Source organism: Macaca thibetana, chromosome 18 (genome assembly GCF_024542745.1).
Source record: "Macaca thibetana thibetana isolate TM-01 chromosome 18, ASM2454274v1, whole genome shotgun sequence".
Lineage (NCBI taxonomy): Eukaryota > Metazoa > Chordata > Mammalia > Primates > Cercopithecidae > Macaca > Macaca thibetana.
Window position 1 is genome coordinate 54,224,353 of NC_065595.1, and position 209,102 is coordinate 54,433,454.

Consider the following 209,102-nt stretch of genomic DNA (forward strand, 5'->3'; position numbering starts at 1 on the left):
CACCACTCCAGCGGCTGGGCCTTTTTGGTTTTTATTCCATTCGGCTTTTTTTTTTAAGTTTCTAATCAGCAAGAATCAGCGAAGCAGCCTTTATGGTGCAATAATTCTGCATGTCTTGTTATAAATATCCCCAAGCAAAGTTAGGGTTATTTCATATGACTATCAAAGTAACACGCCCGCTTCGGTTGCAACAAGGAATCTGTGAGGACTAGCAAGCAGGAAGCTTACCAGCTGCATTGTAAGAGGCCTTTCTTTTAATAAAATGGGCACATATGTACCTATAAAAGAGAATGACCAGCTGGGCACATTCAGAGCCCATGTGACATAAAGATACAGAGAGAGAAGCCACGTTATTTATGGAATTTTAAAAAGAAAAAGAAAAATTCACCCATCCACTCACTTCCCAGGAACAGCCCTCAGTTGTGGGTTTTGGCGACACTGATGTTTACAATAAACTCCCAGAGCTCAAAGCCTCCAGGTCCAGTACCAGAGGCCTTGGATCTCAAGAAGACGCTGTGGTCTGGTTTTCTTAAATGGAGAATGAAGACCCTCCTCCCTTTCCTCCGAACAAACCTCTGCTGAAAGCTTGAAATTGTTAAATCCAGGATGAAACGATACTCCTATGGTTCTGCTTCATTGACTGCATTCGATCTTGGTTATTCAGACCCTGATGAGGTTCAGCAGGGACACGAGTGAGCTCACAGAGAGGCAGGACAGAGGCAACGAACCCCCGCACTCTGTTCTTTCCTGTGCAAACTTGCTGCTTGGCCTCTTAAGATTTCCAAACTGCAGGCTCCCTACCAGGGAGGACGACACAACTTTTTTTTCTCCTCAAACTTCCCGGAAGCTGCAAGTTTGTTCTGGCTAAGAGGGAAATGTCTGCGAGGGGTCTGATTTGGTAAGAAGCTTATTGGTTCACTTATGTCTTTAGTTTACTAAGCACTTCACCTGCGTTAGCCTCTGTGAGTACATTTGCATATTGAATCATCCCAATTTTGCATATACAGCAGGCACCTTTCCTCTTCGGACAGATCACCCTGCTGTGGCTGGACAGGGGAGTAACTGCCCAAGAGCACATGCTGCCGAGTTACTAGGGGCTTAGGAAGTTGCCTGCGCCTGTCCCTAATCTTTCCCACCAGAGTCCTTCCTGCTCCCCTTCCTCAGGACTCTCCACCATCCAGGTGGGGGAGAAACACGTGCGCCCTTGAGCTGTGAGGTGGACACACCTGGAGGCGGCTCCGCAGGCTCTTGGTCTATGGATATAGCAGCTGTGGGTCCTCCAGTCAAATCACAGATCTGGATTTTGAGTAGGGAAATATGGGCCCTGGCTGTAGGGCCACAGGGACCCTCCCTCTGCCCCTTTTTACCTCCAACCCTCTGCCTCTAACTGGAGCCCCAAGTTTTATACCCCCCAGGCACTAATTAAAGGCCTCCCTTGGAGACCTTCCTGGAGTGCATTTCAGGGCAGCTCCTCCACCCCCATCCCACGCTGAGATGGAAAATGAATGTATTTATCCTCCTGATCTCCATGGTCACATTTCTGAGCTGTGAGGAGACGTGGCCTGACACGTGGTCTGTGCGCCAGGGCGGAAAAGGAGAGGTGGTATGGGGAGGGGGGCCCCCAGGCAGCTGCTCCTCTCCTGGGCTCTGCCCTGCATCTGCCCCCTGAGTGTTGTCCATGGACCAGGTGAAACCCAGACCTCCTCTTCTAGCCTGGACCGTGACTGCCACACCAGCAGCCCTGTGCAGGCCTGGGGAGAGAGAACTAATTTCCTTCGTACCCAAAGTGCACACCCAGTGACAGCATAACCTCCTCGGGGCTCAACCAGGCACCCACAGTGATACTTGGAAGGGATTTCTTCTCTCAAACCCCTTCCTACAACAGACAGACTAGCCTAGTAGATAACAAACTAGTTCTCCTAGCAAAATGACTAGAGAGCCAGTTGCTGGTTAATGGGCCTTCAGTTGGTGCCGGGGTATAAAACTTGGGGCTCCAGTTAGAGGCAGAGGGTTGGAGGTAAAACAAGTCTATCTGTCTTGATTGTAGAGCCGGAGGCTTCATCCCCCGGACACTAGGATAATGAAAGGGGAGACACCGATCTTCCTCGAGTTTCTAGCTTGAGAGACCACAGGGAATCGTTCTGGAGAGTGATGGCTGGGTTACCAGACTTCCATCGACCTGCGGGAGGAGAAGGGTCTCAGCAGGTGAGGAGATGCAGGGAGCTTTCTGGTCAGAACTGCATGTGAATAAGAAGGGCTTTCAGGAGGCCCATTGACAGATGCCTAGAAAGCTTGGGGCAGGATGCATTTGAAAATGCTTAACCCGGGTTTAAGGCTGAAACAGCACAAGCAAACCTGCTGCCTGTGGCTTTCACAAAGCCAGTTTAAAGGGTCTCCTGTGCTCAGTTTCCACCTGACCCCTCTGGGGAAGCCCAGAGGAACATGCCTGTGACTCAAAGCGTGGCCTGTGCTGCCACCAGCTGTCAGGAGGACACTGCCAGCCTCTGCCAAGCTGCTTGGGGTTCCACTGACTTCCAGACTTTCTGCTCCAGAGGAGCTAAAACAAGATGATAAAATCCCCAGTTATGGCCTCTGTAGGTACTCCTACCCTAGGCCCATGCTAGCCGCCAGGTTGCTGAGAGACTCCCTGGGTGCTGAGTGCCCAGGGAGGAGGCCCTGCTGGCTGAGACCTCTGATCCAGCCCAGGCCCATGACCCTCCATCTCCAAACCTCTCACCAGCCATGAGTTTTCCCCCAAGTGAGGCTGCAGTCACTTGTTACCCATTACCAAAAACACAATCCCCAAAGTGGGACCTTAGTGGATACGTGTGAGGATGTCTGTAGATAACCCAGAGCTGTCCCTGCCCTCACCCAGCCCCACCAACCCTACCAAGGAGGAGGAGAGGATGGGGTTGGGGTGGAGGAGCAGCAAGGATTCTCTTCAAATACTGACTTGGCAGCAAGGCAGTTACCCCTCACTGGCTGTTCCCTCGGTGGTGGTACCTGGCAGGTAGGCAGGGCCACCCCGAGATGCTTTATCATGAGATCTGTGACCTGGGAAAGACCAGATGCGATGGATGAAGGTGGGTGTGTATGTGCATGAACGGGAGACCAGGTGGAAACTACATGAAATCCGGGACCACCCATACTTACATTTGAATAGGCACTATCTTTCAGGAGCACCAATATATCATGATTTAAAGAGTTCCCGAGTCAAGGGAGTTTGAGATACGTGTTCTGTGCAGAACCACCAGCGGGGTCTGGCAAGACAGTCTAGTTAACTCCTGTACTCCTTAGCTTAGCTCACAAAAGCTGTCACGCTACACTCTGCATCAGACATGCCCCAGCCTTAGTTAACAAACAATTCTCCAAATAAGACATGGCATGACACCTTCAGTCTTTGCCTAGAAAACTTTCCTGCTCAGCCTGTCACTCCTATTTATTCTCGAGGTCTCATGTAAAAGCGTCCCTGTCTCTTCCAGAGTAGGCCCTCCTCCTGCATGGCCCACAGGACCTGGCACATGCCATCACAGCACCCAGCATGCCCCATGTCATTATTTAGTGATAGATGTGTCTCCCTGATTTGGCTCATCTCTGTGTACCCATCACAGTGCTGGGGGTACAATGGACATGTGACAAAATAAAGCTATCACTAACTGGAAGCTATTCGATAAACACTCTTTTCAAGAAGACAAGGAAGCAGGCAGAATGTGAAAGAAAGAGAAGTTGAGGCAAACAACACATCTCCCACAGCTCTCGGGCCCTACACTCCCTGCACCGTCACCTGCTGTGGGTGCCTCACAAAGCCATTCTGATGTGAATCAAAACGGAAATTCAGAATATAAAAGATGTGTGAAGCTGGGCATGGTGGTGCACACTTGCAGTCCCAGCTACTTGGAAGCCTGAAGTTGGGGGATCACTTGAGCCTAGGAGTTCAAGACCAGCCTGGGCAACATAGCCAGATCCTGCATCTTAAAAAAAAAAAAAAAAAAAAAAAGGATGAGAATTTGCTTAGAAATGTTAGAGACAGGACAGACTCTAATAATCTCTCCTCTGAGAGTCAGACCAGATGGAGCGAACTGTGGGGAGTTAGCCCCTCCAACTGGAAGAACGGCGGTGTTTCTGTCTAGCAGACTATTTGGATTTCTTCCAACCCCTCATGGCACTACCCTCTTTAAATGCAGTTAATGTATGTAGTCAGCTAATTTGTCCATTGCTTTAAGTTCAGACCCAGTTCTTACATTTATCTGGCTCAAAAACTGACTGACATTGCCAGGTTGCATGTGAATTTTTTTTTAATACTACCAGTGTTCCTAGAAATTGTGCATAAATCAAAATGAATTCTAGTGCTGTGTCCTCAGGCAAACTACCTCATCTCTCTGGGCTTCAAGTCCTCGTCCTGAAATCTGACTCTATGGCTAGAGTTCAACCCAGTTTTAAAATTCCTAAGCCTGGATTGGATCTGATCCTTAGGGAATGCAGTTTTAAGCAAATCTAATATACAGAAAAGCCCAGGTTTACTAAGAAATCAACGAAGGGGTTTGGGAGTACAGCACTTCTCGAAGTTATAATGCCAGTCACCTAGGGATCTTGTTAAAATGCAGATTCTCACTGAGTGGCTCTGAGGTGGGGCCGGGGTTAGCATTTCTAATAAGCTCCCAGGTGATGCCTAGGCTGCTGGTCCGTGGACCATACTTTGAGTAACATGCCTCCTATGCTAAAACCTCAGATTATCTTGCCAAGACCAGGATGACCAATTTCACCAAAAAGCAATAGTGGAAGAGAGGAAGGGATGGTGTATTCATTTGTTAGGGCTGCCATAACAAAGCACCACAGACTGGGTGGCTTAAACAACAGAAATTAATCTTCTCACTGTTCTGAAGGGCCAAAAATCCAAGATCAAGGTGTTGGCAGGGGTCAGTTGCTTCTGAGGGCTGTGAGGGAAGACTGTTCCGTCCAGGCCGTTCTCCTTGACTTGGAGATGGCCAACTTCTCCCTCTTTCTTCACATGAAGTAAGGACACACACACCCTATGTGTGTGTGTGTGTCAGTATCTTCTCCTCCTACAAGGACACCAGTCATTGGATTATGGCCCATCCTGATTCTGTCACTGTGACTTACCTCTTTAAAGGCCTTACCTCGGAATGCAGTCACCTTCTGAGGTGCTGGGGGTTGGGGCTTCAATGCATAAATTTGGGGAGGTCACAGTTCAGCCCATCACAGACGGGGATCTTCCACCCATTGTCCTGTCCTTCTTTGAGACAGCTGCTAGATGGGTTAACCACATGCCAGGTAGTGCTTAGAACCAAGCAACTTGTCCTTCAGAATTGCTCATAAACCCTGTGGACTCTGCAATAGTACCGGCAGTTAGATACAGTCACAGCTGACCGTAGAGTGATATCAGTGCTAATTAATAGGTTGATGTTGCAGGGCAGCAACATGCTTCATGGTTTTATTGCTGGCCCTGTCTTGCTCAACACGTTTATGCACAAGTTGAATGAACACAGAAAGCATGCTTATGAAATTTGTGGATGACACAAGGTTGAGAGGGAAAACCAATTGTATAGTTGATTGAAGAACTTGAATTCCAATGTTCTCAGTAAGTGACAGAATCAAAATGATTGTGACCAGCTAAGAATAACAGGCCTAAACAAACAAAATGAAGTATAACCAGATCTAGTTAAACTTTCCTCTTTAGGTTGATCAAGGCAACTATCAGAAAGGCGCATCCCAAACTTCAGTGCTCATCACAATCCCCGAGGTATCTTGCTAGAAAGAAGCATCTGATTCAAAAGGTCTGGGGTGGGGGCTGGGCATGGTGGCTCACGCCTGTAATTCCAACACTTTGGGAAGCCGAAGCAGGAGGATTGCTTCATCTCAGGAGTTTAAGACCAGCCTGGGAAACATGGCGAAACCCCATCTCTACAAAAAACCCAAAAATTAGCTGGATGTGGCCAGGCGCAGTGACTCACGCCTGTAATCCTAGCACTTTGGGAGGCTGAGGTGGGAGGATTGCCTGAGCTCAGGAGTTCGAGACCAGCCTTAGAAACATGGTGAAACCCCATCTCTACTAAAATACAAAAAATTAGCTGGGCAAGGTGGTATGCGCCTGTAATCCCAGCTACTCAGGAGGCTGAGGCAGGAGAATCGCTTGAACCCAGGAGGCAGAGGTTGCAGTGAGCCGGGATTGCATCACTGCATTCCAGCCTGGACAACACAGCAAAACTCTGTCTCAAAAATAAATACATTTTAAAAAAATAAAAATAAATTAGCAGGATGTGGTGGTGCATACCTGTGGTCCCAGCTACTCGGGAGGCTGAGACAAGGAGATCACTTGAGGTCAGGAGTTCGAGACCAGCCTGGGCAACATGGTGAATATATATATACACAAAAATTAGCCGGGTATGGTGGCACACACTGGTAGTCCCAGCTACTCCAGAGGCTGAGGTAGGAGAATCACCTGAACCTGGGAGGCAGAGGTTCAGATTGAGCTGAGATTGCACTATTGCACTCCAGCCTGGGTGACAGAGCAAGACCCCATCTCAAAAACAAAACAAAATAAAGTCAGGGGCGGGGCTTGAATCCTGCATTTCTTGCAAGTTCCCAGGTGATACCAATGCTGCTGGTCCATGGGCCACACTGAATAGTGAGAGTGAAAAGCACTAGGATGATTAATCAGTCTTACTTTGTACCTACAGAATTATGGAATTCTAAGTAGTTAATGGGCACTGTCTTTCCTACTCCTGAAGCCCCACCTGCTGTGCTGCATTTACCGTGAAGAGCCATATTTGAACGTGGCCTTTATGATATTAGAATACAACCAAGACAACAAAAAAATACTGAGAAATCTAGAATCTCCGCTGTGAGAACCGAAAGAGCTGGGGTCCATCAGCCTGCAGAAGGGAATAATAAGTGCAGGAAAGAAAACAGGTAGCTTTCCTTAGATTTTTAAAATACTGTCAAGTGAGAGAGAGTAGCCCTAAGCATTTAAAGAAAATCTCAGTGTAGCGTGTAGGGATCAAGAGTCCAGGCTCTGGGGTTGGACAGATCACCTTCAAATCTCAACAGCACTGCTTTCTCTGTGACTTCCAGTAAATTACCTAGTCTCTTGACATACCAGTGTCCTTATCATATAACAAAAATATTAATAGCAGTAGCCATCTGTATTAGTTAATTCAGCTATGCTAACTGCCATCACAGAAATATTGTGTTAGTGGCTCACACATCAGAGGCTTCTCGTCTGTGTGTAGTCCAAAATGTGCATTCTGGATTAGCAGGTAGCTTTGCACTAAACAAAGATTCAGTGACACAAGGCTCCTTCCATCTGGTGGCTCTGCCATTTTCATCTCCAACCTTCCAAGGTCACCATGAAAGGGAAAGAGCATGAAAGATCATGCATGGAGGCCGGGAGCAGTGGCTCGTGCCTGTAATCCCAGCACTTTGGGAGGCTGAGGGGGTAAGATCACTTGAGCTTAGAGTTCGAGGCCAGCCTGGGAAACATAGTGAAACCTCGTCTCTACTAAAAATACAAAAATTCGCTGGACATGGTGCTATGTGCCTGTGATCTCAGTGACTCGGGAGCCTGAGGTGGGAGAATAACTTGAGCCTGGGAAGTCAAGGCTGCAGTGAGCCAAGATCGTGTCACTGCATTCCAGACTAAGTGAGAGGGCAAGACCCTGTCTCAAATAAATAAATAAAAAGTTCATGCATGGCAGGTTTTCATGAGCCATATCTGAAAGTGTCATACATCCCTTCTGCCTACATGTCATTGGCTGGACCTCAGGCACCAGGCCACATTTAACTATGATGAGGCTTAAAAATGTGGTCTAGCTGTACAGCCAGGGGAAAACGAGTTCAGTAAACAGCTAGCTCCTCTCTGCCACTCTCTATCACAAGACTGTTGTGAGGATTAAGTTAGATAATGCAGGTAAGATGCTTAGTTTGACATGGTATCTGATACATAGGGGTCAGCAAGTTGCTACCGGTATGTGCTTTTGGAGGAAAAAAGGTAAGTCCCAAATATTAAATTATAGGAAGGCAGATTTCAAAATCAAACCAAGACAGAACATAAAGTATAACAGTACAGTTCAATTGTGAATTCTAGGATACGGTAGAACTATTCTAGTAGAAAGTTTGTTTCAGGGATACTGAAGGGAATTCCTTTAGTAGATGAAACACTGAACTGGGTAACCTTTAGATATGCTCAGGAATATCAAGAACCTTGGGATTCACATATGTAGCTTGATTCTAAGGGGATTTATGTTTAAATGTGGTAGAGTAGACCACATCAGCATTGTCATTCTTTGTAACCTAGTCTGCATCTTAATAATCAATATCACTCAGTAACCCTGAAACAGACTTAAGCAGATAGAGGTTACAAAATCCTATCTTTTGCTTGGTTTGAAATCTTTCTCTCCTTATCTCCACGCCTACCTCTGTATATTTCCAAAAGATGAATTAAAACGTAATCTTGGGAACCTCAGACCTGAGTCCTCCCTAGAGATAACTGAAGAGACTGGGTCATGAAAGAAATGTGAGTATCTAGTAGCTGATCGTTCCTATGTTAACATCTTAGGCCAAGCCTGCTGTTTTCAGATCTTTACAGACTGCATTAGATAGATTTTTCTGCAAGATTCTCCCTAGAGTATATGGAAACTTCTTCTAAGGGCCTTTTCCCCAAACCCCTGCCAACTATTGGTCTAGTTATTCAATACATTCATGCGTAGTAGACAGAGGATGGCTTTTTAAAATTACAGTAGGCAAAACACATATTCTTTTTAAAATGAGTTAAGATCCGTTTAATATTCTAGGCACAAAAGAAATCTGACAAAAATCTGCACTGCCTGTAAAGATCTTCAATTCACAATTTGCCACCAACTCCCAGTTCCAGAGGCTAATGCCCAATCGTGGCATCTGCGGTTAAGTCAATAAAGCTACTCTTGATATTTCTCTAATTTCCAAGTCTGCCTGGTGATGCATCTCTCCCCAGTCATTCTGAGTTTTGCTCCCTCCTTTCCTTCTCCAATAACACAGATCTCCACCTGAAAAGCAAGCCTGCCAGCGTTAGATCAATTAACTTGTTTGGTTTAGTGGTACCAGACCCCTAGCTGCTTTTGGAAGCAAACAGAGAACAGTTACTGACATTTTCCAAATATTAGCATATTCTCATTTTAGGAGAACTAGAGTCTCCTGAAGTTCTTGGAGACAGAACCTTGGTATATTTCTATTTAAAATGTTCTATTACTTGTTATCTGTTAGAATCAACACTTCCACATGAAATAAATTTATGATTTGCTCATAGTGTGGAGAGTTTCCTTAAGAACTGTTGGCCGGGCGCGGTGGCTCAAGCCTGTAATCCCAGCACTTTGGGAGGCCGAGACGGGTGTATCACAAGGTCAGGAGATCGAGACCATCCTGGCTAACACAGTGAAACCCCATCTCTACTAAAAAATACAAAAAACTAGCCAGGCGAGCTGGCGGGCGGGGCGCCTGTGGTCCCAGCTAATGAGGCGGAGAATGGCATGAACCCGGGAGGCGGAGCTTGCAGTGAGCTGAGATCAGGCCACTGCACTCCAGCCTGGGCGACAGAGCGAGACTCCGTCTCAAAAAAAACAAACAAACAAAAAAAAAAAGAACTGTTAACATGTAAATAGCGTGAAAATCTCAAGTCTTCTGAATACATTCACTTGACTATATGGTACTTCTCTGAACACCAGGACGACACTGTCTTAACCACACCAAAGGCATTTCTCAGGACAGTCACCTACTAGGAACTTCCCGACCTTGCCTGAAGTGGAAGAGAAGTGAAAAAAGGTGAAAACCAGTCTCTGGACAGACCTCAAGATTCTATGTTTCCAGTGTAAAGAGACACAAAATCAACCCCTACACATCTTAGCCATAAGATTTTCGCTATTATTAAAGCCAGGGATAGAAAGTAGAAGAGCTATCAGGACTATAAAGTCACAAGGCATATGCTCCTGTGGTGGGTTGAACAGTAACCTCCCAAAATTCACACTGACCTGGAACTTCAAAGGGGACCTTATTTGGAAACAGGGTCTTTGCAGATGTAACTAGTTAAAGGTGAAGATGAGATTATACACTTGTGTGTAGTCCAAGTGAGGGCCCTCAGGGAGGAGGGCCCTCCAACTGGTGTTCTTGTAAGAGGAGGAGAGGACACAGAAAGACAGAGAGAAGACCATGTGAAGACAGATGCAGACACTGGCATTTTGTTCCCACAGGCAGCAGCTTCCAGAGGCTGGAAGAGGCAAGGAAAGATTCTCCCCTAGAGCCTTTAGAGTGAGGGCGGCCCTGCTGACCTTGGATTTGGGCTTCTAGCCTCCAGAACTGTGAGAATAAATTTCTGTTGCCTTAAGTCACCCAGTTTGTGTCATTTGTTACAGCAGCCCTAGAAAACGGATGCAGCCAATATAGGTCAATGGCAATGCTTGTGTTATTTTTTAATTGGGGTCTGGCCCAGCAGTACACACACACTTTTCGATAATGGCAGAAAGCACAGAAGACACAAAGCACTATTTGTTCAATTTTCTTCCTTCCCTTAGCATTAAAGGCAACCACTATCACTTTCATAAGAATTAAGATTGCTAAGAAGTACCCAGTGAGATTAAACTACCAAGAATCGAAAGTGTAAAGGACCCGTGGAGATCCCTAGCACAACTTCCCACTTGTATTTAGGGAATTGGAGGCCTCAGCCATATGATGTTGTCAAGAAGCCAACCATCAAGTCCTGACCTTTCCTTCATTCTCAGGCAAAGCCTCCATTAATATCACAAATAGGAAAAGTTATCAGTCCTATAGCCTAAACCTGAAAAGTTACATTTCTATACTAGCTTTGAATCTAAATAATTTGCATAGAGTTATGGCATTTTTTCTTCCACAATACCTTAACATGTAGAGAACCGTGCAAGCAATGACAAGACGAAATGGGTACTTTCATTTCACCCGTAACAACAGCAAATTGAAATCACCTTCAACAAATCCATATGCTATTTGAGGAAATGAGAAACATGGCCTCAACATCACTTTAAGGGACAGAATGCAAAAGCGATGCTTCATTCTCCTACGTGTTTTTCTTCTCATTTCCCCCAGCATTTCCAAAAGTACATGAGTAAGACACAACGCTGGCTCAACAATGTGATCTAAAACATCTACAGAGTTAGCACAGGAAAAAGGGCTAGAAAGAAATGCATCAAAATATTAACAGTGCTACATGTGTTTTCATTTTCCTTATATTTTTATTTTCCACATTTTCTGCAATGAGAATATATCACTCTTATAATCAAGGGGAAGTCTTTGAGGAAGATGAAAGGTTTTCAGGCAACCCTTTAACTCCTTTTCTAAAATTTCTTTGAAACTGTGAACAATTTACCTAGACAACAAAGGTGGGGGACTCTACCGTATCTTCTTTTGTACCGTCTGAATGTGGACAGTGTATATATATGTATTAATTGTCCCCATCTTACATTTCCAGAATTTGCCTTTTCTCCCCTACATGACCGTCATAACTAGTCAAAGTAAATATTTTCTTTACTAAACATATTTTCTCGTTTTGGGCCTCTCAATCTTTTGCCTTAGAAGGCCCTAGAATATAAGACTTAAGAGTATTTTGGGTATCAGGCATCCCATCAGGGATCACTCCCAGGAATCTCAGATTTAGATCACCCCTATTCTGATCTAGTCATTAATTTTTAATCAGAAATATAAATCTTACAGAAAAGAGGTTGGAGCAATCCTAAATTCAGGTTGGTTTCCAGGATACCAGTGGTTTGTGGTGGGAGGATGCTGTCAGAGAAACTTTATAATTACAACTGGAACACTCAATCCTTCCCTTAAATGACTTTTTGTCTTTCCCTCTCCCCACCTCCTCATCTTAGGAAATCTCTACTCCCCTTATGTTGCATGCCTCTTTGGTAAAGAAACACTGTGATTTACAAAATAGTAAGAAAACTTGTGACTAAACCCCTTGAGGAAACAGTCATGTGTTGTTTTCCCAAAGACTACAGCAAGATTCTACCAAGACTCCTGACCTGGAACACAGTATAAATTGAATGAAGAATAACAGGGTTTTGAAAATGGCAAAGGGGCCGGGCGCGGTGGCTCAAGCCTGTAATCCCAGCACTTTGGGAGGCCGAGATGGGCGGATCACGAGGTCAGGAGATCGAGACCATCCTGGCTAACACGGTGAAACCCCGTCTCTACTAAAAATACAAAAAATTAGCCGGGCGAGGTGGCGGGCGCCTGTAGTCCCAGCTACACGGGAGGCTGAGGCAGGAGAATGGCGTAAACCCGGGAGGCGGAGCTTGCAGTGAGCTGAGATCCGGCCACTGCACTCCAGCCCGGGCGACAGAGCGAGACTCCGTCTCAACAAAAAAAAAAAAAAAAAAAAAAAGAAAATGGCAAAGGACAGATCAGTATGCTGTCATATGCAAATAAAGGAGGAATATACAACTATGGGCTTATATATATTGACTATGCTGGAAAGATATGTTGAAATTGGCAAAAGTGGGTGAATCTAGGGAGGGAAGCAGGGGACCTGGGAAGGTCTGAGTAAGATAGTTATTTTGCTATGCTTTTTTATACTGTTTGAATATTCACCATGTATCTATAGTGTTTTCAAGTAATGACATGGCTTCTTCACTGCTTCCAATTCCACAGGAAACTTACTAGGCAAAGCCACAGACATAAGAATTATTCTGACAAATGGCTCCACTGTATTATCGTACCTTTCTCCTCCTAGCCTCCCCATTACCCAATCCCCAGTGCAATATATAACAATCTCACATGATCTTAGACACTGTCTATAAATAAGACACTAAGGTGCATGCATTCAGTCAGTGACTTTCATCAATATAATATGGTACTGGAGGCCAGGCATGGTGGCTCACATCTATAATCCCAGCACTTTGGGAGGCCAAGGCGGGAGGATCACCTGAGGTCAGGAGTTCGAGACCAGCCTGGCCAACATGGAGAAACCCCATCTCTGCTAAAAATACAAAAATTAGCTGGGTATGGTGGCACGTGCCTGTAAACCCAGCTACTCAGGAGGCTAAGGCAGGAGAATTGCTTGAACTTGGGAGGCGGAGGTTGCAGTGAGCCAAGATGGTGCCACTGAACTCCAGCCTGGGCAACAGAGTGAGACTCTGTCTCAAAAAAAAAAAAAAGGTACTACAGGCCGACAGGAAGTTGAACTATGCCATTCAAAAATCTATAAAACAATAATAACCAACATACATGGCCATGTGCCACATAATTATAATACTGTATTTTTATAGTACCTTGTCTATGTTTAGGTATGTTTAGAAACACAAATAGTTACCATTGTGTTACAATTGCTGTATTCAGTACAGTAACAGGCTGTACAGGTTTGTAACCTATGAGAAACAGGCTACACCATATAGCCTAGGTGTGTAGTAGGCTACACCATTTAGGTTAAGTATAATCTATGATATTTGCACGACAAAATTGCCTGATGCATTTCTTAGAACATATCCCCATCGTCTCTGTCATTAAGTGATGCAGGACTGTATACTGTTCACTATATGTTCTAGCACTGTTCACACATAAAGCACTTAGAACAGTGCTTTACATATGACAATGTAATAAAGTCCCCCAACCACCTCACAGGTGGTCCCTATTATATACACGCAAGAAAACAAAGGCACAGAAAAGTTGAATAATTTGCCAAGGTCACACACTGGAAAGAGGCAGAACTAAGATGGGAAGCCAGGGTATGCTCTCGCCCATAGCAATACTGCTTCACCACCATCCATGGTAAAAGAACTTGGAGAGATGGCAACCTAACATTATTTTAAGAGTTGCCATTAAAATTGCTCTCACTGTGGTTTACCAACAAAGCCAAAAGTCTTTAAATGTGTTCCTCAGGAATATTTTCTTCCTACAAATATTCAGTGTGGCAAGGTCTACATAGCCTGTGATGCTCCTACTTTATATATCTGTAGTACTTTCTGTATCTATATACCGTGTATAGTAATGTACTCTATTACTTTATATTTCTATATCTCACCGAATCAGCCAGTGTTCAGCTATATGATGATCAACGCTTTCGGTTTCTTGTTTGGTACAGCACAGTCTCTCAATTGTTTACCAGAAGAAAAATAACAAAAATATCTACTGAAGACCAACTTCCAACTGGTGAAACAACTTCGGCAAAAAAGCAAATGCACCAATGTGATACAGCTGAAATGCATATGAAAATATTAAGCAGTATTAAAAAGTCAGAAAAGATGCTGATATCAGCTATAAATCATGTCCACATGTAAAAAAAAAAATAGTTCAGAGAGGCATATGAAAGTGTTTAAAAAGACAGAAATGTTAAAAACAAAATAAAAACTGACGACTAGGTCATGTGTAAACATGTGACACATTATAGTTTTATCTCTGCACAATCACTGAGTCTTGTTGAGGAAAAAGTTTTATAAACAGTTGGTTGACAGTACAACTAGGCAAAGAGATAAAGTCCAAACTAATCAACTTGAGAACTTGGTTCCGTATTTTTCTAAAGAATATGCCTTAACACGGCTTGTGTTCTCTGTTTTAACCATGACTAGTATAACTATTCTTAATTCTAAATAAAATTTTTCCATAATTCTTACAAAATTTACCTCAGATGCAGGTCTTAAGAAATATTAAAGTTTACTTTTTTATTGTGAATCAAAAATGTTCAGCAGGAGACCATTTAAAAGATCGTTCAGTCTTATTAAAAGTAAATGCGGGCTGGGCACAGTGGCTCACACCTGTAATCCCAGCACTTTGGGAGGCAAAGGCGGGTGGATCACTTGGGGTCAGGAGTTCAAGACCAGCCTGACCAATGCAGTGAAACCCCGCCTATGCTAAAAATACAAAATTAGACAGATGTGGTGGCACAACCCTGTAATTCCAGCTACTTGGGAGGCTGAGGTGGGAGGACCGCCTGAGCCCAAGAATTCAAGGTTACAGTGAGCCATCATTACACAACTGCACTCCAGCCTCAGGTGACAGAGTAAGACCCTGGGTCTAAAATATAGAAACAAATAAAAGTAAATATATGAAATGGGTAGTTTTTTAATGTAAAATACACCTCAGTAGAGTTGCTTTAAAAAAGTAAACAGATGGAGAATTTCTGGTACTTTTTAGCTGTTCATCACCCAAGACAAATACATGTATATGTGTATATAAACACACACACACACACACTTTTGAGATGGAGTCTCACTCTGTCACCCAGGCTGGAATGCAATGGCATGATCTCAGCTCACTGCAACCTCTCCCTCCTGGGTTCAAATGATTCTCCTGCCTCAGCCTCCCCAGTAGATGGGATTACAGGCACCTAACACCCCATCTGGCTAATTTTTGTATTTTTAGTAGAGATGGGGTTTCACCACGTTGGCCAGGCTGGTCTTGAACTGCTGACCTCAAGTGATCCACCCACCTTGGCCTCCCAAAGTGCTGGGATTACAGGCGTGAGCCACCGTGCCAGGCCACATTTTGTTTTGAGATGGGATCTTGTTCTGTCACCCAGGCTGGCGTGCAGTGGTGTGATCATAGCTCACTGCAGCTTCAATCTCCTGGGCTCAAGCAATTCTCCTGCTTCGCCCTCCTGAGTTGCTGGGACTACAGGTGCACATAACCACACCCAGCTAATTCTTTCATTTTTTGTAGAGGTGGGTCTTGCTGTGTTGCCCAGGCTGTCTCAAACTTAGCCTCAAGCAATCCTCCCACCTCGGTCTCCCTAAGTGCTGGGGATTACAGGTGTGAGGCCCAGCTGCAAAATAAATATTGAAGGCAAAGGGTCATGAACTCCAATGCCTAAATGAATCAGGCAAGGGAAGGTAAACTTATGCCTGTGTATCTAAAGTAGACAGCTGCTGGTTAGCTCTGATGGATTGTTGCCACCAGGGTACAGCTAGGGATTCCCGATCTTCTAATTTCTCAAAAGAAATGGAAATATAGATTCTTATGAATTAAAACATTGGCAATACTGTCTGAGTCAAGGAGAATGCATTTGTAGATCAAATCTACTCCAAGGCCACCATTCTGCAAACTGCACAGAGGAATACCTTGGATGCACTTATTTGTTCTTTCTTAAGATATATTTCACAAGACAAAGTTTAAAAATGAATATTAAAAATAAATTTTGAAAAATACCTTAGTAAAAAACCCTGATGGGCAAGAAAAGCTTTTGTAATGAGTATGCTTAGCTTTCTTTGTGAATCAAATAGCCTGCAAATTTACAACGATGTCAAATAAAGTGATACAACAATTTGGATCTGAAGTGACTTTCTGGAACCAAAAATGCCCATACTCCAAAGTAACTCACAGTCCGAGCTAGGAAAAATTCACAGCCCAGCAATGTGAGCACATCGGGGGCTAACTACTAAGGACAATGGTTTTCAAAGTCAGTGACTAAGCAGTTATTCTTATAATAAAATAATTATTTTAATGAAGTATTTGAAATAATTTTAAACATCTGATCAGTAAGATTATACATAAATGAGTAGGCTGCACTTTACAAAAAATAAAGGTAAGCATTTAAATATACAAAAACAACTTTGGATAAAGATCTCTTCTTAAAGTACTCCTTTAACATTCACATAATTTATAGCATTTTACATAACTTGCTGAAACAAAAAAAAAAAGTGGCCAATTTAAAATTTACTATAGTGTAGAATGTGGCCATAACAGTCCCAATAGGAAGAACAGGATGAAGAATAACATACGTGAGGTGGTTTTTTTTCCTCTGAATTCTTATAAGTATAGCATTTCCCATTTCCGAAATACCTTCTTGGAGGATTCAATCATTTTTTTCTGTATGTGATTCTAACTACTGTGATTATTTTTCACCAGCTGTATTCCACACACATGGAATTTTCTTTTTTTTAAAGAGGGTTTGCTTTGTCCATCAGCTTCTTCCTCAGGTGAACACATATAACTTGCTTCTCATATTTAGAGCTCATATTCCGAAGAGTGAGATACTGACAGTACCTTTTAAGTACAGAATCCAACATAAAGTCCTATTGTTAAAAATTTCTCATCATCAGTTAGGATTTTTTAAATGTGCCAACACGCTTAAAACTTAGGATAACTAAAATACATTATGACAGAAGGAACTACAAAAACTATCCTTCTTGGGATTTAAAACAATACAAAACAAAAAATAACATTTTCCTTTCAAAATACTATAATTTGAAAACATCTGGTACATTCTCCTTTTTGGTTGTGCTGTGATTTTTTTTCCCGATCAACAAAACATGTACCAATTGTTTTGGAGTTCCGATTCTACCTCTTCCCCTCTTGGGCGTATGAAGCACATTTCCTGTTTTATGATATCATTTTCACATTCCCCTCATCAGTTTGAAAGCAATGCCTTAACGTTCCTTCTAATACTTTGCACCTTTTCCGTTTTTTCAACAAGATACATTGGTAGATTTAATTTTAAGGTTTTCCTGATAAGGACGTCCCCTCACTTGGTACCAGAAACGGCATATGGTGATATGAAGCAGAGAATTAGCAATCCCAGGCACAATCTATCCCCATTTGTCTCGTTTTGACAACATTGGAACTCAGCCGACCAAAGTCACCACAGGCCCTACTCTGTGGCCTGTCATGTACAGAAGGTGACTGTCATAGTTAGCTAAGCAACTTCTGATTCCTGCCCAGAAAACCTACCACTTTGGGACAGGTTCAATATAGAATGAAATAGTCATTCTTGTATTTTCTTACACCTCTTCCTTTCTCCTGCATCTCAATGCATGCTGTATTAGGGAAGGACACCTCACCTGCTACAATTCGGCAGATGAGGCAGGTAGTAACAAACAGGGCCTTAACTTGCTTTAATTTAATGCACAGATGGGCAGATGCCGAATTCTGTGCAAAGTGTATTTCATAACTGATTTTATGAAGAAGACAAAGATGAATTTGAGTCTGTAAGAGCCCCATGGGATGGACAGGTAAGAGTTAATATAGTTTCTAACTGTAAACAATGCTCTTTCAATGTTGGTGATTATTTTCCAGAAATTGAAATTTCAGGACAGTGCAACAATGCTCTTTGTGTCTTCTTTGGCAGTAAATAGCAAGGATCTGGATGGAGAGTGGAGTGGTCACTTCAGAAGGGCCAGGTATAGAGCTCGAGAATACTTCATCTCCCGTTCCTGTTCCATACAAAATATCAAGTCCCTGAGGCAGACTCTCGTGATTCTTGGACGATGCAATTGTTTGGTGGCTGTCAGGCTGGATGTCCCAGAAGCAAGAAGGTTGTCTTTTAAGCCCTAAAAATAATAAAAGGAAAAGCAATTTGAAATAAAAATCTTTCATAGAGGGAAAGCCTGTCAATTCTAGCATGTAAGAGCCCACTACCTCCTGGTCACTGGGTTAGGTACTGGAGATAATGGAATGATGGAGACCTAACCCTGTCCTCCAGCAGTCAGCCTCAAATGGCCACTAAACCTATCACCTGAGCTCATTCATTCCTTCCTTCTCACCTGCAGCATGGCAATAGCCTCTGAAGTGGTTTCTCCATTTCCAGGCTCTACTTGGCTCCATTCTTTCCAGCGCATTGCAGGCCAGCCTTTCCCTCTTTAAAGGCCTTACACAAATCTTTTGAGAGTAACAGATGTGTTTATCACTTCGATTGTGGTGATGATTTCATAGCTGTATGCATACATAAAAATCTATCAAATGTATACTTTAAATGTATGCAGTCTTGGCCGGGCGCGGTGGCTCAAACCTGTAATCCCAGCACTTTGGGAGGCCGAGACAGGCGGATCACGAGGTCAGGAGATCGAGACCATCGTGGCTAAAACGGTGAAACCCTGTCTCTACTAAAAAAAATACAAAAAACTAGCCGGGCGAGGTGGCGGACGCCTGTAGTCACAGCTACTCAGGAGGCTGAGGCAGGAGAATGGCGTGAACCCGGGAGGCGGAGCTTGCGGTGAGCTGAGATCCGGCCACTGTACTCCAGCCTGGGCGATAGAGCGAGACTCCGTCTCAAAAAAAAAAAAAAAATGTATGCAGTCTTTTGTATGTCAATAATAGAAAATAACAATGAAGGCCTTTCATTGTTCAGATCCCACAAGGCCATGGTTCCAAAATCTTCAATGGCTCCCCACTGCCCAGAGCAGCTTCTTGAGAACCACACTGAGCACTTTTCATATATTATCTCTTTTCTATTATACAAAATTGCAGCCAGTTTTAAATGAGCGCTGCCCCCATTTATCAAATGAGGAAACTGAGCTTAGACAGGTTAAGCAATCTGTTCAAGGTCACATAGCAAAGTTGAGCTGTGACTCAGTTTCTAATTTGATTTAAAGTAAATGCTCTGGTTGGGCACGGTAGCTCACGTCTGTAATCCCAGCACTTTGGGAGGTCGAGGTGGGCAGCTCACCTGAAGTCAGGAGTTCGAGACCAGCCTGGCCAACATGGTGAAACCCCGTCTCTACTAAAAATAAAAAAATTAGCCGGGTGTGGTGGCATGTGCCTGTAATCCCAGCTACTAGGGAGGCTGAGGCAGGAAAGTTGAACCTGGGAGGCGGAGGCTGCAGTGAGCTGAGATCGCGCTACTGCATTCCCGCCTGGACAACAGAGCAAGACTCTGTCTCAAAAAAATAAAAATAATAAAAATAAAAATAAAGTAAATGATCTTAACCACTGTGCTGTATCATCCACCATATCACATATAAACCCATCACCCTGGCTTCCTTCTCTCCAGCCTCACTTCCCATTGCTCCTTTACAAGGCATCTTAACTGCAGCCACAATAGACAGAGATTCGCAAAGAGGCCATTCTAGGCCAATCTACCCATCTTTTAAGACCCATTTCAAATGGGTCTACCTGTCCTTCATCCAAGGAAATCTCACCGTGGCAATGACCTTACATCGTATTACAGTAATTTGTATATGCTCCCACCACCACCACATACCCACTAGACCGTAAGCTTTCTGAGAACAAGGACTATGGTTTCTGTCTCCTCTAGGGCTTAGCAGAGTTCACAGAGCAACACATATCAAACAAAATATCCACAATATTTTCTAAATTGAATGTACCGGTTTAAAACAGAACAAGAATTCTAAATGTCATTTTAAAATGATGAAAACACAACACTCCTGTAATTAAGACAGTTTTCCGAATGTGTTTACCAATATGAATTACCAGTACGTCTATATGCTATTACTTTTAATTGGAAGAAAAGAAAAACATAGAACTCTCAAAGGGTAATTTTGTACAAATGAAATCCTTTGATTCTTTTTACCTTTGTTTCAAAAAACATCTCAATAAGACTGGCAAATGTCTTTTATCCACCCAAAAGACATACATAGGCCGGGCGCGGTGGCTCAAGCCTGTAATCCCAGCACTTTGGGAGGCCGAGACGGGTGGATCACAAGGTCAGGAGATCGAGACCATCCTGGCTAACACGGTGAAACCCCGTCTCTACTAAAAATACAAAAAAACTAGCCGGGCGAGGTAGCGGGCGCCTGTAGTCCCAGCTACTCGGGAGGCTGAGGCAGGAGAATGGCATAAACCTGGGAGACAGAGCTTGCAGTGAGCTGAGATCCGGCCACTGTACTCCAGCCTGGGTGACAGAGCGAGACTCCGTCTCAAAAAAAAAAAAAAAAAAAAAGACATACATAAGAAAAGATATTTACCTAACATAGGAAGAAAATCTGGTTCTGTTACTGTCCTTTTATAACCATTAAATTTTAATTACTCCTTCCACCTTTTTGGGTTTCTTGTTTTGTTTTGATGGAGAGGAAGGAAATCCCTTAAGGTCTCCAAAACACCATGGTCAAAATCAGTCAAACTTAATTCCATGCATGTTCACAGCATGACTTAGGGGTACTTTATCTGATGGACAAATAAAACTTGTTTAAGAGATACTACCCAGTTTTTGAGGGACATGATATCGCAGTCATATTTTTATACTCATTAAGTTAAACTTGTTATAAGTATCCATGGAAAAAATTCTGGAAAGTCCACATTCTAAAAGAGGAAAAAAAGATCGGTCTCAGCTGCACAATTGTTTGGCTACTTATCCCGGAGCCCATCCATAGCATACAGCCAGTCTCTCGCTACTTCTGCAGGGTTCTTGGTAATGAATGCAATTTGTACAAGTGTAAGCCTCCGGAACTTCAGCTAAGCCTGGCAGTGAAGCACTAGCGTGTCACTCTGCTAGCACCAACACTCAGAGATGGTGTAACTCAGATGTAATTTTAACTACTGTAAATTATTACCATCAAAATATCTTCATAAGATTTTTGCAGAATGGCACCAAAAGTTCAGTTTTGTTTAGAAAATTGAATAAAAAGTACATATTAGGAAGAAAGTTACTAAAACACATAATTGGCAGTGAGTGGCAGTTTTGTTGTTTACAGGAGCAACCCGTTTAAAACTACAATATATTTAGGCCAAGGCAAGCAAATCACTTGAGGTCAAGAGTTCAAGACCAGCCTGGCTAACATGGTGAAACCCCATCTCTACCAAAAAAATTAAAAAATGAGCCGGGCGTGGTGGTGTGTGTCTGTAAGCTCACTTACTCGGGAGGCTGAGGTGGAAGAACTGCTTGAACCCAGGAGGCAGAGGGTGAAGTGAGCCAAGATCATGCCACTGCACTACAGCCTGGATGACAGAGTGAGACTCTGTCTCAAAAAAACAAAAAACTTCAATACATTTAACTAGAGGCAATTTCTTTAGCCATAAGTTAGATATATTACACTAAAACTGTATCTATATGTTTATAAATCTTCTAAGAGTTTACCTAAAATCAGTACTTTGGTGTTTTATATGAAATTGTAAAATAACTGGCTAGACAGACACAATGTCTCGGCAATTCCACATCTATGTAAATACCCAGAAATATGCCATGGGTTCATCAAAAGATATTGTATAAGGATGACAACTATCCACAAGAGCCCTAAGCTCTTGGAAACAATCCAAGTGAGTACATTAAGAGTACAATAAATTGTGGAATAATCATACCATGGAATGATACACAGCAATAATGACTGGGTAACATGAAAAAGTATCACAAAAATGTTCAATGAAACGAACCAGACACAAAGGAATTCATACTGTATGATTCAATTTCTACCAAGTCCCCAAACAGACAAAGCTAAAAAAAAGTCAGGAGAGTGAGTTCTCATGGGGGAGATGAGAAGTGATTAGAAGAGTGAGGTTGTCTGGAGTTCTGATGATGTTTCCTTCTTGATCTAACTACTGCCTACATGAATGTGTTCATGCTGTGAAAATTGTGGTGAGCTTATGACTTGTGTACTTTTTATATTGATGCTATATTTCAATAAAAAATTAAATCGCTACCCCAAAAACCCTGCCTCAGGAAGAAATTAACATGGAAGCAAAGAGAGGGGGGAAAGGAAAGACAATAAGGCAAAATTGTCAAACAGAAAAAAAAAATAAAGAGACCTAATCATCTGAGTAAGGAACAAAGGGGTCACAGTTCATGTTTGTCATGTGACAAGCCTGAAGGATTCAGGGGAAAGAGCCATATTACAGCTGCCAGCACAGAGTTGAAAAGAAGGTCATTCCAACAGGATGCAGCAGAGGGCCTGAGGCAATGTTATAAATGAAAAAAACCCCAAGGGATTTTCAGTAACCCAACAGAAATGTCTTTCATGATTCACAACTTTACAAAGGTGATAGCATTCTCTTTCCCCAAATAGCAGCTAACTAGAAAGTCAATCTTTCTTGAATCTGAATACAAAATATGTAGCATTTTTATTCCTGAGCTTATGATTTGGCGAAGTCCGCAATTGTAACTTGTCAATCACAATGACCTGGCCAAAATAACCATCTACTCTCAATTATCCACAGTTAAGAGGGTAGAGAGTACACAGATAACTTACAGCCATAAAAACCAAACCTACTTTTTCACCATCAGTTTTAATTTTCCTCTGCCTCACCAAGTCCTTTCCCCAGAGTTGACTAGGACTGATTTCTGGTCACATTAGAAATCACAAAGAATAGTAACGTGATTAAGGGCCCAGAGTTTTTAAGAAGGAAAAAAAAAAAAGGGCTGTTTATTCTTCTCACTGTTAGCATACTGTTCATTTTGGAAATAGAAGGTTTTCCCATGTAACTTTCTACATGAGGATATTCCTTAATCTGGATTCTTCTCCTGGATGAAAATGAAAGATGAAACAAACAATTCATTTCCCAGGTGCACAACAGATGTCCTAGGAAGCCGACTCAAACCTAAATGTTAACATCTTCTAAAATTGCCAGATAATTGTTACCCATTAATGTTACCCAGCCCACTAACAACTTATCTCACCTAATTTGTTTTGTTATACCACTAAACTAAGTTTCTTGTTTTTATAATGAAACTTTTGAGGAACTCCATTGCTCTAACAAGAAAAAATGCAAAATCATCAGTTACCAATTTTAGATAAGTAGCACCATTTTAATAATGATATTAAATAACTAAAAATAACTAGTAATCCAATTTTTATCCCTTCAACTTAATACAGCAGGTGTTGTGAAATATAACCTTTAAAGGGTTTTCTACTTCTTTTTCCATATTTCCTTAAATTAGATGACTGCTCTACCACATTAGAAGCAGAAAGGACATCTTTATGAACCCAGGGTCTTCAGGAATCATGTTGGGGTTTATAGTGACTCCATACAAGCCTCTCCTCCCAAGAGCCACCATCCATGGTAATGTAGCTTCATGCTAGTCCATGTTCTGATTCCATTCAAAATTATCTGGGTTACTGGTAACCTACTATGGGCAAGGAACTGTACTAGGCAGCATAAGACATACATAACCGAACGGTGGTAAACACTCATTGTCTCCTCCATAGGCAATCTCAAATTACTTAATTTCTCTGTGCCTCAGTTTCCCAATCTGCAAACTAGGGACAGTAATACTAATTATCTCATATGGCTGGTGTGAAGATTAAATGAGAATGGTATATGCTCTAAAAATGTTCGCCCTATTCTCATAATGAAGTCCCTAGTTAGTAGGAAGGCACTGAAGGTTTACAAACAGAAAACAGTGTAATTCTAGCTCCAGAGCTTTTTTCCCATCCCCCTCCTATCCAGGTCCTATTCTCTCAAGTCTTCACTAAATCACTGGTTACTGAACTCAAGAGAAATAATTTGTGCTGCCATACTTACCTTGTCCCTCTCAGTGAAATTTCTGAATTTTAAGGGAGCCTTGAATGCCTAAAGCTCCAAAGTAGACTGATGGGCATTTCAGACATGTGACAGGTGGATAGTTTTTGTGACAAGTTTTTCTTACACTCCTCAAATTAAATAGTGGAGGAGCCTGCTGCTGTACAGAATCAACTAAGCTTATCAATATTGTCTCTAGAAACTAAAAGTCAATCTCTTTCATTCAATTCCCTGAATCCTAAGACTAATAAAAGCAAAATTTGTGTCCCAGAATGTGAATAGTTAACCAAACACAAAAACTGAGAATTTCTTAATACAGGAATCAAGAGGCGAAGATTCATGACATTCTCAGATTCTACCTGATTTACACTAAGTCACAACCTCATGTCACCATGGCAGCTCTTAAGGGATGGCTCAAGTCTTTTCAGCGTTAAGGAGGAAACAAGGTCCAATGAAGAATAGGGAGTAGAAAGAAGACCCAGCTCCAGGAAAAAAAAAAAAAAAAAACAACTGAACATCTTCTAAGTTTCAGAAGCAAAAATAAATAAAAGTGCCCTGGATACCTGACCCAGTGTAACAAGAACACTGAAAATTTATATTCAAAATACCCAAGCTTCTAGGCCTTAAAGGGGAACACAGGACAGAAAAATACTGAGCTTCAAATGTGACTGCCCTCTGCTGGTCAACAAGCAAAATTTCTGAAGCAACAGCTCTCTCATCTTTATCACCTTCATTTTATTCTTTATATATATATATATATGTGTGTGTGTGTGTGTGTATATATATATTATACTTTATGTTCTAGGGTACATGTGCACAACGTGCAGGTTACATATGTATACATGTGCCATGTTGGTGTGCTGCACCCATTAACTCGTCATTTACATTAGGTATGTGTCCTAATGCTATCCCTTCCCCCTCCCCCAACCCATAACAGGCCCAGTGGGTGATGTTCCCCTTCCTGTGTCTAAGTGTTCTCATTGTTCAATTCCCACCTATGAGTGAGAACAAGTGGTGTTTGGTCTTCTGTTCCTGCAATAGTTTGCTGAGAATGATGGTTTCCAGCTGCATCCACGTCCCTACAAAGGACATGAACTCATCCTTTTTTATGGCTGCATAGTATTCTATGGTGTATATATGCCACATTTTCCTAATCCAGTCTATCATTGATGGACATGTGAGTTGATTCCAAGTCTTTGCTATTGTGAATAGTGCCGCAATAAACATACGTGTGCATATGTCTTTATAGCAGCATGATTTATAATCCTTTGGGTATACACCCAGTAGTGGGATGGCTGGGTCAAATGGTATTTCTCTAGTTTTAGATCCTTGAGGAATCGCCACACTGTCTTCTACAATGGTTGAACTAGTTTACAGTCCCACCAACAGTGTAAAAGTGTTCCTATTTCTCCACATCCTCTCCAGCACCTGTTGTTTCCTGACTTTTTAATGATCACCATTCTAACTGGTATGAGATGGTATCTCATTGTGGTTCTGATTTGCATTTCTCCGACAGCTAGTGATGATGAGTATTTTTTCATGTGTCTGTTGGCTGCATAAATGTCTTCTTTTCAGAAGTATCTGGTCATACCCTTTGCCCACTTTTTGATGGGGCTGGGTTTTTTTTCTTGTAAATTTGAGTTCTTTGTAGGTTCTGGATATTAGCCCTTTGTCAGATGAGTAGATTGCAAAAATTTTCTCCCATTCTGTAGGTTGCCTGTTCACTCTGATGGTAGTTTCTTTTGTTGTACAGAAGTTCTTCAGTTTAATCAGATCCCATTTGTCAACTCTGGCCCTTGGTGCCATCCCTTTTGGTGTTTTAGACATGAAGTCCTTGCCCATGCCTGTGTCCTGAATGGTATTACCTAGGTTTTCTTCTAGGGTTTTTATGGTTTTAGATCTAAAATTTAAGTCTGTAATCCATCTTGAATTAATTTTTATATAAGGTATAAGGAAGGCATCCAGTTTCAGCTTTCTACTTATGGCTAGCCAGTTCTCCCAGCACCATCTATTAAATAGGGAATCCTTTCCCCATTTCTTGTTTTTGTCAGGTTTGTCAAAGATCAGATGGTTGTAGATGTGTGGTATTATTTCTGAGGGCTCTGTTCTGTTCCATTGTTCTATATCTCTGTTTTGGAACCAGTACCATGCTGTTTTGGTTACTGTAGCCTTGTAGTATAGTTTGAAGTCAGGTAGTGTGATGCCTCCAGCTTTGTTCTTTTGGCTTAGGATTGTCTTGGCAATGCGGGCTCTTTTTTGGTTCCATATGAACTTGAAAGTAGTTTTTTCCAATTCTGTGAAGAAAGTAACTGGTAGCTTGATGGGGATGGAATTGAATCTACAAATTACCTTGGGCAGTATGACCATTTTCACAATATTGATTGTTCCTATCCATAGGCATGGAATGTTCTTCCATTTGTTTGTGTCCTCTTTTATTTCACTGAGCAGTGGTTTGTAGTTCTCCTTGAAGAGGTCCTTCGCATCCCTTGTAAGTTGGATTCCTAGGTATTTTATTCTCTTTAAAGCAATTGTGAATGGGAGTTCATTCATGATTTGGCTGTTTGTCTGTTATTGGTGTATAAGAATGCTTGTGGTTTTTGCACATTATGACTTTGCATCCTAAGACTTTGCTGAAGTTGCTTATCAGCTTAAGGAGATTTGGGGCTGAGACAATCGGGTTTTCTAAATAACAATCATGTCATCTGCAAACAGGGACAATTTGACTTCTTCTTTTCCTAATTGAATACCCTTTATTTCTTTCTCTTGCCTGACTGCCCTGACCAGAACTTCCAACACTATATTCAATAGGAGTGGTGAGAGAGGGCATATCCCTGTCTTATGCCAGTTTTCAAGGGGAATGCTTCCAGTTTTTGCCCATTCAGTATGATATTGGCTGTGGGTTTGTCATAAATAGCTCTTATTATTTTGAGATACGTTCCATCAATACCAAATTTATTGAGAGTTTTTAGCATGAAGGGCTGGTGAATTTTGTCAAAGGCCTTTTCTGCATCTATTGAGATAATCATGTGGCTTTTGTCTTTGGTTCTGTTTATATGCTGGATTACGTTTATTGATTTGCGTATGTTGAACCAGCCTTGCATCCCAAGGATGAAGCCCACTTGATCATGGTGGATAAGCTTTTTGATGTGCTGGATTCGGTTTGCCAGTATTTTACTGAGGATTTTTGCATTGATGTTCCTCAGGGATATTGGTCTAAAAATCTCTTTTTTTGTTGTGTCTCTGCCAGGCTTTGGTATCAGGATGATGTTGGCCTCATAAAATGAGTTAGGGAGGATTCTCTCTTTTTCTATTGATTGGAATAGTTTCAGAAGGAATGGTACCAGCTCCTCCTCGTACCTCTGGTAGAATTAGGCTGTGAATCCATCTAGTCCTGGACTTTTTTTGGTTGGTAGGCTATTAATTATTGCCTCAATTTCAGAGCCTGTTATTGGTCTATTCAGGGATTCAACTTCTTCCTGGTTTAGTCTTGGGAGAGTGTATGTGTCCAGGAATTTATCCATTTCTTCTAGATTTTCTAGTTTATTTATGTAGAGGTGTTTATAGTATTTTCTGATGGTAGTTTGTATTTCTGTGGGATCGGTGGTGATATCCCCTTTATCATTTTTTATTGCATCTATTTGATTCTTCTTTCTTTTCTTCTTTATTAGTCTTGCTAGAGGTCTCTCAATTTTGTTGATCTTTTCAAAAAACCAGCTCCTGGATACACTGATTTTTTGAAGGGTTTTTTGTGTCTCTATCTCCTTCAGTTCTGCTCTGATCTTAGTGATTTCTTGCCTTCTGCTGGCTTTTGAATGTGTTTGCTCTTGCTTCTCTAGTTCTTTTAATTGTGATGTTAGGGTGTCAATTTTAGATCTTTCCTGCTTTCTCTTGTGGGAATTTAGTGCTATAAATTTCCCTCTACACACTGCTTTAAATGTGCCCCAGAGATTCTGGTATGTTGTATCTTTGTTCTCACTGGTTTCAAAGAACATCTTTATTTTTGCCTTCATTTCGTTATGCACCCAGTAGTCATTCAGGAGCAGGCTGTTCAGTTTCCATGTAGTTGAGTGGTTTTGATTGAGTTTCTTAGTCCTGTGTTCTAGTTTGATTGCACTGTGGTCTGACAGTTTGTTATAATTTCTGTTCTTTTACATTTGCTGAGGAGTGCTTTACTTCCAACTATGTGGTCAATTCTGGAATAAGTGTGATGTATATATTCTGTTGATTTGGGGTGGAGAGTTCTGTAGATGTCTATCAGGTCCACTTGGTACAGAGTTGAGTTCAATTCTTGGATATCCTTGTTAACTGTCTGTCTTGTTGATCTGTCTAATGTTGACACTGGGGTGTTAAAGTCTCCCATTATTATTGTGTGGGGGTCTAAGTCTCTTTGTAAGTCTCTAAGGACTTGCTTTATGAATCTGGATGTTCCTGTATTGGGTGCATATATATTTAGGATAGTTAGCTCTTCTTGTCGAATTGATCCCTTTAGCTTATGTAATGGCCTTCTTTGTCTCTTTTGATCTTTTTTGGTTTAAAGTCTGTTTTATCAGAGACTAGGATTGCAACTCCTGCCTTTTTTTGTTTTCCATTTGCTTGGTAGATCGTCCTCCATCCCTTTATTTTGAGCCTATGTGTGTCTCTGCACATGAGATGCATCTCCTGAATACAGCAAACGGATGGGTCTTGATTCTTTATCCAATTTGCCAGTCTCTGTCTTCTAATTGGAGCATTTAGCCCATTTACATTTAAGGTTAATACTGTTATGTGTGAACTTGATCCTGTCATTATGATATCAGCTGGTTATTTTGCTCGTTAGTTGATGCAGTTTCTTCCTAGCATCGATGGCCTTTACATTTTGGGATGTTTTTGCAGTGGCTGGTATTGGTTTTTCCTCTCCACATTTAGTGCTTCCTTCAGGAGCTCTTGTAGGGCAGGCCTGGTGGTGACAGAATCTCTCAGCATTTGCTTGTCTGTAAAGGATTTTATTTCTCCTTCACTTAGGAAGCTTAGTTTAGCTGGATATGAAATTCTGGGTTGAAAATTATTTTCTTTAAGAATGTCGAATATCGGCCCCCACTCTCTTCTGGCTTGTAGAGTTTCTGCCGAGAGATCCGCTGTTAGTCTCATGGGCTTACCTTTGTGGGTAACCCCACCTTTCTCTCTGGCTACCCTTAACATTTTTTCCTTCATTTCAACTTTGGTGAATCTGGCAATTATGTGTCTTGGAGTTGCTCTTCTCGAGGAGTATCTTGGTGGCATTCTCTGTATTTCCTGAATTTGAATGTTGGCCTGCCTTGCTAGGTTGGAGAAGTTCCTTGGATAATATCCTGCAGAGTGTTTTCCAACTTGGTTCCATTCTCCCCATCACTTTCAGGTACACAAATCAGACATAGATTTGGTCTTTTCACATAGTCCCATATTTCTTGGAGGCTTTGTTCATTTCTTTTTATTCTTTTTTCTCTAAACTTCTCTTCTTGCTTCATTTCATTCATTTGATCTTTAATCATTGATACCCCTTCTTCCAGTTGATCGAGTCGGTTACTGAACCTTAGGCATTTGTCACGTAGTTTTCATGTCATGGTTTTCATCTCTATCAGGTCATTTAAGGACTTTTCTACATTGGTTATTCTAGTTAGCCATTTGTCAAATCTTTTTTCAAGGTTTTAATTTATTTGCACTGGGTTCATACTTCCTCCTTTAGCTCAGACAATTTTGATCGTCTGAAGCCTTCTTCTCTCAACTCATCAAAGTCATTCTCTGTCCAGCTTTGTTCCGTTGCTGGCAAGGAGCTGCATTCCTTTGGAAGGGGAGAGACATTCTGATGTTTAGAATTTTCAGCTTTTCTGCACTGCTTTTTCCCCATCTTTGTGGTTCTATCTACCTTTGGTCTTTGATGATGGTGATGTACAGATGGGGTTTTGGTGTGGATGTCCTTTCTGTTTGTTAGTTTTCCTTCTAACAGTCAGGACCCTCAGCTGCAGGTCTGTTGGAGTTTGCTCAAGGTCTACTCCAGACCCTGTTTGCCTGGGTATCAGCAGCAGAGGCTGCACAAGAGTGAATATTACTGAACAGCAAATGTTGATCGTTCCTCTGGAAGTTTCATCTCAGAGGTGTACCTGGTCTTGTGAGGTATGAGGTATCAGTCTGCCCCTGGTCGGGGCTGTCTCCCAGTTAGGCTACTCAGGGGTCAGGGACCCACTTGAGCAGGCAGTCTGTCCGTTCTCAGATCTCAAACTCCATTCTGGGAGAACCACTACTCTCTTCAAAGCTGTCAGACAGGGACATTTACATCTGCAGAGGTTTCTGCTGCCTTTTGTTTGGCTATGCCCTGTCCCCAGAGGTGGAGTCCACAGAGGCAGGTAGGCCTCCTTGAGCTGTGGTGGGCTCCAACCAGTTTGAGCTTCCCGGCTGCTTTGTTTACCTACTAGGCCTCAGTAACAGCAGGCGCCCCTCCCCCAGCCTCGCTGCCACCTTGCAGTTAGATCTCAGATCTGCTGTGCTAGCAATGAGGGAGGCTCCATGGGCGTGGGACCCTCCGAGCCGGGCGCGGGATATAATCTTCTGATGTGCCGTTTGCTAAGACCCTTGGTAAAGCGCAGTATTAGGGTGGGAGTGACCCGATTTTCCAGGTTTTGTGTGTCACAGTTTCCCTTGGCTGGGAAAGGGAATTCCCTTCCCCCTTGCACTTCCTCCTGCTTTGGCTCTTGCTCATTGGGCTGCACCCACTGTCCAACATGCCCCAGTGAGATGAAACCAGTACCTCAGTTGGAAATGCAAAAATCACCCGTCTTCTGTGTTGCTCATGCTGGGAGCTGGAGGCTGGAGCTTTTCCTATTCGGCCATCTTGGTGCCACTGGTTATTTTCTTTAAACTTTTATTAAGACACTTGCAAAGCCCTCTGAAAACTCACATAAACTATGTCCGGAGATAAGTTTTACCTATTATTTTCTTAAAATTTCTTCAAAGGACTGCTAGGTAACATTTTTTAAGAACTAGCTTTGATTTTTCTTTGGAGAATTGTGAATATAAATAAAAGCTACAATATAAGGGTTGTTGTGCCTCAAAACTAAAGTTGAATTTATCAATATCTTTAAATGTATTAATAATAGTTTTGTTTAAAACTCTAGTAATTCTAGAGTTGATGAGTTGCATACAGGCTGATAGAAAAATGACTCTAGAATAAAATATGAATTTATACAAAAAAAGCATTAGAAATTGGAAATATAAAAAACATTTTCTTTTCATAAATTATTTAAAAGATATATGACCATTAATAATAACATACTAGGAAGGTTACAACATACATAGCAGTAAAGTAGGTGACAACAATAGCACAAAGGATGGAGGGTGTGTATAATTAACGACTTGGTTTCGTTTTTTATTTATTTATTTATTTATTTATTTATTTATTTATTTATTTAGAGGCAGAGTTTCGCTCTTGTTGCCCAGGCTGGAATACAATGGTGTGATCTCAGCTCACTGCAACCTTTGCCTCCCAGGTTCAAGTGATTCTCCTGCCTCAGTCTCCCAAGTAGCTGGGACCCACAGGCATGTGTGACCACGCCCAGCTAATTTTGTACTTTTAGTAGAGACAGGGTTTCTCCATGTTGGTCAGGCTGGTCTCCAACTCCCGATCTCAGGTGATCCGCCTGCCTAGGACTCGCAAAGTGCTGGGATTACAGGAGTGAGCCGCCACGCTCAGCCAAATTACTTGGTTTCAAAAGACTCTTCCATTCTGTGTGAAGTGGTATTACTCCAAAGCCGAGTGCAGTCAGTTAAGGGTGCACATTGTACCTTTGAACAGAGTCACAGCAACCATTAAACAAAATAAAAGGGCTGGACACAGTGGCTCACGCCTGTTACCCCAGCACTTTGGGAGGCCGATGCAGGCAGCTCACTTGAGCCCAGGAGCTCAAGACCAGCCTGGGCAACATGGTGAAACCCCACCTCTACTAAAAATACTAAAATCAGCCAGGCGTGGTGGCATGCACCTGTGGTCCCAGTTACTCCAGAGGCTGAGATGGGAGGATCGCTTGAACCTGGGAGGTTGAGGCTATAATGAGCAATCATTGTGCCACTGCACTCCAGCCTGGGCAACAGAGCAAGACTCTGTCTCAAGAAATAAGTAAGTATATAAATAAGACTATTAACTAAAAAGGAAACAGACATCGGAGCACAGAATACTAAAATACTGCTTGATTAACTCAAAAGATGGCAGAAAAGGAGAAAAAACTGGGAAATTTAAAAACGAATAGCAAGACAATGGACTTAAATCCAGTCACAGCAGTATTTACATTAAACATTGAACCAAACACTCCAAATGAATTTTCATTCTGGTAAAAAAATCAAAACTCAATTATATGTTATTTATAAGAGACCTGCTTTAAATAAAGACACAGATAAGGTGGAAGTAAACCAAAGGAGAAAAGATAAACTATGTAAATACTAAGGGTGAGAAAGCTGACATGGCTATAACAGTATCAAGCAAAGCACTAAAATAAAACTTTAAAAAAACAAAGCAGACTTCAAGACAAGGAATATTACTAGAAAGGAAGATCAATTCGCAAGGACAAAAGGAGGCAATTCACAAGAAAGACATTCAGTATTCATCAAGATAAACCATGCAAGCCCTTAGTAAACGTAAAGGACTAAAATCAGGCTATGTTCTCTGACCACAATGAAAACACCAAACATTTGGAAATTAAACACCACACTTTTAAATAATCTGTAGGTCAAAAAAGAAACCAGGATGGAAGTAAGGGAATATTTTCAAAGTTGATAATAAAAACACAACATATCTAAATCTGTAGGGGTAAGGCTAAAGTAGAAAACTAATGGAATTGTATAGCTTTAAACGTAGAAATGTGTAAGGTCAATTACAGGCTTCCACCTTAAGAGGCTGGAAAAAGAACTCAATATAAATAGAAGAAAGGAAAATAATAGAAATAATAGGAGTAGAAATCAATACAATAGAAAACAGACAAATTTTTTGAAAAAATGAAAGCTGTAAGTTAGTATTTGGAAAGGATTAATACAATTTGTAAACCCTTATCTAGACTGATCAGGAAAAAGTGAAAAAACACAAATTATCAATATCAGAAATGAAAGAAAGGATAACATCACTACAGACATTAAAAGAAGACATGGTTAATCATTTCATGTAAACAATTCCAGCAACTTAGATGAGTGTAAAAATTATCTGAAAAACACAATTTTCAAAAGCTAATACCAAAAGAAAGAAAATCCAACACTGAGTTTTCCCAGCCTAGAAAATTCCTGGTCCAGATGGCTTCACTGATAAATTCTATCACACATTTAAAGAGAAAGTAACTCCATTTCTACACAAACTTTTTCGAACAAAAATGGCAGGAAGAAGGGATACTTCCCAGCACATTACATGAGCACAATTCAAAGCAAGTTAACAAGGACGTTACGACAAAAGAAAATTACAGATCAGTATTATTCATGAACATAGATGCAAAAATCCTCAACAGACTAAATGAATAACAAATTGAATCTAGTAACATGTAAAATCAATTGTATATTATGACCAAGTGGGATTTATCCCAGGATTAAAAGGTTAGTTAAAAAATTGTCTGGGTACAGTGACTCAGGCCTGTAATTCCAGCACTTTGGGAGGCTGAAGTGGGTGGATCACCTGAGGTCAGAAGTTCAAGACCAGCCTGGCCAACATGGTGAAATCCCATCTCTACTAAAAATACAAAAATTAGCTGGGTGTGGTAGTGCATGCCTGTAATCCCAACTACTCAAGTGGCTAAAGCATGAGAATTGCTTGAACCCGTGAGGCGGAGGCTGCAGTGAGCTGAGATTGCACCACTGCACTCCAGCCTGGGCGACAAGAGTGAAACTCCATCTCAAAAAAAAAAAAGTTAGTTAAAATTAAGATATCAACGTAAGAGAATAAATTGAAAGAAAGAGAAAACCAAATTAAGATAATTTAAATTTAATTTAAAACCAAATTGAGAGACTAAGAGAAAACTCATATGAAAATTAAATAATCAAATAAATTTGTATGAGCCTTGACAATATTCAATACCCACTATAGTAAAAGCTTCCAGTCAGCCAGGAAGAAAAGAAATTTCCTCTATGTAAAACCTACAGCTAATATCATATTGAGAGTGAAATACTGGATGCTTTCCCTCTAAGATCAGGAATAAGGAAAGGATGTCTACTCTCACCACTTCTATTAAACATAGTAATGGGGATGTTAGCCAGTGCTCTAAGGCAAGAAAAGAAAATAAAAAGCATAAACATTGGAAAGGAAGACGTACTCTTAATTTTACTTGTGGACAGCATGATTTGCTTAGCAAATCTTAAGACATTTATTCCAAAAAACCTCTAGAACAATTAACTGAATTTAGTAGAATGGAGGATACAAGATCTATGTCAATATCAACTTTACTTTGATATGTTAGCAACAAACAATTGGAACATATATAATTTTGAAAATACAATAGCATAAAAAAATTATACTTATGTATAAATGGATAAAAGATGTCAAAGACTTGTGCATGGAAAACTAAAACATTGCAGATAAAGGTGACAGAATTAAGTGGAACAATATTGGAAGCCTCAATATTGTTAAGATGTAAATTCTCTGCAAATTGATCTATGGATTCAATGCCATCCTAATAAAGAATACCTAGACATTTTTGTAAGAATGACAAAATGATTCTAAAAATTCATATGAAGATACAAAGGATACAGAATAGCCCCAAATAACCTTGTTTTTAAAAAGGACAAAGCTGCAGCACTCACACTATCTGATTTCTAAACTGTTACAAGAGAGATTGTAGTATGGCATAAATAGAGAAAAATAAACAGAATAGTGTATGTGTATAGATATGTCCACATACATAGTTAATTGGTTTTCAACATAAGCTATAAAGTGATGCAATGGGGAAAGCCTTTTTTAATAAATGGGGTAGAGTAACAGGATACCTGTATGTGAAAAAATAAACTTCAACCCCCGACTTCACACCAGACACAAATATTAAATCAAGATAGATCAAAGACCTATAACATAAAAGTTAAAGTTATAAAGCTTCCAGGAAAACACAGGGTAAATCTTCATAACATGGGGTACACAAAGATTTTTTTAGGATACAGCAAGTACTAATTATAAAAGAAAATGATGATAAATTGGACTTTGTCAAAATTAAAACCTTCTGCTCCTCCAAAAGGCACCATTATAAAAATAAAAGTACATTGCTAAAGGGAGTGTGAAATGGTACAACCATCTGAAAAACAGTTTAGAGTTTCTTAAGATTAAATATATACCTATCCTATGATCCAACAGTAGTACTCCTAAGTATTTATCAAAGAGGAATGAAAACATAGGCCACAAAATGACTTTTACAAGAATGCAGCTTTGTATGGATAAAGCAGCTTTACCCATCCAGCCAAATATTGAAAACAGCCCAGTAACACTGAATAAACAAATTATGGAGCATTTATAAAACAGAAGACAACTCAGCACTAAAAAGCATGTACTACTGATATGTATAATGTGAATCAATCTCAAAAACATTATGAGTGAAATAATTCAGAAACAAGACTACATTATCGTATGGTTTCGAATTCTACAAAGTTCTGAAACAGGAAAGATTAAGCCATGGTAACAGAAATTAGATCAGTAATTGCAGAGGGGATTGGAGGTGGTAAAAGGCATAATAGAACTTTCTGGGGATCATACAAATGTTTTATATCTTGATCTGGGATAGTGGTTACAATTAAAATCAATACAGTCTATTGTATATAAATTATACCTCAATCTGAAAAGCAAATGCAAAGTTAATTTAAATTTATAACTTAAAATTGAGATGTCAAAGTCAACCCTTCCTGAAGACTTCCCCAAAGGAACATGGTTACTCTTTCCTATGATCTGGTGTACTTTGGTATAGACGTATGAGAAGTTTGTCAAGCTGGAATTCTACATCACAAACATTATAATAGCTACAGAGAAAGTAGACAAAGAAATGTTTACTCCAACACTTATGTGAAAAGATGTTTGTAAATTTCAAAAGTTACCTGAAAGATACTATAAGATCCTAGAGCATGGTAACTCAATATTACAAATATTACTGAAATGCTTGAGAAATTTATGTATCAGTGTTTCTTAATGGGGATATTATTAGAATTCTGGGTAAGCTAAATTAAGTGAATTTGCCCTCTCACGCTGTGAAATGTTTAGTATCACTGGCCCCAAGCCACAAAATGCCAGTAGCACACAACCCACCCCACCCTTCACTGAATCACTGTGTCAAAACACCACCACTTCACACATTTCCAAACACCCCATAGGAGTACAGTTGAGAACAGTCTATAAGCTAATGGTCAAAAACACATATAAGCAGCATTTTTTTTTTTTTTTTTGAGACAGAGTCTCGCTCTGTCGCCCAGGCTGGAGTGCAGTGGCGCAATCTCGGCTCACTGCAAGCTCCGCCTCCCGGGTTCACGCCATTCTCCTGCCTCAGCCTCCTGAGTAGCTGGGACTACAGGCGCCCGCCACCGCGCCCGGCTAATTTTTTGTATTTTTAGTAGAAACGGGGTTTCACCATGGTCTTGATCTCCTGACCTTGTGATCCGCCCACCTCGGCCTCCCAAAGTGCTGGGATTACAGGCGTGAGCCACCGCGCCCGGCATATAAGCAGCATTTTTTAAAAAATCTAATTACTAGACTTAATCTACCTTGCCATTTTATTTCCTAAACTAACAATTTAACTAACAATTACCTTTACCTACTTAATTTCCAAGGACAAATGTACATGCTTTTGTTTGCTATACGTAATACCAGTTTGGGACGATGAAGAATAACTGATTTTGTTGAAATCCCTAATGAGGGAAGCCAAATACAATCACTGAAAGCACTGTCAACAGCAACAAACTATAACACACAAGAAATAACATTAGCAAACTACTGAGAGGAGTAATAAATCTAGAACATGACCTGTCATGAACAGACCCTGTGAATGGCCCATTTACGTATAATACTGGGTTAAAACAACAAAACAACAACCAAACACCTGGGTATTCCCATGGTGTTGTTTGTGCCAGAAGAGTAGTAGCAAACAACTAAATCTCCTTGAATAACACAAAGTTAAAGCCAGCAGATGGTTTTACTATTTAAACTTGTTGCAATAAAAACACAACATGACCATTTAATGACAAGGTTTGTTAGGCTTCTAGCATCTACTCATACATGCAGAATTAAGAAAGAACACTGAGGAGAAGAACAAATAATAAAAATGGATACAGGACCACATACATGCCTAGTGCTAAGAAGCAGAAGATGAATTAAACTGGCATATGATCCTAGAAGAAGAGATTGAATTCGTAATTAATAAAGTTTTCCCAAAGAAGAGCACAGGGCCAGATGGCTTCACTATTGAAATCTATCAAACATTTAAAGAAGAATTAACACCAATACTTCACAAACTCTTCTACAAAAAATGAGAGGAGGAAACACTTTCTAATCCATTCTCCAAGGATGGTATTACCCTGATACCTAAACAAGCTAAAGACATCATGAAAAAACCACTGCAGACTATTATTCCTTATGAATATGGATGCAAAACTCTTCAATGAAATACTGGCAAGCAGAAACTAATAGTATATAAAAAGTGCTATACACCAATAACCAAGTGGGATTTATCCCAGGAATACAAGGTGCGTTCAATACATAAAAATCAATCAATGTAATATACCTTCTATAGATAAAGAAAAAAAAGCACAATCATCTCAAAAGAGGCAGAAAAAGCATTTGAAAAAACTTAACGTTCTTTCATGATAAAAAGACTAAACAAACCATAAATATAGAAGGCAAACTTCCTCAACCTTAAAAAAAAAAAAAGCATCTGTGAGAAACCCACAGCTAACATCACACTTACTGGTCAAAGACTGAACTCTTTTCCCCTAAATTCTGAAATAAAAAAGGATGTCTGCTCCACCATTTCTATTCAACTAGTACTGGAGGTTCTAGCCAAGACAATTAGGCAAGAAAATGAAATAACAAGGCATCCAGAAGTGAAAGAAATACAACTACCACTATTTGCATATGACATGATCTTGTATATAGAAAATCCCAAGAAACTCACAAAAAATTATTAGAACTAATAAACGAATTCAGCAAGGCTGCAGGATAAAAAAAAAAATCAATGTACAAAACTACATAGTAATTCTATACACTGACAATGCACAATCCAAAAATAAAATTAAGAAACCAATGCTATGTACAACAGCATCAAAAAGAATAAAATATTTAGGAAAAAAATTTTAACTAGTGGTACAAGACTTGTTCACTGAAAACTATAAACACTGTCAAAAGAAACTGAAGAATATCAATGAAAAGACTATTTAATATTGCTGAGTTGGCAATACTACCCAAATTTGTCTATATATATTCAATGCAATTCATATCAAAATACTGTCTACCTTTTTTTCTGGTTGAAGCTAACAAGCTGATCCTAAAATACACATGAAAATATAAAGGACCCATAATAGTCAAAATGATCTTGAAAACAAATAGACTCACACTTCCCAATTTCAAAATTAACTACAAAGTTATAGTAATCAAGACAGTGTGGTACTGGTGTAAGGACAGATACATAGATGGATCAAATAGAATTGAGAACCTAGAAATAATTCTACATATCTACTATCAACTGAGTTTTGACAAGGCTGTTGAGATCATGCAATGGGGAAAGAATAATGTTTTCAAAAAATGATGCCTGGACAGCTGGATAGCCACACACAAAAGAATGAATTTGGGCCCCGACCTCATGCCATATACAAATATTAACTCAAAGTGGATCAAATACGTAAATGTAAGAACTAAAACTATAAAACTCCTAGAAGAAAATATAGATATAAATTATTGTGACACTGGATTAAATAATGGTGTTTTTGGATATGACAACTAAATACAAGTAACCAAAGAAAAAAATGATAAATTGAACTTATTTTTTGAAAGTCGATGTACAAACAGTCTAAAGCACATGAAAAGATGCTCAACATCATTAGTCTTCAGGAAAATGCAAAGCAAAACCACAAGGAGATACTACTTCTACACACATTAGAATGACAATAATAAAAATTTTAAAAAGACAATAACAAGTGTTGGCAAGGATGTGGAGAAAGTAGAACCCTTGTGCATTGTGGATAGAAAAGTCAAATCATGTAGTTGCTATGGAAAGCAGTTTGGCAGTTCCCAAAAACATCAAACATAGTCACCATATGACACAGACGTTCTACTCTTAGGGACATACCCAAGATAAATGAAAATATATGACCACCTAAGAAGTTGTATATGAATGTACATAGCAGCATTACTCATAATAGCAAAAAGTATAAACAACCAAATGTCCATCAGCTGATGAATAGATAAACAAAATGCATATTCATACAATGGAATATTATTCAATCAAAAACAAGAATGAAGTATTGATACATGCTACAATACAGGCAGACCATGAAAACATTATGCTAAGTGAAAGAAGCCAGATACAAAAGGCCACATGTTATATGATTCCGTTTATATGAATGCCTACAATAGGTGAATCCTCACAGACAGAAAAGTAGATTAGTGGTTGTCAGGAACTGACAGGATGACTGCTAATGGCTAAAGAAACAAGCTATGTCTTTGCAGGGTAATGAAAATGTTCTGGGATTAAATAGTGGGGATGATTACGCAGTCTTCTGAATATACTAAAAAGAGCTGGATTGGGCACTTTACAAAAGTGAATTTATTGAACATAAATTATATCTCGATGAAAAAAGAAGTTGGCACACACCTGACAAGCCAAAACACGTTCAAATAAACACTTCAAAATCAACCTATGTTTACTTTTCCTTCAATATTTCATGGAATTCTTGAGAAAAATGCATATGTAAACAGAAGCCAAATAGGGTACACTAAATATCATTATAAGGTATACTTAAACAATTCATTGTTTTTCATGTAAACTCAGTATTGTGGGTAACGTTCATTGAAAATCTGAACATCTAACTGGGACAAATTTCACAGAGAAATTAACCATCATTTAAACTACGGAAAGGTAATAGAGTTACCAACCACTTTTCCCATAAACATTGGTTTGTTGTTAATCAGCACTCATTGATCACTTTGGAAAACCCTCTAGGACCTGACTGATACTTATTATAGGCAATCCTATATAACAGGCAATTCATGCTTCTCATAGTCACTGAAGTGTAAACCAAAGAGCTGCATAAAGGCAGAAAGAGACAGGTACAACATTATAGAATAATAACAATATAACTGGACCTGTGAGAACACTACAACGTAAGGAGAGTAACGGTACTCTAAATTACAGAAGAAGCAGGCAGACGGAGTGTTTCAAAAACTCATAGAAATTATCTTAAAGCTGGACAGTCTTTAAAAAAAAACAACTTTCTTAGCATAAGCTCATGATTAGGCTAACTATAATTAAAGTGATTTGAAGAAAAAATACCATGTAAAGCCTCAAATATTACATATAAAACACCATCAACACACAATTTGCCCTGGGAAGAATAGTAACTGGAATACTTAATAGGACAGTGGAATGCAACACTAAAAATACTTGAGGAAGACATGGGAATCTTAAATTCTGTGAGCTCAGTATTTTGCTAATAATAAACATAATTTTCAGTTTAACAACAAGTATCTATGGCTGGCTATCATGGCCACCATGCTAACAAGGTGCATTATGGACTGCCCTCATACATTCCTAATCATGCTTTGTGTTAAGGTGGAAAAGTCCATAGTGGCATAAATCGAGCACTGCTATGATAAAGAAAGCTAACTGTTTGGACTACTAAATTCCAAGGAAGCTGAGACCTAGCCATCGCACTTAGTAACGCTAGTTGAACAAAGGGAGGGAGGAATGAATAAATGAATAAATGAATGAATGAATGAATACAAATGCCATCTCAACAAGTATATTACAACTCCTAAATAAAGGATGGAAAGATTACCAATGCAATTCAAAAGACTGAGAGATGACAAATGCCATCATGGATTATTTTTTTAAAATAATAATATCCAGTATTGAGATCCTAATAAACACTTTCATACAACACTGGTAGGAATGTAAACTAGTTCACTTTAAGACGAAAGCAATTGGCAATACATTTTTTTTAGATAACATTTAATTTCTTTTCATATTTTCTACAATATACATACATTGATTTTAATATAAACATTTTAAATTTAAAAATTTACATTAAAGAGGAAGGCAGGAGCTAAGAGAAATCACCAATCTGAGGAATCAAAAGGCATGCGTGACAATAACAGGAAGGGGACCTGGGAAGAGCTGACAGTGAAAAGCCCACTGGAGACAAAACACTAAGAGAAAGTGGGAGGACAGATTCCACACACTAAATGTAAGAGAAGAGGGGAAGCTTTGGAGCTCCTGACTAGGGCAATAAGGCGGAGCAAGGCTCACAGAAAGGGGGTCAATCCCCACTTCAGATTAAATGAGGTGCATGTTGCCTTTAAAATCCAAACGTGTCTCTCTCTTTGTGAAGGGAGAGGGGCTGACACAAGTTGTCTTTCCTTGGAAAGCGTTTCTCAACAAGCTCCAAACTACTGAAGCCCTAGAAAGTTCACCAAGATAGTAGGCCCCTACATTTCTGTGGGACTCATTGCTCACCCTCTGGTATGCACATACCTTACTAAACTGTCAAGAGGTGTTGTTACTTTTTGATCACCAGGTCAATCAGCATGGTACTAATATAACGGATAGGCAAAATATGTGGAAGGAAGAAGCTATCCAGGTCCTTTGCATACGACTTAATACGTCATAAGGCTTAATACAGCCTTGAGGTAGGTTACTAAGAGTGTAATGCAAACCTTGCCAGTCAAAAGTAAACTGATTCTGATGGTCTTTACTAATAGGTATACAGAAAAGAAGTGTATGCCAGATCAATATCTGCATACCAAAAGTCAGGATTTGTATAGATTTGCTCTAGCAACAAAAGCACATCTGGAAAAAATACCTGCAATTGAAATCACCTTGATTAAGTTTATGGTAATCCACTGTCATTCTCCGAAGACAAACAGGCAAGGGGAATGGGAATGTAATAAGAATCACCACTCTTGCGTTTTTCAAATCCTTTATGGTAGCTCTGCAACTCCTCCAGGAAACAGTTTACTATTTTGGTAGGTAGACACCATTCTAGTGGCTTCCATTTTACTTTCTCTCACTCCCATGGGTCAGGAAACCAGTGTGGGAACTCTGTTAGTTGCTGAGTATGTCTATTCCAATTCCCCATTCCAGGAATGTGGAAATAACCATGCTGTGGGTTCAGGGTCCATTGTGAGGTAAACCTATGCCAAAACTCCATTAACTAATGGAAAACAATGGTGTTTTGGGTCTCCTAGATTTCCTATACACTGAGCTCCAGTGTCTACCAATCCCTAAAGTGTCTAATTATTTCCCCTTCCCCAGTGCACAATCACCTGGCAAATGGCTGCAGGCCCTCTGAGGAAAGGCTAGAAAGAAATTCACAGTAGAATTTCTCACTGTGAGGCAGGGTCTTTTTCCTCAAGAGGACCTGGCTTTTCCTTCATTCAAAGGTCTTGGTGTCTGTAAACTGGCTTAAATCTGGGGACTGGTTGTGGGTGTATAATTCTTTATTGAGATCATCGAAGTCACGTATCTGTTTATCAGACCTAGAGCTTATATGTTTATACAAATCAAGGAAGACTAAATAGATTCCCATCTATTTCCGTTCCAGGGATACCATGATCACCTAGCCAATATCAAAGATCTCTGCAGCTCAGACTATTCTGATTACTGCACTGACTTTGTGGACTATTACAGTAACCACACTCACCTTGTCTTCAGCAATTAAATGACACTACTTGCCACTGCCACCTGGGATCCTATCATTCCCAATGAATTCCAGGAGCCTAGTTTGAGGTCAGCAGTTCCCCTGTCATTACTAACTTAAAGCGAATAGCCAACAGAGCTCCTCAAGGGTGGTGAGGCTCCCCTCATGAATAGAGAAATAAGGAAACTGTAAGAATTAGGGGCACAGGTCTTTACCTCCATTCTCTTCCACCGGGCTACAGGGGACCACAGTTTTTTGAAGAGTTCCTTATTTACTTATTATAGCTGACTTGTTAAATGTTTAAACAGATTTATTGTCATCTAACACTTTTTATAAATATGATGTCAATTCAGTAGAATTTAGAGCATGCTGTTACTTTAGACAAAGCAGCTCCTTACATTTTAAGATTTTTTTTTTAACATTCTGTTTTGTTCAAGCTTCATGAACAAATCTGCCTCACTTATTCATATAATGACCTAAACATAAATCTGAATTTTAATTGGGTCTTTTTTTGAGAATTCCTAATTTCTCATAGCTTTGATAAAATGAATATCCTCTGGACCCACATGTGTGATCAGGACCTACATGATAAATCCACTCTAGCATCCCAATTTCTCCAAGCCTTTGGATACAAATATTTATAATATATAAATAAAGTTCTATCATCTATCTCAATTTCACTTTCAGGCCACCTTCTGATCTAGCTCTAAGTCAACCAACTGAATAAACTGTTAAAGCCACTCCTAGCCTTCTCTCTCATCTAATATCTTCTGTCTAGTATCTCTATTGGTGAGTCCATATCAATAACTTCAGCCTGATCCAACTTTACATTCCTTCTACTCTGAACCTACACCCTTAGGATCCATTCCCACACCATCCCCTCAGGTAACTGCAGGCAAAATCAGGTGCTTCACTCAGTGTGCATCGCATCCTGTCTTATTATGGGTGACACTTAGTACCTCATTCTCTGGGGGCTGCTGGAACTTGAGGCTAATTCTAGGTATAGAAGCAATGAGAGGTGGTGAGGATAGGTCCTGAGGAAGACCAGTAGTCCCATGTTAAGGCAATTTCCTTAAGGGAAGCCAATACGGGTGCTACAGGAGACTAACCTCCTTCAGACAGACAGGGGTAGAAGGACTGGAAAGGGAGGTTCAATAGAATTAGAACTGAGGAGTTCAAGGTACCCAGTTTCATCGGAATCTGCTCATATCTCTCATCCCAATTTTCCACTCTTTCCCAACAAATGTACACTTTAACCCAAGAGATCTTACAAGATTGGAAGTTCAGTTTGCACTGTAATTCAGCCACCTGCAGGAAAAGACTTTGGATTTGGTGTCTAGAAATCTCTGCCTTTGGCTACAAGAAATAAGGATTTCTTTTAGGGCAATCACAGATTATTTCACTCCCTTATGTGGACTCTGAGCTCAGAATTTACAGCCCTTTTCTTCCTTAAGTTCTCCAGTATATTTTGAAGGAACCAATCTATCTCATTATTATTGTCACTAAAATGTTATGTGGTAATAAATACTTCTTCTCCCAAAGCCTTGCCTTCCAAGGGCGTTTAATTTCTACTGTCTACAAGTGATAATTAACTGTTTTGCCACTGCATGCCACAGACCACCAGTGTCCCTTTTGCCACTAGAGACAGGATCATTATTGCTGTTAGATCTGATTAGACCAGAGAACCATCTTTTAAGGTGCTAGTCCTCTGCAGCTACCAATGGTACAAAGCCCTGTATTAGTTAGCATTTGACCAGAGAAGACTAGAAATGATACAAAATATGGCATTACCAGAGATTTGGCCAGGTGTAATTGTTAACCTAGTTAAACAGTTCATGTTCAGCTGTAACTCTGCATCTGGTGCTAAGTCTGGCCCAGGGTTCAGAGGAGCCAAAAGAGAAGAGGAGCTAAGGAGCCCAGCTGCTGGGCAATGCCTATGCCAGCCCATGCCAGCAACGCCTTTGAGCTGCAACAGCATCTGTTGTCCTCTCCCTGATCTTCTAAGCATAAGAATATGTCTGCAATTTCACATTTACCTTTCAAAGTCAAAATGCTTCACGGCCCTTGCTAACAATGCAAAAGAAAAAAGAAATCTGGGAAACAGTTCCAGCTTAGCTAGTATGACACAATACAAGTCCGGCACACCATCTTTGTCTTAAAAACAAACAACTTTCTTGGAGCAGTCCCGAGTTTTAACTTCTAACTCTTCTATCATTGCTTATTTCTTTCACTATACCTTACATTTCCAACAGGGTATTTCATTTTCCCCAACTGCTTTTCTTTCAAATAGCCTTCTAGTCTAGTGTAATGGTTGCAAAATATTCCATTTCCTTTCTTTTCCCTTTTTCAGTTTCCTTCTGCTTCATGCCTTTTCTTCCATATTCTCCCTTTTATCTTTCACATAAAGGTTTTTCCTCAAATATCAGGTGATCCTTGCCAATCTGCTGCTATTTAGAAGTCATGCACCTGACTATTAGTATTTCAGGCTTCCTCTCTCCTCTCTTAGGCTAGTTATTTTTCTCAGAATGAATGCCTCTAGTCACTAGTTTGAATCAACTTTCAAATTCTACTGAATACCCTTACTGCCATTTTTCTCCTTTCTTCATTATTTTTGTTAATATATGTTTTCAACCTCTCATTTATGTGGGACTTGTGAAGAAACAATAAGCCAATAATATGCAGTTTAACATATTTCACAGTAAGTCCATAAAGATAGCAGACAAACAGTCAACTTTTAAGTCTTTGGAAAATTTTAAAGACCCAACTAAAATTCAGATTTATGTTTAGGTCATTTATGAATAGCAAGGCAGATTTGTTCATGAAGTGTGAAAAAAACAGAATGTAAAAAAAAAAAAAATCTTAAAATATAAGGAGCTGCTTTGTCTAAGGTAACAGCACGTTCTAAATTCTGCTGAATCTATGTATTTATCAAAAGAGTTAGATGATAATAAATCTGTTTAAACGTCTAATAAGTCAGCTATAAATAAATAAGGAACCCTTCAGAAAACTAAGGTCCCCTGTAACCTAGTGGAAGGGAATGGAGGTGAAGAGTGATTGCTACCTGTGCCCCTTAAGGAAATGCAAATTAAAGCTGGGCCTTTCATGTGAATAGACTTTTAGTTAAATTACTTATGTACCTTTTCAGAGGGAAGAATCACCTGTGACAACAACAAGAAACAGACAATTATCTTTAAGAAATACTGTTTGTCCCCAAAAGGTTTTAAGCCTTTGGGTTTTCCAAAATAATTTCTGGCTTAGTATTTCAATTATAATCTAACCCTATCCTCAAATGATGAAAACTAGCAAATATGGTAAAGAAAATGACACCTACTTAAGATCATTTAAATATCCATAAGAATTCAACCTGGTTCTCTATTTGAAAATGTACATATTTCTAAGTTATAAAAAAAAACTATCCCTAAATGATTTTAATACTTAAATAAATGTTTTAAAATCTAAGTATTTCTCATATAGGTTATTTTAGAGGTTGTTCAACACTTCTACACCATGTTTCCATGTAAAAACATAACTTTGACCTTTGAAGAGAGCACAAAGGAATAGTAGAGATGCAATAAATAAAAAATTGCAGTGACAAACATTCTTAAATGATTGATCATATCTATCACTAGCAAGAAAATGGAGAAACAGGCACTCAATCAGCAGTGGAAACTTTTGGAATGCTTTTGGTAAGCATTATGAGTGTCTATTAAATTTTGTGCATATCCATGGACCTAGAAGTTCCACTTCTAGAAATCAATCCTGTAAAACAAATGATTACATGAAGATAAAACAGGATGCTCATTATTTATAATAAACAAATGAAAATATTCTAAATGTCTATCAATGGATATGTACCAGTATGGGAAAATGTCTATGATGGTTAATTTTATGTGCCAACTTGACTGGGCTAAGGGTTACCCAGATAGCTGGCAAAACATTGTTTCTGTGTGTCTATAAGAGTGTTTTGGGAAGAGATTAGCATTTGAATCAGTAGACTGAATAAAGAACCACCCTTACCAATATAAGGATGCATGACCCAATCAGTTGAGGACTTGGATAGAACGAAAAGGTAAAGAAAGGGCAAACTCACTCTCTCTTCTAGAGCTCGTACATGCATCTTCTGCCTTCAGACATCAGAACTCCAGGTTCTCATTCCAGTATTTACACCAGTGACCCACCTCCAGTTAATTCCCCATCCCCATTCTCAGGCCTTCCGCCTTGGACTGAGAGTTACACCATACCACTGGCTCCCCTGTTTCTCAGGACTTCACATTCAGACAGAATTATACCAACAACTTACCTGGGTCTCCAGGTTGTAGACAGCATAGCGTGAGACTTCTCAGCTTCCATAATCATGTAAGCCAATTCTCATTTTTAATATCCCTGTACATACATGTATATATGTATATCCTACTGTTATGCTCCTTCTGGAGAATCCTATTAATGTCCAAGACACATTGTCCCACAAATTATAGAATAGTGCTTTTAGGATGATCCCATTATAGTACTTAAAAGTACACATTTCTTTGGACATGTACTTGGGTTCTTCTACTTACTAATTATAGAACTTCGGGTAAGCAACTAATCCTCTCTATATCACAATTTTTTCATTTGAGGAAAACAATAGTATGATCTTACAGAGGAATTATGAGGACTAATGAAGATAATACATTCTAATTGCAATAAAGGTAAACTGTGATTATTACATATATATTTTAAAAGCACATATATAAAATGATTGTATTAGGTTGAACTATCTGAAACTGCCAATACTTAATTAACAACTGTTCACCTAAAAAAAAGGCAAGTTCATATGGTTTAACCTAATATATGCATGGAAATTTTCAGAAAGAATATCCAAGGAAAAGCTGTTTTAAATATTCTTCTATTGTTTCCTTACAAGGGACAAATACTCTTCTATACCACTTGGACATTTTAAATGTGAAAATAGTTAAACATTCCCTCCTCTCAAATAAAAAGCTATCTATATCCCTTGCTTTAAGCAGTACTATCTTAAAAGCATGGGAGACATAGGAGATCCCCCTTCCTTTCCCCCTAAATCAATAATCATTTGTTGATTGAGCAATCTACCTTCTTTTATTACTCTTCTAGGGAGATTCCACATCATTTTAGAGAAACTTAAAGAATGCTGGTGTGCTCACTTTGGCAGCACATATACTAAAACTGGAATGATACAGAGAAGATTAGCATGGCCCCTGCACAAGATAACAAGCAAATTCATGAAGCATTCCACATTTTTACATATATTTCATAAAATGTTGGCGTTGGAAAACATGTTGGAGATTGTACACTTAGGTAAATTCATGCTAGTTTAAACACTGTCAGGAAGTTATTCCTCAAATCTACTCGAAATATTACAATCCAAAGAGATCTGGTTTTAATAATTCTATAACTCTTCCTTTATAAAATGAGTGGAAATAAAGAAGTTAAGAAATAAAAATAAAATAATAGGCCAGGCGCAGTGGCTCACAGCTGTAATCCAAGTACTTTAGGAGGCCGAGGCAGCAGATCATCTGAGTTCAGGAATTTGAGACCAGCCTGGGTAACATGGTGAAACTTGGTCGCAACTAAAAATACAAAAAATTCTGTAATTTTTTGATGATCATCAAAAATGATGATCATATATCATTTTTGTGTTATTTGTGAAGAAACAAAGCAAGTGAATAAAGGGTTGTTAACAATTGTGACTAATGCAAATCAGCAGTGGCATCAGGTGAGGTGGCATGTGCCTGTGGTTCCAGTAACTCAGGAGGTTGAGGTGGGAGGATGGTGTGAGCCTGGGAGGTGGAGGTTGCAGTGAGTGGAGATTGCACCACTGCTCTCCAGCCTGGGTGATAAAGCAAGACCCCATCTCAAAAAAGACAAAACCAAAAACATTCTATCAGGTACAGTCAAAGAACTATGTACAGCACTGAGTTCGAGAAGACCACCACAAGACTGATGCTTTGGAAGCCCTATCTTACTACATACTGAAGGATTCATGGAAAGAAAATAGTGTAGAAAATAATTAAGTCCACAAATCGCTATTACCACGTTCTCTGAAGATGACAAAGCTATGGACTCCGTCTCACTCTGCCTCCTGCTTTTTCACTCTTACCATAACACACGTCAACCATCAGAGTTCCTACTGTTCATGGACAGACCCCTCTCCAGTACCATCCCTCCTCTACAAGACACTCCCTTCTAGCTTCCCAGACTTACTTTTTGGTTACAAGCAGGAAGCTTCTGCTGCCTGCTGAAAATCAGATTCATTTAGTATACTTTCATAGCTCCAAAAATTGATTTTGTACAATTTTTTAGACATGGTATTATGTACGGTTAAAGTACAACTTATCTTTGAAAAAAAAATTAGCCAGGCGTGGTGGCAGGTGCCTGTAGTCCCAGCTACTCAGGAGGCTGAGGCAGGAGAATGGCATGAACCTGGGAGGCGGAGCTTGCAGTGAGCGAGATCGCGCCACTGCCCTCCAGCCTGGGCGACAGGGCGAGACTCCGTCTCAAAAAAAAATAAATAAATAAATAAACATTGTTATTCTTGTTGGATCATTAATAAGGCATGCAAAATATTTGAAAGTATAGCTAATGGGGGAAAAGAGATCCTTTCTAATCCAAGGACCTCTAATTAACACAGGAAGTAAATTGATTAATGTTTTAAAATTCCAAAGAACCCCAAACACATCACCGATGTAATACACATACACAACACACACATACAAATACTCTAAAAATCTTAAAGTAGGTTTTATTTTACTGTATCAATATCTGTATGGCCTACATTAATTTAAAAACTAATCTCATACATATAACTTCAAGCCACAGAAGTAAAAGAAAAGGACACATTTCAAAGCACTCCCAAATAGTACATTTTAACTATTTCTCCACCCCCCTGTGACCCACTAGCCAATAAGCTTATGGTATAAATATCTTTATTCAAAATTGTAATTGATACTTGCTGCTCTTTTGTCAGGATAACATGAGGAGATAGTGGCAGATGCTATTCAATTTTACCAAGACTTCAGAGAATATCAAGTGTAAATTTCCAAAGGCTAGGTTAATATATAAATTATACAAATAGATCATGTTTAATGAGAAAAGTTTTGCTTTATCATAACAAAAAATACTCAAGGACAAAGGTCTAAAACTAATTTCTCCAATCTCTTAGCAACAATAAAGGTAATCTTCAAATGCTAAAGCGCTATGTTTTTAAATGTTACATTTTTAAAAAAACTACCATCATTCCATTCAGTCTTCCCAACTGAGAGTGCTCCCTTTTAGTAGGAAAAAACCTGCATTAAAACTAAAGAGTTACCCTCTGAAGAACTAGATTCTACTCCCACTTCCCTCTGGGATTATATGCTGATTCTAAAGAATTTAACTCAAACATGTTAAGATTTCAGGTTCCCATTGATAAAGAAAGAAGCAAACAAAAAGCAAAGCCTTTGTTTCCAGAGTACAGAATATTGAAAGTAAAAATGGTTTCATACATCATTTTTGTGTTATTTGTGAAGAAATAAAGCAAGTGAATAAAGGGTTTTTAACAATTGTAACTAATGCAAATCAGCAGTTTACCTAAACGTTGAAAGAGCATGCAATAGGGCTCTCTCCTCTCTCTCCTTTTTTCTTTTATTTTTTTCTTAGGCAGGGTCTTGCTGTGTCACCCAGGCTGGAGTGCAGTGGCCTGATCACAGCTCATTGCAGCCTTGACCTTCTGGGCCAAGCTATCCTCCCTCCTAAACCCCCCAAATAGCTGGAACTACAGGCACACACCACCAGGCACTGTGTTTTTTTTTTTCTTTTCTTTTCTTTTTTTTTGTAGAGACAGGGTTTTGTGACCCACCCTCCTCAGTCTCTCAAAATGCTGGGATTACAGGCATGAGCCACTGCACACAGCCTGTCTCTCATTTTGAAAAGAAAAATGCCTTTAAAGTTAAAACACATGAATAAAAAATCAACAACAAGGAAACTAGTGTTCAGCTAATTTCAAAATAAGAATTGTACTAAAAATGTCACCAGCTGATTAAAGAAACATATATTTTCAATTCAAGTTGACATTATAGTCATCCCTTGGTATCCTTGGGGGACTGGCACCAAGATATAGATACCAAAAACCAAAGACACTCAAGTCCCTGATATAAAATGGCATAATATTTGCATGTAACCTACGCACATCTTACCGTAAACTTGAAATCACTTCTGGATTACTTATACTAAATAATACAACGTAAATGCTATATAAATAGTGTAAGACTGTATTTTTAAACTTAGTCTAGTTTTTAATTGTTGTAGTGTTATTTTTTATTATGTGGTGTTTTTTCCTCCGAATAATTTTGATCTGCAGTTGGTTGAATACACAGATGTGGATAGAACCCACAAAGGACTGATTATACTTAAAAGTATCTGACCAGTATCTCAGCTTAAAGTCCAGGAAGTACAGGCGAAAATATGCATGCCTGAGTTCTCAAAACTAAAGAAGCACCAAGTGACAGACAATTCAATATATCCATATCCAAGTTAGTAAACATCTGATTTGAAACTAAAAATTAAATAATTTTGCATTTTATTGTAGAGAAATCACATAATGGTTTTTATCATTGTTTTGAACACAAATAGCACATTCAGTTTTCTCCCTAACCAATGGATTTTCTCAGATTAAAACACATAATAAATAAAAACACCTAAAAATCTCTGTTTACTTTAAATTAGAAAGTATTCTCTAAAATTTGTGACAAATTCAAATGAGAATAAGAATTGATGCTCAGAAGAGATTAATGATTAACATTTCAAATTCACTATGGGCCATTAATGCTACTGATAAAATACTATTAAAAGCTGAAATAATGGCATTATTACTACGATTACAAATATGACAATTCATTAAGCACTTATTTGAGGCCAGGCACTAATTAAGTGCTTCACATAAACCAATCCTTAAGACAGGCAATATGCCCATTTTACAGGTGGGGATAAGAGAGGTATGGGGTTTAAAGAATTCATCCAAGGTTACAAAGCTTAACAGAGTCAAGAAGCAAACCCAGATTTTTCTGAGTTCAAAGCACATGTACTTATCCCATGTGCTCTGATGATTCTTCACAAAGCAGACATTTAACAGAATGTGTTGTATAACGTTACTATGGTAGACAAGTAAGTCAGGAACTTAGACATGCCTATAATTCACTCTCAAAGGAATTATAATATTATAAATATATGGAGGAAAAAAAAGTTACAAATAACTATTCCTGCCACAAAAGAAAATGTATGCTAACAAGGCATATTTATAGGAATATACTTAATGATGAAATAGCACACCCCAATTTAAATAAAATATTTATACACATCATATACAAATGGACCAAAAACAAAGGGCAGTGAGTTTTTCTGTACTAGAACAACTCAGTAGAGTTGTTTCTAGTAGAAAGATAAGTTCTGTGCTGAACTAGTTTTTCCATGCTTTTTTTTTTTTTTTTTGAGATAGAGTCTCACTCTGTCGCCCAGGCTAGAATGGAGTGATATGATCTCAGCTCACAGCAACCTCCGCCTCCCAGGTTCAAGTGATTCTCCTGCCTCAACCCCCCAAGTAGCTGGGACTACAGGCATGTGCCACCATGCCCAGCTACTTTTTGTATTTTTAGTAGAGACACGGTTTCACCATGTTGGGCAGGCTGGTCTCAAACTCCTGACCTCAAGTAATCTGTCCACCTCAGCCTCCCAATGTGCTGGGATTACAGGTGTGAACCATCATGCCTGGTCAGTTTTTCCATACTTTTAAACATATTACATTAAGATTTGGGGCCAACAGTATGGTTCATGCCTATAATTCCAGCACTTTGGGAGGCAGAAGTGGGAGGACTGTTTGAGGCCAGGAGTTCAAGGCCAGCCTGGGCAACATAGAGAGACCCTTGTCTCTACAAAAAAAAAAAAAAAAAAAAAAAAAAATTAAAATTAATCTCAAGTACTTAAGTAATCAAACTCATAGAAACAGAAAGTAGAATGGTGGTTACCAGAGGCTGGTGGAGAAATGTGGAATTGTTTACCGGGTACAGAATTTTAGTTTTACAAGATGAGAAGGTTTTGGAGGTCTTTTCAACAATGTGAATGTGTTTAACACTACTTAATTATACACATAAAAATAAGATGGTTAAAAACATGTTTGATACTAATATATAAATAGTCATAAACAGAACTATACAGGGCTACTATATTGGGCAGTCCTGCAGTGCTGCCCAATATAGTGGCCACTAGCAGCATATGACTATTAAAATTTATATTAAACTAAAAAATTAAAAATTTACTCTACTCTCACTAGCCACATTTCAAGATCTCAACAGCCATATCTGGCTACTCAGGACACTGCAGACACAAACATTTTCAAAATCATACAAAGTTCTATTAGATAACTCTGGTTCAGAGTATACAGAAACAGACCCAAATACATATGAGAACCTGTATTTTTCATATACAATTGTGTGTGATAAAGGTAGCATTTCAAATTAGCAGGGAAAGAATTATTGAATAAATGGTGTTGGGACAATTAGCTAGCCTAAGGGAAAATGAGAGAGGACTGAGGGACTAAAGCTAAATCCACACGTCAACTCTTACTTGAGTTCATTATGAATCAAAGATTTATGCTTACTAAAAATACAAAAAAAACACAAAAATTAGCCAGGTGTGGTGGTGGGCACCTGTAGTCCCAGCTACTCGGGAGGCTGAGGCAGGAGAATGGCGTGAACCCGGGAGGCAGAGCTTGCAGTGAGCCGAGATCGCGCCACTGCACTCCAGCCTAGGCAACAGAGCGAGACTCCATCTCAAAAAAAAAAAAAGTGAAATGATAAAAGTAGTAGCACATAATTCTAATTAAGAAAGGGCCTTCTAAATAGAATATAAACGCAAAAGACAAAATTAAAAAATGAAAGACTGTGGCATTCTTTAAAGAAAAAATAAAACTTTCAGATGAATGAAGTCCAGACAAACTGAAAGAAAATAGGGCTAGGTACCAAAATCTCCTTAAGCTGATAAGCAACTTCTGCAAAGTCTCAGGATACAAAATCAATGTGCAAAAATCAGAAGCATTCTTATACACCAATAACAGACAAACAGAGAGCCAAATCATAAATGAACTCCCATTCACAATATCTTCAAAGAGAATAACATAACCAGGAATCCAACTTACAGGGGATGTGAAGGACCTCTTTCAAGGAGAACTACAAACCACTGCTCAATGAAATAAAAGAGGACACAAATGGAAGAACATTCCATGCTCATGGATAGGAAGAATCAATATTGTGAAAATGGCCATACTGCCCAAGGTAATTTATAGATTCAATGTCGTCCCCATTAAGCTACCAATGACTTTCTTCACAGAATTGGAAAAAACTACTTTAAAGGTCATATGGAACCAAAAAAGAGGCCGCATTGCCAAGACAATAATCTAAGTCAAAAGAACAAAGCTGGAGGCATCACACTACCTGACTTCAAACTATACTACAAGGCTACAGTAACCAAAACAGCATGGTACTGGTACCAAAACAGAGATATAGACCAATGGAACAGAACAGAGCCCTCAGAAATAATACCACACATCTACAGCCATCTGATCTTTGACAAACCTGACAAAAACAAGAAATGGGGAAAGGGTTCTCTATTTAATAAACGGTGCTGGGAAAACTGGCTAGCCGTAAGTAGAAAGCTGAAACTGGATCCCCTCCTTACTCCTTATACAAAAATTAATTCGAGATGGATTAGAGACTTAAATGTTAGACCTAAAACCATAAAAACCCTAGAAGAAAACCTAGGCAATACCATTCAGGACATAGGAATGGGCAAGGACTTCATGTCTAAAACACCAAAAGCAATGGCAACAAAAGCCAAAATTGACAAATGGGATCTAATTAAACTAAAGAGCTTCTGCACAGCAAAAGAAACTACCATCAGAGTGAACAGGCAACCTACAGAATGGGAGAAAATTTTTGTAATCTACTCATCTGACAAAGGGCTAATATCCAGAATCTACAAAGAACTCAAACAAATTTACAAGAAAAAAACAAGCAACCCCATCGAAAAGTGGGCCAAGTATATGAACACTTCTCAAAAGAAGAAATTTATGCAGTCAACAGACACATGAATAAATGCTCATTATCACTAGCCATCAGAGAAATGCAAATCAAAACCACAGTGAGATACCATCTCACACCAGTTAGAATGGCGATCATTAAAATGTCAGGAAACAACAGGTGCTGGAGAGGATGTGGAGAACTAGGAACACTTTTACGCTGTTGGTGGGACTGTAAACTAGTTCAACCATTGTAGAAGACAGTGTGGCGATTCCTCAAGGATCTAGAACTAGAAATACCATGTGACCCAGTCATCCCACTACTGGGTATATACCCAAAGGATTATAAATCATGCTGCTATAAAGACACATGCACACGTATGTGTACTGCGGCACTATTCACAATAGCAAAGACTTGGAACCAACCCAAATGTCCATCAATGACAGACTGGATTAAGAAAATGTGGCACATATACACCATGGAATACTATGCAGCCATAAAAAAGGATGAGTTCATGTTCTTTGTAGGGACATGGATGCAGCTGGAAAGCATCATTCTCAGCAAACTATCGCAAGAACAGAAAACCAAACACTGCATATTTTCACTCATAGGTGGGAACTGAACAATGAGATCACTTGGACACAGGAAGGGGAACATCACACACTGGGGCCTGTTGTGGGGTGGGGGAAGGGGGGAGGGATAGCATTAGGAGATATACCTAATGTAAATGACGAGTTAATGGATGCAGCACACCAACATGGCACATGTATACATATGTAACAAACCTGCATGTTGTGCACATGTACCCTAGAACATAAAGTATAATAAAAAATAAAAATAAAGTAAGTAAATAAATAAATAAATAGAAAAAAAAGAAAATGGGGCTAGGGAAAATGAGTTGTTCTATTTCCTTAATAGACTGAAAAATACAACTCCATGGGAAAAAGAAAAATTGAAAATGCCTATTTATACATGAAAAGTTGCTCAACTTACTCATAACTTAACACTCTATAAAAACTTACATTTTCAGTCATGAGATGGCAAAGATAGTTCCCAGTGTTAATGGGAGTGTGGTGAGATAGGCACATTAATGAATATAAAAACTGATTCAACTTAGAGGGTAATTTTTAAATAGTTAATAAAAATCATGAGCAACAAATAATATTTATGCATTAAATAATGCTGAGTGTGGGAATGACTTTAAAATAATCCAAGGGATGAAAATTTTAATCTAAGAAAGTTGGTGCACATAAAATGAAACAAGATTAAGCATATATTGATGGTCCTATCCAGGTGAGGTGGCTCACACCTGCAATCCTAGCACTTTGGGAGGCCAGGGCGGGTGAATTGCTTGAGCTCAGGAGTTCGAGACCAAGCTGGGCAACATGGCAAAACTCCGTCTCTACCAAAAAAAAAGAAAAAAAAATTAGCCAGGCATGGTGGTGTGTGCCTGTAGCTCAGCTACGTGGGTGGGTGAGAGGTGACATGATTGCTTGAGCCCGGAAAGTTAAGGCTGCAGTGAGTCAAGATTGTGCCACTCCATCATGGGTGACAGAACAAGACCTATCTCTACATACATACATACATACATACATACATAAAAAAAATAATTGATGGTCGCTGGAGCAGGGTAGTGCTATATATAACAGTATAAGCACAGATAAGAAATACTTGAAGAATAAGTTGAATAGTATGAGAGAGATTGGTCAAGCTACAGTCAACCATTTCAGATATAAAGAAAATTACTTTAAAATAGAGGCAGTAAGACACAGTTCTACTATGTTATATAATTTACAAAGTCCTTTTTTAACTTTCACAACCATATGAGGGTTCATTATACTGCTTTCTCTACCTTTGTATATATTTGAATTTTTTCCCAAAGAGTTTTTCCTAATGTTCATACCCTTTAAGTCAGGAATTCCATTTCTACGAATTTTGCCTGTACTTACATTGTACAAGCACACAACAATGTAAGTACAAAAATGTTATCTGAGGCAATAAAGGCAAAAACCTGGAAACAACCTAAATGTCCACTGGAGGGTTGGTTGAATAAATTATGGTTTAAATACAGTAATGTCATACACCCTTAAGAAGTATGGAAGTAAATTACATGAGGTAGACTGTGGAAAGGGGGAAAATATTAAGGGCATAATAATAGGTACAGTTTGATCACATTTAACTAAAAACAAAACCACACATGTAGATTTGTGAATGCATGTCATATATGTGCCCATATTCATAACAAATTCCTGGAAGGATATGCGAAAAGCTTAACAGTGGTTACATCCGGTGAGGCAGGAGAGGGGGAGAATATTTCACGTTACATTTAAAATGAAAAAGAACTAGAATTTTAAAATCTTTCATCTATTAAGGTGAGTGGCGTTCATTTAGAAACTACCAATGTTCAGGATCAACACTGGTAGGAAGTTTGCCTCAAAGAAGATTTAAATTCTATAGAGAAGTATAAGATGAGCTATGGCTCTTTTATTGCTGACCTTATCTCAGAGCCCTTAGTATACCTCTATCTCAGCCCTAATGATTGCTCCTAAAGCCAAAAGGCTAATATTATCTTTTTTTTTTTTTTTTTTTTTTTTTTGAGATGGAGTCTCACTCTGTTGCTCAGGCTGGAGTGCAGTGGTGCAATCTCGGCTCATTGCAAGCTCCGCCTCCTGGGTTCACACCATTCTCCTGCCTCAGCCTCCTGAGTAGCTCGGACCACAGATGCCCGCCACCACGCCCGGCTAATTTTTTATGTTTTTAGTAGAGACGGGGATTCACTGTGTTAGCCAGGATGGTCTCGATCTCCTGACCTCATGATCCGCCCTGCCTTGGCCTCCCAAAGTGCTGGGATTACAGGCGTCAGCCACCACGCCCGTCCCTAATATTATCTTAAATAATTACTCTGAAGATGTAAGTAAGATCCTTTCTTGGTGTTAACCAAATAATTAAGGTTATTTATTGAATAGACATGGGCCTATTCTATGGGGAATACAAAAGACTAATATTATAGTCCTTGCTCAAAAAGTTTATAATCTAACAGAAGAGAAAATGTTCATACAAGGAAACAATTAATGCCATGCAAACACATGTACTCAGAAAAAGAGAAGCTGGTATGGGAATGAAGAGTCAGGGTTTATGGAAGAAATAAGGGGGCAGATTCAGTCTCACAAGATTAGCCAGATTTAGACAGAGGGAACATGATTGCATAAAAACACTAGAAACAATGTACAGAAATAAAAAAAATTAAATACTGGAAGACTCAATATGACTGGAGATGGGGGAAGAAAAAGTATGAAATAAGTAACAAGTTCAAGGTTATACACATCTTTAAAACCTGGCAAAAATTAAGATTTTATAAAATTGGAAAAGATGAATTTTAAGAAGTGTCTGGCAGCAACAACGTGCATAACAGGGTAAACTATTTTTAAGTCTTTGCTTCTTTTTGGCTTGCTTTCTTGACATTAAAAATAAAATAATGAACATTATTTCAATACCTCAATTCCAGATTCTAGTGGTCTCTTCTTCCTTGGTCCAATAGCTGCAAGAGCTGTGAGATTAGCATCTCTATGCTGTATCTGTGCAAGTTCCAATTGCTGTAACTAGAAGACAGAAGAAAAACAAATCAATGTTTATACACATTCATGCTCAGAGGGAAAAAGAAACTGATTACTAAGCCTATTTCTGCATTCACCAAATAAAGTTACAATATAAAATAAACATTAGATTCCCATAACAGCCAAGGGCACATTTTCTGATTCTTTTACTCCAACAAACTCTTTAGTTCTTAATCTCTATATGGAAGAGGCAGACCTCAGGTAAAGGAGAAGTACAGAAAAGAAGAAAGGCATCTAAAGCTTAATTTCTCCCAGTATAACCACAGATGAGAAATGCCTGAAGAGTAAGTTGAACAGTAAGAGAGAGATTGGTCAAACTATAGTCAACTATTTCAGACTAAATTTACTTTACTTTAAAATAAAGACAGTTTTTGTACATTATAGCACATAGTTCTACTATGCTATATAATTTACAAGGCACTTTCTTAACTCTCACAATCATATTGAAAGGTGATTACTATAATATAAAAATTATACATCATCCTATTTTTATTAATGGAGACAGTAAGGCTCTAAGAGGTTAGTGCAACTTCATAAAAGGCACCACACAAGTAGTAAGTGGTGGAAACAGCACGTGGAGCAAAATGCTCTCATTAAAAACCTCTTTAGTACATCACACTTTCTCATTTGCAAACAAAAGTCTTCAATTTACTCTATAATCTTCATGGCAAAATTCTAAAGTGATTTAGTACTGTTTTGTTGTACACCTTTCGTCATACTTAATCAAGAATGCCCAACTCTATAGGGTATAATGTTTTCGTATGTGGGTAACACTATACAGGGGTGTGCATGAAAGATGTCCTATTAAAAGGCAGAAACTGCATTATTTCATTGAGGCAACTGAGTGTCAAATTAGGTATTCTATTTAAAAAATAATAATAATAATAACACCAAGGTGAGAAAGTCAAAATAGAACACCACTAGATAAATCCCTAAGCTTTTTCAGAAGAGAGGAATAATGTTCAGTTCCCATCAAAATGTTATTATTAATACTATGGAGGGAAAAGAGGAAAGAATCTGGGGCCGGCTGACAGTCACATATTCAAACAAGATCAAGACAGTCAACTGAAAGTAACCTGTTGAGAAACCCTATACATATATTGAGAATATTCTTTCAAAAGAGTACTAACCAAAATTTTTTAGCACGTGTTTAAAAATAGAGCAGGTTGAAAACAAAAAGTAGTTTGTGGTGAAATGGTCAGTCTTAAGGAGATGCCAAGTACATAAATTCCACTTTAAGATTACTTCAAATTGTTTTAGTATTAGGGGAAAGAATGAATAACTGAAAAGGTAACTGAATCTTTAGTAAAGCAGAAAATAATTGCTACGTTCTGAACGTCTGTATCCCTCCAAACTTCTAATGTTGAAATCCTAACACCCAGGGTGACTGCTATTAAGAGATGGGGCCTCAGCCGGGCGCGGTGGCTCAAGCCTGTAATCCCAGCACTTTGGGAGGCTGAGACGGGCGGATCACAAGGTCAGGAGATCGAGACCATCCTGGCTAACACGGTGAAACCCCGTCTCTACTAAAAAAAAAAAAATACGAAAAGCTAGCCGGGCGAGGTGGCAGGCGCCTGTAGTCCCAGCTACTCGGGAGGCTGAGGCAGGAGAATGGCGTGAACCCGGGAGGCGGAGCGGAGCTTGCAGTGAGCTGAGATCCGGCCACTGCACTCCAGCCCGGGTGACAGAGCGAGACTCCGTCTCAAAAAAAAAAAAAAAAAAAAAAAAAAGAGATGGGGCCTCTGGAAGGTGATTAAATTATGAGGATGGAGACTTAGTATCCTTATAAAAGAGACTTAAGAGAAACCCCTCGCCCCTTCCACCAGGTGAGAACATAGTCAAGTAAAAGTAGGCTCTAACCAGACACCGAATCTGCTGGCACCTTGATCTTGGACTTCCTAGCCTCTAGAACTGTGAGAAACAAAATTCTGTTGTTTATAAGCTATCCAGTCTAAGATATTTCATTATAACAGCCCGAATGAACTAAGACAACCATTAATCAAAGAAAATGAACTAAGAACCATTTTCCACTTGCTCCACAAATTACAGGACAGAAATCCTTTTAAACTTTGTGTTTACTTATAAATAAACTGTTAGAAAAGTGTTTTCATAAGTTCTAAAATATCTTTTGTTGCTGCTGGCCTTTTTACTAAAAAATACAGTTTTAGAGTCTAATGCTGCCACAATTCAGAACTTCTAGGTGACAAAATAATGATTTTAGTTAATCTACCCTGCAGTACAAATCAAACAGGCTATATTTTAAAGTCCTTCCCTGTAGAGAAATGGCATCTAAAAGATAGCCACACCAAATAAAAGATTTTTAAACTGACCACTGTCTTCAAATTCCCCTATGTGTAGTGTAACATTTTCTCCCATTCTGCAAATTATATTTTGGTTTTCTGAAGTCTCTCACACAAAATTTCAGAAAATTTTGCAAAAATCTAACAAAAAGGCCGGGCGCGGTGGCTCACGCCTGTAATCCCTGCACTTTGGGAGGCCGAGGCGGGTGGATCACGAGGTCAGTAGATCGAGACCATCCTGGCTAACACGGTGAAACCCCGTCTCTACTAAAAAAAAAACACAAAAAATTAGCCGGGCGCGGTGGCGGGCGCCTGTAGTCCCAGCTACTCCGGAGGCTGAGGCAGGAGAATGGCGTGAACCCGGGAGGCGGAGCTTGCAGTGAGCCGAGATGGTGCCACTGCACTCCAGCCTGGGGGACAGAGTGAAGACTCCGCCTCAAAAAAAAAAAAAAAAAAAAAAAAAAAAAAAATCTAACAAAAATGGAAACTGACCATAGTTTTCATTGGCCCTGTATTTATAACAAGCTTTCTCAAAACTAATGTATCTTGGCAAGCACAAAAGAGTAAAACCAGGTACTTTTAACCAGAAAAGGAGGAAGTTCTGAGCATTAATGCAAAACTGGCATTTATCGAGAATAAAGACTACAATAGTAACCTCAGTTCAATAAAAATAGCCATTGAGTTAGAGGCTTGCCTGTGGAAACAGGATTGCAAATGATATGATTATGTATCCAGAAAACCCTAAGTTATCTATATATAAAAAAATCCTCCTAAGACTGATAAGTGAGTTTAGCAATATTACAAGATGCAAGGTTGACACATGCAATAAGTAAGTTCTAAACACCATTAAGGTACAATTGGAAACTTAAATTTTTAAATGTCATTTATAATTGCTCTCTCCCAAATGAAATACTGAGATATAAATCTAACACATACAGGTATTTCTACGCTATAAATCACGAAATGCCTATGAAAGAAATAATAAATAAATAAATAAATAAATAAATAGAGAGACATGCGGTGTCCAGGCTTGTAAGACTCAACAAAGATTTCAATTCTCTCCAAATTTATCCACAGACTTAACACAATTCTAATAAAATTTTGTTGTAGATATGGATAAGTTGATTCTAAAGTTTATATGGAAAGAAAAACGAACTAGAATAGCTAAAATCATTTTTTTAAGAAGGACAAAATTGGAAGAATAACCCCATGCAATTTTAAGACTTCTTGTAATGCTACAGTAATCAAAATAATGTAATACTGGCAAAGGGACAGACAAATAGGTTAACAGAATCCACAAATAAGATGTATATAAATATGGCCAATTGATTTTTAGCCAGGTGGGAAAGGAATGCAGTTGAGAAATGACAAAAATTCTCTCCTTGACTAAACTGAATCCTCTTTTAAAGTAGGCCTGAACCTTGGCCTAAAAAACATTAACACAGTTTCTAACAGCTCAAGGCCACCATTGTAGGATGGCCTTAACTTCCTTACAGAGCCTAACTGAAAAAACTCAAGATTGCCAGAAGAATTTACTATTTGTTCCATCCAACATCTGACGGTAAGGCCCCATCTTCCAGCCTCTATGGAAAGGCAGCAGCTGATTAAAGTCTATCTTACCACTTTGGTGTCTGGCATAGTCTTTTACACAGAAGTTGTGGGGCTGGGCGCTGCGGCTCATGCCTGTAATCCCAATATTTTGAGAGTTCAAGGTGAGCGGATCACTTGAGGTCAGGAGTTCGACACCAGCCTGGCCAACATGGTTAAAACCCCGTCTCTACTAAAAATACAAAAAGTAGCTGGGCATGGTGGGCACGCCTGTAATCCCAGCTACTTGGGAGGCTGAGGCAGGAGAATTGCTTGAACCCAAGAAGTGGAGGCTGTAGTCAGACGAGATCGTGCCAGTGCACTCCAACTTGGGCAACAGAGTCCGACTCCATCTCAAACAAACGTCAAATGTTGTTGGAACAATTGAATATTCACGCGCAAAAAAAATTTTTAAAAATCAGTCTGGATCCAAACCTCACACCTTATACAAAAAAATAACTTAAAATACAAATGTAAAACTATAAAAGTGTACAGGAAAAAACCATAGGAGAACATGACTTGGGGTCCAGCAAAGAGTCCTTGAACATGACACCCAATGTATATCTATAAGAGAAAAAACTGGCAAATTGGACTGCATCAAAATTTAAAACTTTTGCTCTATGGAAAACACACTTAAAAGAATTAAAGGACAAGCTACTTTATTTCCATGTCTCCAATCTATTTGTCTTTCTTGCCTCGTTGTACTGATAAGGACTTAAACTATAATGCTGAATAGTAGTGGTAAAAGCAAGTATCTTTGCCTTTTTCCTAATCACTGGAAGAAAGCATTCAGTCACCATTAAGAACGATATTAGCAGGGTTTTTAAAGCTATCCTTTATCAGCCTGAGGAAACCTCTTCCTTTTTAAAATTTCTTACTTTAATAGAGACAGGAATCTTGCTATGTTGCCCAGGCTGGTCTTGAACTCCCAGTCTCAAGCTATCCACCGGCCTTGGCCTCCCAAAGTGCCGGGATTACAGGCATGAGCCATCATGTCCAGCCAAGGAAGTCTCTTCTATTCTTAGATTCCCGAGAGTTTTCAGTCATTAATGGATTTTAAATTTTATCAAACATATTTCTAAATTAATTGATAGGATCACATGGTGTTTCTTAGACTATTAATATGATAGATTATATTGACTGATTTTCAAATATTAAAGCAGCTTTTCATTTCTGGAATATAATATACATAGTCATGGTATATTATTCTTTTATATGTCAAATATCAATACATTCTTTTTATATCAAATCTAAACTAGATGTGATTTGCTAACATTTTGTTTGGGATGTTTATATCTATGTTCATAAGAGATATTAGCCTGCAGTTTTCTTGTTTTGTAACATCTTTGTGGGTTTAACTGTTAGGGCAACAATGACCTCATAAAATGAACTGGAAGTGTTTCTGTCTCTTCCATTTTCTGGAAGAGGCTGTGTAGAAGTGGTATTAATTCTTCTGTAAATGTTTGGTAGAATTTACTAAAAATCTGTGCCGGTATCTCTCTTAGAAGGTTTTAATTACAAATTCAATTTGTTTAATAATTACAGAACTAAAAAAATAAAAAAGATTACAGAACCATATCATCTTGGCTAAGTTTTGATAGTTTGTGCTTTTCGAGGTATTGGTCATTTAATCTATCTAAGTTGCCAAACTTCTGCAAAGTTATGTGCTATATTTGCTTTTGGGGAGAGGGGTGCGGCGGGGGGACAGGGTCTCACTCTGTTGTCTAGGCTGGAGTGCAGTGATGCGATCTCATCTTACTGCAACCTTTACCTCCTGGGCTTATGGGATCTCAACTCTGGAGGATGGGAGTTGCAGTGAGCTGACATCTCACCACTGCATTACAGCCTGGGCAACAGAGCAATATTAGAGATTTCTCTTCTTTGTTTTTTCCTTTCTCAGTCTTACGAAAAGTTGTCGATATTGTTGATCGAAGAAGCAGTTTTTGGGAACTTTTTTCTAAAGTCATTGATGAGTACTCAAAGATATGTGCTTCCTTCTGCTTGGTTTGGGTCTATATTGCTCTTCCTATTCCAGTTTCTCAAGGAAGTTTAAATTATTGATTTGAGGTCTTTCTTCTTTTCTAATGTAAGCATTTTCTCCCATCTTGTTACTTTAGCTTACCTATATCATTACCTGTGATTTGAGTTGCTTAAAGTTCCATTACAGATTTTTAATCCACCCTGAGAGTCTCTACCTTTTAATTGGTATATTTGAATCATTTACACTTCATGTAACAATTAATTATTAGATTTAGGTCTATCATTTTGTTTTCTGTATGTGCCCTCTGTTTTTCATTTCTCTGTTTCCCTTTTTCTATTTGGAATTATTTCAAACTTTTTAACATTTTAATTTATCTACTGTATTTTATATTAACTCTAAGTGTTTTATATCAATTTTAGTGGTGGCTCTAGGGATTACAATATACATATTTAAATTTTCAGTCTGCTCAGCATCAATATTTTACCACTTCAAGTGGAATATAAAAGCCTTGGCCATATATATGGCTCTTTATCCTCCATATTTTGCTGTAGTTGTCTTATATATTACATGTACATACATTGAAAATCTCTGGTGTTAATTTTTCTAATCCATACATATGGTGAATCTCAATTTATCTTTAATGAATTTCACCAATCATCATTTTTTACATCAATCATATATATTTCATTAAACCTTTATTTGCATATGTTAGATTTATGATCCTTTAATATCTTATTTATTTTGTTTGTTGCTGGTGTTTAAAACTATAGCTGATTACTGAATATTAATTTAATTTTTACTAAGTCTGACACATAATTGTACATATTTATGGGTACTTAGTGATATTGCAATAAATATACAGTGATCAGATGAGGGTAATTAGTATATCCGTCACCTCAAATATTTCTATTTTTATGTTAAGAACATTTATTAGCCTCCTTGTAGCTACTTGAAACTATGTATTATTAACTATAGTCATCCTACAGTGCTGTAGAACTTATTTCTCCTATCTAGCTGTAATTTTGTAGCCTTTAACAAATCTTTCCTTATCCCCTTTTCCATCCTCTACTATTCTCTGTTCTCCTTTTTACTTCTATGAGACCAACTTTTAATTTTCACATATCAGCGAAAACATACAGTGTTTAATTTTTCCTGGAATACTTAACATATGTCCTCCAGGTTCCATCCATGTTGTCATAAATGACAAGATATCATTCTTTTTTATAGCTGAATAGTATTCTACTGTGTATATATGGCACATTTTCTTTATCCATTCATCTGGTGTTGAGCACCTGGGTTGATTCTATATATTGGCAATTATTAATATGTATAGTGCTGAAATGAACATGGGAGTACAGATGTCTCTGTGACATACTGATTTCTTTTCCTTTCTCAGTACTGGGATTGCTGGATCATACGGTAGTTCTATTTGTAGTTTTAAGAGGAACCTCCATGCCATTCTCCACAGTGGCTATACTAGTTTACATTCTCACCGAATTCCCTTTTCCCTGGATCCTCGATAGCATTTCTCATTTTTTGTCTTTTTGGTAACAGCCATCTTCACTGGGGTCGAATGATATCTAGTTGTGGTTTTAATTTTCATTTCTCTGATGATTAGTGGCATAGAACATTTCTTCCTATACCTGTTGGCTGTTTGCATGTCTTCTTCTGAGAAATGTCTATTCTGATCATTTGCTCATTTGTTTGTTTTTAATTTTTTTTTTTCTAGAGACAGGGTCTCACTCTATTACCCAGGATAGAATGTAGTACCATGATCATGGCTCACAGCAGCCTCAACCTCCTAGGCTCAAGTGATCACACTACTTACGCCTTCCAAGTAGCTAGGACAACAGGCCTATGCCACCACACATGGCTAACCTTCAGTTTTAAATTTTCTGTAGAGATGGGGTCTCGCTAGGTTGCCCAGGCTGATCTCAAACTCCTGGCTCCAAGTGATCCTCCTACCTCTTCCTTCCGAAGTGTTGAGAGTACAGGCATAATCCATTGCACCTGGCTCATTTGCCAATCTGTTAATCAGACTGATTTTTTTTGCTGTTGAGATGCTTGAGTTCTTTGTATATTCTGGATATTAATCCACTATCAGATAAATAGTTTGTAAATATTTCTCCCCATTCTGTAGTCTATTTTTTTTACTCTGTGGATTGTTTCCTTTGCTATGCAAAAGTTTTTCATTTAACATAATCCATTTTTGCTTTTGTTACGTGCACTTTTGAGGTCTTAGTCATAAAATATTTTCCTGACATAAAATATGTCCTGAAGCATTTCCTCTGTTTTCTTCTAGTAGCTTTATAGTTTCAGGTTTTACACTTAGATCTCTGAACCATTTTGACTTGATTTTTTAATAGGGTAAGAGGCGGAGGTCTACATTTACTCTTCTGCATATGGATATCCGTTTTCCCAGCACCATATTTTTGAGGAGAATATGCTTTCCCCAGTGTATGTTCCTGGCACCTTTGTCAAAAATATGTTGGCTGTAGACACCTTGATTAACTTTTGGATTCCCTATTCTGTTCCATTGGTCTATGTTTATGTTTTTGTTTTTAAGCCAGTCGCATGCTATTTTGGTGGCTACAGTTTTGCAGTATATTTTGAAGTCTGGTAGTGTCATGCCTCCAGCTTTGTTCTTTTTGCTCATGATGGCTTTGGCTATTTGAGGTCTTTTGCAGTTCCATATGAATTTTCAAATTTATTTTTCCTATTTCTGTGAAGAATGCCCTTGGTATTTTGATAGAGATTGCACTGAATCTGTTGATTGCCTTGGGTAGTATGGTCGTTTTAACAATATTAATTTGGCCGGGCACAGTGGCTCACGCCTGTAATCCCAGCACTTTGGGAGGCCAAGGCAGGGGGATCACAAGGTCAGGAGATCAAGACCATCCTGGCTAACACGGTGAAACCCTGTCTCTACTAAAAATACAAAAAATTAGCTGGACATGGTGCCTGTAGTCCCAGCTACTCGGGAGGCTGAGGCAGGAGAATGGCGTGAACCCGGGAGACGGAGCTTGCAGTGAGCCGAGATCACGCCACTGCACTCCAGCCTAGATGACAAAGCGAGACTCGTCTCAAAAAAAAAAAAAAAAAAAAAAAGAAAAAGAAGAAGAAAAAAACAGTATTAATTCTTCTGATCCATGAGCATGAGATGTTTGTACATTTGCTTGTATCTTCTTCAGTTTCTTTCATTAGTGCTTTATAATTTTCCTTGCAGAGTTCTTTCATCTCCTGGGTTAAATTATTTCAAGGTGGTTTTGTTTGTTTGTTTGGCAGGGATTGCCTTCTTGATTTTGTTTTTTCAGCTAGTTCATTGTGTAAGGAACACTACTGATTTTTTTTTTTTTTTTTAAACAAAGAGCTGTATGCATTTATTGCATTGGTAGTCAATAAGAATCCTTTGAGATGGCAACAATAGACACTGGGGACTTTTGGAATGGGAAAGAAGGAACAGAGGAAAAAGTGTTGAAAAACTAACTACTGGGTACTATTCTCACTACGCGGGAGCTGGGATCAATCGTACCCCAAACTTCAGCATCATGCAATATAATCATGTTACAAACCTGTAAAAATCCTTTGTTATTGAACAGTTTTGATCCTTGGGTCAAGGTCTTAGCATGCACATTGTTTATCTGGTTAACTCAAAGACATATATATAGGTGCCTAGAGTTTTGAGGCCTGGAAGAAGCCACTGCCACATATATTACAGTTACGGGGTTTCTCTTTAGTATGGCCGCTCTGAGGTAGATTAATGCTTAAACAAATGATAAAGGATTTGCCACACTCATTACATTTGGAAGCTTTCTCTCAAGTGTAAGTTCTCTGATGCTGTGCATGGTGTAAATTTCGACTGAAGATCTTGCCACATTCATTGCAGTTGTAAGGTTTCTCTTCAGTATGGATTATCTGATGTCTGCTGAAGTTTGGTTGCCAAGACAAGGACTTATCACTTTCATTATATTTGTATGGTTTTTCTCCCCTATGGATTACCTGATATTTAGTAATGCTTGAATGCTCACTAAAGGCACTGACACACTTATTACATTTGTAAGGTGTCTCTCCAGTATGGATGGACTAATATCTAGTGAGGTATGACTACAGTAGACAAAATTTCCCACAGCCACATTTGTAAGGTTTATCTCCAGATGGATTACATGATGTTTAGTATGGCTTGCACACTCAGTAAAGACTTTTCCACAGTTATTACATCTGTAAGGCTTCTCTCCAGTATGACTTCTCAGATGCCTTTCAAATATATGACATAACTAGAGACCTTGTTACATTCATTCCATTCATAAGGTTTCTCTCCAGTATGAATTACCTGATGGTTAGTAAGGCCTGGAAATTTCTCCCTTCACTCATTGGTTGTCCAGGAGACTGTTGCTTAATTGTACAGTTTTGAATATTCCTCTTATTTCTACTTTTATTCCATAGTGGTCAGGTAAGATACTTAGGATATGATTTTGACATTGAGGCTTGTTTTGTGTCCTAACATATGGTCAATACTGAAGAATATTCCATGTACTTCTGGAAAGAATATGTATTCTGCAGCTGTTGGGTGAAATGTTCCATAAATGCCTGCTAAGTCCAGTTGGTCTATGGTACAGTTTAAATCCAATGTTTCTTCGTTGATTTTCTGTCTACATGATCTGTCCAATGCTAAGAATGGAATGTTGAAGTCTCCAACTATTATTGTATTGGAGTCCATCTTTCCCTTTAGATCTAATAATATTTACTTTATATATCTCAGTGGTCCAGTGTGGGGTACACATATGTATTCACAATTGTTATATGTTCTTGCCAAATTAATCCCTTATTGTATAATGTCTTTGTCTCTTTACCATTTTGACTTTAAGTCTGTTTTGTCTCATGTAAGTATAGCTACTCCTGCTAGCTTTTCGTTTCTGTTTGTGGAAATGTCTTTTTCTGTTCTTCACTTTCAGTCTATGTATGACTTTACAGCTGAAGTGAATTTATCGTCGGCACCTTACAGTTGAGTGTTGTTTATTTAACCATTTGACTAGTCTGTATCTTTTAAATGGGGAACTTAATCTGTTTACACACAGGATTATTACTGATAGGTGTAGACTTATTGCTGTCATTTTATTGATTGTTTTCTGGTTGTTTTGTATATCCATTGTTCCTTTCTTCATCTTTTAGTGTTTATTTGTGTAGGTGGATCTTTTTCTGTAGTGATAAGGTTTGATTCCTCTCTCTTTCTCTTTTCTGTATTGGTTCTACCAGTGAGTTTTATAGCTTCACATGCTTTCATGATGGTGGTTGTCATTTCTTCACTTTCAAATGTAAAACTCCTGAGTATCTCTTGTCGGGCTGGTCTAATGGTGATGAATTCCCTTATTTTTTGATTATCTGTGAGACATTTTATTTCTCCTTCATTTCTGAAGGATAGTTTTGCTGGGTATAATATTCTTGGCTGGGCCAGGCGTGATGGCTCATGCCTGTAATCCCAGCACTTTGGGAGGCAGAGGCGGGCAGATCACAAGGTCAGGAGATAGAGACCATCCTGGCTAACACGGTGAAACCCCATCTCTACTGAAAATACAAAAAATTAGCCGGGCATGGTAGTGGGCGCCTCTAGTCCCAGCTACTTGGGAGGCTGAGGCAGGAGAACGGCATGAACCTGGGAGGTGGAGGTTGCAGTGAGCTGAGATTATGCCACTGCACTTCAGCCTGGGCGACAGAGCGAGACTCCATCTCAAAAAAAACCAAAAAGTATATATATAAAGTTATATATAAAATATATATATATACACACACACACACACACATATATATATTCTTGGTTGGCAGTTTTTTAAAATTTTCCCTTTCAGTACTTTGAATATAGTATCCCATTCTCTCCTAGCCTGTATAGTTTCTGCTGAGAAATCTACTATTAATCTGATAAGAGTACCTTTATTTGTGAATAGACATTTTTCCTTTACTGCTTTTAGAATTGACTTTGACTTGACAATTTGACTATAATGCACCTAGGAGAGGACTTGTTTGGGATGAATCCACCTGGGGTTCTTCCAGCTTCCTGAACCTGGATGTCTCTCTCCAAATACTTGAGAAATTTTCAGCTATTATTTCATTAAATATGTTTTCTATATCTTTTCACTTCTTTTCTCCTTCCGGAATGCCCATAATGTGAATATTTGTTTGCTTCATGGTGTCCCATAAATCCTGTAGCTTTCTTCTTCTTTTCTTTTCTTTTGTTTTTTTGGTTTTTTTTTTTTTTTTTTTTTTTTTTTTTTTGGTCTGCCTGTGTAGATTCAATCTCTTCAAGTTCAAAAATTCTTTTTTCTGCTTGGTGTAGTGTATTGTTGAAGGTCTCAACTGTATTTTTTATTTCATTCATTGAATTCTACAGCTGTAGGATTTCTGTTTGGTTCTCTATTATGATATCTATCTTGTTATTAAATTTCTCATTCACTTAGCTGGAGCATGGTGGCACATGCTTCTAGTCTCAGATACTCAGGAAGCTGAGGTGGGAGGATGGCTTGAGCCCAGAACTTCAAAGTTACAGTAAGCTATGCTCAAAACACTGCACTCCAGCCTGGGTAAATAAAACCTTGTCTCTAAAAAAGACACAAATAAAAATAAAATTTTCTCTATTCAAATTGTGAATCGTTTTCCTGATTTCACTGAATATTCATCAGTATTCTGTATCTCACAGAGTTTACTTAAGATTATTATTCTGAATTCTTTTTCTAGCATTTTATATACTTCCCTATGATTAGCCTCTGTTGTTGGAAAATTATTGTGTTCCTTTTCATGGATATTTATCTGTGGTTTTTCACGTTTGATGTATCCCTACACTGATTTCCATTCATGTGGTAGAAAAGTCGCCTCTTCCAATTTTATAGAGTAGGTTTCACAGAGAAAGACTTACTCGTATGAATGGGTGTTGGGGTGTCCGTTTGTTGAGTTCTAGGTAGACACAGTAGTGTAGTTTCTTCGGCTGTAATCCATACTAGTGACATATGCAAATGTCTCAGTGGCCTGGGCTGAGTTTGTGGTGGAGGTGGTGCAGTTTTGCTGGGTGTGGGCTCACTGGGCTGTTTCTCAGGTCAGAGGCATATACATACAAATGGTGGGTCCACCAACTCGGTGCTTGGATTTGGGCTACAGGGCTCTTATTCTGGGCAGGAGGACATACACATGGTTGCTCAGCTGGCCCGAGGACATGCCTGCAAGAAGCAGCCCACAGGGCTGTTACTCTTGCTGAAAACACAGGTGCACAGCTGCCTGACTGGCCTAAAGGCATGTCTGGTGAGGATGGCTCGGTCTCTCAGGCCCAAGATGTGGGCTCACGGTTGTTCAGCAGGCCTTTGAGTGTGGCTGCCAGTGGAGCAGCTTTGCAGACCCTGATTGTGGGCGCAGGGCTGTTGGGCAGACCAGATGCTTATCTGTGGACGGTAGGACACTGCAGGGCTGTTTCTCAAGCTCTGAGCACAGGAAGGTAGCTACACCACTAACATAGACGCCTGTCAGCTGCTCAGAGGCTTTGAAGGCCTCTCCCACTAAGGGGCGGGCATGCAGCAGTTTGGCCAGCTCAAGAACAGATTTGCCTTGGGTGGGACTGCCGGACTATTCCTCTAGCTGGAAGTGAGGGCAGCATGAGTTGGCTTCTCTTCTGTGCAGGACCAGTGACAGCCAATCCTGGGCCCAGGCTCCACGCTGCTGGGGTTTTGGCACTCAGAGTCATGAGTGTGGGCTTGGTGCAATGAAGATGGAGCCCCAGTGCTGGAGAGGTGCAGTGCCTACTGACTCCTTGTGGAGGCAACACTCCATAAGTGGCCCTGTTCTCAAGATGGTGCTGTGCTGCAGCACATTGGCTCACAGTGGCTGGATGGAAGCTTGGGAGTGCTGACCTTGGTGTTCCTAATTCAGGGCAATGCGGCTGTGTGAATTCACGGTAGCTCTCCAAACTGGGTTCACGGCTTTTGAGGACTGTGGGATTCTCCTGTAGTAAGGACTGTATGTGTTTGTGGTAGCAACAGGGACTGGCTAGGTTATTCTGATTGCCTTTTCCCTGCAATGGGAAGTCTCTCTTGACTCCAGATCCAACCCAAGTGGGGAAGACAGGACTGCAGATGCTAGGTACACTCATGCTGCCCTCCTGGATTTCCAATCATTTACAGGTGTGTCTCCATTCACCCACTGCACTCCAGCGCTCTCTCTGACATTCTAGTCAATACCTATCTGTTTATTCATTGCCTCAGTCCTTTTTTGTAGAAGAGACAAGCACCAGGCATCTCTAGTCAGTCATCTCGCCAATGTCAGTCCTCAAATCTGCTTTTACTTAAACATACTTTAATTCAAAAGCAGTATAGTCTATTATGCTTTCCATTTCTGTTGTGCTTTCTTCATTCCTGAAGTTCAGTTTCCCTTTGGTATCATCTGACTTCATTGTGAATAATATCCTTAATTGTCTTATAGCAACTCTGTTGGCAGTGAATTTTCTTCCTTTTCCTTCACCAGAAAATTTCTTTATTTCACCTTCATTCCTGCAGGAGATTTTCATGATATATAAGATTTTAAGTTTACAGTTCCTTTTTCTCTACTTTCTTCTGATCTCATTTTTTCCTCCCTTTTTCTTTAAAAAAAAAAAAAGTTTTTCTATTTGCTTTCTAATGAGAAATCTAGTTATTGCAATTATTGTTCTTTTATTGACATGTGTCCTTTTCTTTGGTTATTTTCAAATTTTTTATTTTCTACATCTATATAGTTTTCAGAGATTGATTATGATGTGAGTTGAACCTGGGTTTATTGACTGGGTTAATTGACTCTTGTCATTTCTATCCTGCTATTCAGCTCATTCAGCTGAATGTGTTTTATTTTGGTTATTGTCATTTTCAGTTCCTAAATTTCCATTTTATAACTTTATTATTTATATTTTCTAGCCCTTTGCTAGGAGTTTCTATTTCTCCAATCATTTCAAGAGTGTTTATAATTTGCTTCTTGGAACATTTTTATAGTAGTTTAAGTGTTTGTCAGATAATTCCAACATCTATGTTATCTTGGGGCTGGTACCTGTTGATTGTCCCTTCCTATGGGAGTTGAGATATTCTTGGTTCTTCATGTCAAGTGATTTTGTATTGTATCCTGAATATTTTGAATACAGTCGTCCCTTGGTATACATGGAGGACTGATTCCAGGATGCCAAAGTACACCAAAATCCATGTATATTCAGTTCTCAGTTGGCCCTGCAGAACTTGTGTATATGAAAAGTCAGCCCCTCCACATACATGGGTTTTGCATCCTGCAAATAGTGTATTTTCCATCCACAAGTGGTTGAAAAAAATCCACATAAGTGGACTTGTACACTTCAAACCTATGTCAACTGTATTATGTTATGAAGCTCTGGGTATTCTAGATATCCTTTGGAGAATGTTAATACCTTTGTTTTAGCATGCAATCAACACAGGTTCAAGCCACAGGTTCCAATGTGACTTCTGTGGTCTGTGGCTACAACGTCAGCTCAGTTTTCAAAGCTTTCGCAATGTTATCTGGATCTGCCCTGTGCATCCCCCAGTGGTCAATCTGGGATCTGGTGGTGGTTTGTTGGTCCAGTTCTTACAGGCTTTGGTATGCTCATTAGAATAAGATCCACATATGGCAAATGTGTAGTTCAGGAGTACGTCTAGGAGTTTAACACAATCCATGGGGTTGCTTTCCTGAGCTCTTCCCTCTCTGTCATCTTCCCAGTAATTTCGGGTTCCCTGGAGCCCCTCCTGGCCAGACAGCTGGGGATTCAGCCCACTTTCCCACTCACTTCTGTGACTGTATCCAGGTCTAGAATCAAGCAGTAGGAAGAATGGGGGTAAGGGATGGAGGGTGGCAACCTCACCACCAGTTCAAATAGTATTTTGAATTCTTATCTTCTTCCCCAATCTGTTTACTATTTAACTTTCAATGTCCTCAAATAGCTGCTCCAAGCATTCTGTCCAGATTTTATAGCTGTATTCAGTGGGAGAGAAAATATGAAGTGTTTTTACTCCATCTTAACTGGAACTCTTTAAAGACTGTTTAGCCAGAATTCTGACAATTGGTTTCTGTTATATTACATACCAACTAGCCTTTGTTTAATAAAATGTAAGCTTGCTTGCTCACCAATACCAGCAACAAACACCTTGTTCCAAAGAGACCAAACAGGTTTGGGAGGTTCTCTTTTAAGAATATGCTCACTATTTCCTTTATGGGTAATGAAAAAGGCAGAAGCCTTCATTTCTCTTTTCACAGTCTCTATGATAGGAAGTAGCAGTCTCTAAAATTCAAGATAGTGCCCTAGAAGGCAACTAAGCAACAGTAATTGAAGATTATTTTATTTCTGGTGTTAAGTACTCATCTCTTCATTTATAAGTACAACTCATGTTAGTACAGCCTTTAATCAAGACCCAAAAAACATTAAGAAATTACTTTGAAGATCACACAAGTTCTCAGAGGTAAAGTTCAATAGAGGTACTTCTTGATGCTAAGCACATAATTTTCAAGAACAAAAGGAAAATTAAAAACTATTGAAAACAGAAACCAAAAGATTAAGCAGAATCAGAGGCCCTAGCTGAAGAATGAATAAACCAAGTTTCATATCAGCTGACAGGCTGGACAGGAACAGGGACACATTTAACAGGAAGAACCAAATTTATCTAGATAGTCATGACATAGACAATATGGGAAATCAAAAAATGTGTTTCTTTCTCTGCTTAAGGAAAGTGTTAGTAGCAATGAAAATAATCACATCACCGAATAGGAATGTATGAAAAAATCTAAACAAATAAGAGAAACAAAGTATATCACACCAGGTTTTGAACTCAGGATACAAAGAACTAAGAAAAATGTCTTGCTTAGATTTCACAATGAAAGTTAAGTACACACAGAGGTAACAATAAAACCCTAACACCAAACAGTGGAAACGTTTTAAATAGTAAAACTTTAAATTGAATTAGATACACTTTGGAAAATTTCATGGATCAAACTCTAAAATTCTTAACAAAGATTATAATTACATCTGAATCATTACTTAAAAGAACAAGTTTACCAGGGAATGTAAGGTTAAATGCTAAAATAAACAAAACAAACAGGAAAAAAAAAAAAAAAAAAAAAAAAACTCCTAAACATTAACAGCTGAATCTTAAGTCAAGGGAACCAAAAAGCAAGTTGCAAATTTTTAAAAAATCACCATTCCACCTTAACTTCAAGGATACCACAACCGAAATACAAGATCTTTTTTAAGCCCTCAAAGACAATTATTAGCAGTCATTACACCAAATCAAACAGTTTAGAATCTTTTTTTTTTTCTCCCAACCACTAAGGCTGGTTATTACAATACCAGGGCACTGTCCAGAACATCTGAGATTCCTGGAATTTGATATGTAAACTCTGGTGCCTTGTTGGTCAACACTACTCATTCATCCCTACCTTCCTGGAAAAAAAAAAAAAGTATATTCCTCATAATCTCAATTAGCCACCTTCTCTCTTTAACTTAAACCAATAACATTTGATTTATAAATTGTGTAAAATATTAATCTGCTACAGTTATTCTGTATTACAAAAAATTTTTTTTCAGTTGTCACCCTTACACTCTTTTTTCTTCTCATTTTCTTTTTAGTCCTCTGGAAAGAAAGAAATAACATATTCATGGTCTATCTCAAACTTAAGTCTAAGAGCTCAATGACATCTACCTTAAATGTTCCTACAGTTAATGTTTATAAGCTACTGTTTTTTTCTTTTATGCCTCGCCTTCCCCTAAATTATGACAATCTTGTAATATAAGCAGAGCGGGAATTGTTAAATTCATTTTAAATACAAGGAAACAGAGGTAAGTTCAAAGAATTAAAGTAACTTTCCCCAAAGCAAGCTCTCGATAATGGCAGGCTGAATCTAGAATCCAAGATACTTTACTCCCAGTTCAATGCTATATTTTTTCAAATAGGCATCTTTCTACTAAGAGAGTAGTTAAGTCTCTCAAAACACACAGATCCTACACATCAAAAAAAAAGTATGCATGCAATCTTTTTCTGGATCTCTGATATTTTCTTTTCCATTTAAGGTATACCAGTAAAGAAATACTACCATTAATGTTATCTTGTAAAAATATCCATGAAGGAAACCTAGTGAGGCTTTCATGGTTCCAAGAGAACCTAATGAATGATAACTGGATGATAAATGAACTATGACAGTTCAAGAGGCCAAATCTCAGATTCCCAAATCACAGTATTTTGACCATTTAGTTAGTGGGAAAATAAAAGTGACAAATTTTAAAGACCCCCTTCTTTCTCACCCTAGATTAATGGTTCTCAGTGCAGAGCAGCAGCAGCAAAAGCAGCAACATCTGGTAATTTATTGGAAATCCCATTTTCAGGTCCTACCCTAGACCTACTACAGTATTATAAACTCTGGTTGTGGGACCTAGCAATCTGTATTTTAACAAGCTCTCCAGATAATTTTATGCATGTCAACGTTTGAGAACCACTGTCCTACACTATCAGTGCTGTGAAACCTTTCAATCTGTTTCTCTGCTGTCATACGCAAGTTCTTTATAACTTGTCATTTTAAGAATGTCGTCCTCTTGCTGTATTAATTTGACTGCTAGAATGTACTTTTTGTGACAAGTTTCATTTGTCCCTGTCCAGTACTCTATGAGTTCTGGCCAAGTAGAACTTGCATGAAGTCTAAATACAAACTGATATAATTTAATAGTTTGCCTAACTATCACCTTTCATTGACTTCATATATTTTCAAATTTCATTTTAAAAATATACTGTGCTGTTCTCACGCCTAAATATTTTCTAATCAGTAATGAGCCTTATGATTCAGTATTTTATTTATTGTACAATGTTTTATGATGAATTGTACCAACAGTTTGTATAACCTATATTTTCTATAAACAAAAATCCCAAAAACTTTAGGATACAAGGCTTCTAATCTGGTCTACATTTTAGTCATTTAGTATTCTTTTTCCCAGTTCCTACAGGTTACATTGTGAAGCAAATATACCATTAGGTCTTGATTTCCTTTTTTCTCCCTCACCATCTGATAACAAATCAAAGTGGAATGCTAGGAATTGGTAAAAAGAAAATAAATGAATTCTTTGTCTCACTCTGCACAGATGCATTGAACCTCACATTTCCCAAAGGAGAAAGAAGAAATTCAAAAGGAAATAAGGGTCACAAAATATACAACAATCAAATCAAAATGTTTGAACTGCAAATTCAGACAAATAGCTCTACAAAATTCTGTATGATGTGCTAAGAAAAGAAAAAAGTGAGGGCTAGATTTTAACCTAGGACACATAACACACATATCATACAAGTTTGCGGCTGCATTAAATAAAAATATGCCTGCTTGTCTGAAGTTAGAGTTTAGCAATTAGTAATCCATGTATTAAAAAAAAAATTCAGCAAGGCACAGTCGCTCACGCCTGTAATCCCAGAACTTACGGAGGCTGAGGCAGAAGGAAACTAGTGAGGCTTTCATGGTTCCAAGAGAACCTAATGAATGATAATTGGATGATAAATGAACTATGGCAGTCCAAGAGGCCAAATCTTCAGGTCACAAGATCGAGATCAGCCTAGACAACACTGGGAGACCCCGACTCTCCAAAAAATTTTAAAAATTAGCCAGGTGTGGTGGCATGTGCCTGTGGTCTCAAATACTTGGTAGGCTGAGGTAGGAGGAGCGCTTGAGCCCGGGAGGTCAAAGCTGCAGTGAGCTCAGATTGTGTCACTGCACTCCAGCCTGGGTGACAGAGTGAGACCCTTCTCAAAAACAAAAACAAAAAAAAAACAACTAAAAAAACCTTCACGAAGAGATGGCAAAATGGAAGAATGCCAGTACTTGTATTTTAGGAAAAGTATCTAGAAAAATCATAAAAATTTCAGAATTTGAAAGGGCTAGTATAGAAAATATAAAGTTATAATAGCGAGAAAAAGAGAAAGGATGCTTATGTTTTTTCAGGCAACAGAGAAAGGGAAAGAAGACAGTCTCTAAGTTGAAAATAAAACGTTTGAATTACAGGAATATCCACAGACATATCAGCTGGTTTTCAAATAGACAGAAAACCTGTCAGGTCAATAGGAGCACCATGCAGCAGGAACTTCTTCAATGGAATAAGACTGGGTTGGAGGCCAATCCAAAGGCAGTCTGTTTTTAAGTGCCAAATAAGAATGACAAAATCAGAAGAAGTCGATAGGAAGAATGAAAAGAAATTATTTGATACTTTTTAAAAACCTGTCCAGTTTAACACAATTTGTCCTTACATCTGGAATGCAAAGATGAAGAGCCTCTAAAACTTTACCAGAGGAAAGAAAAACTGCAGGAGAAATGATCCGGGTGCAGTAGCTCATGCCTGTAATCCCAGCACTTTGGGAGGCTGAGGCAGGAGGATCACCTGAAGTTGGGAGTTCAAAACCAGCCCGACCAACATGGAGAAACCCTATCTCTACCAAAAATACAAAATTAGTCAGGCGTGGTGGCACATGCCTGTAATCTCAGCTACTCGGGAGGCTGAGGCAGGAGACTCTCTTGAACCTGGGAGGCAGAGGTTGCAGTGAGCCAAGATCGTGCCCTTGCACTCTAGCCTGGGCAACAAGAGTGAAATTCCGTCTCACAAAAAAAAAAAAAGAAAAAAAAAAATTCTAGTTACTTTTTTCTGAGACAGAGTCTCACTCTGTCACCCAGGCTGGAGTCAGTTCAGTGGCACCATGTCAGCTCACTGCAACCTCTGCTACCCAGATTCAAGCGATTCTTATGTCTCAGACTCCCAAGTAACTGGGATTACAGGTGTGCGCCACCAAGTCCAGCTAATTTTTCGTATTTTTAGTAAAGACAGGGTTTCATCATGTTGCCCAGGCTGGTCTTGAACTCCTAAGCTCAGGTGATCCGCCCACGTCAGCCTCCCAAAGTGATAGGATTACAGGTGTAAGCCACTACACATGGCTTAAGAATTCTAGTCAGTTGAAAGCAAATATGGATAAGATTATGAATGAAGGGGATTCAGATTGTGATTTTTAATATTTATATGAGAAATATCATTGCTGAAACATTTCTCAGCATAAAGAAAACCTACAGCTTCTGTAAACAGTTCTTCGAAGTTCTGCATTTATAAGATAGCCAGTAATCTTTTTTCTATGACAAGCCTGGTAGGTAGGTTTGAAAGGGAAAACAAATCAGTTCTAAATCAAGCAAGCATAAGGCTGTTGTGCTAAAAAAAAAAAAATTCATGAGTGAACAAAGAAAACTTCTCAGATAGCCAAATACCAAAAATTCATACACCAAAGCATCATAGTTTATACCAGCATGATAGTGATTAATGCATCCTAAATGCTAACCTCACAAATTACCATACAAGCAAGCACTCCAACTCTCTATTAAGATATGGTCAGCCAGGCACGGTGGCTCACTCCTGTAATTCCAGCCCTTTGGGAGGCTGAGGCAGGTAGATCAACTGAGTTCAGGAGTTTCAGACCAGCCTGGCCAACATGGTGAAACCCCACCTCTACTAAAAATACAAAAATTAGCTGGATGCAGCGGTACGTGCCTCTAATCCCAGCTACTCAGGAGGCTGAGGCCAGAGAATCACCTAAACCTGGGAGGCAGAGGTTGCCTGAGCTGAGATCATGCCACTGCACTCCAGCCTGGGTGACAAAGCAAGACTCCATCTCATAAAAAAAAAAAAAAAAAAAGGTCAATATTTATGCAATCAAACAAAATACACTGTCACTGTGTATTTGATTCTGAACTAGAGCCCCTTAGAACACTCAAGTTATTAAGAACTCGAGGGGTCAGAAGGATGACAAAAATGACAATATTTGACTTTCACCAAACATTTGCAATACAGAGTGGCTCTGTTCTTGGAAGGGGGCCAATGTATTTGATTCCTTTTTTTGATCAAAGAGGATTTATGATAGGAAGCAACTAGAAAACTTTCAAAATATTTTGGAAAGAAGTTACATTGAGTTCCTTTAATCTTGCTTGGAAAAAGAAATAAATGGAGGTGCAAAGGAAGAGAAAAACACAGGTTTGCTACCACCTGTTCTCATTAAGAGAGGCATTTTTTTGGTACATTTCCTCTCACAGTTTTCTTTGAAAAATGTTGTCCACCTATTCATCCCTTAGGGAATTATTAAACAACATACTAAAATAAAACGCAAACAAAAACAAAACCATCCCATACAAAGTCGAAGGAAAAATTAATCTAAGATTCAGATGCTTATGAAGGTTTACGAAGGAGGGACAGACAGGGTAAGGTTAAAAGGGTAAGCTTTCTGTTGCATATTTTCCAAAAAGGGAATGCAATTAGAAGATAAGCATCTAGTCAGTCCTTAATTAAAACAAGGTGGGATACCCATGATTCAGAGCAACGTTAGGTTGCCCATCCCTAATATCTGCATGCCAGGTTTGCTTAAAGAGAATTATCGGTACAGTTCTCATACTAATATTTTTAGATATATTTTCCACTGGAAAGACATCAGTATGAGGAATATTTTGTTGCTGAAAATAAAATGTTTCTCCTTTCAACTTTTTAAAGCCTTCTCCCTTTCCAGCATTCCCTGTCCCAATCCTGAAATCCCTCCACCCAGAGTTCAAGTATTTTCCTTCTCTCTGTTAATGAAAACACACCACATTGATTGTAAGAATCTTACTAGATTTCCACTTGTTTTGCCTCAATTCCTACATCAATCCAAACAATAAGGGCCTTTAAAACATTCATAAATAACCTGCTGCTGCTGGCACCTAGGAGCCAACTGCAGCAATGTTAAGCAACAACAGATTTCATAGTTCAAGAGGCACAGTTAAGGGAAAAGGTTGCTCAGAAAAATCACTCTTATTTAGCACAAAGATCCTTAAAAATTGCATGAAATCAGTGAAGTAACTATAGAAACCAATTTCTTCAGCTCCATATCACACGTCTCACACCTCAATTGTCTTTATTATCGTCTGCTGTCAGATCCTTAATCAGAAATGTGAACAGGCTTGATGATTTATTCAGGAGGGAAAAGAATCTGTAGGTCAAGTGAAAAATTTCACACACACACCCATACACACACCGCATCTTCAACCTTAGGTACTTTCATTTCATTCTGTTCTCAGCAGCTCTGGGGGCAACTCCAGTGAGATCCAATATTAAGGCTCAATTAAAATAAGCTCCAATTAGTGGAGCTTTTTTCTCTGGGGCTAGAAAAGTCAGGAAATGGATATTGGGAAATGTAAAAAGTCAGCTACTGAGAGGAGGCTGCAGACATAAATGAACTTATTTGTTGATTTCTACAGTTGCTATGCAGAGGCCTCTGGGAGTAAAAGCTTAACCAGTCTAAGCTATAAACTAAAACCCCTGCAGCTAAACATGAACTGTGTGAAACAAGGGCTCCATTCCAGAACAGAAAACTGCTGGGCCTAGAAAATTAAAAGCCAGAGGCATTTTCCATTTAAAACTAAATCCCAGTACCGCCTCCCAGCCAAAGAATTATAAGCAGTATCAGATTTACAAAACGAACAATTACCCTGGAAAAATGTAGCCTATTGTACAATCCCAGATGCTAAATCTCAAAAGTTTCTTTTTTTTTTAAATCTCACATTATATTCCTCTAAGTATACTGCTGTAGTTTACAAAGACCCATTTCGAGACAGGCCTAAGCCTTGAAAATAAATTTTAAAAAGAGAGCACATAACTCATTGACCTCATTTGAAGTACTGCCCTTGCCTTTAGCAGTTCCTGTCCTTCCCCAAGGCTTCTGCAAATGGTATGCAACAGCAAAATAAACCCTGACCTAATTGCCAGGAGAGAGCTGCCAACCTTCCCTCAAACACAAAGACAAGCATGGTAACTTGAAAGTCCTACCTCTTTGGCTTTCTGCTTTAATCTCAGCTGTTCTGGATCTTCTTTATTAGAACGACTCTATCAAAGGAAAAGAAAATTTTAGTAGAAATTACTAGTATCTAAACACCAAAGCTGCCATTAAATATTTAATAAACGACAATTTTCTCTTGTGATTGAATATCTTAGCTCCAGGGGAAAATGCCTCAATCCAGTCTAGCTGCACTCCCACCCTGGTTTCCCCCGCCCCCTCATCATCTGGGCTGGCTGCTGCAGTTCTAGCCTGGAGGAAGCTTATACTGAAAATGATGCTAACAATGTCAGTCAGGTCCAGTTGAGGCATGACGTTGTTCTTGTAGGAACACTGAAAACTAAAAAATTGGTGGTACAGATGAAGGAAAAGAAAAAAAGAAAAATTGTTGGTTTAAATGAATAAAAACAATCAATACTGGCTGATCTTCAGGTGAAGCCATTTGGGAAAACACACGGTATTTCAAGGACTACTAAAATCAAGAACCTGACTAACCTTGAACGAAATCTCTCTCTTTAAAGGTATAATTTCTAAAATTATAAGTAGAAAATACATCTCAGTAATTTAATTAAAATATCTTATCATCTTTGGGTCCTCTATAGCACTTAATAGAATGCTGTGCACCATGTTCAATAATTGTTTATTGGATGTCGCCTTCCATAGTACAGGACTGGCATAAAAAGAGAGTTGCTTTCTATATATCAAGCTATGATGGAACAAAGGGTAAGGAACTTTATTTCTGACACCATGAACATCAGTCTACTGGAAAACATGTTTAGGATATGCATATTCTTTTTTCTCATCATGACAAAGTTATTTACTGCTTATAAATCTGAATATTTGTTCCATAAAATGCAACCTTAGCTAACTAACCTATTAACTAGATAGCTAACTAAATAAAAGCTAAAAGTATTTTCATATTTACTAAGTTTACCTGATACATTTATTGATTTACCAGAACCTTTGGTTAAAGGAAAATATAAGAGACAATCTTTGAGTGCCTACTAATTTCAAAAATCTTAAATATCTACACAAAATTCAACCCATTCTTCATTTTAGTTCCCAATCTACTCAGAAAATTTCATATCAAGCCAACGATAAACCCTTTTATTATTCTAGTTATAGTCTCACCAGAGAATGAGTCTGTGTATATATGTATTTATATTAAAATATGCATTATGTATATACATATATGTGGGTGTGTATATAATATTTTGCCCCAACATAAAATGGGCACATTTCGGTATCAAGCCTTTGTCAGTCATCCAATATTTATACTGGTCATCCATAGTACAGATTCTACTCTGTGTGCCACTGTTCTAGCCCTTGGAGACAGATGATAAAGGAACTGTAGTAACTCAAGTAACTTACATTTTAAGAAGAGAAAAATAAATAATTTTATAAAAATGAAACACATTATGATATGCAAAATATTAGTGATGGGCAAAAATACAAAACAAATAATTGCTGACACTGTTAAGTGCTGTAAAGGAAATTAAATAGGCCAGAGGCAGTGGCTCACATCTGTAATCCCAGTACTTTGGGAGGCCAAGGTGGGAGAACTGTTTGAGCTCAAGTTCAAGACCAGCCTGTGTAATGCAGCAAGACCCCATTTCTACTAAAAATTAAAAAAATTAGCCAGGCGTAGTGACTCGTGCCTACAGTCCCAGCTACTCGGCAGGCTGAGGTGGGTGGGTAGACTGCTTGAGCCTGGGAGATCAAGGCCTGCAGAGAACTATTATCATGCCACTGCATTCCAGCCTGGGCAACTGAATGAGACCCTGTTTCAAAATAAAATAAATTTAATTTGGGCATGGTGGCATGCATCTGTAGTCCCAGCTACTTGGGAGGCTGAGACCCAAGAATCGTTTGAACCCAGGAGGCAGAGGTTGCAGTGAGCTGAGATGGGGCCATTGCACTCCAGCCTGGGTAACAGAGCGAGACCCTATCTCCAAAAAAAAAAAAAGATAATAATAATAACAATTTAAAAATAAAATATATATAATTTAAAAATCAAATTAAAAACAAAAATAAAGAAAATAGAATAATGTGATGGAAAGAGAAGTGTGGTGTGTACTTCTTTAGCTAGGATGGTAAGGAAGACATCTATGAGAAGTGATATTTGAGTAGAGATCTAAATGACAAAAAAGATGTAGTCATGCAAAGATCTGGAGGAAAACATTCCAAGCAGAAGGGACAGTAATTGCTAAAGCCTTAAAATGAGAACATACTCGAGGAAAGAAAGATGGCCCATGTGGTTGAAGCATAGAAAAAAGTTGAAAGAGAAAGGCTGGAGATCATGTGTTGCCTTGTAGGCCATGATAAGGAATTGGGGGTTTAATTCTAGCTATAAAAACAATCCACTGGGCTGGGCACGGTGGCTCATGCCTGTAATCCCAGCACTTTGGGAGGCTGAGGCAGGCAGATCACCAAAGGTCAGGAGTTCGAGACCACCCTGGCCAACATGGTGAAACCCCGTCTCTACTAAAAATACAAAAAGTAGCCAGGCATGGTGGCGGGTGCCTGTAATCCCAGCTACTCGGGAAGCTGAGGCAGGAGAAATGCTTGAACTTGGGAGGCGGAGGTCGGAGTGAGCCAAGACCACGCCATTGCACTCTAGCCTGGGCTGGGCAACAACAGCAAAACTCCATCTCGAAAACAACAACAACAACAAAAATCCACTGGCGTGTTAGGAGCACAGGGGTGAGATGCCACTGATGTAACACTTTAAAAAAAAAAAAAAAAGGCTCTGGCCACTCTGTAGAGAATGCACTGTAGGGATCCAAGATTGAACGCAAAGGCACACAGAGCAATTTGTAGACTGCCCTAAAACAACTGTTGTGAAGAAGAGGCTGACTGGAAAGATAAGGGCAGCGTGGACTAGCATCAAAGCACAGAAGATAATAAATGGTTGCATTCTAAACATATCTTTGCAGGTAAAACTGATCAGATTTGTTGACAGGATGGATGTCGGTGATGAAGTAAAGAGAGGAATCAAGGATGACTCCTGGGATTTTGGCCCAAGCATCTTGGAGGATGGTAACTGCAACTTTCTAAGAGTGTAGAGATCTAAGAAAAAGCAGATTTAGGGGAAGAGAACTCAATGGTCAATTCAACATGCCTAGTTAGAAGTCTAATATCCTAAGTTGGGCACAAGTTTGGCACATTCAAGGATCAGAAAGGTCAGTGTGCCTGGAGCAGAGTAGGTGACAAGGCAAGCTCAGAGAGGCAGGTGGGTGCCAAATAACATAAGGCCTTTTAAAATTTGGTAGGAAGTTTACATTTTAAGTGCAACAGGAAGCCACTGAAAGCTTTTAAGCAAAAGAGACACACATGATTTGTTATAAAAACATTCTGACCATAGTAGGAGAAATAGAAGAATGGATTGTAGAAGGAAAAGAAGGTTACTTAGAAGATAGTATAAAAGTCCAAGTGAAAGATGAATTAGACTAGAGTAATGACAATAGTGATGAAGAAAAGTTGGATACATTTTAGAAATAATATAGGTGGTGGTTTGGATGTGGGGAGAGAGGAGACACAGAATAGAGTTAAAGATGATGCCTATGTTTTTCAGCTTGAATGTCTGGGAAGACGGTGGTGTCATTTATTGAGTCAAGAAAATCTATAAGAGTAAAAGGTATTTAGGGGGGAGGAATAACAGGAGCTGTTTTGGACATATTAATTTTGAAGTAACTATTAGCCAATGAAGTCATGTCAAGTAGGGAGTTAATGGTATGAGTCCAGATTTTCGTAATGCACGCTGAAATGGAGATACAAACTTAAGAGGGAATGAAGACAGAGAAGGTGGCATAGGATTGAAGGCTACTAAATCCAACATTTAGACGTCTGGTAAAGAAGGAAAAGCCAAAGGAGATAAAGAGCAAGTATAATACATTATTATAGCCAATAATAACTAAACTAGTATTTAATAGTTTATGACCTTGTTTACAACACAGTAAGTGGAAATAAAATACCAATAATCCACCTCATTACAATGACTAAGTGCTTACTTATAACACTTGAAGGCTCAAGAAAGAGCATCTTTCTGTCCCATCTTGCTGCTCTTCCCAGTGCAGTGGGTGTCAATGTGGGGACTGAGTATGTGGGACAGCAGGAAGTAGCACAGTGACAAGGCTGTGGTGCCCCATATCCTTACGGGGAGCTGGGGCATGTGAAAGTATAGGCCAGTGGTGAAGAATACAAGGTGGTGAGGGAGTGGAGGTCTCATCAAGGAATGGGTCTGTAGCGTGGTGGCCAATTACACAGACAATGAAATGGGGTGGGGAATTTAGTAGTAGCAGACAGAGGAGTCAGCCAGCATGGCTAGTTGAGAGATTAGTCACATCGATTAAATAACTGATAGAGAACATAAGTTAAATATATCAAGGATAATGGGAGCCAAGTTTCTCAAGACTGGAGAACATTTTTACAAACAGGGAGAGATTAAGGGTAGAAAGAACTCTGAGGCACTGGATTGGAGTTGCAGGTATCCATATGAACTCACGGTTTTATAATACATACACAGATATAGAAATAGTTACAGATGGACATTTGTGTGTATATATAAATATGTGTACATATACACATACCATATATACATTTCCTAGATCTGTCCACTGAGAAGGGCCTACATGTAATGACACCCTTTTAGCAATGAGTATACTGTATGACCTAAGGTTGGTTTCTGAATGTTATCCTCAACTGAAAAGAAGGCAGACTTCTTAGAGAAATGGCTGATTTCAGGGCTAAAGCATGAAAAGTATAAGCTGGGCCCGGAGTGCCTTGTGCCTGAAAGTGAGGACATGCTCAGTGAGTGATGGATGGAGGGACAGAAGATGGATGACTAAGGGATAGAAGGGCCAGCTGGAAGGGTCTCCCACTCAGGGGCAATTTGAGCAACAAAATAAATGACAGTAATGAATTACAACCTAGTAAGACAAAGAGAAATCATGAGCCCATACTAATATGAATAAAGAAAGAAAGCTCTTCCACATGGTAGGGTGCTAATAAAAGGAGGAGAGTTGATGGGAATAAAGATTTGACATTTTACAACCATGACAGAGGTAGCTGATTTAGGCAGACATCACAACAGATGCTATGGTTAACAAATAGAGGTTTGATGAGGAACTGGATATTGGCATGATCTTAGAACGCCTTCCTAGGAAAAACTAATTGATTACAAAGGGAAAAATGAGGCTGGGCAATATAGTGAGACTCTATCTCTAAAAAACTAAAAAATTTATCCAGGTGTGGTGGCATGTGCCTGTAGTCCCAACTACTTGGGGGGCTAAGATGGGAGGATTGCTTAAGCCCAAGAGGTCAAGGCTGCAGTGAGCAGTGATCACACCACTGCACTCTAGTCTGGGCAACAAAGCGAGACCCTGTCTCAAAAAAATAAAAATAAAAAACGAGAAGTGTGGGAGACGGCAAGTTTAAAATGGAGAGAACTAGTAGGTACCAATATGACCATTTTGATATGATCAGCTTGGAAGAGTGTAGCATTTCTGTGCATTCCTGCCAAGCATGCTTGACCTAAGTCAAATCATAAGGAAATATCAAACGAGCCCTGATTGAAGGTCATCTTACAGAAAGTTAGGCTTATACTATTGACAACTGTCAAGGGCATAAAAGAGAAAGACTGAGAAACCCTAAAAGAATCTGAAACGAGATGACAACTATATGAAACACAAATTCCTGAATGGGAAAACGGACCATGAAAGAGAGACATGGTTGAGCCAGCTAGTGAAATCAGAATGGGTGCTGTGCATTAGATGACAGTGTTACATATGAAAATGTTCAGGAGTGGGGGTACATGATGTCTGAAGACTACTTTCAAAAAACTTAAGAAAAGAAAAATGGCTGGGCACAGTGTCTCATGCCTGTAATTCCAGCACCTTGGGAGGCTGAGGCAGGAGGACTGCTTGAGTCTAGGAATTTGAGACCAGCTTGAGCACTGTAGGGAGATTCTGTCTCTACAAAAAAATCAAAATTTAGCCAGGCATGGTGGTGTGCCTGTAGTCCCAGCTACTTAAGAAGCTGAGGTGGGAGGATTGCTTGAGCTTGAGAGGTGAACGCTGCAGCAAGCCACTGTACTCCAGCCTAGTGACAGAGTGAGACTGTCTCAAAAAGAAAAAGAAAAACAAAAGGAAAGAGAAAGAGGAAAGAAAGGTAGGAGGGGAGAGGAAGAAAGAAAGGGAGGAAGAGAGAAAGTGGGGAAGGGAAGAAGAGAGGAACAGAGGGAGAGGATTAATGATTGTGTGTATAGAAAGGGTAATGAAAAGGGTAGAGATAAGGCCGGATGCAGTGGCTCATTCCTGTAATCTCAGCACTTTGGGAGGCTGAGGCAGGCAGATCAAGCTCAGGAGTTGGAGACCACCCTGGGCAACATGCTGAAACCCCGTCTCTACTAATATACAAAAAAATTCGCTGGGCATGGTGGTGAGCGCCTATAGTCCTAGCTACTCAGGAGGCTTAGGTAGGAGAATTGCTGGAGGCTGGGAGGCAAAGGTTGCAGTGAGCCGAGATCGTGCCACTGCACTCTAGCTTGAGCTACAGAATGAGACTGTCTCAAAAAACAAAAAATAAAACAAAAAGGGTAGAGATGAAGCAAATGCAGTAAAATGTTAAAATTGGGGGAATCTGGAAAAGGGGGCTGAGAGTACTTTGTACAGTTTTGGCAACTTTTTCTGTATTAAATAATTTCAAAATAAATCAGGTATTTTTTTTGGTTTGATTTATTTATTTATTTATTGGAGATGGAGTCTTGCTCTGTCACCAGGCTGTAGTGTAGTGGCGCAATCTCAGCTCACTGCAATCTCCGCCTTCCGGGGTTCAAGCGATTCCCCTGCCTCAGCCTCCCGAGTAGCTGAGACTACAGGCATGCACCATCACACCCGGCTAATATTTATATTTTTAGTAGAGATGGGGTTTCACCATGTTGGCCAGGATGGTCTCAATCTCCTGACCTCGTGATCCACCCACCTCAGCCTCCCAAAGTGCTGGGATTACAGACATGAGCCACTGTGCCCGGCCTCAAAATGAATTAGTTTTTAAAAAAGCAATTGCTGTGTGATTAGGAACAAATACTCTAAAAAGGGAAGCTATCAGCAACACTAGAAATTAAAACAAATGTGCTTAAAACAAAAATTAAGACGCCAGTGCTCAGCCTTTAAGATTTCTCATAATGGCCCCAAGCCTATGAAGAAATGTGGAGCTTCAAAATGGAAACTGTAGTGGAATTAGCTTTTACCTCATCTGACACTAACAGCCCAGGTAAACGTTTAAATAAGGGAGAAGGGAAATAAATAGCCTCGGCCAGGCGGTGGCTCACGCCTGTAATCCCAGCACTTTGGGAGGCCGAGGAAGGCGGATCACCCGAGGTCAGGAGTTCTAAGACCAACCTGGCCAACATGGTGAAACCCTGTCTCTACTAAAACACACACACACACACACACACACACACACAATTAGCCAGGCATGGTTGCAGGTACCTGTAGTCCCAGCTACTCAGGAGGTTGAGGCAGAGAACTGCTTAAACCCAGGAGGCAGAGGTTGCAGTAAGCCGAGATCATGCCACTGCATTTCAGCCTGGGTAACAGCGCAAGACTCTGTCTCCAAAAATAAAATAAAGTAAATAAGCCTCACCACTCTTTTACTCTATTTCCACCCAGCCTGTATTTTGTTCCAAATTACTAATTTTACCCATCACCTTCCTGTCTACTTTCCAAATTTTCCTCTCTTAACTTCAACTTGGCATGTATTCAGTTGGATTCCTAAAAAGACCCTGAAATTTTACAAAACATTTCACCTGGGGTTGAGGATAGGGAGAGCACATAGGAAATGTGAGAAGACAAAAGATTATGATTCATTAAACTAAATGAACTGAAAGCCACCACACCATCCTGGCTGTGAGACATCCTATTAGTAATTTCATTTTAGGAAATCCTCTAGAGAAATCTAAAGGCCTAATAAAACCAAGACAGTCAACCAATGATAAAGCCACCTCTGACCACATTGCCAGGCCACGTTCACTCATAAATCACACTGGCCCTTACCTTGGCTGCCTTAAGTAACATTTCTCTTTCTTCTAAATCCTTTCTCTGCTTCTCCAATTGATCCAGCTTTTCAAGAAATTTGAGCTGTGACCTGGTATCACTACACAGGATGTAATTTTCACTTGCCTGGGAAAAAAAAAGAAAACAGAAAGTCTTGATCGTGGGCCGCACATTCTACATTAGGTACTGCATAAACCTGCTAAAGACAGGAATACCAACATAAATAGGAAGCTACAGAAGGTAATGATTTTGTTTCTATTAAGCAAACATCCCCCCATACCCACTCCACCAGAAAAGAAACTTTAATCATCCTTAAAATTTGAGAGATGATTAACCAGTTATGTTTCAAAGAACTTTGCTAGTAAACATCATTGCAGGGTGCAGGGGGAGGAATTAAGCCAAGCAGATCCTTCCAACAATAGGAAGTAGAAACTAAAGAGTGTTCTATTCACCAGTAACCTAAATCTTTAAGATTATTATCTACCTCAGCAGAAATTAATATAAGTAATTAAATCTTAGTTTTGTGAAAGACAAAAAGCAAGAAACAATCACCTCACTGAAAAATACACCAAAGATGAAAGTTATCACCTTGGTTACCATGGTTAGATTGGTTTAACCTTGACAACCGAATATAACTTCTATCAAAATACAACCCAAGTGAAGATGGCAAACATTAAAATCTTGAAATGCTATTTTGAGGATTACTCAGAGGTGTGAATTTGGACAGAAGCTGTGGTCAAAGAAATTTAGTATACAATTTATAAATGAGAGCCATAACAGACATGTAAATTGTCTTAATTATTCCACAAAATGATAAAATGCAAATTGCTCAATTTATTCTGTGTGTGTAAAACAGTGCTTTCCCACCTAAATATTTTCTAATTTTCTTCACCTATATAGCTGCCTCTTTCTCCTCTATGAGTGTGTATAGGCAGGAGTGGGGGATGGGGTTAGGGGAGGTGATGGGACAGGGAGAACTTTCTAATCAATGTTTAAGACATCTTGCCATCTACTCATCTCAATAATTCAGATATTCAAGAGAAACTGTATAGTAGAAAAATTGAAGGTCTTTAAACAACAGTCAGTGCCTGGCCTGAAAATCATGAGTACCACACCATTCCTATCTTTGTTTTATCCCCCTGCTTATGGCTGATTCAATTAACTGGGACTGAGGGATTTCATATGCCCAAGATTCTTTTTAAATTAAATTTTTATTGTTAGTATTTAACTAGATCAAAAGAGTATTACATAGTTTAAGGAACAAGGATATATTAGTGCTACTTATTTTACTTCATGTTTAATACAAAAAGCATTCTCAACTGTTTTTTAAGTTAAATAACACAAGATAGAATATGGAATACATTATAAGCTAACCATAGAGGTTAAATATAATAACCAGTGGTTTCTTAAATACTTAATCTTTACCATTTTTGTGTTTAGACACTCTGGAAATAGTTTAATGATGGGATTTAATTTAAAAGGGACAGCAAATACTAAATTAAAAAGGGGCACAGACTTTTTAAATTTTAGCCCAATCATATTCCCATGCTAAGATTCCTTCCTCTCTCTCCCCCAACTCATATACAACGACCTCTGACGTTCGCATCCTTTTCTCTTCCATATCAAAATGAGTGCCTTCCCTATTCATATTAAGTGCCTTCCCTATTCACATTAAGTCTATAAACAAATGAGTGCCTTCCCTATTCATATTAAGTCTATAACCTTATTTAAACAACAGTAACCCCAATCTTATGTTGCTTCCTGTATACCTAGCTGGCCTACCTGAAGACTTCACACACCAACAGAGTAGGGCTTTACAATGTTAAGGTCACTGCCTATTAAATGGTTTAGCCATGAAAATGTAATGACCCAGACCAAATGATATCAGCACCATCAAATGAATCCCATCTAAAGCAACCAGTATATACCTTTCAACTGGAAAACTCTGAATGAAGCTTCTCCAGTGGCCACAGGCATACAGGCGACTATAATATATCTTCAGTGGGAAAACACCTGGTACCCAGATCAAAAGCTCTGTACTACAAGTCACTTTCTACTTATTTACTTAGATCTCAGTTTATGACTAATGATTAATTAAAGAATTATATCAAACCAGGTGAAAGATTATCAAAAGTAAATGGATGTTCCAGAGTGGAAAGAGATGGGGGGATTTCACTTTTTTAATAACAGTAACTCACTTTTATAAAATCTATGGGGTAGAATTTCCTACACTGTACAGATAAAAATAAATCCTATCAGGGATGAACTGAAATACAAGGACAGGGATAAAGCTGGGACATAAAGATTATTACAAACAAAGATTAAAAAATAACAGTTATTTCAAACTGAATCCAAATATAACCAAATGATAATTATTTTGACTTAAAAGGGCTGATAATATTTTGTTATTTTCTATATATGCAAAGGTAGACGGTGGCATCAGCTGTATTAACGAATGAGTGTAGGAAAAGGAAAGCTCAGGAAAATCAGTCAGAATAGGTAGTATACAAGACAGCAAGTTAAGGAGGTGTTAGCTTTAAGCTAACTTAGTGAGGTCTTCTAGGTGGGGGAGATACTATCCATTTTGCCTACAACTAAATGTTTGGAAATATGCTACTGATACACAACAAAAGAATTCCAGCTGAAAGCTATACACAATAGAGCTTTGAATGCCATTCAATAAATATTACTTTAAAAAATTCTATTCCATTGTAAATTATACTTATTATGTTTTATATAGAAACTGCCTACTATAAATCAAGATGTACTCATGTGGCCAGGCACGGTGACTCACACTTGTAATCCCAACACTTTGGGAGGTCAAGGCGGGTGGATTGCTTGAGGCCAGGAGTTTGAGACCAGCCTGGCCAACATGGCGAAACCCCATCCCTACTGAAAAAGGTATTCATGTATCTCTGAAACAGCAATGTGATTAAGGCAGAAGTAGGGAGAATACAAGTTTGAAAAACTGTAAGATAGTTTAAAAAGTTAAAGTAATAAGTCAAAAATATGTCTATAATTTTCCCACAGCACAAAATTAAAGCTAAGCTGATAACAATCCAAACTAGATTGTAGATTTAGGATGTTAATTGTAATCTCTATGGTAATGGCTAAGAAGATATCTAAATACATCCAAAACGAAATGAGAAGGGGATCAAGATGGAACAAAACAAAAACAGTCAATTAAACATAAGAAGCAGAGGAAGTGAGGAACACAAAACTTATAAGGCATACAGAAAACAAATAGCAAAATAGAAGTTACTTCTTATCAGTAATTACATTTTAAATGTAAATAGATTAAGCTCTTCAAAGAGACTAGCAGAATGAATTTTTAAAAATGATCAAACTATATGCTGTCTACAGTTTAGTTGAAACCATATCAGTATGTTGAAAGTGAAAGGATGGAAAAAGATATTCCATGCAAGTAACAAAAGAAAGTAATATCAGACAGTATAGACTTTAAGTACAAAACTGTTAAAAGAGACAAAGAAATTATTATATACTGATAAAAAGGTCAATTCATCAAGAAGATACACACATCAAACCAGAGTTCTCAAATATACGAAGCAAACATTGACAGAATTTTGTTTTAAAAACAGTTCCACAGCATGGGCAACATAGTGAGTCCCAGTTTCAAAAAAAAAAAAACAGTTGGGAAGGTGGCACATGCCTGTTAGTCTTAGCTACTGGAGAAGCTGAGGTGGGAGGGTGGCCTGCGGTGGGAGGGTGGCTTGAGCCCAGGAGTTCGAGGTTGCAATGACCTATGATTGCACCACTGCACTCCAGCCTGGGTGACAGAGTGAGACCCTGTCTCTAAAACAAAAAGAAAAAAAGAGTTCCACAATAGTTGAAGATTTTAATACCGCACTTTCAATAATGAATAGAACATCCAGATGGATGGTCAATAAGGAAACAGAGGACTTAAGGAAACAGTTGGATAAACCAACTATATCTATCAGACATCTATGAAACAAGAGCAGAATACACATTCTTCTCAAGTGCACATGAAACATTCTCCAGGATACAATGTATGTTAAGTCATAAAACAAGCCTTAATAAATTTTAAATGAATGATTCATACCAAGTATCTTCTCTGACCACAACTGAATGCAGCTAGAAACCAACAACAAAGGAAAACTGGAAAATTCCCAAATATTTGGACATTAAACAACATACTCTTAAACAGTCACAAAGCATCAATAAATCTCAAAAGAAATGAGAAAATATTTAAAGATAAATGAAAACGACAACACAACATACCAAAATTTATGGAATGCAGTGAAAGCAGTACTCAGAGGGAAATGTATAGCAGTAAATGCCTACATTATAAAAGAAAGATCTCAAATAAAAGACCTAACTTTACATCTTATGAAACTAAAAAAAAAAGGAGCAAACTAAGCCTGAAGCTTAGAAAGAACAAAATGATATAAAAACTAGAGTGGAGCTAAATGAAATTGAAAATAGATAAACGAAAGAGAAAATTAATAAAACCAAAAGTTGCTTCTTTGAAAAGCTCAACAAAATCAACACATCATTCACTTTACTAGCAAAGAAGAAAAAGAGAGAAGATGCAAATAACAAAAATCAGTAATGTAAGGGAGATCATTACTATTGACCTTACAGAAATAAAAGGTTACAAGAAAGTATTATTAACAGTCCTATGCCAACAAATTAGATAACCTAGGCGAAATGAAAAAATTCCTAGAAACACAAAATTAATATCTTTATTTTTATGTGTTTCTAGGAATTACAAAATACTGATATTAATGTTTTGTTTTTGTCATAGCTTTTTATCCTGTTGATCACATATTCCTAAGTCAGTCCAGCAAATTTTCACAAAGATTTATGCAAGTGAGGACCTCAGCAATCATATGTAGTTTTTCCAACATTCTAAATGAAGCAGAAAGGAAAAAAAAAATAATATGATTCCTCCAGGGAAATTACTGGTGGTGTAGTAGCTGACAATTTCCTAGTTTCCCTTAACCTTTGACTAGGATATCATGGCAATGACTATTCTTTCAGATTCAAAATCTCTTAAGGTTACCATCTTGTTCAAAATCTAGCTATAAACATTTCTTGAAAAAAGAGAAACAGTTATCTTATTTATTTATTTATTTATTTTCATCTCCCGTTACCTTCTCTTTTCATCCCTAATCACCCAATATATTCGCTCTCCTCCAACACTACATGAAGTGCTTTTACCTTGATAACAGCAAGTCATTTGGTTCCTACCACTAGGGATACAAGCTATTCCTGCATTTAGTTTTTTTAATAAAAGTAACCAATAACACTAAGTAGCATCAATATGAGCACTCAATGCAATCATTTAACTTATTAAAAGGAACAGAGGATGAACAAGTGGAAACATCTAACGTAGAACATAAGGACTATAGTTAGTAATATATTGTTTTCAGGATTTCTGCTAAATGAGTAGATTATAGCTGCTCTTGCCACAGGGGAGAAAATGGGTATATTTGAGATAATGAAAATGTTAATTTGTTCAACTAAATAGTAATAATTTTACTATATATGTGTATCTTATAACACGTTGTACACCTTAAATATTAATATATACAATAAGATTTATTTTAAAATAAATAAATCTCTGCAAAACTGAAAGGCAAAAAAAAAAAAAAAAAAAGGAACATGAACGCTAGGAGAGTGCGGAACACTGAAGAGGACACAGCAGCCGATATTCCATTCTAACGTAGCTTTCCTTCCCCACCAAACGCTTAAGAAAGAGAAGCCTTGGGCAGAACAGATACATATTTCAATCTACAGTGACATAGAAGCTTTTAATATCATTCTGAATTCCATTTTGATTGTATTTGTCATGTAAGCATATCTAAATAAGACAAGAATGAGACTTTGATTTTTCTACTAATACGAAATACAAGTCTCAACCATTCCTTTAAAAATGTGTTTAGAATATCAATCCACACCCAAAAGACTACCTATAACACTCGAGAGTTTATACTTCTTTAACGATTTCCTTTACCTTGTAAGTAGTCATTCGATGCTGAGCAATTGCAGTCAGTTTTTCTAGAAGGCCTCGTAGTCGTTCCTGTGTTGCATGGGAGATCAAGTTCACAGCATCAGAGTTAAGTTCTGTAATGTCATGCTTTTTACCTGCGGAAGCAGAGAAAATCCATTACGTGTTTTAGTAGTGGCTGATAATTGAAATAATTAGCACAGCAGGTATTCTGTTCCCCCTGGAAGTCATACCCATTATGAATAAAGGTTTGGAGATTATGATTTTCCTAGTAAAGTCACAACTTCAAAGATCTTAGACATTACATTAATAAAACCTAGCCTGAAGCCTTAGAAAATATAGACATTGTTTCACTTAGCCTCTAGAATCATTCTCCTTGCAAGGTCATTTATAGGACAAAGTTAATAAGAACACAAATCAAGTCTACTGTTCAGGGAGGAAAACGGTAACTGCAGAAATTAGTACCATATTCTGTTAATTTTAGTAATTAAAAAAATAGAAAATTACATTTCGCCCTGTTTGACACTGTTAACAATTTATGACATTTATTTAAATGAATTCAGATTGTGAGTCTCTGTTAATGCCTTGTCTACAAGACATACCTATATTCCTTTTGTCTATTACCAATCATGCTTACTTTGCACTAACTGATGTTCTGATATATCCACTTAGTAGTCAATTTACAAGTTCAAATGGGTTCAAAACCTCATCGTTTCACCTACCTAGCTGAATAACTTCTCTCTCACTAGATTTCCTTTCCATGAATAAACCAAACTTCTTCCTTCTGCTAACTAGCAAGAAAGTTTCAGGAAAACAATTTGGACCACATACTCAGAGTCAGAAGTTCATTTATAAATCAACCTTATCAGTATTTAAATAGTACTTCTCAGCCCAGTGAAACCACTTACATCAACAAAGGCCTAAATATAAAGATACAGGCAATTAGGTAATCTATTTTAAATGGGCTTTTTAAAAAGCACTGCTGTGATTGTTTTCAACATATACACATGAATTTTTAAAATATTATAGTTTGATTTTATATTTTAATTTATCTGAAATATACTCATATTCTCATCAAAGGGTGAACTACAGAAAAAAATATGCTTGAATTAAAAGTCAACAACTCAAATACATTCTTTGATATTATATAATGAAAGCAAATAGGAAGATACAAAATTAATCAACTTCTCCTAAACCAGCCCTTCAAAATGTAAGTCATTACTTGTAACAAAGCTGAATTCCTCTCTAATCTCAGATTCAGGCAGGGAAAAAAATTCTACAAAGTCAACTCTACTTTAATAAAACCCTCAGCAATAGGCCAGGCATGGTGGCACACGCCTATAACCCCAGCACTTTGGGAGGGCAAGGCAGGTGGATCACCTGAGGTCAGGAGTTCAAGACCAGCCTGACTAACATGGTGAAACCCTGTCTCTACTAAATACAAAAAAAATAGCTGGACGTGGTGGTGCATGCCTGAAATCCGAGCTACATGGGAGGCTGAGACAGGAGAATCGCTTGTACCTGGGAGGCAGAAGTTGAAGTGAGCCAAGATCACACCATTGCACTCCAGCCTGGGCAACATGAGCAAAACTACGTCTCGAAAAAAATAAAAATTAAAATAAAACCCTCAGCATAAACAAATAGTGGGGTCTTCTATAAAAGAAAAAGTACAATCTTATTTTTTATATTATTTTTATTTTTTTTTTTTTTATTTTTTGAGATGGAGTCTTGCTCTGTCATCCAGGCTGGAGTGCAGCGGTGCAATCTCCGCTCACTGCAACCTCTGCCTCCCAGGTTCAAGCAACTCTCCTTCCTCAGCCTCCCAAGTAGCTGGGATTACTTACAGGCGTGCGCCATCACACCTGGCTGATTTTTTTTTTTTTTTTGTATTTTTAGTAGAGTTGGGGTTTCACCATGTTGGCCAGGCTAGTCTCAAACTCCTGATCTCAAGTGATCTGCCCACCTCAGCTTCCCAAAGTGCTGGGATTACAGGTGTAAGCCACCACACCCAGCCTATTATTATTATTTTTGAGACAGGGTCTCACTCTGTCAACCAGGCTGGAATGCAGTGGAACAATCACAGCCCACTGCAACTTCGACCTTCCAGGCTCAAGCAATCCTCCCACCTCAGCCTGCTGAGTAGCTAGAAGCACAGGCATGTGCCAACAGGCCTAGCTAATTTCTTTAGGTTTTTGAAGAGATTGGGTCTCACTATGTTGCCCAGGCTGGTCTCTAGCTTCTGGGCTCAAGCAATCCACCTGCCTCAGCCTCCCAAAGTGCTGGGATTACAGGTACAAGGCACCTTAGTGTTTGAAGAGGAACCTCTGAAAATAATTTCATATGTACTCATAAAACAGAGGTAATTCATCCAACATAAAAATATACGTATCTTTTAAATATTAGAAATAAACAAGTGCTGAGATTAAACAATTCTAGGGTTTAGGGAACAAGCAAATGTTGTAATGTCTTCATTAAACTGGTAATAAAATACAACTTAAAAATTACAAAGTAAAATACTGTAGAAAAATTCCCATTTTAAAACAAAACACCCTTTTTAACAAAATCAACAAAACTGATTAAGATCTAGTTGGTGCTTGCACACCGGTTATGTGATTTTACTGAATGTCTGTGCAATTTAAGTAATTAGGAAAAAAAAAAAAAAAAAAAAACACTGCCATTTTATCTGTTAACACTATTCAAGTAGAAAAATCCTTTTTCCAAAAACAAAATCTTTGGGTAAATTTGTAATTTCTATTTTTAAGAAATAGCCTTGGTTCTGAACCATTCTACAAGGACGGAATTTTATTATAAATGGAAAACATCCCTAAAAATATGTAACTGCATTCACTCTATGACCTTACTTTAAAAAAAAAAAAAAAAAAAGGCTTAGATAATTCAGAAGTAAGAATTCTTGAAGTTTTCCATATTATTTGACAAGTTTGTACTTCATCACTAAGAACTGAAAATGATTTAAGCCCAGGAGTTCAAGATCAACCTGGGCAACATAGTGAGACCCTGTCTCTACAGAAAAATACAAAAATTAGCCAGATTTAGTAGTGCGCGCCTGTAGTCCCAGCTACTTCAAAAGGTTGAGGCAGGAGGATCATTTGAGCCTGGGAAGTTGGGGCTGCAGTGAGTTGTGATAGCACCACTGCACTCCAGCCTGGGCAACAGAGCAAGACCACATCCCAAAAATAATTTAAAAAAAAAAAAAAAAAAAGTAAAAATGCAAATAGTTATTCCCTTGTTGTGTTAAATTAGAGGTCACCAAACTATGACTAACAGGCCAAATCTGTTCACTCTTTGTAAGTGAAGTTTTATGGGGATACAGTTGCATGGACTAAATGTTTGCATCTCCCCAAAAGTCATTCATGTTGAAGCTCTAATGCCAGTGAGATGGTATTTGGAATTGGCGCCTTTGGGAGACAATTAGGTCATAAAGGTACTGCCTTCACCCTAAGAAGAGACCAGAGAGCTAGCTAGTTTTCCTTCTGCCATGTGAAAACAAGCAAGATGGCTGTCTGAATACCAGAAAGAAGGCCTTCACCAAGAATCCAACCGTGCTAGCACCCTGATCTCAAATGGCCAACCTCCAGAACTGAGAAATAAACATTTGCTGTTTAAGCCATCCAATTTATGGTATTTTGTTACAGCAATCCAACATGACTAAGACGATAACTGTGTCCATTTGTTTACATATTGTCTATGGCTGCTTTTGTACTATGACAGCCTAATTGAGCAATTGTGACAGAAACCATATAACCTACAAAAGTGGCAAATATTATCTGCCCTTTGAAGGAAAAAGTTGCTTATCCCTGTCCTAAGTGATCAAAAATGCTTTTAATGCCAAAAAATTTTCTATTTTATAATCAAGGTTTAAACCAAACTGGAAATAAAATTTGGAAGGAGGCTGGGCACAGTGGCTCATGACTGTAACTCCAGCATTTTGGGAGGCCAGCATTTTGGATGACCTGATGTCAGGAGTTCGAGACCAGCCTGGCCAAAATGGTGAAACCCCATCTCTACTAAAAATACAAAAAATTAGCCAGGCATGGTAGTGGGCGCCTGTAATCCCAGCTACTCGGGAGGTTGAGGCAGGAGAATCGCTTGAACCCAGGAGGCGGAGGTTACAGTGAGCCAAGATTGCGCCACTGCACTGCAGCCTGGGCGACAAGAATGAAACTCAGTCTCCAAAAAAAAAAAAAAAAAAAATGTTGGAAGGGAGGGTAACTGATAAAACTAAGTATCTATTTATATTTCACCAAAGCACTAGATAATTATATGGCAATAAGGAGTTAAGCTACCAATAGATTTCCCAAGCCATCACAGGAAGGTTTAGAGATGAGTCTTGTTCCCAAATAAAGGAACTGGTTTCTATGTAATACAAAATACATATGCAAAGAAGAAAATGGAAGAAGTGAAGGAATGAAGGAAGACAGGGAGGGAGGGAAACACGAGCAAAGAGAAAACAAACACATTTTACAATCAGCTCTTCTGGGCTTGAAAGCTCTAGTTTTTCATAATAATGTATTCGCGATTTAAATTAGAAATGTAGGCCAGGCATGGTGGCTCACACCTGTAATCCCAGCACTTTGGGAGATGGGTGGATCACCTGAAGTGAGGAGCTCAAGACCAGCCTGGCTAACATGGCATAACCCCGTCTCTACTAAAAATTCCAAAATTAGCTGGGCATGGTGGTGGGCACCTGTAATCCCAGCTACTCAAGAGGCTGAGGCAGGAGAATCACTTGAACCTGGGAAGCAGAGGTTGCAGTAAGCCAAGATGGCACCACTGCACTCCAGCCTGGGTGACAAGAATGAGACTCCATCTTGAGGGAAAAAAAAAAAAAGAAAACCCTGGTCATTTATATAGCATACAATAGCTAAAGTATTTATTTACTGAGTACCTGTGAAGTAGACCTAAAAATTGTAATAATAACGAACTTCGTAGTTCTTATACCATAGGTCTATAAAAATCAGAAACCTTCACATTTTTGTATCAAGCCTTCATTATAAAATATAAAGGTCTTACTTAAGTATATTTGAAGTTCATTAGTACTGGCCCCCAAAATTTGACACAGATGAAGACGCCTCCTGGGTTCAAGTGATTCTCGTGCCTCAGCCTCCTGAGTAGCTGAGACTACAGGGGCACCCCACCACACCGGGCTAATTTTCTGTATTTTTAGTAGAGACAAGGTTTCACCATGTTGGCCAGGCTAGTCTCAAACTCCTGACCTCAGGTGATCCGCCCAGCTTGGCCTCCGAAAGTGCTAGGATTACAGGCATGAGACACTGTGTCTGGCCGTGTTTTCTTACATTTTCTTTCATACTGCAGCCATCTAACAACTAGTCCTGGACCTAGAGAGGACCCTAAGACTCTAATCTAGTTCTTTTAAAGTAAGAATGGGTTTAAATTTCAAGGTTAAGAAAAGGGAAAGGGAGTTACTTTCTTTGGATGTCCCTGTATTTCATAAACACAAACATGTAACGTAAGTGTGCATTAGTACACATATATGCCAAAAGTCCAACTATGGAAGGAATAGGATGGAAAAAAATAGTATACTATATTACACATTCATGCAAAAATACATTCAACTATTCCTCCATTAAGAAATATGAGTAAAATATTAACCAAACCCAAAACCATGTTATATTAATAATTTTTAAAATAAACTACTTCTTTCTGTAAAGCCCATGAAATCTTGATTTCTAGAATCTTATTTAAGTCTCAGAGTTCCAGGAAAACCAACCCAGATTGTCTCTTTTGATAATATTTTCCCTCAAACAGACATGTCTATCAGGTCAATAATCATAACTCTACACTTACCGATGTCTAAAATTCTCTTTTGTAGAGCTCCAATAAAAAGAAATGGTTCATCTTTACATGACTGAATGAGTGTGCCAACCAATTCAGAGTTTGTTGCTAAGATGCAGGCATTTTCTTCATTAAGGTTGACCCCTGCCATAGAAGTCACATCATTGATGTCATCTTCATCTCTAATAGAAAAAAGAAGTTAGAGGTTTTAGGTGTTTTGTGTGTGTGTGTGTGTGTGTGTGTGTGTGTGTGTGTGTGTGTGTGTGTGTGTGTGTGTGTGTGTGTGTGTGTGTGTTTGAGGCGGGGGAGGGGGAAAAGAGAGGTTTCAGAGAGCAAAAGAATTAGAGGTCTCTCCTTGTAACTAACAGCATTACTTTACTTAATTCATCCAATCAAGAGAAGTGAAGAATGGCTATCTTTCCCTGTAAGCTTTTGAAAGTAATTATAGTGTCTCTAACCACCAATGTATATTTAATAACAGAAGGATGAATCAGAAGTAACTTTGTCTTCTAGGTCCCAACTTTCCCTCTCTCATTCTGGCAAATGAGAAACACCAAGAGGCATTTGGAGTTACACCAAGTCGTCCATAAATCCTCTGCAATGAAAGACAAAGAAATGAAAACAGACATCTTTCTTTTCATCCAAGATGGTTAAAAGTCCATCAGCTGTCCCCAGAGTACTCTACTATTCATTCCACTTATGAAATGATGGAAACAACCTAAATGTCCATCATTATGGAACTTTGTTAAAAATATCAAAATCACAGTGAATATGTACTGATGAGACAGTCTCCGAGATTACTATTAAGTGGTTTAAAAAAAAAAAAGCAAAACATTATGTATGTATTATATATTACCATCTGTGTTGAATACTATATCTGGGGGGCTCCATCTTCTCCTGTACCACCAATAAAGTACACTGGACCCAAGAAAAAAAAATACTATACTTAGAACAATACATAAGAAACTAAAAAAAAGTGGTAACTGGTTGGCTCTAGGCTGGGAACCTGGGTAACAGGGGGATAAAGAAGTGAGGGGAACCCTCACTTTTCCCATTGCATACCTTTTTGTACCTTATGAATTTTGTGTAAAATGTTCACATTACCTAGTCAAATAAATGAGTTTTTAAAATATAAACAAAATGGCAGGGCGTTGTGGCTCACGTCTGTAATCCCACCACTTTGGGAGGCCAAGGAGGGCGGATCACAAGGTCAGGAGATTGAGACCATTCTGGATCACGTGGTGAAACCCCATCTCTACTAAAAATACAAAAAATTAGTTGGGCATGGTGGCAGGCGCCTGTAGTCCCAGCTACTCGGGAGGCTGAGGCAGGAGAATGGCATGAACTTGGGAGGCGGAGCTTGCAGTGAGCTGAGATCACGCCACTGCACTCCAGCCTGGGCGACAGAGCAAGACTCTGTCTCGAAGAAAAAAAAAAAAAATATATATATATATATATATATATATTTATACACACACACACACACAAAAAAATTTATTTTAAGATCTAGTTATTTCCTTAGATTACTAAATCTGTAATAAAATAAGTTCGCCTTCGATATTCTTTTTTCACCTCTCTCAAGCACAGCCTCTCTACCAGTGAGTCAGTAAATTCACACAATATCCTGCTTATTCCTTCTTCTATGCTTTAAAGTTGTTTTTCTCATGGGAATTTCCCTCTCTTCTTATTAACTCAAATGTAGCGTAGCATACTGCGGTACTTCTCAAACAACAGTGTTTTTAGGAAACACCTAGAAAGTATATTTAAGATGCAGGTCTCAATGTCAAACACACATCCAAACAGTACACATGATTCTCATTTGGTAGGCCTATGATGGAGACCAGGGATTTGGAGTTTTCTATCAGGCACACTTAGATGATCATGATACAAATGGTCTAAGGACCACACTAAGAAAAATACTGCTTTATAAAAATTAATACTGATTCTAAAGAGGTCAAGGTTTCAGTACCTGTTCTGACCATTAATAATAGGATGGCTGGGTGCAGTGGTTCACACCTGTAATCCCAGCACTTTAGGAGCCCGAGGTGGGCGGGTCTCCTGAGGTCAGGGGTTCAGCAACAACCTGGCCAATATGGTGAAACCCCGTCTCTACTAAAACTACAAAAATGAGCTGGGCGTGGTTGCATGCCTCTAGTCCCAGCTACTCGGGAGGCTGAGGCAGGAGAATTGCTTGAACCCGGGAGGCAGAGGTTGCAGTGCACTGAGATCATGCCACTCCACTCCAGCCTGGGCTACAGAGTGAGACTTCATCTCAAATAAATAAATAAATAAATAAATAAATATTATTAATAGGATGACCATGGACAAGTTTCTTCCCACTTCTATTCATCAATCCCCTTTTATCTGTAAAATGGGAGTGAAAATGACCCTCTCATGTAATTTTGTATGAAAACTGTATTAGAAACTAAAACTGCATCAGAAACTAAAAATTGGTATTATTTATTCATTTAAAAAATAACAAATATATATCACCATAAATAACATACTTTAATGAAAATTAACATACCAAAATTTTAAAATAGAACAAGAGTGGTACTACCTTCTATTTTTACAAATCTTTTTAAAATCCACTGGTCCTCCTGCATTTTGAATGGGATCTGTTACTCAGGCATGGCTGTGCAACATCATTCATTGGTAATATGGAAAATACTGGTTCACAGAGTTATACAGTTCTTCCAAATTTAGATTCTAATACATAATCCAAAATTACATGTATCTCAACCAATCAGATCAGAAAATACAACTACGGGAAAGCTGTCAAACTCATGGTAATAGATACACGTTTTGTTCAACAACCTCATTTCTTTTTTTCTCTCCTTTTTATTAAGACACCCAGGATGGACTCCAGTGGTGCAATCTCAGCTTTCTGTAGCCTTCACTCCCAGAGCTGAGGTGATTCTCCTGCCTCAGCCTCCCAAGTAGCTGGCATTACAGGCATGCGCCACCATGCCCAGCTAATTTGGGGGTTTTTTGTTTGTTTGTTTTGTTTGTTTTTGGCTGGAGTGCAATGGCTCCATCTCGGCTCACTGCAACCTCTGCCACCCGAGTTCTCCCTGCCTCAGCCTCCCAAGTAGCTGGGACCACAGGCGCACCACCACACCTGGCTCATTTTTGTATTTGCAGTAGAGATGGAGTTTCGCCATGTTGGTCAGGCTGGTCACCTGACCTCAGGTGATCTTCCCACCTCAGCTTCCCAAAGTGCTGGGATTACAGGCGTGAGCACACACAAGGACAAACAGACTCGTAACACATGAAACAATGAATTATATATGATGAAAGTTAAAATAAGCTAATATACACTAGAGAATCTAATTCCTGTAGTAGGGAAAAAATGGACATTAAAATTGGTAGAGTAATATCATCTATGCAAATAGCACATAATCTGGTCCTATATTATTTTCCAAGAGTGTCTTTCTAAAGTAGTAAAAATCACACTAAAGCCCCTAGTTGTTAGAACACCTTCACTACCAGATATAATATATACATATTATCCATAAACATTTTATTATGTATCTCTAAAATATAAGGACTTAAAATAAATTATCACATAAAAATATTGATATTAATTCCTTATTATCATCACATCTTCAGTTGAAATACAGTTATGCAAACATGCAGAGGTACTATCCTGTTTGCCACTTCTGATTCTGAAGTATGATGGAAACGACATGAATCTCTGGCACCCTCTGGTGTTTAAGCACAATACAGCTTCCCATATTCGCCCCAGCTATACTGACAAGCAGAATAGAAAACAGAATCTTCTTAGCAGAAAAAGTCACAAATGAATCCCCCCAAAAAGTATAAGTTAACAAAATAGTTTTGAAAAACTATGAAAATATCATTCTGTATTATTAAATGTCATACAGTTTGGTCAAGATAAGAGCTAATACTATTCACTACTATTTCTTCTTCTTTAACAAAAGAGCCAACATCGAGGGTCTATTAACAGTTTCATTTAAAAAGTAACTGAAGTAGGGCCAGGCACAGTGGCTCACGCCTGTAATCCCAGCACTTTGGGAGGCCGAGGCAAGTGGATCACGAGGTCAGGAGATCAAGACCATCCTGGTTAACACTGTGAAACTCCGTCTCTACTAAAAAAATATATAAAAAACTAGCCGGGCGTGGTGACAGGCGCCTGTAGTCCCAGCTATTTAGGAGGCTGAGGCAGGAGAATGGCCTGAACCCAGGAGGCGGAGCTTGTAGTGAGCCGAGATCATGCCACTGCACTCCAGCCTGGGAGACAGAGTGAGACTCCGTCTCAAAAACAATAAATAAATAACTGAAGTGATAGTAAGTATCCATGGAAGCAAAATTAAATTTTAAAAAAATCACTATGAAAAGATATATATAAAGCCATGTGTGATTGTGAATTACTAGAAAGTACTGTACAAAAATGAAAAGTGCATCTTTGTACAAAAATATCTAAGAAATAGCTGAGATTATAAATACTCCTTTTTCAAAATTCACCATTTCAACAAATATTTGAGTGATTATTATGAAACAGGCATTGTTCCAAACACTCGGTATACATACAGTGGTAAACAACCATTATTATAAGCTTTCATAGACAATTAAGAAGTGGGAAATACACGGAGGCAAGGGTAAACAAATGAATGAACAAAATAATTTTAGATAAGTACCTCAAGACAGCAGATATGACTGTGGAAGCTACTTTATATTGGTTGGTCAAGCAAAATTTACCTCTCTAAGGAGGTAGATTTGAAATATGAAAGTCCATGTCATATGAAGACCGAGGGACAGCTTTCAGTGCATACCACACAGAAAACTGTACAGTGGGTTTTATCAAAATCTCATGTACCCCATTAATATACACCTATGTACCCCCAAAAATTAAACATTAAAAACATTAAAGAAAATAATATATAAATAAAACTGTACAGTGGGACCATGACTAGTGTGTCTGTAGAACAGAAAGGAGGTAAACAAGGAGCACGGATCCCCAACACCACAGACTGTGATCCTTGCAATTCAGTTTTTCTGAATATGAAAGATAACTTGCTTATGCAATGGCTTTTCAGTTTTTCTGTTACCTACAACCTTACCAAATTCTAACAAATATTAAATTTTTAAATAATTTCAGATGGGAATCTTCTATATCATAAAAAGAAAAATGTTTAAGCCAATTCTCGGCCCCCACGACCCAAATTAACCTAATCACACAATTCGATTCAAACTTCATGGAACTGCCATGCTGACTCTAAAATTCATGCTAATTCTAAAATTCATGCACAAGAGAAAAATAATGAGTAAAATTAAAATACCTTCGATAAAAAGGAATATACAAAAAGGACTTATTTTAACTATGGGCTAGAAAAATAAATAAAGATGTTATAACAATCGAAAACACCAAAATAGTAACATCAAAATAAAACAAATATTTGGGAGGCCAAGGCAGGTGGATCACCTGAGGTCGGGAGTTTGAAACCGGCCTGGCCAATATGGCAAAACCCCTTCTCTACTAAAAATACAAAAATAAGCTGAGTGTGGTGGCGCGCACCTGTAGTTCCAGCTACTCGAGAAGCTGAGGCACGAGAATCGCTTGAACCCGGCAAGGTGTAGGTTGTGGTGAGCCGAGATCGTGCCACAGCCTGGGCAACAGAGTGAAACTGTATCTCAAAAAATAAAACGGAGTTGAAACTGTATCTCAAAAAATTTCTCAAAAAATAAAATAAAATAAAACAAAAACATATTACTAAAATGAAATTTGCCCTTTTATAAATGGGAATTCACTATAAGATAAAGGTGGCATTACAAATAAGAAAGGTAAAGATGATGAACTCTTTACTATTGCTGAGACAATTCATTTGAGGAAAATTTAATCTCTGCCTCACACATTTACAAAAACAAAATCAAGAATTATTGAAGATGTAAAGGTAAATATCTATATTTGAGGTAAGTGCATACAGATATCTTAGAAGAAGATACAGAAGCACATCATTCTGGGCTCATAATACGAAAGGATACATTAGAATTCAAAAGCCATAAAGAGACTGCTAAACTTTATACTGTAATTTAAAATTTCCATATATGAAACACTAAAAACAAATTTCCAAGTTAAACAAAAAACTAGGAGAAAAATACTTACAATATATACATCAAAGAATTACTACTGTCCAGCATATGTACATAAGCCTGGAAAGCAATAAGTAGTCAACAGATAAATAAGCGAAAGTAACAAGTCAGAAATTTCCCAAAGAAAATACTAACAGTGACATTTTTGCTTCAGGCAGTAAGTGGACTAGATTTACTGAGGAGCAATTACACAGCATAAGACATTTTCATTCCATTGTTTGGTTCACAGGACCTGTCAAAAAAAGGTGTCAGTATAAACAAGCAATGAGGCTGGGCGCGGTGGCTCACGCCTGTAATCCTAGCACTTTTGGAGGCCTAGGCGGGCGGATCATGAGGTCAGGAGATCAAAACCATCCTTGCCAACACGGTGAAACCCCATCTCTACTAAAAATACAAAAAATTAGCCAGGCGTGGTGGCGGGCACCTGTAGTCCCAGCTACTCGGGAGGCTGAGGCAGGAGAATGGCATGAACCCGGGAGGCGGAGCTTGCAGTGAGCCGAGATCGCGCCACTGCACTCCAGCCTGGACAACAAAGCAAGACTCCGTCTCAAAAAATAAAAAATAAAAAAAAGTAAGCAATGAGCATAGCCTAAAGGAAGAATTGCCTCAAGGGCATATGACTGTGGCTAGCACTAGTTCTTGATTACAGCGGGAAAATCTGAGGCTCCTGGGTAAGTCAGGTTCCCTGGAACAAGACTAAAGTGGTTCCAAGTCAATAGCAATCCCTGAGTCTACTAGAAACAGTCACAAATCCTCTCTGGAAGAAAGCAAACTCAGTTTAGACCCTCAGGTTTAATCTGATTTACCTGTACAACAAAGTTTTAGATTTATTGACTACGTTTTTTACCCCTAAAAGTCCTATTTGGTTCTTTTTCAAGTATTTGCAGTTATTTTTTAAAATAAATTGCTTCTTGCGCCATTTTGAGATTCCGTATTTTATTATTAAATACTTTATACTAGTTTTTAACACTTACTATTTCATCATCCTATGTTTGAAGTCACTGGAATTCCAAATGTATTAATGTTTCCCTGTAGCTTGACTCAAGGATACTTCCTTGCATCCGTATCTTTAATTGTGAACATATATTTTATATGGACACCCAAAAACAATGGACTAACTAACATCTTCAAAGCCAAAAGACAAAACAGTCAACCTATAATTCTAATCTCAATCTTGACATTGTCTATAAAATAATCTAAAATCATCTAGAAATTATTAGAAATAGTAACAAGGCTGTTGGGTATATGATTTTTTTTAAGTCCTGAATTTCTCTATGCTAATAAAAGAAAAGGCAGTTACCAAAATACAATACCAACAAAAAAGATAAGGTATCTAGGAATAAACCTAACAGATAAATGCAACAAATCGTGCAGAATCTGTATAAATAAAATTATACTACTTTATTGAAAGATATTTAAAAGGGTATATATAATGAAGATATAAATCATGTTCATAGAAGGATCCAAATTATAATAAATCAGCTGGAAGACAGTGTGCCTATGGACTCAGGCCATGCCAATTCAAATTCTAACAGATTACTGGTGGAATTTAACAAGTTGATTGTTAAATTTATAGGGAAGAGCAAAAGCTCAAGTAGAGCCAAGGAAATCAAGAGAGGGGAAAGGGAGTACGAAAGTGGAGGAAGAAAAGGAAATAAAAGAGAAGGAGAAGTAGGTAGAAAATATGCATTACCAAATATAAAACTTCTTTTGAAATTATAGTAAACTAACTGTATGCTATCGGAAATTTTAAAATTAGCCAATAAAAGAAAATAGAGATAAAAAATAACTTGATTAGAGGCATTTACAAAAAAGAAAGATAAAGATAAGACCCATATGTATATGACATAGGAGACATTACAGATCACTGAGGAAGGACAAATTGTTCAATAATGCTGCTGGAACGAGTGGTTTCCTATATGGGGAAAAGTGAATTAGGATCCCTAAACCTCCAAACCATAGGAAAAAACAAAAACCAAATTTTAACTCCTGAAGACAAAAAGATATTCAAATAGGCTGAGCATGATGGCTCACACCTGTAATCCCAGCACTCTGGGAGGATGAGGCAGGAGGATCACTTGAGACTACCAGTTCGAGACCAGCCTGGACAACAAAGCAAGACCCCCATCTCTACAAAAAAATTTTAAAACTAGCCGACTGTTGTGGCATGTACCTGTTGTCTTAGCTACTCTGGAGGCTTGTTTGAGCCCAGGAAATTGAGGTTGCAGTGAGGCACAATAGTGCCACTCAATGTACACCAGCCTAGGTGACAGAGATCATTTCTCAAAAAAAAAAAAAATTTAATATGAAACTTCAAACCTTTTAGAAGACAATATAGGAGACTATCTTTGTGATCTCCAGAAGGATCTCTTAAAGAAGGCATAAGTATTAATCATAAAAGAAACTGCCAAATTCAACAACTCTAAAATTAAGAATTTCTGCTCATCAAAATAAACCGTAAAAGAAAGTAAATTGCAAAACACTAACTCTAGTAGATATTTGTAACATAAAAAAGTATAAAGAATTACAAAAGGACTTCTGCTTCTGTTACAGACCATTACTCATATCAGACAATTGTTTTGAGGACAAGAAACTAATAAAGCCAGAACAATTTTAAGTTTATTTGAAGGCATCAGAGAGCTGCCAAGGGAGCCAGGTCTTGAGGGACGACAGCCCTGAGAGAAGAGAACCTCACTGAAGTAACCCCAATTTTCTCCATGTTGTTTTTCCTCTGGGCACATGCTGATTCTTGATGTGGAACAAGAAACTAAGAAGCCAGAGACAGCAGCTGCTAAGAGGCAGAAAAGCCAACAGAGCATTAGGCAATCTCATGAGGAGAGAGAGACAGGAAGTTGAGGTCCAAGGCTTCCAGAACTTGAGGGATGAATGCACCATGATCCTACAAATAAGTGAGGCATTTACCAATTTTTTTCATACAGATCTGACACTTAATTAAATATTACCAAGTGCAGCAAAGAAACAGGATTAAAAAGGCAGATAACAGAAACAGAGTCACAGGTAACCCGGACATTGGAAATATTAAGCATTTGACTTTAAAATAACCACAAGTGGCAGGGTGTGGCGGCTCATGTCTATAATCCCAGTGCTTTGGAAGGCTGAGTCAGGAGGATCACTCAAGACCTGGAGTTCAAGACCGGCCTGGGAGACATAGCAAGACCCTACCTCTATGAAAACTAAAAAAAAAAAAAAGTTAGCTAGGCATGGTAGCATGTGCCTGTAGTCCCAGCTACTTGGGAGGCTGAGGCAGGAGCATCACTGGCGCCTAGGAGTTCAAGGCTGCAGTGAGCTATGATTGTGCCACTGTACTTCAACCTGGGCAAAAGAGCAAGACTGTCTCAAAAAAAAAAAAAAAAAGCGGAAAACAGAGAAACGACAACAACCAAAGAAAACCACACATGCACACAATAAAATAACTACAATTAACTGTTCAAGAACATAGAGGCAAAAATAGATAATTATACCATAGGACAATAATCCATTAAAAAAGAAATAATGGTCATGGATTCTAGTAATACCACAATAGCTTGATCAATAACAATTACAAAATAACAGTTTTTAAAAGACAATCATTTGGAGACTTAATAAAAGCAGGCAGAAAACAGAGGTCAGTCAACCCTTGGATGCTGGGAACAATAATGGGTAAAATTTGTGAGTTTATGTCTTTTGGTCTAAAAGTACTCCCTAGTCTATGCAGCCACATGACTAGTGGCTTGAGATGTCCCGATAACAGAGCTTCAAATACATAATATAAAAATCGACAGAACTAAAGGAAAAACAAACAAAGAAAAAAAAAGTCAGAATTGGAGATTTTAATACCCACTCTAAATAAGTGATAGAAACAGTCTGAAAAATAAAACCAAAAAATAAAAGCCCAGGATATAGAAGATGTGAACACTGTCACCCACCTTCACCAAACTGATGTAGACAACAAAAAACTACTTCCCCAAACTGAATAATATATATTTTCTCCCAAGTGTTCACGAGATAGTAATCAAAATTAGACACACTGAGGAGTCTCAATAAATTTAATAAAATTGAAATTATATGTTCAAGAATATGTTCTCTGATCACAAAACTACATTAGAAAACAAACAAAATATTCCAGAAAAGCACCAAATATTTGTACCAGTAAATTAAAAAAAGAAAACTATCTTGACATGAATGGAACGCCAAAAAAAAAAAAAAAAAAATCCTGTTATCAGTTGGGTGCTAAATCAGTATTTAGGGAGAAATTGATAGGATTTTTTGTTGTTGTTGTTGTTTTTATCTTGTAGCCTCAGCTCAAATGAAGAAATGTATAATTTTAAATGCTTACATTAATAATAATAATAATAATGATAAATGTTTACATTAGAAAACAAGCCAGGCTTGGTGACTCATGCCTATAATCCCAGCACTTTGGGAGGCCAAGGCGGGAGGACTGCTTGGGCCCAAGAGTTCAAGACCAGCATGGGCAACATAGTGAAACCTCATCGTTACAAAAAAATAAAAATTAAAAAAATTAGCTGGGCATGGTGATGCGCACCTGTAGTCCCAGCTGTTCATGTGGCTGAGCCGGGAAGATGGCTTGAGCCCAGGAGTTTGAGGTGACAGTAGCCATGATTGTGCTACTGCAGTCTAATCTGGGCAACAGAGTGAGACTCCGTCTCAACAACAAGAAAATTAACAAAACTGATAAAAGCCTACTAATGAAAAGAGGGAGACTACATATTTTATAGACATTAAAAGGATAAAGAAATAAAATTAACAATTTCATGCCTGAAAAAGTCAACTACAAAAATAAAATCCTTGAAAAATGCATACACTAGACTACCATTAAAGCATCTATACACATTCCTAAGAAAAGTATTAGGAACAATTTCTTGCTGATAAATCTGAAAATCAAGATGAAATGTACAAAAACTTTAAAAAAAATACAACTTCATGAAACTGGCATTAAGATGAAATAGAAAATCTAAATACCTCTCTATCTATCAATGAAAATGACTTTGTCGAAAAACATTCTCCCAAAGAAAACAACAGGCCTATCCAGTTTCAATGGTAAATTCATTCATACATTCAAGGAAGAAATCATGTCAATTCTACACAAAAGCTCAAAACAAAGGAGGGGGAAGGACTTTATTACTCATTTTTTTTAAGCTAATATAATCACAGATACCAAATCCTGGCAAACACACTGTAAGAACAAAAAACTATAGACCAAATCCCTCATGAATATCAACACAAAACCCTTACAAAACATTAATCAATGCAGCAATAAAAGAAAAGGCTAATACCCCAGGAATGCAAGAACATTCAAAAATTTAAAAATCAGTGTAATTCACAATCCTAGAATAATAAGAAAAATCAATGACCACCTTAAATAGATGCAGAAAAAGCTCACGACAAAAGCACTCAGTTTAAAAACAGGCAATAGGGAAGACTATACTTTCGGGGATCATTTCTATAGTTCTTTACCAGAGAAGTTTCTCTGAACATGTAGAGCGCTGTGTCTTAAAAAAAAAAAAAAAAAAGGCTGGGCACAGTGGCTCAGGCCTATAATCCCAGCACTTTGGGAGGACGAGGCAGGCAGATCACCTGAGGTCAGGAGTTCGAGACCAGCCTGACCAACATGGAGAAACCCCGTTGTCTCTACTAAAAATACAAAATTAGCTGCGCATGGTGGCACATACCTGTAATCCTAGCTACTCGGGGGGCTGAGACAGGAGAATCGCTTGAACCCAGGAGGTGGAGGTTGCGGTGAGCCCAAGATCATGCCATTGCACTCCGGCCTGGGCAACAAGAGGAAAACTTCGTCTCAAAAAAAAAAAAAAAGGCAATAGGCTGGGCATGGTGGCTCATGCCTGTAATCCCAGCAGTTTGGGAGGCTGAGGTGGGAGGATCTCATGAGGCCAGGAGTTCAAGAACAGCCTGAGAAACATAGTGAAATCCCTTGTCTCTACAAAACATGGAAATAAAAAAAAAAAAATTACTTGGGCATGGTAATGTACACCTGTAGTCCTAGCTACTTGAGAGCCTGAGGCAGGTGGGTCACTTAAGCTCAGGAGTCTGAGGATGCAGTGAGCTAGGATTGCACCTCTGCACCCCAGCCTAGGCAACAGAGCAAGACCTTGTTTCTTAAAATAAAACAAAAACAGGCCAGGCACAGTGGCTCACGCCTGTAATCCCAACACTTTGGGAGGCCAAGAAGGGCGGATCACGAGGTCAGGAGATCGAGACCATCCTGGCTAACATGGTGAAAACCCGTCTCTACTAAAAATACAAAAACAAAATTAGCCGAGTGTGGTGGCGGGTGCCTGTAGTTCCAGCTGCTCGGGAGGCTGAGGCGGCAGAATGGCGTGAACCCGGGAGGCAGAGCTTGCAGTGAGCCAAGATCCTGCCACTGAACTCCAGCCTGGCAGCCTGGGCAACAGAGCGAGACTCCGTTTCCAAATAAATAAATAAATACATAAACAAATAAAACAACAGTCAAAATATTTGAACAGATATTTCACAAAAGAAGTTGCATAAATGGGCAGTGAGGACATGCAACATGCAACATCATTAGTCACTAAGGAAATGCAAATTAAAGTCACAATGAGCTACAACTACATACCAAACCAGAATGGCTAAAATTGAGGGGGGCAGAGACAAAGTAAAACTGCAGTATGAATTGTTAGCAAGGATGTGAAGCAACTAGAACAAAATCTCATACTTTGTTGGTGGGAATGGAAAAATGGTATAACCATTTAGGAAAATAGTGTAGTGGCTTCTCATAGAGTTAAACATATGCTTATATACCTACCATATGACTCAGCAATTCTGTTCCTATGTATTTATACCAAAGAAAATCTATGTCCATACAAAGATACAGACAAGTGTTCCCAGCAAGCTTGATCATTACCAAAAACTGTAAAAAACCCAAATATCCATCCACAGATAAAGTGAAAATTCAGTGCAAACAAAAGCAATATACCTCTATAATATTACTCAGCAATAAAAAATGCAACTATTGATACATACAACATGTTGTATATCTAACACATTATGCTAGCAAAAGAAGCCAGACACAAGAATATGAACTGTATGATGTGTGAAAATTGATGATATGAATTGGGTCACCCATGTCATACCCAACTAAAACAGAGTAGAGAAGCAGGGGGGGAAAGCAAGCAGGGCACAAAACATTGCTCTAGAAATGTAATTCTCTGTGAGTCCAGCTGCTGAAACTGCCTGTTGTAACCTGAGACCAGTTTAATCTACAACTGCTGAGACAACTTGTTGCAACCCAGAACTATTTTTCCTGCCACCTTCACATGTCAATCAGAGCTGACCAGCTTCCCAGAACCTTAACAGTGCCAATGAATTTTCTCAAAGAGCAATTCATGTCATGTCTCTTTTTTAACCTCCAGCCTTCTCTTTGTTCTTCGGACATACCAGAGACTATCTGGTCTGTGTGTATGCTTTGAACTGCAATTCTTTCTTCCCAAATAAAATGTTAAATTTAGAGATTCACTTCTACATTTTTTTAAAAAAATGAGACAAGAGACTCGCTCTGTCTCCCAGGCTGGAGTGCAGTGGCACAATCTCAGCTCACTGCAATCTCCCAGGGTTCAACTGATTCTCCTGTCTCAGCATCCCAAGTAGCTGAGACTACAGACGTGCACCACCATACCCTGCTAATTTTTGTATTGTTAGTAGAGACAGAGTTTCCCCATGTTAGCCAGGCTGGTCTCGAACTCCTGACATCAAGTGATCCACCTGCCTCGGCCTCCCAAAGTGCTGGGATTACAGGCATGAGCCACTGTGCCCAGCCTACCTCTACATTTTTAATTTGACTTTGACAGATGCCACTTATGCAAAACTCTAGAAGGACAAATCCAAATCCAATCTACAATGATAGAAAGCAGATCAACGGTTGTCCAGAATCTGAGGTGTAATGTGGGGACCGGGTGATAAGGAATGCAAAGGAACCTTTTTGGGGTACTGAAAATATTCCATGTATCCTGACAGTGATAGTTGGTACATGGGTTTAGCTTTATGTCGCGTCATTAAACTGGAATATGATGATGACTGCCTAGATTACTGTCTTCCAGAATACCCAAACTTCAAACTATAAAGGGAAAAAAACAACAAATCCCATGCAAACTTTTTCGTTTTCTCAATCTCATCTCCCCCTCCCCACCCCACCCCACCCCGTGCCTCAAGGCTTGCTATAGGCAAAAAGAGATGGGGAAAAAAAAAAAAAACCTGCAGAAAACAGAGACAGGGCAGACCCAGTGGTGGGCATAAGACTAAATACATCCCAAGTCAGGAAATGCTAAAAAGGTGTTCCCATAAATCAAAGATTTAACAAGACAATGATGGGGCAACATTTTAAAAAAGTGTAATACAGAAAGTGTTGATTTCACAGCCAGCCAAGCTGTCCTTCAAGTATCAAAGACACTGAAAAATAGTTTTAACATACAACAATTTAGGACAGGGGTCCCCAGAAACTGGACTGCACAGGAAGAGGTGAGAGGTGCACAAGCGAGCATAACTGCCTGAGCTCCACCTCCTGTCAGATCAGCGGTAGCATTAGATTCTCATAGGAGCACAAACCCTACTGTGAACTGCACATTTGAGAGATCTAGGTTGTGCACTCCTTATGAGAATCTAATGCCTGATGATCTGAAGTGGAATAGTTTCATCTTGAAACTATCCCCTCCCCCTCAATCCTGGTCTGTGGAAAAATTGACTTCCATGAAATCAGTCCCTGGTGCCAAAAACGTTAGGGACTAACGACTTAGGGAATTCTACACCCATGAGCCTTTTCTGAGGAATTTACCAGCAGATAAACTTCATTCAAGTTCAACCAAGAGATGACAGAACATGTCAGAAAAAAAGACTGAAGGTGAACATTTTAATATATGTATATAAAAGTAGACCTACAAATAAAATGTACACAGGGATGAGGAAGGAAGATTAAGGTACAAATTTTATACAAATGTTATATTAAAATATATATAAATTATGTAATTAAAAAATATATATTTAATATACACATATATATAATATATATTATATATATTTAAGATCCAAGTGTTTGCCAGATAAACAATTTGGAAATATTTTCCTTGTGGCATGTTTATTCATTTCCTTGACAGTGTCTTTCACAGAACAAAAGTTTTTTAATTTTCTGAATTCCAGTTCATTAATTTTTCCTCTTGTAGATCGCTCTTTTCATGTGTTATCTAAGAAATGTGTGTAACCCAAGGTTACAAAGATTTTCTCCTATGCTTTGTTTCAGAAGATCTCCAGTTTCAGGCTTGCCCTTTCTCTTAATCGTCATCCTTTAATTCCCATCTATTACCTGTATAAAAACTATTGTGTACATGTTCTATTTTCTCTGCTTTCCCCCACTTTAACTGCATAATTTCTATATATACAAATGTTATATTTGTGTATATATAAATATATTTTTAATATAAATATTCATATAAAAATATATTATACAAATATATATACACATGTTATGTTTGTATATATTTTTTTCATATATTTGTATATATAAAAATGCAAAAAGGAATGTATATAAAAATTTGCTTTATATATTTGTATATATAAAATATATATACAATATATATTTTTATTGTATAAAATTGTATATATTATATATAAATATATATACAAATATAACATTTGTATAACATTTGTTTATACATATATAAACTCTTAAAAACTCTTGATCATAAGAAACCAACACAAGAAACAAAAACGGGCCAAAAATTTAAACACACACTTCACCAAAGATATATAAATAACAAATAAGCACAAAAACAGATGATCAACATCTTTAGCCATTAGAAAAATGCAAACTAAAACCACAATAATAACCACTTATACACCTATTAAAATGGATTTTAAAAAATCAAAAGAACTGAGAATTACCAAATGCTCACAAAGTTGGACAGGAACTGCAACACTCATCATCAATGACAGAAATGCAAAATGACACAGTCATTTTGATAAAGAATTTGGTAATTTCCTTACCAAAGTTTACACTTATCTAATGACTCATCAGTCATATTTCTAGATAGCAAAAGCATATGTTCACGCAAAATTCTGTACGTGAAGCTTTATTATATTATCATCAGAAAAACTGGAAACCACCCAAATGTCCATCAATAGCAAAAAAGATCAAATTTAATTTCATAAAATAAAATGCTTCTCGGCAATGCAAAAAAACCATCGTCTAATATTCAAAATGACACAGATGATCTAAAAAAACATGCTGAGTTAAAAAGTCTGATGCAAAAGGGTACATGATAACATAAAACTCCATTTATGTGAAGTTCAAGAATAGACAAAAATGATCTATCATGATGGACATAAGAACAGTAGCTGCCAGAGGCAAGGGATAAGGGTAATTGATTTCAAAGGTGCATAAAGGTGATGAATATGTTCAGTATCTTGATCGGCATGATGATTACACAGGTATATATATTTGACAAAATTCACTGAGCTATACATTTAATAGTTGTGCACTTTATTGTTTATAAATTATACACAATAAAATGCTGTTAGCTTTGTAAAAAGGCATCAGTATATCTATTTTATTAAGGTATTATCCTGTCATCTCTCCTTTTTTAAAAAATATTACTTCCTTAAACCAAATTTAACTATTTATTTTCTTACCGGAAGCATGATGTTCCATTCTCTTTTATTTTATTTTTCTGAGTAGGAGATGCTTGAAGCGACAGAATTTTATTTCCAGGCAGAGTAATTTGCTTTAGAATGGAAGCTATAAAAACAAAACAAGAAAAAAATAGAATACAAAAAAAGCAATCATGTCATATTAGGAAAAATCCAGGACAACAGTTTTTAATATATATAGAATAATCAAAGAAAATTCCAAGTTTCCCTAGAACTATGCTTAAATTCAAACATGACAATGAATTTATTCCCTGAATAAGAAATAATCGTATAAAATAAGAATCTTTCCATTTCTTTTTAGATAGTCTATGGAATTAGCAGTATTACAAAAATATCATGAAGTAAAAGGCACCTGAAACATGTTAATAATACACTGCTTCTATTGGTGTATTTTAAAAATACATAAAGCTCTACCTGACATTGGTAAGACTGATTTCCCAGTCTACCTGACTTGGGTAAGACTGATTTCCACACATATGTATGGATGTACATGCATACAAGTATGTATGTAGAGAAAGAACTACATTTTAAGAAGAAATATTCTATAGCAAATTTTATAAGTTAAATAAGTCCTTATTTACTAATAGATTGTTTTATCAAATTACAGAATACCATGAATAGTTGTTTTTTTTAATTCCAAAACAACAGATAACCCTAAAAAGTTTACATGTGTGTAAAAAGAAATGTAATCATAGCTGGGCGCAGTGGCTCACGCCTGTAATTCCAGCACTTTGGGAGGCCAAGGTTGGTGGATCGACCACTTGAGATCAGGAGTTTGAGACCAGCTTGGCCAACCTGGTAAAACCCAGTCTCTACTAAAACTACAAAAATTAGCCAGCTGTGGTGGTGCACGCATGTAATCCCAGCTACTCAGGAGGCTGAGAACACGAGAACTGATTAAACCTGGGAGGTGGAGGTTCACTGAGCTGAGATTGTGCCACTGTACTCCAGCCTGGGCAACAGAGCAAGACTCTGTCTGGGGAGAGAAATCTAATCATTATCTTTCTGTTTTCTTTCAATAGGTGCCAACTTTAAAAGACCAAGCCTGTCTTCACTTAACATAGCAACAAAAAAGTTATACAAAACCCCTCTACGTTCTAACCCAGCGTGATGGGACTAAGATGGACCAGCATCTACCTGGAGGAAACTGACTGGTAGGTATTACGGTATTCACTGGCATCGTCTTCTGTCCACATTTCTGAATGGTCAATGTTGAGGAATGTGAAAGTGTGGTCACTTGCTTTTCATTGCCTCCTGAAGGCTGCTGAACTACCTGAAACAATGAGAACTATCAATATAGTCGTTCAACTTAAGGCTTTAGAAAATGATAAGATTTCAGGTTTAAACAACAGACTGTGTTCACCCAGCCATAAATATACCTTTATCTTAACATACCAAGAATGCCTACTTTAAATTTGTACGAAGCAAAATTATCCTGTTCAAAAGTAAAAAACATTACTATTTCACATACATTATTTTTAAAATGGAATTTAAAATTTTATTTCACCATGCTCAATTTAAATCTCCCTATAAATCTATTTCCAATTGTTAATTACAGTGAAAAATTTAAAGCACATATAAAAATAGACAGGATAAAACAAAACCACCTATATCATTACCCAGCTTCAACAATGATTAATTCTTGATCAATCTTGTTTCCATCTACACCCCTACCCACTTCCCTGCCACTCTCAATTATTTTAAGGCAAATCTCAGATATATCGCTTTATCCATAAATATTTCCAAATATATCTTTAAAAGATAAGGACTTTTTATGTGCCATTTTAACAAAGTATTTTCTTTTCTTTTCTTTTTTTTTTTTTTTTTTTTAGAGAGAATATTGCTCTGTCACCCAGGCTGCAGTGCAGTGGCACCATCTTGGCTCACTGCAAACCTCTGCCTCCCAGGTTCAAGTGATTCTCATGCCTCAGCCTCCTGAGTAGCTGGGATTACAGGCATGCGCCACCATGCCTGGCTAATTTTTGTATTTTTAGTAGAGACTAGGTTTCACTATGTTAGCCAGGCTGGTCTCGAACTCCTGACCTCAAGTGATCCGCCCACCTCAGCCTCCCAAAGTGCTGGGATTACACCTGTAATCCCAGCGGGGATCACACAGGGCGTGTGAGCCAGCGCACCCAGACTAAATTATTTTCTTAAACCATCGCTTGAAAGCAGGAGGCGGAGGCTGCAGTGAGCCGAGATTGCACCACTGCACTCCAGCCTGGGTGACAGAGTGAGACCCTGTTTTTTTTAGACAAAACAAAACAGGTAGGAAAACAGTCATCATGTATTTGAGCCAGCTATTGATAGTGAATTTAGACTCATATATGGCAAATATAAATGTGCCATGGTCTTGCCAAAAGAGTTCTAAACAGAATTTTTGAAGTTCAATTTATTCAACTTATGTGTATTACTTTAAAAAAGTAACAAGAAACACAACATGTCCTGGTAAGTAATCATACAGTAACTAATGTCCCTAGAGAAGAAATATTAGTCAGAATAATTCAATTGCCTTTATTCTTTGAGAACAGACAAGAACTCTTTTAAAAATGATACATTTCAATGAAGCTGAGATCATATTCATGTACTGTAGTTCTAAGGATCAGGCTTAAATTATACAAAGTAATATACAGGTACCATTTTATGCATTCAGACTGAAACTCAAGAGAAACACTCCCAGCTTATTTTCTGGTTATCTGCTCTGTCCTTCTTGATGCTCCTTATTAGGTATTCCAGTCAGTATTTTAATTATGAAAGACAGTAATATTCAAAAATTGTTTAGCAGTGTGAAAGTTGTCAGAATCAAAATGAAGTCACTTGTATTTGAAAGAAAACAAAAAACAAAACTCTAACAAATAGAGCTAGGGAAGGAAGACTAAAAAGAGAGGGTTCTCATGCTTGTATGCCTAATCACAAAAACTATCCCAATAGACCGCCAAAACCACAACCTTGCACAAAGGCCATAGCAACAGTACACAAAAAATACTTCTGCAAGGACATCATCTGCTCAGCAACTGCCTATTTAAACCTGGACTGGTGTCACCCTTGTTACTGAGCTTTGTAGTCAAGGATAATAATTTCAAAACAACTATGTAATTCTTCTCATTTTTCCTTTTAAAATCTGTCCTCCTTTACTCAGGAAGACTGCTTGAGGCCAGGATTTTGAGACTTGACTGGGCAATATAGCAAGACCCTGTCTCTAACCAAAATAAAAAGTTTTTAATTAGCCAGGCATGATGGCATGCACCTGTAGTCCTAGCTACCCAGGAGGCTGAGGAAGGAGGATTGCTTGAGCCCAGGAGATGGAGGCTGCAGTGAGCCACGATGGCACCACTGCACTTCAGGCTAGGCAACAAAATGAAACCCTGAGTCTTTAAAAATTAAAAATAAAAAAAAACCTTTGTCTTCCTTTATCTCCCTGAATACACACAATTTACTTACGGTACCTGTATTCCAACTGCAATGCTCCATTTCCAATTACATATCCTATTCTTTTAAAGAATCTCTTTGTTATTTAGGCTGACACCAGTTAGTCTTCATATCATTGTTGATGGGGACACAAAAATATAACACAAAGTTTTGAGTTGGGACTTAACAACCTTCTATCCCCATCACTTCTCATCTTAATGACTCTAACACCTGGGACAATATATGTGTCTAGTCTAACAAAAATATGGGAGGCATACTCCTGAACATCTGCTAGGAAAAACAAAATGAGTGATAATGTAAGAGAATTCATTAATGTTCTTTCAAAGAAAGTACCACATAAAACCACGGTACTAAGCAGATCATTTCAGCTCAGGAGTTCGAGACCAGCCTGGGCAACATGGCGAAACCCTGTCTCTACTAAAAACACAAGAAAATTAGCTGGGTGTGATGGCCTGCTCCTGCAGTCCCAGCTAGTCAGGAGGCTGAGGTGGCAAGATCATCTGAGCCCGGAAAGTCAAGACTGCAGTGAGCCATGATCATGCACTCTAACCTGGGTGACAGAAGTGAGACATTGTCTCAAACACACACACACACACACACACACACACACACACACAAATGAGGAACATTAAAAAGGAATTTTTAAATCTATGATTATTAAAAGAAATGTATGTATTCTTCAGACCATATGGAGTTAGATTAACCCCAGATTTCATCCAGTGCAGCAATTCTTATATTTTAAATGATTATTTGCTATATTTCTTATAAGCTGCATGGAATATGTTATTTTATAGCAACATGAGTGTTTTTCTCCTCACTTAGAACTAGGATTAAATTGGACTATGGTTTATAATGGATTCAATGATGATATTCCTTAATTAACTTTCAAACTCGAGTAATATTAATTTTCTAACTTAGTTTGTTTGAAAGAATGCCCTAGTTCAATCCTCTCTATGGCATTACCATATAGAATGGTTTATGTTGTTTTGCTCCAGGTAAATCTGTTGTGAAATAAATTACAATCCATCTTCAGTGTCTGGCCACTTGGGCTCTTGCCACTTTAAATAGGTAGGTGTAAATACTAACATCAAATTTACTGGCTAAACTTGAAACAAAGGACAAACAAGAAAGTAGAATTCACAGGGAAAATTAAATTATTAAAAATGAAGGTAGGGTAGGAAGTAAAAAATACCCTAAAATTTACCATCAGATTTTTTTGCATTATTTCTTTATTGAAATGATTTATAATGTATAACAAGTCAAACCTACAAACAAAAATGCTATCAAGATACTATCATGAGACAGCTCCTGCTTCAGGACATTCCAGAAACCGAGAAGTTCTAAGAGCACCATACCGTAATGGAGAGATCATCTGGGTTCTAGTCTGAGATCCATTACTTGACTGTTTTTTGTTTTGTTTTGCTTTTGTTTTTTTGAGACGGAGTTTTGCTATTGTCACCCAGGCTGGAGTGCTGTGGCACGATCTCGGTTCACTGCAACCTCTGCCTCCCGGGTTCAAGTTGTTCTCCTGCCTCAGCCTCCCAAGTAGCTGGGATTACAGGTGCCCGCCACCACACTCGGCTAATTTTTGTATTTTTAGTAGAGATGGGGCTTCACCGTGTTGGGCAGGCTGGTCTCAAACTCCTGACCTCAGGTGATCTGCCCACCTTGGCCTCCCAAAGTGCTGAGATTATAGGCATGAGCTGCCATGCCCGGCCACTTGACTGTTACTGGATGAGTCGGCTCAGAATTTCTGGATTCTTAGTTTTCTCCCAACCTTTTTATCATAAAATTATTTTAAAATCCATAGCACATAATGACATGATTTTAAAACTATGTAGCTATAAAGTATTATTTCACCCTAGGGACCTATATGCTATAGATGCTCAATAAAGATTAGCATTGATTCAAGAATCAATTATGACACATAAAGAGGATTTCAATTCTGTTCAGTACTACCAAAAAGAGGCCTTTCCTTGGGGCAACTCCTCTATTCCAGTGGTTCTCCAACCTGGCTGCCCAGAACAATGTTTAAGAATCATTGCTTCTAAAAATGTTGTTTCATCTCTGAGATTAAATTCAGGCACCCAAGAGAAATCCTGCAAGGCAGTTACATTTCTCCATTCGAAAATGAGATGCAGAGTGGGAAGGGATGAGAAAAGATTAGTGCCCAGAAAATGACCATCACCCTGTCTGCTCAAGAGTTCAACTACTCTCCAATTCTGGTCACTGATCAACCCCTTTCGTTCTATGTCCAAGGCTGCCCTGTTGCCTCAGATGGCAATCACTCAGATACTTCTTATTCTGATAACACAAACAAGGCTGGAAAGGCTACACAAGAAGCAGAATGAACCAGAACAGAGATTTAAAACACAGCCTCTAATGCAAAGCATTACAAAAGAGAAAAAGGACATTCACCAAAAGAAGAGCAAGCTCTGTTATCATAGAAGATAGGGAAGAACTTTACTAAAAACATTATGATTTTAATTAATGCACCATGTAGTATCCCCCATGAGTTAACAATACTTTCATAGTTTTTTGGTAAAACTTATCTTTTCTTAAATTAAGAAGAACATTCTAAACACTAATCGACAAACAGCTAAAATTTCCTTCTTTCACCCAAGAACCTCCCAACCTACTAAGTTGAGGGAAAAAAACACAACAATCAGACAAAACAAAGGAATATTCTGCAGATATTCTGGGCACTTAAAACACTACAATATAATGAACAACCACAAAAAGCTAGAAAAGTATTCTAGATTAAATGAGCCGGGTACAGTGGCTCCTGCCTATAATCCCAACACTTTAGGAGGTCGAAGTCGAGAGGATCACTTGAGGCCAAGAGCCTGGGCAACATGGCAAGACCCTCTCTCTACAAAAAAATAAAAGTTAAAAGACGTTATTGGGACAATTACAGAAATACTGTACCAATATTAATTTCCTGTGTGTGACAATAGGTATGTTGCGGTTATGTTTTACAAAAAAAAAAAACCTTTTAGGAGATACATACACTGTGCATTGTCATAATTTTTGCAACCACTCTCAGATGGTTCAGTAAAGACTTATGTGTTGGCCGGGCGCGGTGGCTCAAGCCTGTAATCCCAGCACTTTGGGAGGCCGAGACGGGCGGATCACGAGGTCAGCAGATCGAGACCATCCTGGCTAACCCGGTGAAACCCCGTCTCTACTAAAAAATACAAAAAACTAGCCGGGCGAGGTGGCGGGCGCCTGTAGTCCCAGCTACTCGGGAGGCTGAGGCAGGAGAATGGCGTAAACCCGGGAGGCGGAGCTTGCAGTGAGCTGAGATCCGGCCACTGCATTCCAGCCTGGGCGACAGAGCGAGACTCCGTCTCAAAAAAAAAAAAGACTTATGTGTTTGCTGCTGGGTGTGGTGGCTCATGCCTGTTTGTAATCCCAGTGCTTTGGAAAGCCAAGGCGGGTGGATCACTTAAGGCCAGGAGTTCAAGACTAGCCTGGCCAACATGGAGAAACTCCATCTCTAACAAAAATATAAAAATTAGCCAGCACGGTGGTGCACACCGGTAATCCCAGCTACTCAGGAGGATGAGGCATGAGAATTGCCTGAACCTGGGAGGCGGAGGTTACAGTGAGCCAAGATTGTGCCACTGCCACTGCACTCCAGCCTGGGCGACAGAGTGAGACTCTATCTTAAACAAAACAAAACAAAAAAAAGACTTACATGTGTGTTTATAGGTGTGAGTAGAAAGAGGAAAACAAAGCAAATGAGGTAAAAAAAAAAAAAAAAAAAAAAAATTTTAATTGGTCAAACCCGTAAACAGTATACAGCCTTCCCAGTTTTTTTACTAGTCTTACCAGTTTTCTGAATGTTCAAAATTTTCAAAATAAATAACTGAGGAAGAAACAAAATGTTACTCACTAGTTGCTTGACTTGAACTGCCTGTGGAATCCCAGCTGGTTGTGAAAGGACAGGGCCTGGCTGGGCAAGTTTGATTTGAATTGGAGTCCCAATAACAGGCTTGTCAGATGTGGTCCCAGCAGAAGTAACAACAGGTTTCACAGATGGAAGACAAATAGCTGCACCTGAAGTTTCTCCAAAAGTTACTGCTGGAAGGGACAGTGTTACTGCTGTTCCAGAGACAACTGGCTTTTCAGGTTGCAGTGAGACCGTGGTCACTGTGTTTGGTACAGATGTCACAAGTGGTTTTGAAGTCTGAAGCAAAACAGTTCCAGCTGTTGTTCCTCCTGTTGCAGCAGCTGGGCCCACAGAATGAAGTGTCACAATTCCAGCTTTTGCTCCCACTGGACCAGCAAGTGGGTTCAAAGCTTGCACTGACACAGTTCTGGGTGCTGTTGCTCCAGAAACAATAAAGGACTTTTCAGACTGGCTTGAGGACACTGTTGTTGTCACCACAGGAGAAGTTGTTACTGTTGTAGTACAGGTAGCAATGACGATCTCACTAGAGGTCTGCTGAACACATTGCTGGATGAAGCTCTGGGAGTTAGGCAGAAGTTGTCGTAAGGCAACCACGCTTTTCTGGAAACGTAGAGGAATGGAAAAAAACACTGCTAACAAATCAGCTACGTGTAAAACAAAATGTGGTATTTCACACCTTTACAACTTAAAACCAATCAAAAGTGTATCAAGTATTTCAGTTGAAGACAGCTGGTATCACTTACTTATATCCTGTCAATATCCAGGATACAATCAATTTGAAGCTCAAAAGTGCTTGTTTTCCAATATGAAATTACTATATCTCAGTATTAAACTTATTTGTATTCCCTCAATATCAATTTGGTACAACATGTATGATACTTTTCTATAATCATCTAAACCCTATAATAGATCATTAACAACTTCAGCATTTGTAAGTTTATTTAAACCACAGCAGAATCTAGGTCTCTTCATTAAGTAACTTTCAAACTTTGGATAGAAATAGGTGCAGTGGCTCATGCCTGTAATCCCAGCACTCTGGGAGTCCAAAGCAAGCAATCACTTGAGGCCAGGAGTTTGAGATCAGCCTAGGCAACATGGCAAAACCCCATCTATACAAAATAAACAAAAATTAGTCAGGCATGGTGGGCACACACCTGTAGTCCCAGCTACTAGGGAGGTAGAGGTTGCAGTAAGCTGAGATCATGCCACTGCACTCCAGCCTGCGTGGCAGAGTAAAACCCATCTCAAAAAAAAAAAAAAAAAAAAAAAAAAAAAAAAAAAGGAAAGGAAGAAATAGTCTTTAAAAGCCTGGGCAACATGGTAAAACCCTGTCCCTACAAAAAATACAAAAACTAGCAGGGCATAGTGGTGCATGCCTGTAGTCCCAGCTGCTGCAGGGGCTGAGGTGGGAGGATCACTTGGGCCCGGGAGGTTGAAGTTGCAGAGAGCTGTGATCACATGACTACACCCCAGCCTGGGTGACAGAGCAAAACCTCATCTCAAAAAAAAATTTTTTTTTAATAAAAACAAAGAAATATCTTTAAATCAAAACAAAATTAAATACAAAGTGAATTTTATGATCTGAAAGAATCGAGCTAGCATATTTTCTTTTTTTTTTTTTTTTTATTGAGATGGAGTCTCACTCTGTTGCCCAGGCTGGAGTGCAGTGGTGCGATCTCAGCTCTCTGCAACCTCTGCCTCCCAATTTCAAGTGATTCTCCAGCCTCCAGAGTAGCGGGGACTACAGGCACATGCCACCACTGGCTAATTTTTGTATTTTTTAGTAGAGACAACCGTGTTGGTCAGGCTGGTCTCCATCTCCTTGCCTCAGGTGATTCGCCAACCTCAGCCTCCCAAAGTGCTGGGATTACAGGTGTGAGCCACCACACCCACCCAAGCACACTTTCAGACTGTCAGCATCCATCTCTGTATCCTACTTAAAGAGTAAAGGCAGTTCAAACTAAAAACTAGTAGGCTCTGCCTTTTCATCCCTGGAGTTTTCATTTGTTTAGCCAGCAGAGATGGAAAGCTAGGGCTCTTGTATCAAACAGCCAAGTTGTGAATGCAAAGGAAAAGTTCTTAAAGGAACTTCAAAGAGCTACTCCATGTGACACATAAATGGTAAGAAAACGAAACAGCCTTATTGGTGACATGGAAAGTTTGAGTGGTGTGGACAGAAGATCAAACCAGCCACAACATTCCCTTAAGCAAAAGTCTAAACCAGAGTATAGCACTAACTCTTCAATTCTATAAAGGCTGAAAAATGAGGAAGCTACAGAAGAAAAGTATGAAGTTAGGAGAGGCTGGCTCATGAGGTTTAAGGAAAGAAGCTCTCTTGATAACTAACATGAAAGTGCAAGGTAAAGCTGCAAGTACTGATGCAGAAACTGCAGCAAATCATACAGAAGATCTAGCTTTTTTTTTTTTTTTTTTTTTTTTTGAGACGGAGTCTCGCTCTTGTCACCCAGGCTACAGTGCAATGGCACGATCTTGGCTCACTGCAACCTCTGTCTTCCGGGTTCAAGCAATTATCCTGCCTCGGCCTCCCAAGTAGCTGGGACAACAGGCGTGCGCTACCATGCCCAGCTAATTTTTTTAACTTTTTTCAGTAGAGTTAGGGTTTCTCCATGTTGGCCAGGCTGGTCTCAAACTCCTAACCTCAGGTGATCTGCCCACCTCAGCCTCCCAAAGTGCTGGGATTACAGGCATGAGCCACCACGCCTGGCCAACAACAGATTTCCAATGGAGACAAAAACAACCTTCTATTGAAGGAAGCTAGGTCTTTCATAGCTTTTTGCTGAGGAAAGGTCAACGCATGGCTTCAAGGCTTCAAAGGACAGGCTGACTTACTTGTTAGGGGCTAATGTAGCTGGTGACTTCAAGTGGAAGCCAATGCTCATTTACTATTCCATAAATCCTAGGACTCTTAAGAATTATGCTATATCTACTCTGCCTGTGCTCTATCAATGAACAAAGTATGGATGACAGCACATCTATCCACAGCATGGTTTACTGAATATTTAAGCCCACTGTTGAGAACTACTGCTCAGGCGGGGGGGGGGGGGGGGGGGGGGCAATTCTTTTCAAAATATTACCACTCAATGACAATACACCTCGTCACCCGAAAATTCTGATGGAGATGTACAAGGAGATCAATATTGGTTTCCTGTCTGCTAACACATCCATTCTGCAGTCCACATACATCAAGGAGTAATTTTTACTTTCAAGTATTATTTAAGAAATAAATTTTGTAAGACTACAGCTGTCACAGACAGTGATTCCTCTGATCAATTTGGGGGCAAAGTCAACTGAAAACTTTCTGGAAAAGATTCACCATTCTAGATGCCATTAAGTATATTTGTGAGTCATGGCAGGAGATCAAAATATCAACACTAACAGGAGTTTGTAAGAAGTGGATCCCCATCCTCATGGATGACTTTGAGGGGTTCAGAACTTCAGTGGAGGAAGTCACTGCAGATATGGCAGAAACAGCAAGAGAACCACAGTTAGAAGTGGAACCTGAAGATGTGACTGAATTGCTGCAATCTCATGATAAAACTGGAAGAGATGAGGAGTTGCTTCTTACAGATGAGCAAAGAAAGTGGTTTCTTGAAATGGAAGCTACCCCTGGCCAAATGTTATAAATGTTGTTAGGATGGTAACAAAGAATTTAGAATATGACAACAACTTAGTTAATAAAGCAATGGCAGGGTATCAGAGAATTGACTCTAATTTTGAAAGAAGTTCTGCTGTGTGTGAAATGCTATCAGACAGCACTGCATGCTACAGAGAAATCTTTTGTGAAGGGAAGGATCAACTGATGACACAAATTGCACTGTTGTCTTAATTTAAGACATTGCCACAGCTGGGTGTGACCACCTTCAGTGACCACCACCTTGACCAGACAAAAGCCATCAACATTGAGGTAAGACTCTTCACCATCAAAATATTATAACTTGCTGAAGGTTCAGATGATTGTCAGCACTTTTTAGCAATAAAGTATTTTTTAATTCACCTGTGTAATTGTTTTTTCAAATATAATGCTATTATAAACCTAATAAAGCATACCATAAAAAGTTTTATATGCATTTGGAAACCAAAAATTTTATATGACTCACTTTATTGTGATACTAGCTCTCTTATGGTGGTCTGAAACCAAACCCGCAATATCTCTGTGGTATGTCTGTATATTCTTATACAAGCATTAAACAATATAATCATGAACTTATGTTCATGAATAAAATGTTCCTTCTCTTTTTTCAAAGTGTTCAAATTAAAAGAATACTATGAATATGCTTTACAGCTTACAAAAACACTTACAAAAAAAAACAAACTCAGGTTTCTCCCACACTGTCAGTATCTTCATATTCAACTGCTGTCATATTGAAATAGTCCAGTTTTTAATTATTTTAGAGTAATCTAATCCAAATTATTTCTTCTAAGTGAAACATAACTCTACCTTAAGAAAAGGAACCAGGTGAGGCTGAGGTGAAGACTTGAGTTCAACATACAGTTTCCTAGTAAATTCTTCTGCTTCAATTTTTGCATCCTGAGGGATGGGAGAAACACAAACAATTTTAAATCTACAAATATTTTAAAAGAGACAAAGTATATAATTCATGATTGTAGATATAGCAAACTTTTCACAAATGATAAAGTCAATTAAATACAGGCTTTTTTTCATGCCAGCTATGAAATGTGTAAGCACAAATAATAGAGATGTTTATTCATACAGAATACAATGAAGGGGTGATTTTTTTTTTCTTTTAAAGATCCCAGGAAGCAAAGAGAAGAGCTGACAGGCCGAGTAATACTACATTATTACAATCTGTTAAGAACAATTAAGAGGCCGGGCGCGGTGGCTCAAGCCTGTAATCCCAGCACTTTGGGAGGCCGAGACGGGCGGATCACGAGGTCAGGAGATCGAGACCATCCTGGCTAACACAATGAAACCCCGTCTCCACTAAAAATACAAAAAAAAAAAAATTAGCCGGGCGTGGTGGCGGCGCCTGTAGTCCCAGCTACTCGGGAGGCTGAGGCAGGAGAATGGCGTGAACCCGGGAGGCGGAGCTTGCAGTGAGCCGAGATCGCGCCACTGCACTCCAGCCTGGGCGACAGAGCGAGACTCCGCCTCAAAAAAAAAAAAAAAAAAAAAAAAAAACAATTAAGAATTAAGAAGTGAAGGCACAGGTGTCTTAAATTTCTTAGGGTAGGGAACAGGAAGTTATTCAGTTTGGAGACCTTGATGTTTAAGTTCTCTAAAACAATTTGGAAATTAATCTGCTAGCTCACTGCTGTTCTTTGTACACAAGAGTCAGGGACAACATTTCCAGAATTAGAAGTATTTCCAAAATACCCTGACGCCAGTGATAATGTGTAAGATGTAGCTGATTGAATTATCTTATTCTTTTCAAAGGTATAAAATATAGTTTTTAAAATTTTGCCTACTAGGACATATTTTATACTTAATAAAGATTGTAATTGTGTGGTGACAGAGAACATCTGGTTTGTTCTTCATGAAGTCATGGAAGGAGCATTCAAGTAAAGGTAACTATGACCTTAGATTTAAAAAAAAAAATTCAGCTTTTATTTTAGAATCAGGAGGTGCAAGTTTGGGGTACAGGTAGTGTACCAGGTACACTCGTCACCCAGGTAGTGAGCACAGTTATCTGGGAGGTAGTTTTTCAGCCCTCACGCCCCCTCACTCCCACTTTCTAGTAGTTCTCAGTGTCTATTGTTCCCATCTTTATGTCCATGTGTACTTAATGTTTAGCTCCCACTTATAAATGAGAACATGTAGTATCTGGTTTTCTATTCCTGCATTAATTTGCTTAGGATAATGGCCATTTATGCTGCTACAAAAGACATGATCTTGATCTTTTTTATGGCTGTGTAGTATTCCATGGTGTATATGTACCACTTTTTATTTATCCATCCCACTGTCAATGAACACCTCTGCTGATTCCATGTCTTGGCTGTTCTGAGTAGTGCTGCAATAAACATACAAGAGCGTATTTTTTTTTTAGAATGATTTATTTTCCCTTGGATATATACCCAGTGATGGCATTGCTGGGTCAAATGGTAGTTCTATTTTTAGTTCTTTAAGAAATCTTCAAACTGTTTTCCACAATGGCCAAATTAATTTACATTCCCACCAACAGCATATAAGTGTTCGCTTTTCTCCACAGCCCCACCACCATCTGTTTTTCCACTTCTTAATAACAGCCATTTTGACTAGCATGAGATGGTATCTCACTGTGGTTCTGATTTGCATTTCTCTGATGATTAGTGATGATGAGCATCTTTTCATGTTTGTTGGCTGCTTGTATGTCTTCTTTTCAGAAGTGTCTGTTCATGTCCTTTACCCATTTTTTAATGGGGTTGTTTTTTTCTTGTTGATTTTTGTTTAAGTTTCTGATTTTTTCTGTATATTAGACCTTTGTCAGATATATAGTTCGCAAATATTTTCTTCCATTCTGTAGGTGGTCTGTTTACTATGTTGACAGTATCTTCTGCTGTGCAGAAACTCTTAGTTTAGTTAGGTTCCACTTGTCATTTTTTGTTTTCGTTGCAACTTCTTTTGGAGAGTTAGCCACAAATCCTTTGCCAAGGCCAATGTCAGGAAGGGTATTTCCTGGGTTTTCTTCTAGGACTTTTACAATTTGAGGTCTTACATTTAAATCTTTAATCCATCTCAGGCCAGGCGCGGTGGCTCAAGCCTGTAATCCCAGCACTTTGGGAGGCCGAGACGGGCGGATCACGAGGTCAGGAGATCGAGACCATCCTGGCTAACACGGTGAAACCCCGTCTCTACTAAAAATACAAAAAATTAGCCAGGCGAGGTGGCGGGCGCCTGTAGTCCCAACTACTCGGGAGGCTGAGGCAGGAGAATGGCGTGAACCCGGGAGGCGGAGCTTGCAGTGAGCTGAGATCCGGCCATTGCACTCCAGCCTGGGCGGCAGAGCGAGACTCCGTCTCAAAAAAAAAAAAAAAAAAAAAAAAAAAAAAAAAAAAAAAAAAAATCTTTAATCCATCTCAAGTTAATTTTTATATATGGTGAAAAGTAGGGGTCCAGTTTCATTCTTCTGCACATAGATAACCAGTTATCCCAGCACCATTTGAAGAATCAGTCCTTTTCCCACTACTTTTTTTTTTTAGATGGAGTCTCACTGTGTCACCTAGGCTGTAGTGCAGTGGCAAGATCTTGGCCCACTGCAACCTCCCCCTCCTGGGTTCAGGCAATTCCCCTGCCTCGGCCTCCTGAGTAGCTGGGACTATAGGCATATGCCACCACACCCAGCTTATTTTTATATTTTTTTAGTAGAGATGGGGTTTCGCCACGTTGGCCATACTGGTCTCAACCTCCTGACCGCAAGTGATCTGCCTGCCTTAGCCTCCCAAAGTGCTGGGATTATAACAGGCATGAGCCACTGTGGCCAGGCCCCATTACTTATTTTTGTCGACACTATCAAAGATTAGATAGTTGTAGGTGTGCAGCTTTATTTCTGGGTTCTCTATTCTGTTCAATTGTTCTATGTGTCTATTTTTGTATCAGTGCCATGCTGTTTGGGTCACTGTAGCCTTATAGCATAGTTTGAAGTCAGGTAATGTGATGCCACTTGGCTTTGTTCTTTTTGCTTAGAATTATTTTGGCTATTCAGGCTCTTTTTCGGTCCTATATGAATTTTAAAATAGTTTTCTCTAATTCTGTGAAAAATGACATTTATAGTTTGACAGGAATAACACTGAATCTGTAAATTGCTTTGGGCAGTATGGCTATTTTAATGATATCAATTCTTTCAATCCATAAGCATGAATTTTCAGCAGTGTTTTGTATTTCTCCTTGTAGAGATCTTTCACCTCCTTGGTTAGCTATATTCCCAGGTACTTCATTTTTGTGTGTGTGGCTATTGTAAATGGGACTGTGCTCTTGATTTGGCTCTTAGCTAGAACGTTTTTGATGTATAGAAATGCTACTGATTTTTGAACACTGATTTTATACCCTGAAACTTTACTAAAGTCGTTTATCAGTTCTAGAATCCTTTTGGCAGAGTCTTTAGGATTTTCTAGGCATAGAATCATATCATCAGTGAAGACAGAGTTTTACTCCTTTTTTTCCTATCTGGAGGCCTTTTATTTCTTTCTCTTGCCTGACTGCTCTCGCTAGAACTTCCAGTATTATGTTAAATAGGAATGGTGAGACCTTGTCTTGTTCCAATTCTCAAGGGAAATGGTTCAAGCTTTTGCTCATTCAGTATGATATTGGCTATGGATCTGCAAGACTATTTTCAGAATGACACTGTAAATCCGTAACAGCAGTTCCAAAGAACTGAGGAACTTTACACGTTGCTTACACTATTAAGCATTTCAGGAGTATGTGTGGTCTACATTATTTTCCATTAATACTAATATCTTGGAGAGAAAGCCTTTTTCACTAAGCTAATATTTGCACAGATGGTGCAAAGGCAACAATGGGTTAAACTACTGGTAAGAAAGGCAATGGCAAAGTGAAACAGCTGACATCACATTCTACAGTGCTATGTGCTTGGAGGGAAAAAAAAAAAAAAAGAAGAAGAAGAAGGCCAAGCACAGTGGCTCACATCTGTAATCCCAGTACTTTGGAGGGCCAAGGGTGCAGGATCACTTGAGGCCAGGAGTTGGGAGACTAGCCTGGGCAACACAGTGAGACCCTATCACTACAAAAAAAATATTTTAAAATTAGCTGGGCATGATGGCACACACCTCTAGTCCTAGCTTTTGGAGGGTGAAGTGGAAGGAGCCCTTGAGCCCTAAGTTTGAGGCTGCAGTGAGCTAGTCTCATACCACTGCACTCCAGCCTGAGCAACAGAGCAAGACTCTTACTCTAAAAAATAAAAATTAAAAAAATAGAGCCAATTTCACTTTGAAACATCCTTGGATGAAGCAGTAAAAATTAACTTTACTAAATCTCAACTCTGCAGTAGAAACCTCTTTAATTGTGTATAACAAAATAGAAACCATACATAAGGCATTTCTGTTGCAGATCAAAGTAAGAGAATCTAGGAAAAGTACTGTAATTGAGTCGCTAGCTAAACTAGCCACTTTTTCCCATTTTTACTGAAAAGAATGGCAAAGCAATTGTGGTTATTCAGACTTGGGTATTTGTTAGATATTTTCTCAAGAACAAACTAAACCTCTAATAGTGAGGAAAATAATTGATACCATTTGTTGCTAATGATAAAAATTAAAGCTCTCAAGCCAAAATTACAATTTTGAAAAATGTATAACAACTATTCTGAGCTTGATAGCTTCCTGGTATAAGAATTTTCTAATAAGGTTGGTGAATTTAATGAGCATGTTATTTTGATATCTTAAATAATAAAACTGGAAACATTTGAAAGATCTGCATAACTCAGTGAACCAGTATTTTTCCCAATGAACGATGAATGTCATTACAAAAATCATACGTGGGTAAAAGATCCATTCAGGGTGCAAGATAAACCAGTAGACTCTAAAGACTATCCACCATGATCCGGAGAAAAGCTATTTTAATAAGATAATCACTATTCCAACCACCTCTCTTCACAAGACCAGATATTCTTCAAATACTTCCAAAAAAATAACACATCACAAAACAGACGAAATGCAGAAGAACATATGAGAATCCAGCTGTTTTCCATTAGGTCAGCCACTAAGGAGATTTGCAAAATTGGTACAGCAATGCCACTCTTTCATTCAATTTTGTTGTTGTTTTGGAAACTCGGTTTTCACTTAAATGCTAGTTATGTTAACGCTTAATGGGTTTACTGTTTTTTTTTTTTAATAAACAAGCTGGGCACGGTGGCTCTGTAATCCTAGCACTGTGCCAGGTCTGTAATCCTACGGTCTGTAATCCTAGCACTTTGCCAGGCCGAGGTGAGACGATTACTTGAGCTCAGGAGTTTGAGATCAGCCTGGGCAACATAGCAAGACCCTGTCTCTACAAAAAAGTTTAAAAAATGAGCCAGGAGTGGTGGCACATGTCAGTGGTCCCAGTTACCTGGGAGGTTGAGGTGGTAGGACTGCTTGATCCCAGGAGGGTCAGGACAGCAGGGAGCCTTGTTCATGCCACTGCACTCCAGCCTGGGTGACAGAGTAAGACCCTACCTCAAAAAAAATTTTTTTAATACAAAAATGTTGAACATTTTTCAGTTTTAATGTTAACCCCACAAAAACAAAATGCCTTGGGGAGTCCTCAAGTTTTCAGAATATAAAGGTATCCTGAAACCAAATTATTTTAGAACTGCTGTTTAGTCATTCTAAAGTAAACAGATCTTAAAACCAGAGGCAATATTTGATTAATTCCTAACTGCTCCTATCTGTCCATAAAATTCACCCATGTTTTGTTGTTAAAAAGTCTTTAATATTTTATGGGATATGTGTTCCTTTCCATCATGTCTATTCATCTAGAGTATTCCATTTCAGAGAAACAAGTCATCATATCCCCTTTCAAAACTAGCAAACCTTGAAAAGGGAAGATCAAAAGCTCAATGTTTACTTTTAAAAAGACACCCCAAAGTTGAATTAAAAATTTGTTAGTATGACGTATTTTAGACATCCGAAATAAAAACATCTTCCCAAATGAAAAACTAACCATTTCAAGTGTGCTTTATTTCTAACATCTTACAGGCAGCATTAAAAACAGTAGTAAAGAAGGTATTTTAATATTTATAAACTATGCTTGTTTTTGCTGTATAATAATTGAAATATACACATTTTCTACTGGGGAAAAAAGGACAATTTTTATGTGAAAAATATAATTCTAATTATGTGGTGAGAGAAATCTGTATATTATAGTAGTTCAAAAAATCCAAATCCATTTGTCTGTTACGTCCTCAGCATGCCTTAAGCATATAACATGAAATATTTGCTAACTTCCACCTTCACTCTTTTTAGTGTACCTATATATTTTACCTGAAAGAGGACATAAGAAACCAAAGGCATATAATTTGGTGGCTAAAAGACATAGCACCTTGGCATTCATAAAAATATCAATGATCATCATGTTTAACATTCTCATCTGTAAGATGAGAATCTTATAGATAAGGAAAGTGAGGCCTAAGAGCATTAACTAACTTTTGTGGTCCCAAAGCTTCATGTCTATCGGACATATGAGAACTGAATTTCGTTATCTATTGATAGCCTGGCTTTCTGAGATTTCATAATTCCTTTTTTTTTTTTTTTTTTTTTTTTTTTTTGGAGACAGAGTCTTGCTCTGCTGCCCAGGCTAGGGTGCAGTGGTGCAATCTCAGCTTACTGCAACCTCCGCCTCCCAGGTTCAAGCGATTCTCCTGCCTCAGCCTCCCAAGTAGCTGGGATTACAGCCATGTGCCACCACACCTGGCTAATTTTTGTATTTTTAGTAGAGACAAGGTTTTACCATGTTGGCCAGTCTGGTCTCAAACACCTGACCTCAGGCGATCCACCTGCCTCGGCCTCCCAAAGTGCTGGGATTACAGACATAAGCCACTGCACCCAGGCAAGATTTCATAATTCTAACAACAATTTCCTATTGACTAAATAATGAACCTTCTCTCCGAGGCCCTCTGTATGGCAAGGGAGGCAAGACTGATGTACAGAAATAATATATATATCAAAACATCATGTTGCATATCTTAAACATAAACAATTTTTAAAAAGGTAAATTTTAAAAAGAAATATACAATAGGTTTATCTAGCCAAGATTAATAATCTTTACAAAGCTTTCAAGAGGCAAAAAACAAAATTTATCAAGAACTACATTTAAAATAAATCTCAGGCCGGGCTTGGTGGCTCATGCCTGTAATCCCAGCACTTTGGGAAGTCAGGGCGAGTGCATCACTTGAAGCCAGGGAGTTTGAGACCAGCCTGGCCAACATGGCAAAACTCCGTCTCTACTAAAAATACAAAAATTAGCAGAGTGTGGTGGTGCACACCTGTAATCCCACCTACTCGAGAAGCTGAGGCACGAGAATCGTTTGAACCCAGGAGGCAGAGGTTGCAGTGAGTCGAGATCACGCCACTGCACTCCAGCTTGGGCAACAGAGCAAGACTCTGTCTCAAAAAAATTAATTAATTAATTTAAATAAATATCATTTAAAAATATGCATTTCCCAATTAAAACATGTTATATGGATTCTACCAGAACCTGCAGGATTTTATAGCACTACTTACCAAAAGTTGTTCCACCAGCTTCTTCACATTTTGTCCCATTTCTGGGGACTGTGATCCACTACATGCTAGTTTTATTAACATTGCAAGGAAGTTCTTGCATTTCTTCACATTTTCTAGCATTGTCTAAATATGAAAATGTAAATATAAGCAAACACAAGTGTTAGTGAGCAAACAATTCAAAAAATCTTGCAAGGAACAAGATTTATATAAGGTGCAAGTAAGAGCTTACCGGAGAAAGATTAACCTGAACAGCTGCTGAGTTCTCTGCTTTAAGATTGGGCTCATTTGAAGGAGTGGATGATGCTCCCAAACTTGAAGGCTTCAGGGTAGTTACAGTATTCAACGGCTTTCCAGGAGTAACTGTGACGACACTGGTTGGCACAGTCACAGACTGAAATTAAAGGTATTAAATATTTAGGCATGTATTACTATGACACATTAGTGGGTGCCTCATTTCACACTCATCAGACAAGTTAATTTTGACATCTGTGGTTTTATGTTATGCTCTACTAGTCTAAGGTAATATAACACAGTTCTAGGAACTCTTGAGTCTAGCAGATCTGGGTTTCATTCTCACCACATTTATCTACTATTTCATTACCACCAACCAAGTGTTGACTGCAGGCAAGTTACTTAATCCTGCTAATCCTGATTACTCTCTGCAAAAACAGGGATAGCAACGGTACCTGCTGTCCTAGGATTTTTTGTGAAAAACAGTGCTAAAGCAAATAAGTCCTCAAAAAATATTATTAACACTCCAAGAAGTATTTGAAAGTCTTTATGAGAACATAGAATACTCTGCTTTTTCTTAAGAACAGAGCAGAGCAATCTACTTATTATCTAACATTCAGATAAACTGCTTTTATGTAGACCATTAAAGTAAGCATGAAGAATATTACAAAATGTGGTATGTTCACACTGAAAAGAATTTCAGTTGTTTCCTCTACCTTCTATCAAAATGAGATGTGACTCTAGCACCACCTACAGGACAAAAACCTCATACAAGAAATCACAAGTCAGGTAGTAATTTAGAAAATCACATTGAGATAAAGCAACAATCTTATTTTAAAGACAAACACTAAAAGTTAAGAACATAATAAAAGTTTGGGATCAGGAAATAGGAATAGTATTTACATACAATTCACACAGAAAACTGAACAATGCACCATCATTTAATTTAAATGTCTATGTTCTACAAGCATGCAACTCTAAAAGGTCAAGTTTCTATCAACTTCAAGAAAACTTCCTTCTATAATAGTCAAGATAGGTGAATTTGAATGTACAACAAAATCTCCCACATTAGAGAGACTGGAACATATACTAGACAAGAATGTTCTGAGGGTAACAAATGGGAAGGAGGACAAGTGCAGTGGCTCACACTTACAACACCAGCACTTTGGAAGGCTGAGCCAGGAGGATTGCCTGAGGACAGGAGTTTGAGACCAGTCTGGGCAACATAACAAGACCCTGTCTCCAGGAAAAATTTCCTTTACAAACGGGAAGAACATTTAAAATGCTGAGAATTGACAGGAGAGGGGTGGAGACACATGGTAGCCCTAAGGTGGGTTTGGGGTAATATGGGCCTTCATTTTACTATTATTTTTTTCAACAGCAAACATATTACATATGTGTACATATTACGTGTAGTCTTTTGTTTGCATGTATATTTCATATTAATGCATAATAAAAATATTAAATACCATATACTAATACATTTGAAACAAAACCAAAAGGGTTTTTGGAAAAACATGAAGTGACAAAATTAGCACAAAACACAGAAACTAGAATAGACAAATAAAAGATATCGAAATGATAACCAAAAAGACCTCCCTCCCTCAAGTCTCCAGACTCAGATACTTTCCATGTGATTTTTCCACATTTTTGCCTAACTCCTGTCTTAGACAACATGTTCCAGAAAAACAGAATAAGGAAAGCTGTTCAGTTCATTTTATGACAAAGGCTGTAACATATTTCAATACTGAATAAGGATAATAGAAGAAAAGTAAACTAAAAGCTCATCTGGCAAAAACTTTAATAAGATTTTTAAATTACTGATTAATGATGAGGACTAGAACTAACAATAAAGTTTTTAACAAAAGAGAAAAAATTAAAAATTACACCTTAATACAATTTTGTTAAATATAGATAGAGCCTCAAAGGCAACATTCAAAAGGAAGTCGCCCTCCTTTTCATATCCTTAGTCCTGCTCTCCAGAGACAACGACCACGCAGTGTCTTCTAAATTCTTGCAGAGATTTTCTAATACATTTTTAGTTTTCTGTACAGTAAATAAGCCTCTTTCTTTAGTCTGTCTTATAATCAGTCATTAACTCTCTCCATAACTAAGAAAGTGTAATCTGGAATTTTAGCTGGTGGTTATGATCACCTCTGAGGACTGATGGGAGAGGTTCCATGGGGGCGTACTGTCCCCCTCCCTCAGGAAGCAAGCTAAAGTCCAACTGAAATGTGAGTTTAGGAAAAACGTCCTATCATTTGTAAGAAGAGCGGACATTTATGGAATTCTTTTTATCCTGTCTCCGGTAAAAAAAAAAAAAAATCGGTCCTTCATAACGCTTTCTAGTATAGCTACTACTTGTATCTCACCACAGCGATCCCCAACCCCCGTGCCGCGGGCAGGTATGGGTCTGTGGCCTGTTAAGAACAGGGACACACAGAGGCAAGTGAGCCTTATTGCCTGAGCTTTGCCTCCTGTCAGATCAGCAGCGCCATTACAATCCCATAGCAGCGGGAACCCTCTGATGAACTGCGCATGCAGGCGATTTAAGCTGCACTCTCCTCGTGAGAATCTAATGCCTGATGATCTTGATAGACGCAACCCGGTAGACACGGCGAAGGTCCCAGAAGAATCGCCCACACGCCTGCCCACTGGGAGGAGGGGTGGAGCCTCGGGAAGATCACACCCTTTGCAAGGGGGAGGAGCCTGGCCTCTCCTGTTCCTGTGTGGTGACCCCGAGATTCAATTTGTGAGATGGGGGCCTGTTAACGGGAACCCCTCTGGCTTTGCTGAGTTTTTTTTTCCTTTTTGCCTAATAAATTCCATTTCCCCTCATCCTTCGAAGTGTTTTTGTTTTGTTTTGTTTTGTTTTGTTTGAGACGCAGTGTTGCTCTGTCACCCAGGCTGAAGTGCAGTGATGCGATCTCGGCTCACTGTAATCTCCAACTCCCTGGTTCAAACGATTCTCCTGCCTCAGCCTCCTCAATAGCTGGGATTACAGGCGCCCACCACTACACCCGGCTCATTTTTGAATTCTTCGTAGAGACAGGGTTTCACCATGATGGCCAAGCTGGTCTCGAACTCCTGATCTCAGGTGATCCACCCGTCTAGGCCTCCCAAAGTGCTGGGATTACAGGTGTGACCCACCGTGCCCAGCCCAAAGTGTCTTAAAATCAATCACAACTCTGCCTTTGACTCAATAGACCAGCCAATAGTAACTTCAATGCTTTGCAAAGCTGCACTGACTGACTAGGCATGTTTTGAGGACAGGAGGAAAACGGACTGAAGTATATGTGAAATAAACGTGTGAAAATCAATTCTACACAGAGCCAATAAAATGAGTTGTATGGAAATTGAGAAGATGAAATAGCATTTTAAGGAGGGTCATTTTCTGTACCTGTCTGAAAGAGCAATCACTTTAGGTATGTTCATATTTAATTAGAAATACTACTCATTTGCACATTAGATTCCAACCTAACAATGAGCCAAACTACATCTTCATCAAATACAACATAAAAGTGAACACAAGATTTCTAACTAGTCCTTGTGTTATATTTATTAGACAGCCTAATAGGAAAACACTTCCAAAATTTCTTAACACACACATTTGCCTTTACAGTCTGACAATCAAGTACAAGGAGTTGTATCTTCTCTCATTTTTAAGTTCTAGCTCCTTATTTCCATGCCTAAAACTGAGAGGCTTATCCCTTAAAGTGGACAGGTATCATTAACTTCATTCTTTACTAATTTCCACTGCTCTAGGCTACCACTAAGGAGTAGCCCAACTTAAAATATGCATCAACCTAAATTAGGAAAAATAAATGTTTCACACAAAAACATCAATGACAGAATAGCATGAGCATTTTAAGATACCTACGGACATGAGGAAACACACAAATTTCAATTATTTCTATTGTGACAAAGTCACAGGTATGTACTAACACAATGTAATACTGCATGGTTCCATAGTTTGAAGCCTACATTCATAGCTGAAAGAAATTCTAAGTTTTAGTTAAAGCTTAGTAAAGGTTTTCCCCCTCATCTGAATTCACAGACTCCAGGTTGTCTCTTTTATAAAAACTACTAATATAGGCTGGGTGCAATGGCTGATCCTTATAATCCCAGCATTTTGCAAGGCAGAGGCAGGAGGATTTGCCTGAGCCCCAGTAGTTCAAGAACAGCCTGGGCAACAGAGCAAGACCTCATCTCTATTTTTTTAAAAACTACAAATATAATTAGTGTTCACTGACTATGATTACTAAGTAAATGAACACAAGCATTCACGTTCTAGAACTATTAAGACTTCAACAAATATTTAGAGAGCACAGAAATAGAATTGTGGCTGTAGCTGGCAGGGGACAGATTAAAGTCCATGGATGTGGAGAATCCCTGATACACTCTAAGAAGTAATATCCAAGAAACACACTTTACCACTAAACTGGCTCCCAAAAGGGCCCTGAAGAAGTAGTGTAGTGGAGTTCCTTCAGTTATCCCAGCACAACATAATTTGCTCTCTGTGTCCTGAAGAGCCATAACATACAAATGGCAATCTTAAGTATCTAAGATCATGTTGCTAAGTATGTTTTCTCTCTGCAATATATTTTTTTAACCTGTGGTGTTATTTATGTACTGAATCTTTAAGAACTATATCCAATGAAAAACTGATATACTCGAAGTACTGATAGTCTAAAGTGGTTAACTTCTTCATAAAACAATATAATAGTAGCTATCAATAGGCCTAAATTTATATTTTTTGGCTCAATAATCTCCTTAGAATTTATCCTAAGGAAAAAAAATACAGTAGGTTTTGAGATAATCAGTACATAGGTCATTAAGAACAGTTTCCAGAGTCAGATAAAGGCTCAAATCCTCACTCTGCCACATACTAGCAGAAATCAGGCAAGCTTCTTAATCTTCATATAAAATGGAGGTAACACTTTCTTACAGTATAGTCACAAGGATGAAACGAGATGATGAATGTAAGGCACCTAAAAAAGTGTCAAGCATGTTACGTGCCAACAAATGGTATCAGTAGAAAAATACTATGTTTAAAATCAGATTCACTGCTCATCATCTCTGTTAGAAGAAAACAATGTGAGCAGTATGGTTAAAGTTTGTAACACCAAAAGAGGGTCTGATCCGCTAGCATGGGATTCCACACAGCATGCTCCAAGAAGATGCATAGTCCCAGGACTATTGGATCCACTGGTTTTATCACGTATCTTGACTCAGAAACCAGGAGTCTAGTAAAATTTTAGAACAGCCTGCAAGAGGTACAGGTGAAGTACAAACATAGAGGCAATACTCTATGAATATGGGATTCCATCCTCCAAGACTCAGCATACTAATTGAATCAAAAATTTCCATATGGTACTATGTCCCCAATAGGACAAACCCATAGATCAAGGAATTAAGGAGAAGCAGCATGAATGGCCCCACTTATCATCACTCACAACAAAGACTCACCGGAGGACATTTTGTTTCCCATTTCTGCCCACAGGAAGCAAACATTTCCACCAGAGGACAAAGCAAGAGTTCCTACAGACACTAAAAACAGACACTAAGAGTTGGGTGTGGTGGCTCATGCCTGTAATCCCAGGACGTTGGGAGGCTGAGGTAGATGGATTACTTCGTCAGGAGTTCAAGACCAGTCTGACCAACATGGTGAAACCCCGTCCCTACTAAAAATATAAAAAATCAGCTGGGCGTGGTGGCACATGCCTATAATCCCAGCTACTTGGGAGGCTGAGGCAGGAGAATCACTGGAACCCAGGGGGTAGGGGTTGTAGTGAGCCAAGATCGCACCACTGTGCTCCAGCCTGGGCGATACAGCAAGACTCTGTCCTCAAAAATAAATAAAATAAAATAAAATAAAATAGACACTATGGCTGCACTCTGGTTCCTTATAACCATGATCCAGCAGGAAAGAGAAGAGTAATTATCTTCGGAAGAGTAATTGACTCCCATCATCTGGAGGAGGTAGGGTCGCTATTACACAATGAGGCAAAAAGAAGTATGTGTGGTGAATCCATGTGATTCAGAAGATTCACTTAATCTTATTCACCTCCTTATATTTCCTTGCCCAATTGTAATGATAAATAGACAAATGTAGCAACCCTGACCTCAAATGAAGATGGTTATTAAGACCACAGATCCCTCAGGGATGAGGGTCTGGTCACCTTATCACTTAAGTTAATGAAGACCAGTATAGCTGGTAGTTGAGGGTGAACAGAATCTAGGAAGGGAGAGTGGAAGAGGGTAATAATTAGTATCAGGTGCCACCAGAAACCAGCTGCAGCAGTAGGGACTGTAGTTCATCGTATTAACCTCCTCTTTGTTTCCCCAAAGAAGAAAACCATGAGAATCCCAGAACAGCTGATCTCCAACATGTATGAAGAAACAGATCCAAGTGATGCAAGGAGTAGCCTGTGACGAACCACGACAAGGAGTGATATGTACTGTCCTAACTAGCTGCTAGGAATGATATTAGACAGCCTCCATTTATCAGTTCCCTCAGGCTTCCCTCAGCTGCAGAGGATCACCTTGCCCAAAGGTAACTTTCCCAGGGAAGTCCACATGCAATGACTGAACAGAGAGTAGGAATTAAACCCAGCCAAACATGTTAGCCCAGTGGGACAATGCTGACAGGCCATATATGCTCCAAAGTTCTCCACTAGGTTGGCTAAGGCTTTATTGGGCCTGCATCTAGTTCAAACTCTTACCTACTCTCCTTTCCTTCCATGGGTATTTATCCCTATATATCCCAAATTTCATCTCAGCACCTGCTTCCAGATACTGCAACACATGGCTATTAGGCAGATTTGTATTAATTTAATACACTTAAGTAAAACTGGTATTCCAAGAATATACACCATGTTTATCTTGTTTCCCATACCTCCAACAGTTCCCAGTTTGATAAGTGCCATCATATATCACTGAATTGCTATCTTCAATGTCACATAGTAACTTATATATCTAACAGGAAATAACTAAATGATTTTTTTTTTTAAAGTTAAGAGAATAACCAGTGCACGAATGGCCAGTACAACTTACTTGTACTGAGGAAGGCTTCGGAACAGTGGTTACCACAGTAGTTCCTATTTGTGCCAATTTTTTAACAGGTGTCACTGCCACTTTCTTGATTAATTGTGAGCTAGAGTTCTTGGCGGTGGAGGGGAGCAAGATAACACAAAGTCATTAGCGTTAGTAATTTAAAATCAGTACTATAGTGAACATTAGAACACTTTATGACAGCAAATGTATTTGTTATGACTGGCATTATAACCTTATGTGTTTTATGCACATTCTGTACTACAAACCTAACTGAACTGATCAGCTGCCCAGATGACACTCATTTCATATTTCTAAGGTGGCAACTGATTCAATAAATAACCCATTTATCTGAAATTTCAAACTAAATAAATATTACAGTATTCAACATTAAAATATTAATCTTGACTCTGGTTCATACAGAAAAAATATAGATTCTTATGTAATATTTAATTATAAACAAAAACCTGCTAACCTCTATTCTCAACCCACAGTCGTTAAACCAAAATACAAAGGGAAGGAGTAGCTATTATTGACAGATATGGTAACAGAGAAAATGACTGTTTCAGGACCTAGAATCAAATTAGTAGGGCACAAAAATGAAAAAAACTGGCAGAGAATGATTATTACAACAAAAAACAATGCAATCTGTCATTACAATGAGCCTGAGTCATCAATAAAATGCTAAACTACATTCAGCATTTTTTATTTAAGTAAAATACCCATTTAAAAAAAAAAAAAAATATATATATATATATATATATATATATATTTTTTTTTTTTTGGAGACAGAGTCTCTCTCTGTCACCCAGGTTGAGGTAGAGTGGTGTGATCTCGGCTCACTGCAAGCTCTGCTTCCTGGGTTCACGCCATTCTCCTGCCTCAGCCTCCCGAGTAGCTGGGATTACAGGCACCCACCACCATGCCAGGGTAAATATTTTGTATTTTTAGTAGAGACAGGGTTTCACCGTGTTAGCCAGGATGGTCTCGATCTCCTGATCTCGTGATCCATCCACCTCGGCCTCCCAAAGTGCTGGGATTACAGGCATGAGCCACCGCGCCCGGCTCCATAAAAATGTTTTTAACTCTATCAAACACGATAAGCTTCAGTTATCTACAAAGATCACCATGAATGTAAAATAAGTGGTTCTAACAATGCCAAGTTAATGAAATGCAGCAGATATCTGTACTTCTTAAAGATAATGTCTATAAGATACAAATAAAAATGAATACTATAGGCCAGGTACGGTGACTCACACCTGTAATCCCAGCACTTTGGGAGGCCAAGGTGGGCAGATCACCTGAGGCCAGGAGTTCGAGACCAGCCTGACCAACATGGAGAAACCCCATCTCTACGAAAAATACAAAATTAGCCAGGTGTGGTGGTACATGCCTGTAATCCCAGCTACTCAGGAGGCTGAGGCAGGAGAATCACTTGAACCTTGGAGGCGGAGGCTGCAGTGAGCCTAGATCGTGACATTGCACTCCAACCTGGCTAACAAGAGCGAAACTCTGTCTCAAAAAAAAAAAATTACTATTTTATCAAAAATTAAAATTAAAGCAGAACAGGGTAAGCACAGTGGCTTACACCTGTAATCCCAGCACTCTGAGGCTGAGGAAGGCAGATCACCTGAGGTCAGGAGTTCAAAACCAGCCTGGCTAGCATGGCAAAACCGTGTCTCTACTGAAAACACAAAAATTAGTTGGGCGTGGTGGCAGGCACCTGTAATCCCAGCTACTCGGGAGGCAGAACTATTATATTCTTTCCATTTAAGATGCAAATAGGCCAGGTGCGGTGGCTCACATCTGTAATCCCAGCACTTTGGGAGGCCAAGGCAAGAGGATTGTCACGAGCCCAAGAGTTCAAGACCAGCCTGAGCAACAAAGTGACACACTGTCTCTGCAAAAAGTAAAATTAGGCGAGCATGGTGGTATGCAGTTGTGGTCCCAGCTACATGGGAGCCTGAGGCATTACCTGAGCTCGGGAGCTTGAGGCTGCAGTGAACCAATTGAGCCATGTTCACGCAACTATACTCCAGCCTGGGAGACAGAGTGAGACCCTGTCTCAAAAAAGATGGAAAGGCCGGGCGCGGTGGCTCAAGCCTGTAATCCCAGCACTTAGGGAGGCCGAGACGGGCGGATCACGAGGTCCGGAGATCGAGACCGTCCTGGATAACACAGTGAAACACCGTCTCTACTAAAAAATACAAAAAACTAGCCGGGCGAGGTGGCGGGCGCCTGTAGTCCCAGCTACTCGGGAGGCTGAGGCAGGAGAATGGCGTAAACCCGGGAGGCGGAGCTTGCAGTGAGCTGAGATCCGGCCACTGCACTCCAGCCTGGGTGACAAAGCAAGACTCCGTCTCAAAAAAAAAAAAAAAAAAAAAAAGATGGAAAGAACCCTCTGAACATTCCTTTGAGGACATAAAATCTGAATATGAAGACTGAATTTACTATTTTGGCAATTATCAGAGGACAAAACCAAAAATCTTTATTAAATTGACATACTCAAGGGAAGCTGACTTAAAAAGCTAAGCAGAATCATGTCTTACATTATTGTTTACTAGCAAACATATACACAACATTTATATGAAAATTACAGCTGAGAAAGAAAGATGAAAAATATTTACGGTATATTACCGGCACTGTACAGATTTTGACTGTTTGAGGATTCGCTGGTACTGCTGGCCTTGAGGTTATGTTACTTGTCGTCTCGGCTCTTGTTACAGCTTGCTGAGGAGATACCAACATCAACTGACCACTGTTACTTTTAATCAACACGGTTCCTATATTTAAAAAAGGAAAAAAAAGTGACCTCTGAGCCAATAAATACAGCATAACCATCACATATTTTCTTCTCCCATTTCTTTCAACACTTTAAAATGATGTCTTCAGTACATAGTGAATTTCATGTCTGCTACTTATATACAAAAATGAACAAATGTTTTTACTCCAAGCTATTTAAAAATGTAAAATCTATGAATACAATGAGATGTTCCTGAAGAAAGCAAAACACTCTTCCTTCATGACATCAAAACTATCTATAAAGCTACGGTAATTAAGATGGTGGGGTTAACGGCATAAGACTGAATAAGCTGACCACTGGAATAGAATAGAGAACCCCCAAATCAACTCATGCAGATATGTCATATCACATTTTCCTAAAAGGCTCTGTAGATTCATGAGGAAAGGAGAGACTATTCAGTAAGTGGGGCTGGTCAATTAGCTGGTCTATATGGAAAAGATAAAATTTGAGAAAGAAAAATATATATAAATGTGAGCCCTTTAAAATTATCTCCCCCAGAGAGGCATTAAAATGAGACAGCAATTAGGTCTTACTCCCCTTTGCTATGTAATCAATCCTCTCTTGAAACTGCTTGCTGTAGCCACAAGTAACTTTAAAGTAACCTAACAACGCCACATGCCAGATAACATAAACCACACTCTATAGTTCAACAAGGTATAACCAATCAATGTTATTTCTGCAAACCAATGAGGATTCCTGACAAGTAACTCTTTTTTTTTTTTTGAGAAGAGTCTCGCTCTGTCGCCTAGGTGGCTCACTGGGCTCACTGCAACCTCTGCCTCCCGGGTTCAAGAGATTCTCCTGACTCACCCTCCCAAGTAGCTGGGATTACAGGCATGCATAACCATGCCCGGCTAATTTTTTTATATTTTTAGTAGAGATGGGGTTTTGCTATGTTGGCCAGGCTGGTCTCAAACTCCTGACCTCAAGTGATCCTCCCACCTCAGCCTCCCAAAGTGCTGGATTCCAGGTGTGAGCCACCACACCTGGCTGACAAGTAACGTTTTAATCAACCCACTCTTTATCCCCTTTTTTGCTTTTAAAAACCTGTTTGTTACAAAGGCACTCCCCAAGACAATTTGTGTGTCCTGGGAAGCTGTACTCAACGCTGGCCCAAACAAACTCACTATATTAATTTTGCCTCAGCTTCTTTCTTTTAGGTTGACCTTTCAGATGCCTATTTCACACATATTCACAAAAACCAGGTGCATTAAGAATATAAAAGTAAAAGGTAAAGATTTTTAAACTCTTAGACAACGTAGAAAATTATCTTTCTGCATGCCTGTAGTCCCAGCTACTTGGGACAATCGCTGAGGCAGAAGGACAGCTTGAGCCCAGGAGCTCGAGGCTGCAGTGAGCTATGATCGTGCCTACACTCCAGCCTGGGACACAGAGCAAGAACCTGTCGAGAGAGAGAGAGAGAGAGAGAGAGAGAGAGAGAGAGAGAGAGAGAGAGAGAGAGAGAGAGAGAGAGAGAGACAGAGACAGAGACAGAGAGACAGAGAGACAGAGAGAGAAAGGACTTTCTGAAATTGGGATAGGGAAGAATTTCTTAAAGTTTGATAAACTCAACTATATTAAAAGTAAAAACTGTTACTCAGCAAAAGACACCATCAGGTAATGAAATAAAATTTTGGTTCACATATATTCAAAGGATGAGTATCCAAAATGCACAAAAGAAACACAGACGCCAAGGACAGGGAAAGGTAAATTAAGACCACACTGAAATATCACTTCCTATCTACATAGACGAGCAAAGATTAAGATGACCAATGGCAATACCAAGGGTTAGAGAAAAGTGTATCAACAGGAATTCTAATATCTTGGTGGTGGCAGTACAATTTGGTACAACTAACTACTTTCTTCAATTTTACATGACTGTGCAAAATTTATTTCCATTTGCGTATCCTGTAACTCAGTATTTCTAACCTAAAGTAATTCTTGGCCAGGCTTGGTGGCTCATGCCTGTAATCCCAACACTTTGGCAGGCTAAGGCAGGAAGATCTCTTGAGACCTGGGGCTTGAGACTACCCTGGGCAACAAAGTGAGACCCTGTCTCTACAAAAAAAAATTTTTTAATTAGCCAAATGCAGTGGGTGTGTGCCTGTAGTCCCAGCTACTCAACAGACTGAGGCAGGAGGCTCACTTGAGCCCAAAAGTTCAAGGATGCAGCAAGCTATGATGGTGCCACTGCGCTTCCGCCTAGGTGACACAGCACAACACTGTGTCTTAATATAAATGAAATCTTTTTTAAAAAGTCTTTTGTGTAAAAAGGAGGCACAAACAAAAATATTCATAGCTGGAGTTCCATTTTCAGAATGGTGGCAAGAGGATCTCTACAACCCTGTTCCCCAGTAAAATAGGCATAACTGGTGAAAATTATTTTTATAAAACAACCATTCAAAGTTTTTGGAAACTGGCCAGGCATGGTAGCTCACACTTGTAATCCCAGCACTTTGGGAGGCCAAGGCAGGCAGATCACTTGAGGCCAGGAGTTTGAGACCAGCCTGGCAAACATTGTGAATCCCCGTCTCTACTGAAAAAGACAAAAATCAGCCGAGTGTGGTGGCAGGCACCTGTAATCCCAGCTACTACTCAGGAGGTTGAAGCATGAGAATCACTTGAACCTGAGAGGCGGAGACTACAGTGAGTCGAGATCGTGCCACTGCACTTCAGCCTGGGCGACACAGAGAGATTCTGTCTCAAAAAAAAAGCGTTTGGAAACTGTCCTAAGGCATACAGAAAATGACTACAGTTATTGGAGATCTGCTAAAACTCAGTAAGAATAACAAGAGTATGTGGCCTTTGAGCTGCAACCAACTCCCCTCTTTCCCTTCTCACCTCAACATGACAGAAATTCCATTCCAGGGAGTGTGGCCAAGAACACAGGCAGGGCTCCCTCTCTCCTAACCTCCCAATCTAAGGCTATGTATGGTATCTTCCTGGGAGGAGCAGGTCAGTTGCATTTCTCATCTACCAATCCTCACCCCCATCCCAGCTACATACTGAAGAGGATAAACTTGAGACAGGTGCATCCTAGAGGTTCAAGTCTCCCTTCTTTCACCCATTCCCATTCATAAAAGGAAATCTGTCCTTCAAGGACAGCACACTGGAACACTTAGAACTCAAGTGTCTCATCTCAGCTCTTTCATAAGGTGGAGGTTCCATGTTGAGAGAGGTGAGCAGAAAAGACCTGAGTACTGCCCACACCCAGTACCCTATTCCTAGAGCAGGGACATTACTCAGAGAGAAGAAAGCCACAGTCCCGACCTCTGCTCCCAATATCTCCCTAAATGAAATGTCTTTACGTTAAACAGAGTGGAGAAGTTCAAGGCTAAAGGCACCCTCAAATACAAAGTAGCAATTAAGAGGAGGCTGTAGCTTCATGAGACATACAAGCTAAACCATAAGTCTACTAGTTTACCAAAGAAAACCAAAGAAACAACTAAGAAGGGTCCTCCTTGGGTCAGAATAAACCTCAAACACTGGCCTAAAAAAATTACCTCTGTAAAGGAGCCCAAATTTAATTGGATCAGACTGTGCAACAAGTTAGGCTGTAGGGCATTGTTGAAAACAACAGGGCAATCAGCTGGCAATGAGTGGATCCTAATAGCCAGATGTGATACCAGCATAAGCAGACAGCTTAACAGAGACATGAGACAAAGAGACAGAGAGTCCTGCTAAGGATGACAGTGCTCATGTTCAAGGATGTGCCCTCTAAAAAGCAACATTAGCAGCTGCTGATTGTAGCAAAAGGAGACCTCACTAAAACAGTCCACATAGACATTTTTAAAAAATCAAAAAACAGTAACACACCCAATGGAGTGGGGACCAGTATTAAGAGTTGCTACACTATCGTTAACAACTATGACATGTAAAGAAACAGAAAAGTGTGACATAAACACAGGGAAAAGCAGGCAACAAAAACCACTGGTGAGGCAGACTAGATGTCAGATTTAATAAATGTCAGAGTAACAATTATAAGTATATTCAAATGAATAAAAGGAACCATACTTAAAGAAGTAAAGGAAGGTGTAATACATCTATAGTATCACTAGAGATAAATATTATTTTTAAAAAACAGAACCTCTGTCACTACAGTAACAAATTCACAAGAGATTCAAAAGTAAACCTGAACTGGCAAAAGAAAGATCAGCAAACTTGGAGATAAATCTATAGAAATTATGCAATCAAAAGAACAAAAAGAATGATGAAACATAAACAGATTCTCAGAAAACATGGAACACCATTAAAGACACCAACATAGGCATAATTTGAGTACCAGAAAGAGAGGAGAGAGAGAAAGGAACAGGAAAAAAAAAAAAAAAATCAAAGAAATAACAGCTGAAAGCTTCCCAAATTTGAAGGAAAATAATACAGACATCAAAGTAGCTCAAGAAACCCCAAGTAAGGTAAGTGCAAAGAGAGCCACACCAAGATACATAGTAGTAAAAATGTTCAAAAACAAAGAAAAAAGGAAGGCAAAGACATTTAAAATTTAAAAACAGGCTGGCACAGTGACTTACACTTGTAATCTCAGCACTTTGGGAGGCTGAAGCAGGACTGCTTAAGTCCAGGAGTTTGAGACCAGACTGGACAACAAAGCAAGACCCCATCTCTAAAATTAAAAAGATAAAAAAGTTTAAAAGGTAGCCCGGTGTGGTGGTGCACACCTGTAATCCCAGCTACTTGAGAGGTTGAGGTGGATCACTCGAGCCCAAGAATTCAAGGTTGCAGTGAGCTATAATCACACCACAGCACTCCAGCACAGGCGACAGAGCAAGACCCTGTCTCCAAAACAATTAAAAAAAAAAAATTTAAACTAAGAAGATTCATTAGTAGCAGACAGTCCATACAAAAAACACTAAATGAAGTTCTTCAGGCTGAAAACAAGTGACCAAGACAGTAATTCAAATTCACGTGGAAAAAACAAAGAGCACTGGTAATTATGTAATTTGGCAGTATGAATGCATTATTACTTCTCCTTTCATAATTGGTTTTAAAAAACTATTGTATAGAACAATATGTATAGAATTATATCTTTGGAAATTTAACATATAGGAATGTAAAACTGTTACAAATAGAAGCACAGAGGAAATAGGTGGAAGAAAAGCTGTATTGTACTAAGAAAGGTACTTCAGATGGTAGCTCAGAAGCAAAGGAACAAATGAAGAAAATCCAGAAAAGACAAATAAGGTAATGTAACAAATGATATAAACATGTCCTTGCTCTCTCCTTCCCTCAGCTTTTTTGTTTTTTGTTTTTGTTTTTTTTTGAGATGAAGTCTTGCTCCATCACCAGGCTGGAGTGCAGTGGTGCAGTCTTCTCGGCTCACTGCAACCTCCAACTCCCTGGTTCAAGTGATTCTCCTGCCTCAGTCTTCTGAGTAGCTGGGATTACAAGCACACGCCACCAGGCCCAGCTAATTTTTGTATTTTTAGTAGAGTTGGGGTTTCACCATGTTGGCCAGGATGGTCTCGATCTCCTGACCTCGTGATCTGCCCGCCTCGGCCTCCCAAAGTGCTGGGATTACAGGCATGAGCCACTGCACCCTGCCTCAGTTTCTTTAAAATACATAAAATTATGTAACATAATCATTATAATAAAGTATAGCTGGGTTTGTGATATAACTAGATGCAAGGTATAAAGTAATAATTACATACACACACACTCACAAACACACATGCAGAGGAAAGCCGGAAATGAGCTTAAAGAGAGGGCTTCTTTGTCTCACTGAAATAAGTTAATATACACATGAAGGAGATTCCAATGAGATTCATCTTGTAAGCCCTAAAGCAACCTCTAAGAAAAACAAAAACATGTTGAAAAAATTACAAAGGATAAGTGTTACCCTAGGGAATATTTGCTTAATACAAAAGAAAGCCGGAAAAGTATAGAGGAAAAAGTAAAAGAAACATATAGGAAACAAAAGTAAATGGCTGGCCTAAGTCCAACTATAGTAACATTAAATGTAAATGTGAATGTACAAAATAATCCAATCAAAAGGCAGAAAGTGTTGGGTGGGACAAAAAACAAAATTCAGCTATATGCTGCCTACAAGAGACATACATTAGACTCAAAGATATAAAAGAGTTGAAAATAAAAGACATCATACAAATAGCAACCACAAGAAAGCTGTAGTGGCCATACTAATATCAAAATAGACTTTTTTTTTTTTTTTTTTTTTTTTTTTTTTGAGACGGAGTCTCACTCTGTCGCCCAGGCTGGAGTGCAGTGGCCGGATCTCAGCTCACTGCAAGCTCCGCCTCCCGGGTTCACGCCATTCTCCGGCCTCAGCCTCCCAAGTAGCTGGGACTACAGGCACCCGCCACCTCGCCCGGCTAGTTTTTTTTTGTATTTCTTAATAGAGACGGGGTTTCACCATGTTAGCCAGGATGGTTTCGATCTCCTGACCTCGTGATCCGCCCGTCTCGGCCTCCCAAAGTGCTGGGATTACGGGCTTGAGCCACCGCGCCCGGCCTAGACTTTAAACAAAAGATAAAGAAGGGCATTTTGTAATGCTGGGGCTAACAGATCAACACGATGTAACATTTTAAGCACATATACATCACACACAGAGCCTAAAATATATGAAGCAAAAAGTGATAAAAGAAAAAATAATTCAACAATTGCTTGGACACTGCAATGCCCCACTTTCAATGAAGAATAGAACTAAACAGAAAAGCAGCAAGGAAATCAAACACTTGAAAAAACTACAAACCAACTAAACCTAACTCACATCTATGGAGTGCTTCACCTAACAAAAATAGCATTCTTAAGTGTATGCAAAACATTCTCCAAGACAGACCATATACTAGGACACAAAACAAACCCCAATAAACTTTTAAAAATTGAAATTATATTAGGTTGATGCAAAAGTAATCACAGTTTGCCACTGAAAGTAATGGCAAAAAAACACAATTACTTTCGCACCAACCTAATACAATGTATGGTCTCCACCTACAATGGAATGAAATTAGAAAACAGTGACAGAAAAAAAAAAGTGGGGTAGCTCACAAATACGTGCATAATAAACACATTTCCAAGTAACCAATGGGTCAATGAGAAAATCACAAAGGAAACTAGAAAATACTTTGAGATGAATGAAAATGAAGATACAACATACCAAAATCTATGTGACGTAACTAAAGCACTATTTAGAGAAAAATGTACAGCTAATAAATGCCTGTCTTAAAAAGGAAGAAATATCTCAAATCACTAACAACCTTTCCCCTTAAGACACTGGTAAACGAAGAGCAAAATAAAAACGAAAGCAAGCAGAAGAAAAGAAATAATAAAGATTAAGAGCAGGGGTAAATACAGAACAGAAAAACAACTGAGAAAAATCAACAAAACCAAAAGATGGTTCCTTGGGGAAAAAAATAAACAAAACTGACAAACCTTTATCTAGAATGACTAAGAATAACAAAAAGACTCAAACTATTCAAATCAGGTGTGAGGCCAGGCATGGTGGCTCAGGTCTGTAATCCCAGCGCTTTGGGAGGCCAACGCAGGCAGACCATTTGAGGTCAGGAGCTCAAGACCAGCCTGGCCAACATGATGAAACCCCATCTCTACTAAAAATACAAAAAAATTAGCCGGGCATGGTGGCACATGCCTGTAGTCCCAGCTACTCAGGAGGCTGAGGCAGAAAAATCACTTGAACCCAGGAGGCAGAGGTTGTAGTGAGCTAAGATCATGCCACTGCACTACAGCCTGGGCAACAGAGCGCAACTCCATCTCAAAAAAATAAATTAACAAAATAAAATCAGGAGGGGGGCATAAGTATTATTATACAAATAAGGATTATAAGGGAAGACTGTAAACAATTATAAACTAATAAATTAGACAATTTAGACGAAACAAATTCCTAGAAACACATAAACTACTGAAACTGACTCAAGAGAAAAACAGACAACCTGAATAGGCCTCTAATGAATGAAGATATCGAATCAAAAGAGTATCTGCAAGAAAAGCCCAGGTCCAGATGACTTTACTGGTCAATTCTACCAAACATTTAAAAGAAAATTTAATGTTAATCCTTCACAAAGTTTTCCAAAAAATAAGAAAGTGGGGAACATGTCTCAACTCATTCCATAAGGTCAGTATTAATGATACCAAAAACAGACAAGGACATCATAAGAAAACCAAAGGCCATCCCTTATGGATATAGATACAAAAATTCTCGACCAAGTACTAGCAAAATGAATCCAGCAATATTTTATATGCATTATATGCCATGACCAAGTGATAATTATTTCAAGAATGCAAGGGTGGTTTAGTATCCAAACATTAACTACTATAAAACACCCTATCGATAGAATGAAAGACAAAAATCACATGATCATCTCAACAGATGCAGAACAAGCATTTGACAAAATTCAACATGAATTTCTTTCAGATAAAAAGACCCCCAAAAAAAGAGAAACAGAAATTTCCTCAACCTGATAAATGGATTTACAGAAAACCCACAGATAACATCATACTTATTGTGAAAGTCTGAATTTCTCCCTAACATCAGGAATAAGACAAGGATATCTAAGATGAAGGATAAGACAAGGACGCGCACAATCACTATTTTTGTTCAACATTATACTCAGCGTTCCACCAAGGGGAACCGGGCAAGAAAATGAAATAAAAGGCATTCAAAGCAGAAGGGAAGGAGTAAAACTATTTACAGATGGCATGATCTCATAAGATTCCACAATCTCAGTGGATGCCTAAAACCTCAGACAATATGGAACCCTACATATTATGTTTTTTCTATATATACATACCTATGATAAAATTTAATTTATAAATTACACACAGTAACATATTTGCAACACTAATAATAAAATAGGATAAATAATAGTAAAATAGAATTTAAAAATATGCCACCAGCATCACCACTCTTGTAAGCTATGGGGCTCTTATTAATTAAAATAGGGTTACCTGAACACAAACACTGTAATACTGTGTACTGTAACAGTCAAGAGGGCTAATAAGTAACTAACAGGCAGGTAAGTATACAGAGCATCAATACACTGGACAACGGGATGATTCACATTTCAGGCAGGATGCAGCAGGATGGAGACAGATTTCATCACAATACTCAGAATAGCACACAATTTAAAACAAATTGTTTATTTCTGGGATTTTCCACTCAATATTTTTGGAGGCAGTTACCATGGGTAAATGAGACCATTAGATAAGGGAAGAGGAACTACTATATATAGAAAATCCTAATGAACCCTCTAAAAAACTATTAGAATTAATCAATTTAGCATGGTAGCAGGATACAAGATCAATATTCAATAATCAACTGTATTTTTATACACTTGCAATGAATAACCATAAATGAAATTAAGAAAATGATTCTATTCACAATAGCATCAAAAAGAATAAATATACTTTAAAGATAAATTTAACAAAGCACAAAACTAACACTATGAAAACTACGAAATGTCTTCATACTTTAATTACTTTCAACATGTGAAAAACACATTGAAAAATGTATGTTAAAAGTAATAACAGAAGATCTAAATAAATGAAAAGATATCCATGTTCATGAATGGGTAAACCTCAGACCTACCTCACTGGATTGTTAAAGGAACCAAATGAGACAATATATGTGAGAGGATTTTTGACTTTTTTAGCAGGTAGCTATTAATGCCAAGAGGTCCACAATTCAAACTTTTCTTCAACTAAGTACTGAAAACATCACTAGGAGGCAATATTAGAATAGCTGTAGACAGACAATGCTGAGAATAAAATAACCAGCTCATCTTCAGACCAAAGTGTTTTCAAGATGCAAAACACTCCTTTTGCAACCTTAACCAATTATTTATCTCAAAGGCCCAATTCCAATGAGAAGCAACAATATAATAGAGAGCACTTAAAAACAAAGGGAAACTGAATGTTAGTTTCTTCTCTGAAGACCAGTGACTAAGTCTCTTTGAATCCAATCCTGATAAATATCTGAGACTCACTTTTTCCAATCATAAAAAAATTGCCTGTTTATTCTACAGGCATGTTGACAGTGTGTAATCATATATTAGATTACATAGCACCTTTCCTCTATAAATATCAAACTATTAAAGTGTAACGTGGTCCAGTGTCCACTCTCTACTTGGTACATGATTTAGATACTCGACCCTTCAGCCCAGTGAACTGCTACATCCCAACATCCCAAAATGCCAATTTCTTGATGGCAAGCCGATCTGAATGGAGGTTCTCTGATGTCTCCACATTCACAGCATTTGTAAATACTGCCCCTGAAAAAATAGCAGATCCTTACAAATCTATCTATTACAAATTAATACATATACAAAATGCCTCACTAGTCAGCTTTTAGCCTCTTTTCAAATAGTCCAGGATTAGGAAAATGGAGATTTGTTTGTGTCACTCTTTCACAAGCAGACCAGGAATATAAGTCCTTCCTCAATATGGAACCAAACGTGCCTCCCATTAATATCCACACAAAATAAGCCCACTCTCATTTCCATAGGACTAGAAACACTTAGATGTGGCTAACATATGCTAAGTTGTCTCCTTCCTCAGGCACTACAGGCCAAATTTCTTCCATTTTTCACGTCACAGTTTTCCTTACTAAGAGCTTAAGGTCACTTAAATTTCCCTCATTTCCTGAAGTGAATAAATAAAAGAAAAAATTAAAGCAATGAAGAAGTTTATATCCCAGGTCATGCTATTAGTTATGGTATATCTCCCCTATCCTCCATTTACACAGCTGATTTGCCAAAATTGAGCTTCTATTTATCTCTATTCAATTTCATTTTTTAAGGGTAGGTTGTTGGATTTCAGGTGATTTTTACTTTCTTCTTTTTACTTTCCGTATTTTTTGGGTTTCTTTATATGTATGTATTATTTTACAAAAACAAGTTTGTTAGACAAAAACTAAACCCACAGAATATCTACCCTATTTACTATTGCATCTATGGCACTTAGCATAGAATCCAGGATATAATTAGCACTGATCATGTTGGTAATCTCAGCACTTTGGGAGGCTGAGGTGGGTGGATCGTTTTAGCTCAGGAGTTCAAAACCAGCCTGGACAAAATGGTGAAACCCCATCTCTACAAAAAAAAAAAAAAAAAATTTTGAGATGGAGTCTCACTGTCACCCAGGCTGGACTGCAGTGGCATGATCTCGGCTCAATGCAAGCTCCACCTCCCAGGTTCACGCTATTCTCCTGCCTCAGCCTCCCAAGTAGCTGGGACTACAGGCGCCCACCATCACGCCCGGCTAATTTTTTGTATTTTTAGTAGAGACGGGGTTTCATCGTGTTAGCTAGGACGGTCTCGATCTCCTGACCTCATGTTCCACCTGCCTTAGCCTCCCACAGTGCTGGGATTACAGGGGTGAGCCACAGCGCCCGGCCCCAAAATTTTTATAATTAGCCAAGCCTGGTGGTGCCTGCCTGTGGTCCCAGCTACTTGGGAGGCTGAGACAAGGAACATGTGAGCTCAGGAGTTTGAGACTGCAGTGAGCCATGTTCGAGCCACTGCACTCCAGCCTACGGGACAGAGTGAGACCGTGTTTCAAAAACAAACCAACCAAAATAACTGGCCGGCTGCAGTGGCTCATGCCTGTAATTCCAGCACTTTGGGAGGCCAAGGCAGGCAGATCACAGAAGGCCAGGGGTTTGAGACCAGCCTGGCCAACATGGTGAAACCCTATCTCTATTAAAAATACAAAAATGAGCCAGGCGTGGTAGCATGCGCCTGTAATCCCAGCTACTCAGGAGGCTAGGGCAGGAGAATTGCCTGAACCCAGGAGGTGGAGGTTGTAGTGAGCTGAGGTCACACCACTGCACTCCAGCCTGGGTGAAAGAAAGAATGAGACTCTGTCTCAAAAAAAAAAAAAAATTAAAGTGCTGAGTTCATAATATAGAAAGTCATCACCATATAATAAGTGAATATCAGGATATAAAAGTGGTATCACAGAATTCCAAGTATGTAAAAGTAGACAAAGTGTGCACACATTTTTTTTTTTTTCTAAAGAGACAAAAATATTTTGGGAATTAAATGTTCCATATCTTAATTTCATTGGTGCTACACCTTTATTAAATGTTTCAACACTCATTTCACTGTAAATGGGCTCCTTTTTTTTTTTTTTTTTTTTTTTTTTTTTTTTTTTGAGAGAGAGTTTTGCTCTGTTGCCCAGGCTGGAGTGCAGTGGCACAATCTTGGATCACTATAACCTCTGCTGCCAGGTTCAAGCGATTCTCATGCCTCAGCCTCCCAAGTAGCTCAGACTACAGGCATGCACCACAATACCTGGCTAACTTTTGTGTATTTTTAGTAGAGGCCAGGTTTTGCCATGTTGGCCTGGCTGGTCTCGAACTCCTGACCTCAAGTAATCCACCTGCCTTGGCCTTCCAAAGTGCTGGTGCAGCTGGACGAGCCGTAGGCAAAACCTCTCTGACACCGAGTTGTAGAAGGAAGGGCTTTATTCAATTGGGATCATCAGCAAGCTATTGCCTTAAAATCTGAGCTCCCCGAGTACACAATTTCTGTCCCTTTTAAGGGCTCACAACACTAAAGATTTCATATGAAAGGACTGTGATTGATTGAGCAGTCTAGGGGATACGTGACAGGGGTTTCATGCACTGGTAGTCAGAAAGAAACAGAACAGGGCCGGGAGTTTTACAATGTTCTTCTATACAATGTCAGGAACATCGGTTTCTAAGTCATAAATTGATTTTTAACTACTAGGATTAGGCCAGGCAGACCTAGGCCTGGTTCCAGGCCTGGCGCCGGGCTGCCTGTCTTTGGTTTTACTTCATTGTTTTTTCTTAAAACAGGTACTGAGTATAAAACAATATAAAACAATATGAGAGGGTTTCTCTCTTTCCTCACTGGGATTACAGGCATGAGCCAACCTGCCAAGCCAGGTTCCTCTTTTTTTCTTTTTGATACGGAGTCTTGCTCTGTCACCAGGTTGGAGTGCAGTTGCGCAATCTCGGCTCACTGCAACCTCCAACTCCCTGGTTCAAGCAATCCTCCTGCCTCAGCCTCCAGAGTAGCTGGGATTACAGGCATGCGCCACCATGCCCAGCTAATTTTTGTATTTTTAGTAGAGACGGTGTTTCAGCATGTTGGCCAGGATGGTCTTGATCTCCTGACCTCATGATACACCCACCTCGGCCTCCCAAAGTGCTGGGATTACAGGCGTGAGCCACCACGCCCAGCCTAGGTTCCTCTTTTTTAACAAAAATTTTACCTCAATAAAGATGACATTTAAAGAGATTAGGGGCCAGGTGCAGTGGTTCACGCCTGTAATCCCAACACTTTAGGAGGCCAACACAGGAAGGTCGCCTGAGCCCAGGAGTTCAAGGCCAGCCTGGGAAACAGTGAGATCCCAAATGTACCAAAAAAAAAAAAAAAATTAGCTGGGCATAGTGAGGCACATCTGTAGTCCCAGTTACTCAGGTGGGTGACATTGGAGAATTGCTTGTGCTAGGGAAGTCAGGCTGAAGTAAGCCCTGATTGTACTAATGCACTCCAGTCTGGGTGACAGAGCAAGACCCTGTCTCAATTTTTTCTTTTTTTTTTTTTTTTTTTTTTTGAGACAGAGTCTTGTTCTGTTGCCCAGGCTGGAGTGCAGAGGCACACTCTCGGCTCACAGCATACATCTGGGCTCAAGTGATTCTCGTGCCTCAGTCTCCTGAGTACCTGGGATTAGAGGTATGCCCCACAATGCCTGGCTTGTTTTTGTACTTTCAGTAGAGACAAGATTTTGCTATGTTGGCGAGGCTGGTCTTGAACTCCTGACCACAAGTGATCTGCCTGCCTCGGCCTCCCAAAGTGCTGGGATTACAAGGTGTGAGTCACCATGCCCAGCCCTGTCTTTTTTTTTTTTTTAAAAGAAGAGTTTTAAAATACACTCAAAACTTTGGGGGGAGGGTAATATTTTTGTGTAATTTTTCTGTTTTCCAAATTTTCTACAATAAGCATCATAATTTTAATTTTAAAAATAGGGATAGGTAGGCACTGAGGTAACTTAAAGACCCGTGCTTTTAGACTGCTGAGAATTTGCTGTTATTCTCATACATGTTAGCTAAATAGCAACCACAGAGTACCTATCACCAAATGCTGTATAAGTACCTTAAATATTCATGACATTTCTGCTGTACAACATTGTATTCCACATAAATGGTGTTCCTCAGAGTTCTGCGATATGCAGACTCTGTATACTTATTTTATTTAACACTTATGATATTTTTAAGAAGGTATTAACCATATTTTAGAAACAATATAGCTAACATTAAGAATGAGATTAGGCCAGGCATGGTGGCTCACACCTCTAATCCCAGCACTTTGGGAGGCCAAGGCAGGTGGATCACCTAAGATGAGGAGTTCAAGACCAGCCTGACCAACATGGAGAAACTCCATGTCTACTAAAAATATAAAATTAACTGGGCATGGTGGCACTTGCCTTAATCCCAGCTACTCAGGAGGCTGAGGCAGGAGAACCACTTGAACCCAGGTGGGGTGGGGGTGGGGTTGCAGTGAGGTGAAATCACGCCATTGCACTCCAACCTGGGCAACAAGAGCAAAACTCTGTCTCAAAACACACACACACACAAAAAAGAATGAGATTAGGCTGGGTGCGGTGGCTCACACCTGTAATCCCAGCACTTTGGGAGGCTGAGGCGGGTGGATCAACTGAGGTCAGGAGTTCAAGACCAGCGTGGCCAACATGGTAAAACCCCATCTCTACTAAAAGTAAAAAATTAGCCAGGTGTGGTGTGCCTGTTGTCCCAGCTACTTGGGAGGCTGAGGCAGGGAGAATCGCTTGAACCCAGGAGGCGGAGGTTGCAGTGAGCCGAAATCGCACCACTGTGCTCCAGCCTAGGCGACAGAGTGAGACTCCATCTAAAAATAAATAAATAAATAAATAAATAAATAAATAAATAAATAAAAACACAAAAACAATGAGATTAATAACTTGCCCAAGATTACAAAGCTATCAAGTGGTAGAGCTGGGATTCAAACTCCAGGAACAATGTTCTCTCCTATGTTGCTATACTCTATTACATTCCACAAAAAGCCAACCCTCCGAGCCCATTATTATCTACAAACTTGATTGGCATACCATCTAGGCCTTATTCTGTGGTCTTGGACTGAACCTTCTAGGCAACTATGTATCATATACCTAGTTTACTTCAAGGTAACAAAAGCCTTCTTAACCATAGTCATTCAGTAAGTAACAAATCCTTACACTGGTAATATCATCCAGCCTACATATCTCTACATTCAAATCCTACCTTCCCCCTCAATAACAACGCTCATAAACTCTTACCATTAATTAATGTCTGAAAAATGACTTCTTAGATTCCATGGGTAGTTTTCTAAAATTAAGTATTAATACTGTTGATTACATATTTAAACAGTATTTGGAGAGCAGAATTGAGCAATGCCTATTGAAATATTTCCATTTGAACCAACAATTCCACTTCTAGCAATTTATCCTATAAAAATCCACATTTCCAAACTGCACAAAAATATACATGCAAAGACGTTTATCACAGCATCATTTGTAACAGCAGAAAGTAGTTCAAATAGTATCAATGCCTGCAAATAGGCAAGTGGACAAAAAACAATATTATGTCAATACAGTGGACTACTATGCAGTTGAAAAAATGAAGCAGTTATAGGTACTAATGAGAGGTGAAGCCATCTGGACTTCCTGGGTCAAGTGCGGATTTGGAGAACTTTTCTGTCTTACAAGAGGACAGTAAAATGCACCAATCAGTGCTCTGCAAAAATGCACATATCAGTGCTCTGTAGCTAGCAAGAGGGTTGTAAAATGCACCAATCAGCGTTCTGTAAAATGCACCAATCAGCACTCTGCAAAATGCACCAATCAGCAGGATCCTATAAGTAGCCAATTGCAGGAAAGATTGAAAAAAAGGGCACTCTGATACAGCAGAAATGGAACATAGGAGGGGCCAATGAGGGAATAAAAGTTGGCCACCCCACCCAGCAGCGGCAACCCGCTCAGGTCCCCTTCCACACTGTAGAAGCTTTGTTCTTTCACTCTTCACAATAAACCTTGCTACCGCTCACTCTATGGATCTGTGCCATCTTTAAGCTGTAACACTCACCGCGAAGGTCTACAGCTTCATTCTTGAAGTCAGCGAGACCATGAACCCGCTAGAAGGAACCAACTCTGGACACATCTTGGGGACTCATTCAGGATATCGCCATGTGGTGAGTACCATCAGACACCTTTTGCTTGCTATTCTGTCCCATTTTTCCTTAGAATTCGAGGGCTAAACACTGGGCACCTGTTGGCCAGTTAAAAGTGACTAGCGTGGCCACAGGACTAAAGACTCAGTGTCAGGTTTTCTGGGAAAGGGCTCTCTAACAACTCCAGACTCTTTGGAGTTGAGAGCGTTGGTTTGCCTGGAACCAGCTTCCACTTTTCCTGTACTTCTGGGCTGAGCCAAGGGTTGACAGAGAGGAAAGACATCCAGCTCTGGGATCCCCACAAAAAGGTGGTTGACCCTACAGCCATGAGTGGAACTCTCAAAGTTACGTAGCCCAAGCAAGACTAGCCCATCTATCCAATCTATCCTGACCCTTGCCTCATGGGTCCTAACACCTGTGAGAAAAACTTCCTCCCACCTCTCTTCTCCGAGGCTAGTCCCGCTTCTAAAAATCACTACCTGTCCCTGGTGCTCTTCCAGTTTCTCTTATAAGAATGATTGCTAGTATAAATTTTGGGGGGAGGCTCCGAGACGGCCAAATAGGAACAGCTCCAGTCTACAGCTCCCAGGGTGAGTGATGCATAAGACCAGTGATTTCTGCATTTCCAACTGACGTACCAGGTTCATCTCACTCGGGCTTGTTGGACAGTGGGTGCAGCCCATGGCATGTGAGCTGAAGCTGGGGGGGCATTGCCTCACCCGGGAAGCGCAAGGGGTAGGGGAATTCCCTTTCCCAGGAATCCAAGGGAAGCTGTGACACACCGTACCTGGAAAATTGGGACACTCCCACCCTAATACTGTGTTTTTTCCAACAGTCTTAGCAAACAGCACACCAGGGGATTTTATTCCGTGCCTGGCTCAGAGGTCCCCACGCCATGCAGCCTCACTCACTGCTAGTACAGCAGTCTGAGATCAAACTGTCAGGCAGCAGCAAGGCTGGGGGAGGGGCGTTTGCCATTGCTGAGGTTTGAGTAGGTAAACAAAGCGGCCGGGAAACTTGAACTGGGAGGAGCCCACCACAGCTCAAGGAGGCCCACCTGCCTCTGTAGACTCCACCTCTGGGGGCAGGGCATGGCGGAACAAAAGGTATCAGAAACTTCTGCAGACTTAAACGTCCCTGTCTGACAGCTTTGAAGAGAGTAGTGGTTCTCCTAGCACGGAGTTTGAGATCTGAGAGCAGACAGACTGCCTCCTCAAGTGGGTTCCTGATCCCCGAGTAGCCTAACTCAGAGGCACTTCCCAGTAGGGGCCGACTGAAACCTCATACAGCTGTGTGCCCCTCTGAGACGGAGCTTCCAGAGGAAGGATCAGGCAGCAACATTTGCCGTTCTGCAATATTTGCCATTCTGCAACCTCCACTGGTGATACTCAGGCAAACAGGGTCTGCAGTGGACCTCCAGCAAACTCCAACAGACCTGCAGCTGAGGGTCCTGACTGTTAGAAAGAAAACTAACAAACAGAAAGGACATCCACACCAAAACCCCATATGTACGTCACCATCATCAAAGACCAAAGGTAGATAAAACCACAAAGATGGGGAGAAACTAGAGCAGAAGAGCTGAAAATTCTAAAATTCAGAGCACCTCTTCTCCTCCAAAGGAATGCAGCTCCTCACCAGCAACGGAACGAAGCTGGACAGAGAATGACTTTGACGAGTTGAGAGAAGGAGGCTTCAGGCGATCAGTAATAACAAACTTCTTTGAGCTAAAGGAGGATGTTCGAACCCATCACAAAGAACCCAAAAACCTTGAAAAAAGATTACATGAGTGGCTAACTAGAATATACAGCGTAGAGAAGACCATAAACGACCTGGTGGAGCTGAAAACCATGGCACAAGAACTATGTGACGCATGCACAGGCTTCAGTAGCTGATTCAATCAAGTGGTAGAAAGACTATCAGTGATTAAAAATCAAATGAATAAAATGAAGCCAGAAGAGAAGTTTAGAGAAAAAAATAGTAAAAAGAAATGAACAAAGCCTCTGAGAAATACGGGACTATGTGAAAAGACCAAATCTATGTCTGATTGGTGTACCTGAAAGTGACGGGGAGAATGGAACCAAGTGAGAAAACACTCTGCAGGATATTATCCAGGAGAACTTCCCCAACCTAGCAAGGCAGATCAACATTCAAATTCAGGAAATACAGAGAATGCCACCAAGATACTCCTCGAGAAGAGCAACTCCAAGACACATAATTGTCAGATTCACCAAAGTTGAAATGAAGGAAAAAATGTTAAGGGCAGCCAGAGAGAAAGGTCGGGTTACCCAAAAAGGGAAGCCCATCAGAATAACAGTGGATCTCTCGGCAGAAACCCTACAAGCCAGAAGAGAGTGGGGGCCAATATTCGACATTTTTAAAGAAAGGAATTTTCAACCCAGAATTTCATATCCAGCTAAACTAAGCTTCCTAAGTGAAGGAGAAATAAAATCCTTTACATACAAGCAAATGCTGACAGATTTTGTCACCACCAGGCCTGCCCTACAAGAGCTCCTGAAGGAAGCACTAAACATGGAAAGGAAAAACCGGTACCAGCCACTGCAAAAACATGCCACATTTTAAAGACCATCGATGCAAGGAAGAAACTGCATCAACTAACGAGCAAAATAACCAGCTAACATCACGAAAGGATCAAGTTCACACATAACAGTATTAACCTTAAATGTAAATGGGCTAAATGCTCCAATGAAAAGACAGAGACTGGCAAATTGGATAAAGAGTCAAGACCATCAGTTTGCTGTATTCAGGAGACCCATCTCACATGCAGAGACACACATAGGCTCAAAATAATGGGATGCAGGAAGATCTACCAAGCAAATAGAAAACAAAAAAAGGCAGGGGTTGCAATCCTAGTCTCTGATAAAACAGACTTTAAACCAACAAAGATCAAAAGAGACAAAGAAGGCCATTACATAATGGTAAAGGGATCAATTAAACAAGAAGAGCTAACCTTTTGGGAGGCCGAGACGGGCGGATCACGAGGCCAGGAGATCGAGACCATCCTGGCTAACACGGTGAAACCCCGTCTCTACTAAAAAATACAAAAATCTAGCCGGGCGCGGTGGCAGGCGCCTGTAGTCCCAACTACTCGGGAGGCTGAGGCAGGAGAATGGCGTGAACCCGGGAGGCGGAGCTTGCAGTGAGCTGAAATCCGGCCACTGCACTCCAGCCTGGGCGGCAGAGCGAGACTCCGTCTCAAAAAAAAAAGAAGAGCTAACCTAAATATATATGCACCCAATACAGGAACACCCAGATTCATAAAGCAAGTCCTTAGAGACCTACAAAGAGACTTTGACTCCCACACAATAATAATGGGAAACTTTAACACCCCACTGTCAACATCAGACAGATCAACAAGACAGAACGTTAACAAGGATATCCAGGAATTGAACTCAGTTCTGCATCAAGCGGACCTGATAGACATCTACAGAACTCTCTAACCCAAATGAACAGCATATACACATCACACTTATTCCAAAATTGACCACATAGTTGGAAGTAAAGCACTCCTCAGCAAATGTAAAATAACAGAAATTATAACAAACTGTCTCGCAGACTACAGTGCAATCAAACTAGAACTCAGGATTAAGAAACTCAATCAAAACCGCTCAACTACATGGAAACTGAACAACCTGCTCCTGAATGACTACTGGGTGCATAACGAAATGAAGGCAAAAATAAAGATGTTCTTTGAAACTAAGAAGAACAAAGACACAACATACCAGAATCTCTGGGACACATTTAAAGCAGTGTGTAGAGGGAAATTTATAGCACTAAATGCCCACAAGAGAAAGCAGGAAAGATCTAAAATTGACACCACACCCTAACATCACAATTAAAAGAACTAGAGAAGCAAGAGCAAACACGTTCAAAAGCTAGCAGAAGGCAAGAAATAAGTAAGATCAGAGCTGAACTGAAGGAGATAGAGATACAAAAAACCCTTCAAAAAATCAATGAATCCAGGAGCTGGTTTTTTGAAAAGATCAACAAAATTGAGAGACCTCTAGCAAGACTAATAAAGAAGAAAAGAGAGAAGAATCAAATAGATGCAATAAAAAATGATAAAGGGGATATCACCACCGATCCCACAGAAATACAAACTACCATCAGAAAATACTATAAACACCTCTACACAAATAAACTAGAAAATCCAGAAGAAATGGATAAATTCCTGGACACATACACCCTCCCAAGACTAAACCAGGAAGTTGAATCCCTGAATAGACCAATAACAGGCTCTGAAATTGAGGCAATAATTAATAGCCTACCAACCAAAAAAAGTCCAGGACCAGACGGATTCACAGCTGAATTCTACCAGAGGTACAAAGAGGAGCTGGCACCATTCCTTCTGAAACTATTCCAATCAACAGAAAAAGACGGAATCCTCCCTAACGCATTTTATGAGACCAGCATTATCCTGATACCAAAGCCTGGCAGAGACTCAACAAAAAAAGAGAATTTTAGACCAATATCCCTGATGAACATCAATGCAGAAATCCTCAATAAAATACTGGCAAACCGAATCCAGCAGCACATCAAAAAGCTTATCCACCACGATCAAGTTGGTTTCATCCCTGGGATGCAAGGCTGGTTCAACATACGCCAATCAATAAACGTAATCCAGCATATAAACAGAACCAAAGACAAAAACCATATGATTATCTCAATAGATGCAGAAAAGACCTTAAATTTCAAAAGTCCTTCATGCTAAAATCTCTCAATAATTGTATTGAGAGGTATTGATGGGATGTATCTCAAAATAATAAGAGCTATTTATAACAAACCCACAGCCAATACCATACTGAATGGGCAAAAACTGGAAGCATTCCCTTTGAAAACTGGCACAAGACAGGGATGCCCTCTCTCACCACTCCTATTCAACACAGTGTTGGAAGTTCTGGCCAGAGCAATCAGGCAAGAGAAAGAAATAAAGGGTATTCAATTAGGAAAAGAGGAAGTCAAATTGTCCCTGTTTGCAGATGACATGATCGTATATTTAGAAAACTCCATCGTCTCAGCCCAAAATCTCCTTAAGCTGATAAGCAACTTCAGCAAAGTCTTAGGATACAAAATCAATGTGCAAAAATCACAAGCATTCCTATATACCAGTAACAGACAGACAGCCAAATCGTGAGTGAACTCCCATTCACAATTGCTTCAAGGAGAATAAAATACTAGGAATCCAACTTACAAGGGATGTGAAGGACCTCTTCGAGGAGAACTACAAACCACTGCTCAGTGAAATAAAAGAGGATACAAACAAATGGAAGAACATTCCATGCTCATGGATAGGAAGAATCAATATCATGAAAATGGTCATACTGCCCAAAGTAATTTGTAGATTCAATTCCATCCCCATCAAGCTACCAGTGACTTTCTTCACAGAATTGGAAAAACTACTTTAAAGTTCATATGGAACTAAAAAAGAGCCCGCATTGCCAAGACAATCCTAAGCCAAAAGAACAAAGCTGGAGGCATCACACTACCTGACTTCAAACTATACTACAAGGCTACAGTAACCAAAACAGCATGGTACTGGTACCAAAACAGAGATACAGACCAATGGAACAGAACAGAGCCCTCAGAAATAATACCACACATCTACAATCATCTGATCTTTGACAAACCTGACCAAAAAAAGAAATGGGGAAAGGATTCCCTATTTAATAAATGGTGCTGAGAAAACTGGCTAGCCATATGTAGAAAGCTGAAATTGGATCCCTTCCTTACACCTTATACAAAAATTAATTCAAGATGGATTAAAGACTTAAAACCATAAAAACCCTAGAAGAAAACCTAGGCAATACCATTCAGGACATAGGCATGGGCAAGGACTTCATGTCTAAAACACCAAAAGCAATTGCAACAAAAGCCAAAATTGACAAATGGAATCTAATTAAACTAAAGAGTTTCTGCACAGCAAAAGAAACTACCATCAGAGTGAACCTACAGAATGGGAGAAAATTTTCACAATCTACCCATCTGACAAAGGGTTAATATCCAGAATCTACAAAGAACTTAAAATAAATTTACAAGAAAAAAATCAAACAACCCCACCAAAAAGTGGGCAAAGGATATGAACAGACACTTCTCAAAAGAAGACATTTATGCAGCCAACAGACACATGAAAAAATGCTCATCATCACTGGCCATCAGAGAAATGCAAATCAAAACCACAATGAGATACCATCTCACAGCAGTTAGAATGGCAATCATCAAAAAGTCAGGAAACAACAGGTGCTGGAGAGGATGTGGAGAAATAGGAACACTTTTACACTGTTGGTGGAACTGTAAACTAGTTCAACCATTGTGGAAGACAGTGTGGCGATTCCTCAAGGATCTAGAACTAGAAATACCATTGACCCAGTCTTCCCATTACTGGGTATATACTCAAAGGAATATAAATCATGCTGCTATACAGACACATGCACACGTTATGTTTATTGCGGCACTATTCACAATAGCAAAAACTTGGAACCAATCCAAATGTCCATCAATGATAGACCAGATTAAGAAAATGTGGCACATATCCACCATGGAATACTATGCAGTCATAAAAAAGGATGAGTTCATGTCCTTTGTAGGGACATGGATGAAGCTGGAAACCATCATTCTGAGCAAAATTTCATGAGGACAGAAAACCAAACACTGCATATTCTCATTCATAGGTGGGAATTAAACAATGAGAACCCTTGGACACAGGGTGGAGAACATTACACACTGGGACCTGTCGTGGAGTGGAAGGAGGTGGGAGGGATAGCATTAGGAGATATACCTAATATAAATGACGAGTTAATGGGTGCAGCACATCAACATGGCATATGTATGCGTGAGTAACAAACCTGCACGTTGTGCACATGTACCCTAGAACTTAAAGTGTAATTTAAAAAAGGTATAAATATTAGTTCATTGTTCATAATAAATAATTAATTTCAGGACTCTGTTCCCTTCTTTAGACACGCGGGCTCACTGATCAAAGACATAATTTTTGCCCAAAGCCCCTTCACAGAGGGGGGACTATCTGGAATTTTAAGATCCCTCCTCAGACTAGCAGACCTAACAAAGGCTATTTCCGAAGCTAGGATATGGGGAGCCTCAGAAATTATATCCTTCCTATTCATATGATAAGAAGAGAGGACAAAAAGCGTCACTCTTCCAACCCTGGAGATCCCTTCCCTCCCTCGGGGTATGACCCTCCACTCCATTTTGAGGCATATCATCTTTATAGGACAAGAGTAAGGTCCCAATACCAACAAGAGAAAATGCTTAGGACTCTAACAGGTTTTCGAGAATGTGTCAGTAAAGGCCACTAAATCCGATTTTTCTTGGTCCTCTTTGTGGTCTAAGAGGAAAGGCAAGGGTACAGGTTTTCGAGAATGCCACTAAATCCGACCTTCCTTGGTCCCCTTTGTGGTCTAGGAGGAAAACCAGTGTTTCCGCTGTTGCTTCGGTGAGCACAACTATTCCAAACAGCAGGGTCCAGGGACCGTGTGGGTCTTGGGTAGGGGGAGAAAAAAAAAATACATGGGCGGTTTTTTCTTTCAGACGGAAAACACTCAGGCATCAACAGGCTCACCCTTAAAATGTATCCTAAGCCATTGGAACCAATTTGACCCAAAAACCCTGAAAAAGAAGTGGCTTATTTTTTTCTGCACTACGCCTGGCCCCAATATTCTCTCTCTGATGGGGAAAAATGGCCAACTGAGGGAAGTATAAATTACAATACTATCCTGCAGTTTGACCTTTTCTGTAAGAGGGAAGGCAAATGGAGTGAAACACCTTATGTTCAAGCTTTCTTTTCATTGAAGGATAATCCACAACTATGCAAAGCTTGCAATCCACATCCCACAGGAGGACCTCTCAGCTTACCTCCATATCCTAGCCTCCCTACAGCTCCCCTTCCTATTAATGATAAGCCTCCTCTTATCTCCCCCACCCAGAAGGAAACAGCAAGAAATCTCCAAGGGACCGCAAAACCCCCCAGGCTATCGGTTATGTCCCCTTCAAGCTGTAGGGGGAGGGGAATTTGGCCCAACCCAGGTACATGTCCCTTCTCCCTCTCTGATTTAAAGCAGATGAAGGTAGACCTGGGGAAGTTTTCAGATAATCCTGATAGGTATACCGATGTCCTACAAGGTCTAGGGCAAACCTTCAACTTCACTTGGAGAGATGTCATGCTATTGTTAGATCAAACCCTGGCCTTTAATGAGAAGAATGTGCTTTAGCTGCAGCCCGAGAGTTTGGAGATACCTGGTCTCTTAGTCAAGTAAATGATAGAATGACAGCCAAAGAAAAGGACAAATTCCCTACCGGTCAGCAAGCCATCCCCAGTATGGATCCCCACTGGGATCTAGACTCAGATCATGGGGACTGGAATCACAAACATCTGTTGACCCGTGTTCTAGAAGGACTAAGGAGAATTAGGAAAAAGCCCATGAATTATTCAATGATGTCCACCATAATTCCGGAAAAGGAAGAAAATCTTACTGCCTTCCGAAAGCAGCTATGGGAGGCCTTAAGAAAATATACTCCCCTGTCACCCAACTCCCTCGAGGGTTAATTCATCCTCAAAGGTAAGTTTATTATGCAATCAGCTGCAGATATGAGGAGAAAGCTCCAAAAGCGACCCCTGGGCCCTGAACAAAATCTGGAGGCATTATTAAACCTGGCAACCTCAGTGTTCTATAATAGGGACCAAGAGGAACAGGACGAAAAGGAAAAGCGAGATAAGAGAAAGGCCGCAGCCTTAGTCATGGCCCTCAGACAAACAAACCTTGATGGTTCACGGAGGACAGAAAATGGAGCAGGGCAATAACCCGGTAGGGCTTGTTATCAGTGTGGTTTGCAAGGACACTGTAAAAAACATTGTCCAATGAGAAACAAGCTGCCCCCTCACCCATGTCCACTATGCCAAGGCAATCCCTGGAAGGCACACTGCCCTAGAAAACAAAGGTTCTCTGAGACAGGAGCCCCCAACCAGATGATCCAACAACAGGACTCAGGGTGCTCAGGGCAAGCACCAGCTCACAACATCAACCTCACTGAGCCCCGGTAAATTTAACCATCAAGGACCAGGAAATTGACTTCCTCCTGGACACCAGCGCAGCCTTCTCAGTGTTAATCTCCTGCCCCAGGCAGCCAACCTCAAGGTCCATTACCATCTGAGGAATCCTGGGAGAGCCTGTAACCAGGTATTACTCCCACCTGCTCAGTTGTAATTGGGAGACTTTGCTCTTTTCACACGCCTTTCTTGTTATGCCTGAAAGTCCCACACCCTTATTAGGAGGGACATATTAGCCAAAGCTGGAGTTATTACCTGCATGAATATGGGAAACCAGTTACCCATTTGTTGTCCCCTACTTGAGGAGGGAATCAACCCTGAAATCTGGGCATTGGAAGGACAATTTGAAGGACAAAAAATGCCACTCAGTCCAAATCAGGCTAAAAGACCCCACCACTTTTCCTTATCAAAGGCAATATCCCTTAAGGCCTGAAGCTCATAAAGGATTACAGGATATTGTTAGACATTTAAAAGCTCAAGGCTTCGTAAGAAAATGCAGCAGTCCCTGCAACACCACAATTCTTAGGAGTACAAAAACCAAACAGTCAGTGGAGACTAGTGCAAGATCTTAGACTCATCAATGAGGCAGTAATTCCTCTATATGCAGTTGTACCCAACCCCATACTCTGCTCTCTCAAATACCACAGGAAGCAGAATGGTTCACTGTTCTGGACCTCAAGGATGCCTTCTTCTGCATTCCCCTGCACTCTGACTCCCAGTTTCTCTTTGCCTTTGAGGATCCCACAGACCACACATCCCAACTTACGTGGACAGTCTTGCCTCAACGGTTTAGGGATACCCCTCATCTGTTTGGTCAGGCACTGGCCCAAGATCTAGGCCACTTCTCAAGTCCGGGCACTCTGGTCCTTCAGTATGTGGATGATTTACTTTTGGCTACCAGTTCAGAAGCCTCATGCCAGCAGGCTACTCTAGATCTCTTGAACTTTCTAGCTAAGCAAGGGTACAAGGCGTCTAAATTGAAGGCCCAGCTCTGCCTACAACAAGTCAAATATCTAAGCCTAATCTTAGCCAGAGCAACCAGGGCCCTCAGCAAGGAACGAATACAACCTATACTGGCTTATCCTTGCCCTAGGACATTAAAACAGTTGCAGGGGTTCCATGGGATCACCAGCTTTTGCCAACTACAGATCCCCGGCTACAGCAAGATGGCCAGGCCACTCCATACACTAATCAAGGAGACCCAGAGGGCAAATACTGTATCTAGTAGAATGGGAACCAGAGGCAAAAATAGCCTTCAAAACCTTAAAGCAGGCCCTAGAACAAGCTCCAGCCTTAAGCCTTCCCACAGGACAAAGCTGCTCTTTATATGCCACAGAGAGTGGGAATAGCTCTTGGAGCACTTACTCAAACTCATGGGACAATCTCACAACCAGTGGCACACCTAAGTATGGAAATTGATGTAGTACTAAAAGACTGGTCTCACTGTTTACAGGTAGCTGTGGTGGTGACCATCTTAGTATCAGAGGCTATCAAAATAATACAAGGAAAGGATCTCACTGTCTGTACTACTCATGATGTAAATGGCATACTAGGTGCCAAAGGAAGTTTATGGCTATCAGACAACTGCCCGCTTAGATATCAGGCGCTACTCCTTAAGGGACCAGTGCTTCAAATATGTATGTGTGCAGCCCTCAACCCTGCTACTTTTCTCCCAGAGGATGGAGAACCAATCGAGCATGACTGCCAACAAATTGTGGCCCAGACCTATGCTGCCCAAGAGGATCTCTTTTAAGTCCCCTTAGCTAATCCTGACCTTAATCGACGAAGTCCGTTTGTGGAGAATGGGATACGAAGGGCAAGTTATGCCACAGTTAGTGATGTAACAGTACTTGAAAGTAAGCCTCTTCCCCAAGGGACCAGCACCCAGCTAGCAGAACTAGCGGCACTTACCCGAGCCTTAGAACTGGGAAAGGAAAAAAGAATAAATGTGTATACAGATAGCAAGTATGCTTATCTAATCCTACATGGCCATGCTGCAATATGGAAAGAAAGGGAGTTCCTAACCTCTGAGGGAACCCCCATTAAATACCTCAAGGAAATCATGAAGTTATTGCACGCAGTGCAAAAACCCAGGGAGGTGGCAGTCTTACACTGCCAAAGCCATCAAAAAGGGGAAGGAAAAAAGGCAGAAGGAAACCATCGGGCAGACTCTGAGGCCAAAACTGCTGCCAGGCAGAACCTCCTGTTAGGAATACCTATGGAAGGACCCTTGGTATGGAACAACCCTCTCCAAGAGATTAAGCCCCAGTATTCTCCGACTGAAACAGAATGGGGACTTTCACCGGGGCACAGTTTTCTCCCCTCGGGGTGGTTAATGACAGAAGGGGGAAAGGTATTCATACCCAAAGTGAGCCAGTGGAAAATACTTAAGACCCTCCACCAAACTTTTCATATAGGTATTGAGAACACTCATCAAATAGCCAAATCCCTATTTACAGGGCCAAATCTCCTCCAGACCATCCAGCAAGTAGTCAAAGTCTGTGAGGTGTGCCAAAGGAATAATCCCTTGGTCCATCATAAGGCCCCTCTGGGGGAACAAAGAATAGGGCACTATTCTGGAGAGGACTGGCAGTCAGACTTCACCCATATGCCTAAGTCAAGGGGATTTCAATACTTGTTGATCTGTGCTGATACCTTTACAAATTGGACAGAAGCCTTCCACTGCAAGACAGAGAAGGCTGAGGAAGTGGTTAAAGTCCTAATTCATGAAATAATTCACACGAGCAATTAAAAGCCCATACACGGCCCTGTAACCACAAATACCATCTTAACTTTCCAAGCCCCTTTATGCATCCAGCGCAACCTGTTATCAGGCCTGGCCCTGGGGCACCTACTATCCCATCAGCATAATTACACCCTACAACTTCAAGCCCCAACTGATCATAGCAACTTCCAAGTCACCCAAACAGCTCCATTCAGATGGTTTGTCTGCTTCTCAGGGCCTCCCAAAATCATCACTTCCTCCCTGCTTAACAAACAGTTCAGGTTTTGTAATGGCAAACATACTCCCTGCATGACCATTCACCTCTGGACCCCCTGCAGCAGCGCCCCCACCACTAGTGAATGCCTTCTCATCTCCTCTTTCAATTACTCTCTTGAATGCTTCCTAGTAGATACAAAATAGTTTTTTCTCCAGTGGGAAAATAGAACACAGGGAGCCACTCAGTTTGCTCCCAACACCCCTTTCCAGCCACTCACCGGAGCTACCTTGGCAAGTACTTTAGGAGTATGGGAAAATGAAAACAACAAATTCATATACCTTTTTAACATACACAACCAGTTCTGTCTACCCAGCCAAGCCATATTATTCTTATGTGGATCTTCAACCTATATCTGCCTCCCAACTAGACAGGCACCTGCAGCTTAGTCTTTCTAAGTCCCAACATTGACATTGCCCCAGAAAATCAGACCCTATCAGTGCCCCTCAAAATTCAAGTCCGTCAGCGCAGGGCCATACAACTAATACCGCTACTTATAGGGTTAGGAATGGCCACCGCTACAGGAACCAGAATAGCCAGTTTATCTACTTCATTATCCTACTACCACACACTCTCAAAGGATTTCTCAGACAGTTTGCAAACAATAACAAAATCTATCCTTACTCTACAATCCCAAATAGACTCTTTGGCAGCAGTGACTCTCCAAAACCACTGAGGCCTAGACCTCCTCACTACTGAGAAATGAGGACTTTGTACCTTCTTAGGGGAAGTGTTGCTTTTATACTAACCAGTATGAGATGCCACCCAGCATTTACAGGAAAAGGCTTCTGAAATCAAACAATGCCTTTCAAACTCATCCCAAACTCTGGAGTTGGGCGACATGGCTTCTCCCCTTTCTAGGTCCTGTGACAGCCATCTTGCTATTACTCGCCTTCGGGACCTGTGTTTTTAACCTCCTTGTCAATTTGTTTCCTCCAGGATTGAGGTCATCAAGCTACAGATGGTCTTACAAATGGAACCCCAAATGAGCTCAACTCACAACTTCTACTGAGGACCCCTGGACCAACCCACTGGCCCTTTGACTGGCCTAGAGAGTTCACCTCTGAAGGACACTACAACTGCAGGGCCCCTTTTTCGCCCCTATCCAGCAGGAAGTAACTAGAGCGGTCATTGCCCAATTCCCAACAGCAGTTGGGGTGTCCTGTTTAGAGGGGGGATTGAGAGGTGAAGCCTGCTGGACTTCCTAGGTCGAGTGCGGACTTGGATAACTTTTCTGTCTTACAAGAGGATTGTAAAATGCACCAATCAGTGCTCTGTAAAAACACACCAATCAGCGCTCTGTAGCTAGCAAGAGGATTGTAAAATGCACCAATCAGCACTCTGTAAAATGCACCAATCACAGTTCTGTAAAAGGCACCAATCAGCACTCTGTAAAATGCAAAATGCACCAATCAGCAGGATCCTAGAAGTAGCGAATCACAGAGAGAACTGAAAAAAGGGCACTCTGATAGGAAAGAAACAGAACATGGGAGGGGCCAATAAGGGAATAAAAGCTGGCCACCCCAGCCAGCAGCGGCGGCAACCTGCTCGGGTCCCCTTCCACGCTGTGGAAGCTATGTTCTTTCGCTCTTCAAAATAAACCTTGCTACTGCTCACTCTTTGGGTCTGTGCCATCTGTAAGAGCTGTAACACTCACCACGAAGGTCATAGCTTCATTCTTGAAGTCAGCGAGATCACAAACCCACCAGAAGGAACCAACTCCAGACACACTAACACTTAAAAGACACAATAGGCCGGGCGCAGGGGCTCATGCCTGTAGTCTCAGCAGTTTGGGAGGCTGAGATCAGCACATCACTTGAGGCCAGGAATTCAAAGATCAGCCTGGCCAACATAGCAAAATCCTGTCTCTACTAAAAAGAAAAAAATTAGCCTGGTGTGGTGGCACACACCTGTAATCCCAGCTACTTGGCAGCTAAGACATGAGAATTGCTTGAACCTGGGAGGCAGAGGTTGCAGTGAGCTGAGATCGTGCCACTGCACTCCAACCTGGGCAACAGAGTGAGACTGTCTCCAAAAAAAACAAGTGGCTGGGCAGCTCACACTTGTAATCTCAGCATTTTGGGAGGTCGAGGCAGGCAGATAACTTGAGGTCGGGAGTTCAAGACCAGCCTGACCAACATAAAGAAACCTCATCTCTACTAAAAATACAAAAATTAGCCGAGCGTGGTGGCGCATGCCTGTAATCCCAGGTGCTCGGGAGGCTGAGGCAGGAGAATCGCTTGAACCCGGGAGGCAAAGGTTGTGGTGAGCCAAATCGCACCATTGCACTCCAGCCTGGGCAACAAGAGCGAAACTCCGTCAAAAAAAAAAAAAAAAAAAAAAAGGCAAAAAAAACACATCACAAGTTTGTTAATTATAATACTTTGAAGTGGAAATCACATTTTAGTGATTTTCACATGAATATATACTGCTTTTGTAAGTAGAATAAGCAAAGAAATCAAAACTCAACACACTGATATGTGTGATGGCCCTCAGAATCCCTTAGGGGCTACAGACCTATTGCCCCCTACTCTCTCCACATATGCCTACATTCAAATACTTAAGTGCCTTCTCTGTGTGCAACTTACTAGGCCCTGAGAATAACAGTGACAGAGAGTCCCTGCTTCTGTGGACCTTGTAATCAAAAAGAAAACAAAGTGTGGGAGTACTATGAGGGTGAAAGCATGGCACCCAAATGGAAACGTAGCAGAACCTAACCTCACCTTGAGGAAGAGCCTTAGGAGAGGAGCACCAGCACTTTCTCCTGAGGGCTGACTACCGACAGAATAACGCCATGGCCACTATCACTTTATGCTGACTCTACAGTCTAAAAATCAACCACTGGATGGTGTGTGAACACTGAAAAGAATACCCCTCATTTCCTGAAGCCCAGCAGCACTGTGACAACTGTGGAGGTGGTGATCATGTACACTGTATCCCTTTGATAAAGACAGAGTGGAAACAAAGAACTTATCCAAGGACTGGATCTCTAAGTTGGGAAAGGAGATGCAAATTCTATGCCCTGTCTCAGCATGAAGACAGCTGATGAAAAGGGACCTCAGTGCTTCATAAGTAACTTTCACACCTTTGCACAGTACAACTATCATGCGGAATTTATCCCAGTTGATGACCTAAAAGAAGGAATCAAGTCCTTGCTTATCATTCTCAAACAGGTGATAGACAAGATGAAGAATATCAAGAAGAGAAAGAACCACAGTTCAGCCTAAAACCCCACGTTCACAAAAGAGAAGATTGAAGAAATTACTGCAAACCTTTTATTAATATTTCCTCAAACACCCTCTTGTGCATACTTTTTATTTCCAGTTCCTGCTCCCTAGAAAAACCTGTGGTGCACATATATATATATATATATATATATATATTTTTTTTTTAAACCAGTTCTGTTCATAGATGAAATTCTGAAGTAAAGAGAATCAAATACTTAAAGTATTCATTATCTAGGAAAATGAGGAACTGACATATATAAGCACCCTTGTGTAATCAAGCACTAATTCTTGGTATGCAAAAGAAATAGTACGAGATTCAGGCCGGCGCAGTGGCTCACGCCTGTAATCCCAATACTTTGAGAGGCCAAAGCAGGCAGATCACTTGAGGTCAGGAGTTCGAGACCAGCCTAGCCAACATGGTATAACCCTATCTCTACTAAAAATATAGAAATCAGCTGAGCCTGGTGGTGTGTGCCTATAATCCCAGCTACTCGAGAGGCTGAGACGGGAGAATCGCTTGAACCTGGGAGGCAGAGGTTGCAGTAAGCCTAGATCATGCGACTGCACTCCAGCCTGGGCAACAGAGTGACACTCTGTCTCAGGAAAAAAAAAAAAAAAAAGAAAGAAAAGAAATAGTACAAGATTCATAACGTTTTTAAAAAGTTACTTTAATCAGTCTTTCCATTTCATTCTTCAATTATTGTTTGTCTTATCCTGCCCAATAAGAGCACAGATGTAATTAGTACACCCTTCTGCCACATGTCAGCAGAAATTCCCAAAAGCAAAACCCCACTTCCTCTATAACGACCAATTCCTAAAGACAAATTATCTTCTTTCTCTCTTTTGTAGGGGTTTCTCAGAGGTAAACAGCATGCAATGATTTAATACAGTGCCATGAATATAATTAGACTACGGTCCTAGTTTGCTACTATTTAACTCTGCCAAGTTTCAGTTTTGGTTCCTTGGTATATAAAATGAAAGACTGGAATCTAAAGTTCTCTGAATCACCTTTCATTACTGACACTTAATGACGCATACCGTACACATACAAGTAAAAAAATAAGCATAGAGTTGTGGAAAGAATAGAGTTAAACAGACCTGAGCTAAAACTCCCCCTGACACCTATGGGTTGCCTGGCATTGGACAAATTATTTACTCTTAGATACCTCTTTCCTTATTTGCTACCTGTCTATTATGACCAACAAATAAAAGAATATAAATAATTTGTTAAAAGTGCTTAGCATGGTAAGGCCCCAATCCTCCAGTAAGTGATTCACTCTCACTTACCAGAAAGTTTTCACTCTTGACAGTTCTTTCTTTGTGGGGGGTGGGAAGGGATGGGGAGGGACAGAGTTTCGCTCTGTTGCCCAGGCTGGAGTGCACTGGCAAGGTATCTTGGCTTACTGCAACCTCCACCTCCCAGGTTCAAGCAATTCTCGTGCCTTAGCCTTTCCGACAGTTCTTTCTTAATACTTTTTTTTTTTTGATTATTTATAAATAAACTTCAGTGACTAGATAGGATTTACAGTTTAACAAATTAGGCGGTGATTTCATTCTAACACATTCAGAACTAATTTATAAACATATATGCAGAATAACAACGTAGAATAACAATTTAGAACTGCCAAATAATGTATTAGGTTCTGCACACTGCTGTAACACTGCCTTAACAGTTTTACATACCTTGTATACCATATAAAACTGAAATAGAACTTCATAAAAAGTGAAAAACATAATCTATTCACAACGTGTATGACTAACAACAATATTACATACAAAAAGGACCCCTGCCATTTTATTAAGGGTTATAGAATCTTTTGAATCAATGCTTCCCCTTTTTTTTTTTTACCATCTTTGCAGGTCAGAGTTCCAATAACTGCTAAACAAAATTAATAGAAAGCAAATTCCAAGAGACTTTCAGTAAAGACTGAACACCCCAAAATCATTCAGCATATTTACAATATGTAAATTATCACAAAGCAAAACCTTTATAGAAATCATGAAATACAGCCCAACAGAGTAAAAAGCCTTAGGATAGAAAGTAGTGACTCATTAACAGTAGCATTCGTCGGACAGCTTCAATTGCAACTGTAACAATTGCGTGACTCTGATCTGTTTGTCAACTGTGGCACGTGTTCCCAGTCAGGGATTCTGCTAATTGAAAGTTAGAATCATTAAGACATTTAAAGATTGTGCAGGAACAGCATTATTCGTACTTGGTACTAGAAAGCGGTAAAACTATTCTGACTTGGTTAAATTTAAAAATCTCTTTCAGTTTTAATACACAAGAACTTCACCGTTAGGCCGTGCCCGGTGGCTCACACCTGCAATCCCAGCACTTTGGGAGGCCGAGGCGGGAGGATCGATTGGGCCCAGGAGTTCGAGGTTCCAGTGAGCCGTGATCGCGTCACTGCACTCCAGACTGGGCAACAGAGCGAAACCATACCTCATTCGTTCATTCATTCATTCATAATTAACAAAATAAGTACAACGCACTTCGACATCTAAGCGTATGGAAATCCACGGTACAAACTGGTCCTTCCTCCACATGGAAATTAACTTTAGCTATATTATCTCCCCCACCTAAGAGTCAGTGCCTGAAAGCCCTCCCCCGAAAATTAGTTTGATATAGCTTTTTACCGTGTGACTTAGGTGAAAAGATTCTTTCCTTAAATATGAAAAGAAAAACCACGCAGTAATGACACAAAAAGAATGTGTTCACTGTAAAGTCAAGATTATGAAAGGTTCCCGTGGCTCAGAGGTTTTTTTAGGAGCAATCTGGGGCTACGACTTTTCCCATCACCGCCAGCTGGACCGACAGACGAGGCTGGAAAGGGTGATCAACATACCTGGAGGAAGCTGCAAATTAGCAGGAAACTGGATCGTCGTGGTGTTGGGGGTTTTCACGGCGACTATCTGAGGAGCAGGCAGCCTAGGGCCGCTGCTGAGTTTAGGAGGGGCGCTGACCGGAGCCACTTTGGTCACCAGGGTCCCCACGGGGGACTGCAGGGGCTGGGACGCCGTGGGCTCCACGCAGACGCTGACAGGAGCCTTAGTCACGGCGCCCAGGGCCACAGGAGTGCTCTCCACTCGCACCGGCAGCGCCCCGGCCGGGGCCATGGTCACGGTCCCCGAGGCGCTCACAGCAGCCGGGGAAGCGGCGCCGGCGGGTTCGGTGAGGCCGGCGGGCATCCCCCAGGGGCTCAGCAGCAGCTGCGGCGCTGCGGTTCCAGGAGCAGAGGTGAGGGGAGGCTTGGCGCGTGGCACCCGACTCCGGTGCGGTTCGGGCTCCACAGCATCGCTGGGGAGAGGCGCGGGGGCCGCAGCAGCGAAACCAGTGACGGGCGCCGGCTGCCCGGCAGGACACGCGCGTCCCGGACCTTCCTCCCGTCCGCGCGAGCCTGGGCTGCCCCCGGAGCGACACCCGCCCGACCTCTCGCAGCTTCCTCAGCGGCGCTCACACGTGCGCTGCCTCAGCCCGGCGCCTCACGCTCGGGTCCCGCTGCTGCGGAGCCTGGACGTGCGGCTCCCGGAAGGTCGTAGCTCGCACCTCGAGCCTAACTCTGCGCAGCGGCTCCCCCGCCAGAAATTTCAAAACTACGAACACAGAGCGCCCATAGACCCCTACGCGCGTTTGGCACGGCCCCTCCGCGCGGCCACGCCAGCCATGTTTATATAGCCACGCGGAGACCTCGCGCACGCGCCCAGGCCGCCGCCGCCGCCCCGGGCTTCCCCGGGATCCAGCCGCGTGATTGGTCAAGGAGCGGAGCCGCGCCCGTGACGTCACTGGGGACGGCTCCACGGAGCGTTAGAATTTTCCCCTGAATCCCCAGCAAGGAGGGGCGATACCAGAAACCTATCACGTGGGAGGGGCAAGCCGCACTTAGAAAACTGCGGCATCCGTGTTTCTCTGTGTCCCCCGTTGTTTGTTCCTCGAAAAGCCAGGACTAGACTATCTCCAGGATTCTATTTTTTAAGGAGAAAATGGGGAGGACTGATTTCCGAGAAGAGTGACTCAATAAGAATTCAATCACGCATTTTCACTGGTTTTCTCTGGTGTCTTCACACCGAAGCGTTACTGAAGCGTTGCTAAAATTAGTAATTAGAATTGACGTTGTAAAAATTAAAATGGTGTATAGTTTTATAGTGTGTGAGATGTGCCTATTTTCACATTTTAGAGTTAAACTGCCTAAAATCTTAAATGGAAAATCTTTTCTTCTCTGGTGCTGCTGTAGATGTCTCCGTCACCTCTAAACATTAAAATTGTGTGTCTGTCTTCAAAACCTAATGCTTTTTGATACCTATATAATTAGATTCTAGCACTTAGATATTAAGTGCGATCCTAGACATTATCTGGATAAATAAAAGGTGTTGACTGAATCGATATGAAAAAACTTGCTTCTTTGTAATGCAGTCAGAGAAGATGCCTTAATTTCAAGCTAAAGTCATAATATTGTATGTTTGTACGAACCAACACTTCACTGAAAGGAGATTTTACAAGTAGGCAGATGCTATGATCTGAATGTTGTTGTGTTTCTTGTTTTGTTTTGTTTTGTTTTGGAAACAGGATCTAACTCTGTCACCCAGGCTGGAGTGCAGTGGCACCACTGGCTGATTGCAGCCTCCACCTCCTGGGCTCAAGTGATCCTCCTATTCTCCTACCTCAGACTGCCGAGTAGCTGGAACTACAGGGGAGCGCCACTGTGCCTAGCAAAAACGGGGTCTCCTTATGTTGTTCAGGCTGGTCTCCAATTCCTGAACTCCTGCCTGGGCCTCCCAAAGTGTTGGGATTATACCCTCAACTGACTGTTAAAATGCTAAAGCTGAAGTTGATAGTATTAGAGGGTGGGGCCTTTAAAGGTGGTTAGATCATAAGGGCGGAGCCCTCATGAATGGGATTCCATTCAGGACAAATCATGTTAAAGTGATGAATATGTCAGTTTGATTTAATTATTTCATGACACATGAAAACATCACATGATACCTCATAAATACATACAATTATTATTTGTCAGTTAAATATATTAAATAAATAATTTTTTTGAAGAAGAAGAAGAAACCTCAGAAAGATCCCTTACCCCTTCCAGTATGTGTGGTTTTAGTAAAGAGACTGCTGTCTAGGAAGTAAGACTCTCAGATACCACATCTGCCTTGATCTTGAACTTCCCAAACTCTGGAATTATGGGACATAAACTTCTCTTTTTATAAGCTACCCAGTTTATGATATTTCATTATAGAAGCCCAAGTGAACTAAAATAGCAGGCAACCTGACAGTTACAGCTCCTGCTTTTCTACCTCTCTGTAAACGTGTGCCGGCACGTTTAGATAAGATCTACTCACAAGATCTAGTAAAGTCCACACACTTACCACCTGTCCTGTCTCTCACTTCTTGACGAGTCTAAATCCATCTCATGACCCAAATCAATCACACTCCCTCCCTTTCTATGGTGAATTCCCTGATCACTTACCTTCTAGCAGATGCCTCAAAGTGGAGTTGGGGAGAGAAAAACTCAATTTATTGAGCACCTCCTGTGAAAGATGCATTTCCTTTTTCTAACTGCTTCATTTTACAAACTTAAAAACTGCAGTTAAAAGAGTAATATTTCCAAGAAGCTGGAATTCGAACTCGTCAGTATGATGCCAAAGTGCATCTCTTTCCATTACTCCAAAAACGTCTGATTAATCATGTATCCCACAGTGCCCTTGGCAAAATGCCCTGAGCATAAAAGGCATTTAATAAATATTTGCTAAGGTCATGAATTCAATGAAGTTATGCAACATTTTCAGTGAAGCAAAATAGTGTAGTGTATTTGAATCTTAGATATGTTCTTCATTAAATGGGCAAATTATCCCTGATTTCTTTTCCCCTCCATATAGTATGTTTCAATCGTTACTTGGGTACGGAAGGATCAAAGTTTGTTTCGAGGACTCTCCCTTTCTAAATTTCCACTAGACCCCCACCCTCAACTCACATACTTTGTGTAGATAGGTAATTAGCCTCCACCATCAAATTACAAAGAGACTTGGTTGGGGAACTATATGTTTTCGTAAAGTTAACCTTATGCATTTCTCTCTCCTCTCTCTCTCTCTCTCTCTCTCTCTCTCTCTGGCGTGTGTGAGTATGTGTGTGTGTGAGTACGTGTGTGTGTGTTTCGGCAGGGCAGGGCGGGGGTGGGTGTGGGGTTGTGCAAGGGAGAACAGGGTATCCCGGTCTCTGTCACCCAGGGTAGTTCAGTGAGGGCATCATGGCTCACTTGCAGCTTCAACCTCCTGGGCTCAAGAAATCCTTTCACCTCAGCCTCCCAAGTGGCTGGGGACCACAGGCCACCATGCCTAGCTAATTTTGCTCGTTTGTTTGTTTTGCAAAGACAAGGGTCTAACTATTATGTTGGTGCAAAAGTAATTTTGGCAACATGTTGCCAAGGCTGATTTCAAATTCTTGGACTCAAGTGATCCTCCTGCCTCAGCCTCCCAAAGTGCTGGGATTACAGGCGTGAGCCTCACATTTTTCTTATAATTGTTTATAATATGCAAATTCCTGATGTGGTGGTTCCTGCCTCTAATCCTAGCACTTTGAGAGATCTCAAGCAGGAGGATTGCTTGAGGCCAGGAGTTCAAGACCAGCCTGGCCAACATGGTGAAACCCCGTCTCTATCAAAAATACAAAAATTAGCTGGGTGTGGTGGTGTGTGCTTGTAATCCCAGCTACTTGGGAGGCTGAGGTGGGAGAATCGCTTGAACCTGGAAGACGGAGGTTGCAGTGAGCTGAGATCGCACTGCTGCACTCTAGCCTGGGTGACAGGGCAAGACTCCATCTCAAAAGAAAAAAAAAAAAGATAAGAAAAAGAAAAAAACAATTATTAGCCAATAAACAGATTCTCATAAAAAATTAGATTACACACAAAACTATTAATGGAAGATATTTCTATTTAGAGACATTCTAAGTGATAATTTTTGTCTCTCTGCATTTTTAAATTTTCCTGCAGTAAATGTGTCATATTTGCATAATCAAAAATTAAGACAAACTTTTTCTTAAAATATATATTCTTAGTGAGAATTGAAATCTGTAAGCACAGCTAAATACTCTCCAGTCTCCTCAACATAGCATCCAAGTACCTTTAATGGATCTCATGAACCTGGACAAGTATGGTAGCTTGCTGAAGCTAGGCCAAGCAGAAGCTTATTACAAATACTGTCTTAACCTAAGAAGACAGGCTATTTTCTCAGTGTGTAATCATTTCTTTTCACTTCGCATTAAGTGTGGAAAAAGTAATAAGACTGTTCAAGAGCCAAAAATCCCCAAAATAATATTTATTTTGTAAAAGATTCTGCAAACACTGAACTTTATACTTTGTATTATAACACCAATTTTCTTGAATTATATTATTTTCAAAAGCCTCTCCTCTCTACCTACCTTCAGTCATTCATCTATGTAACATTTATTGAGTGCTTACTATAAGCTTGGCAATAAAGAATACATCAGTCAGGCTGGGCACAGTGACTCATGCTTGTAATACCAACACTTTGGGAGGCCGAGGCGGGTGGGTCACTTGAGGCCAGGAGTTTAAGAAGAGCCTGGGCAACATGGCAAAACCCCATCTTTACAAGAAATACAAAAATTAGCCTGATGTGTTGGCATGTGCCTGTAGTTCCAGCTACTTGGGAGGCAGAGGCACAGAATCCCTTAAACCCAGGAGGCAGAGGTTTCAGTGAGCAAAGATCGCGCCACTGCACTCCAGCCTGTAACACAGTAAGACTCTGTCTCAAAAAAAACCAAAAAAGTTAACTTTAGAGAAGACAGTGATCAACTGTATCAAATGCAGCAGATAGGCCAAATAAAATGAGGACTAGGGAGTGCCTGTTCAATAGAGCAACACGATGTGGGCGTCACTGGTAACCTTGACAAGAGTAGTCCTGTGGAATGTGGGCATGAAAGCCTATTTAGGGCACGATCATGAAAGAATGGATGGAAATGTAAAGTTATAATGCAAAGTAAGGGAGAAAAAAATGGGGCCATGGGAGAAGAGATGAGGTCAAGAAAGAGATTTTCTTTGCAATAACTACATGTTTGTATGCTGATGACAGTGTTCCAGTAGGGAGGGAAAACTGCTGATAGAGGAATAAAGAGGAATATTTGAATTGTTGGAACCATGTCCTTGAAGGCAAAAAAGGGATAAAATCTAGTGCACAAATGTGCGCCTGTAGTCCCAGCTCCTTGGGAAGCTGAGGTAGAGGATCACTTGAGGACTTTGAGGTTGTAGTGCACTATAATTCTGCCTGTGATTAGCAACTGCACTGTAGCTGGTGCAACATAGTGAGACCCCCATCTCTAAAAAAAAATTTTTTTTTAATCTAGGTGCACAAGTGGAGGGGTTGAGCTTCGATAAGAGCCATAGACCATTCATCTACAGCAAGAGAAGGGAAGGCAGAGTTCTTGGCCATAGACACTGGTAGATGGATATTTGTGGTGGTGGGAACTTGTGTAAATTCCTTTCTGATCATTCTCCCTTCCTCCAAACCAATCTATGTGTCCCACTGTTTCTAGGACAATCTTCCTAAAATGCAAATCTAATTTTACAACTCTCCTACATACCACTTCTTAATATCCACCTGTTGCCCACAGGATAAAATCTCAAGTAGCATGGCATACAATGTTCATTATGATCTGGCACCTATTAAATTGTCCAATCAATTCTACTCTGCCATGTAGCCATGGGCACCTTGTAATGGCAGCATAGGGAAGTACTGGAATTTTGCCAATATCCCAAGGTCTCTCTTGACTTCATGACTTTGCATATATTATTTTACTTTTCTTCAAAGACCTTCCCCATGTTCTACCTGGCCAATTCCTATCTGACTTCAAAAGTCAATAACCTAAGCCTCTCTTCCCCATCCCATAGCACATTATCATAGCACTCATTCTATTGTTATTCAAGTTTTTCTTGCCTATCCTCTCCCATAGTTTAGTGGGCTGTGTCATGTTAATTTGAGGAGGAGAAGAGAGAACCGAATGCTTAGTAGATACCTGACAAAAAGCACTTATCTGACCCTTTCCTATCCCACTCCCAAGCTTTAGCACCTCAGAGACAGAAATTTTGTCCTGTCTGTGTACCCTTGGTGCCTCCTACAATTCTTCATATAGTAATAGGGGTTTAAATATTTCAGCTTTCTTTTCTCAGTCTATATTTTTCTTGGGTGATGACGTTTACTTCCATGGCTTAATTTCTATCTATATGTTTTTGACTTCCTGTATCTTTGACCCCAGATTTCTCTCCTGGCCTCAAGACCTGTACAAACAACTGCCTAGTGTCTGCACCTGGGTGTCCCACAAGTTCAACCTAAACGGTCAGCAGTTGCCTCTCCATGTATGCAGATTTCAACCCGCACTTGGTTGAATCTGCAGATATGCAGCCCAAGGATACAGAAAGCCGAGTATATCTCACCTTCAAACCTGCTTTTTCTCCTATGGTCCCTATTTCAGTGAACTAGATCAACCTCCCTCCAGTGACCCAAAATGTAAAATTAAGAATTGACCAAAATTAGCCTGGCGTGGTGGCGGGCGCCTGCAATCGCAGCTACTCAGGAGGCTGAGGCAGGAGAATGGCGTGAACCCGGAAGGCAGAGCTTGCAGTGAGCTGAGACTGCGCCACTGCACTCCAGCCTGGGCGACAGAGCGAGACTCCGTCTCAAAAAAAAGAATTGACCTTGAGGTTAGGCGCGGTGGCTCACGCCTGTAATCCCAGCACTTTAGGAGGCCTAGGAGGGCGGATCACCTGAGGTCAAGAGTTGGAGATCGGCCTGGCCAACATGGCCAAACCCCGGCTCTACTAAATATACAAAATTTAGTGGGGCGTGGTGGCAGGAACCTGTAATCCCAGCTACTCCGAAGGCTGAGGCAGGGAGAATTGCTTGAACGCAGGAGGCAGAGGTTGCAGTGATCCGAAATCGAACCACTGCACTCCAGCCTGGGCGACAGAGGGATACTGTCTCAAAAAAAAAAAAAAAAAAAAAAAAAAGACCTTGAGTTTTTCCCATTCTTCACTTGTTTCAATCAGTCATTAGATCCTGTCAATCTCTTAATCAAATCTGTAATATCCCCGGAATCCATCAGTCTCTCATTCCCACTGCCACTCTCTTAATTCATACCCAAGAATGCTCACTTGAATTATTCTAACTGGGTTCCCTCCACACCAGCCTTGCTCCTTCTTCATTCTATACTCTAGTCAATTTTTTATTTTATTTTATTTTATTTTTTAGACGCAGAGTCTTTCTCTGTCTCTTAGGCTGGAGAACAGTAGTGCCATGATAGCTCACTCCACCCTCAAAATCCTGGGTTCAAGCAATCACCCACCTCAGCCTCCCAAATAGCTGGGACTACAGGGTTCACACCACCACATCCACCTAATTTTTTGGTTTGGTTTGTAGACACAGTATCTCATGTTACCCAGGCTGGTCTCAAACTTCTGACCTCAAATGATCCTCCTGCCTTGGCCTCCCAAAGTGTTGGGATTACAGGGCCAAACCACCATGGCTGGCCAGAGATTTTTATTTAAAATATTTGTTTAGCATTAACATTGTAATTAATCAGTCTTTGAAGTGGTATTATTTTTCTCTCTTACTAAAAGCAGCCTAAAAAACTTACTAATTTTCATCTGTTTATAATTCCATCATTATTCCTGAATTCTCATTTTTGTATAGTACTTCATTCATTTTTATTATTTTTGTACAGACAGCGGGGCTCTTGTTTTGTTGCCCAAGCTGGTCTCGAACTCCTGGCCTCAAGCAATCCTCCTGTTTGAGGCCTCTCAAAGTGCTAGGATTATAGGCATGAACCATCACATCAAGCATTTGCATATTATTTCTAATTCTTGTCCATTTTATGTTTGCTACTCTGTGCAGTGTATGAATAATTTTGTTTGTAATGTAGAACTTAACTCTACCTAAACAATTTTCCATGCCTAAACATTTAAATCAGGTCACCTAAATAATTCCCCATTTCTAAAATGTCTTCATAATTATTATTTTATACATAACATTTATTAAACAAGAACACATAATTGTTTGCATGTATAATTACAAATTGTGATAAATGCTGTGCTTTGAAAGAGAATAATAAGCAGGATCTAATTTAGATACGGAGCTAGGGAAGTGTTCCAGGAATTAAAAGAAAGCCTCTGAGACTGGTCAGAGTAAGTTGGAGGGACAGTGGTCTGAATTATGTTGGAGAGGCAGATAAGGGCCTGAACTCTTCAGGATCTTAAAGGATGTGTGATGTGCACATGAAAGCAATTTAAATATTTTAAGCTGAGGAGTAATGTGAATTGATTGAATTTCTAAACTTTTCATTTCAAATAATTTCAAATTTAGAGAAGAGTTGCAAGAAGTCCTACTTGCAGCTAGGCACAATGGCTCACACCTGTAATCCCAGCACTTTGAGAGGCTAAGGCGGGAGGATTGCTTGAACCCAGGAGTTTGAGACCAGCCTGGGCAACATAGCAAAACATTTTAAAAATTAGCTGGATGTGGTGGCATGTGCCTATAGCTCCAGCTACTCAGGAGGCTGAGTTGGAAGGATCACTTGAGCCTAGGAGGTATCAGTTACAGTGAGCCCTGATCGTACTACTGCACTCCAGCGTGGGTGACAAAGTGAGACCCTGCAAACAAGTGTCCTTTTTTGCAGTCTATTTAGTGCCAGGTTCTTTATATTTTTGTCTCACAAAAAATAAATACTACTTACAACTCTCACCTATCCTTCACCCAGGTTCACTAATGCTTAACATTTTGATTTGTTTTACCACTTGCTCTTGCTCTCTCTTTCCGTGCGTATATATGTGTCTGTATGTATGTGTATACACACACACAAACACACATACCTTCAGTCCTCATTATTTGTAGATTCTGTATTTGTGAATTTGTCTACTTGCTAAAATTTATTCATGACCCCCAAATCAATCATCCATCAAAGCACTTTTGCTATGTTTTGTAGATATGCACAGAGCAATACAAATTTGAGTTGCCTGATCCGCATATTTCCAGCTGAGACTGAAAAAGGTAACACTCTGCCTCTTATTTTCACTCTTATACTGTAAACAAGTGCCTTTTTTTGGTAGTCTACTTAGTGCATGTTTTTCACATTTTTGTGCTTTCTGTTGGTGATTTTGCTGTATAAAACAGCCCCCAGGCAAAGTGTTGAAGAGCTGTTTAGTGTTCCTAAGTGCAAAGAAGCTACGCTTACAGAGAGATAACGCACACGTTAGAGAAGCTTCTTCAAGCATGAGTTATAGTGCTGTTGACTTAGTTCAATGTTAATGAATCAACAATCTATATTGAATAAAGTGTCTTTAAACAGAAACACACATGAAATAAGGTCAGGTATTGGTCAGTGGTCAAAAATGTCATGACTAGAGGCTTGAAGGAGCTTAACTCTATTTCCTGTAGGAGCAGCAGTTCAGTGTTGGCTAATTCAGTGTTAGTTGTGCCTTTAAAGAACATAACTACCTTAAATAATGAGAACCAATTCTATACACACCTTTGATCCTGAACTACTTTTAAATAAGTTGTGACATGCCCCTTCCCTTACCCCTAAATACTTCGATAATATATACATCTTTTTTTTTTTTTTTTTTTTTTTAACGGAGTTTCGCTCTGTCGCCCAGGCTGAAGTGCAGCGGCACAATCTTGGCTCACTGCAACCTCCACCTCCTGGGTTCAAGTGATTCTCCTGCCTCAGCCTCCCGAGTAGCTGGGATTACAGGCGTGTACCACCACACCCAGATAATTTTTTATATTTTTGGTCGAGAAGGGGTTTCACCATGTTGGACAGGCTGATCTTGAACTGCTGACCTCAGGTTATCTGCCCACCTCAGTCTCTCAAAGTGCTGGGATTGCAGGTGTGAGTCACCCGCCAGACTGTTTTTTTTTTTTTTTTTAAGAGACAGGATCTCACTTGCTCTGTCTTTCAGGCTGGAGTAGAGTGGCACAATAATGGCTCACTGCAGCTTTGACCTCACAGGTTCAAGCAATCCTCTTACCTCAGCCACCCAAGTAGCTGGGACGACAGTTGTGCACCACCATGCCCAGTTAATTTTTTTTTTTTTTTAATGTAAGAGATGGGGTTTTGCTATGTTGCCCAGGCTGTTCTCAAACTCCTGGACTCAAGTGATCCTCCTTCCTCAGCCTCCTAAAGTGCTGGGATTATTGGCATGAGCCACCATGCCCAGCTGAAGTTATGCATTTTGACAGGATACTATATAAATGATGTTATGACTTTTGTATCACATTAGGAGACATAAGATGTAGGTCTATCTTACCATCGTTTACACTAAACGTAGCCATTTATTCGTGATGATATCTGCCAGGATTCTTATGTAAAGTGATATTTTTTCCTCTCTGTAATTAATAATAAACATGTGAAACATATTTGCAACTATGAAAATATCCTGTTCTTCATTAAGATTTCACCTATTAAGTTTAGTATCCATTCATGACTCTTAGCTGAATTAATTATCACTATGATCGCTGCAAAATAGTGATTTTTCTAACTCATTTCTTTTACATTGTCAGTTACCATTCTACTAGAAGAAATGGTTTTCGGCAGAGTGCGGTGGATCATGCCTACATTCTCAGCACTTTAGGAGGCCAAGGTGGGCGGATCACTTGAGCTCAGGAGTTCGAGACCAACGTGGGCAAGATAGTAAAACCCTATCTCTACAATAAACTTTAAAAAAGTTAGCCAAGTGTGGTGGCATGTGCCTGTAGTCCCAGCTACTAAGGAAGCTGAGGCAGGAGGATCGCTTGAGTCAGGGAGGTTGAGGCTGCAGTGAGCCAAGATCACACCACTGTACTCCAACCTGGGCAACAGGATGAGAATCTGACTAAAAAAAAAATTTTTTTTTTGAGATGGAGTCTTGCTCTGTCATCCAGGCTGGAGTGCAGTGGCATAATCTCGGCTCACTGTAGCCTCCGCCTCCCAGGTTCAAGTGATCCTCCTGCCTCAGCCTCCCAAGTAGCTGAGATTTCAGGTGTGTATCACCACACCTGGCTAATTTTTGCCTTTTTAGTAGAGATGGGATTTTGCCATGTGGTCCAGGCTGGTCTCAAACTCCTGGCCCCAGCCTCCCAAAGTGTCAGCCTCAGCCTCCCAAAGTGCTGGGATTACAGGTGTGAGCCACCGCACCTGACTCAGATGGCACATTTCAACAATGCAAAACTGCAGTGCAAAAAGCACAATCCACAGAGGTAAAAACCTATGGATCTTAGCGGTAGATTAAATAAAGTAGCTGAGGGAGTGAACAGTTATGAACGTCTCCAACATTTCCTGCTTAAGAACTTGGGTGGAGGGTGATTTCATGATTTTATTCACAGTGACGGGGAAGACTAGAGGTGAAACAGCTCTGATGGGAAAGATCAAAAGGAACTTGAAAGTGAAATGCAGTCTAGGTTTTACGTTACCCCGATGCCCGCACTTCCTGACACAGTATAGATGTTACTTAAAGTGATGGGATTGAGTGTTATCACTAACAAAGAAAAGGTGTGGGGAAGAGAGAAGAACCCACATCAAACCTCAGCATTTAGCAGTAGCATAGAAAAAGAAGTCAATAAAGGGAACTAGTGAAGTAGGAGAGGCTGCAGAGGCGGGTGAAAACAAGCAAAAGGAGTGAAGTCAGGAAGCCAAGATGAAAGAGTTACTAGATGAAATGCTGACAGACCAGTAGGATTTCAACTTTTTCTCTTCCAGAATGATTATTTCTGAAGCTAGGGATCTTCTTACTGCTGTTCATTGCTGATTGCTGTATTCTTACAGTGCCTGGCCCATAGTAAGTGCTTAATAAATATTTGCTGGCTGACTGAATTTTTTTTTTTTTTTTTTGAGACGAAGTTTTGCCCTTGTTCCCCAAGCTGGAGTGCAATGGCACAATCTCAGCTCACTGCAGCCTCCACTTCCTGGGATCAAGTGATTCTCCTGCCTCAGCCTCTGCAGTAGCTGGGATTAGAGGCATCCACCACCACGCCCAGCTAATTACACGCCTGGCTAATTTTGTATTTTCAATAGAGATGGGGTTTCACTATGTTAGTCAGGCTGGTCTCGAACTCCTGACCTCAGGTGATCCACCCGCCTCGGCCTCCCAAAGTGCTGAGATTATAGGCATAAGCCACCACGCCCAGCCTTGAATGAATAAATTTGTAGATTATGTGTTTTTGTAGTATTATTGTATTGATTAGTTACAGCTCCAGAAAAATGTTGAATAATAACAATAACATGCTTCCTAGTCTTGTTCTTGATACAGTAGTTTCTCAAGTGGTTTAATTGTTTGTTTGCCTCTCTAAAAGAAACATTTAATTGTTCTTCCGTAGGTAAAAACTTTCTGGCCAAGCATCATGGTGCATGCCTGTAATTCTAGCACTTTGGGAGGCCGGGGCAGAAGGATTCCTTGAGCCCAGGAGTTGGGGACCAGCCTGGGCAACATAGCAAGACCCTGTCTCTACAAAACAAACAAAAAAAAAACTTTTTATGGCCCCCTCAGACACCCTACCACACGCTTCCAATGCCTCAAGAGTAAAATCCTAATATAGAATAGAAGTTCCGTCCTGAGATGTGACCTCTGCTTGGCGTCACTCTAGCTACCCCTGTCTTCCCACACTGATCTCCTCATGACACCATGCGCCTCTTGCCAGGCAATGAGGTAGCGGAAGAGCTTTTCCCAGGAAAGTCTTCCTTGACCCTCTTCCCAACAAATGTCCTTCATTGTGTATATTCATTACTTCCTGGTATATTCATTACTTCCCTGTCTTCCCAGGACACCTTAAGTTCCTTAACAAAAGGGCCTGGGTTATTTTACTGTTTAACTTGCAGTTTCTGACACACTACTGTGAGGTTTCATTGTAACTGGGCTAAAATCTCTCACCTACCATCACCTCTCTTTTATTTTTTCCCAGCTACTGCTCTCCAGAGACACTTCATCTTTTAAGCATCAACAAGCTTTCCATTATATCTTCCCTTCACGGTCAAGTAATTCCAGCAAATATATTACATTTTAATTACATTGTTATCTGATAAGGTGTGATCTCTTTCTTCTATTTTTTAAAGAGGAACTTCTGAACCAGGAAAAAGAAAGATTTCAAGTTTTCAAGACTTACAAGTTGTCAACCTCACTGCCTCCTACAGCTTTATATATATTAGACTTGGGTTTAAATTCAGATTTGCAATGTGCTTTAGTGTATCAAAGACTCAGAGAAGACTTGCAGTAAAGCGGCAGTTCTCAACATTTTTATTTTTTATTATTATTTTTAAGAGAGACAAGGTCTCACCTTGTTGCCCGGGCTGGTCTTGAACTCCTTGGCTTGCCTAAGCAAAGCTCCCACCTCAGCCTCCCAAAGTGCTGGGATTACAAGCATGAGCCACTGGACCCACCCCTCAAACTTTTTCATCTCGTGAAAATTTTACACTTTTATTTATTTATTTTAAAACATATTTATTTGTTTAGATGTGGAGTCTCACTCTATCACCCAGGCTGGAGTGCAGTGGCGCGATCTCGGTTCACTGCAACCTCTGCCTCCCGGGGTCAAGCAATTCTTCTGCCTCAGTCTCCCGAGTAGCTAGTATTACAGGCAGGAGCCACCATGCCTGGCTATATTTTTGTTGTATTTTTAGTAGAGATGGGGTTTCACCATGTTGGCCCGGCTGGTCTAGAACTCTTGACCTAATCCACCTGTCGTGGCCTCCCAAAGTGTTGGGATTACAGGCATGAGCCACCATACCAGGCCTATTTTTACACTTTTAAAAGCGTTAAATATTTTCTTTATATGGACTATATCTATCACTATTTACCATGTTAGAAATTAAAACTGAGAAAAGTATAAATTTTTAATTAGTTTGTTTTAAAATAACTATACAAGCCTCATTACATGTTCTATAGCTAGGATCCAGTCAGGAGACAGTTATTGCGTTAGTTATCTAAAGAGCGATATTTTAATATAAAGAAGTGTTAGCTGGTAGCTGGGCACGGTGGCTCACGCCTATAATCCCAGCACTTTGGGAGGCCAAGGTAGGCGGATCACTTGAGGTCGGGAGTTCAAGACCAGCCTACCCAACATGGCGAAACCCCCTCTCTACTAAAAATACAAAAATTAGCCAGGCATGGTGGCGCATACCCATAATCCCAGCTAAGCACGAGAATTGGTTGAACCCAGGAGGCAGAGGTTGCAGTAAGCTGAGATCGTGCCACTACACTCCAGCCTGGGCAACAGAGTGAGACTTTGTATTTAAAAAGAAAAAAAAAAAGATTAGCTAGTAGATGGCAATTAACTCTAAACAGGGTAGAAGAGGAGCCCGAGGCATCAAGAAGTGGCAGGTGCAAAAAGGCACATACTCCCTCCAGAGGGAGAGTGGACAATAAGTAAAACCAAGGACTGGCAGAGGGCCATTCCCCAGGGCTGAGGATTAGACCTCTTGAAAAGAGCCTGGAATACTAGCCGGCTGACTGAAGAAATTTGCCAGACATAATGGCCCATTGCAGGTCTATAAAGCCATTGAAGATGGAGAAAGCTGGCTGGAGGGAGTAAGTGGGGTTCATGTGCACTAAATAATAAATAATAATGGAGTACCAGAATCCAGAAGCCAAGTAGCTACCTACTGCTCTCGCTCTATGAAACACTTCAGTGACTTCTGTTGACGCAACTTCACATTTCACCAGTGGGCAAAGAAATGTTATCAGGACAGGGTCTAGGCTCCACTATTACAAAGGACAGCAAAGGAAGGTGGCTTTATAGCTGAGAGACAAGAAATTGATAACTAGCACACACACTACCAATATTTTATAACATTTCACAAAAAATATGTTTAATTTTTGTTTGTTTGTTTGTTTGTTTGTTTCAGACGGAGTCTTGCAGCGTCACCCAGGCTGGAGTGCAATGGCACAATCTCAGTTCACTGCAACCTCCGCCTCCTGGATTCACCTGATTCTCCTGCCTCAGCCTCCCGAGTAGCTGGGATTACAAACACACACCACCATACCCGGCTGATTTTTTGTATTTTTAGTAGAGATGGGGTTTCACTATGCTGGCTGGACTGGTCTTGAACTCCTGACTTCTTGACCCGCCCACCTCGGCCTCCCAAAGTGCTGGGATTACAGGCATGAGCCACCATGCCCAGCCTTGTTTTTTTTTAATCTGTTTTTTGTTTTTGTTTTTGTTTTTCTGACAGGCTCTGTCACCTAGGCTGGAATGCAGTGTGGTGCAATCATAGCTCACTGCAGCCTCTAACTCCTGGGCTGAAGTGATTCTCCTTCCTCAGCCTCCCAAGTAGCGGGGACTACAGGTGTGTGCCACCACGCCTGATTAATTTTTTTTCATTTTTTCATATTATTTGTAGAGATGGGGTTGCACCATGTTGCCCAGGGTGGTCCCGAACGATTGAACTGAAGCAATCCTCTCGCCTCTGCCTCTCAAAGTGTTGAGATTACTGATGTGAGCCACCACAACCAGCCTTATAAATATTTTTAATTAAAAATAACTATAATTTAAAAAAAAAAACAGTGAAAGAGTGACATTGTTGCAAATATCTTTAATGTCTGGCTTGGTAGAAGACAGCTGGATTTTGCATCTTGATTCTGCATTTACTCTGTTGCAATATATTATTTTGGTTCAAGTATTTGAAGATAATGTGGCCTCACACCAGTAAGGTACTTAGAAAAAGAAGGAGTATTTTAACAGCCTTTTCAGATCGTTGTGGATGATATTCTTCCTTATGTTACACCAAAGCTTGACAAGTGGTAGTTTCCTCAAGGTGAGTTCCAGTACAGAAATTGAAATCCTATCTATTAACTTTTCATACTTTGTCACATTGGAGTTCATTGATTACATTAGACCTCTGATTGGATCTTTTACTCATGCATGGTTTTATTGAATTCTGCATGTCTTCGGAAAATATTGATTCACTGAGTTATTCAGATCTTCCAAAGGTTGACATATTTCATTATACAATACCAAAAATTTATTTTTCTCAATAACACCATCGGTCTCATCAGCTTTATGTCTTGGGAAGCTGTCAGTCTCACAGTTGTATACAGAAGTCTCCCAAAATTCTAATTTTTGCTTAAAATCTTGAACCTTGTCATTGGCAATAAATGCCATCAGTTGTTTTCTTAACAGTGAGTTTCATTATTTTCATTTTTGAGTCAATGTTTGCCACGTAACCAAGTATGAGCAAAAATAGTTTGTTGGTTGTTCTTTCAAGTAAGAAACAGCGGTTCATGAAAAAGTGGTTAGTTCAGATGGCAATTCCCACAATCACACATAGGCCTTTCCTCATATCAATCATCTTATTGTGGTAAAGAGTAGAACTATTTTATGTGTGCTCCCCACTATATTGCACAGAATATTTAAAAGATATGATTTTTTACTGCTTCATCGAGAACATTTTAAAGTAAAACTGCCTCTTTTTAAACTGTGAGTAGTTGGCAGTAAATAATACGATTACTACTATACACGTACAATATGCAGTACTACTGGAAAGTTTGGTGTCTGCATTAGGTTTCTGCAGAGAGAAAGAACCAATAGCATATAGATAGCTGGATAGGTAGATAGATAGATAGATCAAAGATAGATAAGAAGGGATTTATTAGGGGAATTGGCTCACACAACTATGAGAAGTCCCATGATAGCCACCCGCAAGCTGGCCTCAGAATGGGTTAACTCTCCATCTAAGGCTGAAGGCCTGAGAACCTGGGGATGCTGCTGCTGCAAGTCCCAGAGTCCAAAGACCCGATAACTGGGAATTCAGATGTCCAAGGCAGGAGTGGAAGAGTGTCCCAGTTCCAGAGGAGAGTTAATTCACCTTTCCTCTGCCTTTTTGTTCTATCTGATTTGCAGCCCGTTGAATGGTGTCCACCCACATTGGTGAGAGCAGATCTTCTTTACTCAATCCACTGATTCAAATGCTAATCTCTTTCCAGAAACGGCTCACAGACACACCCATAAAAAATGGTGTATCAGCTATTTTGGCTTCCCTTCACCTAGCCAAATTGACATCTAAAATTAACCATTGCTGGGCGTGGTGGCTCAAGCCTATAATCCCAGCACTTTGGGAGGCCTAGGTGAGTGGATCACTTGAGCCCAGGAGTTCAAGACCAGTCTGGGCAACATAATGAAACCCCGTCTCCACAAAAAAATTTTTAAAAATTAGCTGGGTTTGGTGGCACGCACCTGTAGTCACAGCAGTTGTTGAAGGTGGATGTGGTGGGGGCAGTAGGTGCGTGGAGGTGCTGAGGCAGAAGGATTGCTTGAGCCTAGGATGTCAAGGCTACAATGAGTCGTGATTACGCCGCTGCACTGCAGCCTGGACAACAAAGCAAGACTTTGTCTCAAAATAATAATAATGGGCTGGGCATGGTGGCTCACGCCTGTAATTCCAGCACTTTGGGAGGCCGATGTGGGCAGATCACCTGAGGTCAGGAGTTCGAGACCAGCCTGACCAACATGGAGAAACCCCATTTCTACTAAAAATACAAAATTAGCCGGGCGTGGTGGCACATGTCTGTAATCCCAGCTACTCAGGAGGCTGAGGCAGAGAATCGCATGAACACAGGAGGTGGAGGTTGCAGTGAGCTGAGATCATGCCATTGCACTCCAGTCTGGGTGACAGAGCAAGACTCTGTCTCACAAAAAAAAAAAGTAAATAAATAAATAATAATAATAATGAAACTAACCATCACAGTGTCACTACCTTGCTGTTCTAAAGCTCCAGCAATATAAACCACTATTGCCTTTATACCGTCAGTAGAAGTATAATACCACATAGTGTTTTTTCCACACAGTGAAAAAAGCAAACATCTTAGTATTATATGAAAATAATTAAGACCCTCATGTACTTCATGAAATGGACTCAGACACCTGGGGGTAGATAGACCACATTTTGATAACCTCTGCAGTAAAGAAAACTGCTTTACTTTGCTTTGTTTTTTGAGACAAGATCTCACTCTATGGACCAGGCTGGGTGGCTTAGTGCAGCCTGGAAGTCTTGGGCTCAAGCCGTCTTCTGACTTCAGCCTTTAGAGTAGCTGAAACTAGAGGCATGAGCCACCACACCCAGCCTGCTTTACTTTCTTTAAGGCAATGTTTTACAAATTTCACCAACCGGGAACATTTGATTAAATGACATTGCACAAGGAGTTTTAGGAAGATAAGCTTTGGGAAACTGCTGAGGCTGCTCCTTTGCCAAATAGCATACATTTTCCCACCAAAGCCAGTTGTTTTTTGTTTGTTTGCTTTTTGAGACAGAGTCTCACGCTGTTACCCAGGCTGGAGTGCAGTGGCATGATCTCAGCACACTGCAACCTCTATTTCCTGGGTTCAAGTGATTCGCCTACCTCAGCCTCCCAGGTAGCTGGGATTACAGGTGTGTGCCAACACGCCCAGTTAATCTTTGTATTTTAATAGAGATGGGGTTTCGCCATGTTGGCCAGGCTGGTCTCGAACCCCCTGACCTCAGATGATCTGCCTGCCTTGGCCTCCCAAAGTGCTGGGATTACAAGCGTCAGCCACTGCACCTGGCCAAAAAGCCAGTTCTTAATAAGGATAACCATTTTTTTTTTTTTTTTTTTTTGAGACAGAGTTTCACTCTTGTCACCCAGGCTGGAGTACAATGGCACGTTCTCAGCTAACTGCAACCTCCGACCCCCAGGTTCAAGTGATTCTCTTGCCTCAGCCTCCCGAGTAGCTGGGATCACAGGCACGCCCCACCAAGCCCAGCTAATGTTTGTATTTTTAATAGAGATGGGGTTTCGTCATGTCAGCCAGGCTGGTCTCGAACTCCTGACCTCAGGTGATCTGCCCGCCTCAGTCTCCCAAAGTGCTGGGATTACAGGCATGAGTCACTGGGCTGCACACCTTTACTGTCAATACTGTCAAAAAGAATAATCCGTCCCCACTCCCTTCTTTTTCTTCAGGGAGTGAATAATACTCCCTGCCTAATACTTCAATCAAGTTAAAGCTTGCTTTTTTAGTCATCATACACTGAGGCCACAGACTGTAAGTTTACAGATCCGAGTGTGAGACGCTCACAATCTAACAGGAGACACAAAGATGATGGGATTACTAGACAATGTGATACAGGTTACAATAAAGAGGTAAGGCCTCTAACTGAGCCTGAGAATAGGCACCTTGGAGGAAAATTACTGTGATGAGTCATGAGACATTTCCACAGTCGGCTTCATAAAAAGAAGAGGAAAAAAAGTCTTTCCAGGGTCAGGCATGGTAGCTCACTCCTGTAATCCCAGCACTTTGGGAGGCCAAGGCAGGAGAATCACTTGAGTCCAGGAGCTAGAGACGAGCCTGGACAACATAGTGAAAACTTGTCTCTACAGAAAATAAACAAAATTAGCTGGGCATGTGGTGCGCACCTGTAGTCCTATTTGACTACTGAAGTGGGCTGAAGTGGGAGGATTGCTTGAGCCCAGGAGGTTGAGGCTGTAGTATTGTGTGATCGTGCCACTGCATTTCAACATGGGTGGCATAGTGAGACCTTGTCTCAAAAAAAAAAAAAAAAAAGAGAAAAGTCTTTTCAACGAGAGAAGCATGTGTGTACACAAGTAAGTCACGATGCCTGCCCCATCCACAGTCCCTTGCAAGAGAACTGTTTTAGTGACACAAAAGACATCCCCAGCTGGGACCACTTGACCCTATACTGCTCTCACTGCTGTCTGGACAAACAACAGGATGCAGTCCCAAGGACAGCCAATCCTTTGACTGACCACAGTGACCCTGAAACAAAAAATATCAGCCGGTCTAAGCACATTTACTCTTTGCAGAATTGGAACTGGAGACTTCGGAAAGAGGAGGAAAGTTAACTATGAAAGGTTGACTGGGTTTTGTGGCTCACACCTGTAATCTCAGCACTTTGGGAGGCCGAGGTGGGCGGCTTACCTGAGGTCAAGAGTTCCAGACCAGCCTGTCCAACAAGGTGAAACCCTGTCTCTACTAAAAATACAAAAAAATCAGCTGACTTGGTGGCGGGAGCCTGTTATCCTGGCTACTCAGGAGCCGGAGGCAGGAGAATCACTTGAACCTGGGAGGCAGAGGTTGCAGTGAGCCAAGATGGTGCCATTGCACTCCAGACTGGGCAACACAGTGAGATTCTGTCTCAAAAAAAAAAAAAAAAAAAAAAAAAAGCTGAAACTACATGATCAAAATTTAAATAGAAGCTAAAGAGACCGTAATGCACATGTACATGTCAGAAAGTTATAAAAAGAAGAAGCTATGAGTTCGCATAGGAAATAAGTTAAAGAAATAAAATGAGGCTGACAAAGTCAGATATGGTAAAGAGAGAAGAACAGAACAGATGTGTAGAAAGGAACTAATCCAGCTATTGCTTCAATAATACAGCTAAGATACAAAAGCTCTTGATGCTGACATTCCTAGGGTTGCTAGGGTTGCCAGTTCCTAGCAGGCAAAACAATGCCGCAGTTCCCAGTTTTGTATTTCTTCACAAGAACCTTTATTTCCTTGTGTCCTTGAGGTCACTTGAGTTAACCTTTGTTTCTTTCAACCAAAAGATCTCAACTGAAATAGGCATAGAGAAAACATGATGCAGCAAAATGCAAGTACCATGCCTGAATTAGATGGCCTTGAATTGTCCCTGAATTCCTAGTGCAGCCAGGCCAACCTCACATGCATGATCGCTCACCTGTTTTATGTATTTCATAGAAAGGATTGTATTTCACCAACTAAATGTTATTTGGGGAACTTTTTTTTTTTTCAATAGAAAATGTGCTACTTTATTAAAATACTGAGTTTATTTCATATGTATAATTTTGTCTCCCCACCATTTCCACGTCTGACCCCCACTACTACTATGTCCTATCATAATATTCCATACATACTTAAAACCAAGTAAAGGCTGGAGTTCCATCTTTAAAAACTAGGCTGGGCACGTGGCTCATGCTTGTAATCCCAACACTTTGGGAGGCCGAGGCGGGCGGATGACGAGGTCAGGAGTTCAAGACCAGCCTTGCCAACATGGTGTAACCCTGTCTCTACTAAAAATACAAAAATTAGCTGGGTGTGGTGGTGGGTGCCTATAATCCCAGCTATTCAGGAGGCTGAGGCAGGAAAATAGTTTGAACTCAGGAGGTAGAGGTTGAGTGAGCCAAGATGGTGTCATTGCACTCCAGCCTGGGCGACAGGGCGAGACTCCGTCTCAAAAAACAAACAAACCAACAACAACAACAAAAATTAAACAGGCATTTTGGACAACACATTCTTGGCAATGGAACCTGGACAACATTTATTAATGCAGTAGGGAAAGTTCTCATTCTGCATTATAAAAGGACAGCCAAATATCAACTGTTAACAAAAGTGAAATAAGATGGAAAACTTATAAAAAAAACTGTTTAAACTATTTTCTTAAAGAGGCTTCCTCCACTGCCAGAGATCTTGAATAGCCTCCTGGTCAGTCTTCTGGAAGCAATTCTTCACATAATTGATGCACTTGGCTTCGACTTTGGAAAGAGAACCACCTTTTTCTATACCTGCATTTTTGCTTTAATGTCTTTTACAGAACTAGGTTTTCTGGTGTTTTAGGAGGTTTTTTTTTTTTCCTGTTTTTTTGAAAGCTTCTTGTCTTTTTGATCTTGGTGTTGATGGTTTTTGAGTCTTTGCCATTTTGATTTGAATTTTATGCATTCTTGGCAGAAATCTTTGCCATTCTGTTTTGAATTTTGTGCATTCTTGGCAGAAGTATCTCATATATATTTATTCACTGGCACTTTTTCCTCAGTTTCCTCATCATCAAAATCCTCTTCCTCTTCCTCCTCCTCTTCTTCTTCTTCTTCTCCTTCTTTCTTCTTCCTTCTTTCGTATACTATGATGGATAAAAGTGGCAAAAGTAGGCATCCTTTATTTTATAGGAAAAGCTTTTAGTTTTTCACCATTGAGTATGATGTTAGTTTTGGGCTTGCCAAAATGCACTGTATTATGTTGAGGATGTTCCCTTCTCTCTTTAACTTGCTGTTTTTGTTTTTGTTTGTTTGTTTTAAGTCACAATTGATCCTCCAAACTCTTTTCCTATCTGGTGGCTTAATGCAGATAGACACAGAAATCTCGTGAATGTTTGAAAATGGCAGAGCCGGGAGCGATGGCTCATGCCTGTAATCCCAGCACTTTGGCAGGCCAACGCGGGCGGATCACGACGTCAGGAGACGGAGACCATCCTGGCTAATGCGGTGAAATCCCGTCTCTACAAAAAATACAGAAACATCACCGGGCGTGGTGGCGGGCGCCTGTAGTCCCAGCGACTTGGGAGGCTGAGGCAGGAGAATGGCGTGAACCCGAGAGGCGGAGCTTGCAGTGAGTCGAGATCGCGCCACTGCACTCCAGCCTGGGCAACAGCGAGAGACTCCGTCTGAAAAAAAGAAAAAAAAATTAGCCCGGCGTGGTGGTCGGTGCCTGTAGTACCAGCTACTCAGGAGGCTGAGGCAGGAGAATTGCTTGAACCAGGGAGGCAGAGGTTGCAGTGAGCTGAGATTGCGCCAATGCACTTCAGCCTGGGCAACAGAGGGAGGCTCCATTTCAAAAAAAAAAAAAAAAAAAAAAAGAAAGAAAATGGCAGAGCCACTAAATGGAAGGAGAGCATTTCTTAGATTTTGACTTAGAGGAGTTCTATCAGCAATAGGATTTGATATTGAGAAATAAGCTTCTATTATGTAGGTTCATCTATTACAGTAGCTAGCATTACCTTAATACATAGGCAAAAGGGTAATTTCCCAAATAAATAAAATGCTCTTACAAAGAAAGGGATTAAAAAAAAAAAAAAAAGAAGCTCTTACAAATCAGTAAGGAAAAAAACCAAAAACTCACAGGAAAATTAAACAAATGAGATCAATCACTAACAGAAGGAGAATTCAAAGGCTTTCACACAAACATAAAGATGCTCAACATCACCTATACAGTAAGAAAAATGAAAAGCACAACTATATTGGGATTTTGTTATTTTTATTTTTGAGACAGATGTCTCATTCTGTCACCCAGGTTGTAGCATAATAATGGGATCTTGGCTCACTGCAGTATTCATCTCTTGGGCTCAAGTGATCCTCCCACCTCAGCCTCCAAAGTAGGTGCTATGTGTCTGAATGCCTCCTGTGATACTGTCAAATATTTGGTCTTCATCTCCTCTTCTAGAGTACAACTCCTAAAATCTTTGGAATCTCCACAGTGATATCTTTTTGTATGCTAGTGATTAACTGATGGCTAGCAGCTCTTAGGCAGCTTCAGGATGGGAGCTGGTCACCAGAAAGACCTAGGCAGGATGAGAGGATTGGGACTTTCTGACCTACCACATGACCTCCAGGAAGGGGAGGGGGCTGAAGATTAAATTGATCACCATGGCCAACCGTTTAATCAATCATGCCTATGTAATAAAGCCTCCATAAAACCCCAAAATAATAGGGTTTGGAGAGCTTCCGGGTAGCTGAACACATGGAGGTTCCTAGATGGTACACGTCCCTTCCCCCAGACCTCATCCTATGTGTCTCTCTCTTTTTTTATTTTTTTGAGATGGAGTCTCGCTCTGTCAGCTGGGGCGGGGAGTGCAATCAATGGCACGATCTCGGCTTACTGCCAGGTTCAAGCTATTCTTCTGCCTCAGCCTCCCAAGTACCTGAGATTACAGGTGCCCATCATCACGCCCAGCTAATTTTTGTATTTTTAGTAGAGACATGGTGTCACCACATAGGTCAGGCTGGTCTTGAACTCCTGACCTCAGGTAATCCACCTGCTTCAGCCTCTCAAAGTGTTGGGATTACAGGAGTGAGACCCTGCACCTGGCCTTTTTTTTTTTTTTTTTTTTTTGGAGACAGTTTTGCTCTGTCACCCAGGCTGGAGTGCAGTGGTGTGATCTCAGCTTACTGCAGCCTCGGCCTCCTGGTTTCAAGTGATTCTTGTGCCTCAGCATCCTGAGTAGCTGGGATTACAAGTCTGTGCCACCACACCCAGTTAATTTTTTGCATTTTCAGTAGAGACGGGGGTTTCCCTATATTGCCCAGGCTGGTCACGAACTTCTGACTTCAAGTGATCTGCCTGCCTCAGCCTCTGGAAGTGCTGGGATTACAGCTGTGAGTCGCTGTACCCAGCCCTCATCTTATGTATCTCTTCATCTGGTTCCTTATCCTTTAAAATATACTTAAATATACTTAAAATATACTTAGTAACAAATCGGTAAATGTAAGGAAGCGTTTCCCTGAGTTCTGTGAGCCACTCTAGCAAATTAATGGAACCCAAAGAGAGGGCTGCAGGAACCACAACTGACGGGTTGGTCAGAAGTTATGGAGGCCTGGACTGCAACGGGTATCTGAACGGGGTGAGGGGGCAGTCTTGGGGATTGAGCCCTCAACCTGTGGGATCTGATATTGTTTCCAGGTAGATAGTGTAGGAATGGAATTGGAGGACGCCTAACTGATGTTTGCTGCAGAATTGATTGCTTGATTGCTGGTGATGAGAAAATTCCCGCATATTTGGGGATCACAAGGAGTCTTTTGTATTAACTGTTGTTGTGTTGTTGTGTGAGATAGTTTGCAAATTTCTGTAGCCTTACATATCTGGGAGCCGGATTGCTAGCTAAAAGGCACATACCCCTTTGACTTTGCTAGGTATCACTCACAGGCTGCCAAAAGCAGTTGTCCTAGTCTACAATTCTAACAGCAATAGATAAAGAGTTCTTTTGGCTCCACATGCTCACAAACACTTTATACGGTCATTTTAATTTTTGTCAATCTGATGGCTGTAAAATAGTATCTCACCCTAGGTATAAATATACATTTCCTTTATTAGTCTGGTAGAACATCATTTAATATTTAATAGGATCCTCATAAGAGAAAATCATTTAGGTTTTTTCTTCTCCTGCCTTGGCCTCTAAACATGCTGGGATTACAGGTGTGAGGCACTGCACCTGGCCTTACCTATGCATTTAAAAGGATATTTGTTAGATCTTATCCAGCATTTCTATACCTGTAGTGAAAGTTTTTTCTACCTACTTAACCATAATCTAATGCTGCAAAGATGAGTTGTTAAGGTAATTTCTAAAACTGAGTATTTGTGATGATCTCACCTTGGGGATATGAGAGAGAAAAAACATAAAGTACTTGAGTGTTGGGGATTTTCTCTCAGTAAAATGAGTAAAAGTAACATTTTAAATAGGAATAACATTTGAACTGTTAGAGGTGAACTGTTTACAGGCATGAGTCATTTTTCTGTTGTACAGCGTATTCTTTTCAATCAACAGCTCTTTATATAATTCCAGACACACATCTTCTGTCATTTATATGTGTTACAAACATCTCCTATTTGTAGCCTGTCTTTTCACTTGCTTTATGGTCTCTTTCGATGTAGAAAAATTTACATTAATTTTTAGGTAGTTAAATTATCAATCTTTTCCTTAAGTATTGACACTTTTCATCTTGTTTAGACAATCTATCCTTACCTCCAGGATCTTAAAGATATTTTTCTATATTGTCTTCTAAAGTTTTAAAGTTTAATTTTTTATATTTAGGTCTTTAATCCACCTGAAATTGACTTTTAAAAATAGTATTAAGTACAGGTTAAATTTTTTTTTTTTTTTTTGAGATGGAGTCTCGCTCTGTCGCCCAAGCTGGAGTGCAGTGGCTTGATCTCAGCACATGGCAAGCTCCGCCTCCAGGGTTCACGCCATTCTCCTGCCTCAGCCTCCTGAGTAGCTGGGACTACTGGCGCCCACCACCACACCTGGCTAATTTTTTGTATTTTTAGTAGAGACGGGATTTCACCATGTTAGCCAGGATGGTCTCAATCTCCTGACCTCGTGATCCGCCCGCCTTGGCCTGCCAAAGTGCTGGGATTACAGGTGTGAGCCACCGCGCCCGGCCCTTTCCTTTTTTTTTTTGGAGACAGAGTCTTGCTCTGTC

General features: G+C 39.8%; 1 protein-coding gene and 1 non-coding gene across 2 annotated transcripts; one reads left to right on the forward strand and one right to left on the reverse strand.

The window, feature by feature from the left end:
- Positions 1–16,430: 16,430 nt before the first annotated feature.
- On the reverse strand, positions 16,431–183,861 carry TAF4B (TATA-box binding protein associated factor 4b). Its single transcript, XM_050767138.1, has 15 exons — positions 183,024–183,861; positions 148,508–148,653; positions 145,874–145,981; positions 138,816–138,977; positions 138,587–138,709; positions 130,875–130,964; positions 126,398–127,015; positions 120,208–120,343; positions 119,053–119,158; positions 102,274–102,443; positions 96,454–96,584; positions 90,456–90,581; positions 82,395–82,451; positions 58,553–58,657; positions 16,431–18,281 (listed from the first exon to the last, which is right to left on the reverse strand). Exons 1-15 carry the CDS (start codon positions 183,364–183,366, stop codon positions 18,114–18,116), a joined length of 2,589 nt encoding a protein of 862 aa, XP_050623095.1. The 5' UTR covers positions 183,367–183,861; the 3' UTR covers positions 16,431–18,113.
- LOC126941634 (U6 spliceosomal RNA) lies at positions 48,148–48,253 on the forward strand. Its single transcript, XR_007721401.1, has one exon. It is a non-coding gene; the product is annotated as a U6 spliceosomal RNA (small nuclear RNA).
- Positions 183,862–209,102: the final 25,241 nt, after the last annotated feature.

What these genes read in the sequence shown, in the direction of transcription:
- TAF4B (XM_050767138.1), bottom strand. Translation starts at nt 183,366, where the DNA reads ATGCCCGCCGGCCTCACCGAACCCGCCGGCGCCGCTTCCCCGGCTGCT. An exon ending in AGCTGGTGGAACAACTTTTG is followed by an intron (nt 130,965 to 138,586) that starts GTAAGTAGTGCT and finishes CCCATCCCTCAG; the next exon opens with GATGCAAAAATTGAAGCAGA. An exon ending in AAAGAGAATTTTAGACATCG is followed by an intron (nt 96,585 to 102,273) that starts GTAAGTGTAGAG and finishes CTGCTTCCGCAG; the next exon opens with GTAAAAAGCATGACATTACA.